The sequence below is a fragment of the Lycorma delicatula genome, chromosome 6, assembly GCF_047948215.1.
Source record: "Lycorma delicatula isolate Av1 chromosome 6, ASM4794821v1, whole genome shotgun sequence".
NCBI lineage: Eukaryota > Metazoa > Arthropoda > Insecta > Hemiptera > Fulgoridae > Lycorma > Lycorma delicatula.
The window spans coordinates 143,306,562-143,588,901 of record NC_134460.1 but is presented as its reverse complement, the minus strand read 5'-3'; the positions used below and the strand labels follow the sequence as shown (position 1 = coordinate 143,588,901).

At 30.4% G+C, this 282,340-nt stretch overlaps 3 protein-coding genes across 11 annotated transcripts; 2 read left to right on the top strand and 1 right to left on the bottom strand.

Annotated features, from left to right (window-relative positions):
- Positions 1-99,514: 99,514 nt before the first annotated feature.
- Positions 99,515-142,211, top strand: Nnp-1 (Ribosomal RNA processing protein 1 homolog Nnp-1). 2 transcript variants are annotated; one of them, XM_075368716.1, is made up of 8 exons: positions 99,518-99,786; positions 108,442-108,521; positions 114,038-114,346; positions 121,828-122,010; positions 127,668-127,951; positions 131,436-132,009; positions 139,556-139,727; positions 142,006-142,211. In XM_075368716.1, exons 1-8 carry the CDS (start codon positions 99,630-99,632, stop codon positions 142,158-142,160), a joined length of 1,914 nt encoding a protein of 637 aa, XP_075224831.1. In that variant the 5' UTR covers positions 99,518-99,629; the 3' UTR covers positions 142,161-142,211. The 2 variants fall into 2 exon arrangements, with proteins under 2 accessions (XP_075224832.1, XP_075224831.1); XM_075368717.1 differs by lacking the exon at positions 139,556-139,727 and having other exon boundaries at positions 99,515-99,786.
- Positions 142,212-150,167: 7,956 nt separating this feature from the next.
- LOC142326314 (serine/threonine-protein phosphatase 4 regulatory subunit 4-like) lies at positions 150,168-234,658 on the top strand. Of its 8 annotated transcripts, XR_012756756.1 has the most exons (22): positions 150,168-150,233; positions 152,262-152,341; positions 160,370-160,475; positions 168,992-169,136; positions 170,193-170,266; positions 171,720-171,826; positions 175,852-176,078; positions 180,406-180,531; positions 184,962-185,074; positions 187,997-188,191; positions 192,753-192,911; positions 195,151-195,333; positions 202,020-202,125; positions 206,386-206,511; positions 213,147-213,361; positions 215,611-215,710; positions 222,092-222,143; positions 223,726-223,895; positions 225,981-226,080; positions 228,463-229,083; positions 234,177-234,284; positions 234,323-234,658. XR_012756756.1 is itself a non-coding variant. In XM_075368710.1 (21 exons), the coding sequence occupies exons 1-21, from the start codon at positions 150,183-150,185 to the stop codon at positions 234,199-234,201; spliced, it is 3,081 nt and encodes a 1,026-aa protein (XP_075224825.1). In that variant the 5' UTR covers positions 150,168-150,182; the 3' UTR covers positions 234,202-234,658. The 8 variants fall into 8 exon arrangements, 5 of the variants coding, with proteins under 5 accessions (XP_075224825.1, XP_075224828.1, XP_075224830.1 ...); XM_075368710.1 differs by having other exon boundaries at positions 234,177-234,658; XR_012756757.1 differs by lacking the exon at positions 228,463-229,083 and having other exon boundaries at positions 225,940-226,080; positions 234,177-234,658.
- A 4,926-nt stretch (positions 234,659-239,584) lies between these two features.
- Positions 239,585-277,628, bottom strand: LOC142326312 (uncharacterized). The gene is made up of 3 exons (XM_075368709.1): positions 277,386-277,628; positions 243,091-245,688; positions 239,585-241,358 (listed from the first exon to the last, which is right to left on the bottom strand). Exons 1-3 carry the CDS (start codon positions 277,421-277,423, stop codon positions 241,064-241,066), a joined length of 2,931 nt encoding a protein of 976 aa, XP_075224824.1. The 5' UTR covers positions 277,424-277,628; the 3' UTR covers positions 239,585-241,063.
- Positions 277,629-282,340: the final 4,712 nt, after the last annotated feature.

Genomic DNA, 282,340 nt, shown 5'->3' with positions numbered 1-282,340 from the left:
CGTAGACTGGAATAAAATTAATGATGTTAAAGAACAATTTAGATTCGGATTAACAGTACAAGGTGAAAAGATAAAGATGCTACGATTTGCTGATGATATAGTAATTTTAGCTGAGAGTAAAAAGGATTTAGAAGAAACAATGAATGGCATGGATGAAGTCTTACGCAAGAACTACCGCATGAAAATAAACAAGAATAAAACGAAAGTAATGAAATGTAGTAGAAATAACAAAGATGGACCACTGAACGTGAAAATAGGAGGAGAAAAGATTATGGAGGTAGAAGAATTTTGTTATTTGGGAAGTAGAATTACTAAAGTTGGACAAAGTAGGAGCGATATAAAATGCCGAATAGCACAGGCGAAACGAGCATTCAGTCAGAAATATAATTTGTTTACATAAAAAATTAATATCAATGTCAGGAAAAGATTTTTGAAGTATATGTTTGGAGTGTCGCTTTATACGGAAGTAAAACTTGGACGATCGGAGAAGAAAAGATTAGAAGCTTTTGAAATGTGGTGCTGTAGGAGAATGTTAAAAATCAGAGAGGTGGATAAATGAAGAGGTGTTGCGGCAAATCGATAAAGAAAGAACCATTTGGAAAAAATAAAGTTAAAAGAACAGACAGACTTATAGGCCACATATTAAGGCATCCTGGTATAGTCGCTTTAATATTGGAGACACAGGTAGAAGAAAAAAATTGTGCAGGCAGGCAACGTTTGGAATATGTAAAACAAATTGTTAGGGATGTAGGGGGTATACCGAAATATAATCTAATTTTTGCACCGTTAAAGCAGAATCGACTCTAACATCGGACCTGAATTTCGCACTGACCGAGTCGTACGATATAGATTATATTTTTATTTTAATTAACAACGTTTGCACAACTTACTTCTGAAATAAGAGTAAATTTTATCGGATAACAAATTGAAATCGCATTTTACATGTAATTAATTATTTTAAATTAAGCGGAATTAATTTTATTAAAATATAACAGAATTATATTTGAAAAGAAAGAATATAAATATAATTCTTTTAAATACGGAAAGCAGATAGAGTCGGCTATGCTCGATTAGGTATATGAAATTATGAACGATACAAAATTTCACTACGTAATACCTCATTTTCTTTATATAATACTAATTTTCTTTAATTAATTTCATCTCTGCACTTCATTATTATAAACGGGTCTTCGGTACAAGGATATCTCTTCCATATGAAAAGCACGTGTGAAACACGCGTTGCACATTTGAATTTTTTAAAAGTTAAAATTATTCCGTTAGATGTAACGAACGGGATTATTACAAGAAGTAAAATAACGAAAACAAATTTTCTTAAGTAAGAAATAATTTAAAAAAAAAAGACTCGTCAAAAAAGATAAACTTTTTATAAGATATTTTTAATTCGATAAAGCATTTCTATCGATAACGGATTTATTTAATACTTCGAGAATACTCTCGATACAGTAAAATTTTATACATCACTCAAACCGTTAAATCTTTATTATTGTTCATTACTTAATAGACTCTCTTCTACCTTAATCCATATATAACCCAAAGACAAATACTGTGTTTGCAACAATATTTAATGAAACTGTACGCTTAAAAATTACTTTACTGCTAACCTAATAAAGATAGTATAACTAATAAATCTTTAGTACTTCAGAACTTATTTTACTACAATTTCATAACAAAATGAAAAAAAGCTATCGCTACTTACGTTAAGAAAATATAAACTTTATTATTTAAAGAAGATTTACAGTCATTTCGTTCCCGTTCATTTAATTTCGATTTAACTGACGGTACATTCTAAATTTTCCTCTCAAATTGCGTAGAGAGTACCAAGTTTTTGTCACAGTTTTTTTTTTTTAATTTACCTGCTGCAATTAAGGTACCTTATTTTTTTGCCTCGTAGCAAGTACGGCAATAACTGAATACGTAACCGCATAATAAATACTCCATAATACGAGTGCGATTCTAAACCGTATATACCTGTAGGTAATTACGATAAATACTATATAAGTTATCTCCATCGTTATAAACATATTCGCGTATGAATTGAACGGCGAGTACGAGTCGTTCGTTGCTTTCAGACAAACGAATAAATCGTGATGTGAAGATCTTACTTTCTCGATAAATTTTGAAGGCGAACCGTTTTTGCACGTCCCAAATTTAATATCCATCAAAACTTATTTTAGTAATTCACGAATTACTTTTGATCGATTAAATATAGCTCTTATTGAAGCTATCGATATAAAATTCATATGGAATGGGAAAAATTGCAACATTACATAAAATAAGTTGTAAATCGTATTGCCGATTCCATCCCTGGGGTAAAAAAGAAGAAAATAAAAGGTACATTATAAAACATAATATTACACCGATGTCTCTACTACGATCATTTTCAAAGTACTTACGATTTTTTAACCGAAATTCGGTTATCAAATTATTACCAAACGCATCAAAACTTTTCAATATATTGTGAAGGTTTCTATAAAAAGTAATTAATGCGATACGTTGTAGAAGTGAAAGTAACAAATAACAAGAACGTAAAATGTTCTCTGCGGTTAAACAATTTGCATTTTGTATACGGTTTGAGAAAACCGACGGTGACCAAAGCGGTAAGTAAAACGCTATGTACATAATATATGAGAAAATAAATTGTTTGCTTTTGACATCGTAAATATAATATCCGAATTCAGACGTAGTTTCTTTTAAAAGAAGCAAACCTGTAAACCGATACGTTTTTAAAACGGTTCGTACAGAATTATAAAAATACGACGCTGGATTTAACGAAATTCCTGTACCGCCGTTACGCGTAATAATTTGTTTAATAAAAATAAACGGGGTAATAAAGACAGAATATAAAAATAATTTTTCAAAAAAAGTAAAGATGTCGAGTAGTTTACATCGCGAGCACAAGTATATATTTTACGTTTTACAAACATATACGTATCTATTTACGTTTAATAACACATATTCGGTGTATGAAACATCTACGTATTTCAATTTAAAATTTATTCTCCTATAAGGCGACCTCGAATAATTTCTTTTTAAGAACTGCGAAATAATTTTATACTACATAAATATTCTCCGGTATCTTGTAAGTAAACACAGAGTAGAAAACGTATCGCTTCAGACATATTCATATAAATTTACATTCTTCATAATACATCTAATGGCATTTCTTTTGTAAGCGTGTAATGTAAACGCAAACGATTATCGATTACTGTTTATCTATTCAAATAAATTATTTCTCGCGCGTACATTGTCAATAGTAAATTACAATATATGCGACTGAGAAATAAAAGCCGGTAAAATTACATACGAGTAGTTTTGATTAAAATTGTTTTTATTATTTCCCGGCTTTAGTAATTTGACTTTATTTCTTCTAATATTGAACTTATATACTAACCCAAAAAAGCAAAAAACAAAATAAAAGCCAAATACGGTAAACTAAGTATATCGGTATTACTATATGAAAGAAGAAAAGGTGCTAATAATTTTTCCATATGAAAGACTTCTCTCGTTAGCCGCTTCATTAATAAATTTTAACCCTAAACCCACAAAAAATTAGAACAAATGTCCCTTCTTTCTTTTATCTTAAACCGCTTAACAAAAGAATAGAATTTCAAAATTTAATTGTTCTGTTTGTTTTAAAGTTTTTTCCAAAATGCGTTTAGATTTTTAAATTCATTATATATTTTTAGCGTGTAGATTTTTGCGTTCCGGAGTAGAAACAAAGATTTAAAGTAATTCGATCTTGTAAGATCCAAAAATTTCATTAATTAAAATTTTATTTGGCTATAACTCTGGAACAAATGGAAATAAGTACCGCTTACGGTACGTCGCTGAAAAGCTCTCGTTGAAGGCTTATTGCTGCGGCGAAGAAAAAGTCCAAAATCGAAATTTTTTGGATTTTGGGCTTTTTTGGTCATTTTTAGTCAAGTCGACTGCGATCGAAAGGGGAGAGGTGCACAACTAGATGTTACAACAGTCCTAAATCAAAAACGTCAACGTCCTACAGTAAATCGTTTTTGAGTTATGCGATATACGTATATATGTATAGACGTCACATCGAAACTAGTCAAAATGGATATTTTCGTTAAAAACTGAAAACCGAAATCTTTCGCCGTCACAATACTTCTTTTAATTTGTACAAGGAAGTAAAAAACATTACGCGGCATTTTACACCGTACAAAATCATTTTAAGCCGCTGCTGTTTTTAATTTTAATTTTGACCTGTCGATTAAATTTCACTTTTGATCGAACTTTCGGCTTCCTGCTTTTAAACGTAAATGCAAATTCGTCAATAAGACGTTTAACTCTAACGGCGTGTGAAATCGATCAAAATTATTATCGTTTGAAATAATGGAAAAAAAATTAATAAATTCCGGTAGTACAAGAACAAGCGATGAGAAAAGGTGAAGATAAGTCGCTTAATATTTTTATGAAATTATGTATCCTGTTTGTTATTAATTCCGCTTCCGCTTTTGATAACCGCCCTGTAATTCAGTATAATATATACGAACAGTATAAACAACAGTAACCCATCGGGTCGGTCTAACGGTGAACGCGTCTTTCCAAATCAGCCGATTTGGAAGTCGAGAGTTCCAGCGTTCAAGTCCTGGTAAAGCCAGTTATTTTTACACGGATTTGAATACTAGATCGTGGATACCGGTGTTCTTTGGCGGTCGGGTTTCAATTAACCGCGCATCTCAGGAACGGTCGAACTGAGAGTGTACAAAACTACACTTCATTTAACCTCATACATGAGTAAATGTGTACACGAGTAAACGAATCGCTTACACTCTTGTATCGCAAATAAAACAACCGGATTCAGATGTTGTTTCCTCTAATGGAAGCAGACCGACGGTTTAAAAAAAAAAAAACAAAGCGTTTTAAAAAGAAAATTAATCGAATCATAAAATCATATGCACCGACAAAGACACTAACGAACTTAATTTTCCATCCCCCGACTTGTTACACGAAATCGTTTTGACTCTTTCCATTGCGGAGAACGAGCGTTCATTATTACATGTTGTTACCGAAAGAGTCGCTAAAACTTGTAAGATATAATGAAAATTCGGCAAATATTCTTTATTGCAGCGATCCAATATTCTATTCGCTTCTCGATCGCAATTTAAATTTACCGACTTATCTCCTCGCACCAAATAAGATGCGTGGTTTTCACCCGATCTTTAGGTTTTGAAGTCTGAGGAACCCAAACAACCAAAAAGCGGATGGAAATTTTCCGAATGTTTGTACGATAGTGAGCGCGTGTGTATATATATTTGTGTGTTCATTGTTGGCCACTTAATCGCCTTATTTCAGACCGATTTTAACCAGACATGATCAGATTAGTTCTATATATGGGGCATCGATGCCGTTAAATCTTTAACAAGGAGTCGAGGCTGTGGACCAAGGTCACCTTCAGCATCTCGAGTTTTCGACTGATTAAGTCGTATTTTTCTCAGACTTATTTGTTAACGATTAAAAAATAACAATATCTGCAAAAAATATTTTTTGCAAAAACCCACCACCGTACCGTAAAATTCGGTTATAGTCTTCTCCCGTGTTGTGACGTCACAGGTGAGCGGTAGAATTAAATAAATGAATAATATTTAAAGTGTAAAAATATAACTCTATCTCGTACGGTCTCGAACTCGATCGTCCGATCGATTCGGTAACCGATGCGTTAAGCTTCGCGGCTACACCGGCTGCAAACCGTACAAGCGAAAATTGTTCTATATAATTTGTGAAATTATATTAATTGAGTTAGCGGCGACCGTCGCAGAGGACCGCCACATCCACGCGAATTAAATACGGTATGTGTATGCGCGTTTTTAGAATCGCCGACTTAAATAAAGGAAAAAATATTGTATTTAAATAAAGCGATAAATATTTTAAACTAAGTTGTGTGTGTGTGTAAGGCGTGCATCACAAATAATTCTGTTTACAGATTTTTTTTTATTACATTAGAACTCGATAAAAAATTTAACAAAGAAAAAAAATTAGAAATTTTCTTTCGCAATGTTTAACGTAACACAGTACCGTCGTTATTTTTAAATTCACTTCTATTTGAATATCTGATAGGAGTACATATATCCGACTTCGCTTACGAACTATAAACTTATACAAGTCCAGCCTATCAAAGGTTGTTATTTTACGTTTATGTTTTGTCGACGACAAAAGTTTGTCGTTAAAAAGATTAAAATGAATATTATATTTAAAACACTTTAATACACAAATATACTTTAATAAAACTTCAATTTAAGATGATAAATTAGTAAATCTCATTTGATTTACTTCCATTTTTATTTAATATTGTTTTTAAACGCGTAAATAATGTTTGAGTTATTTTATATTACAAGTGTTTGGAGTCCTTGCGTTCTTGGTGTCCATTGAGTCCATTGACTTAAAGGTGGTACTTTTAAGTACCACCTTTAAGTCAATGATATTCCATAATTATATATAAAACGTTTACACAGAAACAATACCGATCGAAAAAAGGCTGTAAACTTAAGAAAACACTTTTTAACAGTTTAAAAGAAAGGTTTTAAAACCGAGTGAAACGAGAAATAAAATTTATAAATTCTAAATAAACATTTAAGGAACCAAAAAACAGAAAATGAAGACGATAAATTAAGATATAAACTTATCGTTTTTATTTCTTTATAAATGTTGAAACGTTACTCGATTCATTTAAACGGTATATTAATTCCCCAAAAAACGTTACCGTGTCGTCTGAGATCGCTTAGAATTTATATTTAAGACTCCTGTAGGATCGAAATACATATTAATTGGAGTTTAACTCGGTCGTACTCCGGGTCCTATATTCTTTTCGTAGATTAGCGATTGTTTTTCTGTAAATTTTTAACAGATTTCAACGATCACCATGTAAAAGAGAGAAATCAATTAATAATGCGTAGTTTCAATAAAACTATCGTACCCGTTGTATTTCATAGGGCATAAACTTTCTTACACGATGTCTTTACACTCTGGACTATCTTAAACGACATTTAGAACCAAATCGATTGGATTTCAACGGATGATATTATATCGTTTACTTTACTGGAATAACAGCTCTTGATATACGGTGAGGGAAGGAAAGTACGTTAATCGGTCAAAAATGGGGTACGGTTTTTTTTTTGCATTTCTCGACGATTTACAACCCAGGGACCCCAAAAAAAGAGAAAAAAAAGCGGGGCGTAATGTTAGTTCGTATGTAAGTACTTGTGTTGGCGTGTTTGAAGCATTTTGATGAAATTCGGCACAGACTTAGGTATACGGGGAAAGTTTTAGTTAAAAGTTCGGGGACGACATATCCAGCGGCCGGGTATAGTTCTTTCAGGTCAATTTACCCAAACTTTTGCAAACCTAACTTTATTTTAAGCTCAATATATACGCGCATACGCGGTTATCTTATTTAAAAAGAACATTGCCCTCGCGTTCTCCATTTCCCAAAAATTTAAAAAAGCTATCTATTAAATACGTCTTGACCAAAAGGGCGAGGTCACTAAAACCTATCGAGTTAACGCATCGACGGTGACATATTTCTGTGACAACCGAGGCCTAAGTTTTGTATAACGATCGCACAGTAAGTATAACGGTTAAAACTCTGAAGTTCAGTTACAGAGTAATTTCTGTTTAATGTTACAGACTATAAAAGAAAGTTACGAGAGAGCTTTGTACCGTAAAAATTTCAAGAACCGATGATACAGGCCCTTGAAATAACTTTTTTTTTATTTTTCTTTGAGAGCCCAGAATTTTTTTTTAGACCGGAAGCTTTGTCGGTGAAGAGGGATATTTCCTCACGACTTTGCACATCCGTTTTCGATTTTGTTTTAACTTCCCTATCGTCGGTCGCTTGTACCGTTAACATTTGTTTTTAGATAGAATTTTAAATTACAGGAATTTTTATTTACTCGGTAGTTAGAATTTCTACGTTCAAATCTCTGATCGATTTACTTATAAAAAAAAGGGTTTAAACCTTATCGCCCGTCGAACTCTGAGAGGCGTAGCTCGATGACTTTGAAATGATATCATCTTGTACGTATTACGGCTATCTTTATTTTGACGAAGTAATTAAGTCTGTTCTGTTTTAGTTATCGCGTTATTTTCTTTGGAAATAATTTTTTTTTTACGTTCTCCTTTTGTTCTCTATAACGGTAAAGATTACCCGCCTGTACCGTAACATTTTTGTGTCGAGAGAGTAAATTCAGCTTCTGCCGGAATGTTTTTATGTTTCGTAATAAAAAATACAAATACAAATTACGGATAAAATATGCGAAAAAATTTTCAGATTCGATTACAAAGAACAAGATGAAAATGTTTTACGCGCATCTTTCAAGAAGGGGAAAAAATAGATCGACAGATAAAAATTATTCTAATTCTTTTAGAAACAGAAACGTTAAATTCAACCCGGGTCTAAGAATTAAAAACTGAACCGAGCGAGAAAAACAGATCTCTGAAAATGATATCCAGTGTAGGGAAATCTTTAGGGAAAAAATCAAACGAGAAGGTCTCCAAGCCGAGATCAGAAAACTTCGAATTAAATTCAACCGTCGGAAGAAAGAAAAAACAGAACGGTGAAACTATAAAGACATGTATAAGGCAAAACGAAAGTTGTAATGCATTCCGTAGTGACCAAAATAAAAAAAAAATCGTCCGATTAAAAATTATCCCCTTTCAACACATTCGGTAAAAAAGGATTTTTAGTTCCCAATTTCCTGTCTATAGTTTTATCGTAAAACAAATTTAAAAACAATTTTTAATTAAAAATGAATGATTTTAAGAATATTTTATTTGTTAGGAAAAAAATTTCATCATTGTGAGTAAATTGTGTATGTATATATACAGAGTGTCCCATATAAAACGCAACCCATCAATCACTCATCCATGAAATTTCAAAAGTCAAGCTTACTCCCCTGCTCGTTACTGAAATGGACTCGTCCAACATCTGTAGAACAGTACCGATAGTAACAACAATGCAATCATAACGTTCAGCGTATCGCTAGAGACAAGATGGTGTTTTCGCTAGATGAACGTGTTTTCATTGTCGAGTCGTACTTCAGTACGAAATCAGCGGTCGCAGTGCAAGATTTGTTTCGCCATACGTACCCGGATAAACCGGCTGCTAACAAAACATCAGTATTAAGGTCAGTCGCAAAATTTAGAGGGACCGATTCTGTTAATAACAAGGAACACAAAAGATCTGCGTCGGTGTTGAATACAGATACGGTCGCTGAAATCAAAGACCGATTACTCGCCTCGCCAAATAAATCGATCAGACGTTTGTCTGCTGAAATTAATTCGTCTAAATCGACCGTTCATCGGGCGACCAAACGATTACGATTACGACCTTATCGCATTCGAACGGTTCATCGACTTCTTGAACCCGACAAAGAAAACCGGCTACAATATTGTCAACGGTTCCGTCGATTTCTGCGCGAGGGAATTAACGTTACGGATTCGTTATTTTTCACACATGAAGCACGATTTCATTCGGACGGCTACGTAAACAGCCAAAACAGTAGAATTTGGAGCGCTGAAAATCCCCACGTTTATCACGAAAAACAATTACACCCGCAGAAGTCAGGCGTGTGGTGCGCGATATCGCGGAAAAAAATAAACGGTCCTATTTTTTTCGCGTACACCGTTAATGGAGAACGATATCAGGATATTTTATTTCGGTTAATCGCACTCTTGGAAGAGGAAGACAGACGCTGCCGGCTACAACATGACGGTGCGACATCGCGCTACGCATGTTATCGGTCGAGGCTTGTGGCCACCAAGATCTACAGATTTGACTGCGGCGGATTTTTTTCTACGGGGTTACCTCAAAGAAAAAGCCTACGGCGACAAACCACGAACACTTGAACGATTGAAAATCAATATTGAACAAGCTTTATCAAATATCCGGCCACAAACTTTGAAAAAAGTTGCAAGAAACGCTGTAAAAAGAATCGAAGCTTGTATTCAAGAAGATGGCGGCCACTTCCAACATTTACTCTAAATGTAAGGTAATGGATGGTAATAATAAAAATTACATTTACATTTACACATGCCTTTTTATTATTTCAATACCTACCGATATAAGGTTGGGTTGCGTTTTATATGGGACACCCTGTATATATATATATATATATATATGTAGAGAGAGAGAGAGAGAGAGAGAGTGAGTGATTGAGAGAGTGTTTGAGAGAGTTCTTTTGTTCGGGATAAACAACTGAACTACTCGATCTATTGGTACTAAATTTTTACTCGTGTTTCTTGTTATAACTGAAAAGGTTTTTCGATATATCTCATCTCGAAAAATGTCTAATATATATATATATTTAAAATTTTAGTAGTGGAGATTTTCCGATTGAAGCACAAATTCTAAATTAAATGTGAACTGTGAGTGTCTATCGCTGTGTAAACTGTGTTTTAACCGATTTATTACAAACATCTAAAAATCAATTTCTAGATTTTTTGAATTTAATTCCCAGTTTCAAGGGTTAAAAACGATTTTTGAATTTTTTTGAAACCCTGTTAATTTTTTCATTTTCTCGGTAAGAAATGAAGAAATCAATTTGATTTTCGGCGAGTGTAATCTTTACGTCGATAAACCGATTTCTAGATCTTTTAAATTCGACCTTGAAAGGGAATGAAAAAAGGTAAAAACTTTTTAAACTATTATTGTAAATTTACCGAATCCCGACCGTAGTAAACGAGACATTTAGTAGATTTGGGCTTGCAAATACTCTTCAGGTAAATATTTAATAACCATTTTCGTTTTTTTTTTAATTCCGATTTTTTGAAGAGGTGCGAACGTATTCGGCGCTGTGGCTCAACCACAACAGCCAGTGCCACCGTTAGTGTACTCGGGACTGACTGCACTACCTCCGGTTACTTGACTGATAAACACAAAATAAAAAATATTGACCCCCACGGGAAACGCATATAACCATATAGCGCCGGTGAAGCTGCGATGGGAAGCTAGTATATATATAAAGTAGAGGATAAATTAAAGTATAAATAAAGTCTCATCGGAGGTTTTTTCCTGATTGTTTTTGACCGATTCTTATATACTCGCGCGCGCGTTTGTGTGTGGATGCTTTTTCTATAGGGACTAACAGGCGTATAACTAGGAGGCTTCCTGGAATTTCAACTTTTATCCCTGGATATACCGTGTTGCTCCAACCGATGAAATGACCAGCATGATTTTTATCTAGGTAGATTTTACGAATACATGCCCCCCGTCAACCCCCCCCCCCCAACACACACACATGTCAAAGTGAGGTTATATTTTATATTTCATCAGATATCTGGAATTACTATTTTATATTTTGTTTTAATTTTCATTTAGAATCTTTTTCACATATTTTGGATTAAAATAAATACCAAACGCTAGACTCGCTTTCCATTCTTTCAGTACCTATCGGATCCTAAAAGTTATTGCGGTTTAATTGTTTTTGCGCTTTTTAAATTTATTTATTGCCGTTTGATAACTACAGATTAAGAAAAAATAAAAATGTGTTTGTACAATTTTACCGTATAATTTAATTTCAAAACGTATATAACCTTTCGTATTTTTAACTTTCGCGGTTTTACTTTGACGGTTGGGATTCGGTTAACTACACATCTCTGGATGTGTGTTTATATATACGCGATTAAATAAATTAAACAATTATACTACGTACGAAAAATTGTCACTCGCACGCTCTTCAATTATTAAAGAGCAATGTTTTTTTTTTTGGCAGTCGTTTTCTAATTTTTAATATTTGTCCTTTCTCTCGTTTCTGGACTCAAAATCACATTTTGTACCGATCACACGACGATCCCGTTTAATGTACGATTCCATTACGTTAGTATATCGTTTTGGTTATGGATTTTTTAGTTTTTGTTACGAAAGAGCGGGCATCAAGAGCTACGGCACCGGTGGATAATTATTAAAAAATATCGTAAAATACCTAAATATCATTTAACGATAATTTGACTAAATTTAGTATTTACGACTAGTCTTTTAACTCGTAGTACTCGTTAAAATGAAAATATAATTTTACGATATTTAAATTCTCTACCGCAAAAAAAAATCGCTAGCAAGAAACGTACGAATTCATTAATACAGATAAAGCATTAACTCACACGCAACACATCCCAGAAGGAAACGACCGTACCGTTCGTACCGGGACGCAAGAATCGAAATTAAATCTACGCTGCTAGGATATCGGGTTGACTTCCGAAAATCCGGAAAATCGAGCAGCACGGATACGATTACGGCAAGCTAGATCGGATGAAACAGGAGACGGGCGGTATACGCACTATCTCTTCCCAGATATAAGGTGCTAGCGGCCGCACTCCTACATTTTCCCAAACGAGTATGTCACACGGTTTCTTTCGGGGCAAGCTGGCGAGATTCGGCCTGGTCGATGCGAATTTATGCCCGCAATGCCGGGCGTTAGATGACGCTTTTTATGCGCTATACGAGAAGCGTGTAATACGCATGAAATATGATGACAAGCGTAACGAGATCGTTTGTCGACCGGACGCTCTCGAGTCAGGACTGAATTTGCATCTGAACCGGGTTAAGCAGACCGAACGGTCTACAGTAGAGGAATTCATAGTTTATCGAGCAAAAGAAAGGATGGCGAAGGGCTTATTTTTATTGTTGTTTCTTTGTTTTTGTTAATTCTTCGCAGTTGTGTAACGGTTGACGTTTTAGTTTTACGTTTTTATGTTTTAGCTTTAGTTCAAGTTGCGTGTCGGACTCCCTTTTACCTCCTCGCTCAGCGATTGCGTATTAAGTCTTTTTTAAGGCTAACCGAGATTCGTTTTATTTCTACATGTCCACCTTTGTTAGACGTACACCGAAGGGAATATCGCTTGCGGCATTCGCATCGTCGGCATCCTGGCCGAGACGAAACTGGAATATGCATACCGCCGAGATTTTTGAAGATGACCTCCGGTAAAGCCCATCAGGACAAGAAGGTATTGAGGGGGTGGCGTAGCAACCGGAAACAACACGTGGTTGGTATCTTCCCCTTCGGGGTCGGTGTGTCAGGATGCTCTTTAACTGTGCACCTTAGCCCGTCGATTTACCTAATATTAATGTCAAACAATTTAGCACTTGTATCTAAATTTGTAATTTCCGAGGAGTTATAAAATGTTTTGAAAAATTACAAAGATTTCAAGCTGCTTTGCTACACCGACATGCACATTTATACTGTCGTTACGTTAAACGTTAGATCTTATTTGCGACCCGCTGACTTTACGGTTTTTACATGTCGATTTATCTACACGAATGCTAACCGCTTTTACGTATATCTAAGAGTTCGTAAACATCATTATAATCAGACGAATATTTACGGTAGTTACTTTTTTTTTTAATTAATGGCGATTGCACAAATTTATCCTTATTTGCTACATAAATTTTTTTACCGTTCTTTTCAGTCTATCCTCGATTCCATTATAGCCTTTAGTTAATCTACTGCTAAAACGAGCAATGTTTGGAAGCAATAATTATAAAAAAAACTATCACCATAACACACTCGCTTCAATATTTCAGTACGTGGCACATTATGTTAGAAATACACTCTATAAAATTCTCATGTTGTTTGTTTAAATTCGATGATAATACCGATATAACAATTGTAGCTTATCGAACGTTTAAAAAAACTACAGAAATCGGTTACCTCTTTCAAAAGTTATTTCATTTTGTAAAACGCTAATTTTTATATATTAATATCACGAAATTACACATTAATAGATTTAAAAAAAAATCAATTACACAACGAAATATGTCACTAATATAAAAGTATTTTAGCGCAATGGAATCGGTAAAATTGAACTATTACATGACGGAAAAATTTTTTTGAATGAAATATTTTTTTTGGTTTCCTTCTCCCGTTAATCACGTCGGAAAGGAAATCGCATCAATCTACGGTGGGTTGTTCAAGGATAAGGACGTGTGTTTAAAGGACTGCATTCGAGATCCTACTTTTTTTTGCTTTTTGTTTTTTAATTCTGTAAGTGGAATTTTTTTTATTTTACAACTAAAGGTACAAATTTAGTTTTCCCTCCAAATATCGGTAACTATTAGTCGAGTGAAGATAAACCGATACAAATTCACAATAAATATAAAGGCAGTTACTTTTACGAGGGATTCAAATACTAGATCGTAGATACCGGTGTTCTTTGGCGGTCAAGTTTCAATTAACCAAATATCTCAGGAACGGTCGGCCTGAGACGGTACAAGACTACACTTTATTTACAATCATACACATCATCCTCTGAAGTAATACCTTACGTTGCTCCAGAGACTAAACAAAAAATAAATAGCGATTAAGCTACCTTCTTAATTGTTCAGAAATAAAGAAAAGCATTAAAGTTGCGGTATATCTATCGAAAAGATACGCGGTAATGGCGTAATAATTATTTTGTATCGCAATTTTTTCCATTACATTTTTAATCGAGACAAGTAAGTTCAAACTGTAGATCGTTGATTTCATCGTCGAACATCGACGTCAGATACTTTGTTAAAAACGATCGATATAAACTTAAATACAAGCGTTTGGTTTTACACGACTATAAAAATATCGGTTTATAAAATAACTTATATATTTTTCACGTAAAAGAAAAAGGGAATAAATTTTGATACTGTTCTAAACGCAGGCTCGTTCTGCGAGTATTAGTTTAAATATATATTTTGAGTGTAATGTAATCGTAGATAAAGATTTGCTTTAAAATGTAAAAACATTTATTTTGTCTTAATTTTTTTTTTTTTTCTTTGTGATGGTAATTGTTTTTATTTTGTTCATAAAACTACACCGTTTAAGTTGTTTAACTTGAAAACGATCAATAAATATCCTGTTACATTGTTAAACAATTTATTTAATACCCCCGTAATTTAAGCACTTATAAAATTGTAGGGGAAGTTCGTCTACTTCAGTCGATTCTTTATTCATTTCTTTAAGTTTCTTTCTACACTTCACATTTTAATATCGACGGTTGTTTATCCTCTACGTTCCTTTTCTACGTTTATTTCCTCGGGTTTCTTGTGATATACGGGTCCTCCGTGTATTCCTTACTTCTTTCTTCTTGTGTCGATTTTTACCGTCCTCCTCGTTCCTCTTATTTTACCGGTCCCTTTCGATTTAGATCTCGTAGCGGTCTTCACCTTTCTATACATCGTATCGTACCGGCTCTTTTTTCCAGATCCTCGATTTCATCGCATTCTTCCTTCGACCGCCTTTCCCTTCCTTAGATCGTCGTTTAACATCGACAGCGTTACCGATCGAAACAGATTTGACTCGCCGTATACTTGAAATTGAATGTATCAAACAAATATAAAAAAAAATACTTAAACCTCTTTTGCAAAATAAAATATTTTCATTTCTGTCGATAAAATAAACACGGGAATTGAAAGAAGAGAGAGAAAACTTATATGTCGATTTAGCTATTTAGAGAATGCGATTAATAATTACCGGACGCTTTACGATCGTTGTGAAAATATGTTTTATATAAAAATTAATTGAAGTATATCAGTTCATTCCCGGTCAAGAACATTTGCAGAGATGTCTGCATTATCAAAACACTTTTTAACACTTGTACACGACAAATTAATGACAAAAAGGAAAAGTTAAAAATTGTAGATAGTTTTTTGCTCTTTTAGTCCTTTAAATAAGTAACCGCTCTCCTAATATTGTAACCTAAACGATTATTGTTGCGCTATATTTTTTAAATGCAGATTACGGATGCCGGTTGCAAACCGGTGAATAAGTACGAACCCCTTTCTTTTCATTATCTTGTACGAATTCAAACGACTGATCAGGGAAAGCGGCGTAAACAAAAACGTAAATTAAATCCCGGATGAAGCCCTACGGTCATAATAGCTCAAAGAATGTAATAAGCATTGCACGTTAAAGAACCCGATAGGAAAGAAACAAAAAAAAAACAGAAGTCATGATCGCATATACAGATCGTCCAGAATTCGAGCGCGCGCAAGTGTGTGTGAACAATGAAATAAATAAACTAACTATCGGAAATCCACTGATTTTATAAAATCAATCGGATGTGAATTTCTTACTAAAGACGACTGTAGTGGTAATCGATACATTAATCTATACGTGTAAAGCGATCTACACGTTACGTAAAGTTTTTAAAAGTATTAAAAACCACCGATTTTCCAGGTTTTCACATTCATTTAAACTATTTTCTATACCGTAACACGGAAAGGAACTTTTTCCAAATACTTTGCATGAAAGTACGAGTGATCTTATGTAAGCGAGCGTAAAATAACCTTAGCTTAAACGTCGCAATATCTTCTTTTTTTCACTGTAAAAGGAAACGAAAATTAAAATACAGGATTTTTAATAAATTACTTAAAAAATCGTCCAAATCTGCATCGATAAACTTTTCATACCGCATCATCTTGTGAGGTTTTGCCGATGAATACGTAGATTTTTGTATTATATCAAATTATAAAAAAGTAATTTCAAATATTTTTTAACCGATAGCGCGTATTAAATAGATTGTTGCATATCTTTGATCTATATTCAAATTCGTAAACTTCTTCAAATAAATAATCGATAATAATTTGGTTAATGCTTTTTAAAAAGTTAAATCAAAACCGTTTAATATTTTTGAAACGTGTTCTATCTGTATCTTTTTTTTGCCTTAAGTCATTTGACTGCTTTTATGCGGCTCTCCGAGATTCCCTTATCTAGTGTCAGTCGTTTCATTTCGGTATACCCCCTACATCCTACATCTCTAACAATTTGTTTTACACATTCCAAACGTTGCCTGCCGGCACAATTTTTCCCACCTACAAGTCACTCTAATATTAGAGCGACTATTCCAGTACGTCTTAATATTTGGCCTATAAATCTGTCTTCTTTTAACTATATATTTTGAAATGCTACTTTCTTTAACGATTTATCGAAATATCCATTTTACCATCCTTGAATCCATTTTGACTAGTTTCGCCGTGACGTCTGTACGTACGTACGTACGTATGTATGTATGCGAGTATGTTTGTATGTATGTATGTATGTATGTATGTATGTATGTATGTATGTATGTATGTATGTATGTATGTATGTATGTACGTATCTCGCATAACTACAAACCGATTAGCAGTAGTATGTTGAAATTTTGGATTTATTACTGCTGTAACAATTAATTGTTTACCTACCCGTTTGACTGCAATCGACTGAATGAAAAGTGTCCAAAAAAGCCCGAAATCCAAAACAAATTTCATTTTGGACATTTTCTTAACTGCAGTAATAGGCCTTCATTGAGAGCTTTTCAATGATATATCACAAGTAGTACTTTTTTCCGTCGGTTCTAGAGTACGTAAAGGACAATTTAATTTATGAAATATCTGGATCTATAAGGAAAAGACAGTTCGGTTCGAATCAGACATCATCTCCTTTTCCATTTTTTAACATGTTTTTTTTTTTTTTAATTTAATTAAATATATTAATTTATTAATAATTATTAACCCGTGATTGTAAAAAGAATTTTACAATAAATAATTATTCAATAAAAAATAAAATAAAATTCTATGTACTTTTAAAAATGTGTATATGTAATAGAGATGGTGAAACATCTGATTATTTAGTAATAACTGAAAATTATAATTTATCTTGTATTTTTATAAATCATCTACAGTTATTAAGAAATGGTCCGCAACCGAAAAAAAAATATTTTAATGAAAAAATAGAGAAAAGATTAAAGAAATAATTATGTTGATTTTTTAATAATTCAAATGGAAGTGAATATATCTTTAAAGAAATGTTATTCTATTTATTAGAAAGAATACGACTGATTTAGTACATTAACAAAAAGCAACTGCAGACTAGAGTAGTATAAAACATTACCGTTAAAAAAAAAGTGACACAGCAAGAGAACTAAAAGACATAAATCATCTCTCTTATAAGAGAAATGACAGCTGTCTAGTAAAAAAAAAACTCAAGGGTGAGGTTTTGTGTCTCATGTACGTGTTCATCAGTTTTAATGTGTGTATATATATATATATATATATAGATACTGCAGAGAGAGAGGGAGAGAGAGATATATAATAAGTGAGTAAGCATGCTCTGTAATATAAACGATTTATTATAAATAATTAACAAATCTCTTCATATTCTCTCTTTTGGTTTTTGTGACTGTGATATAAGTGTGCGTCCATTATGCTTCAATACATATACACACATACACACTCACGCATAGGGAAAGCAAATAAAATGTTTCGACTGCAGAATAAAAGAAAAGAACTATTATAATATATTAACGTAAAATTATCTGGTTTACATTTTCGAATAAATATTTCATTGTCGTATTTTAAAATAATTACAAGAAAAATATTTTTAAAATGGTATTTTTTATTTAATAAATAAGTTTTACAATAAAAAGAGGAATGTCTAACAAAATTTGCCGATTCAAAAACAAAATGTTAAATTTTTCCGAACAAAACCTATTCGATTTATTCAGTGATAAAAAGATTACTTATTTAAAGACATTCTGGCGGTGTTTAAAATCTGTATACATAGTCATAAATATACGTAATTTAAAGCGGTATTTATGATAAAATAAAAATACTTACACGAATGAGTTATGAGGAGGGTTTCTAACAAATAAATTATTATCCACATCTCTTTATGGAATATTCTATTACGTTGAAGTTATAATCACAACTCTTCTTTGTACATGCCTAACTCCCTCTATCTTTCTCTTTTTCTCTCTCTCTCTCTCTCACTCTCTCTCTCTCTGTGTGCGCGCGCGCGTGCGCGCGTGTAAAATTCATAAATCTAATGGTTGATAAATTCATTTATATAATGGTATCTCACATGACACGACTCACAAGTCGCTTCTGAAAACAACGCAGCCAACTTAAGAATAACAAGTTCTCATGCTAGGCTTATAAGGAAAAGTGAAGACTGGAAATAAATGGTTTCCCTTTCCCTTATTTACCGAACCGACTATACGATTGCAAATCGACATAAGAAGCCCACCAATATGCAGATAATATTCATCCGTGTAAAAGCTTCATATAGTGAACATTATTACTTTCAGAGAAAACAGTTCTGACCGTTACATTTAGTATCTGAGGTATTTTAGATGTATTGCAACTACAGTAAAATCTGGGGCAGATATAACAGCAAATTAATGTGGCCGTTGCAAAACAAGGCGATGTAATATCGCTGTTTTAAACCGATTTTACCTATTTATTTAAAAAATGCTCGCCAGACTGGGATATATTGTTAATGGAACTCGACAACAGAATAATGCCGGTCACTTTTGAGGAGTCATCGGACGATAAAATGTAACCGATTCAGCAAAATAACATCCGAGTGTTAATATTTTATATTCATAGAAATACACATTTTTGTAATTTTTTTCCGAGCTGTTAGTGAATAAATACTGAAGTAAAAAAAATAAATAAATAAACATCCATAGTTGTAATACTGTTTAAATTGTCTCACTCCCCTTTCACTAGTATTGCATACTAATACACTCTCTCTCGCCGCTAGATTATTCTCTCTCCTCTCTCTCCTCTCTCTCCTCTCTCTCCTCTCTCTCACTCTCTCTCTCTCTCTCTCTGTCTCTTACATAGCCAAGCACGATTTGTAGTATCAGGTAATAAAAAAAACTATTAGATAATTTAAGTAAAAATAAAAATAAAAAAAATGTATTTATAATCTGTACTTAATAAATTTATATTCATACGAACAATGACCACGCTTTACTCCTAAAAAAATGAATATACGATTACGTTACCGCTCGGATCACCGTGCTACAAAAAATTAATTACGAGTAAACTAAGTAAGTTCTTTCAAATAATAATATTTTGTAATTTCTAAAATAGTACACAATTAAATAATGTGATTATTGGTTAACATCGGCAGGTATTATGGGAATTTAATGAACTAACGTTTCATCATTTGGCAAAAATCATTATTTTTAGGTAAGCCAGATATATTTTTATTCTTGTTATTTTAATTAAAATTAAGTACAGATTATTTATAAAAATATGTAACTAAAATAATTTGCTTTCAAGTACCGATACACTACAAGAGGGGTTACTGAATCTTTTGTAGACTAAACGTTTTATTTACGTATTATTTATTTTTAAATGTGCTCTGCTTAATTATTTCGGGTTTCAATATTCTATTGAAGTTCTGTTTTTTAGTTTAGATTTCTGTTAATAACAAAACCTTTTGCCTGTGTCTACATTTGGTGATTAATAAATTAGCTATCTATTTTAGAAAGATAAATTGCTTTTGTTGTTCGGTATGAAATACTTTACAAATATGTTCTCGCTTTTCTTGAAACCTATATGTTCTGCACATCAAAACGGTCGGTTTTTATGTTAGATGGTCAGACTTATTATTAATTTTTTTTTTGGATAAAAGTTTTGTTCTGATTTTTTTTTCATTTTCATTTTTTATTAACCGTGATAACGGTTAATTGTACAACATAATAAATGAATGCAACTTTTCAAATTCACTTATATGTGTTAGCTAAAGAACATAGCTAACGGTACATAAACGGGTAATGAGAGGCTTTCAATTATTTAATTTTATCTAACATTCAATATGTATATTTATAATACAACCGCGCACGTAAACATGATGATTGCACATATACATAAAAGTACATTCTCGTGCGCGGTTTTATATTTTTTTAAATTTTAATTTAAAGCAGAAATTTAAAAAAAATCGAATATTGTAATTAACAATAAAAATGTAATGTCGCCGCGACCGTGTCACAGAAAGCGTACTTCCTTGCTACATAATACACCAAAGGTCTTGGGTTGGATACCAGATTAGTATCTGAAGAATTTTCCACAACTAGACTGTAACTTCTTCAATAGCTAATCATCAAAGAAAAATAACTGAACTACAAATTATTATAGATTATAAAAACGATTAACGAGTGATACATAAGGATGTAATGTGTGCGCGCTCACACACACACAGTGAGAGAGAGATTTACTTTTTATTAATACTATCAAAAAGTAATGTGTGAAGTTTATTCTATATCCACCACCGACAATTGTTTAGCCAGGTTTCATACATTAAAAAAAAATTAACAGGTCTTGAATTCAATTCTTGTCTTACAACGATCTTTTCAATAATTCCAATCGAAATAATGGCCACAAAGGATTTAAAAAAATAAATGCATCGGTGATGAAAACGTTTGCAATGTTAATTTTATATTTTTGGTTCGTTATAATTTTATAAAATACAGTAATATATGGGATGCATTTAAGTTGTAACTGTGTAACCTTGAACGGTTGTATGTAGTCGAAGTGATGAAGGGGGGCCCCTCTTCCACGCTTCACCATCATACAACGTACTAGGTTGCTAGGAAACCGATCGGTTTCCTAGCAACCAGAGTTGCCAGACTTACAAATACACATTGCCAGATAGACAGCGGTCAAAGACTTTGTTATTATGTCTTCCGCGCTACTAAAACAAATATTCAATTAACGCGTCAAAATGCATCTATTAACAAACTTGAATCGACAGCATATCAACGTTCAATTATTTTTATTTTTTTTTTTAGCATGTTAAAAATACAAAGACTGACTGGGATTCGACACCTTTATTTTAAAACGGATTATTTTTATAAACACAAGGGTCAACATTGTATTAATCTTTCATATTATACTTATTTTAAAGTTTATGTAATTTAACATTACATATTGTGTAGGGGGCTGATGATGATCGTAAAATAATAATAATAATGAAAATTATTTTATATTGAAACGGTTTTTTATACTTTTTTGCATTTGAGAAACACAAAACATTTGTTTAGATTTAATACATAATTTACTACGCAAATAAGAATCATAATGTTAGTATATCATTTTTTTTCATAATTCACATATACTTCACACTCACACATTTACACTCCAATAAAAGTTATGAATTATTATAAAGCTAATCGTCGATTTTTCTTTCTCGCCATAATATCTAAAATTTCATCAGGATTAACAGTAATATCTCTATATGTAATCTATTATATCTCTAAAAGAAGCACAAAGACCGACATCATATTCATAGCAATAATATTGCAATTCCTTTTGTATGCGTTTGTAATACAAACATCTTCTTGTTTTGTGTTTGTTTTTTCTGTATCTGAATATGACTGGAAATGTCATTACTAGAAAAGAGAAAGCGGACGAATCGTTTGTAAAGTTGAATTTCATTTTATTTATTATATATAAACTATTTTATCATCGTGTTTTCTATTTGCTTAAGATTTGAAATTTTTTTTCAAAATTCAATTTGATTATAAACACGAATTTTCCTCAGTAACGATGGATTTATAATTAAAAACTTGCGCTTTACAAGTTCAAGAACGTTCACGATCGTAATTCTTCAACTTGCAGAAATCTGATGATTGCAATTTACATGTCCTCGGAACAGGTTTTGCACACGTGCTCGAGATAGAAGGGGTGTTACATCTTGTACAATAGTTAGTTGTCATTCGTTTCTTTTGGTAACGGCACATTTCACAGAAGGTTCTCTATTTTTCTTGTCTTCCGGTCGGTGTCTGTGCTGTGTCTGTGTCCTAGGATCCCTCCAATAATTGTTTTCGATGACCGAGGTAAAGTAACAACTTGCAGAAGAGTTTCCGGCCAGGGTATAACTAGATCTTTCATGAAATTTGTCCTTGTCATTTATTTTTGCGGTATTAAAATTTACAATGCGTGAAAAATGCCAGATTTTTTTTGTGGGATTTGAACCCAAAACCTTCCCGATGAGTTAAAAAGAGCAATACTTACGCATCGTTTATTTTATAATTGAAAATTTTTAATCATTTTAATTTTTCGATATCAAATAAATTTTTTATAAAGTAGGAAAATATACGGCTCTATAGTTTTAATTACTTTTATTATTTTGATTTTGTACGTGAAACGATTTAAATAATTTGATTAAGCTATCTCTCTACAAGAGTGAATGATTGTTTTAGCACTTTCCGACAAGACACGGCGCAGTACCGACATCGACAAGAATATTTTCACGTTACAAGTTTTAACTTAGTTGTTGTATACCAGTTTCAGTGATTTTTTTTGTTTTACTACCCGACATTATTTTTTATTATAGTTTATTTCTATTATCGTCATTAAACTTATCCCACAAGCAGGGCTTACTATAAGTTCGATTAATGTTACTACATCGTATTTAAAATTAGCCATATTTTAGAGAAAAATTGGAGACGCAACCGGTACAAAACAACGAACTGAGACGACACAGTACCGACGCCTACATGTCGGTCATTGTGAAAGGTATTCCTGAGTTTAAGTTAATTCTTACGACCGCCGACAAAGTGTCGGTAAGTGTGAAAACAGCCATTGCCTGTAAAAAGATTCTTTAATTTTATACTACAAATTCATTACAAAATTTGTTGATAAGCAATGGCTCCCAAATTTTGCCGAATTGCGGCGCCCTTTTTCAGTTAAAACTTTTCCACGGCGCCATACCCTAAGTAAAATAATGACTACTCGTGAGTAAGAGATAAAAATAAATTAAACTCGTGTATCTTCATTACTTAACATTTTCTTTTTTCTTTATTAAGGTTAAATTAATAATTATAAATGTCTTGGTTCAATTAATTATGAAGCTTTTACAATATTTCGAAGGGCGCCGCGGCGTCAGGTTTGGGAATCACTGGTCGATAAGGTTTCTAACAAAAAGGTTTCGGTTACCGTCAATACGAAATTGGAAAATTATCCTCGATTAATTTTTCCTCATCGAGAAACAATTATTTCCATTTAAAAAGTTTTACTAGCGGTTTTAGCATTAGTTGCCGTTACATTCAACGCGTATAAAAGAAATTTCTTCTACTAAAATAACAGTTTGTTCAAAATATTGTCATATGCTTTATTGTTTCAACCGTGTTTACATTTACGTCTGCTATTTTGTCCCGATTTGGTTGAAAACAGCTCGGTCAGTTATGTATTATTTTAAAAATACTTTAAAAAAAAACATTTCTATAAATAGGCCAAAATGTCAAATCTTGGCTTCGTGATAGTTATATCTATCTGTAGCGATATCATTTCTGTTTCTAATCTTCTTTTTATTTAGTCTGAAACAAATAAATTAGACGTTGAAATGGATTTTATTAGAATTCCTTTTTTTTTCAGTAAAAGAAGACTGATCGCTGAATCATAAACGTAAGACCGCATGATATAAGCTCGGTTATAGTTTATTTTAAATGCGTTAAAGTAGCTTGTTACCCTCCTTTCTTATATTTTAAATGGAAGAGTACTCGGATGAAATATCAGAACGTTTTACTCTTCGGTAAAAAAATTAATATAGTATTGAGGTACATTATTTGAACAGCAGGTATTTTCTTAGTGGTTTCCACATCGTTGAGGTAACGAAATAATAATTTTAAAAAAATCATGAGTATGCTCAGAGCAGAGAATGAAATAGCAATCGATCGCGTTGCAAATAAGTTTTTAATTTATATATCGCATCGACTATGTTTATATAATAATATTAACAAACAAACGAAACAAAATACACACCTGGGCTGTTTCAAAATTGGCCTCTAACTGTTGAAAATGTTTTGCAGATTATTTCGACTAAGCGGTACGGTCAAGAATGTCTCTAATCCTGTTGCACGACTGTCTGCCATCATCCGTTCTGTAGGGTGCCGGCAAAGCATCGTGTAAAGGCTGAAACTTGTCGTGCACTCCCGTTAACCGTTACGAATATTGTACGATTAGTATTTTCCGGCAGAAGGAAGAACAGAGATCTGTCAGTGACTTTTTTTGGTAGATTTCATAAGAAAGCTATCTATTGTAATGATACCGTGGTTCGACTTTCGGAAAATTTCGACATATCTTCGCGTTTCACATCCTCCAGACTCCAAAACCACCCGATTAAAAATGTTACACGCGCGCGCGCGCACGCACACACACTTCACTTTCTTGTTGACACGATAATTTCCGTAATTTTGCGCCAATCGCTTTCAAATTTATACGTAAAATATAACCACCCAAACTCTCGGTCGAGTTTGTTAACGGGCAAAATCGGACCGTGGGACTGGAATTGGGGGCGCTTTTTTGAAAAAATACTATACCTTTCTTATTAAGTAAAATATCGAATTCGTTTAAAGTTTCTACTATTCTTCGGGTAAGGACCTAGAACACCTAAGTAAAGTCTTTTGATATCACCGACCGTTGGCCCAGGGGGTGGAAAAAATGGGGTTTCGAAGATAAAAAAAATCGTACCTCCTTTAATAGGCACAGTGTCGAATAGGTTTAAAGCGGTAATTAGTTGTATAAACGTACCTAAAACTTTTGTCCTAAACAATTTTTGATATGACCTACCCTTACGGCAAGGGATGGTCAAAATATTGCTGGAACTGTAACAAGATGGAGCTTGCCGTACGCTAAACATGTGAAACTTTTTTCACATGTACCTACTTAGCACCGGTGAAATCTACTACCGCCTTCCGGCGTCTCGAAAGGAATTTTTTGTCATGAAATGTAGACGTTAGTGTGCACTGAATTGTCACGGTAAGTTTGGTAGTTACTGAACAATAAACACAAATAAATAACATTTACGTAAAAAATTTAAATATAAGGAAATAAACTCGTAAAATAAGAGCGTTACATTACGAAATTGACAAGTAAAATTCAAAAAATTACAATTAAATAATGAATAAACGTTATAATTAATTATTTTTTGGCATTTAGGGGTAGCGTGATAGATCCTTTCAGCTGTCAAAGAATTTATTTAACATATTAAAACATTTCTATTTTATTCCAGATTATTATTTTCTTTTAAAAGTATACGCAATTTCAAATTTTTTATTTCGGTTTATATTTTTGATTATTCATTTCGATGATAATTCATGAAAAACAGTCGCGTGTCTTTCAAATATTACTCGCTACGCTCTTAAAAGTTACAGATAACTTCGATCAAGCTTTTTTTGAATGTTTAGGATGAGAAACAACTTGAAGAGGTAACCGCATTCGTATGATTTGACATGTGATTTTTTTTCAGGGAAATCTTCATGTTTTCTTCAAATCCGATCATCCTGAATTACCCCTCACAGGCGATTGAAAACTTATTTATTCAATTTCAAAAATCGGATAAAAGCTTTAGGAAAAAAATTTGTAATTCTGAAGTAAATACCATCGTGAATGCATAAGAGTGAAAGCATGATGTTTTGAACATATTCATTAAGGTATGTTAAACATATAATAATAAAAATAAATTTTTTGTTAACTTTTTCTTTTTAAATACTATTAGTAACTGGGGAAACTCGATTTTTAGCCCGATCGATGAACTGGAACTTTTACAAAAAAAAAATTTTATCGGTAAATTTTCATCTTCAATTTGTGAGAAAAATCTTTGTCGTTGAATTAAGAGAGAATTCTTAATAATTTTTTGTTAATTTTGTAAAGGTATTCCCTTAAGATTACGATGAACTGTAATCTTGTACTCCATGTTGCGCTTTAAAAGTAGGTCTGATATTACAGAGTGACAAATGCGCAAAGTCGTAAAGTTTCATCGATAAGATAAATCGACGAGTAAGGTTATCTATCTAATTTGAAATATTAAAAAAAATTGTACCGTTTAAAAATTGATTATCGGTATCACTCTCTTTTTCCTGTTTAACCTCCGGTAACTACCGTTTAGATAATTCTTCAGAGGATGATATGTATGAGTGTAAATGAAGTGTAGTCTTGCACGTTCTCAGTTCGACCGTTCCTGAGATGTGTGGTTAATTGAAACCCGACCGCCAAAGAACACCGGTATCCACGATCTAGTATTCAAATCCTTGTAAAAATAACTGGCTTTACTAGGACTTGAACGCTGTAACTCTCGACTTTCCAAATCAGCTGATTTGGGAAGACGCGTTAACCACTAGACCAACCCGATGGGTTGATTATCGGTATCTAATATTTCGTATCGCGTTGTTTTAGTCTCGTTTATACTGAGAATCTTTACTTCCTTATTCGAAGTAATAAGGAACCGCGAGAAATTTCTGTTTTCAGATTTCAACGGAACAATCCATTCTGATCATCCCTGAATCCATTTTTACTAGTTTCGGTGCGATGTCTGTACGTACATACGTCCGTATATATCTCGTATAACTTAAAAGTCATTAGCCGTAGAATGTTGAAATTTTGGATTTAGGGCTGTTATAATATCTTTGGCACCTCTGCTTTTGATTGCAATCGACTAAATTAAAAAAGCCCAAAATCTAAAAAAAAAATTGGATTTTGGACTTTTTCTTAACTGCAGTAACAACCCCTCGTCGAGAGCTTTTCAACAATATATCATAACCGGTACTATTTTCGGTTGGTTCCAGTTACAGCCAAATACAATTTTAATTAATATAATATTTGGATCTTACAAGAAGGCACATCGGTTCGAATCCGTCATTACGTATATTTTATTTTCATTTTTTAAATTTAAATATATTGATTTATTATTCCTCCTCTATGAATCATGAGACCTTGCCTTCGGTGAGGGGGCTTGAGTGCTCAGGGATACGGAGTAGCTGGACCTAAGGTGCAACCATATCGGAGAGGTATCTGTTGAGAGCCAGACTAACGAATGATTCCTGAAAGAGGACAGCAGCTCTTTCAGTAGTTGTTAGGGGCGGGAGTCAGAACGACTTAAACGGCCATATCAACATCACTCAGTCCTCTGAGTACTGCGCAGCTGAAAGCAATGGAAAACTACAGCTGCTTTTTTTTCAAGAAAATGTGGCTCTCTGCATTTTCATATAGCAATGATGGAGGCGCCTTCCTCGGTAAAATATTCCGGAGGTAAACTAGTCCCCGACCCGGTGGGGACTACAAAGGAATGGGTCACCAGAAAATTAAAAAATAACATTCTACGAGTCGGAGCGTGGAATGTTAGAAGTTTAAAAAAGGTTGGTAGGCTAGAAAATTTAAAAAGGGAAATGGATAGGATAAATGTAGATGTAGGCAGGCCACGTTTGGAATATGTAAATCAAATTGTTAGGGATGTTGGATGTAGAGGGTATACTGAAATGAAACGACTAGCACTAGATAGGGAATCTTGGAGAGCTGCATCAAACCAGTCAAATGACTAAAAACAAAAAAAAAAAAGGAAAAAAAAAGATTTATTATTATTTCAATAATATGTTTGTATTCATATAAAATGTTTACAATCAGAGGTTAAAAAATATTAATAAATCAATATATTTAAATTAAAGAAATAAAAAATAAAAATACGTGTGTGAAGTCGGATTCGAACCGATGTGTGCACGGTTACGGACTCGACACGTTGTCATTTGCACCACTTATCTACTTGAGCGACGCGAAACAAATGTGTTTTATTAATAGTTTCGTTTATTTTTCTAAAATATTTAATTCTTTTGTTTTGCAGTTTTGTTTCGTTTAATACCTAATAAAATCCGTCACATTTTTAAATATATATATATTTTTTTTTAATAAACTTCGAAATTCTTTTGTTTCTGTGCAGATTATTCATAGTTTTACTCGGAATCAAATTCTCTACAAATTTTGTTTAAAACCTTAATGCGTTTTTATCACCGATTTAACAACGTTATTTTACACCAAACGTAAATTAGTGTTTTTTTCAACTCCGATCTTTTGTTTATTACCCCAGATTTCTCAAATACTAACTAAAAAATACAGTTATAAGACCTTTTTTCTTTTTCCTGTTTAGCCTCCGGTAACTACCGTTTAGATAATACTTCAGAGAATGAATGAGGATGATATGAATGAGTGTAAATGAAGTGTAGTCTTGTACATTCTCAGTTCGACCGTTCCTGAGATGTGTGGTTAATTGAAACCCAACCACCAAAGAACACCGGTATCCACGATCTAGCATTCAAATCCTTGTAAAAATAACCGAATTTACTAGGACTTGAACGCTGGAACTCTAAGCTTTCCAAATCAGCTGATTTGGGAAGACGTGTTCACCACTAGACCAACCCGGTGGGTACAGTTATAAGACCTACCTTTTTTCAGTTTTTCAGGTCAGATTTCATATAAAACCGCAAAAGTTCCCCCTTAATTTGGATCCCAGTATTATAGTATAGCTTAATTTGATGGAAGGCACATAAATAAGGGTGAAACCTTTCGCCAGCCGACGTTTGTTAGCGAAGCCGTTTCCGAACCTATATTTGTACAAATTTTCTTCTTTATTTTCATCGGTATTTCACGTCCTAAATGTTTGTTATATACTTCGTGAATCACTCTGTATTAAACAGGTAACTGATATGCGGAACGCTAGAACTATATCGAATGCTTTTCTTTTAATACAATATTCTGGAAATATATTTTTCTTAATTTGAGACCAGCAAGCCGAGTCTTTTGTCTATTTTGTGCCTGTAGCGTCGGAACAAATCCTGAAAGTTTGTGATATTTTTCGTGAATATCTCTTCTGTACATTCCTGTCTTGTAACTTCTCTAACGTTTATTTTCTTGTGCTATTTTTTTGATTTAATTTCCTGATATCTCAAAACGTAAAGAAAATTCAATTTCAACCCTCACTCCCACCATCTAACCGAAAGTAAAAACCGTATTTTTCTTCGAAAATTCTGTAAAAAATAGATTTTTGAAATTCAGATTAATTGTTTAAATACAAACGCACGAAAAAATGTAGACATATCTACATGAAATATAAAAGATTACTAAAAAATGATTCACAATTTCAGTATTAAAGATTATTTTGACCATATCTTTCAGTATACGTTGAACGGGAAGCAGCTAAATAGTGTTTTTTGTTGTTTTTAATTAGGATCATTTAAAATTTCACGAACAGAGTAATATTGTTCCCGTAAAATAAATTTTTTTATCGCATTTTAAATAAATCGGTTAAAAGATTTTTCAACTGAGATTGGCAATTTTTTAAAACGATAACATAATAAGGCCGCCCTTTCTCGTAAATATAGTATCGAGTTATAAACGAAAACAGCTCCGTTGTCTGTTTTGGTAAAAGTGGATATTGTTATTTTTTTAATTATAAGTGACCGTTCTTTTGAACAAAAATTGCACATAGAATGCAGAAAAATTAAAAATATAGATTAAGAGATGTAAAATCTAAACTGAGTTTCCGATCTCTAGAATAGCGTTTTTTCTTATATTAAAATTATATTAGTCCTTTATTTTTTCTAAATGTATTTAACACTTGAATTAATAATTAAGAGAATTCTGTACCTATCCGTTAAGAAAAAAAAACATGTCAAGACTCATTTTTTATGTTTTTTTTTTTGTCTTCAGTCATTTGACTGGTTTGATGCAGCTCTCCAAGATTCCCTATCTAGTGCTAGTCGTTTCATTTCAGTATACCCTCTACATCCTACATCCCCAACAATTTGTTTTACATACTCCAAACGTGGCCTGCCTACACAATTTTTCCCTTCTACCTTTTCTTCCAATATTAAAGCGACTATTCCAGGATGCCTTAGTATGTGGTCTATAAGTCTGTCTCTTCTTTTAACTATATTTTTCCAAACGCTTCTTTCTTCATCTATTTGCCGCAATACCTCTTCGTTTGTCGTTTTATCCACCCGTCTGATTTTTAACATTCTCCTATAGCACAGCATTTCAAAAGCTTCTAATCTTTTCTTCTCAGATACTCCGATCATCCAAGTTTCACTTCCATATAAAGCGACATTCCAAACATATACTTGCAAAAATCTTTTCCTGACATTTAAATTAATTTTTGATGTAAACAAATTATATTTCTCACTGAAAGCTCGTTTCGCTTGTGCTATTCGGCATTTTATATCGCTCCTGCTTCGTCCATCTTTAGTAATTCTACTTCCCAAACAACAAAATTCTTCTACCTCCATAATCTTTTCTCCTCCTATTTTCACATTCAGTGGTCCATCTTTGTTATTTCTACTACATTTCATTACTTTTGTTTTGTTCTTGTTTATTTTCATGCGATAGTTCTTGCGTAGGACTTCATCTACGCCGTTCATTGTTTCTTCTAAATCCTTTTTACTCTCGGCTAGAATTACTATATCATCAGCAAATCGTGGCGTCTTTATCTTTTCACCTTGTACTGTTACTCCGAATCTAAATTGTTCTTTAACATCATAAACTGCTAGTTCCATGTAAAGATTAAAAAGTAACGGAGATAGGGAACATCCTTGTCGAACTCTATTTCTTATTACGGCTTCTTTCTTATGTTCTTCGATTATTACTGTTGCTGTTTGGTTCCTGTACATGTTAGCAATTGTTCTTCTATCTCTGTATTTGAACCCTAATTTTTTTAAAATGCTGAACATTTTATTCCAGTCTACGTTATCGATGCCTTTTCTAGGTCTATAAACGTCATGTATGTCGGTTTGTTTTACTTTACTCTATCTTCTACTATTAATCTGAGCGCTAAAATTGCGTCCCTTGTCCCTCCTATACTTTTCCTGAAACCAAATTGGTCTTCTCCTAACACTTCTTCCACTCTCCTCTCAATTCTTCTGTATAGAATTCTAGTTAAGATTTTTGATGCACGACTAGTTAAACTAATTGTTCTGTATTCTTCACATTTATCTGCCCCTGCTTTCTTCGGTATCATTACTATAACACTTTTTTTGGAAGTCTGACGGAAATTCCCCTTTTTCATAAATATTACACACCAGTTTGTATAATCTATCAATCGCTTCCTCACCTGCACTGCGCAGTAATTCTACAGGTATTCCGTCTATTCCAGGAGCCTTTCTGCCATTTACATCTTTTAATGCTCTCCTAAATTCAGATCTCAGTGTTGTTACAATAAATTACGAAAAGATAAATAATGCAAATTATAGTACAAGAACAGATTAAAATAAAAAAATAAAATAAAAATTCAATCTAAGTTAAAGTATGTATGCTGTTTTACCACCAGATTACATTTTAAAAATAGATTAGCATTTTCTAATAACAAAAATTATCGGTAAAAAAGATATTACAGGTTTAAATATTAATTTAACCCACTTCGCGTCTTCCCAAATCAGCTAATTTGAAAGTCGAGAGTACCAGCGTTCAAGTCCTAGTAAAGGCATTTATTTTTACACGGATTTGAATACTAGATCGTGGATACCGGTGTTCTTTGGCGGTCGGGTTTCAATTAACCACACATCTCAGGAACGGTCGAACTGAGACTGTATAAGACTACAGTCCATTTACAATCATACATGTCATCCTTCTTTTTCCTGTTTAGCCTCCGGTAACTACCGTTTAGATAATTCTTCAGAGGATGAATGAGGATGATATGTATGAGTGTAAATGAAGTGTAGTCTGGTATATTCTCATACCTGAGATGTGTGGTTAATCGAAACCCAACCGCCAAAGAACACCGGTATCCACGATCTAGTATTCAAATCCGTGTAAAAATAACCGGCACATACATATCATCCTGTGAGGTAATACCTGAACGGTAATTTCCGGAGGCTAAACAGGAAAAGAAAGTAATATCTCATTTCTTCCGCTGAAAAAACCAAAATTTAAGAAAACGATACCGATATAAAAAAAGGTAAGACACTACATTTCTATTATCAAAATCTGTTCAAAAATACACGTTAAATATAAATAATCTAAAAAAATAAAAATGTAGATGTTCGTTTGTTCAAAATCATAAATCTCCGAAAGTTCTTCACCGATCGCTTTGAAATTTTGACACAACGTTACGTTCGAATACGCGCGTGTTTTTATATGCCTAATATGTGACAGGTAAAAACAGCGCTATCTGTTGGACGTAAAAGCAAAACACGCTGTACTAAATTTTTTACTATTCAGTTTCAGTTTTTTCGATATATATATATATATATATATATATATATATCCAGTATAGACTAAAAAGCTACGGAACCGATTTACGCGCGGCAAAAAGAGAGAAAGGGAAATAGGGAAAATCAAAAAGGGGAAAAAATAAAAAAGGAAATAGAAAGGAGAAAAAATAAGGCGTAGGGGGAAAGGAAAGGGATAGGGGAAAATGGGATAAAAAGAAAGGGATTATGGTAAAAATGAAAATGGGGAAAAGGAGAAGGTTAAATTTTGTGATGTTCTCTGATTTTCATTTTGTGAACGTTTTATCAAACTTTCAATTGCGTTCATTTAATCTATGCATATATATTGAAATCTAGCAAGAGCGAAGCATTGCCGGGTCTGCTAGTAGACAATAAACAATGTTTAAGCGTTCCGTATAATAATAAAAAATAGAAAAATTTGTTATAAAACTCTTACCGGTCCGATTTCATTTATCTCGTTTATAGAAATAATACAATTTTTATGATTATTCCTTGTTTAATAAATGAAATCGGCCGGGTAAGAGTTTTCTAACAAATTTTTGCTTTTTTTTTTGTTATTATGTGGAAAGCTTAAACATTGTTTATCGTCTATAATTATGGTTATTTAAAGAAAATTCTAAATTAATAACAGATATTCATAATAGAAATGTAATGCGTTACCTTTTTCGATATCAGTATCGTTTTGTTAACCGTTTTATTTATATTACACAAATTTTGGTTTTTTGAGCGGAAAAAATATGTTTTTATTAATCTCCGGGACCACCGTTACGTATTGCTTCAGAGGATAAGATGAATGATTTGTTTAAAAATGCCATGCCTAACCGGGGTTCGAACCCGGGACCTCCGGATGAAAGGCCGAGACGCTACCGTTCGCGCCGTGGAGGCTGGCGATAAATCATGTCTTCATTTTCCTGTTTAGCCTCCGGGAATCATCGTCAGGTATTACTTCAGGGGATGATATGTATGAGTGTAAATGAAGTGTAATCTTGTACAGTCGACCGTTCCCTAGATATGTGGTTAATTGAAAAAAAAAGACTTTACTAAGTCTTGAACCGTGGAACTCACGATTTCCAAATCAACCGGATTTGAGAAGAAGCGTTTACCACTACACCGACCCTATTTATTAGTAAATCTAGTGCTACACGCTCATATATGCTATATATATTCTCGCTCTATGCCTTTTCCTCTTTCATATATATTATTGATAAATTTAATGTATGTTTTTAATTTATAATTATATTAATAAATATATAATTAATAATATTAAAATTTAATAAATTAACTATAAGTAAATTATTCGGAATTGCAAATGTAAAAAAATCAGTTTTATTCTTTTGAATATCTCGAATGGCGTATAAAATATATGCTTTATCTACTGCGTTGCGTGTACTATACCGATATATATATATATATAATAATTTGTAGAAGTATAATTTATTTCATTCTTTTTAGAATGTACAATATACATAGTGCTGGTCTCGGTTAGTTCTCTTAAAATGCAAGAGATGGCGTTAATTGACGTGAAATTATTTGAATAAAGTTAAAAATTATTAAGTAAGTATTTATTTAATTAAAATATATTATTAATACTAAAAATAAATATTTTAGCGATTCAAACTAATTTTTAATCGTTAAAAAATACTTATCTCTAAATTAGTTAAAACCAACAATTTTAAAAAAAAAAACTTATATTAAACTACTTTAAAACTACGCGATCACATATCAGCACCATCTTGTGAGAACTAACATATTTATAACATATATAGCTCTATCGTCTCGTGATAATTTTGGTTACGAGTCGGCTCTTTTTTTCCCCATAAAAAAGTCTATCCCAAAATATCTGTACAACGCGCCTAAAAGAGTTTTCACTTCAAAAAAGTAAATTTCATTTTTAACCGTTTTACCACTTAAATTCGGAATTAAAAAAGAAATCTTTCTTAGTCTGCAGTGACAAGAACGTAAGAAGAATTTTTAACAGACATTTTTTGTAGTTTTGGTTTGGCGTTACGTATAATTCGTGATATGTTGTCTTCAATTTCAATAATGAGAAATGGAGCACGTACGAATTATTCATTATTTATACGGTTAAATAAATAATTTTTCATTTTTCGATAACATTTCCGATTGACCGTTATCTGTCAGATCGAGAGTTTACGCGATGTTTGCCAAAGTTATCCTTCAATCTCCTAACAAATACCCCGTTCGAATCTTGAAAATCTGACGATTATTTACGGAGATGTCATAAAAGCATCCCATCGCATCTCCCACTGGACTAACTGGCGGCCATTTATAGGTGGTGAAAATCAGTTTTCCAATTTTGTAGGACCAGGTAAACTTCCTAGAACCCACCGGGCTGGTCTAGTGATGAACGTGTCTTTCCAAATCAGCTGATTTCGAAGTCGAGTGTTTCAGCGTTCAAGTCCTAGCAAAGTCAGATATTTTCACACGGATTTGAATACTAGATCGTAGGTGGATACCGGTGTTCTTTGGCGGTCGGGTTTCAATTAACCGCACATCTCAGGAACGGTCGACCTGAGACTGTACAAGACTACACTTCATTTGCGCTCTTAAATATCATCCTTTGAAGTAATATCTGAATCGACTATATTAAAGTGCAGTCCGGTTCATTTCTATCCAGAAATGAACTGTACTGTGCGCTGCACTTGACTGCAGTGTCGTTGATCCTTGATCATTGCATATCGGGTAATTTCTGGCCAAAAGAGCCCAGTCCGCTCTTGTCCAGTATTTACTAGTACAATCCAAACTAGACCGGTCCAGCCAATCCAGATCGGGCTGTAGAAATCCAGCACAAACTTGTGTTTGTGTCATATTTATTTAGTGATTCTCTTTTCCACGGTTATGCAACAATAAGTAAAAATAAAATTGTGTATTAATCGCATAATACAAAATAGCCAATTTGGTAACTACCCCTAGCAATTACCTCTATTAAGTAAGGGATGAATAAAATACCGAATTTACCATTAACAGTTATTAATAAAAAGAAGGATTAACAGTTTAATTTCATTTCATTAGATTATAATATAAAATTATTTATCTAGGAAAACAAATATCTTTAGAAACACCTTAAATAAATAATTATATAATACAATTTAACGCAAAGTTGTCTTTACATATGGGTCTTACGTAAAAGTTATAAAAATTCCTCAAATAAAAATTTTTAAAATATCACGCATAGAGAATTTAGATTGTCAAAATGTTTCTGCTACAAAACGGTCTAATTTTTACTTCTTTGTACGAAGTAAAGGAAGTATTGTAATCGCGAAAAGTATCGGTTTTCAGATTTCAACGAAATATCCATTTTCATCATCCCTGATTTCATTTTGACTAGTTTCGGGGTGACCTCTGTACGTATCTCGTATAACTCAAAAACGATTTGCCGTAAGATGTTGAAATTTTGGGTTTAGGACAGTTGTAACATCTAATTGTGCACCTCTCGTTTTGATTGCAATCAAGCGGACCAAAAATGTACAAAAAAACCCGAAATCCAATTTCTTAACTGCAGTAATAATTCCTCATCGAGAGCTTTTCACGATATATCATAAGCGGTATTTATTTTCATCGGTTTCATAGTTATAGCTCAATAAAATTTGAATTAATGAAATATTTGGATCTTACAAAGGGAAGGCACATCGGTTCAAATCTGATTTCATATACATATATTTTTTTAACCTCTGCTTGTAATAATATTTTTACAATAAATAATAATTCAATAATAACAACAACAAAAAAAGATATGAAAAAATCAGAAGTTATTAATGAAGTAAGATTTTATGTAATTTTCATTTTAAAAAAATATGTATATGTAATATAATAGGTGTACAAAGAAGTCATGTGGTGTCCAGATCAGATATTTCCTGTATGACACAAGTACATCTGGGAGGCTTCATGGAGAAAATCTGAAGTTTTTAATCGAAAGAGTACCATAACTTAGAGGAATACAAAAAACTATTTTCAAGTTAAAAAAAAATTAATTAAATCTCTGAACGGGTGGGGGGTGGGTTTCGAAGTAAATAATACGGGATTTTTTCTTTACCTTCTGTTCACTAAAGATCACGTTTCGAAAATTTTGATTTCTTTTGCTTTACAATGTGCTGATTAGAAATAACAGATAGCCAACTGACATGTACCTTTGATAATATCTTGTTTTAATTTGCCTCATAATCTGTTTTTTGCAGATCCTGAATTTAATATCAAATAAAATTGATGTCCCTATTGGAGCACAATTTTATTAAAATTTTATTAACCTACAAAATTTATTTGAAACTTAAAATATCCTGTTCTCCAAGAAACCAAATTGCAATATATTCTAGTTTGCTATTAAAAATGATTTCTATGTAGATGATCTCATTACCGGTTCAGATAACCTAAATCGAGTTATTCTATTAAAGAATAATATCTCCAAATTATTACAACAGTATGGTTTTCACTTCACATGTGATATTCTAACAATCGCAGTACTTCTACGTCTAGCTATAATTCATCCATACCATCTAATCAAGAACAGAACACTTGTAAGAGTTCTACGGAACAAAAAGTCAGATACACTAAATTTCCAAATCACTCGTTCTAACAATTTGAAAATTTATACTAAAAGGAATATTCTTTCCATTATACTAAAAGGAATACTCTCTCTTTCAGATGTCTGTGATCCTCTTGGACTTACCGGCCGTATATTATATTTTCATACAAACAGTTTATATCCGGTTACCCAAACCGTACAGTGGTTTTCACTCCATAATCAATTACATCTAATCGAGTCATTTAAGTCGATCCATTAAGTTTAATAAAAATAGTAAAATTCATTTTATTAAATTACATGAATTTTCTGATGCCTCTAATAACATGTTGACTGCCGAAAAAGAAAAAACGGATTTTGACTGCCGATGCCGCTCATTTTTTTTACCACTTTTCAGTTAAAATAATCTTAAATTATAAGGGAGGATCTTTAAAAATGTCATTAACTCCGATCGGAGCGGTCGGCATCTTTTACCGATTTTTTTTAATCGGTGCCGCAACCTCCGATCGGAGTGTGTAAATTTTAGGCGATGAAATAAGAAAATCCATTCTTGTAATGAAATAAAGGTTTTATTAATAAATTGTAAGTTTAAAAAATTAAAAGTAATAGAGTTAAATTAAAAAAAAAATACAATAATAAAGTAACTTTTCTATTCTGATAATGAAAACGCGTCTTGATTATGACATTTTAAGTTTAAAAAGGAAAAAGCATTAAATTGAGTACAATAAAATGGAATAATTACACATCAATTTTTGCTTAACATTTTGTGATATTCATCAAAACAGTTTATGCATAAACCTGGATTTCCAAAACACATCTTGCACTCGTAAATAGTTTGCTTTCTAACGTTTTTCTTTCTGCACAACTTGCATTTCTTTCTGCCGACTCGATTCGATTCTTTCAACCTTTTTGTTCTTTAGCCGTTTTTTCGATTTTGCTAATCCGGTGGGTACTCTTTTCTATAAGATTCAGTTTTCTGTTACGTTGTACCGGTATCAATGTACGAGATGACAACAACCCTCTGATTATTTCCAAACGAAACTCATACAATCGTCCAGGCTTAATATACTGGTTGTGAAGATAATATGCATTTACAACACCTAATTGCAATACATGTATAAAAAGTTTCTTGTACCATCGTAAGGTTTTACGACTACACGGATAATATGCCATCATTTGGTCCTGCCTATCTATCCCAGACATGAATTTATTATAATTTATTATTGCAATTGGCTTCTCAGTTTCTACTCCTCTTTTGTTTGTGATCGTTTTCATTTCATTCCCAAATTCAGTAGAAGTGTATGTTACATTTCTTTTGTCCCGTCATTTACCGACATGAACGCCATTACCAAACATTGATTTATTTTCCCCCCGTTTCAGGTTTAAAGTGATGACTTCTTTCGGGTTATTCTTTCTATCTGCTCGAAGGGTTCCAGTACAGTATGTATTGTGTTCTAATAATTTCATAGCCAAACCCACACTATTATAAAAATTATCAGTGTATACTGCATGCCCATTTCGTAACTTCTCATCCAGTAAATGCAATACTACTTTGTCTGTGTGATCAGCACCACTATGAACATCAGAGGACCCTTGATAAACATGAAATTTAAGAATTAAACCGTTTGGTTCTGTCAGCATATACAATTTAATGCCGTATTTATGGCGTTTATTTTTTATATATTGGCGAAATTGTAATCTGCCACGCCAGAGAACCATAGCTTCGTGTAGAGACAATTGTTTGCCTGGGTAGTAAATTTCGTTAATTGTTTTATTAAAAAAATCAATTACTGATCTTATTTTTTCTAAACGATCATCATCATTATGATTAGACGTAAAATGCAGACATCTTTATATTAAAATAAATCTGATTCGTGACATGTAATTTTGAAAAACGGGAATATCGAAAAGGGGATCGGTCTTCCAATAGTCGGGACAATGAAATAGTACCTGTGTGAAGCAGCAAACCTAGGAAAACTTTTAACTCTTCTAATGTTAACTCCTTCCAATCCGTTATACGAGATCTTCCCTTTATCCCTGGTCGGCAAAAAACTTCCACAGCGTATTCATTTATCTCATGGACAACAGTTTGAAAAAATTATCTTGAAAGGTTAACTCGAAAAAAATCTAGGAGTTTGCCGTCGCCTGAAATTGGAACCTATAAATTCTGTTGTTTCGTACATTTAAATTTTTTCAACCTACCTGTATCACTCCATACACTACTTGAATTTACATTGATATCAACTGGTTTTCACCAGTTACACACGATATCTCACCCGATATGGTTTCCCATATCGGGTGAGACATCGTGTGTAATCTCATCTTCGTTTTCAGTGCTGGAATTTGATAGATCAATGTCACTATCAGGAAAACTATAGTCACTTATATCACCGTTTTCCAAATAATGAATTAGTTGATCATTAGATAACTGATTACGTTTTGTAATATCACCAGATTTTTTTAAGATCCTGGTTTATCCGCCATTTTGTGTGACGTCAGAAAAAAAATGCGGAACCGGTATGCGTACCGTATAAAAATACTGTTTTAAAAGGACGCCAAGACAATAACACAAATTTCAATAATGCCGAAATCACAATGAAGCTGTACAGTGAACTAAGTACTCCCACTCCGATCGGAGTGCGCGGCATTCTCGGAGGAAGCCGAAATACTCTGATCGGAGTGGTCGGCAGTCAACGTGTTACAGGATTTTTTAATTGTTCGATGTATAGTTAGCATTTAAAGCTCCTATATTGTATTTAGATAGCTCATTTTTTATTGTTTAACTTTGTTAACATAATTTGTAAGCTATAAATAAACAATACTAGGCAAAGAATTAAATCATATAATAGTCACATATTATATCATATCTAATACTGAAGAGGTAGCCTTCATGGAAAGATTAATCATGTCTGTGCATGTCAAAAAATGTAGCTTAAAACACAGCTGTGTTGTTTGTATTAAACACTGGATTTATGAATGAATGAATTTTGTTCAATCTTAAGTTCGTTAAGAGTGCAGTGTCATAATGCCTCAAAATTGTGTAAATGATGTGGATGCCTTTTGTTATATCTGTGATGAGTTTACCATAAAATCAAATAGAAAAAATGTTACACCTTTAATTAAAAAAAGCATATAATTTGTACTTTCAGTATAAAATTGGTGATCAGGATAAGACGTGGGGTTCTCATATAATATGCACTAATTGTTCTGTGTATTTAAAGAGGATGGCAGCTGAAAGGTACACAGAAGGCTTTGCCATTTGGCTTACCTATCTGGAACTGATTGTTACTTTTGTTTAACAAGTGTGTCTGGTATTTCTAAAAAATCTGAACATACTGTTAAATATCCTTCATTGCAATCTGCAATCGGGCCTGTACCTCACGGTGAAATTATTTCAGTTGCTGTGAAAAATTTCTGTTTCATGATCGATATCAAATACCAGTCAGGTGTGACATTTTTCATACGCTATAAACTTCCATTTAATGTTCCACACACAAGCTTCATGTTTATGTGGCGATATAAAAAATAAATATTATTTGCAATCTTAACACTCATTTAGTAAATGCTAAAAATTACAAAATTGATATTTTTATAATCTGTAAGTATTTATGAGAAATAAGATAAGAATTCTAAATCTTAGCTAATGTTATCTCTGATGATGTTTGTGATTAATGGTATATTTATCACGATAAAAATTTAAACAATTATTTGATTGTAAAAAATTACAATTTGTAGAAAAATCTGTAAGATGAGTAGCAGCATTTTTTTTAATAACATTTTGTAAAACCTGGCATATTAAAGTCACCTAGTAATAATAGTTAAAATTTAATTGTGCACTATTTTTGTAATTGGTAAGCGAATTAGAGATACAATTTATTTTTATTTTTTTAAGTTATACAAAAAATCAAACATATTTACTTCGTAGCATCCAAATTTTTCTTTTTATTACAGCAAGAAGATTTACTACAACTGAAAGAGGAACTGCTTGATATTAGTAATGGTGATATAGAAAAAGATCCTTTAGCAATTGAAGAGACCAACTTGGTTGAAAATGAAGCGGTAAGTATATAAGATTTTGCATACGGTGGAACACCAATTATCCAGATGAACCTTTACCAGGCCAAATCTGGTTAATTGAAAAGTACTATTTAAATAGGTTTTATCATATATACTGTACATATCATGCTAATGTTTAATGGGTAAGACATTAAATAAAAAAAATAAAAAGTATATATATGTATTTCAGTAAAATTAAGAAGACATTTTGAACATATGTACAATAAAAGAAAATAGAGATATAGTATATGATACAAAAAGTACAATGTGTAGAAATTTGCTTTTATAATTAGTTTTTTTACATAAACCGTTATATACCAGATGATCGTTTGAAAAGTTACCACATTTATTATTTAACAGCTGTCAGCCCCATTATATTTCTGTTTGCAGCCATGTATACCATTCTCTGAGGGAACCTTTTTAAAATTATTTTCAAAGGGGTGGACCCCACCCTCTTCGCTATACATATCCCGACTCAACAGCCTTAAATGGCAATGGTAACATTTAATTAAAGTAATTGACAATCCGAAAAAAATAATGAATTTTGGTTAAAAGAAAATAAAATCCGCTCGCTCCTTTGCTCAGTAGGTGCGAAAAACCATTTGAAGTATTACTTTTTTAAATCCCAGACCAACAAAGATAACTATAAAATTACTGATACTGCTTCTTAAACCATTTGAAATAATCATAATGTGTAGATTAAAATTGTGAAAATTATTTTTAAATTACCAACACAAAATATTGCCCTTTGACAATATTATCTTTTCATTACTATTATCTAGTATGTAAATTTTGGATTACATACAGTTCATTCCTTAACTCTTACATGTTATTATTATTTCTGATTATTCCTCTTCAGGAGAGCACATGAACTTTAGCCAATCATGGCTTTACTTTCTTCTTCTCTTCTTTATTCTTTGCCAAAACTCTTAATCCATTCACTATGTTGCTTCTTTCTACTCTGTCCATCTTATTGTTTTTCTTTTTCGCTTTCAATTTTGTTATTTCTATTCATCCGAAAATTTTCTTCTGTTCTTGATTTCTTCTTCTGAGATGTTGAATCTTTCCAGGTTATCTTGTGTTTCTTTTATCCAAATGGACTTTAACTGGCCCTGACGATGTTGAAAATTTTCCTAGTGAGTTTGTCTTCACACATCCACCATATAAGAGTGATGTATGTTTTTGCTAAATAACTGCAAAAATATCAGTTGAAAAACCTGTAAAATAAAGATCACTGAAAAAATTCCTATTGAAGCAAAGATTTATTTTTTCAAATAATGTATTAGTTTTTTTTTAATTGCCTAGTTTTGATTTAAGCAGACCAGTTAGTCTGGAAAATTGGCATCCTGATGTGTTATTTTTCATTATTATTACCTTACTTGTAAATTTTGGATTGCATGCATTTAATTTCTGCAGCATTATTAAACCATGTATATATGGTCCTTTACCAATATTTGTTATAAATCACAAAAACTCAACTATTCTTTTGTACAACTTGTAATAAAACCCCAAGAAAAAAAGTCCAAAACAGTCATATCTGGGAGATCTAGGTTGCTGTGCAGTTCGACTCATCTGATCCAATCCGGGAAGCGTTGTTCAGGAACACATCTCGATAAATTTATGGTGGAGCACCATCTTGTTGGAAACTGTATCCTGTAGGAATCTGAGGAACAGCAAAATTTTCAAGCAGTCAAGGTACGTTTGTCTTGTAACAGTGGGCTCCATGAAAAAAACAGACTGATTGTGCCAATTTTATTCCATCATAATCAGACATTGATTTTTGATTTGTCTCTTTCATTTGCGATTGTAATTATTAGTTATTTTTAATTTGACAGGTTAACGTCAGTAAAGAAACCATCAAGGGAAGTACCAAGCATTGTGTTACCTGCAAGAGATACATAAATAATTCTGTGCATGATGGATTTACAAAAAAAAAATGTGAATGTTAAGTGTGCATCTGGTGATGTAACGACAGAAGAAAATTTAGTCGAAAACGTAAATAGGAAAACAATTTACCTATCCAGAAAGGAAAGAAATTGGTTTGTGACTGTTGCGATGAAAGATTCAAATGTAAATGTTATTTAAAGAGAAACATTAACTTTCATGGAAAAAACAAAAAAAATAATTGTAACTTTAGTCAAAAGTCTCTTATACATGATAATGATATAAAAACCCACCTTATGCATAATGAAGAGAAAAATTATATTTGTAACTTTTGTCAGAAGACTTTTAATGATAGATCTAATCTAAAATCACATTTAAATATTCATTCAAAAGAGAAAAATTATGTTTGCAACTTCTGCCAAAAGGTTTTTTATCAACCTTCTAGTTTAAAGAACCATCTTAATATTCATAAAAAAGAGAAAAATTATGTATGCAACTTTTGTCAGAAGACTTTTAATCAAAGTTCTAATTTAAAATTACATTTAATTATTCATGCAAAAGAGAAATATTATGTTTGCAACTTTTGTCAGAAGACTATTAACCAAAGTTCTAATTTAAAATTATATTTAAATATTCATACAAAAGAGAAAAATTATCTTTGCAACTTTTGTCAGAAGACTCTTAATCAAAGTTCTAATTTAAAATTACATTTCATTTAAAATTACATTTAAATATTCATACAAAAGAAAAAAATTATGTTTGTAAATTCTGCCAAAAGGCTTTTAATCATCTTTCTAATTTAAAGAAGCATATTAATTTACACACCAATGAAAAAATTTGTTTGTAACATTTGTCAAAAATCTTTAATGAGAGTTATACTTTAAAAAATTACTTCTTTTTGTTGTAATGATGCTGTTTGTAAGGCAGAGATTATGTGCGTTCTCAATATTGTACAAATTAAGTTATACTTAAGTTTACGTGAAGATATTGGTGCAATTTTTAAAATTACTTTTCCTGATAGTTGTATAGTGTTAAAATTCCAGCTTGGAGCTACTAAATGCTCTTATGTCATCAATCATGTTCCTGTACTGTACTTTGATGGCATTCTGCAAATACACTGGACTAATAATGACAAAATATTTTTCATGTAAATATTAGTAACGTTTGTTTTCTGTACAAAATAAGTTGTGATGATACATATATGTTTTGTTAAATTGAAATCTGTTTATTTTAGAATTTTTATGCAAACCAAGTTATTAAATATTGTTTTCTTTTTACTTGGCAAAATAATGTAGGCTAGTTTTTGTGAAAAAGTTTAGCAATCTTATGTAGTGGCCAATTATTTCTAAAAATTGCTTTAGTTAGTTTTTATTTCTTATCTATGTTACTTTTAGTTACCGTGATAATTTTTGTGCAAGAAACTTGTTAAATTTTTTTTTGTATTTCAGTGTAATTTACTGAAACAATTTATCACAAAAAATGGCTAATTTTAAATGTATATTGTAAAAAAATCAATAAAAAATAAACATTAAAAATGAATGTAATAATAAAAAATAATGAAAGGTGCGAGTTGGGCAGCTACAGGGATGGTAGAGGCTGCAAAAAAAATAAGATGTTTGTTTTTTCAGAGTAAGCTGTGATAGCATACCATTGTGAGAGTCAGGAAATTTTTATCAAATTGGTCAGTAAAAGTCAGGGAAAACAAACCTTAAAATTCAGTGGTTCAGAGGTTCGATGGGAAGAGGAAGGCGACTTTTGGTCAGGTGATTTTAGAGTAATTAACTCAGCGTCAAATAATGGGCAGGCAGGAGTAGGTTTCGTGATGAACAAGAAGATAGGGAGGAGAGTGGAGTATTTCAAAACGCATAGCGATAGAATCATTGTAATAAGGATAAAATCAAAACCTAAACCGACAACGATTGTTAACGTCTATATGCCTACAAGCGCCCATGATGATGATGAGGTAGAGTGTGTATACGAAGAGATTGATGAAGCAATTAAACACGTAAAAGGAGATGAAAATTTAATAATAGTTGGAGATTGGAATGCAAGCATTGGAAAAGGCAAGGAAGGAAATATAGTGGGTGAATACGGGCTGGGCAAAAGGAATGAAAGAGGGGACCGACTTATAGAATTTTGCACAAAGTATAATTTAGTAATTGCCAACACCCAATTTAAAAATCATAATAGAAGAATATACACTTGGAAAAAGCCAGGCGATACTGGAAGGTATCAGATAGATTATATCATGGTTAAGCAAAGATTTAGAAATCAACTCGTTGACTGCAAAACTTACCCTGGAGCAGACATTGATAGCGACCATAATTTGGTGATAATGAAATGTAGATTGGGGTTTAAAAACCTGAAGAAAAGGTGTCACATGAATCGGTGGAATTTAGAGAAGCTTGAGGAAGAGGAGGTAAAAAAGATTTTTGAGGAGGACATCGCAAGAGGTCTGAGTAAAAAAGATAAGGTAGAAAATGTAGAAGAAGAATGGGAGAATGTTAAAAAGGAAATTCTTAAATCAGCAGAAGCAAACTTAGGCGGAATAAAGAGAACCGGTAGAAAACCTTGGGTTTCAGACGATATATTGCAGCTGATGGATGAACGTAGAAAATATAAGAGTGCTAGTGATGAAGAAAGTAAAAGGAACTATCGGAAATTAAGAAATGCTATAAACAGGAAGTGCAAACTGGTGAAAGAAGAGTGGATTAAAGAAAAGTGTTCAGAAGTGGAAAGAGAAATGAACATTGGTAAAATAGACGGAGCATACAGGAAAGTTAAGGAAAATTTTGGGGTACATAAATTAAAATCTAACAATGTGTTAAACAAAGATGGTACACCAATATATAATACGAAAGGTAAAGTCGATAGATGGGTGGAATATATTGAAGAGTTATACGGAGGAAATGAATTAGAAAATGGTGTTATAGAGGAAGAAGAGGAAGTTGAGGAGGATGAAATGGGAGAAACAATACTAAGATCTGAATTTAAGAGAGCATTAAAAGATTTAAATGGCAGAAAGGCTCCTGGAATAGACGGAATACCTGTAGAATTACTGCGCAGTGCAGGTGAGGAAGCGATTGATAGATTATACAAACTGGTGTGTAATATTTATGAAAATGGGGAATTTCCATCAGACTTCAAAAAAAGTGTTATAGTTATGATACCAAAGAAAGCAGGGGCAGATAAATGTGAAGAATACAGAACAATTAGTTTAACTAGTCATGCATCAAAAATCTTAACTAGAATTTTATACAGAAGAATTGAGAGGAGAGTGGAAGAAGTGTTAGGAGAAGACCAATTTGGTTTCAGGAAAAGTATAGGGACAAGGGAAGCAATTTTAAGCCTCAGATTAATAGTAGAAGGAAGATTAAAGAAAAACAAACCGACATACTTGGCGTTTATAGACCTAGAAAAGGCATTCGATAACGTAGACTGGAATAAAATGTTCAGCATTTTAAAAAAATTAGGGTTCAAATACAGAGATAGAAGAACAATTGCTAACATGTACAGGAACCAAACAGCAACAATAACAATTGAAGAACATAAGAAAGAAGCCCTAATAAGAAAGGGAGTCCGACAAGGATGTTCCCTATCTTCGTTACTTTTTAATCTTTACATGGAACTAGCAGTTAATGATGTTAAAGAACAATTTAGATTCGGAGTAACAGTACAAGGTGAAAAGATAAAGATGCTACGATTTGCTGATGATATAGTAATTCTAGCCGAGAGTAAAAAGGATTTAGAAGAAACAATGAACGGCATAGATGAAGTCCTACGCAAGAACTATCGCATGAAAATAAACAAGAACAAAACAAAAGTAATGAAATGTAGTAGAAATAACAAAGATGGACCGCTGAATGTGAAAATAGGAGGAGAAAAGATTATGGAGGTAGAAGAATTTTGTTATTTGGGAAGTAAAATTACTAAAGATGGACGAAGCAGGAGCGATATAAAATGCCGAATAGCACAAGCTAAACGAGCCTTCAGTAAGAAATATAATTTGTTTACATCAAAAATTAATTTAAATGTCAGGAAAAGATTTTTGAAAGTGTATGTTTGGAGTGTCGCTTTATATGGAACTGAAACTTGGACAATCGGAGTATCTGAGAAGAAAAGATTAGAAGCTTTTGAAATGTGGTGCTATAAGAGAATGTTAAAAATCAGATGGGTGGATAAAGTGACAAATGAAGAGGTATTGCGGCAAATAGATGAAGAAAGAAGCATTTGGAAAAATATAGTTAAAAGAAGAGACAGACTTATAGGCCACATACTAAGGCATCCTGGAATAGTCGCTTTAATATTGGAAGGACAGGTAGAAGGGAAAAATTGTATAGGCAGGCCACGTTTGGAGTATGTAAAACAAATTGTTGGGGATGTAGGATGTAGAGGGTATACTGAAATGAAACGACTAGCACTAGATAGGGAATCTTGGAGAGCTGCATCAAACCAGTCAAATGACTGAAGACAAAAAAAAAAAAAAAAAATTCAGTGGGAATCCTGTTTATAAAAAATTTTACAATTCCTTCTTCTTAGAGATCCTTTTTAATTGCTTTTTATCTAATTTACTTTGGTTTTTTTCCAGCAGAAATCTGTTCATTTTTAAAGTACAAAATAATATTTAAAAATTGTTGCCATCAGTGTAGGTATACAATTTCCAATATTAGGTACTTTTCTTTTAACATAAGGGGGGCCCACTTGCTTTTTTATTTGTGGATTTTTGCTTCTTTCTGTTACAAAGTAAACACCTTGGTTTAATTGAGTTTAATTAGGTTGGGTGAGGAAATGTAACTGACGATTCAGAATACTGAACTTTGTATCGTATTACCATTGCCTAGCTTGTTTTTTTTTTAATAATAAATTAATATTATAAATGTAATATTATATGCTTGTTTGGCTTATATTATGCATTCTTAGAGTTAAACAGTTGCGTGGTCTGAAGAGGTGAAGGGGGCAGGTTGGGACATTGACCTCTTAATTTCTAATGAAAATTGCCATAAAATAAGCTTAATTTCTATTATAGTGCTTAATTTTTATGAGGTATGTAGTGCCTTAGGGAACCACTCCCCCTCTTCACCCACCTTTCATGATGAAGTAGGTAACTTTTATTCCAAGTGTCAAAGTTTCTTTGGACGGCTTATACTCTGCTTTGCGCTTTTCCTTCTATGTTCTCTGTAGGGTTCATCTTGGTGTAACAGCCGGCAGTAATCTGCCATCTTTATAGTAATCCATTTTCCTTGATACGTCCTTTCCATTTCTTTCATGTCCTGATGAAATTTCTCACCCGTCTCTTCACTAACGGCACCCAGATTTTAAGGAAAATAGTTCACATGTGAATTTAGGAAGTGAACCTTCAAGCACACAGAACAGCCTAAATTTTTGTACTTCTGCAGCATGCTCTCAGCGATTGATTTGAAGTTCAGATTCTTCTTATTGCCCAGAAACTTGGTTAGTACTTATTTAAATTCACCCCCAAGCTTCTTTTTTTGCAACTTTATTTGTTTCTCAAAATTATCTTGTTTGAGAAGTTTTCTAATATCAGGACCAGCAAAGATACGCTCTTTATTTAGCATTTTATGTGACGGGAAATTTGTCGCAGATCTATTTACAACATTTACCTTCTTTTGGTAAGGCTTTGACCAAGCCTCACTTGATACGCAGAGTTGGAAGAACTTTATTCTGAACCGGTCTACATACATCGGTGCAGAAGACTAATTCTCCTTCTGTAAAATGTGTAAGAAAATCCTTTTCTCTGTACCTGAACCAGGAAAGTAAGGTTCCAGCTGCTAGTAGGTTCTTCAGTTTAATCTTCAAACCAAGCAATTCTGAATTTTCTTTGATCAGATGTAATTCTCGAAGCAAATCATTTAGTTCAGACTGTGAATAAAACTATAAAACTATAATAAAACATAGCATAGCTATGTTCAGGTTCATACTCCTTGACATTATCGTTATTTAAATCGCTTGTGGAACCATCCGTTTCAGTTAAATTTTCTGATGGAATTGGCACTGGTATGTCTGCACCTTGAGAAACCAGACCTAAAGCGTGTATGGCATATTTGGATAAACGATTATTTTTTTATTCTTCAAATTGAAACCGTGAACATCAGTTCGAACAAAAGTAACAATCATCTGTGTAATTTTGTGACTCTATTAAAACTCAAAGTCTGTACGCTTGTTCCCTTTGACCACCATCTAAGTCCTTCAACACATGTGCAGCAAACTTATTGGGATGCCCAAATTTTGTCTTGATCTCCTATTTTCACCTGAAATATAAGAGGTACACTTGTCAAATGAACTCAACCCAACCCCATCCCCATCCTCTTCAGACCATTCATCTGTTTAGCTGTAAGAATGCATAGTAAAGGGCAAAAAGTGAATGTTTTTTTTTTTATTTTTTAATAAAAAAATAATGTTTTATGTCTAGTTTATAGTATCACATTTTCAACTTTTTACAAATTTTGAAATTTGTGATTTGTGAAAAACTCTGACATGATAGAAAAAATGAAGTTTATTTTTGGATTCAGCGTTAAAAAAATACTTAGGAATTAATTGTCAATAGTTAAAAAAAACATTCCTCCACATTCCAAATTTTGCAGGCCTGTGTTATATATCCAAATTTCATACAATTTATTTATAAAAAAAGCAATAATTAACTAAACACAATAATAAAATTAAAAAAAAACCAGAAAGTAGTGAAAATCAAATGGCCCCTTGTAGATTTGTCATATTATGTATATGGATAAGTAGATATGAGTTATAAGCTGAAATATTTGTTTGCTACTTACTTTATAATTAAAAATTGTTTTTTTAGGTCTCTCTGATTATATGTTTAGGGATAGGTGCATTAATGTTATTTATGCTATTAATGTTATTTTGTGATAGAATAATAGTGGAATTAAAATTTCTGGAAAATGATTAAATGTTCAGTAATGACACCAGTTTATATAACATCAATGAAATATTACACCAAAAATTTATAGCACCAGGTCATCTCGCTACAAACAGGTTTGCCAAACGAAATGTACAGACCTTCAAGCAAACATTACAGGCAATGACTTCATCTAAACTACCCATTGAAAGGAGAATTCAAGAAACCTTAACGCCTTATAGATCTACACCCCTCTCATATGGTAAATCTTCATCAGAATTATACTTAACTGAAGATTACATATTAAGTTAGACCTGAAATCACCACCATCATGTACCTTCCAACACCACATTCAGAGTACATCAGCTAAACATGGGAGATCGATTACAAGCGAGGTATTCCCCGAAAAGAGACATCGATCAACTACTATTTGTCTCTGTTGATAGTAAACCATAAAAACCAGTGACATTTGCTTTGTCACTAAATACATATGATGAACGAAGAAGAGATCACCCAAGGGGGTTCCACCTCGCACCTCCGAAGGCCGTGCAGGAATCTCAACAGCAACCGGGAGTGTAGGAACAACCTATTTTGAGATGATGAGATAGCGAATGCAAACTGCCAACAAGACTTCAAGACAATTATGTATCCTTGTTATACTTTAACAATTTAAATCGGTAAATGTGTATCTAAATTCAATATTCTATGTATAATCAAATGTAAATGTATTTGTCAATGTATCTTTTCAATAACCGTGGGATACTGTTTTATCCCAACGATCGATGTAAGCCGTCGATGTATCGAGAATGGGAGTGATGATGTGGACAGTTTTTATCAATATGCATTTCAATGTTTCGTAATTAATTGTTCATTATATTATAATAAATAAATATTGTTTATAATTTGAAAACTTGTGTGTTTATTTAAATAGAGACATTCCCATCTAGCCACCGTCTAGATCCGCGTTGTATTCATTATCCTTGTGCTTGTGAAAATAATACTGCTAAATAATTTATAAAAATCATCAACACATTTTAGCATCAGTTTTGTCAGCACAGGACTTGAAACTTTGAGTGATGCCAAATATATGGGTTTCGGAATAGTCAGCCCCATCTTAAAAATAGTTGTTAGAGCTGGTGCACCTGTTCTTCGTAGGGTAACAAAGTTCTTTTGTATGGTTCTTAGCGTTACTCTAAAAACACCTTAAGAAGATGACCGTACTTCATTAATGAATTTTCATTTTATTTCTAGTCAAGTAACTGGAGACAAGCGCAACCAGTCACGTCATCCACTCAATAACAGTGACAATGGCTGTGTTAGTCGAGCTGCCAGACCGTACACCATCATACCTTTAAAGCTTCTTTCTATGAACGGGAAGAGACAAACAGACTTTTTTTATAGAAAATTTAACTTCAAATACCGCAAGCGGTTTCCAAATTTGACTTTGACCGACGGTTTGGTCATAGCAAAGTTGAATATTTACAAGGAACATAATATTCCGATTGTTACTACACCCATCTTGAAACTTTGAAACATTTGTTAACAGCAATAGGTTCTTTCCAGATTTTAAGACACCACTAGACTTATATAAGATTATAAGTTTTTTTTTTTGGTAAATTTTTCCATGGTTTTTGTCATGTATTGATGAGATTACCTGTAAGTTTTTAATGAAAGTTCTTTTTTCTTTTCTAATCCTCTTTCCATAACATTATTATTATTTAATAACGTTACTGTAGTTAAATACACATGGTTTAGAGCAAAAAAGATTATTCCGAATTCTTGAAATTATGAAGCATTAAAATTATACATAACTGGAAAAAAATAGAATACTTTTTTGTGTAATATACCATAAATACTAATTAATAAACAACTAAATTCACTTAGTTCTTACTGGTAACAGTTACATAGAAAATAGAGAAGTAAAAATCATTTTCTCATTCAAGTACAGTTTGTAAACGTGAATAAATACATAAAAGTAGAATTTTCCATTGTGATAATCGAAAGTAATCTATTAAATTAATGATAATTAGTTTTAAATTATGAAATTTTCAATAATTATTATATTATCTAGTCTTGTAAGTTTTATAAAAAATATTTATTATTACGTACGTGACAGTTTATGTAATGTGGCCCAAAGTATTCTAAAATATTTATAAATTATAAAGAAAAAGTAGTTTTTACCACCCTTAATAACAATGATTGTATAATATACAAAATTATTATTATGTAAGATATCCCTCCACAAATTAGTAATTATTATTGTGATGTAATGTAATCAATTATTTTATCTTTATTTTTTAATATAATATTATATTAAATAAAAATTATTATATTAAGTACTACTTTTATTATGAATTAATCATTTTTAGTAAACGCAAATTAAAATTAGATAAACAAATTGATAAAATATGTTTTAATTAAATTTTTTTTTTGTTTTACAGGCGCATCAACAATTATATTCATTAACGAATAAAGTAACACTATCGTCTAGTATTATATAAAACGATAAAAAAACAGGAACAATAAGGAATAAACATAGACAGGTAACAACAATAAATACATAAAACACAAAACTCACTAAATCGTATTCTTCATTTTACTGTAGGAGAGGAAACGCAACAGACGTTTTACCCCTTCGTTCTGGTTTATTAGAAATTTCATTCTGAACCCGGGTCTAAGTTTTGTCGTTTGGTTTCAAAGATTGGACAGTCAAAGAGCAGATGGTGCACAGCTGCAGCTGCTGCCCTGTTTCAGGAATCGTTCCTTAGTCTGGCTCTCAATAGATACCTTTCCGATATGGTTGCACCTTCGGTCCAGCTACTCTGTATCACTGAGCACTCAAGCTCCCTCACCGACGGCAAGGTCTCATTCATGATTCATAGAGGGATTATTACTATTAAAAATATTTTTAGCGTATTTTTTGAATTTATAGCCATTTTTATATTATATTTACTAAAGAATTGTTTAATCGGGTAAATTTCTTTCCCAGTAAATGTTAATTTACTCCATTTAAAGGTTTCTTTATAGTTTGTAGTTTTAATTTCATTTATTTCTATTTTATTTCTTTTTTTACCGGTTATTTTCTGCGATATGAAAAATTTTGTGTAACATTTTTAATATGCTAATTTCTTTAATGGTAATTTATGTAGTCTACCTATCATGCATTTTTTTTTTATAGAGGTGATAAAATCCCAGCAAAAAGATGTTATATTTTTGAAATTGCTCTTTACTTTTCTTGCTTTCTTTGTTAAGCCTTTGTTTCTGAGCCTTATCCATACAATCATGCCTTATTGCTAATTACCATAATCTTCATGAAGTCAGTATATTTATAGGCCTAACCCAAGCAGGTTCTCCATTACACCTTGGAGCTATTTTTGTTAATACTTAATGTCACGTGAGCTCATAAAATTAAGGTAACATATATTTCTGTTTGTACATGATATTACATTGTATGTAATGTTCTGAGAATGTTTTTAATTTTATTGAAAACATTTATTTTTTTTTTATATTTGCATCGTTTTATTAAATTTGATACCGATGTAACATTAGAATATGTACTTTTAATTAATTTCTATGATACAGCTTTTTTAATTTTATAATTATCCTTATTTCTGATTTTCCGAATTCACTCTTGCAAAAGGTCATTCCAGATAATCAATGTTTCTCTCTCTCTCTCTCTCTCTGTGTGTGTACACTTTTACAGACTATATAAATTATGTAATAATGTACTTGAAAATATTCTAGAACAACTGTGACAGTTTGTAACACATAATCAGTAGTAATTTGTAAAAATTTACTGAACCAACTAACTGTTATCATTTAAAATAATAATGTTGCATTTTGAATTATAAACTTACTTAATTTTAAGTTAGATTATAAAAGTCATACTATAGTAATACCTGGTCTACTTCTTAAAATGAAAAAAAAAAAATGTATAGTTAAAAGTAAACAAAACGATAACATTCCAAATAAAAATTAATGACAAACAAATAGATATGAATTAATCTATTGTGCGGCTTCAAAATTCTATTGAATAGATTAGATCCTCAAATAGATCATAAAATAGGAGAGAATCAAAGCAGGCTTTCAAAAGGGACAATCATATCCAGAACAAATATAAAGTTTGTACTTGATTCTAAAATACTCTATATTCAGGAACAAACCTATTTTTTATCAACTTTAAGAAAGCAGAGAAACTTTTTCAAACTTTGAGAGAATACAAGGTTGACCATTCTGATCCCTTTGGGATCAGAATGGTCAACCACCATGTGACATGGGATGGTGGTCATCCACCATGTGACATTAACGGTCGCCACACTACCCCCTCCATACCTCCATACCTTTTTCTTTTTCCTGTTTAGCCTCTGGTAACTACCGTTTAGATAATACTTCAGAGGATGAATGAGGATGATATGTATCAGTGTAAATGAAGTGTAGCCTTGTACATTCTCAGTTCGACTATTCCTGAGATGTGTGGTTAATTGAAACCCAACCACCAAAGAACACCGGTATCCACGATCTAGTATTCAAATCCGTGTAAAAATAACTGGCTTTACTAGGACTTGAACGCTGGAACTCTTGGCTTCCAAATCAGCTGACTTGGGAAGACGCATTCACCACTAGACCAACCCGGTGGGTTAATACCTCCATACCTAGCCCTGATGGGCTTTACTGGAGGTCATCTTCAAAAACCTTGACAGCAGGCATATTGCAGTCTTGCCTCGACCAGGATGCCACCGATGCGAATGCCACAAGTAACATTCCTATCGGTGTACTTATAACAAAGTTGGACACACAGAAACAAAACACATCTCAGTTAGTCCTACAGAAGATTCAATCTGCAATTTTTAAGTGAAGGAATTGAAATTACCTACACCTACCCGAGAAAGTAAAAGTGAGTCCAAACAACTTAAACTAAAACCATAATATAATTAGTGAAGAATTAACAAAAAAAAAAGAATAATGAAAACAAAAGAGACAAAGGAAGCCCAGTCGGGACTAAACCCCCTTCGCTATCCTTTCTTTTGCAATACAAATCATGAATTCCTTAACTATAGTCCATTTGGCCTGGTTGGATGCAAATTCAGCACTGACCCAAGAATGTCCAGTCAATAAATGATCCCGTTATGATATTTCAAGCACTCATGTAGCACATGAAAATCATTATCTAACACCCCCTACTGCGGGCATATACCCGTATCAACCAGGCCGAATCTCGCCAGCTTGCCCTGAAAAGCACCGTGTCCCAAAAGAAACTGTGATGTATTTGTTTGAGGAAATCTAGGAGGCACGCCGAAAACACCTAATATCTGAGAAGAGGTCGTGCGTATACCGTCCGTCTTCTGTGTATCATCCCACCTAGCTTGCCATAAATTAAATCTATGCCGCTCGATTTCCCGGATCTTTTCGGAAGTCAACTAACCCAACTTCCTAGCAGCATAACGTGCCTGCTTTCTACTGCAAGAATATCGATTGGTTTCACTCCCGCAATCACCAAGATCGCCTCTCATGAAATAGTTCGGTAACTGTCCCGTTACCGTCGTAACATAAGTCGTTGGGCCCTCAGTAAAATATTCCGGTAACTTTGAAATCTTAGCCTCCCCGCTCAAACAGTCGCTGCATACAGCATAATAGCCTCACATATGGATTTGTACAGCATGTTCATGGTCTTAAAATTCAGACCCCCAATCAAGATTGACCACACGTCGAATTTCGAAGAAGGCACTACAAACCTTCTCCGTGACGTATTGAAAATGCTTTTTGAATTACAACTTCTCATCCAGAAACACCCCAAAGTACTTCTAAGCCTAAACATATTTAATACGTTGACCTGCCATCGAAAGGCGGGCTTGCCGACTCAAAGCCAAACAGCTGTTGAGGAACATCATAGTGGTCTTATCCGGGCCGAACGTTATCTTGTATTGATCACTCCGCAGCTCCAATATTCTCCATGGACTAGTGGCCCTGAGCTCAATCTCCCTCCGCGAGCATCCTTCGATCAACAGAAGCCTGTTGTCGGCATAAGCCACCATGCAACACCCACTGGACAATCTCAGCCGCAGAAGAGAATCAAACTCGACCACCCACAACACAGGACCCAACATACTGCCTTGGAGACAACCCTTAGACAATGTCTTACCAACCGCATGATTACCCTCGCCGAGCAACACATCGCTATAACTGAAATAGTATTGCAGTAACAGTAATTCGCTTTCAATACAATCAATTGCTAAACAGTTGGTAAATAGGTGAAGGCCACCGCAGATTATTAAACACCGGAAATGTCCAGAAAAATTCCCAAGACATATTCTGCCGCGGTCGTCGATAGCACACTCATCATATGGAGTGTGCCTCCCTCGATATCTTTTCCGGGACGAGACCCATATTGGTTTTCCATCAATAACCCACGCGCTGTCAGTCTGTCATTTATACGAAGATAAAAGAACTTCTCAAAGAATTTACCAATAACCGGCAGCAGCGCCAGGGGCCTGTAAGACGAACTAACAGTGGGATCCTTGTCGCTTCCTTTAAACAACAATTTAACAATCTCTTTCCTCCAACATACAGGGAAGCACCCGCCAAACAATTTATTAAACACCCGTGTGATAGTTCTCACATTTACACCTACCGAGCGAACAAGGAGCTCTACCGTTATCGTCAAAGCTCCGGGCCTTACCTCTGCCTAAACTACAAATAGCCTGACGTACTTCTTCCTCAGCAATTCAAAGGCAATATACCAAGCGAAATAAAGCGACCTCACGCCTCACTCGCAGATGGTATGCGGTCTCCCCACTACGTTGTCGTCAGGCACAAATCGTGTAATAGTCTGCGTTAAATTTCTGATACATCTGATATTACGCCATGCAGAGTCGAAAGAGCAAACAGAAGAACATCCTTTCTACGTTTGTGTCCTAAAACCCTATACACTCTATATACCCCTATACCCACGGATCCTTTTTCCCCTGTTCACTAACAAAGGAACGCCAGGAATTCCTCTTCGCCGCGCAGACCTTAAGAAAATATTGAGATCTTCGATCTCTGTACTCTGCAACCAGGACTGCCCGCCTTTCTGGATCATTCTCACGCTGAGACGCTCTCCGTAAACAACAGACAGCCTATTCCAGACTTGTTAATCCTTTATTCCACCATAGAGCAGTCCTCTCTCAACCTAAACTTCTGGGAATCGAATATTCAGCAGCATCAATGAAAGCTGCTGACAACCTAAGTGCCAAGTCCTTCTCCAGACTCCGATCACGAACACGAAGCCTGGCCGACAAGAAGCCAACAAACCTCTTCTAGTCAGGGTGTTTTCTGCATGTATGTAGAGAAACGACTCTGCTGAACTGGAACGTTACATTGGTAACCATCACTCGAACCACCAGCAATCTCATAAACAATCGCTAGATGATCACTTGAGCAATCATCAACCACTTTCCAGTCAGTAACATTGGCAGGAATAAACCTACCAATGATGACATAGATGTTCATTCCACCAAACAACCGATCTACCATACCAAAGTAAGTGGACAACTCTCCAGGCATATTAAACACCTATAAGTCATGATGGGTTAAAAAGCCCTCAAACAATTCACCGTTCATAAATGAATCCGTTATGCCACAACAGTGACTTAGCGTTAAAATTCGGTCCAAGAAGGATTGAACTATGACCAGAGAATCTAAGAATTTAATCTCAGACTTCAAGATGACGATCAGCAGGATTCCTGAACTGAAAATTTGAACTTGCCACATACAGATGCAAAATCTGAACATCTACGCGAACAACAACATGATGATTATCTGAGATCTTTCGCAAGAAGACACAATCTATCTCCTTTCTGCACACAACAGCGAACATACTAGCAGAACCACGGTAGAATCGTTTCCAATAATGAGAAAAACCTGGCAGACACAAGATGTGGATGCTGAAGAACAACATCCAAACCCCTACGAAGAGCAATCTCACCTAGCTCTATCTGTGCAACGTAAGCACGCTGTGCATTTAACTGACCGAATTTAAGCATGTAACGCCAAAAACGTCATATACATATCGAGTCCTCAGATAAAAACCACTACCCTTATTACACACAGCGTGCTTTGAGTCCTTATTTGCGCGCTTACAGTTTGCACGCGCAGAACCCTCTAATGTTTTGGTACATTCAACACGCTTGTGTTCCTCCTCTCCGCAATGAGCGCACACTGCCGCCAGTTGCTTACAGTGTTCATACTGGCAGCATTTAAAGCAATACTAGACATCTAAATAGTCCTTAACCTTGCAAGAAGAGAAGTCGACAAACAAAGCGTTTCCAGAATTCAGGACTTAACTCAAACACGCCGTGGTAGTGCTCGTCCTCGTGCCTACCCATTTTAAACAGTAATCGGCAGTTGAATTTCATCATTTCTGTCATCGGAGTATTTTGTTTACGTATTAGAATCATCAACTCATCCTGAGATAAACGCCTGTGTATGTCATAAACAAAGACCTCCTCCGTTTTGGGTCGACTTTCATGTCGGTTTTCCTGACTTTGAAGGATTCTGAAATAACTTTAATTGTCTGCTTATCTTCTGCTACGACGACTAACCCCCTTTTTAGTTTCACGAATGTTTCGAATTTTCAGGCTTGACTTCTTTTCTCGAAGGACGACCTGAAATTCGTCCTTTATATCCTTGTTTGACTTACCAGAAACCCCCTCTTTTAAATTTACGAAAACTACCTCCGGTTGCTTTCGGTTCAAACTGACCTCCCGCTTTTCTCATAATACCTAAGCATAAGGCTTACGCTGAGGCACAACAACGGGAACTGAACTTTACTATGACCTATCACTTCAGCAGACCTTGCAGCTAATGTCTTATACCCCTCAACTAGAGCCACGAAAAATGATTTAAAATCACTTAACTCAGAGGAAAACAGTTTTCGTGAACCCAATGGCTCCACTTTTAGAACTGTCCAAAGATTGCATGAGCGTATCATACCGTTCATTAAACTCACGCAGAAGTGGAGCAGAACTCTGGACAGCCAAGAACCTTACGAAATTCACCAATAAGTTCAACCAATCGAGTCGAAACATCGGACACTCCAGCCTTCGGTTCCTCCTCTCCTGAGGACGAATCATCAACTCGCACCTCAGTTAATAACTCACCGACAGGAATAGGCTGATTGCCCGCTTGGGCCTATCCCGTTTCTCTTTTCCTGACATAACACATACTAATTACGTTAAAAATAAATTATAAACGATAAATAGCCAACTAAATAACGTAGTAGTTGTTTACAACGAATGAACAAGCATCCAATCAGAGCAAACGAGACAGTAAACAAACAGTAAAACGAGACAGGACAAGGCAATAAGTCGGCGCGAAAACACAGTTACTGATCACAATACAACAAGATGGCAACCTTTACTTTGTGTTTTTTTTCTGTTCAGCCTCCGGAACCACCGTGTAAGGTATTACTTCAGAGAATGAATGAGGATGACATGTAAAACTGTACGTAACTGAAGCGTAGTCTTGTATAGTCTTAGTTCGACCATTCCTGAGATGTGCGGTTAATTGAAACCCAATCACCAACGAACCTAGCATTCAAATCCATATAAAAGTATGTGCCTTTACTAGGAATTGAACCTTAGACTTCTTGACTTCGAGAGATCTACGGCCGTTACTATGGTAAACAAACTATGCACTGAATTAACAAAACTATTAGGAATTATAATAATTTCCAAGAAATCACAAATAAACAACACGCTTAAACACTTAATAAAACACAACACTGATAAAAACCCACCAAAATGAGGTGGAATTTAATAAAAAATAACACCTGATAACCTATGTTCCAGATAGCCTAAGATACCAAGCTAAAATAAATAAAAATAATTAATTTTACCAAAATAAATTCCTAGTTATTAACAAAACAACTTACAAAACCTTTCCTAATTGGAGGAAAATAAAACTAACTAATGAATGAATTAATTCCAAACTAAATACTAGTATGGCTGGAGCAGTAAAACACGTCCTAACTCGACCAATTCATGTATCGAACTTGAGTACGTGTATTTTCTGGCCTATGGGGTTGACCAGAAAACTTTAAAACTTAATAAACTCACTCTTACAGACACAATCTCTAAATTTAAATTTATGCGAAAAATAAGCGAATCTTTTCTAGCCATCTGGTTTTTTGGGTTCCTTAGGTACCAAAACATCAAGATATGTTGAAAACCGCATATGCACAAATTGAACTAATTACAATACTTTTCTTTCTATAGCTCTATCTAAAGGGAAAGTAAAAGGTATGTTATTAACTATAATGTTATGTTATTAACTGTTATGTTAGTAACTGCTTCAGAAAACCAGAAGTCTGTAAGAAGCTAGTGCTACCTGAAACAACAGAAACAGCTACAGCCTTATGATGACTTTTAAGAATTTGGAAGTCATTTTAACTCCTTTTTAATTCTTCTATTATCATCTCAAGAGTAGTTATTGAGGATTTAAGCCTTCAAAAAACTTAATTTATGTAATAACTTAGTTTTTAAACATTTATTTAAATTTTCCATTATTTTTTTTGTAGTTATATTTTCAGAGTTCCGCTAATACAGTTTTAATTAAAATCTTAATCTATAATTCAGATAATAATAATCAAGGTGACTTGATTTCTTATTAACTAAACTGACTAACTATTAGTAACTAAAATAGTTATTATAAATAACTAATTATTTTCAAAAGTTAGACTATTGTAATCAACAATCTAAAAGTATGTATATTGAAATTACTGTATTTTTAGTACATAATAAAATAAATTGATTAATTAGCATTCAGAATCACAAACATAAATGTTTATTTCATTAGCTTAAATTTTGTTTTACATTGACCAAGTTGTTTTTGTTATTTTTAAATTGCATTTGATTTTAGATAGAATGGCAAACAGGTAGTGTGTTCTTTACACACATCAAGACTGAAGAATATCCTTGTCAGTGATCCTTGGCTCATAATTGATACCATGCCGTGTTTCTCAATTGTTCTGAGCATAGTTTGATGCTTTTAGACGTGGGGAGGCCTTTGAGCATGTGTGATAAAGGCGTTTGACCTGATATAAAATCATTTGAACTAGCAATTTGTATGCAATGTCATGGACATGGGAAATTGAGAAAATTTATACATCTAAATCTAAAAAGTTTTGGCATCTTAAGAGTAGTCTATTAATAACATATTACTAATTTTTCACTGGCAGTAAGTATAGAGCTACATTAAGTTTTGTTCGTGTGCAAACACTTTTTGTATCGCAGGTATAACTGCAATAAATAATAAGGTAATCATCAGTTTAACCCTTATGTTGTGAATAGACTGCTTGTTGAAAGGATCTTCTCCATTATCTCTCACCACTGAATTTAATCATGCACATAACTAAGTTTCCATTAAAATTAGAACTCCATTTTAAGTATACATCGAATATTGAGCTAATTATTTAAAAATTTATCATATAATAAATATTATTTTTAAAATAATATTAACAAAAAACGTAAAATAATTAGCTTAATATTTATTTTTACTTCCAATAAAACTGTATGTATTGTGATCTAACATACTGATGTATACTTAAATGGAGAATAGATTTCATGAAAGCATTATTAGTTCAAGTGCATGATTTAATTTGGTAATGACAAATAACGGAGAATCGGTCGGGTCGAAATTGACAGTAAAATTCTAAATGCAGGATTGCACTGAGAACTTGCGGTGCTATTCAGTTATTCTGATATGATTAATGTTGCTTGAATATCTGTTGTTAATATGTTAAACTTATAAAAGAGTAATTTAAATATAAAAAAATTAAAGCAATTTTGGAGACTCTTCATTACAGTACAGCAGCTATAACGGAGCTTGTTCAATCAGGATAGAAAGATTTGGATAACGTTGCAAGAAGAAAGGTCAAACGCGCTGACCAAACCGTTAGAAGCAAAGTACGTACTAAAATTTATGTCCTACTCGTCATGACCGAGATACTAGAAGTAATTCTAACGAAATGTTGTTAATACACGGATAGTCAGTCATTATTATAAAGACTCGCTATATTCCTCCTAACTTCTCAGAGGCATGAGGAACAGATTATTGATAATCTTTACCAGTTCATGTCGACAGCCAAAAGTAAAGGAATTCAGATGTAAAAAAATATTTTTATTCAGAAATCCCATTAAGCGTAAATTAGTTAAAAATTGGATATACTGGTTTTACTCTACATGGATAATCTTTTACTTTACTTTGTACATGGAGAAGAAAGAAAAATTATTTTTCTGAAAAGTAAAAGTACAACTTAAATACAGGGCAAGTTACAGAAATTTTAATCATTGTCTGTGCTGGATTTTATTCTGTGTATTAAAATTTACTGTCGTCGATTTTTTAAACACTACGTCATGGATTTCAAATTATTGTTAACTGGTGTTTGTTTTAATTTGCATTGAGGTATATTGGCATCACTGATAGTGTTTTCATTACTGTGACAGTTCATGTTTAAGTAGATCGTTATGTGTTTATTTTCAACTGGTTTTTTTGTACAACGAGTGCATTGTCATTAATTTGTAATTTTTTATTTGCGGGTTATCCTTTAACTTATTAGATTACGTTTGTAAGTATTTATGTTATAAAATTTTTGTATTGATGATATCAACCAAACAAGGTATGAACTACCTATTTGTCATGAGATAAGTCAGGCCCGTTAGAATAACCGTGCTATGTCGGTCTTATTTATATACAGGTATTAATTTAACCCAGAAATGTAGGAGATAGCAAGTCCAAGGATAGCAGATTATTCTCTTCTTCCTCTTAAAATAAGTGTATTACTAAAATATTAAAAAATAAGTTAGTGAATGTAAAAATTGTAGATTTTTTAATTGAAATTTGGCAATCCCTATAACAGGATGTATATATACATCACAAAATTATTTTAAATATATTGGAGTAATTAGTGCGAGGAATTCATTATGGATTAGAATAGAATTACTGTCAACCACGTTTTGATTTTATGACGTTTAGAAAAGAACTTTCAATTTTTTGCTTTTCATTGTAATTTTTATGCCAGTTTGTAACTTTGTATTAATAAAATAAATTGTCGAGTTACTTATACTCTTTTTTAATTGCGATGGTGTTATTGATTACACATTATTTTGGTACATACATCTTCAAAATGCATCAATCATCTTTTTATTACAGATTCCATAAAAAAATTAAAGCAACTATAAGTTTAATGAATTTGCTAATTAAAACCAATTTACCATTGATAAAGTTATTTATATATTTTTTAGATTTATTATTTGTACTATTTATTTCAATAGGCAGTATATGTTAGTAAGTCTGTATGCATCAACAGGTAATTTTGTAAAATTTTTAGCTATTAGTTTTTTTTTTATTTTGATATTAATACCAACTTTTAATATCCATCCATATAATCTTCCAATTCAAAACTTCTCATTTACAGATTCTTTGATTTGTAAAAATTAAGATAAACATTTTTTATACATCATTACATTTAAGTTTTAATGAAAATAAAAATTAGTTTAATACATTGTGCAATATTTTCTTGTTTTGTAAATGAAACAACTTCAGTAGTGCTTTGTTTTCTTTTTTTTACAATTTTATCATTTCTAGGAACATAAAAATACAAAAATAAATAAAATCTCATTAAATATTATATGTAATATATTATTTAACATTCTTCCTAGAAATATTCTAGGATTCTGTTTGAATAAATAAAAATATTTGTTGATGTATAAATAGACTGTAACCATTTTATTTACTTGAATTATAAAATATAATACTGCGTGATGATAGAATTAGTGTGTGAAATTACTTATGAATATACGCTGATGTGATTGTATTAAGATATAAAAGATGTTCACCTTACGAATTAGTAACAACGAATGAAAATTATTGCATGCTACAATAATGTGAAAAGAATAATCAACTCAACTGATGGCTAAAGCCAGCTGGTCAAACGATCATAAAGGCCCTAGTGAGTAATAAGAAAATTAACGCTACGATCGTACAGTTTTAAACTGATTTAATAGTTTTTAACACATACTGTATTATATTATGTAAGTATATAAATAACTTTTTAACGATATAGTGTCATATATGATCAGTCAGCACTTTGTTGAATTATTGTAGTTTATTGTGTAGTACACAAGGGTACTTATGTATTAACGCCACCGCAGCTACAGCTTTATTTAAAAAGAAAGTAATCAATCGGATTTCGATGGAAAATGAACAGTCTCTTTATTAATTATAATAAATGGTTTTATTTATTTTATAAATATAATTTAACCAAACTTAATTTATGCTCGCTTCGCTCGCTAACCTTGACTAATTAACACCGTAATTTTTGGAGTATTTATTTAATAATTTCAGTTATTATTGCAATTATTTATTATTTAAATAATCAAAACACACCTGTTAATTAGTCAAGGGTTAGCGAGCGTAGGTTAAGTTTGGTTAAATTATATTTATAAATGGTTATAAATAACCATTTATTAAAATTAATAAAGAGACTGTTTTGAATCTATGTTAAACTCTATATCGGCCCATTTTCCACCGAAATCCGATTGCCTACTTGTCAATCAGATATTAAATAAAACTGTAGCTGCGGTGGCGTTAATATGTAAGTATCTATACAAGTCAACTGTAAAACCTAAACCAATGCAGAAGTTTTATTTATTTATGTCTATTCATAAAAAAAAATTTATGTATATGTGGTAGAATTCCTGTTCTTTTTAAATTTGTATTCTGTTGTAATTATATTTATTAATTAACATTAAGTATTATTTATTTTGTTAAATGAAAGAGAAAAATTATTAATACTGATCAATTGATTAAATTATGTTTAATAATTTAGTTAGGTATTGATTTTTTTTATGCTACTACATAATTTTCACATGTTCTCTCATACTTATGCTCAAGTTAACATCTGTCATCTTAGTAAATTGCTTTGTATATGAAATATGTAGCCATTTTAAATTGGACTGATGATTTTTAAATTACTCGAAAGATTAAACCAATTTATGTCATTAGGATAGACCATATATTTCTTATATTAGCAATCCTAATGTTAAAGGAAGCAAACAAAACTACCAAATAGATTTACATTTTACATTTAGTTATGGACTATTGTATATAGCCATTTAAATGTGATGAATTATATATTATTGTTATCTTTTTTGTGGTTTTTGTTTCTTCATTTTATTAGAAAAATACAATTTTATAGAGTCCATCATACCTTTTAAAAGTAAAATAATTAAGGTAAAAAAGAAGGCTACTGTGTTAAAAGCTCAAAACCTGTGGAAAAGTTGTATTCAGCGTAGCTATTGTTTGTATTTTTCAGGTTTAAGTGAATAAAAATTTGGTTGTTATTTTATTTTATTATTTTTTCATTTTTTACAGAAAATGAATGCATCCATTAATAATACATTTTTTGATGAAGTTCCATTAAACATTTCTATTGATGTTAAAACAGAATTAGAAGAAAGCATACCTGATGAAACAGAATGTTTATTTTCACAGTATAATGAAGACATGGAGTATGATTGTGTAAGTATAAGAAATATAATTAAAATTTCACTGGGGTAGGGAAAAATGTAGTTTTTGGTTAGTCATTTGTAGCTGATGTAAAAGACACTTAGTTATTGACTAATTTCTATTCTTATTGTATAATTTAGCCCAACAGGTTGGTCTAGCGGTTAACTCAGAACAGAAACTTATTTTAATATTACTGTAGTGTATGAAATCTTTCTGTTGCAGGGAATAGATCATAATAAATTATACACAGTGTTTCCTATAAAAGAAGAAAATGATCCTTTAAGTTTAGATAAAAACTGAAACTGTGAAGATTTGATGTTTATAAAAAAGGAAGAACAATATCAAATTAAACAGGAAGAATTGGTAAAGTTGTTTATTTAAAAATATAATGTCTTCAATCGTTTTTAATTTAACTTATCAGTGTTATAATTTGGATTGTTTGCTTAATTCTTACTCTTAATTACACATGTTTTTTTAATCTAAACATTTCCAGGTTATCAACCTCTGGTAATACAGAGTGATTAGAATTGAAATATACACTTTTGGTAGCTTATAAAAATTAAACTGGTGTATCTGAATACAGAAAATGATATGGTTTTACAGGGAATTTTTTTAAAGTTTATGTTTGTATATCTGCTCAGCTGCTAATGTCACTGATTGATGTGTCATGTTACTAGACTGGCAAGGTGGCCACTACTGCAGTAGAGTAAGTTTTTTGTGTGTTTGAATTAGCCAAAACATACTCTGTTACTGCTGTGTAATGGCATTTCAGAACAAAATTTGGTAAATCACCATATGGTAAAAGTGTTGGCCACCAAGTAGTCCAGACTTGACACCTTGCAACTACTTTTTATGGGGTTATGTAAAAGACAAAGTTTTTGTACCGCCCCTTCCTGTTGATATCGGCGACTTAATATAACGTATTAGAAATGCTGTTGCTACCATTGACCAATATATGCTTCCACGTGTTTGGAATGAATTCAACAACCATGTTGATATCTGTCATGTACACCATTTGTAACATTTATAAATATGAACTTAAAGTAATCATCTCATCTCTTAAAAATAAATTTTTAATAAATCTGTTGAAAGTGTATATTTTATTTGTAATCACCTGTATATAAAATAATGCATGACAATTAGAAATATTTCTGTATTTATTTTGATAAAATAGTGGCAGAAACTCGCACAATGTTAGTGCATATATTCAGTTATGATGCTTTTGGCCAAACACAGATCTACGATTGATTTTTAAAAATGGTCAAGTATGTGCTGATGATGATGAATGTTCAGGATGGCCATCTATCAGCATTACACCAAATATAAAAAATGTATAATGAAAGAGATGAAACAGAATTTAATCTAAAATTCCTGTTTCTTTTACTTAAAATATTATTTACCTAGTTAAAATGTTTTAGCAGAAATATTTTTTTAAACATGATTTCAAAAGTAGAGTTGTGCAAGCCAGGAACGTATGAAAAAAATTAATTTTATAATAACTGAAAAATTATACTTAATAATCTGATGTGGAGTACAATGCTGCACTCTTATAAATATGAAGTGCTGAAAATTATGTGGATTGATGTAAAATTTTTAATATAAATTTGAGAAGAGAGTAGTAAGTTGGCAAGAGTGGTGGGTTTTGTCTATATTTAGGAATGTTGTTGGACATTGAAGATTAACAAATTGAATTGATTTTTCCTCCCCAACCTTGTATCGAACAAAAATAATACAAGCATAATTTATTGGAAAATCGTATGTTTTGTATTACTTTGTGGAATTATAAGTTAATTAAGCATTGTTATTTAAGTTTTTGTGCATAACAGATAAATTTAATATTTTAAGAAATATAATTTAATTTTTTTGTTCTCATAATGTGTGTGTATTATATATATATATAATACACACACATTATATGCATAAATTAAGTTTGTATCTCCTTTTTAGATGATTAATGGAGAATTTTATCATCTTAACAGTCTTTTTGGTACTGTTTATAAAAGTTTTTGATGTCCTTTTTCTGTTTATTTTTGGTGTTTACAGTAAGTTTAATTTAGATTGATTCATCTTATTCTGTGTTATTCATTGCTTATTTTTACTTTTTTTTTCTCTTGAATATAATATATATCTTTTATTTTAGGATCTTGCTGATAAGACAATTGACGATTCAGTTCTAGAAAATGTTGAGGATAATATTCAGAATACGAAATATATGACTCAGGAAGTGTAAAGATAACGTTTTACGTAATCGCCTACGTAAAATATTCAATAAAATCGACAGCGTTAGTAGTGATGGATTTAATAATGATAAAACATTAGAATTTGAACACGATATAAGAATTAATAATAATGATGTAAGTGATAGATTAGTGGAGTGTAATAAACAAAATATTAATGACGCTAAGAAATATACGTGTAATCATTGTGAAAAAACATTCAAATCAAAATATAATCTGATGCATCACAATAATATTCATATCGGGAAAAAAAGTTACCATGTACATTATGTCAAAAGTAATTTTATCGAAGCAGTGATTTAAACAGACATTTTTCTATTCATATCGGTGAAAAAAGATTTAAATGTAACACTTGTGAAAAATCTTTTAATAATAATGGTAATTTAAAGAAACACCTTATAATTCATACAGGTGAGAAGAAATTTACGTGTAATATTTGTTTAAAGACTTTTAATAATAGTAGTAATTTGAAGAAACACCTTACAGTTCATACTGGAGAGAAAAAATTTATATGTAATATTTGTTTAAAATCTTTTAATAACAGTAGCAATTTGACAAAACATCTTATAATTCATACTGGGGAGAAAAAATTTACATGTAATATTTGTTTAAAGTCGTTTAATCAGAGTCGTGTTTTAAAGGCACATCTTTCCATTCATACCGGTGAGAAAAAATTCTCGTGTAATTTTTGTCAATTGTCTTTTAACCAGAGTTGTCATCTGAAGTCACATCTTTCTATTCATACTGGACAGAAGAAATTTACATGTGATTTTTGTCAAAAGTCTTTTAATAGAAAAGATAGATTAGAAAAACATGTTATTGTTCATAAAGAAGAAATTTCTGTAAAATTTTCTTCATAATAGTTTATACTTATATAACTTATAAGATTTACTAATGATACGCAGTATAAAATTTAGAAGAAGTGTTTGTATTGTTTTTTAAATGTTTGTATGAAGTTAGTGTATTATTTGATGTACAGTAATATTAAATTTTGTTTTTAAGAATTACTTATTTAGTTTTGTTCTACTTGTTAGTAAGTAACCTGTACTCGTTACTTATGTACTTATAAGTACATGTACTTGTAGTAAGTACTTATTTAAGTACTTGTACATAAGTACTTAAGTAACAAATTCAGTTGTTCTGTAATAATTCTGATAGTTAATCGCCAGTCATACCGTATCAAGTCTCTGATTCGCTTAACATTGTCATCACTTTTTGACATTAATGGTCTTGCAGAGCATCTATCGTCCGCAACTGATTCCTAGCCATCTGAAAATACTTTAAACCACCTAAAAACTTGGGCTCCTAACGAAGCGTCATCTCCATATGTCCTTTTCAATTTTGAAAAAGTTTCAGTAGCATTCTCACAGAGTTTAACACAAAACTTGATTGCACAACGTTGCTCATAATTAGTGTCAATCATTTTTGTAACACACAGCAAAACCTTGTTTCACAAAAAGTTTGTTTACATCCTCATGTGGCAACAATAAACCAAAAATAAATCAGCTGTGCATATAACCATTTGTTTAATGATAACACTTTACAGTGTTATTACTTTGGCTGCAAAAAAAAAATAGTCTCATTACTTTATTTACAGACCTCATTTATGTTTAATAAGTGTAAATGACATTATTTCCCGATCAATAACTTTCTTAGAAAAGAACAAAATGAATTAAAAAGTAAGTCTCAAATGTAAATTTTGTTACACATGCTTGTTTAAATCAGTTGTAAAAATAGTGAATCATTAATTCATAAAAAGATACTCTATATTTCAAGTGTAATTTTATGATTGCAAGTGTGAAATATCATTTAAATGAATATCACATGAAAAATCACAGTTTTAAAAATTAAATATATTCTGTTGAACATTTATGCAAACATCTAAACAATATTACAACCTTTTATTGACTTTTCTTTTTTTAGAAATTTGAATTCTAATATATAATTCAAAGTCATATGTGAATACCAGCTGTTAACATCAATTTTAAAATAATATGAAAATTTTTTGAACTTTCTTAATAAAAATATTTACCAGCTTAATTTCATAACTTTCCTAGCTACATTAGTCAATTCATTTTTCAATTCGATTATTTTAAGCTCTATTTTTTATACTTTTACAATAAATTATTTTTTTTATTGATAAACATAACCAGAATTATGAATTTTTTTTTTCATATGTTTATATAAAAGTATTTTTTATAATTTTTTATAGTTAAATACAAAAAACTGATTGATTGCTTATACATGTGAAAAGTTTAACGTTGAGACTGTTTTATGTTTTTGTTCTTTTTCAAGAGCTATAAAAGTTATTGTAAGAAATTTTAATGTTATTGGTTTTTTTTTAAAAATAAATCTTTATTAAATTAAAATTACTTGTTTGATTATTCTTAAATCTTTTAAATTTAAATTTTAAAGCCAAGATGCTCAACAAAAGCAAGGAATAACCAAACAAAGTTTTTAATTTTAGTACAGGATTATTACAAATGATATTTCCGATAACAAACTTGAATTATTTACATTTAATAACACTCCACACATGAAAGTAGCATCAATGGAAAGGAAAAGTCAAAAATTTCCAGTGGTTGGTACAGTTGTAGTGTAGTTATCAATTTCATTACTAGGATGATAAGAAAGAAAATAGCTGCCAATGAATACAGGAAGATTGTGTACTGGATTTTCACATCTGCTAGTCTGTTATCACTCTGCAACAATTTTAGAAGGAAGTTTGGTGAAGATGCATCCAGTGAGCTGCGTATCTGTAAGAGTGGTATTCTATCTTTAAAGCAAGGGGATACATCTATAAGCGAAAGTCAACCAGCCATTTACCAATAAGTGAAAAGTGTAGAGTGTGTGCAAAATTTTTGTACAAGTCCACAGAAATCCATCATCTGGAACAGGATACACGAGGTTTAATTTTTCAGCAGGATGGGCCGCCACCCTACTTACAATTGAATATCAGAAGTGAACTGAATGGGTTCTTTTATGACTAACTCTCCTTCCTCTTATATAAAGCTAAGGCAGTGAGAACATTTCTCTTGCGTTTCATTTGACAAACGTTTGTGTTAAACTGACATGATAAGCACAATTTTCTAGATTTTAATTTCATAAGAATCGACTGTTGTACGTTCTCATTTGTGAGAATCTACATTTTTGTTGTTGAGAAGTTTGTGCGGAAATATTCACGGCATTTCTTTCTCTATTTTTCCTTAAACTATCATTCCTTCTTGGCAACTTTTGTTTAAACGTCGTCTCATTTGAGTAGCATATTTAGTAGGCTTACCCTTATTTTAATTATATATATATAAAAACATAATGTGTGTGTGTAATATAAAGTACTAGATGCCACTAAAACATATTGTAACTTAAATATATTAAATAAAATATATAACTAAAGTAAAAGTATTTGCAACAAATATTTATTTTTGAAGTCTGTGCCAGTCAACACAATTAAAAAAAAAAAAAAAACTAGAAATTCTGGAATTAAAAAATCAGGAATTAATCAAGAAAAATTATAAATTTCTGTAAGAAGTTTTCTATGAAGAAGAAAACAAAATAAAAGTAGTAACAGAATAATTCAAGGAAAAGACCAGTTAAAAACTTAAACAGGAAAAGGAAAGAGTATAGGACATTAGAAAAAGTTAAATGTCATTCCGTAGTAAGTTGAAACAAAATAAAAAAGTCAGGATTAAAAAAAATCTGAAATTGCGAAGACATTTTTTCTTTTTGGGGCTACCATACTCAACATAATTTTTAAGATAATACCTAAATGATGATAATAAATTAAGAAAAGGTGTCTAAATTAAGAAAAGGTCTTATGCAAAGATACAACCATAATTTTAAATAAAAAAGTGTTGATAAGTTTTGACTAATAAAATTTTGAATTTTAAATGCAGTGTGTAACATGCAAGATAATTTTTTTTTAAATTTATTTAAAATTTAAATCCATCGACCACTAGAGATGGGTTGAGAAAAAATGTTTTATAGTGGTTTGAAGGATTACGATATAATAGATGCAAAATATTTTTTCTGAAATATGATTTATCTAGTCATTTATTTTTTTTTTTTGGAAAGGAGTGAATATTACATGAATATTTTTGGAAAACAATAAACACTTTGGTCAAAACACCAATCCCCACCCCCACCTCTTTTCCCAATTTTTGCAAAAATTTAATATTTGCCTCCAGGGGATAAGACCTGTTTACAAATTATAAAGAAAATCTGTCAACACGGCTTCAGAGTTAAAAGATATATGTTACAGGCCAACATACATACATACCATACATCCGTCTGACAAAAATTATTTTTTTGATTTTAGAGCATTGATTTTTGGTTGCTCTTTTCACAGATTTACAATTTTTTTTTTTTTTTTTTTGCTGCCAGAAGGACCAATTAGTCATTTATGTTTAGTCTTTCTTATCTTCCAATACTCTTCATTTTCCTGGAAAAATCCCTTTTCCATTCCTCTGTCCAAACCGTCCCCATTCTCTTTTTAGGCTTTTCTGCAAATTTTAACACTGGGCAAGTTGTTATAATTTCCAGATCCTGTTCTGAGATCTTGCAGTGCAATGCATGCTTCTTTGATGTCTTGAAGCACCTCAGTGAGCCACACTGGTTGTGTTTTTAGCTTTAGCAATCTTTCCAAGAGTTGTTTACTTTTCTTTGATTCCTCCAAATGCAAGAGGTGGCTAAAGAATTTTTTTCTCTTCTTTCTTATTTCTTCTGTAATTGGTGTAACGACCTCATAGATTTTATGGTTTGGGAGTAATCTCCACTTTCCTTCCACCAAGTTTACCCCGCCAATACAGGACCTTACAATCCTTCTTTCTATTTTGGCTAATTTTTCAGTTCTCGATGCTATCTTGATTTGACCCAGTGTTTCACTTCCATACATTACTACCGGTTTGATCACCGTATTATAGTGTCTTATCTTGGCTTGTTTGGAGATGCATTTCTTGTTATAGGTGTTTCGTGTGACCACTTGTGCCATTACTAGTCTGTGTGCTCTTTCTTGCCTTTCTTTATTTTCTCGTTTAGATTCCATGTGATGGATTCATCTAAATATTTAAATTTTCATACTATTTTAATTCTGCGACCATTGATTTCCAAATGTTTCTGCTGTGTCTTTCTAGTGAACATTGCTTCTGTCTTCTTGTACGAGATCTGAAGTCCAATTTTCGCTGCGATAGAGGCCAATGATTCTATCTGGTGTTCAGCCTCTTCCTCTGTATTTACAATTTATTTAAATCTATTTTTTATTTTTTTGTTTTGAGAAACATCAGGAAAGTATTCTTTTATTCATTCCCCAGCAGGGAGACTCTTTTATAAATACCTAAAAGGAATAACTTAATTTTATTACGCAATATAAAAGGTGATCTTTATTATATTATAAATAAAAACTAAGTTTATTTTTTTAATGTCTTATTTAATGCATCATTTTTTTTTGAAAAAACAATTATAATGAAAACATAGCAAAAAACAGAAACAAATTTAACAGGAAAGAAACACAACACAAAATTAAGATGAAAATAAAATAAGAAAACAAAATGAAATTATTTACAAAAATTAATACATGACGAATAGTGAGCCTGGATCAGAATTATTATGTTCTTTGAAGTTAGGTGTGCTTGCATCAAAATGAATATCTTCTTCGAAGCTTGAATCAGAAGATTTATCTTCTTCAAATGTAAATGAATCTGTAACAGTATTTTTAACTTTTTTGAGGTCAGAATAGCCTGGATGGAAAACCATATCATGCAGCTGAAAGCTTAACTCTAAATCTTCTTGTATTTTGAACTTATTCATGATTTCATTTCCATTATAGTTAAGTCTTCTTAAATTGAAAAAGAACTTTTCACTGGTAGCAATCTCTTTATGTGAATTATTAATATAATTCTTTATAATTCCATGTTCCTGGTTTAGAATTATATTATTTTTCGTAATTCTTCTAACCTGTATTTTATTTCATCACAGTTTTTGTGCACAGTGAAAAACTCAAGATATCTTTTTTCATTCAGCTTCATTTCATCAATTAGTTTTTCACGTGATAAGATTCAAGCGTGTAAGTCAGGCGTAACAGTTCTGTATAATGATACTTGCTCCTGTAATTCATCCGACCTTTTATTGCTAGCCAATAAATCGGAACTTAACTTCTCTACTTTTTTTATTAGCTGAGAATTACTTTTATTAACTTCGACTACTTTTTTAGGCTTCCTGACTTTTTCCTTAGTTTCTCATTTTCAGACTTGCGTTCAGATATTTCCAACTCTAAAGCCATTACAGTCTCTTGGTAGAGACTGTTTTTTTGCGGTGAGATTCAAAGTGAAACATCTTTTAGACATGATTAATCATTTCAGTTTTTTAATATCCAGTTGTAAATTTTCATTTATATCCTTTTCAAAATGATACTTATTTTTAATATAAGACGGCTTTCAGTTCTCCGCAGGCCTTTTTTCTTTTTTAAGTGACGTTTGGAATTATTTTTTTGTATCTTTTTCTTCACAATCGCTAGCTGTTTTAAAACAAGAAGAAGTTGAGTTTTTAACGAATACATCCATTTTTGGCTCGCCTATTTATAAATTCTCGTCGTTAAATAAATACCAGAAGGATGCGTGTGACATTATTATAAATCTTAATGGTCAAATATCCCATGCATAGAAAAATGTAAAAAATATTATTAATTGTACAGTTTATGCTTATTGTAGAATAATTTTTAATATTAGTAAATTCTTCATGTAGTGACCACGAATAAAGCGTTTAATAATATGAATTCAATATAATTCAAATTTATAATATTTGCATCACTCGGTAACCGAATAAAAATCTGATGTGGGCACTACATGAATTCTTTGTATGCCTATTAAATTACATATTCACATTTTTTTTTTAAAAGAAGTACATAAAATTTTATTTTATTAATCTGATTTTTTATTAATGAATTATTAATTATTTTAAAAGTTTTTTTACAATCTGAGGTTTAATTATTCTGAATTTAAGGGGATATGGAGTAACAATGAAATTTACAATTTTTTTTTAATTTCTCAGTAACAAATGAAGATATCAGCTTTAATATTTTTTTTGCGTAATCTTCATGTGAATATCTAAAAACCAATTTCTAGATTTTTTAAATTCTGAGTTTCAAGGGTTAAAATGGTTTTTTGAATTTTTGTTAAACCTTGGCTATTTTTTTAATATCTCTGTAACAAATGGATAAATCAACCTAATTTTTGAATGAGTGTATAATCTTCATGTGAATAAAACATTACTAGATTTTTTAAATTCGACCTTGAAAGGAGTGAAGAAATGTAAAAAAATGTTTGAACAATGATTGTAAATTTTCCCAATCGTGACCATATTAAATGAGATATTCAGTACATTTGGGCTTGGAAATACTCTTCAGATAAATATTTAAAAACCGTTTTTGTGTTTTTTTTGAATTTCATTTCTTTTCAGGGGTGCGTAGGTATATGGTGCTGTGGCTCAAACAACACAGCCACTGTCACCGTTAATGTATGTGTGATTGGCTGCACTTGCTTGACTAAAAAACAAAACAAGAAGATTGACCGCCACAGGAAACGCAAATAACCACATAGCGCAGGCAAAGCTGTGACAGGGAACTAGTATAATACATATATGTACTAGATACCACTAAAAATTGTGAAGTAGAATAATTTATAAAAAAGTAAAAATAAAAGCTGACTTTAAAAAACAATAGTACTAAAATGTTACAAATAATTATATTTTTATTTATTAACTAAAGTAAAAAGTATTTACAACAAATAACTATTTTTGAAGTCGGTGCCAGCTAACGCAAGTTAAATAAAAAAAAACAACATATGATCTATATTATACAAGTACTACTTGAAACAATGCAAAATTGGTATTAGAAGTTTTACTATAATAAAATGAGATCTACAGAAATGTAACAAAAAATATGTGACATACAAATATATGCTATAAGAATACTTTATACATGCTTAGGTACATACGAGGTGTGACAATAAAGTAATGAGACTGATTTTTCTTTGCAAGATGTGGCAACCCTGCAGCTTGCGTAGGCACACCATCTTTGACCTTGGTCTATAAGCTACTTCTAGTCCAAGCGGCACATTGATGCAACTGCTCGGTCGTGAGTTGTGCTGTAATAAGTGTTTGTGTCTCTCGTCACAGAAATGAAACCGCAAAATATTGCGCGACGGTATGCCGTTTCTTTTTGCGTTAAATCGGGTGAAAACGCGACGACAACTTACGGTAAGCTTCAGAAGGCTTTTGGAGAGGAGGTTATGTCAAGAGCTCAAGTTTTTTGGCGGCATAAAATTTTTAGTGAAGGCAGAACGAATGTTGAAGATGAAGACCGCAGTGGACGACCTTCAACCTCACGGACAGATGTCAACTTGACCAGGGTGCGTGAAATCGTACGATCTGATCGAAGATTATCCGTGAAAATGATCGCAGAAGAACTCAACATCGATCGAGAAACGGTTCGTCTAATATTAACTGAAGATCTTGGTACGAGAAAGATTTGTGCAAAACGGTCCCCAAAAATCTCACACAACAACAGCGAGAAACACGGAAAAATGTGGCAGCCGATCTGTTAGAATAAACGGAAATCGATCCAGATTTGTTGAGCCGTGTTATCACTGGTGATGAAGGTTGGTTTTTTCAATACGATCCAGAGACAAAACGCCAAAAGTTCGCAACGGTGCTCAAAGGGATCACCCGGACCAAAAAAAGCTCGCATGTCAAAGTCAAAAGTGAAACGCACGCTTGTGTGCTTCTTCGATTCCAAGGGAATTGTTCATAAAGAGTGGGTGCCTCCTGGACAAACAGTTAACCGATATTTCTGCAAATAAATTTTAGAAAGGCTTCGTAAACGAGTTCTTCGTGTCCGTGCAAACATTGCTGATAATTGGATTCTGCATCACGATAATGCGCCATCCCATACTGCTCTGTCAGTACAGCGATTTTTAACCTCAAAACAAATTTCAGTACTACCACAGCCACCTTATTCACTAGATATCGCTCCGTGCGACTTTTTTCTATTTCCAAGAGTCAAAATGGCGGTCAAGGGACACCATTTTCAAACAATACAAGATGTCCAAAAAGCTGTGCCGAGGGTCTTGCAGGATATTACAGAAGATGAGTTCCAGGAATGTTACCATCAATGGCAGAAGCGCTGGAATAAATGTGTGCAATCAGAGGGGAACTACTTTGAAGGAGACAACACTAAACATGACTAAAACGGTAAGCAACATTTTTTTTTCACGTCAGTCTCATTACTTTATTGTCGCACCTCTTATATTGTCAGCAAGTACATTTGCCTTAGCGAACTCAAGATGAGGTATGGTCGTAAGATGCTCTCTTTTATATGCTCTTGAGATCCCACTTTACATGTGGGAATCCTGTTTAGCTGCCTAGCGGTCGGTTGAGGTACTAACTTTACATAATTTTATGTTTAACTTGAGCTGGCTGACACCGACTTCAAAAATAGTTATTCATTATAAATACGTTCATGATTAAAATATTGAATAAAATTGATTTTAAATGAATTAAAACCGAAATTAAAAAAAAAAATTATTTTGGATCTCCCCATCAGGCAGAGGTATTAAGTAATTTTTAAAAAAAATCTTCTTTATATAATTCAAATCTTTTAACGCTCAAAATGTATTTTGTTAAACAAAAAGATTTTTTTTTCATTTTCGGGGCACCTGCAAGAGGAAGCATTCGGGTAAAATTAATTTTTAAGAAAATAATTCCTATGTGGTGATAATAAATTTAAAAAAGTATTTTTTTAAATTGTGCAAACAATTAGTTACAGCCATAATTCTAAATGAGTAAAGTTGTAATTTTCTAGCAAGAAGATGAAAAACCCACCGGCTTGGTCTAGTGATGAAGGCGTCTTCCCAAATCAGCTGATTTGGAAGTCGAGAGTTCCAGCGTTCAAGTCCTAGTAAAGTCAGCTATTTTTACACGGATTTGAATACTAGATCGTGGATACCGGTGTTCTTTGGTGGTTGGGTTTCAATTAACCACACATCTCAGGAATGGTCGAACTGAGAATGTACAAGACTACACTTCATTTACACTCATACATATCATCCTCTGAAGTATTATCTGAAAGGTAATTGCCGGAGGCTAAACAGGAAAAAGAAAGGAAGAAGATGTACATTTTCCACTGTTTTTTTTTTCAAGAGATACTACCGTAAGAGCTGTCAAAAAATTAAGATTTTCACATTTTAATGCGGTGGGTAACTTGCAAGATGGTTTTACATTTATAGTCTAAAGAGGGATTAAAACACGCGTAAGAAAAGATTGGCAAAAACACCAAATTTTTGATTGGAAGCTATGACTTTCACATAATCTTAGATATCTTCTTTCTTTTTCCTGTTTAGCCTCCGGTAACTACCGTTTAGATAATACTTCAGCGGATGAATGAGGATGATATGTATGAGTGTGAATGAAGTGTAGTTTTGTACATTCTCAGTTCGACCATTCCAGATGTGTGGTTAATTGAAACCCAATTACCAAAGAACACCGGTATCCACGATCTAGTATTCAAATCCGTGTAAAAATAACTGACTTTACTAGGACTTGAACGCTGTAACTTTCGACTTCCAAATCAGCTGATTTGGGAAGACGCGTTCACCACTAGACCAACCCGGTTTTTAATCTTAGATATTTGCATCGTTTAATTTAAGAGTGGTGTTTTAAACATTTTTTTACATACTTTTTATTTATTTATGTTCATAAAGTAATGAACTCTAACCAAAATGTAGGCACCGGAATGTACCGATCACTAGCGGAAAATCCTCATTCGTTAGTAACAATTTCTAGAGTTAGATTTCTTATTTAACTTTCATTATATCAATATTCATCATTCAAAAAAAATATTTTTACCCAAGAGGTAATCAATTTTGGACACCTAATAATCCAATTCCGAGACGCCGTACGCCAGGGCATCTCGTTTGGAAGGTCTAGATGTGGAAGGCGTGCCATAGGCACGCCTCTGCAACTAGTATATTCGCTAAATTGGGGCGACGGAAGCGAAGAAGAAATATAATCACCGAATCCTTATTACAAAAAAAAAAAAATGTGTAAATATATTATAGTTCGAAAAAAAGCGTGTGCGCACGCACGCACACATGTATAGATCAATATTACGGTTCCTGTACAAGATTGAAAGAGCATGTGAAATGCAGTTATAAGTGTTATATACAGAGTTATATTTAAGTATGGAAACAGCTTATACTGCATACCTGAGAGGTCTTAGGAGGGAGAATGAAATGGGGTTCATCACAGTTAAAAAAATCTGCATTATGGTGGGTTTTTAATTTTTTCCGCCATATTGAATCAAACTTAATTTTTTAAATAGGAAGGTTGACGTATGACACATCATTTCGGTTTAAAATTTTACAAGAAAAAGAGTGTTGACCGCCGTTTTTCTGTTAACGCCTTCGTTGTCGAGCACTCAAATTTGGAACGATGGAAAAGTAGTGTTAATAATAAAACGCGATGGATGCATGATCAATTTTATTGCATTTTCCATTCATAATGCAGACAATAGCAATGCTGTAATATTAATAATAATTAACAATGAAACAACAAATCATATCAACTGCATTTTCTCATTAAATTTTTTCATTATTTAAATAATAAATAATTGCCATAATTACTGAATTTATTATTTAAATACTCAAAACATTACTGTGTTAATTAGACAAGGTTAGCGAGCGAAGCGAGTGTACGTTAAGTTTGATTAAATTATATTAATAAAATATAAATTGTTATATTGAGTGAGTTACTAAGATGTTCAAACTTGATTAGCGAGTAAAACAATATTTTTTCATTTTAAAATTATTTTTATGCCCAAAATCAAGGAAATATAATGATTGTTCAGGAGGGTTGGGATGGGGGTAGAGCCCCTCCGATTGTTACAATATACGGTCTAAATGTAAAATTATAATTTTACCTTCCGATAATTTAAAAAAAATATATATAGAAAAAATCGAAAAAAATTGTTGACAATTTTTTTTCCATTTTTTCTCGACTTAAAATTGGTTTTTAACATGATAATTATTTTTGAGTGATTTGGTAAAGAATTTTTGGGTGGCATATAATGAAAGTACCGAACATAATCGCCAGGTATAAATGCCTAGTAAATTTTTACACAGACTTAAATACTAGATCGTGGATACCGGTGTTCTTTGGTGGTTGGGTTTCAATTAACCACACATCTCAGGTATGGTCGAACTGAGAATGTACAAGACTACACTTCATTTACACTCATACATATCATCCTCTGAAGTATTATCGGAACGGTAGTTACCGGAGGCTAAACAGGAAAAACAAAGGTATAAATGCAATGTTCAGCATTTTAAAAAGTTTACGGTTGAAGTGTAGAGAAGAACAATTGCTGACATTTACAGGAACCAAACTGCAACAGTAATAATTGAAGAACATAAGAAAGAAGCCGTAATAAGAAAGGGAGTCCGACAAGGATGTTCCCTATCTCCGTTACTTTTTAATCTTTACACAGAACTAGCACTTAATGATGTTAAAGAACGATTTAGATCTGAAGTAACAGTGCAAGGTGAAAAGATAAAGATGCTACGATTTGCTGATGATATAGTAATTCTAGCCGAGAGTAACAAATATTTAGAAGAAACAATGAACAGCATGGATGAAGTCCTACGCAAGAACTACCGCGTGAAAATAAACAAGAACAAAACGAAAGTAATGAAATGTAGTAGAAATAACGAAGATGGACCACTGAATTTAAAAAATAGGAAGAGAAAAGATTATGGAGGTAGAAGAATTCTGTTATTTGGGAAGTAGAATTACTAAAGATGGATGAAGCAGGAGCGATATAAAATTCCGAATAGCGCAGGCGAAACGAGCAATGATTTGAGTGCATCGTCTTATTGAAGTTAGGTATAGGAAGAATTTTTGTGTGAAACCTTCGCTGTTAGCAAAGGCGGGACCAAATATATCCCATTTAATAAAAAATATTATGTCTGGAAATTAATTTATAACAAAATTCATTTTATATTTAGTAATTTTTACTGATATTAATTAACAAATTAATACCTTATTCTGTCTTAGAGAACATAATATTACCAATTTTTTTTTTCTCAACTGAAAAAAATATATCGGTGCAAAAAACAAAAGTTCAGTTTTGTAAATTACTATTGAAAAAAAATGTCTGTTAATTTTCGACTACATCGGCAATTGTGATGACGTAATTTATTTTTATTAAGTAATATTTTGAAACGGGTAAAAGTAAAAAAAAAACGTTTTGAAATTGCTTCCTTCTTTTATTTTAAATTCAAATATATATTTTAAAGCGATTATATATATTGAAGATTACTAAGTTACGTCAGGAGGGATTCATTAGAACAATTAAACAACTGTAATACAATTGACCAATCAGAAACACAGAAAGGTAATTAACTTGTTTTTCTATTCTTATAACAAAGTTGTTTGTCAAAATTTTAACGTTGGACGGATAAGATATGTCACGAGGGAGTCGCTCGGGTCTGTAACGAAACTCTCCGATATGATTGACCAATCAGAAACGCAGTACGGTAATTAACTTGTTTTTCAATATCTTGTAACCTCATACGAAGTAGAAGACAGTATCGCCGAATTCGTTGAACTATCTACATCTGTGGTAACTTGAACAATCTTCTAGACTGGATAACCACATAATTTAGGACATTATTTTAAAGTGAGGGACATTTATTTTATTGCATACAACATAGTTTTATTTTTTTTTAATATATCGGTTTTAAATTAAACATTTTTTTTCTTAATTACAGTTTAATGAAAATTAAAATTTAACCTAGATTTTTTAAAGCACGTTACTACAGTTTATATGATGATCTTTTTTTATGAAATTTTGTTTTTTAATTTAAAATCTATTCTAGATAAATAATAATCTTCCATTTTACAAAATTTGTTTTATTAAAAAAAAAAGAGGGGTGATGTAATCTTTTTTTGATATGGATACATCAACATGGCAAAAATTTTATAAAATTAATTACCGATGAATTTTATGTAGGAACTAAAATGAATTTTATTCAAGAAAATGCTATAAAATGTATTAATATTTTCAATAATTTTATAGGAATTTTTATATTACATCTGGATACTTGTATAAATAGTTAAGTGTAATTTATATGTACTGAATAGACATGTTTTTTCTTGCGCTTGGCTACCTTTAATGTCTACTGAAAACAAGTACAATACCTTGGTACGATGAATATCTTGCACGAACTATCAAATTTTATTGTTTGATGTATCGAACACTTTAATTATTAGGAAATATTTTTTAGAAACTGTATTAAGATAAGATTGTAATTTGAATTAAAAAACAATAATGGGCAGTTATGTATCATATTTAAAATACTCTTATTCTTTTTTAGTTTTTTTCAGATAATAATAATTGTGTTATTTCCCCGCTTGAACAATCTTAATCTTCTTTCATACAAAATCATTGAACCAAATCTTATTGGACATCCTCACATTTTCACATCTATGTTATCAATTTCTTTTTTCAGTAATTCTCTAGAAAGTTCTAGAAATAAAAGCCAATTATCACTTGTACAAATATTTTCCATTATTGCAGAGGTATTCTTCCTTTATTTCTCAAGAGTTTATAATAATAAGAAATTATCTTTTATCTTGATTAAAGATAATTTAAAATTTATTTTTGTTTCCCATATTTCGAAATTTTTCCTGGACATCAGTTGTAGTTAACTGCATTCATTTCTGGGTCTCGATTGTAACCTGGAAAAGAAATCTTTTGTAAAGGTGTTTTATTGTGTAATCAACCAAACCTGTTTTAGCTAAATTTATTTTAATGTTTTTCAGCTCGGTAATAAATAAAAACTGAATATTCAATACTTGTTCTAATCCATTTTCATTTGATCCATTACCATTTGTAGTGAATTGCCAACCGACACACAAATTTCTGATTACTGTAATACAATCAAAAAGGTTTTATCGTATTTTTAAATTATTTTCAAGCAGGTGCAATTTTTTTATTTATTCTGATTATACAGATGACTAGGTAGAAAAAAAATAAGCACATAATTTTTTTAATTACTCATTTTTCTTCTAAATGAATTTTAGTCTACGCTTTAATATATTTTTTATGTAATTCTTAACTTTGTTTGATTAGGTACTTTGGTGGTTAAGGTACCTAATCAAAGGAGGTACCTATACCTCCTTTGTCGCTACATTCATATCAAAAAGTTAGCCAATTATTTCAAATAATTTCTTCATTGAAATAATTTACAATTTTTTATTCTGTATTTTTTTTTTCAGTTACAATTATTTTACTGAATTTATTTAATTATGTATAGCCGTTTGTAAAACTTCATACAGGAAGAAAAATTCAATCGCAGTTTATATTCATACTTTTATGGATTTAACTAGTCAAATGACCACATACTGTAAAGGTTCCATTTATTTTCATACTTTTATGGATTTAACTAGTCAAATGACCACATACTGTAAAGGTTCCATTTATTTTCATAATAACAAGTAGTACAATATAATCTTGTTCTTTATGTGAATTCTCTGTTTTTTAATGTAATGCAAACAATACAATTTTTTCAAAATATTAATAAGCATTAGTTTCCTAACCTTTTAATTAAATATTTAAATTTAACCTCTTTGGAGAGAGATAAATGTTTTTACTATGTATATTTTGTATATAAATTATGTTTACACGGTTTTGTTGCCTCAAATACAGTAATTTTAACAATATACATAAAATAATTAGGTAGCTTGTAATTGCATGTCCTTGTTATGTAGCTAGTAATTTCATGCGGCTTGTAATTGCATGTTCTTTTTATGTAGCTTAGAAATATAACTGTTTTATCATAAAAAATTGTTTTACTAACATTGAGTAACTTACTAACATTAATTACACTAGTTTAAGTTTAGTTGATGGGTATTTTATGTATATCATTCATTCTGCTGTATTTGAGTTGAATATCTAAATTTAAATGTAATATAAATCGATTATCAATTATTAAATTATAACTGTTTCTTCAAAGAGGTTAAATTATAATATAATTGATTTTAAGGAACAGGGTACATAAACCACTTAAAGGCTGTTTATACAGTTTCTCCAGTTTTGTTTAAATTTATTATTTTTAAATAAGGAGAAAATTAATCCTGGACATCAGTTGTAGTTAACTGCATTCATTTCTGGGTCTCGATTGTAACCTGGAAAAGAAATCTTTTGTAAAGGTGTTTTATTGTGTAATCAACCAAACCTGTTTTAGCTAAATTTATTTTAATGTTTTTCAGCTCGGTAATAAATAAAAACTGAATATTCAATACTTGTTCTAATCCATTTTCATTTGATCCATTACCATTTGTAGTGAATTGCCAACCGACACACAAATTTCTGATTACTGTAATACAATCAAAAAGGTTTTATCGTATTTTTAAATTATTTTCAAGCAGGTGCAATTTTTTTATTTATTCTGATTATACAGATGACTAGGTAGAAAAAAAATAAGCACATAATTTTTTTAATTACTCATTTTTCTTCTAAATGAATTTTAGTCTACGCTTTAATATATTTTTTATGTAATTCTTAACTTTGTTTGATTAGGTACTTTGGTGGTTAAGGTACCTAATCAAAGGAGGTACCTATACCTCCTTTGTCGCTACATTCATATCAAAAAGTTAGCCAATTATTTCAAATAATTTCTTCATTGAAATAATTTACAATTTTTTATTCTGTATTTTTTTTTTCAGTTACAATTATTTTACTGAATTTATTTAATTATGTATAGCCGTTTGTAAAACTTCATACAGGAAGAAAAATTCAATCGCAGTTTATATTCATACTTTTATGGATTTAACTAGTCAAATGACCACATACTGTAAAGGTTCCATTTATTTTCATACTTTTATGGATTTAACTAGTCAAATGACCACATACTGTAAAGGTTCCATTTATTTTCATAATAACAAGTAGTACAATATAATCTTGTTCTTTATGTGAATTCTCTGTTTTTTAATGTAATGCAAACAATACAATTTTTTCAAAATATTAATAAGCATTAGTTTCCTAACCTTTTAATTAAATATTTAAATTTAACCTCTTTGGAGAGAGATAAATGTTTTTACTATGTATATTTTGTATATAAATTATGTTTACACGGTTTTGTTGCCTCAAATACAGTAATTTTAACAATATACATAAAATAATTAGGTAGCTTGTAATTGCATGTCCTTGTTATGTAGCTAGTAATTTCATGCGGCTTGTAATTGCATGTTCTTTTTATGTAGCTTAGAAATATAACTGTTTTATCATAAAAAATTGTTTTACTAACATTGAGTAACTTACTAACATTAATTACACTAGTTTAAGTTTAGTTGATGGGTATTTTATGTATATCATTCATTCTGCTGTATTTGAGTTGAATATCTAAATTTAAATGTAATATAAATCGATTATCAATTATTAAATTATAACTGTTTCTTCAAAGAGGTTAAATTATAATATAATTGATTTTAAGGAACAGGGTACATAAACCACTTAAAGGCTGTTTATACAGTTTCTCCAGTTTTGTTTAAATTTATTATTTTTAAATAAGGAGAAAATTGTGATTTACTAATTCATAGTATTGGCTTTTTTCAATCGTATTTGATCTATTTATATAAAATAGCCTCGCATCTTATTTTCTTTGTGGATTTGCTATTATTTTATAATTATCCTAAGTAATTTCTTAAATAAATAACCATATTTAACAACAAAATTAATTCTAAAATGCCCCATTGATTATCTACATATAAACAAATTTAGGAATACAACACATCATCAGTTTTTTGGCATTCATTAAAAAAAAACTTTTCACCCTAACCATCTAACATTACATAAATCTATTTTTGACACCATCAAACAGTATTTGAAAGTATACTGGACTTCTGCAGATAACCATCTAGGAACTATTACAGTATATCCGTCAGTATTACCTTTGATCATTTTTACAACCTAAAAATACACTACATTAAACCTTTCGTATGAGCAAACTATATATATATAAACCCCCTGGTTTTAGTCTTCTAGAGTAGTATATGCCATATGCTGCCTGGTGGTTATCCACTGAAATTATTAGTTTATTTCTATAAATGTATATTTTTTATAAACCATTTTCCAAAACCATGTAAAACTGAAATCGAGCACATTCTCTTTCTTATACGAGATTAGAATTGGAAATGTAATCGGTACCTGTCGCCTGCTATTAATCACTCTGCACCTCCCACTGTTCACATATAGAATTTCTTTGTAATTATATTTCATATTGTTGATGAAAAAAGACCTCCTTATGGATTACTGAATAATAAAATTAAATTTTTTTCTATAATCCTACAGATAAAAGTAGCTTCAATATTACATTTAGTAGTTGCATTATTTAATACCCCCTTTTCACTTGCATTGTCATAAATCACAACTTGATTTCATTTGCTATCATTAGCAACTTACCTTTTTTTCAATAATATAAATTATAGACTTTTTTTTTAATTCCAACCAGGATTGGCCATATTATGCTGTGAAAATGCGATCTTAAGAGAATCTTGAAAGGGGTAATTAAGAGGTCTGGATAGTAATGCATACACCTGCACAAGTACAAAAGGGAAAAAAAGAAATATGTAAAATACAAGTAAATTCATTATTATTAAATACTCTCTGAGTAATTGATTTCTTTGAAAAATCTTATATTTTTAATATTGAAAATAATAGAAAAATCCCTTAAGTTATGTTTCTTCAAATCCATAATATTATTCTATTAAAATTATAAAACAAAAATCTTCTGGTTAATATTTCCTAGTTCAGTCTTCTAATTTTTTTTTAGAAATACAGCTTCAAATTATGTAACTGTAAAAACACACAGATTACACAGTATTATACAGACAGAAAATTTTTGATATTCTCTGACTCAGTTCAAGGTGTATCATTTTAGATTTTTGTTCAACATGTGGCAAATCTGATATGCTCTGACAGTTCAGGGTGTATGAATGGTTTTAAATTTTTAATCAACACATAGCGTATCTGATATGATCTGAAGCAGTTCAGGGTGTGTTATTTTAGACTTTTGCTCAACAGATAGCAAATCTGATATGCTCTGAATCAGTTCAGGGTGTATTATTTTAGATTTTTGATCAACACATAGCAAATCTGATATGCTCTGAAACAGTTCAGGGTGTATTATTTTAGATTTTTGATCAACACATAGCAAATCTGATATTCTCTGAAACAGTTCAGGGTGTATGAATGGTTTTAAATTTTTAATCAACACATAGCAAATCTGATATGCTCTAAAGCATTTCAGGGTGTGTTATTTTAGACTTTTGTTCAACAGATAGCAAATCTGATATGCTCTGAAGCAGTTCAGGGAGTATTATTTTAGATTTTGGATAAACACATAGCAAATCAGATATGCTCTGAAACAGTTCAGGGTGTATAATTTTAGATTTTTGATCAACACATAGCAAATCTGATATGCTCTGAATCAGTTCAGGATGTATTATTTTAGATTTTTGATCAACACATAGCAAATCTGATATGCTCTGAAACAGTTCAGGGTGTATTATTTTAGATTTTTGATCAACACATAGCAAATCTGATATGCTCTGAAACAGTTCAGGGTGTATTGTTTTAGATTTTTGATCAACACATAGCAAATCTGATATGCTCTGAAACAGTTCAGGGTGTATTGTTTTAGATTTTTGATCAACACATAGCAAATCTGATATGCTCTGAAACAGTTCAGGGTGTATTATTTTAGATTTTTGCTCAACAGATAGAAAATCTGATATGCTCTGAAACAATTCAGGGTGTATAATTTTAGATTTTTGATCAACACATAGCAAATCTGATATGCTCTGAAACAGTTCAGGGTGTATTGTTATAGATTTTTGATCAACACATAGCAAATCTGATATGCTCTGAAACAGTGCAGGGTGTATTATTTTAGATTTTTGATCAACACACAGCAAATCTGATATGCTCTGAAACAGTTCAGGGTGTATTATTTTAGATTTTTGATCAACACACAGCATATCTGATATGCTCTGAAACAGTTCAGGGTGTATTATTTTAGATTTTTGATCAACACATAGCAAATCTGATATGCTCTGAAACAGTTCAGGGTGTATAATTTTAGTTTTTTGATCATCACATAGTAAACCTGATATGCTCTGAAACAGTTCAGGGTGTATTATTTAAGATTTTTGATCAACACATAGCAAATCTGATATGCTCTGAAACAGTTCAGGGTGTATAATTTTAGATTTTTGATCATCACATAGTAAATCTGATATGCTCTGAAACAGTTCAGGGTGTATTATTTTAGAGTATTGATAAACACATAGCAAATCTGATATGCTCTGAAACAGTTCAGGGTGTATTATTTTAAATAGATTTTTGATAAACACATAGCAAATCTGATATGCTCTGAAACAGTTCAGGGTGTATTATTTTAGATTTTTCTTCACACAAAGCAAATTGCTGTGACAGTTCAGGGTGTATAATTTTAGATTTTTCTTCACACAAAGCAAATTGCTGTGACACAGTTCAGGGTATATTACAACTTTTTCCTTAACGGATAGGAAATTCGATGTGCTCTTACACAGATCAGGGTGTATTATTCACATTTTAGCTTATTATGTACCAAATAAGATGCACAATTATTTTTAATTATAGTTCTTGATTACATATTGAAATTGTAAATATCTATGTTGTGTGCAATGAATAGTTTTCGCGATAGCCGGGTACAGAAAGCATTCGTACCGCGTCAACCGCGTCGCGACCGTATTTCATCACCCCGATATCGTTCATCGGGTTTCGGTTGGGGGTTTCTGTGTATATAAATGTGTCTATATATTGGGGGGTGATATATAAATATGATAATGTTAGAAATATTTTATTCATAATATTTATAATTATTCTATGTTTATTATGTTTCTTTATGTTTTCAGCTCATCACTTCGCTACCAGTGGCTGAAGTCCTCCTAAATCAATTTAAATTCATAAAAAATTAAATGTTATAATTTAAATTTATTATTTAATTTTAAATTTAATCACTTAAAATTTCCTTTGTATAGTTTAAATTGCTTTATAAAATTTTATTTGAAATATTAATGAGTGGGTTTTAAATTTTTTTTTTTTTATAAATTATTTAAACTTTATTCATTTCATTGATAAAATTAATCATTTAAATAAGTTCAAGAAATTAAAAAAATAAGTAAATATATAGAGGCAATTTCTTAATTAAATTGAGCTTTTAAATCTGGTTCATGTAGGATATATGTTTATTTTTATATATATATTTATTTTATTTGATATTTATTATTTTACATAAGTTTTTTCTTAAATTGTTTTGGTAGGTGTCAATCAAATTGAAGGTTAGAGCATTTTTATATCTAATTACAGTTTTAAAAATTTTTTTTTCTCTTATTTGAAATATTTTAAATTTTGAATACCCCTTTGCTTTCCCCAATCAACGTTCAGCCAGTCACCTGCTTCAAAGAAGATGCATGCTTGCATGTTAGTTTAATTTTTTTCAAACCAGGGTCAGCTGATTTTAGAGGTGCCATAATAAATTATTTCACTTTATTCGCTAATTTTTTTATTAAAAAAATTAACTTACTTGCAAAATTAACCATTTTTTTGTGGTAAAATCTTAAGTAGAATGTGAAAAAATTCATCTAGCATAACACTGTAATCCAAATTACTTCAAGATTTAATCATTTTTATATGTAATATATTTGCCTTGCATATTAAAAAGGCATGAACTGACCCTGGTTTTTAGTGTGTAATTATTTTATCTTTCACATATTTTGAAATTGTGGGGGAAATAAGTGATTGGTGTAAATAAAGTGTGAAATTAAAGTGCGATCAAGATCAAAGTGTGAAATTAACGTTATCTTCCTCACTACAAAAATTTACAAACTATAAATAAAAATGAGACTAGAAATAATACAGATTACCAGATTACATTCCACATCTCATCAACTCTCCACTTCATGCTGCATCCTATTTCTTCAGAGTACCAGATTGACCGATTTTTTCAGCTGCTCGATGGATTTGATCTTTGGATTAGTCGTGGCGATAAATGTAAAGCTGTGTTGCCAAATGGTAAAATATTAAGGTACTACTAATTCTTTACTACACCATATAATTTCAAGATAATACTAGTATTTATTAAGAGTCCATCAGTTTATGTAATGTTTAGCTTCGGTTAGAGCAACCAAGTAATGGAGCTACTCGCTCTGTGAATTCAAACAGCCATTATCACGGCATTAGCCCACTGTGGCTAGTCTAGTGGTTAACTCGTCATTGCAAATCAAGAGTTCTAAGGTTCAAATCCTAAAAAGACATTTAAATGGATTTGAATACTAGATTGTGGATATTAGTGTTCTTTCATGGTAGGGTTTCAATTAACCACACACTTCAGGAGTGGTCGACGTGACGCTGAACAAAACTACACTTAATTTGCATTCATACATACCATCCTCTGAAGTAATACCTAATGGTGGTTCCAGAGGCTAAACAGAAAAAGAGGGTCAGGCCATTAGTTTAGACTCCAGTTTACATCATTGATAGGTAACTTTCTCTTTTGATACTGCAGTTACTTTTATTTTTTAAATATTTTATTTGAAATAAAAACCACCAAAACACAGTAATTAGATAAGTTAAACTTGCCATATTAATTTCCGCCGACTGTTTTTTTGCAGTACCCTGCATCTCCAGTATGTATTAAATTCTATTTTTGTTACATTAAAAGTTATTCGTTTTAATGATATCTCTTTTTTATGATAAATTATAATGTTATTGTGAAATTTTAAATGATGATATGAACATAAATAGGGTATACAATGTATCCTATTCTACAGGTACAACGTATACCAAAATGAAACAACTAGCACTAGGTAGGGAATCTCGGAGAGCTCCATCAAAAACCAGTCAAATGACAGAAGACAAAAAAATGAACATAAATGTACTTGTGAAAATATTTATAATTTACACAAAAATAATACAAATAAATTAAAAAGGATAAGATAGAATTTAATAGCAAGTGAAGGTGCAAGATACTGCACAAACTGGTTATTGGAAATAAATAAGGTAAGTATAAATAATCTAATTACTGTGTTTAGGTGGTTTATATTTCATATAATGTTATATATATATATATATATATATATATATATATATATATATATATATATATATATATATATATATATATATATTTATACAAATTTTTATGAATTTTGTTAGTTACAGCAATGAAAATTCATAAGCTTATTATGTACATTTCTTGGCTTACGATATTTCAAGACGGCTGTTCATATTTTTTAACCTTTCTAATAGTATTTTGAGTATTTATCAGTTAACAGTACATCATTTGATTTTTTTTCATCATTGTTAATAAAATTGAAATGCAACATTTACTTATAATTTAACTCAATTATTCTTTTATAATGTAAAGAATAGCCATGAAAAGCAACTGATTTTGTTTCATAGTGTAAAATAAACGAAATAAGAATCAAATTATTGTCGTGACAGCCATTTTTTCACTTAGATACCCCCAAACTTTTAATCATAATAAAAATGAATTTTATGTATGTTTACAGATAGAGAATGGGTTTTGATAGATGAAACAAAGCAATATCTTCATTTAACGTATTATTTTAATAGAAGATATACTGTGTAAAAATTTACAAGTGGTTTCACAAGTTATTTCTTTTTTGACATGGAAATTCTGTTGAGTCCTTTATTGTTTTGCTTGCTTTGGCAATGAATCTCTTGCCTGACGGGGATTTGAAAATTTAATGAAACCATGCTTGCACCTCTTTGTCAAAATTTGTAGAATATACTTATAAAGTAGATGGCACATAAATATTTCATGAATTTTAAATACCAGAGCAATCTATACAAATCTATACAAAATTGTAAAAAATAATAAGAAAATAAATGATGCATTTCATTCTATAAAAATATTAAGTATGATTTAAAAAAAAAATAATATAAAAATTAGTAAAAGGATCAGGTGGTATACAGATATCCTGTATCGATTTTTGTTACGATTCAACATTTTTCTTAGCTGAAAATTTTAGCTCGGCCAAGTAGGTTCATATAACACACATTCCTGGATGTGATATAGATTTGTTACCATCTACATCAGTGAACCTTAATTCAGAATAATGTTTTTGCATCTATTATTGGTAAAGCGCTCTGATCTTGTACGAGAGGAATCCTTGCTGCCTTAAAAGGGGCTTAGAATATTTTTGGGCGAGTTGTCTTGTTTAGCAATCTTCTGTGGATTATTCCTTTCTAACCTTCTAACTTCCACTTTTACCTTTATTTTCTTCCACCTTGATCTATTAAAAGGGTGTTTTTCAATGATTTCTCAATGGATATCTAACGATGCGGGGTCCGTAAAAAATTCTGTGTTCTTAGTATCTATCTAGTCTGGAGGAGGGTATAGCTTTTCTTGTGTACCTACCTAGCTAGCGATTCTATTTCTGTAAAAAATGTCTATATAAATACTTCTATCTCAGGTTAAATATTTATGGAGTAAAAAATGGACCACCTAATCATTCCTAATAAATATTTTTGTTAGAAAAAGTTCAGTGCTATCATACATGAAATGAATTTAATAATTAAAACAAAGCTATATTAATTTCACAACCGCTAATTGAATTTGTCTTATTTTCTTTTGTTTCAGGTAACTCAACGGTTCATTTAATATTCTAAGGGAGAGCTGCCATGTAAGTGGCCCTCCTTACATTGTGGTACTCCCTTTTATTGTAGAATAATTTTCTACTAAAGGTAATTACTTTTGTTATTATTGTTTAATATTATAAATTTTCTTGTTAAAAATAAGTTGTGTAGTTTTTAAGGTGATAGTATAATATTCTTATAAAATCGCGGTAGGTGCCTAGTCCCAGTAGGGTCCCCTGATAGGAACTTTCCTGTAGGGAATTTTTTATGTCTATTCTTGTGTATGTTTCTGTTTCAGGTTCAACGTAAATCTTACCTTAAAATTACTTAGATAAGCAGCGTAAATTAAGTTTTATGAAAATAGATATAAATTTTGTATATGCTGTGTATGTTTTTTCAGGTGCAACGTAGATGTTATTTTATTATTAGTTAGTTAAGTCGCGTCCGCGATCCCAATGCCTAGTCCCATTAGGGTCCCCTGATAGGAACTTTCCTGTAGGAATTTTTTATGTCTATTTTTGTGTATGTTTCTGTTTCAGGTTCAACATAAATTTTACGTTAAAATTACTTAGATAAGCATTGTAAATTAAGTTTTATGAAAATAGATTTAAATTTTGTATATGCTGTGTATTTTTTTTTCAGGTACAACGTAGATATTATTTTATTATTAGTTAAGTCGCGTCCGTGATCCCAATTCTTAATAGGGTCCTCCTCCCTAAGGGGGAGGTTTTTTAGTCGGTGAGAGCCCGACACTACCGTCTGTTGCGGACCCAGATGGTGGCTGGTAGAGCTTTTTCCTCCTCCTACGCAAAACAAAAAAAAAAAAAAAAAAAATTAAAGTTCATATTAACTGCATTACTAATCTTTTTGCCAAGTGATTTTGAGTTGTAGGTGCTGTACCGTGAGTTCTTTTAAATTCATGGAAGCTGTGACAAAAAATAATGGTTACTGATTCTCAAATATAATATTGAAAGCGGAAAATGGTTCTGGAAGATAAAGAAAATTTTAGTTAAAGTGACTATCAACCGTAGTTTCAAATGTGGATTGAATAAAAAGTAAGTACCGTAAATGTCTAATAGAATTTTTGAAATGCAGCAAAATATTAAAAAAACACATCTAGAATTGGGCATGGTGATTTTAACAAATATTGGGTGCAGAATTCAAAACTTATAACATTTTGTGTAATACATTGCATTTTTAGATACATACCAATAAATGCATAATCAGTGTCATACCAATATTTCAAAAAAGTTATAATTTTTGTGTATTCATTTATAATTTGTTTAAATCAGCTAAGTTTTTGTCATTCAAATACAGATGAATTGAAATATATTCAATACAGTTTTTAATCGATTAAATCATTGGAACTAAATTTTTAAATAAGTTTACAAATGTTTTCTCGCTTGTACGATGTTTTATCAGTTTGTCTAAATAAAAACCAACAACAGACATCAATCATTCTAGCATCCCATCTTCCTTGTTAGTGATGCTGATGGAAACAGTCTCCCTGCTCATCACTGACAGAGCACAAATTTTCAGGAAAAAAGTCTAGGTGAGACTGTAGGAAATGAATTTTTAATGACATCCTACTAAATACTACTAAATAATGAAATCCTACTAAATATTTGTAGTTTTTTAACAGCTTATTAACCATAAACATAGTTTTCATCTTTTCTGTTGCCTAAAAAACACCAACAATGTCTCTGAAGGACTTCCATGCAGCTAATGCATGATAAATAACATGGCTCGTCGTTTCCTGTTGAACCGTTCAGTTACTGAGCACGATATATAAATAACATGAGGCACCCAGATTTTATCTTGATCCCTGAGTGCGCAATAAAAATTAACAGGCAGTTTTTATCGATTCAAAAATAAGATTTTCTTTGAGATTTATGCGTACATTTACCTCTAATGTAACAATAATTGTCTGGACGATTTGAGCATCCACCAACTTTTTAGAAGCCATGTAGCAAATAAAAATGAGAAAAAATCCTCAAAGTATTGTAAAGAATTTATGAAAATATAGCAAAACACTAATAACTGTGTGAACACAACACACAGTATAGACAATTGAAGTTAGACTGAATAAAATTTTAAGCTCTGTAATAGGCAACAACAGATGTCTGTATGATATCATACATGTCTACTTCCATGATACAATGTACACATAATTTATTTATTTTTTCTTTATTAAGCATGTATGCGTACTGTTTAAAAGTAAAAATACAGAAACTATTCTGAATTGTAACAAGTAGTTGATCAAAATGATTTTATTATAAAAAAAATTACAAATTTATGATTTATGTAAAACCTAATTACTAATTACTAATTATTATGTAAAACCCTGTGTTACATAGTAACACAATTTCAATGGCATATTGGAGATCAGCACCCAAATTACAGCGAGGAAAGTTGTATAACATGTTAGATACAAATTTTGCATTGACAGTGTTATTTCAACATTTGACAATATGTTGAAATTTAAACAATGTTTTATTTAAATTTAATTATTTAAAACAAATAATCTTTATTAACTATTTTACATCTGCAATGATATTAGATTATAAGAATTAATTGCATTTTTAGTATGGTAGTTAGTGAAGTAGTATTCACTGAAAAGAAAAAGAGGAGTGAAAAATTGTAAATGATATCAATGAAGAAATTATTTGAAATAATTGGCTAGATGTTTTTAAATGAATCCAGTGCCAGGGGAGGTATACCTTACATTTTTCTGTTAAAATGATAAAACTATAAAAATCTTCTGGATAATTCAAATATTTCCCTAGTTCAATGTTCTAATTGAATTTAATGTTTAGGAATACAGTTTTAAATTATGTAATTGTAAAAATGCTCCGATTAGTGTGTATAATATACAGATAGCAAATTTAATATGCTTTCATGCAGTTCAAGGTTATTATTTAGATTCATTCTAGACGGGTAACAAATTTTATTCGCTCTGATGCAGTTCAGAGTGGATTATTTTAGATTCTTGCTTAACAAGTAAAAAATTTGATATGTCCTGACAGTTCAGGGTGATTTATTTTAGATTCTTGCATAACGGGTAGCAAATCTGATTTGCTCTGACATAATTCAGGGTGTATTATTTTAGATTGTTGCTCAACAATCTGCAGCCCCACTTTCAGTCTACATACAGCAGCTGCAGGTTACACTGCTCACCATACATCTAGACGTCACAACACGCACCTGGTCTCGCACTCTCCATACCCCACATGCCTTACCAGCAACACACTACTCATCAACAAAAATTCTATGAATCTCAACACTTTTTACTCAGCTGCACTATACACGGTGATGTCATGGCACTTTCCGATTCGTGGCCGAACCTTAAGGTGTAACCGACCGTGTCGAGAAGTGAATAGCTCTGCGGAGTGAGTCATGAACCATGGCCTCCGGGAACAGCGGCGCATCTGGTTGTATCAAACCCTAGTCCCGGAAAGCGGTGCACTGCCAGGGTGGTCCGTTACCGATGGTACTCGTTGGACATCTGTGGAAGACCACTTTTCAAACTCACATCTGTGGTGGTTGGCGGTCCGCCTAAAAAACCGACACCAATTTTGATATTGATCAGAGTCGATCCAAAGAGGCAGTACAGAAGAAAACCACTGGTGGTGAGCAAGAACGTGAACTGCAGAGTTCACAAGCTACACGCACAAAAACCGTGGAAAAAGACCGCCACAGAGCTTTGGAACAGAAACACAGCTTTAGAAAAGACCTCCATGGAAACACAGGTGACGTCACATAAACGAGCAGTAACATCATCCCCCGAATTGGAAAGGAAGACCGATAATAGGATGGGTACACCTCCGCCGACCGGGGAGTCCTTAACCCCTGATCGGACTAAAGCCAAGAAACTCAAAGTCACTGGCAATGCCACTCCATTGAAGCAGGCACCACTGACCAAGTGCACGGACAAAATCATGAAAGCAATAAAAGAACTCGTCAGGTTATGTTGCTCCGACCAAGTTACCCCCGAACTAATCGTACCCCTGGCGATTACACTGCAGCATCGAACCAGAGAGATACTAGGACTTACGGGAAAGACCCCTGAGAACAAAAAACCACCGACCCGGCAACACAGACAGAATTGGTCGAGGGGACGGAAATCAGTGACCTCTGGGGGACAGAGGACTATGATCACCGAATCTTTGATGTACTGGAAAACGGCGTCGAGAACGACCTTCCTTGCAATTATAAAGTGTACGTGGAGATAAGACGCATACAAACACGTTAGGCTTCAAACCAGCCTACCACATCCGACATCAAGTACAACAGCCTTCTTCGCACCTTGCGAACACCGACGACCGACAACTTTTACGGAGCTAGTTCACGAAGCCTCACCCATGGTTAGGCACCGACTAAAAGATGGGTCGTACCCCCCCAAGAGGGACACTACAAAAACTCACGTAGCATGGGAACATGCTATACAGAAGAAGAGGATGGGTCTTCGTGGCATTGTAAGACGAAGACATACACCATAGCGTGGCAGGAAACAAATTACAATTTTGCGCACCGGCCGGGGAATTCGGCAACAGAGTGGGCAAATCATTGAATACTGTAGCCGGCAGAGTGTGGAACCGTTAGGCCGACACGGGCTGTTTCTAGTAGGACGTCGACAGAAGAATGATCCCCCAAAGGCCCGCCCTCTTCCCTGAAACAACAAGATTTAATTTCACAAGATTTAACTTCCACAGAAAGTGTAATTTTTTTATTTATATGAACCATTTGACTAATTTTATTACAATAACTTAATTTTTTAAACAAATTATTCAAAATCAAGTAAGATTTATTTAAGCAATTTAATTACACTATTAACAATTTAACTGTCTGTACTGTAAAGTTAATTAACAGCTAATTCTCTAACAGAATAATTTACAAATTTTCAAAATCTCCTGCCAACTTAAAATTCATTTGGTCCCAGGCAAAATATTGTAGTAGCCAATAGGCCAATATTTTTTCATTGAACCTCAATTAGGGTCATGATTTTGTTTCATAATTAGGGGTTGTATAAAAACCAAAACTAATGGCTGAGGTGTCTATCAGTGTAGATTAACTAAGAGAACTATTGCTAAATCATGCAATCAGATAAATCCAACCTTACTATGTTTTCTAAACTAATCTAATAATTTACAGGTATATGTTTAAAGAGACGTAATCGAATATTTTCAGTAGGCTTCTTACTCCCCATACATGGCTCCCTGCGATTTATGGCTCTTTCCAAAGCTTGACATTCTGCGTAAAGGAAAGAGAGTTCCCTATAACTGGGATAAGTGTGTTACATAAGAAGGGGCCTACTTTGATATGCTAGGTGTAACTGGCACATCAATTTTGCCATATGATGGTGTGGTGTGAATCACAAGACCTTTGTCAGATTGTTATTGTTGTATTACAAAGATAAGGAATTCGTAGCAAAGTAAATTCGGGTAAACCCAAATTTACCACCTAACTTTAATAAATTAGAATATTAGGAAGCCCCTGAAGTTTGGCATGAGGAGCAAGATGGTGCTGCTTTTGAAACAGAATCCTCTTCCCCTGAACCTCATCTGATAATTCATGGTGAATTAAATGACATTGTTTGGGATTAAAACTTGTCAAAGAAACAAGCCAAGCTTTTAGGACCTAGGCTGAAAGGCTTTCCAGCCTTTCCATACTGTATTGCCGTCCATACTGTTACTACTGTAACTGTACATACTGTTACTGTATTGTCCATACTGTGTTTCTTTCATAATCATCAGAAAGCGTTTCAAGATTTATATTCTGAAGAAAACAGTTTAGTGTTCTGTTACAATATTTATGCTGTCATGGATCCACTTCTTCATGAACAAAACTCTACAGAATGGATTTTCATTGATTTTTCATAGACTATTTTAAAGGCTATTCTTTTCTACAGTGGCAATAAACTTACTTCTATGCCATTAGCTTATGCATCCAACATGAAAGAAACATATGACCATATGAAAATCTTATTTAAAAACATTCAGTACAAACACTGTTGAAAAATACAAATTAAAAAAAATCTTATTATATCATTCTTTCTTTATTCAGTCTTTCCACAGTTTACTTTTTTCTAACTTTATTTTGTGTAATTAAAAAAACAAGTCATGCAGTATGGTAAGTAAATTGCATGCTCTACATTTAAAACAGGCTTAGGAATGTTTGTGAATAAAAATTATCATCTTGATATTATTATGTAATTACTATTCTTCATGAAACATATTAATTATACCAAATAGAAACTGATCAACGTATAACAGCCATGAGTTGTGGGTATGCAATCAAGTAAACAGAAACCAACAATGTAAAACTACTCCCTACATTCATGTTATTATAAAACTTATATGCAGGTGATTTTCTTGTTAGGCACGAAAAAATTTTTAACAGTTTCCAAGAAAGATTGATTAATCCCTCAAAAATAATATGTCACAATGAGAAACGAATTTGTCTTCCATGGGTCTCACCCTGTTAATATTTAAATATTCGTTTCTTATCCCTGAGTTTCATAAACTACTTTTTCCTTTTTTTTTATGAGGTATAAATTAAAAAATTGGTAAGTGGTGACTAATGTTTCTAAGACGTTTTGAACATATTTCAAAAATAGTTACCCTCCACTATCAGTCATAAAAAGTATAGCCAACTGTTGAAGTTAAATTCGCGCCATCTAGTGCCTTCATGAAAAACATTACCTTCACTCACTATAAAATTGTAAGTTCAGATTCAGTTGTTGTGTAACTGTAAAATGAATAAGTTTAAAATATATCAATATTATAAAAAAAATTAAGAGCATTTCAAAATATTTTTTAGCAATAAGCCGCATTTAAATAATAAATTTCTGGTTACAAATCACTTGCACGTGTTTAGCTAACAAACATGACATGCAGCCAGATTTCAGGCACACCTGCGAAAAATTTTCTTTTGTTAGGTTATAGCTTAACGGTTACGGGTCCGCGGAGCATGTGATTCTTGGAGGTTAAGATGGTTTATAAAGCTAAAGCATCAATTAAGAACACCCTACTAATTGCTCATGAAATATCACTGGTCAAATTTCTGTGCAGCAATGAACAGTCAGTGAGACATAGGGGTCTACAAAAACTGAGACGTTGGTTAACTTCGCGGTCCCAAGGAATCATCGGTATGTATTTGACAATTACGTTACTTGTTTTATTCATTTTAGTGTTGATTCTGTTTACTTTAATATCATACAGGTGGTTTGATATTAAACTGGTAATTATTTTTGCTCATAACATAACATAAGCAGGTTTTTAGTACTGGGTTAATTTCGAAGTCGTATGAAAATAAAAATTGTGCCAAACTTGGTTACTTGTTTTTGAAATTCTGTGTGAAGTTTCAAATAGTATTTTTTTTAATGAGATCCCATTTTTTGTGTGTGGTTGTTGTATTTCGTATATATAGGTTATAATTATTAAAATTCTGGATCTCAATAAGTTAACCTGTATTTGTTGCATATTTTGAACACCTTATTGAAAGTTTTGTTAAGTATTTTTAATTGCAAAGCAATAATTATTATTGATATGGGGCTAAATATTGACGTGAAAAACTGTAATTAATGATGAGTTTTTAAAAATATGTTGGTCATTTAGTATGTGTACAATAGTTTTGAATTCTCATGTGGTTTCTTTTTAGACTATTCATACAGATGTCAACTAATAAGCCTAATTTATTGGTAAGTGTCTAATGTTTCTGACCTTTTAACACTTAATAACCATGAATATTAATAACATTTAATAAGTATATTAATAATATTTATTTTTAATTGTAAACATGATTGTATTACTTTTTAAAATACAGTATCTATAGTTTTAAGAACTTTATTGGTCTCATCCCTACAATTACATGGACTGTAAATGGCAGATTACATTAGTAATAAGTTTGTTTCTTTATAGTCTGTTCAAGAGATCTGTAACTGATGTTACTGAGGTATTCTTGAAATTAGATAGTAAATCTCACATAATGTTAATATTAACTGTTACATTGAGAAGGAGCAGAAAATTAAGGAAATTTTTAACTTATATATTATATAATCTATAAATGTTCCAAATTGAAAGGTTAAAATAATGTAGTTTGAATCAAGAAACTTATACAAGAAAACAGTAGAGATAAAAAACACTACTTGTATCAACTGTATCAGAACCCCAGCCAGTATGTTTGTAACTGTCTGGTAGTGCATGAATAAAGATGGATCACTGATCAAATTGGAAGATGATACTCATATTGATCTTGGATGTATTAAAAAATGTTTCATTGTCTTGAAAGTATAACTAATGTTAAATGTGTTCATTTATGCTTTAGTAAGCAAGTAGTAATCCTGAGATAATATAAATTTTCTTGAAGATAATTTTGGATTGTTAAGTTGGAAAGTTTGGTTGATTACAAACATCAGCATTATACAAACACCATTTACAAATTCTTTTATATATACTGTATTTTCTTGCATATGAGGTGCATTTTTTAAATTTAAAACCAACAAGAAATTTGTGGGTGCATGTGATATGCAGGAATTTCCAAATGTGGGTCCAATATCTGTATTTACCATTGTACTACGTATTGTGGTATAATGTAGTAATAAACCGCAGTAACATAAACAAATCTTAGCGTATATTCTAAATACATTTGATTTCACATCAGTAACTCAATTTTGAGTCACATCCGTTATGTAAGCTATTTTTTAATTGCCTGTTTATAAATAAATTTTTGTCATAAACATTTTTGTTTATCTACACATTTCCAGTTATTATATTGTTATTATTCATTATCGTGCATTTTTGTACAGCACACAAGCCTTCTCAGCTATACGCATAACATTATTAATTTTATTCTTGTCGAGTTGTATGTTCAGTTTATATTCATACAAGGTCTGTTCAGAAAATAAGTGAAGTTTATTTTTTTAGTCTTTATTATTAATTTTACAGGGTCCTTAACCCCGTCAAAATACTCACCTTCCCTTTCCTAATCACACAATTTCACACTGATCCCCTCACACAAATGGTGTCTTTCATCACTGATTTTATTTGTGGAAATAAGAAAAAATCTCAAGAAGCCAGGTCTGGCAAGTAGGGAGGCTGGGGAGGACAGTGATCTGATTTTTAGCACAAAGCTGAGTGTGCGAGCCCATTATTGTGATTGAGGAACAAAGAATTGTCTTGCCACAACTCTGGTCTCTTTATGCGGATTTTTTTCATGTAACCACTGTAAAACACTTCATAGTATTCACAGTTCACTGTTTCACTTGAGACAAGAATTAAAAATGCACAATTCTATTAAAATCGAAAAAACAGAGGGCATCACTTTGACATTGGATCGAGACTGACGTGCTTTCTTGGGGTGTGGAGATCCTTTGCCAATTTATTGTGATGGTTGAATGTTTGTCTTAATGTCATAGCCATAAACCCAGCTTTCGTATACCGTTATGATCCTTTGCATGAATGTTTTATCGTCATTAGCTCGTTCAAGAAGTTGCCGACAAACATCCGCATGATGTTTTTTCTGTTGTTCGGTCATGAGACGAGGAACAAACTTTGTTACAGTTTGATGCATGTTTAATTTTTCAGTCAAAATATCATGGCATGATCCAGTTGAAATGCTAATCACTTCTGGAAGTTCTTGACAGTCAATGGTTAATTTTCACGCACCAGATCATTGATTTTCTGACATGGGTGTCATCAGTTCGACTAGGAAGACCTTTGACTTCCTGTTCCAGGGTCGAGTGGACTGACAACCACTTTAAATTTTGAAAACCATTTGTAACATGTGTTCAACCCAACGTATCATCTCCGTAAACGTGTTTCAAAAGTTGAAAGATTTCTGTATAAGTTTCCCCAGTTTGATACAAAATTATACGTTGTATAATTGCTCCTGAAAATCACTACTAACAGTTAAACACATTGCACTCAAATAACAATAACATGAAAACTAAATGAGATATATGCAGTCCAAGAACATGTGGTTACAGAGCAGTTTATGCAGGACACAATGCTGCCAACTGCACATCACTAAATATCTCTGTTGACATGTAATTAAGAATGTTCAGTTATTTTCTGAACAGATCTTATACTTAGTTTTTCTAGTTTGTACTTGAAACATGCTAATAAAAATTAATTCTGTAAAACTTTTGCTTTAATTTATAATCGGCGAAAAATTAAAAGTTATGTGCGTAGCTGAGAAAATCGGTAATCATGCAGCCGACCATAAATGTGATATTCCGGAATCGTGTGTAGGAAGTTGGTGAATGAAAAAAAAGAAGCTTATGGATAACTGTAAAAGTAGAAGAGCATTTCGCGGCAGAATTCAGAAGTTTCCACTACTAGAAGAGCAGTTTGTTTTGTTACATTCAAGACCTATGCAAGCAAGAATTTGCTGTTTCAACAGATGACACAGTTAAAAGTCACACAAATTGTGAGGAACTTCAAATACTGGATTTTAAATCAAGTAGAGGATGGTGAATAGATATGAACTGTCAATAAGAAAACGTACATCTATGTAATAAGATGGCCAAAAAGAAGTTCATATATATATATATGACTAATTATAAATTATTATTATAAAATTATTGGCTTTCCTGAGACATGTAATTCAGTTACGACAAGAAAATAATGTTTTAATGGGGCGGATAGAAAATGCTGATCAAACACCAGTTTACTTTGCCACCAGATTCAATAATTAATGCTGTCTATGTTAAAACTTTGCATGGGTATTTGTAGTTATGAAAAACAGTAATGTGCGGTCATGTTGACAGTACTTGCAGATGGCAAAATCCTTATACCATTTATTGTATTTAAAAGAAAAATTCTTCCAAAGGGTAAAAAATTGCATGTTTGTGTAATTTTTAGGTGCCAGAAAAATGGATGGATGGATAATGCACTAGATTTAGAATAAAATGTGTGTGGAAGTGGTGACCTGATACTCTATTAAAATTGAAAACTACATTAGTGATGAACAGTTTTCGTGGACATCCAACAAACAATGTGAAAAAAGACTTTGAGGAAGTAAAGCAATGCAGTTTGTATTCCTACTGGAATGATGTCATTACTTCAGCTATTCAATGTTTGTATTAATCAGCCTTTCAAAGCCCCTTTGAAACATTTTTATTTGAGTGGATGACAACTACAGTCCAGAAACGATTCTTACAAGAAGACTGAAAAAGTCGAATTTGATATTAATATGTGAGTGGATCTTGGGTGTATGGGATCTTTCTTCAAATGATTTGACTGCGAAGAGTTTCAAGAAATGCTGCATTTCTGATTGCCTACTTGGAAGTGAAGACCCTACTATATGGGATGACGAAGATGACACACCCCTTTGTAAGTTGGAGATTGAAACAGCCTTGAAGTTTAAAAAACAGTTAATAATCCTTCAGATTTACCATATTAGTGTTTTAACTTACTTGTCTTTTAAAATGATCTTATGGTGTTGCTACAATATCTTCTTTTTGTTTCAGACATGCCTGTTATACTAGCTTCTGTGTATTTCTGTATTTTTTACTGTGTATTTCTGTATTTTTTAGTGTTTATCAGTGTACAGTAATGTTTATATATAATGTACTATTTTGTGCCAATTTAATTTTAAAGTTTATATTTTAGTTTTTTTTTTGTACAAAATATAAATAAAAATCAGAAAATTTTACATGTTAACTTTTTTTTACCAAAACAAAACTAGTACTGTAAGCATTTCACTTGATGTGTGAAGTGTGCATACAGGCCAGTTCAATTGTCAGTAGAACTTTACCATCATCATTGAGGTGGTTGTCATGTTAATAATAATTATAATGTTTTAAACTGAAAAATCTACAGTTAATATTTTATCTTATTAAAAATATTTATTTATTTACCTTATTTTATAATAGGCCTATTTATCTTATTTTATTGGAAAATTTTGTAGGATTGCGCCATATACTGTAAGTCTTTAGTCCAGTGTAATTCTGAAATATCTCTGATTTAAGTAATAAAAAAATAACTTGCAACAGACAAATATCATACTCTATTCCACTCATAGCTTCATCACTAGTATCCGGATCACTGTCGTAGATACTGTTATCAACCATATCACTATTGTTATTTTCATATAAACGTACTATAAAAGATACCACTGCGTTTTCTAAAATACCTACTTCACTTTATATTTATCTTCACATTGTAAACAATTGTGAATTTTTGGTTTCCATTGTTCAGGCCCAATAGAACTAAATTTGCCTATACTGACATTAACATCTTCATCTGTGGAAGTTACATTTTGCTTTCCAACCCAGTTTTTCACATCTGTGACAGGTTTTGGTCTTTGAGAAGTTTTCCTTGGTGTTGAAAAAGATGCTGATGAACCTGCTGCAATTTTTTTTATGCAGGTTATGGACCTGTTTGAGACACTGACGAGCCACACATTCTATAATTTTCTTAGGGTTAGTTGTAAAGTCACCTTTCTCTGCTTCCTCTGTTAAAAATTTAAAACAATAACCACAATTTCACGGGATTGACTATGGAGTAGTTAAGTTCCCCCCATTTTTGACATTTAAATTTCACTTTCTGACTAAATTATTCGAATAGAATATCACAATATTAATTCTCAAAAAAAAAATACACTGCTAAAAACGGGACACAAAAAATTAAATGTTATAATCTTACTCAAATAATATGCTTGAAAAGGTGAACAAATGCTTGCAAATCACTGAAGCTGACAGTTGTATAAAACAAACTGAATTGATTCATAATATTTGCAATGTATGATTTGAATATCCTTACATTTGTAGAAATAGGCAATAGGGAAGTTTCAACAGTGACTAATTATTTTTAAGTTTTAATATATCAAGCAGATTTTAGTTTCTGTTATATTTTATTACCATACATTTAATTTATTTATGGCATTGAAAATAAGAATCAAAACAAACATGGTAGTATAATTAGTCATTTTACATGACCAAGTAAACAAGCTGTTATAGTTATACATTATAGTTGTGATGAGTCATAACTAGTTTTTTGAAATGACTAGAGGACGGGCTGGGGATGAAGGAGAACAGGGACTATGCTGAACAAGCCACACACCAAGTGGAATGTCTACAGCTGTACATTATTTTTCAAGGGCATGTCATACCCAAGTAAATGTGGTGTATATATATATATATATTTTTGTCTTTTTTTCAATATGATAAATAATAACTGACATCTCAGGCTGTTCATTAATAGTAATCTAGTTATTATTAACTTATGTATATATTTTTACCAACCTGTATATGTAAACCAGGATCACAAAACTTTCTTAACAATGAAATGTTTTGTAATAAAATAAAATATTTATGTGCTATAGATGGATTTCCTTTTTTGTTTTCTTAAAAACATTAAAACATTGATTACAGAATACACTATGTAGGACATACAAATTTGTATACCTCCCCCCAAAAAAAAAAATTATTAAAAAACATTTGTAAATTAAAATAACTAAACACATTAAAAAATATTGGTTTAGTTTGTAAAAAAAAAAAAGGGTAAACTTATATACATTGTGGAATTGAACTTTGAGAGGAGTTATTACTTTAAGTGTGTGCCACCTCCCTTTCTTATTTTTTTAATATACTCTCATGTCATACTTGGATGTATGGTTGCTCTCTAAGATAATGGGTATTAATTAATAAATCATAAGAATAGAACTTATGGTAAATTACCTAACCTCTAACATAAATAATACCCTCTGTCCAGCTTCCTCCAGAGATTTTTTATGCATTTAAAGTAATGGATTTAAAGAGGAGATGCTTGAATCCCTGTATTAGTTATACTGTTGTTCTCTTCAGTTTGACAGTGCTGAAGGTTTTTAATTTGATTCCTGGACCTTTAGTTTTTGTTATACATTATGATATTAGGGAATTAACCTGTTGTTCCTCTTGGTGTTAATGACGGTTGTTTGGAAGGTAACTGTTTAAAGTCTACAAAAACTATTTATAAAATATTTTCGAATGCTATCTGCTTTTTAACTTGGTCATGTAAAACATTCTACTGAAATGCATTAAAGAGTTTCAATAAAAGTTTTTGCAAAACTAGGACAATAATTTTTTTCTGAAATTTTAAAAAACAAATTTCCTTTCTAAGTAGTTAACTGTATTTTATCTTTTCCATTGAAATTGTATGCTAGGATGCATTTTGAACATATTAACAGCAAACAAATTATCCAGTAGTTGTTTCAATTTTTTTTCATATTTTATTTTTTTTTTTGTTGGATGATATTTTTGAAAATATTTAAAAAATTCAAATTATTGAAGTTAGGTATATTTACACATTGTTTACAACTTTTGTTATGTTTTTGATAAATATACCTTGATCACATATAAACCCCATAAAGGGTATCTTTTATCCATAATAGTTCCCTATCAGTATTTTAAGTTAAAATATAAAGAGTTCAGGTTAAAGTAAGTTAATCCAAAAAGTTTTATTGTTAAGATTTGTTTGATACTATTTGAATTTAAATTTATTTCACTGTGTAATAAAACATGGAAATAGCTTCAAATTTAGGTAATGGGGTTAATTTGCTTTGGTTTTATAAAACAAAGAGATATTACAAAGAAATATTCTTAATGCTATATATAGACAAATTTTGGCTTATTAATATACAAAAATATATTTCTTGTTTGCCTACTTGTGAAAATGTGACATTTTCTTTTGAAACTCTTGTTCTTAAAAGCTGAGAACTCAGTTTTGATGAATAAAACCTAATTAACATAATTAAGCAACTCAAAGTACTCTGCATAAAAATTGAAATAACAAGTTGTTAATAAATTTCATCTTATCCAATTACAGAATTATCTTGACAATATATGCTTAAAATTGTACTTAGTCAAGTTAATATAACAGTCAAAGTATGGTTCAGATTAACCAAATAGTTGCTGAGTTTAAGTGAACATCAATCCATGTAATCATGAAAACAGATATTCTGTTTATATATGGGAAAAATGAGACTTAGAAGAATTCGCTATTAAAGATAATAGCCAAATCTCATGTATTCACACAATAAGTAATTATTTAACAACAGTGCATTAGTTTTTTACTTGCAGGTTGTCAATTTTTCTGCTTATGTGAGTTCAAATGGATTTTTACTTCCTTGTACGAAGTAAAGCAAGTATTGTGATTGCAAAAAATTTCAGATTTCAATAGAAGTATCCATTTTGACCATCCCTGAATCCATCTTGACTAGTTTCGGCGTGACGTGATGTCTGTATCTCGCATAACTCAAAAACAATTAGCCTAGGATGTTGAAATTTTGGATTTAGGACTGTTGTAACATCTAGTTGTGCACATCCCTTTTGATTGTAATCGACTGAACTAAAAATTTGGATTTTGGACTTTTTGTTAACTGTAGTAGTAGCCCTCATTGAAAGATTTTCAACTGTATGTATATCATAAGTGATACTTATTTTCATTGGTTCCAGAGTTATAGCCAAGTGAAATTTTAATTAATGAAATATTTGGATCTTAGAAGAAGGGAAGGCACATTGGTTCAAATCAAACTCCTTTTTTTTTAAATTTAAATATACTGATTTATTAATAATTATTAACCTCTGATTGTAAAAAAATTTAACAATAAGTAATAATTCAATAATAATAAAAAAAAATATGAAAAAATATCAGAAGTTATTAATAAAATAAAAATTTATGTACTTTTTATTTAAAAAAAAATCTGTATATGTAATTTAATAGGCATACAAAGAAGTCATGAAGTGTCCACATCAGACTTTTTTTTAAACAAAACAAAAAAAAGATTAAATAAATATAGATTTAATTCTGTTTGGTTTCAGAGTTAAGGGAGGATGATTTTAATAGATTATGGAAGGGACTATTTTATTGTGTTTGGATGGCTGACAAACCTCTTTATCAGGTATTTAATATTATTGTTGATTGCATTTATAAAATATTCTCTAATGTATTTTTCTTTTCTTTTGTGAGAAAATTCCTTAAGTTGTAGTTACTTTCTTTGTGCACTAGTTAATTTATGTAATAAATAATATTATGTTATTTAAATAATAATAATTTTATTATTAATATTATGTTAATTAAATAATAATAATTTTATTATTAATATTATGTTATTTATTATTATTTTATGTTTGTTATTAAATAAAATTACAGATATTGCATATTTACCACTAAATTGTACCATTCAGTTACGAAATAATTATTCTGTGAGTAATGAATCAATTCTACAAAATAACTGATTATACCTCATTAAAATTGTGAAAATATTTTTAAATTATATTTCCCCTATTGTGTAGAGACAGAGAATATATTATGCATTGTTTCATAACAGAAATGGATACTTTTCACTGTCTATCCCATAAAAGGAAGAGATTGTATAAGTTGCCAACCTGTATTTTCTCTGAAAGTAACAATGTTCAGTATATTGCTACTCCTGTGGTGGGCTTTATATAACAGGTATCTTTGTAAGGGTGAATGACTGTTCCATTTTTAGAAGTAACCTTAGCTCTTGTCAAATTTCCCATAATCACATAATTAGTAACTATAGTATGGTACTTAAACATATTACATAAGATAATTATTTTTATTGTGAACTGCCACACTCTACAGCGTAAATCTTGCCAGATAAAAATTTACAGTAATCGCTCACTATTAACAGGGCTATTAACAGTTCTGTTAATGTCAAAACTGCGATTATGGAAACCTTACCTTCAGGGGAAAAAGTGGGTATCATGCAGAAAAGGCCAGTAATTAGCAATAAATGCTTATTAGAAGTACATGGAAATTAAATAAATGTTTTACTTAACAGCAATTTTAGTATCCAGCTTTATTTTGAAACATTGAAATTATCTTAAGTATCATTAACTTGAAACATGTTTTTTTAAACAGAAAAAGACTAAAAACTGAACTGCCTTATTTTTTGCTATAAAAGTTCATTGTGCCTGTTTTTATCTTTTTTGTGTTCTTTAAACTCTTCATGATATGGTGTAAATGCCATGTCAAGTTGACATCTAAAATTTATGGATGTTATAAAAAAGGATCTATTTCAGAGTATTTAGTTGCTAACTAACTGTGTAATAAACTAAAATATTCATTCAATAATTTGACATTAATAGGTGTAACTGAAACTTCGTCATCATCCTCTTCCACGTGGGTAGTTGAGAGCTTTGTTATCAGCTCTTGTAGTTCTTTTTCTGTGAGTTTATAGTATATAGAAATTCTTTAATGTCTTTTGTTTCAATTTCATCAAAATCTTGACTCATTGGTTTCTCATAGTTGTTTATTACTTGACCATTCATTGAAGGCTGTGAATGGCGCCCATTTAGCTATACAGATGAAGACTTGTTTTTATTTATTCATCATACATTTTTCCTCCATAGTTGCAGGCTAATGCTGTAGACCCTAGACTAATGATGTAAGACTAGGGATAAGTTTTCTGTTTTGTCTAACTTTGTTCATTATAGTACAGTACACCATAAAACACTAATACTATACTATATGTACAGTATGTTTTTTTTTCATGAAAAATTGTATTTTTCAAGAAATCTTTTTAATTCTTGTGATTGCTAATGTGAAACAGTGAACAGCAAGTGATTGCTCTGTTAAAAATTGGCTTAAAATAAGTTTCATAAAATCTATAAAACAAAAAAAAATATAACATCATAAATTTATGGGCCTGTCAAAATTAATACGTTGTTGATATTCATGTAGGTTCTTTCCCCTATTGTTACTGACATTAACGCGTTAATGAATTTAGGTTTCAAAAATACATATAAAGCACTTTGGTGTGTAGAACGTCTGTTAATATTAATTTCTGATAATTCAGTAATGTATTTTTCATTAACTTATCATTTAACACAACTGAAAACCAAGAACCATCAACCACCATTTTTGCCAGAATTAACTGTTAATTTATTTTGGATGAAACTTGAGACCACTCCATTTTATATCTGTAAGCTTTAAATAAAAGTCTTTTATTAGGACCTATTCACAATTATTATTATTCTAGCATAATTAATCTTATTTTGAGAATTGAGAGGATTGTTTTTCTATAATTTTTAGTAGTTGTAAATTAGTATTTGTGCACTTGATGGTGTAGTTAGTGAGAGTAGTTTAAATTGAAAGAATTTAATGACATGGTTTTGATATTGTATGTGTTTTACATTATATATGTAATAAGATTAATACATCTGTAAAATCTGTTAAATTCTGAAAACTTCTGAAGTTTGCTGTCATATATGCAAAGAAATATAAGCTAGTCAAAGACAATTTTTCCATTTATAACTTAATCTTTTCTATTATATCCCTTTATACAAAAGTAGTGGAACAAAATGTACATTTTGTCAAGTAACTTAGCAGTGTTACACATAAGTATTAAAAATGATTAGAAACATGGATAACTTACCTTATTCAATATTTATCATTTATGAAAATGTTCTTTTTATAGCTAGTTTTAAATTTATCTCATTTTATTTTCATTAAAAGTGATTATACAAAAAGTGTTTCTTTTTAATAAGCTATATTTAGTTTTTCTTTAGAATCAAATACAGCCAGCAGCTGTGCAGAAGGAAGAGAAAGCTGTCTAGGAGAGTAGAAAAATGAATAAATGAAATGTGGATACTCATATTTCACTCTGGCTATAAAGTATGGAAGGCCAATTAGAACTTTCAAAGAAGCCTTTCTTCCTAATTGATAAATGAACTGAAAACAATTTTGAAAGGACCTAGGTTTGTTTTTAGAACTCTCTGGTAGTGAAGAGGAATCAGTTATCGTAAAAAAATGCCTTAAAAAAAGAACTTTTTAATGAAATTCAGAGAAATGAAAATAAATTTTGTGTTCTCTTTGATGAAGCAATTCAAAATAAAAAAAAGATGCATCCTATTTTTATAACCTTGGACATGCAAGAGACATATTTTAATGATTAGATAAAAGAAATGATGAGTTGACACCCAAGACCAACTAATGTAAAAGCCAGCAAGCTAAGCACTACATTCGGCACTACTGTCTGTCCAATATGCTTGTTGTTTATTGCCATAACTAGTAACCGTAAACTCAACTCTTTTGAGGTAGTAACATGGATTGAGGTTAATAAGTTTGCCTAACATATCAGCCCTTGCAGAACATAAAAATACTGCTTACCAATGCCTTTACGTAGTGTTTCTCAATGGAAAAATTATTTCAACCTTGTAGTAAACCTGAAAGATCTAATGTAGCAAGCTGATATAACAGGATGATGTAGAAACTATTTCAGTTAACCTGAATTTTTTTAAGAGCAAGCAGCAAAAATTCAAGAATCTGGTTCAAGTAGTATTTAGTCAGCTGTTAAACTTAAAGTAATATTGATTTATGGAAAATCTTTACGACAAGTGTAATGTGAAATGCAGAGTGTAGTGTTAAATAAATTTATAATGAATTTTATAAAGTAATAAAATATTTACTTAGTGCTTAAGTTACGTGAATTCTGATTGATAAAAACACAAGGTAAGCTTGCACCTTAAAGTTTTATTATTACATGCTTTTTTTATTTACAATTTAAAAATTATGCTTTTTTGTGGCCAAAAATTATTTGCAAAGAAAACTTAGAGTAAATTTCCTGTATTAATTATAAAGAAAGTGGCAGATATTCATAATTATTTTCTTTTCAAATGTTCTAGAGAGTATTATTATGTTTTTAGCAGAGATATTTCCTCTTCCCACCAACTTGCTAGGTCATTTATGTATACCATTCTTTCATTCCCGTATTAGTGGATTTATCATGTTTGGAGCAGATGATTAAAAGAGCCAGATGTATGATCACACTTTTAATAATAGATTACAAGATAGTTTTAACATAATTGCAAACTTTTAATTTAGTATAGTAATTCGATTTTGTATATATATATATTTTTTTTTTCTTCAAAATAATGTATATATTTACATCCACAATTGAATTAATCATATTCAATATTAGGCACTACGATGCAATGTTCTTTATAATGCGAAATACAAAAAAGGTACTCCAAGCCACCTTAACATCATAAATAGCAATTTATGTGGTTACCTATGGTGTGTCTAAATCCTTTTAAGGTATGTGTTAATGTTTTATTGTGATCAGTATTGTATTAGGTTCGTTTGACGAAAACAAAAACCTTTTTTGGCATATTCAAAGTTATATTCAAGCAGAACAAGTGGTACAATCTTTTGTTGTTTGCATGTCATTTTCTTGTTTATTTACAGAATGTTTTTTTGTTGAATAAAAGAGATTAATTCTGTTTGTTTAAAATTTAAAGCCTTATTTATGAAAAGAAAGGTTGAAACATTTTTGATATTGTAAATTTCATATCATTTGTGTTATGATTGTTTTTCTTTAAACAAGTAGGGAATATTTGCTTTATTAAAAATGTTGACTTGTAATTGTATAGAGAAAGAGAGAGTGAGAGAGACATAATTTCTTTTCTAATTGCTTTATGTTTATTTGAAGATTTATTGTTTAAGGTTTTTTGTGTTGTTTTTTTTAAAGCCTTGGTGTTTATTACCATTGGTGTTTTAATTGATCTCACAATATAATCATTTTATTTTAATGCTTATCTTGATTCATTCAAATTTGTTTCCTACCGTCAGTTCTTTTGAAGTTAATGAAAATAAATATCTCTTACCTATACTTTATTTTGTGACTTAATTATTAAGAAGTTAGATATGTCTTTTTCCAGTAATAGTAATAATTAAAAAATAATTACTATATAATTTTATATAAACTATACAAAATAGAACATATTATACTTTATGATTGAATTGTGTTTACAAAGATACCCGTATTAGTAAAAATTTACATCGTGATTAATCCTATTTCTTACCTACCTGTAGATGCATAACCTATTCCATTTAGTAGTTTCTCCTACTATGTCATTGAATATGTGTTCCTTGAGCATATGCAACTTTTCAGTTTATGCCCTAAGCTAAAAATTTTAAACGATTTGTAATGTAATGTAAATCTTTCTTTCATAAATTATTATTCCAACTCTTATTTTTATAAAGTACTTTATTCACTATTTCATAGATCAAACAATTCTAAGTATATATTTAATATTAAAATTAAACTATTATTCATTAATGATTTTGCAATGGTTTCATAAACTGATTATATAAATCAAGATTAACTTAACCACAAAATGTAACATAATTTGTTTTTTTCTACTTGCCGATACCAGTTTCTTCAAAAAGAATAAATTGTTAACAATCAAACAAAAGACCCAGTTGAACAAACAAACATTTTTATTATTAACTCAATAATGTTTTTTAAATCATTGTGTCAGTCATTTAGAATAACTAAGTAAGCACCATTGTACGTTATTAATGAAAAATTATTTGCTAATGATTATAATTATTAATCATTTAAGTGGCATTAGTGTAAAATTCATTTATTTTTTATTTTTTTTACAGGAAGAAGTTATTGAAATGACTACACAACTAATAAACTGCTTTGTTGAATTCAGTATGTCTGTAACCTTTATAAAATCATTTTTTAATATCCTTGGTCAAGAATGGTATGGTATTGATCATCTTCGAATGGATAAATGCTTGATGCTCATACGACGCTTCATACGCCAGAATTTTACACTTTTGAAAAAGAATAACTGGAATGTTGATAATGTAAAACTTCTTTCTAATTGTTACTGCACATGTCTTAATAATATTCCAGATGGCCTCACGTATCATTTTGCTGATGTTTATGTTAATGAACTTGCTAAGGTATCATTTGAACATTATACTAGTTATTATCAGTTTATGTTTTAATAGGTTAGTAAAACATCACCTGTAAGGATAATATTTAATAAAAAGGTGAAGAAGATGTTTTTGAGTTCGCAGTTGAACTTATTGTAATATATTTTAATATTCTATGACTTTTACTGTGACTTGAAAAAAATTGCTTTAATAGTTCATTATTTGCACTATTTTCTATTTCTACATCTTTATATATATATATATTTCTTGTGTGCGTGTGTATGTCACTGAACTCCTCCTAAACGGCTGGACTGATTTTGATGAAATTTTGTGTGTGTGATTAAGTTGATTCGAGAATGGTTTAGATTCACAATTTGATCGGATAGAAAATGTTTTTTTAATTTATTTATGTGTTGTTGTTGATCTTGCGTTGGTTAAGGTTCACAATTAAATCCGGTAGACAGCGCTGCAATCGCATTTTAGAATTTTTTTTAAATTTTTGGCATATCAGTCAGAACCAGTAGTTGGTGGTGCGATCGGATTCTAGGAAAATTTTTTATTTTGTTGCTTTTTCACATATCAGTTACTTGCGTAATAGCTAATGTTGTTATTATATTAAAATTCGTATTTTTAATGGTCTACTGTGTTTAGTGAGTAGTTTGAATTAAATCCGATAGGTAGTGCTGTTCTGACAATTGGATTTATTTACATTCCGACTTTTATAAAGTGAAAGGTTAAATTTTATAAAGTTCCGTAATGTTTTGTAAGTTTCTTAATGTTGAGTATTAATTGTAATGATTTTGCAGCCACAACCCTTTTCATTAAAAAATTATTTTCCACCGAATACTGTGATTAGAGAGTAGTGTGAATTAAATCCGATAGGTAGTGCTGTTGTTTTGCCACTTGGATTTATTCACCTTCTGACTTTTTATAAAGCGAAAGGTTAAATTTTGTGAAGTTCCTAATGTTCATTGTTTTTAAGGTTTTATGAAACTTTCAATTGTGTTCATTTAATTTGTATGTATACTCAAATCTAGCAATAGTGAAGCATTGCAGAGTCTGCTAGAATTGCTTGCTTATTGAGAATATTATTTATCTAAATAACGTTTTAAAGTGTAATTAAAAAATATACATTGTGCAAATTTATAAGATGCAGTATTGACATGAGTATTTTACATGATTTTTCATGAATTTTAATGATGTATATACCTGCATTCAATAACAATCAACTTAACCTACAAATTTAAATTGTCAGTTCTCATTTGATTCTATGCAACTTATGAAGTAGTGAACGGCTCTTTGAAAATAAAAATGTTAGTTATAAAAAAAAAATAAAATAAAAAAATAATAAATAAAAATAAATAAATAAAATAAAAATAAATTATAACATTTATAAAATTAAAATATAAATTACGTATAATAATTTAGTTTAAAGTATATTTAAAAAATTGAAGTTATAATTTTTGTAGCTGATTAATTTTATAAAAAATTTTCTAAAATTGTTTTTAATGTACAATTATCTAAAATTTGGTAAAATAGATGTTAAAATAAAGAATGAGAAAAATGATAAAAATTTCTACTAAAATTTTAACAACGTTGCTTTTTTACAGTGCTTTCATTTTTTATTAATTGATTAATTAAGCTATCACGTGGTTATGAAACTTCAAAATTATTAAATTTAAAAAAAATTAAGGAGGTACTTTTTTAAAATGATCTTAAGTGAAAATTAGAAGTAACGTGGATGAACATTTAGGCACTTAAGTATTAACGCCACTGCAGCTACAGCTTTATTTAAAAACAAAGTAGTCAATCTGATTTCGGTGGAAAATGAACAGTCTCTTTATTAATTTTAATAAATGGTTATTTATATTTATTTATTTTATAAATATAATTTAACCAAACTTAACCTACGCTCGCTAACCTTGACTAATTAATACCGTAATTTTTAATAAATTCAGTAATTATTGCAATTATTTATTATTTAAATAATCAAAACACTCCTGTTAATTATTCAATGTTAGCGAGCGAAGCGAGCATAGGTTAAGTTTGGTTAAATTATATTTATAAAATAAATAAATAAAATAACCATTGTTAAAATTAATAAAGAGACTGTTTTGAATCTATGTTAAACTCTATATCGGCCCATTTTTCACCAAAATCCGATTGACTACTATGTTTTTAAATAAAGCTGTAGCTGCATTGGCGTTAATACGTAAGTACCAAAATTTATTAATTACCCTAATTATTAATTTTACGACGTTTCGATTTTCATCAGATATCTCAATATTTAGTGTAAAATAAATATTAACCATATTACACATAATTAATCAATAAACCCATTACAATAATACAACAATCACAAACTGTTAATAGTCATATTAGTGAAATTTTATCCACATTCCTGCTAGTTTTAACTTAAATAAGTTACTTATATTTATGTATTGTGCATTTATTACAGAACAATGCTACGTCAGGACAACGTCTCTCGGGTCCGCTAGTATAAGTGTAAAAATGAAAACATATCTATATGTTTTGCTTATCTGCAACGTTTTTTAACAATTTTAGGATGTGACTTTAGTTCAGTACATCTTTATACGTTTTATAAATACCGTTAGGTGTGGTAGCAATGTTAAACAATGGATAAAAGAATTTGTTTGCCTGGAAGGAGCAAGGGAATTTGTAGGAAATCACGACTACAATCATATACATCATTACGAAGTACACAATCTGTTATTAAAATGAGAAGTAGATTTTGTTCATATTAATTTATGAAATAATAATGTTATGAAATTATCATAATACAACAATATAAAATTACAAATTAATCATTACACAATAAAATAACAATTTTGTGTGCATTAATTAAAAAATATTTCATTATGTTATTAAGTATACATAAACGAACATGCAAAAAATTCAAATTTGTATTGCCCATAAGTTCAATAGATAAATGTATCAGTCTATACGATTCATATTTACTGTTACCTACTAAAGATTGAAAGTCATTTTTATTTACTATTATTATGACACGTTCTACAGTTTTTGTTAAAAAAATTTGTTGGAAGTGCAACCTCTTCTCTTATGTTAAGCATTATGTTTTTAAAGAATTTCCACTTTAACTGTTACTTTAAAAAAAAATTAACACAAGTGTTTTTAGATAATTTCCATTCCACATTAAACTCGTTCCAAAATGTTTCACGGGAATGAAAAAATATGATATTAATGGAAAATTTGATGAGTAAAATATAGAAGTAGTTGTTTCTCAGTTTCATAAATAACAGAATTTAATATATTATCATTATTTTATACATACCTAAATTTCAAAATGATAGAATATGATAATAAAGTGATCCAAATTATATGCATTTGGTCCATACTATTTTTACTACTCATTAGTAATTTCTGTGATTAACATTAAGCAACCAATCATGAAAAATTTAACTGTATTTTAATTTGTTATGGACAGTTGTTTTAAGCATCTGATGGCTTTAATCTGTTGTAGTATTGTATAATTCTAATACAAGAAATATTCAATAATTAACAAAGTAAATTGATGTAAAGAAAAAAATTATGTATTCAATGACAATGAAACTTACATTTCTTTTCAACATAGTCTCCAGCAACATTTAGACACTTGTCCCACCATTCTGTGACCTTTTTGATTCCTGCATCATAGAAGTTTTTACCTTGCTGTTAGAACCATTCATGTTTCTCTTTTTTGATTGTTTTGTTATCTTCGAACTTCTTGCTGCATAAAAAGCCTTTGAGCAGGCCGAACAAATGAAAATCAGATGAAGTAAGGTCTGAGCTGTAAGGAGAATGTGGCAGCACCCCCAATCCAATTTCTTGATTGTTTCTCCATTCTCTTTATGAATGTGTGTCAACTGTCTTGGAACCCATCTCAAACACGTTTTGTGATAATTCAGCACATCATGAATGATTGAATGCATGGTTCCATCACTAATAAATGTTGACTCTCCTGTCTCTAAATAGATCATTTATGTGATTTTGCAGCATGGTAATTGAAACCTCAACTAGTCTTCCAGAGTGATGGGAATCATGTTCTTCCCGAATTAAACAGTCCCACCCGCTTACACATGTTACTGTGGTTTAAACATTTTTCACCATACTGTTTCAATATTCTTGAGTAAATCTCCGCTGATTTCACACCTTCTATTAGCTGAAATCTATCACTGAATGTTGCACTACTGGTGTACATGTTTCAAGCAGAGCTGACACTCTGAAATCAACAAAAGAGGTTACCGTTTAAATTAATTACGATTGAACAGCTGATTAAATTCCCAAGGTTGCCAACTTGGTTCTCAAAATGTTTCATTGTCACTGAATGAACTGTTTTTCACTACATTAATTTGTCTCTTTAATTATTGAACATCCCTCGTATTGTAGAAGTACAATTTTTTAGCGACCACCAATTTTATATCAAATTATATTTTTTTCAAGATAGATAGTTTAGATTATTGTAACTTCTACTAAATGAAATTAAGGCTGTGCCTGCAATCTCATGAATTGCTTTTATTAGAAAACATGATCCTTATAAGTAAACAACAGTGTATTAATTTTAGAATTTGAACCAAAACTTAATGAAGTGTTCATTTTCTTTTAAATGTTGTTTGTGTAGTATAAATTAATATAGTATATATAGTGTAGTAACTGCATGCCATAATTGGTTCTTTTAAATTTACTTTATAGTAAAACACCCTGTGTGAGAAAAACATTTTAATTGTCTTTTTAGACAGCTTGAAGCTGTCAAATCAATCAAAAATATCCATATCTGTGAATTTTAATAATGAGAAAACCTGTTTTACAGTTGTTCTGAAGACCAGAGAAAATTGGCTGTAGCCCTAAGTTGCCTGAAACTGGTCACAAAATTAGTTTACAATAAATTATGATTTTAAAGCATTTATGCACTAAACAGAATAATTTATTTAATTAGTAATGATATAGATATTTCATTGTTGAACGACAATAAGGGACTAATATTCAGCAGCTTGATTAAAATTTAAACCCATAAAAGAAGTTACACTCAGTTGGTGGGCAGCCTAGATTAGAGGTTTAAATGATTCACATATTTTAAGATTAAATTTATGCTTTTTATTATGATTACCTAGAATGATAACAATTATTTATACATTTTTTCCTTATTAAAAAATTATGGTAAAAATAGTTCTTTTTTAAAATTGTGTTTCATAAGTACCATATCTGTAAATTTTTTTCAAAGTGCCTATCTAGGTATAAATTTAATGAAAATATGTTTTTAAATGGGTTTTTGAGTGTAATTTTGTTGTAGGTTATTTTGATTGTAGATACCAGTGTTTTTTGTCGGTTGGGTTTTAGTTAACCATGCATTCAGGAATGCTCGACCTGATACTGTACAAGACTACACTTCATTTACATTAATATATATCATCTTCATTCATACTAAAATAATACATTATGGTGGTGCCAAAGGGTTACCAAAAAAAGAAAGAAAGGTACTTATATATGCAAAGCATATTGGTGCTGCCAATTGCTTTACATCCAACAACTTAGGCCCACATAGAAATGTTAATTTGTTACTCTGTCCTTTAGTTCTCACTTTTCTTTCCTAGAAAAAGTCATAGAAAATGTTAAAATTGGTTGTACAGCTTTTTGTCACTAATAAAAATGCTAACAAAAGATTATGCGCAAAGATATTGTTTGCAGGCATTAGTATTTAATATTTGTTTTGTAGATTTTTGATAGAGTAAACAAACAGTGTTATTAAAGGTGAAAAAACATTAATTTTAAAAACAAGTTTGGTACTTGTCACTTATCAGGGTGCCACATATTTTTCATTTTTTTCACCCTCTTTTTTTTTGTTAAAAACTGCCATTACAACACATATAACCTGAAAAAACAGAACCTTATTTCCACTAATCTTAGGTACATATTAATTTCAGGAGGCCAACAATCCTTTATAGCAGCCAAAATACCATCGAAAACATCATTCATGACCTTTAGTCAACCACCACTACATAAACTCTTACTCACACCAGTCAATAGAAATAGTTTTATTTATTTATGTGCCCATAAATAAATGAAACGCATAACAGTTAGAGATGGCAGTCTAGAATTTTCAAACCAATTCATTCCACATCTTAATGTAACTCTAGTATGGCATTTTTGTTTATCGCAACACTAACCTGCTGTGTCAGCAATGTACATTGTCATTTGATGACCATTTTGACATACTCATTGATTAGGAAGAAAATGGCTTTCTATAAAAAATGAATGGCATTTTCCTCAATGGCCACTAAATCTTAGATTTTCACGTCTTATTGACAACACAAAGCAAAACCAAATATCATGGGAAGAAAGAAAATGCAAGATTGCAGGTAGTAATTCACACGTTATCGCAATAATTAAAACATAAAATAAAATTAAAAAGATTTATTTGTAGTAAAATAATATTTTCAATAAAAAATAAGTAATAATGTAAATAAAACCCAATAATCCATGACAAACAGCATGGCGTCCAGGTAATAAAAAAGTAGCACAAGCTTTAATGTATTCTGAATTATTTTTCTGTTAATGTTCAATTTATTTATTTATTAAAAAAAATCATCAAATGTATTCAGTTAGTTTTATCAATATTTTCATATTTTTTGGACAATTTTTTTTTTTTTTTTAAACTATTCTGCACATCTAATATAGCTAAGGAGTCCCATAATAAATGTTTCTTTCAATGTGCATTTCAAATTTTATGTTCCTTAATTTTCTGTTGAAATATTTGTTAAAGTGAATCCTGCATTGGTAAATCTAAAAAGAATGTTTTGATGAAGGAGCATAGAGCTCTGTTGAAATTTTTTTAAATGTTTCTATAAAACTTTCTCTGTTAAATTATTCCACTCTCATTGGGAGATGAGCAAAAAAAATCCATTATGAATTGGAGAAATGGATTGTTTTATTAATTTTTTAAGAATATCAAACAAGCTTATCAATAATAAAATGATCATGTAGTCAAAACTCTCAAAACACCACTGGAGAGGAAGGAATTAAGAATAAAGGAAAAGGGATGAATTTTGGCGATAGTAGATATGCCTACATAAAGTGAGACAATTTCATAAAAAGAAGTTCTTCAATGGGTGTCTGGTCCTTAATTTATTGGAGGTTAAGATAGTTTTTCGAAGAATCAAAGAAAAACATTGCTAATCAATCACTTTGGCTTGACCAACACAAATATATTTAGCACAACAAAATGTCTTTCTTTAAAATTTTTACGAGCCATCTTAATACAGATTCAGACTTCCTGAAGAAACACACCTAACCAATTCTCATAATGTGTCATGTGGAAATATCCAATCTAAAAACTTGGCCCAAGCTTCTTAAATTTGTCACTGATATTTTCATATTGTTTTGATTTTCCATACTTTTCATTCATTATACTGATGCACTGTATTTTCTGTTAAATTAAATTATGTGGTATTGTCAACGATTTATATACTATAAGATAGCATTTTGTATTCCAGGTGGGAGATGGTCAGCCAAGCGGATTGGTTGTTGTTGAACTTGTTAAACCATTTGCTGAACAGATGAGTAGATTAAATCATGGACAGCTGATAAGTCACATTGCATCAGTTGTTTTTTTAAATTTAATTAGGCAGTCTGATGAAGGATTAGACCATGAAGCTAGATTTAAGGCATGGAAAGATGTAAGTAATAAAAAAAATAAATAAATAAAAATTTTTTATACTTCTCATATATTATGTAAAAAAAAAAAATTACAAAATTTGAACTAATAACAACTGAAAAAAATCGTATTATTTTTAAATAAATTGAGCAGCGCATTAGCGTTGTGTTGTATGCACAGTTTGGTGGATTTTAGCACTATCTTGGCAAAGTTGATGCTGACAATTCATAAATTTATGTATTTATATACTAAGAGAAGTAGAACACCTGACATTATATGACAAGCATTGTAGATTTTTCTTCAGTCTGGTCAGGAAGTGAATCCTTCATTAAGCCATCAAGGTGGGCTGTTCCTATAGCATTTATTATGAGAACAAAATTAAGGAGAGAACAGATAAGATAAGAAAATATATCACTCCATTTAAATAAATTAAACCAAATTCATTTTATAATTGTAACATCAAGGATTACGGACAGGAAAGTATTGTTGATAATTTATTGCAAGTACAGTAGAGTACAAATTAATTTGAAGATAGGGTATTTTTATGTTTATTTCTATGTTGTGGCTGCACTGCTTGACACACCCATTCTTTTAGTTATATTAGTAATATGAGGTTATTGTTACTTAGAGCAATTTTAATGTTATAAATAGTGTTTTATGAAAGTTTATTTCATTCTTTTATTACAAAATTATATTTTCGTATTTTTTTATTCCGTCTTGAATATATAATAATATACATAACTCCAAGAAAGTGTTCAAAAATTGTTTCTCTTTCTGAGCATATCAGTATGAAAATGATAATAAATAGCTTCTGAGTGTGGTGTTGGCCTAGGGGCAGTGACTGTTTTTTAAAAGGATTTAAAGAAACTAGTTCCTTTCTATCTCTAAGGAAAGACAGTGGGGCCATAAAATAAAAATTACTTCAACACAGGATCGGTTGATCAGTTATTAATGAGAAAACGTAAACTTGATCCAAATTATCTTATCTTGATCAAATTATGTTGTGAACCTTAATTGAGAATTAGCAGCCAGTGAAACAGAATTACATGTGACAACTGTTAAACACTAACTTCTTGCAGCTGGATGGAAAGCTCATCAGCTAAAAAGCAGCTTTTAACATCCAGCAGTATGCAAAAAAAAGTCTTGTGGGCTAAAGCACATGCTAACTAGACCAAAGAAGACTGGCAAAATGTTATGTTTGTAAACGAGTCACAATTTTGTGTTTAGTTGCAATGTTTAGTCACATCATACATTAAAATAGCTAGATGAAGATACTGTAAATCACTGGCTCATATCTAACAATCAGTTAAACATCCTCAGAAAAAAATTTTCTGGGGTTGTTACACATTTGAAGGCCCTCGTTCATTACTTTAAGTAGATGGTAAGATGCTGGCCTCCATGGTGCGAGTGGTAGCATCTTGGCCTTTCATTCAGAGGTCTTGGGTTCAAATCCCGGTCAGGCATAGCATTTTCATATGCTACAAAAATTTTATTTATTTCATCCTCTGAAGCAGTACCTAATGGTAGTCCTGGAGGTTAAAAAAAAAATTAGATGGTAAGATGAAAATTAATGGAAATATCAAGAGTCTGAGGGAAAGGGTTGTGACACAACTTCAAAAAAAATTCCCACACGGCAACAAAATGTTCCAACAAGCTTTGGCACCATGCCAGACTGCCAAAAAAATGAAAAAGTTTTTTGAAGAATGAAACATTAAAGTGCTGTTCCACTGGTGGCCAGGCTGGGTTAGTTCCCAGCCTTAAACCCAATTGAAAATATTTGGGCAATAATCAAAACGTGACTCAAAAATGAATTGTACAAAATGAGATTGACCTTTTTAAAGCAATAATATTGGTATGGTTTTGTGATGAAAAAATGTGTAGTATACTTGTTGAATCGACACCAAACCATGTATGTGAAGTGATTAAAAATAAAGGAGGAGATATTAATTATTACATATTCACAAATTGTACAGGTTTAATTTTTTTCTAAATAGAGTTACCTTTTATTAAATAGCATCTGTGTTTGGATTAATTTGCTTGCTATTGTACTTATATTCTTTATATATAGCATCATCTTCTGGGAAGCTCAGCAGGAAGAATTAAAATATTTTATCAAAAAAAAATTTGCAAAGTACAGATAATCTCAACAGATACAAAGTACAGATTATATCTATAAATGCATAACTGTTATGGATTTATCAAATTAGTTTTTAAGTTCTTAATTAGTAATGTTACCTTTGATATATCAGTAAATTTGTTAAAAATAACATTACATGCAACAAAATGTTTCATTTTATTTTGAGTGTTATACAAGATGCAGAGATATATTACTATATCTAAAACATAAAATAGTATTTTATGAATGTTCTCTATTTTACATTGACATTAGTTTTTATAAAATAATCTAACTTATATAAAATAACATTTCAGCTAATGTTAATGAATCCACTGTTAGGTTTCCCCATAATAAGTGTTACATTTTTGTGGAGGAGTTTCTATGTGATAAGAGATGGCTTTCCTATTGATTAATGCTTTAAATTCTACACGTTACTTAACTTATTTTCATGTTATCCTAAATTAGTGAACTGCTAAAAGTTCCCAACATATCTAAATGTGTTCACTCTGAGAATTAACAGCGCGTTGCTTTTTCTTTGTTTTTTACATGTTTGCTGTGAATAGTATATCTATTTCACATAATATTTAGAAGATACTGTAAATATGTTGTGTAATTGTAAGTAAAGATCAGTGAAAAAGGATTAATAACCACCCATAGATTGATCCATCATTTAAAACAATCCTGCTCTTCAAAAGTTTGCATTTTTATGAGATTCCTTACTATAATAGGTATCTTACTTGAATTCTCTCACTTAAGGCAGCTCAGGGTGTTTAAAAGTTGCATTAAAAAGATTTTTTAGTTTAACTGCTTAGGGCATGTTCTTTTAAAAATTGCTTTTCCTATTAAAAACATTTCTCCAGCTCTCTGATGAACCTCAGCAGGTTTTCTCTTAATTTACTTTGTAATAGAAACTTCTAAAATTTACAGTTTAAATAGAAGTATGTTATAAAAAATAAAAACACTTCAGATAATAGCCTGGATTGCCATTGCACTCTTACCAGAAAGATGTCACCTTATGCACTTTTCTGTCTGCTTCTTTGCTACTCATTGATTCTGCGGATTCTCATTTTCTTTTTTTTCACCCCAGACCTTTGGGTTTTACAAACATATGATAAAGTCTCTTGGCCTACTCCTTTTTCTATGTCAATTGTTTTTGGTTTGCTTACCAAACTATTTGCTAAATTCCTAAAATTCTTTTTTTCCTAAAATTATAATTTTTTTTTTTTATCTGTTGTCATTTTATAAATGATCCAGGTATTAACAACTGCGACTAAAAATTAATTCAAGTGCGACCTTATGGTACCATTTTATACTCTTATGCAAAACAGAATAGTGGGATACATTTGGTCACTGTCTACTCCTTTTTTTGCTTTATTATAACACAACTTGATTTCTTCACTGGTTCACCTTTTCTGTTGGTCTTTCCTGTGTCATGGGAGTACATTGTTGTCAACATCAATACAGGCTGTTTGTCTCGCCATTTTATGACTAATTTTTTTCTTTTCTAGACCAAAGATTTCCTCACATTTTAATTTCAATTATCTTATTTCTTTGGGGACTCCTTTTTTTATTACTTTGCAAGGTATCACAGTATGCAATTTTCACTTTTAATAATTTCTTTGCCAGAGTTATACCAGAGTAAAAATTGTCAGCGTACAAGGTTGCTGACAATTGCATATAAGCAATTATGCAATTTATTAATCAGAACTATAAACATTTTTTTTACCATTAGGCCTAACCAGATACAGATTATTATTAAAACGAATAATCTTGACCACAAATAGGAAATAACCGAATTACTTGGCTTACATAAGTTATAAAAAACTTAAATAGTTGATGCATCCTTACCCCAGAGGTAGGAATCACAACTATGTAATGTGTCATAACCACAGGGTGTTTCGTACCACCGGCGACCAAAAGGTAAATATTTACAAAAAAACCCTTAAAATCACTTATTTGTTGGTATAACATTTTATAGAATAATTAAAAATAATCACGTTAAAGAAAAAAAAGCAGCCGCACTGAGCTGAGTTTTCAGTCAAACCCAGCCACACTAAACACAAGGTCTCCAGTCTCCGGGGACCGGGACAGCACTCGGTAAAATAATTCCACAGCAAATGCATTAAATAAAAATCAGACTTATTTGAGAAAGTTTCAGATTATTAATAAACTTCATCTTATAGTAAAATAATATAATAAACTTTATGTATCTAATGTGAATGCACATTTACATATGAAGAATTTATTTATCTTTCTCAAAATTATGTGCATTAAATATTGTGCATATAATAAATAATATATACATATTTATATGTAAAGAATTTATTTATCTATATTCAATTTGTTTGTCTTAATGTTATTTTTTTCTTAAAAAGTCCTTTTTTTATGCTTTAGGTGTGGAAGCATATGCTCAGAATATTACTGAAATTTTTTTTTACAACTGCATATTGGCAGCACAAATAGGAACAATACATTTTCACAATAATTTTATTAAGTGTCAAACCATTAAGATGCAAATTAAAATCTTTACAGTTTTTAACTATTTGCCATGATGTAGCCAGTTGTTAACAACAGGAGACATAGATATGTTTTCATTAACAATAATATACTTATTTTTGAGAACTTTTGAATACTTATTATAATTCATACAAGGTGAAGAATAATTAGTTTCATTTTCTTCAGATTGGTTAATTTCTGAAAGAGAGTATAACTTGAGTAAATACAGTTACATAAGTAACAACAACAATATATTACAATATACAGTTAGATTACATGAGTAATAACAGTATGATATGAGTAAAACATGAATTACAAAATGTCAAGAAGTTGCCATAACTCTTTTTAACAAGTTGCAAATATCTAGGATACTTACACTGAGTTTGCTTCAAAAGGACCTACTCAAATAAAGTACATTACAGGCACTGTGCTGTATAAGTTGAATACTTAATATTAGGTGATGTATTTTGTGGGGGTTTATATCCAACCCTTAATGATGTTAAGAATGGTTTTTCGTACTCAGGTAGGTAGGAAGTAGTCTAGATGCATTAACAGCAAACAGTACATACCATACTGCTACTGCACTCGTGTTTTTTTCTGAGGAAGAATAAATTCGTAGTTTCTAAAATTTTGCTCACAGATGCGTAGTTCTATGAATGTGGAGCTTTGTAAATACAAAAAAAATATTTATAATGTATATATATTAACATTTTAATCAGTATTTTTCAGATAAAATGTTTGCTAAAAACATAAGTTATAGTAAAAAGCTACTTTTAAAAACTGTGAAAAGCAGCATTAGTTGGGACATGAATAGTATATTTAATGATATCTATTCTCATTTCAAACATTTTTCATTATACTTTAATCTTTTTAAAAATATTCAAAATTACTTCTGGATTTGAAAGAAAAGTTGAAAAGTCTGTTTATATATTAACAAAAAAAAAAATTATTAAATAATTTTCCCTTATAGCGCAATATCCTTTTGCTTCAAATGTTTTATCCAATTAAGATAACCCTGTAAAAATTTTAAATATTATCTTTGATCTTATTTTGTTTTCTTTTGTTAGCGTGGTTTTGTTGGAGGAACCATAGACGTTATTAAAAAAGTTGATATCGATGATAATGAGGAAGATGAAGAAGAGGAAGATTGTAATTACAGCATAGAGAGTAATGATAATATACATAATAATAATAATAATCATGAGTTGGATCCACGTGCTGGTCATGTTGATGTTGAATTGCCTCGTTTAAACTTTGATTGTCAGCAGATGATCGTTATGTTTAATTCACTAAAGTCAAACAAATTAACTACAACTAAAGCTAGAAAGCAAATAGCATCTCTTATCTCAAAGTAAGTAATAGTGAATAATATTTGTTTTCAATAAATGATTATTTAGAGAACTAATTGATGTGTAAGTATATTCATTTGTTAGGGCATAAAAAGAAATATAGTATATTAAAAACCCAAAACTTAATAAATTTACATATTGTTAAATCAATTTATGACATGTCCAATATTAGTATGTCTTCCACCAGTTTTTCTCATAATCATTAAACCTTTTTGTTTAGAATATCTTTTTTAATTGGATCAAAGTTGTTGAACATACTTATGAAGTTGTCCAGCAAAATTGCTCAAAAATATCTGTTTTCATCCTGTGTCTGGAGTATAACTTTGGACTGTTCACTTCCATTTAATGAATAATTCACTTGTTTACATATCTAGCTTGTTAAATGAAGTGACTGATATGAATCAATGGAACACGTAAGTGAAAAGAAAATAAATCTTCTTTTAACCATAATCACTTAGTAGGTTTGATCTGTTTCTCTATTCTCTCTGCTCCTAGATAATTTTTTGATTTCTGTATATTTATTATCCTACATTTTACATTTTTCTTCTATAACAATAAATTAGGAAAATCTTTAAACATAGACTTTTTTTCTGGCTTTCCTGTTTATTTTTTACTTTTATACTGTATTACACATTCAAATATAGAATTTTAATATCTAATTTATCTTCATATTTAACTTACCATTTACAATACTGTACCTAACTTAAGACTGCTTAAGTTGCTTTTCATATTATCATTTTATATTACCTTCTTTTACTCTGCATTAACTTTATCCATGTGTTTGGTTTCAACTCGTATCACTGAAATACCATTCTTATTTTTTAGTTTAAAAAACCAATAAACCAATTTCAAAGAACAATATCAATAACAAACATATTAGACTTTTCTTCTTGAATTGTTATTTTACTCTTAGACATTTCTTTCAAAACACATTTCAGGCTTACACATCTTTTTGTTTCTCCCAAATTCTCAAGCTATTTTCCTTTCTTTTCTTTCCCCCCACCATATTTCAGTTTCCCATTAAGCTTTCAATACATTTGAATACTTAATTATATTATTTTTTTTTTCACCATTTGCTGAGGAAGTAGGCACATAAAGCTGCAGTATTGTAGTCTGATTGGATTTTGAATCAATTCTCTCATTGTCTTATGAATGATACACTTAAATTTATATTATCTGATTATTCCCTGATTAAACATTCTACTTGTTTCTCTACTTACTAATCCTTACCATATCTAAACTTAACATTTCTTGTTCTATCTCAATTCTAAAAAATATTTGGTTTTCATATTTCTAACATCCCCTTGATAATCCCCAACAGGAAGTTGTAGTATTGTAGGAGAAGTTATGAAATAATTAATATTTGCTCAGAAGTAGAGCTGTTATTTTTCATTCTTTTCTACTACATATTATTTAGTTTTTGATCCCAGCTGCTACTGAAAAGATCCTTACCTCTTCAGAGACCTCTCCATCATTCAGTCACTTCGCAGAGTATAACAACTTACATATTAGGATAGCAGTTACATCATTATTTATTTCTTAGAGGCATGTTAAATATGAAACAATTTTGATCAAACGTGGAACAATTTTGATGAAACAGATGAACTTACTTTAAAAAGATCTATTGAATGCTGTCTCATTTAGAACTGGTGGCATTTATATCAGTGGAATCCCGACTGAGGTCTGGCTGATGGTTGTGAGATGTAATCAGTTAGAGGGTCTAAAGGTGACCTCTGGTAAAGCCCCTCAGGGCTCAGAACGGAGGGGGTGGTGTGGTGACTGGTAACATCACAAAGTGGGTGTCTTCCCCCTACGGGGTTGGGAAGTCATAATAAACCCCTACGGGGTATTTTTCTAATAGATGTCATAATAAAGATAGAAATCTTATCGATGATGGGTGGCTGAAATGTACTGCACAGTCACCCATAACTCGCAAGTGAAAATGTAGTAGAATGAAACAAATATGACATAAAAGTACATTTGATACGAAAACCTACATCTGTATTCCAGTGCAGTCACTATTTACAGCTACACATTTCCCCCAACAGTAAACCAGTTTTCTCACTCTTTCAATGAAGAATGCCGACAGTCTTTTGTTTTGAGCCAAGACCTCGCTGCATCCTTCAGATCATCCATGTTGACATGAATAGCCTTATTACCTCATTAATTGCAGAAAGAAGTAAAAATCTCATGACACCAATTTGTGAGTATGGAGGGTGTGGAGTTGGTTCAACTTCACAAGAGCCTTGGCAGTTGCACACAGTTTGTGCAGCCAAGCATTATTGTTGCAGAATTATCATGGGCTTCTTAGATTGTTGAAGATGACACACACATCTCTATCAACATTTTATCACCCAGAATTTACACCTACCCAGCTTCCAGGTAATTACTCATACACACATGTTTGGAATCCCATAACATTATTGATAAAATTTTTTTTCAAAGGGTTGTATTTTGAATTTTTTTGATTATGGTAATCCATAATGCCATTATCCCATGCTCTGCCATTTTTTCTGGGTTATAATGATAATCCAAGTTTTATCACCCACACAATATTGAGAAGGAAGTAATCTCTCTCATCACAATAACATTTCAAAAGTTGTTACAATTTTCCTGTTGTTGTTATTTTTTCTTTTACGTGTGTTTGCATGGACCTGCTACAAACAGATTTTATGTTGACCCAGTTGTATAATAATGTGTCCTACTCAATCTTTCAATAAGCCTATGTAGGTGGCAGTGCGTCGTTGTGTGATGTAACAGACATTTGTTCTTATCAGTTACAGAACCTGGTTATCCACTGCGAGGTTTTTCCTCTTTTATTTGCTTTGCCAGCTTCTGATGTATGAAATTCTATTTTCATAATACTTCTACCAACAGTTTCATCACTATAAATGACTTTTAGATGATAATGAATGTTGCAAGCACTCATTTTTATACTGTTAAAAATTCAATCACTACATGTTATTTTCAACACAACATAGCAGATATGACTCTTAACAGTGATAACCAACAGGAAATTAAAGAATTTGTGACATCAAGTTTTGGAATGTTAGTAGTAGAGAAATGAAACTACATGATGGCAACACGTAGTGCTTTGTATGATATTTTGTTGTTTTACATTCCATCTTGAATTATGATATTAAATGTTTATTTATTTGTTTAATTTTATGATAAAAATGAAGTGGTGAATAAAAAATTGCTAGACCCTTACAACATAAGGGTTGTAGATCTCTGCTAAGAATTTAGATATTATATCCAAAATTATTTTTTAAATATATCCTTAATGTGTTCATCACTAATTATATTGCAGCATGTGAGAGGTGGTAAATCGATAAAAAAGTGTTGTTGTTGCTTGCTATGGCAGAAAACATTAACTCAGTTTACTTTTTTTAATATTTATTCAATTACATTAAAATTTTATTGAAATATATTATTAAATTAACATTAAACAGCTGGTTTGAAATTTCTTATTCTTGTATTTAACAGGTTTTCTTCATTAATGGCTGGAAAATATCCTCTTGGTTTACAGAAGCTTGAATTGCCTAATAAAATAAACTGGAAAAGTGTTATTAGAAATACTGCTGAAAAATTAATAGATTTTCAAAAAAATGAATGCACTGATAATAATGAAGATTCCTGTTCATCTCTTGTTGACTCTGTTGCAGCTGAAACAATTGTTAATGGTAAATTTGGTAAATGGCAGGTCACCCCTGTTAAAAACAGTAAGTCTACGCAATCTTCATTGCAAACTCCAAATTCATTAATAAAGTGGGAGATCATTGAAACTCAGGATACTAATAATAAAAATATCCGTGAAAATGAAAACAATAAATTGAAAAGAAAACTGTTTGAAAATAGTTTTTCCTTTAATAATACAAAAAAGAAAGTTAAAATCAATAATATGAATGATGATTTTAATGTTGAAGAAACTAGTGATACAGAGATCGTAATAAAACAGCGAATTGGTATTCGAGAAAGAAAGAGAAGAAAAAAGAAAAAAGACATATCAGGTTATAGAAATACTGGTTCAATAAAGACCAAGAACAAAGCTCTACAGAAGGTAAATTATTATGTAGGATTTATGTAAATTTTTAATATAAGCCTAATTTTTAATGCAAGTTTAATCTTTTATATAAATATATGAATTTGTAAGCTACCGAATGATGCAATAAAGTTATTAGATTCATGTGAAAACAATGAGGAGTTCTTTTGTGGGTCTGTGATTTCAAGAGGTGCTTATTACAGTAGCGTTTACTTGCACTAAAGGCATAGGAATTATGCTATAAATAAGTTTTTCATCATCTTGGAAAAACTTTTTCATAGCATATAATGCTAATCTAAATTGAATTTGTATTTATGTATTTTGTGTTGGTGACATTTTATACACACACACACACATATATATTAGTGTATACTATTATACTACTATACACATATTATATAGTAGGCAGTGAGTAAATGCTCCCCAAATATATTTTTTTCTGTTCTTTTTTTTTTACATTTATGAATGAAAAAGTTTTGTTGAAAAAGATGAGTTTAGATTAAAATTTAAACTTTTTAAATTTTTAAACTTTAAAATTTAAAGTTTTTGGGTTAAAAATCCTTAAGTTTATTACTCCTAATAAATCTTAATTCCTTAAAATCTACTTAATACCTTTATTTATAAAGGTTTTTCAGATAAAAAGGCATATTATATTAACTTGTAAAGATTTTTAACTTTTGAAACTTAAGAAATCTAGTACTTCCTTCAAAATTGTGGCACAAATTTTCTGTGATTCATCTTAAATTCTTTTAAATTTTATTAAATAATCTAATTTTCAGTTTTCTGTGATATGACGTTTCAAATACTTGTATGTTTTTCGTTTCTTTCATATTTTTGTATATTCTGGTGCTCCAAAAGGTTAATATTTATTTCTAATTTGAAATCTTATCTTCTAGTATGCTCATTTTTTGTGCGATGAACTTGCATTTTGTTGCTTAGGCTAGTTAAACATTTCCAATATTGTTTACAATTTTCATAATTTTTCTATCTTTTTAGAAATTTTTACATCCTTGTACAAAGTAAAGGAAGTATTGTAATCGCGAAAAACTTCGTTTTTCAGATTTCAATAGAAATGTCCATTTTGACTAGTTTCAGCGTGATGTCTGTACATGCGTATGTATGCATGTATCTCGCATAACTCAAAAGAAATTAGCCTATGTTGAAATTTTAGATTTAGGACTGTTTTAACATCTATTGTGCACCTCCCCTTTGCTTGCAATCAACTGAAGCAAAACCAAAAGTGCCCAAAAAAATTTACTTTTCATTTTAAAAAAAATGTGTATGTGTAATTTAGTAGGCGTACAAGGAAGTGGTGTCTACATCAGATTTGGTGAAACATCTGATTATTCGTTTTTGTCATTTTGTTGATGGTTACATCATAATAATTTAAAAAACATAGTATTAGATAGATATATAACACTTACATTTATTTAAAGATTAATAAAAGGACTTTTAATCTATCCTAATATTTCACGTAAAATAGTTGAATTAATAATTCTATAAATATTTGATGTTAATGAAAATTAATATTTTAGAAATTGTATAACTCTCCATTTTATTAAAGAATTGGAGGATCGCATCTCACTTTCAAATGAAATAAGTTTAAATGAAGTGCAACAAATGTATATATGTAATTTAATAGACGTACAAGGAAGTAATGTGGTGTTCACATCAGAGTCTCTCTATGAATCATGAGACCTAGCCGTTGGTGAGAGCGCTTGAGTGCTCAGTGATGCAGAATAGCTGGATCGAAGGTGCAACCATATCGGAGAGGTATCTGTTGAGAACCAGACTAAGGAATGATTCCTGAAAGAGGGCAGCAGCTCTTTCAGTAGTTGTTAAGGATGTAGGTCAGGACGACTTAAACGGCCACATCAACATCACTCAGTCCTCTGTGTACTGTGTAGCTAAAAGCAATGGAAAACTACAGCTGCTTTTTTCCAAGAAAACGTAACTCTCTGCATTTTCATATAAAAATGATGGAGGCACCTTCCTTGGTAAAATATTCCAGAGGTAAACTAGTCTCCCATTCAGATCTCTAGGTGGGGACTACTAAGGAAGGAGTCACCAGAAAATTAAAAAATAATATTCTACAAGTCAGAGCGTAGAATGTTAGAAGTCTTAAAAAGGTCGGTAGATTAGAAAATTTAAAGAAGGAACTGGATAGGATAAATGTAGATGTAGTAGGAATTAGTTAGTGAGGTTCAGTGGGAAGAGGAAATGACTTTTGGTTAGATGATTTTAGAATAATTAACTCAGCTTCAAATAATGGGCAGGCAGGAGTAGTTTTCATAATGAACAAGAAGGTAGGAAAGAGAGTAGAGTATTTCAAAATGCATAGCGATAGAATCATTATAATAAGGATAAAATCGAAACCTAAACCGACAACGATTGTTATTGTCTATATGCCTACAAGCGCCCATGATGATGATGAGGTAGAGTGAATATATGAAGAAATTGATGAAGCAATTAAACATATAAAAAGAGATGAAAATTTAATAATAGTCTGAGATTTGAATGCAAGCATTGGAAAAGGCAAGAAAGGAAATATTGGGTGAATACCCACACAAAGTATAATTTAGTAATTGCCAAAATTACTAAACACCCAGTTTAAAAATCATAATAGAAGAGTATACACATGGATAAAGCTAGGTGATACTGCAAGGTATCACATAGATTATATCATGGTTAAGCAAAGATTTTGAAATCAACTCGTCAACTGCAAAACTTATCTTGGAGCAGATATTAATAGAGACCATAATTTAGTGTTAATTAAATGTAGATTGGGGTTTAAAAACCTGAAGAAAAGGTGTCAGATAAGTGGGTGGAATTTAGAGAACCTTGAGGAAGAGGAGGTAAAGATTTTTGAGGACATCGCAAGAGGTCTGAATAAAAAAAATAAGGTAGAAATTGTAGAAGAAGAATGGGAGAATGTTAAAAAGGAAATTCTTAAATCAGCAGAAGCGAACTTAGGTGGAACAAAGAGAACTTGGATTTAAGATGATTTATTGTGGCTGATGGATGAACGTAGAAAATATAAGAATGCTAGTGATGAAGAAAGAACATTGGTAAAATAGACAGAGTAAAATAATGGTAAAAAAGACAGAGTAAAAAGTTTTTAGAAGGAACAATGAATGGCATGGATGAAGTCCTACGCAAGAACTATCACATGAAAATAAACAAGAACAAAACGAAAGTAAAATGTAGTAGAAATAACAAAAGGACCACTGAATGTAAAAATAGGAAGAGATTATGGAGGTAGAAGAATTTTGTTATTTGGGAAGTAGAATTTCTAAAGATAGATGAAGCAGGAGCTATATAAAATGCTGAATAGCACAGGCGAAACGAGCCTTCAGTCAGAAATATAATTTATTTACATCAGAAATTAATTTAAAAGTCAGGAAAAGATTTTTGAAAGTATATATTTGGAGCGTAGCTTTATATGGAAGTGAAACTTGTACGATCGGAGTACCTGAGAAGAAAAGATTAGAAGCTTTTGAAATCTGGTGTGTAGGAGAATGTTAAAAATCAGATGAGTAGATAAAGTTACAAATGAAAAGGTGTTGCAGCAAATAGATGAAGAAGAAGCATTTGGAAAAATATAGTTAAAAGAAGAGGCAGACTTATAGGCCACATATTAACGCATCCTGGAATAGTCACTTTAATATTGGAGGAACAAGTAGAAGGAAAAAAATTGTGCAGGCAGGCTATGTTTGGAGTATGTAAAACAAATTGTTAGTGATGTTGGATGTAGGGGGTATACCGAAATGAAACTACTAGAACTATATAGGAAATCTTGAAGAGCTGCATCAAACCAGTCAAATGACTGAAGACAAAAAAAATATCAGAGTTTTTCTGTTGATCACAGTTCTGCAAATCAGTGATGATTTATCAGCTACTGTATATTATGCTTAAAATAATGTGCATAAAATAATTGTAACATGAAGAAATAATGATTTAAAAAAATCATGTTTAATGTTATTTGTTGAGGTAAAAATGCTATTCCCTGAGAAATTATTCTTATTAGTAATATTGTAACATGTAGTAAGTGTTTTGTTTAAAGAACATTGTTATGTTCGTTTACATTTTTGGCATTATTGTTTATAAATAAATAGGTAATGGTGCAGAGGAAGGGCAGTAAATGAGAGAATCTTGATTATGTTTGGCTTGTGCCAGGAATGTTTTTGTGTGGTATTCTTGCCAAGGCTTTCTCACCCTTTTTTCTGCTCTCTTCATTCATTCATCTGCAGATGCATTATTTTAGTGTTGATTCCTAATTACTTAAATGTAGTCAAATATTTATTTAGTTAATAAAATTGTTGAATACTGATTAATCTATTTCGTAACGTATAATGTTAATAGATGTAAGTCGATCAATTTCTTGAAAAATATTTTTTTAGATTTTTTCAATTATTTATTTTGTTAATGAATAATTTGTTCAATCACATACTATTAAAAATATATCATTCATCTGTTCAGTTTTAATTTATTTTGATTTATGTAACTGAAAGTATTCCAGTTTTTTTTATTAAACAAAATTTAAGGTGAAAAAATTGTAGAAATATCAAAATTAATTACTTTATTTTATTTTTAGTTAGTTTATTTATCTATTTTGGACAATTAACACCAGTTAATATCCACAAATGGATTTAAGTAGCTTGAAGAACATTGTATATGAAAATTAATAATGTAGAAAATATTAACTGCTTCAGCAGATAATATTTTATTTTACTGCTGCAATGGTTAGTGTTACTTTGGTTATTGAAACTTTCTGATCATCTCCATTTATAATTAAAAAAGCTTGGAATCTAGACTTCATATCTTACTACTTATAAAAAAAAGACAAAAGTGCCACAAACTTGAAAAAAGTGTGTGTGTATATATATATATATATATGTATATTATTATTATTATTATTATTTTTACCATGAAAATATTTAAATATTAAATGCATAGAATTATTATTTTAGTACTATTTTTCAGTTCCTTCATCAGCAGTGTTCTATTTTACATTATTAGTGATTATCATGTTTAAGTGGTTAATAAATCTAAGTATAATTGTATAGATATTTAATCTACTTGTTTAGTCACAATATGTTCAGAAAAGATCTTTTGGGATTATATTTGTATGTATTTAAAATGTGAGCAATTTTAATGATGATCAGTGATGATAACTTAACAAAATTTATTTCTATTAACAGTACAAAATGCATATTAAATTAATAAATTATAAAAAAAATAGATAAATAAATTTCTACTTTCCAACTTCGAAAACTTTTCAAAAAAAAGGTGGTTTCATCCAAGTATTTTTGTTAAAATTATGAGTAATTATTCATTGCTGGATGTAATAACCTAGTTTATGGTATCATCCATGAAAACTTTCTGAAGAATTTCATATAGTTTAATAAGACTTATAGTTGTGAGTATTTTTTTATATCACTACCAGCTTTTTCTCCAGAGCTTTCTTAAACTCTGAATTTGTTTCCTACTATCCAGAAAGATAACCAACCACCTGTGGCTTTAAAACTATTATAATTTAAGTTTTCAGGAAACTTATTCTTTTACTTTAAACACTGGAATACCACTAAATAAACCTTCATTGAATAAGACATGCACAGTAGAACATGCCAACTAAGAGTATTAAACTGAAAGTCAATATTTTCTCCTAGTTATGAAAGGGAAAATTGTGCCATTACTTCATAGTTTGTCTGGACTAATAAAGCCGCCAGTCCAGACCCAATACAAAAAATGGTCTTCAGCATTGAGACTCATTAACCTTTTCAGATCATGTAGCCTTGGAACTGGTTATGTACGGCGTTAGTTTTAAAACGCTGTTACAAAATTATTTTATATGGCATCTAAGTCAGTTATTTTTTTTTTATATTCACAAAGTAATCAGTTTTATTACACAATTTGAATGACGTTTATACGATGTAAAATGTTTTATTTAGACTAGAAAGAACATGACCATTTTTTTCTCAGAAATGTGCTTGTGTGTGTGTGTGACTTGTGTATTATAATTGCTATGGTGATTACGGATTTATTTATTATTTACAAAAATAGCTTATCTTACTAGCAACATATCGATGTATTGAAACACATAATAAATTATGATATACGGCACACAAAAAAAAGAAGGAATTTGTGGTCATAAATACGTCACTTTTACTTGAGGTCTGTAAATATCTTTTCAGACAAATGATATCGGTAAACATGTAACACATATCGATTACAATCATAATGAATAACAATATACAGTAAAAATGGTTTTTTATCAATCTGAATAGCCTTTTCAGTGGTGGGGATTTTTATAAAACTTAGTTTTCTGAATCTACTTTCACTTATACTAACATATGTGATTTATGACACGGGATTTTCATCATATTTTGCCCAATTTTCAACCGATTTGCTTGAAAGTATTATTTTTAAAATCAGCAAATTATGTTTCATAAACACAAAGCAAAAAAAAAATATTTTGCTAATAAAATGTGCAAAAAAAATTCTGCAATTAAATTGTCATCATTTTTGTACTGTTTCAATTTTTTTGTTGTTACAGGCATAAAAAATATCCAATCGTAACAGGTTTTTTTCCAGAATCTGTTAAATCTCTTTAATATACTGTAATTTTTTGAAATGTTTTTCACAAGAGGGTAGCATAAGACTATGAAGGGAGGCAATCAGATACAAACATAACATATTTTTGCAGAGTGCTTATCAACCGCGGAGTGCTTATCAACCGCAGATCATTGTATGGGAAAAGGTTAAAATAAGCAATTTTCATTATGAAATCTTGATTTGTGTTTTTAATATTATCTCAGTAAGTGGCGGACTAATAACTGGTGGCTCTAGTATTCAGAATCCCACTATATTTAATTAATAGATAATAAAATCTAGCCCAAAACAATTATAATTCTAAAAACAAAATTAAATAAAAAGTACGTAGATTATTATTAGTTTAAAACAAATTCGTACAATCTAAGTACTGAAAAGAGCAGTAATAAAAACTGATATACATTTTAAAAAAACTGCACTGTTTAAGAATATTTTTAAAACCCTTTTTAATAAAAATTTTTATTTATATTTGTGTAAATTAATTAAAATTTGGTTTATTCATTCAGAATGTAAGCTTAAAATACTTAATGAGCTCTGAGTAAACTGATAATAAAAAACACATATTTTATTAATATTTTGTGATATTTAGTACTCAACGAATGGTACTCTGTTTTAATTATTTATTTGATTCTTACTACCATTCAGTGAATGAAGTGATAAAACTCTTATGAAAACTTTTTGATTTTCATATTTTTAACTGCTGTATTTTGTTTTTTATGTTATCATGGTAATGAATTGTAGAAATTTTTATAGCCCAGTGCACCTAAAAAAGTAATTTTATTTATACAGTATCAACATGAATCTCTAAATAATTCTGTAGGATAGTAATAGTAATTGCATAAATCTCTAAATAACTTGGTAGGCTAGTAGTAGTAATTTTATAGTTAGGTTTTGTTGTGTGATAGTAGTCACAGTATGCAATCAATAAATGTTATGATTTTTCCTGATACAGGATGGTGCAAACATATCACAAAATACACAACAGTCTATTCCTGAAGTAATTAATTGTGCTTCCACTTCTGTTTCAAATATCACAACTCCTATGGCCTCAGCCCTTATTTGCAATGGCAGCAGTGGTAAAAAGAAGAGAGTATCATTTGGTCTATTTAAAAATACTGTTCAAGGTGAGGGATGGACATTTCTTATCTAGTTTTAAATTCCCTATCATTAGTTTACTGATGGCAACAACCTTTATATCTGCCTTTTTTTAATCCTAGTGGTTTTTTTCCAGTTATTATGCTGATTTAGTAGTGCTTGCATTTGCCTGGATTACTTGTATAATTTATTGATAAAAGTAACTTTTATGATGATTTAAAATCACTGCATTAATGAGATAGAGAGAGAGAGAGAAGTATTTTTTGTTAAAATCAAGAAAATATTCATCATTGAAAAAAAATTTTGCTTTTTCCTGATCACCCTTAAATTTGTTAGCAACATATAAGAAAAACAAAATATAAAACAAGAAGTATGATATGTTGCTATCACACACACATTTTACATACATATTTTTAATTCAATTAATATAAACCACCTAGTAGTACAGAACATTGAGGTATTACATATGTGTTATCTTAATTTTATCATAAAGGTACTTTCATGAGATCCTGCACCCTCAATCATGATTGAAATTTTTAATTAATTTTAATTTTTAATATGCAGTATTATATGCATATTAAAAATTTTTAATATGCAGTTTAATTAAATATTTCAGTTATGATTGAGGATGTGGGATCCTGTGAAAGTACTTTCATGATAAAATTAAGGTAGATGGTATGTCTTTTCTCAATATTTTATACTAGATGGTTTATGTTAATATAATTTAACAGTACCGAGGAATAATGTGAATCTTAAAAAATTAATTTCAGTAAAATAATTATACTATATCATTATCAGTAAGAAATAACATAACAAAAGCAAAGTTATTACTCTCAAAATATATATAAATGGTGATTATATATATAATCTATAAAACAATTTCTTTTTCTTACTCTTAAAATTAATTAATGTAATTTGGTAATACTGATCATAAATATTCACTGAGAAAGTTGTTAAAAAGTACTTTAGGCTATATTCTGAATGAAATAAACTTGTATACAACAGTATTTCAACTCCCCCACCACACAACAATAAACATTGATTTCCATCTATTGTAATAATTACCAGTCATTTAATGAAAAAAATCTCCAAATAATGAACAGATGTGAGCATTTGATTTTGTTTCAAAATTGAGAATACTGAATGTGATCTAAAAAATTATTGTAACAATATAAGAGTAATTCTATTGGAAGCTGCATTTAAGAAATAAAACTATTAGAAACCCTACAGCCACCAGTTATAGGATTAAGATCTCTCAAAATTAGATCCATTTCACTGATATTAGTTAAAATAAAAAATTGTTGATAGTAATTACTACTCATCTCAATAACCCTGAGGTGTAGGCGTTTTCACAACAGAGTATGAGTAATCACCACAGAGTAAACTGCTATTAATTGTGGAAGAAATAGTTCACATGACTAAAAGCATTACTAGTAAAGCATCATGCCTTTTTCAAAAAAGATGCTACAAAATGAATGGTTAGGTTTAAAATCACCCAGATTGTGAATTAAAAATTTTTAATTAAACTAAAAAACTGACAGATTTTTGTTTATTAAGGAAAGTCTTCTAGATGGAAAAAGCCATTCAGTTAGATAGATTTGTTAATTTTGGATTAATGCTGCAAAGTTTAATGGTAGGTCTTTTGTTCAACTACATGCTTAAACTTTTTTTTAATTATCAAATATTGTTAACTTTCTTTCAAATTAATAGAGAGAGTTCTTCCAAAGAAACTTTTGAAACTATTAGCAGCGGTTCTTTTAATAGGATTAAAACACTGTTATTAATGGCATGGCACTTATTAAAATGTTTAGGAAACCCCTTTCCTAAGTAGAATAACAAACACAAAATAGATTAATTATAATTCAACTGCATAAAAAACTTCTCTATTTTTTTCAAGATGAGTGTGCCATTACTAATTAACTACAATAACTATTTAGTAAAACTATTTCCATATAATTTGAAAGCAGTTTGTTTATTCTTTTTGATAATTAAAAATTGTATAATAATTTATATATCTTTTGTTAATTACAATTTCTTCTCCTTGAAATCATTAATCTCCATAAACATATTTTTGTCTACCATATTTATGTTTAGAAACTGTAGTATATGATACATGGTCATAACATAGATTTTTCCATAAAGTAATTGGAAATAATGGAATATGTTAATTTAAAGATAAAAGTGCACAAGTGCTGTGGACATATCATCACTACAAGTACTTAATTTCTTAATATACTGATATTTTTAAATATTGTCATGTTCCAATATTAAAAAAAAAACATAATTACAATCTTTAATCTTTTTCAGAGGAAAGGGAGTATAAACGCATGATAAGAGAACAACCGTATGTAAAATTTGATGGAAATAAACAACCTGAGTATCCAATATATAAGGACAAAGGAATAAGAAGCCCTATCAATCCATTTTATAAAAGATTTGGCTATGATATTTCTTTAAAATGAATGAGTTTTAATTGGTGTTATATATTATAATAAATTATTAAAAAATTGAAATTTGATTGATTTAATTTCATGCTACAGTTAAAAATAGAAACTTCAGTACACTAAACAATAACCAAGAAAGGAAAATTTTCACTGGATCATTTAATGAAAGTGTAGATAATTTAGTTGAAAATTAGAATCTTACGTACTTACTAGCTAAGCCCTTGGTGACATGCTGAACGACAGGCTTTTGTGAACTCCGGGCTCTCATCCAGCTGGGTATGGTCTAGGACTGGACAATCTCTCAGGTGATCAGCATCCATTGTCTCGCAACCACACAGCGGACACTCAGGAGACAGCAGCACATGGATATGGTGAAGGTGACAAGCAAGATAGTCATTGCCAGTTTTTTTGTCAGAAGGCAGCTATCTGCCTTCTGACTGCCAGTGACCAAAGTCTCCCATCTCCACCAGCAGCCGTCTCAGAGAGTGCTGTTCATTCCATCTGTTGACCACTGCATCGACCAGTGCCCTGGATGAAGGCAAGGATGTGGGGCAACTAGGTTGGGATAGAGTCATTCCTAACTTGGCCAGTTTATCAGTTTCCTCATTTCCACGTATTTTGACATGACTGGGTATCCACTGAAACTTCAGTGTCTACCTGCGATTTCCCAGGCCTTCCACTCTTCTTCTATACTCAACCATCCTTTGGCAGTCCATTTGGGTGTTTTGCAATAGATTATATGTAGCGGCTTAGGAGTCTACCAAAACACTGCTTTCTAAGGAGAAACTAGCTTTGCCAATTCGGCTGCAGCGACATGCAGTGCTCCGACTTCACCATCATAGTTGCTGAGGGAGTGCAAATATGTCCACAGCTGTATATCCCTGGAAAAGACAGTAAGTAGTACACAGCTCCCGTTTCTCCACTGCCTGAAAATGAAGATCTGTCAATGTAGATGTGAATTCACTTGTCCTCCGGAAATTTCTCGTAGGTGGTTTGTAGGGCTAGCTGCTTCAGTTGATGAAGTATGGAGGCGTGTTTTGGCATCAAATGGTTCTTGAGTTCGTAGTGAGCTCGAGGTAAGTTGTTGAAGAAGTCCTGGTTCGTGCACAGAGGTGCAGTGTCAACAGGTGGAAAATCATACTTCCTTGTAAGTTTTTCATGTACAGTGAGTGGAGCTGTCTGTGTCCTTAGCCTAGAAGCAGCTTGCTGGTAGTTAGTCCACTGATGCTTATAGACTCTCCTAAAATGCTCCCATAATCTCAATGCTAGTCTTTTCGGTATGATTGTAGGTGCTCAATCTGAGTCTGTTCTTCCGTGGCTGCAATAGGGGTGGCCTTAGCAGTGCCTGTGATTACCCTTAAGGCTGCATTTTGAATGAGTTTGAGCTTGTTTAGTGTGCTAATGCTGGCTGTGACCATCACTTCACTCCCATATAAAAATTTATGTATGACTTGTAGGCAGTCTTGTGAACATCCTGATTTGCACCCCACCCTGTGGCTGTCAGTCTTCTTAGTAGGAGAGTTCTTTTCCACACAGTGATCCACATGGAGCTTCCACATTAAACGACTCCAGTTCAACCCCTAAATATTTGGATACATTGCTTTCCTCTACCACTATTCCATTGTACTGGAGGTGGATCTATGGTATTAACAGAGAAAAGCTGAAAGGTGGTTTTTGATGTAATCACTGTCATCGAATTATGCCTCGCCCATTGTTTAATTTTATCAGAGCTTCGTTTCCCAGAAAAGTAGGTCATCTGAATAAAGAAATGCCTAGACATGAGGCACACTACTTACAGCATGCAGGATTTGGTTTGCTTGGCATTTGTCCCGCTACCACCCTATTTGGTCGCCCTAAAGCATAACACCACTAACAGCAACTGAGCCTTGAACAGTTTAGCGACCAGTATCCTAACATAGCTCCTAGAGCTTATCTAACAGCATGAGCGGACTAAGCGTGGTGCCATACACAATCAGTTTATGTGTCCAACTGCTCACTTGTCATATATTTACTAAAATGGGTAGGCGCACCTTGTCAACTACTAAAAATATATATGACATCCATAATAAAATTTATTTCATTTAGGCAGTAATTCGCTGTCACGCCTAGGTTGCTGAATGTCAGCAAATACCTGTCTACCATTTTATAGCACTTGGAGCCGTAATAATTGGCTGGGTCAGCCATACTCAGGGTTAGCTTCCGATGGCAATGCGGTAAGAGTCTTTCCCTTAAGCAAACTATGGATGCCAGTTGAACACAGTAACCGCATTTAGGAACTCTCACATGGTCCAACAATGCAGCTCTCACCGCATTGACTTGCTGCTTGTGAATGGCCAATTTTCCCCTTGACCATTAAGTTCCAGGGTGGCTCCCTCCAAGAGCATGGCAGTCAAATATCAGGTGTTCACTGCAGATACACAACTCATCAGCTGCCAGGCGGAACGGAAACAGATATTGGTTCAAGTTAGCGTGGTTGGTGAGGACCCAGGTACCCATTGCCCTTATAAATGACCTTGAGGCATACCATCCCCCCAAATGCTGTATAAACTTATACAAGGATCAGAGGACCACAACTTTTTCCTGGGTTTCTCCCTGCATTAAACAAATGGATCCCCAGAAGCCAGTCATGACGGCTCCAGGCACTCTCCAATCAGCAGACTGGCCACTATCTAAGGGTCCGTCCATTGGCCAAGGACCCTATTGCAGCCAATTTTGATAGCCCAGCTGAATTGTTCAGCTATCAGTTCCACCTCCTCTTTGAGCTTCCAGTGTCATTCTAATCCCTGCAAGGCAGCACACTTGCGCTGCAGCCTGTCCTGATCCAGGCCCCTTAGGTTATAGCAAACCAAATCTGGAGCTCTTAGGTTGTAAGTCTATGATCGCTCACACTGGCCACGGGCTAGATAGTCCAACTACTTGTATTTCATAGAAAGTCGCTTGTCACCAAAGTTACGTCAATGTAACTTTCCTCCAGTTCTGCGTGCAGGATATCATTTATCATGATATTAAATAGCAAGAAGCTCGAGATTGCTTCCTCAGCTAGTTATTGCCTTTGAATGTGAAATCTCAATGTGCAGTTGGAATACCATATCCAGATTTGTCTTTGAGACAGGAACAACTCTTTATCCACCTAAACAGATTTCCAGATATTCCCTGTCTGGCAAGTTTATGTAGAGCATCGGCTGCCAGACAGTGTCATAAGCAGCCATCAGGTCCACCAGTAATTTAGTGCTGTTAATTTAGTCCTGCATTCCGATAAAGAAAACAAAGGCTAGTGTCAGAGCTCTTAAAAGAGCTGGTTTGTGGATGGTTCTTTGAAACCATCTTGATGTAGTCAGCGTGTTAAAAGGCAAACCTTGTGTTGATCGTAAAGAGGTTTGTTTGTCAAATGGGTGGCAAGTTTCAGAGAGGGGAGAACCTCAACTGAGGACAATGAATGTTCAGGGCATTCCTCCACTGTTCAAAATGATATTTCCCTGTAGGAAATTGGACAAACAATTGCCTGTTGGTCAGAAATGTCTCTGAGGGTCATCAGAATCAATCTAGAAACACTGTGCTTCATCCTCGCACAAGAATTGGGGATGTCAAAGCAATATATGAAGATCATTCCAAAAAACTTGACAGGTGAACAAAAAGAAAATGTTTGTCAAGATTGGTTGGAGAATGCAGACTTCTTTCAAAACATGATTAAGGGAGATGAAAAAGCAGAGCATGTAATGGAAAAAACCAGATGTCACAGATCAATAAAGCCAGAATGTCAAAATAAAAAACCAAAGCAATCCTGATGGTTTTTTTTAATGATGTGCAGCTGTGCTCTAAGAATGGGTTCCCCAAGATCAGACAGTTAATTCTGCTTACCACTTGTAAGTAATAAAACATCTGCGTGAAAGAGTTCACAGAGACCTGATTTGCAGTAAGACCAGTCAAAAAATAAAAATACAAAAACTATGACTACTATGGATTGTGTCCTCAACAGACTATTACCTAAAACAAGAACAAAGTATGCTAGCAAAGAATTATTTTAAAGAGTTATACTACTCTTGAAAAAAATATTGAGGTGCAAAACCTGTGGTGACTGTACCTCCTACTCTCCTCATCTGTAACCAAGATTAAGTGGGTCAGTAACCAATTTTCAGAAGTCAAAATCCAGTCTGAAGATAACAAGCAAAACAATAACTAGAGAAAAAACAGAATAATTAAGCTCATTATTTCCCACCCTTGAGTGAAATTGACCAAATTCATAACAAAACTGGCACTAATGTAATGTAATTAGTATAAAAAAAAACCCTTATTATTTTTTTATCGTTTTTGGACTCAAGTCACATTCTAAGGGGTTTTTGCCCCTTCCCTTAATGAAGGTTTGAATAAGACCAACTACCACCATAGAGTAACTTAGTTAACTAAGGAGCTTTAAATTGTGTGAAAACCTACTCTTTAAGTAAAGGTTTATCAGTTGTGATAAATTAAATGCTCCATCTGGCAAATTTTACATAAAAATTTGTATAATGTTGAGAAATCAGGCAAACATAATGGATAGCAGTAGATAACTAATACATATACATCATTCCAAAATTTTTCAATGCTAATTGTGTTTTTTTGTTAGAGGAGGTTATGAAATGTCAAAATCTGCAAAATTTGATAAGGTTTTCTTTGTAAGTTATACAGTATAACTATTTAGCCAAGAAAGTAAGAATGCCCAAAATTATATTTAAAATATATCATTTTAAATCATGAGAAAAAATACTTGGAAACCCTACAAAATTGAATATAAACATTGAATGAGTAAATAGTAAAATATGTTAATGAAAACAAGATATCAATTCAAAATAGCAACAGTATAATATGAATTCGTCACATTTAGCTATATGTTGTAATCAAACTTACAGTTCTTTTGCAGAATACATCTTAAAACTACATTAATATGTACTATGTCCTTTAAAAATAAACAATTAATTTGTATTTAATCTTTTAATTACAGTAATGTGCAAATTAATCCAAACACAGGTTTTATTCAATAAAAAGTAACTTTATGTAGAAAAAAGACCTGTACAGTTTACGAATATTTAGTAATTAATATGTCCTCTTGTATTCTTAAACTTAACTTATATGATTTGACATTCAACAAGTATTCTACACTTTTTGTGTATTTCTTTATTATGAAACCTTACCGAAGATATTATTGCTTTAATGAGGTCAATTTTTGTTGTACAATTCAAGACCATATTCAGAAACTATTTGTCATTGTGTTACACTAGTATGCTCAGAAAGAGAAACAATTTTTAAACTGTTTCTTGAAGTTATAGCCATTATTATACAGATTGTACCTTACACTTATGTACTATCATTTTTGTTCAATACTGTTTATGCATATTTAACACTTCACCTAACTTTTGAACAGTTTAATCTCATAAGTGTTCAAATCTCCTTCAACATTGGAATATGCTTTGTACCTTTCCATAACACTAAGACAAAACCTTATCTGGATCACTCTCAATAAATGCTTCTGGGAAGTCCTCTTTTAAATGTTTCACTGTGTAGGGATTTCTTTCATAAACCTTATTCTTTACAACACCCCCGATTGGTGTTAGGTCAAGTGAACGTGGTGGCCATTTGATGCTGCTCCTTCTTCAGAACCAGTGTTGTGGAAAGATTTGATTTTTCTGCCAAAGCATAATGGGGAGACGCTTAATCTTACTGAAAGAACATTTCAGTGAAGTTAGCTCTGGTTCTGAGTTGTGGCACTACCATTTTACAAAGCATTTGTAGGTTAATTCGCCCAATCCTCAATGCCATCAAGAAAAACTGGTCTGACCACACCTTCACTGGACAATGCACCTCACACTGTGATGACAGGCTGGATCAGTTGAGAAGTAATGGTAACATGTGGATTGCCATCAGCCAGTACATGCAGTTATGCCTTGTCATCTGACCAGACAATTTGAAGAAATATCCTAATCTGACCAAATGATCTTATTCAGAAGGTCTGGCTCCAGACCGATTTAGTCACACATCAGTTCACAGAACTGAGATCAGGGTCGTCCTCCAAAAGAACTGTCATGGGCAATATGGTTTTAATTTAAGCTTATGCATTAGGCATCGAAAGGACATTGTTGGTATGGATAGTTCAATAGAAGCACATCATAGACTTCTCTGAATCGTTAAAAAATGTTAACCACCGAACCTGTGCTTTCAAATTTATTTCTCATGAATAAATTTCATGATGGGAAATGTTAAAAGCTCCTTGCCATCCTGTGCACACCTGCTCCACATTTTCACAATTCCAAAATGGCTGTTGTATCAATCAGTTATATTTGGTCTTGATTTAAATTGTTTGTCATTGCTAACAATCATCTGTAAAAAAAAAAAAATATAATAAAAATCAAAACTGACATTTGAGGAAACAAATATTGTAGTTACTTCCAAAACATACAAAAGTATGATTTTATAATAAAAAATAAAATAAACTTTCACAAAACACTACTTTTAACATGAAAATTCTTGAATAATCATAGAGCCTCATATTACACAAACAACTTAAAGAATGGGTGGTACAGCAGTGCAGCCACCCAAAAAATTGAAATAAACCAAAAATTTCTGTATGTTGGGATTAATTTGCAAGCTACTACTATATACTTCAACAATGTCATCTTATATCTAAAGCTTAGAACTTAAACATGATCTAATGCTAGTGTACAGCCATTAGCCACATAATAAATCTTAAATGCAGTTATTTCATTATTATATCATCATTTAATCAGCTTATTAAAAACTAGAAAATTTATTGCTACATATTGGAAACAACATAAATTAACAGTTACCAGCCAGGTTTCAGAAGCCACAGTTACTTCTTTTTAGGATTTTTTTTTACATAACCACTCATCTCAATTTTTAATAAAAAACTTATTTTTGAAGATCAATAATTTTTATTTAGTGTAAAAATATTCACTATTATAACTAAATTTAAATCTTGTATTTATCAAATCCTGGAAAATGTAACTACCAGTATTTCTGGGTTTTTTACTCTACTTTATTTTTGTTTTACTTAACAATTTTTTTATTCTTCTTTATATATTTCTTCTTTTTATTTGTTTAGGTTGACAACAGTGTTTCTTTTTTAAGCTACTCAACATGTTAAAAAAGTGCTTAAAATTTATTACTAATTGGATATTTTTTATGCTCTGTAGAATAATAAACACCTGTAAATGCTTTACAACTAAAAATAAGATAACTAATGGTATCTGAAAAACCAAATCCTACAATATTCAAAAAAATCTCTTCAGTTATTCATATTGAAATAACTAATTCTTTAAATTTTGTTAAACAAAATTAAATTATTACACCTTTTCATATTTATCATTTTCTTGATAAATGTGCACATTTGTAATTGTAGAAATAAAACTGGTCCATGGAGGACATGAAAAGTCAATTGGAGTGTTATCACCACCACCCTTTTTCACCATAATTTTTTTTCTTAATAAATTTACTATAATAATTAGTAAATCATAATTTATTACAATTTTAGTATGATTTCTGTACTAAATTTACTTAATTTCAGTAAAAGCAGGAAATCAGCCCCAGAAAAAAAATTTTTGTTAAAACAAAAATATCATGCACTATATGCATAATAATATCCAATTTCAGATTTACATTATAATAAAAATAAATCATATCTAATTTTCATTTGAATTTAATTTAATTTATATTTTTACTTTTTACAATTTTTTTTATTCTACTTTATATGTTTATTTTTTTTTTGTTTAGGTTGACAACAGTGTTTGTTTTTTATGCTGCTCAACCTAGTGTTTTTATTTGCATATCAGCTGAACTGTAGTTTTTCTACTATATTCTTTCACTTATTAGTGAAATTTTTTTTTAATGTTGTTCTTTATAGTGAAATGAAAAAAAAAAATCCTTAAAAATGTATTATCTATTTTCTAACTTAATTAAATTATTTAATTGAAAACAACTGTTCAACAATTGATATCAGTAGATTTTAAATAGTATAGTGTACAGTATTGCAGTCAGTTAAACTACTTAAAAATGACTGATGAATTTGCCAGTTTTAATCTGGATACGCCAGTTGAAGTAAAGGTAACTAAAAAAAAGAAGCAACAATTATTTGCATATTTCTTTCTCATATTATTTATGTTGATTTACAGATCATTATATGTAAAGCAATTTTTTCTATCTGTACTCAAATTATATTACCTGATGATCCTGAATAAAGTTCATTAATTTTATATCCATTGGATATATCATTAACATAACATATTGTGAAATTATTTGTTGATAAGTTCTTTGTGTCAGAAAACAGATAATTCTTGGAGAAATCTGTTTGACACAGTAGGGATAGTTTTACAAGCATACGTGTGCTGGAACTGTTTGTTTACATCGAATCTAAATATAATTTTATAAGTTAAGATCACACCATTATGTTTGTGCAAATTTTTTTAGATCTAATGAAAAAAGTCTATCATTTTCCCTTAAGTTGCTCAAAACTGATCAGCTGTTCCTGAGTTCGAATCTTGCTGAGAGTTTGACATCTTTTTCATCTATCGTTTTAGCCTATTTGTTAGAATGTGTGTACCGCATGTTCAAAGTTGTAATAATGAAATGAAATAACGAAGAGTTTCTAAAATTTCAATTTTTTGTCTATGATTTCATTAGTTTGATGCAATTCAACATTACTTCAAAATTTTTACATGTTTACTGGAAACTTAATTTTATGTTAATGTTAAATCATTTTTTTCTTTGTCTTATATAATTTTTGCAATGTACCTAATTTTTAAAAATTAAGTGTTACTGAAAACCTTTTGCTGGCATTATAAATATGATTATTTTTGAAAAATGAAATTTTTCAATTTATCCCATGCATTGTGTTTATTCATTCTTTCCAAAACCATTCTATTAAAAATTCTCATTTTAAGTGATATTTTTTAGCAGGAAATAAGTTTAGTGTTTACATTTTTGCAAATGTAGTGTACAGAGCTATAACAGAAGATTATGATGCATCATCATTATATCTGAAAAAAAATTTCGTCTTCTCAGTTGTCATTAACGTTTGGAATATGTAAAAGAAATTGTTAGGGATGTAGGATGTAGAGGGTATACTGAAATGAAACGACTAGCACTAGATAGGGAATCTTGAAGAGCTGCATCAAACCAGTCAAATGACTGAAGACAAAAAAAAAGTTGTCATTAGTGAAGACTGATCTATAGTATTGTTACCTTTAATTACACTGATATTATTTTTGTGCCTTTGAAGCAAATAAAGTTGTATTTGTTACTAAATTATAGTGAGTAATTATTATGAATCGCTGCATAAGAAATATCCATAAAAGTATTTCTAGAGCATTTGCATTAGTGTAGGATTAAAGTATCATTTTGTCTACAGAGATTATTGATTATCATTTATTGATGTATAATAGAAAGTAAAACTGGTTCTAAAATTGAACTGAACAATATAATTTTCCCGCTAATAATGTAGCAAACTGATGCCAATAATCTCTTATCATATCAATTTTTTTTTTTGTTTAATTCGACACATTTGCTATCTTAAAGATAAAATCCAAACCAGATACTGACAACATATATTGTACATATCTTCTACAGTCTTGGTTGATGGAGGTCAGAGTTTATAAAGTCAAAAAAATAAACTCTTATCTTAAGTGGCAGATTTAATGTCGCAACAACAATAAAAATTGGGATGGATAATGTGTAGCGGCAAATTAACGTACACCTTTCAGTTGTAAAACAATGCATTACAATTACATAATCTGCTTCATCTTATTAGGGGAAAGCAGATAAAGGTATGGAAATAGTTAATTCTTTTAATATGCTATCATCGTCTTTTGAAATTTAGTTACATCAGTCAGTCTTTATGGCATTACTTAAGTGTAGAGGTTAAGATTAGAGATATGGTTAATCTGCATTCTTGATTGCCTGGATGTGTAATCTAATAGTTTAGCAATATACTCATATTTACTATAAAATGTCATTTATTTTAACTTAATTTAAGATTTTTTTTTTATGATATATTTTACAATTTATTTTGTTTGTTCTTGCTTATTTTAATTTTTTTGCATTACTTAAATTTCAGATAATTAATTATAATTTCAGAATACTGACCAGATGCGAAAGCATTCAGTTGATAAATCTTTGGAGGATAAACCCATTGATAGAGCAGTTCATATTCTTTTGTAAGCCTATTTCTGTCATTTTTATTTTACAAGTTGTAAATAACTTCTTCTTTTTCTTGGTATTAAGTGTAACTTAATGTTGTTTAAAGTGATGTTATCTCTTTGAGCTTCTATTAATTAATCTAGACGATTTTTTGCTTTTTAACTGTCCAAAGTGTGGTCATGTGGTGTAGTGCACAGGAAAATATAATTAACAAAACCATAACACATCTGATCACATCATGCAGCTTTTTCACACACTGTTATCATTTACTACACCATTCATAACAGCTGGATCTAGAAATTCAAACAAAAGTTGATAACTAGAATTTGTCCACTATCTTCACAATCAGTAACACAGAGATCATGTGATATAAAAATAAACAATACAAACTAAATTTTACAAAACCAGTATATTTAAAAACAAATAAAATAGATATCAAATACGTAAATTGACCTAGTTTTCTAACCATTTTAAGAGGATCACTATTGTTAACAGTAACCTCATTGCACAAGAAACTAAAAAGTATCTTTTGACAAGAGAAAAAAGTTCTCAAAAAATTTCTAAAAGAACATTTTTTTTTTTTATTAAACAAATAGTTGTAATAACTTATATTTTATAAAATTATTTTGAAGTGTTAAATCTCAATTTGGCATCCGATATAAGTATGATTTTAATCAATTTGTTTTCCAGCAACTGGGAATTCTGAATGCATTTGACAAAATGTAATAAACATACTAAAGAAAATTCCTACTATTCATTATTGAAGTTATATTAGAATCATTTGTATGATTTCAGGCAAGTATTATTTTGTTTAAAGAAAGAGAGCTTGATTAGTTCAGTTCAGTAATGAGGCTGGTTTATAGCAACTAGAATGAGTAGGGCCATCAGGTTTTGCACTTTCTTTCCATTTCATTTAAATCTAATAGCATATGTCACACTGGGTTACATTTAAATATTCCATAAAAGTATTTAACAGCTGACTTGATTGTTCAGTTGGCTTTAATTTCTACTTTTAAAAGCTTAACCCTCATAGGTATTATCTGACCGTGACCCATTAACAGTATTATCTGTTTTGCAGACAGATACAAAATTTGGTCGCATTTTTTATTGTGTTAACAGTAAATTATTTAATTTTTTTTTTTATTCTCATGTTCCTTTTTTTTATTTTATTCATTTGTATTATTATTATTATAACTGTTACTCTACAAACAGGTTTTATTATCTTTTAAGTAAACAATATAATTACAAACTTTTTCTCATACTTATTTCTATTAAATGTTAAAAAATTAGATTATTTACAATATTAATTCTAAATTACTAAATTAAAATTAGAAAACAAAAATAAATGAAAAATATTATTTTATCTTGCATACTTATTGTCTACATCAATTTAAATTATTCCCTATTTTCATAAACTATGTATTATAATATTCTAGTAAAATTTTATTAAAAATTATTTTTCTTAAATCTGTCTTATGTTTTATAATGAATCACAGTTTATTCACACAGCTGTTGCACATTTTTTTTGAGGACTCAAGGCAGGTTGGCATATCGCATTTTATGCAGTTATCCGATTCTTTTATAAGGGCAGTGACAGCAATTTTTTTCTTTTTTCCAATCTGTTGCTCTCACTATTGTATATCTGTTTTTTTCAGAGGATGTGAAGTGTAGTCTTGTACAGTCTCAAGTCGACCATTTCTAAGATGTGTGGTTAATTGAAACCCAACCCCCAACCATATCAAAGAATACCGGTATCTACAATCTAGTATTCAAATCCATATAAAAATAACTGCCTTAAGTAGGATTTGAACGCTGGAAATCTCAACTTCAAACTGATTTGGGAAGATGTGTTCACCACTAGACCAACCCGGTGGGTTCCATGTCTGTCTCCATCAGGTTTCTCTTCTCCTTTGCCAACTGTTTGTTTTATGATTGTTTTTAGGTCGTCGTTGAGATTTGGGATAAGCAATCACCTTTTCATGTGTTTTTTTATTGGACTCAGTCCTATATTTTTCATAAAATCAATTCTGGTCATTTTTCCTTTGTGTATAGATATTTAAAAAGCATTTACACAGCTAACCGTGGTAAAACACCACCTTCTTGAATAGTTGCTGCATTGGTCTAAAACATCCACACCGGATTTCATTGAGTTGTAAACAGAGTTCATCTCTGGTCTCTGATTTTGTTGTCCATAAATGAAGAATTATGCATTATAGCCATTAAATAACTGTCTTGTACTGTTTTGGAACATATGATAGTAATGTTAGATTCTTGGTGAACCCATACATAGAAGATTCAACCTCTTTCGATCATGCTGGCAAAAATTCATTTGGGATTTCCTGCTGGTTAGATTTCATAGTACCAGTATCTACTAAAGTCAGGTTGTTTTTTAACAACTTTTCAATGAATTCTACCGATGCAAACAAATTATCTGTGTTAATATTTTTATTACTACCTAAGATGCATTTTGAATGGCAAATTACCGCCTGTGTTTTTTCTGAAGGTTTTTTTCTTCTTTTGTTGGTAGTGTAAATCGATCACTATTTTTGCGGATGTATAAGTAAGCACTATAAAGATATGACAAGTGGGCATCAGTCAAGGCAAAGCTTTTTATGCCGTATCTCGCTTTCTTTTTAGGCATATACATGTGAAATCCGCATCTTCCTCTAAACAGAGTAAGAGTTTCATTTACACATTTACGAACCGATTGTATATACTGCTTGACAATTCTATATGAAAGTGTGGAATATATTATGTATTGCTGCAGAAGGATCAGTTTTCCTATGCTCTTCACGAGTAGATGAATTGTCAAAACGCAATGCCAACAATAATACCGTTTCACAACACTTCAATGGCATTTTTCCCCAAAAAATAGGACGTCCAGTTGCGTCAATGGAAAAAATAGAAGAAAACATTCATGGTTTGATTTGAACACAACAGAGAGTTAGGAGACGAAAAAGAGCCTCAATCTCATCTTTATCTGTGTTTTTCTAACTACATAAATTTTTATTTTTTCTGTAAGTACTTCAAGTTTTTTGTTTTTTTACAATTTCCTGTATATCATCAGTAAAAAATAGACAACTTCACCTGGATTTGGATGTTTTCTTAGCTGCATAGCTGGATCTAATCATGTTGACAATTTTATCTTTATTGTTTTTCTTTGGTATTTTACAGGATTCAGTGATTATTCACAGTACCAGATAAAACAATACCTTTTACCGTAGTAAATTTTATCTGTTTGTGGTGAATTTTCAACACTACATCCGAGATCAGGAATGTTTTCAGTTGGGACCTCTAATACTTGGAATGGTTCAAGATCATCAATTGCTAGGACCTCATTAGTTTGCACCAGGGCATCAACATTTATAAAATTTTTGATAGGTATATCGTCAATTCTATTTCTGAATCAAAATCGTAATCAGATTCGGATACATGGTCATCATCGAGAATGTAAGAGTTCTCAGATTAATAGTCATCATCACTATCATTTGAGGAAACCGACATTTTGAAAATTGTTTTCGTACTTTCAGATACATAGGAATCATTTCTGACTGATTCATTATGACCAAAAAAGAAAAAAAATAGAGAATAAATAATACAAAATAAATTAAGAATGGACAAATAAAGAATAAGAAGAAAACAGGTGTAAAATATTACAGTAACTAGAAGTTGCATAGAAAAAGTAATATTCATCTGTGAGACGGGGCTCATACATACATCTTACAGTTCTATCCGTCTGGGAGACGGTGGTATTCTTTGTTCAACGAAATTCACAGCGATAAGTAGCACAACTACGCGATCAGAAAGGCACACAATAAACAGTCAAGGAATGGAGCAACACATAACTGAGACATCAGCAAAAAATAACCACTACTACCTATTCCCTATGTAAAAACACAAAATGTACCCACCTGAGAGACTGATAATACCAACTAAGGGTAAGAAATGTTTAAAGCATAAAATGTTGATAGTAGTAGACACCAGAAAAACTTCAAATTAAAACTTTTCTTTTGTTGTTCCTTTTTTGTTAAATGTTTGTTTTCTTGAGCCATTTTCTGCTCAGATATTCTTCGTACAAACATATCTCGGTACATACCCTCTCTCCTGACTCTCTCTTTTTTGGCTTAGCTTCCAGAACTGGAGGCTAAACCAAAAAATCTATTACTTCAGAGTATGAATGTATGTATTACTTCAGGGAGGATATGTATGAATGTAAATGACGTGTAATCTTGTTCCGTCTCAGGTCGACATTTCTGAGATGTGTGGTTAATTGAAACCCAACCACAAAGAACACCGGCATCCACGATCTAGTATTTATATCCCTATAAAACTGTTTTTACTAGGATTTGAACCTTAGAACTCTAGACTTCGAAGTCAACTCTAATTTGTGATGACGGGTTAACCACTAGACCAGCCCGGTGGGCTGGCTGCTCTATATCAGTACTATTCCCAAGCTCATCTGCTGTTCCCTTAAAGACCTATGATTATTTTTACTCTCATCCATTTGCACGAAGTGACTATATTAACTAAAAGCTAATCTTGGTCAAAGAAACATTTACTGATTATAAGTTGTAATAGCTCTCTCCCTGATAAATCTACATTTCAGTATGATAAGAAAAACCAAATATAAGCGATTATTTTTCAATCGATTGATAAAATAGTTGCGATGCGGTTATAGGTTTTTTTTGTGACTAGCAATTTGTTTGAAAATAGTATTAGGTTGATTGCTGTGGCCCAGGGAATTGCAGGCTCGGGATTCCGAAATTACGTATCAATGGGCTGAGACCCAAACAAAACAGGAATGGTGTAAAAACCAATACAGGGAATTGCAGGCAAGAACTAAAAATTATCACCAGTATTAATATACGTGTGTAATCGATCGTTATATCTTCTAATCTTTCGTAGCATCCGTGCGAAATGTTTTCTGGATGTGTCACAACAGTCAAGAAGTAGAACCAGAAAATACAGAATACCTTAAAATTTGCAGTAATTGTGAAGGCAAAGTTCCAGAAGGAATTCATGCCTAGTGCAATATTAATCTGTCATTGGAAATCCTATATTCGACGACCCATATCACGTGCGATGACGTCACTGACAACTTGGTTATGTTTACCAAGGTTTAACTGGCAGCTGATTAAATTCAGTCAAAAGATTTGTGAAGTTAGTTTTAAAATAATATGAATGAAGTGTAATTTCGTTCATGTTTTCATGTACTTAAATTATTTTAAGTTTAGTCTTGATTTATTAAAATCATTTTAATTAGTCTTGAATTTGTTAAAATTTTGTCATCTGAAGAATCTCCTCAAAAAATTGTTCATTTAGTAAGGTTAGAAATGGAATTTCTGATTTAGTCATATAAGGTAAAGATATAAATTCTTTTAAATGTTTGGTGGTGTGTGTTTGCTACTGCAAAGTAATTGTATTCAATATATGGATTTTCATTAATGGGTTTGAAAACAATTAGTAAAATGTAACTGTCAAAAATTGTATTTGGTAGTAATTTAACAAATTGAATATTATTGTCTACTTGTACAATGATGTATATTATCTTTTGTTGTTCAGCTGTTAATTTCAGAATTATGTAATCTAACAGACTGTGATGTGCCTCCTAATTTTCTTCCAGTTTATTTTAAAAAGAATTACTTAATTCTTTATTTGTTAAGTGAATTAACTTGACTGTGGGTGATGTATTGTAGCTTCTTGTTTAGGATGTTACATTCTCAGTTAATTGGTGTTCAGATAATTATACCTCTAGACTGAGTTTGCTAACTTTAAAAGTGAACTCATTTTCAATTTATCCTCATTTTGTGTTATTATAATTCCTTTCTGCCTTATATTATTTGAATAATAATTGTGTATTATTCAAAATTTGTAATATCATTTATACCTGCTATAAACCATATTTTCAAAGATTAGGTTTCCTATTGTTTTGTTATAATGGGGTTTTTGGAAAAATCTTGACTTTTGGATGAAGTAATAATTGATTTAGGGTATCTATTATTTAGAACGGTACACTATTTCTCTATATGAGGCGGGTAGGTTATTCATAATTTTATGAAGGAACTGGCAGAGATGAAGAGTTACTTCCATTTTACTTTTACTTCCATCACTTACTTTTAGTATTAATAATTACAACATGTAAAAGTTCTACATACTGTAAAAATACCTATAGAAATATGATATGAAAAAGGATTTCACAGTCTGCTCATGTACTTTTTATTATTACTGCTGCAGACATGCCTTTACTCATGTTTTTTAATAAGATGATATATCTTTGTCAAACTTAATATTATGAAATAATTAACACACAGAAATTACTATGACTGCAGCTCATTTACACAGTGTTACAACCATGTAAACAAAGATTAAGAGAACATTGATAAAAGAAAGAAGAAACCAGATAAATGTGGCCTTCAAAACAAAAAACCATTACAAAGAACACAGCCATCAAACATATCCCTGGAACTGCTCAAAATAAACCAAGCTGGGTACTTATGTATTAGCCCATCGACCATAACCATAATGATCCTGTAACTTTGAAAATACTTCAAAGTTACGGGATGATTAACATATTAAAAATATAAGCATTATTGCTTATAATTATAGTTATAAATATAAGCTAACCAAACTTAACGTACGCTTGCTTCATTCGCTAACCTCATGTTAATTAGTCAAGTTTAGCAAGTGTGGGTTAAGTTTGGTTAAATTATATTTATAAAATAAATATAAATGGTAATATAATGGTTATATAAAGTGATATTATCAATAATCTAAAAGTTTGCAATTTATTGGTCGATGGGCTAATACATAACTCAAAACTGCCCTCCCTAAAATGTCTTACATTGGTCAAATGGGCCACAGCTTCAAAACTATAATAAACTCTTAAAAGCCCTTTATAGCAGCATTGACTCAACATTTGTAGTTCATCTCGTAGGTGTAAATCACAAACCCACCTGCATTTTTGATATATTAAACATACGTAAAAAAAAGACTTAACACTCTTAAACCATTTAAAATATATTAACACACAAAATAGTATATTAAATGAAAAGATAATTCAGGTGCAGTATGCTTTTCAAATACATTCTCATTATATTTAAAACTAAATAAAATTAAATATTTTAAGCCTAACAAAATAAAATTACAAGTTGGGATCAGAACACCAGTCACTAAAGATGGCTCTAAGAGCCTTTGAAAGCAGTCTAATGAGTTTTTAAAACAGTGTTTATTAAATTAGGTTCATTTGTTGTTTATAAAGTATTAAATAAATACTCACAGGATATGCTAAAATCACAACACAATTCTGTTCATTGATAAAAATTTTGAACTCAATATAAATTTGAAATGTCATTATAATTAATATAATTGTGAATAGTATTACTATTATTTTATAAAGTAATACATTATTTGACTATTAATTTATTTATACTTGTATATGTAATTTATATAAATTCCTATGAAAGTGTACATTTAAGAGGAAAAATAATGTAGAAAAGTAATTAATCTTAAGTATTAATAATTAATTGTGTATTATTTTAATTAATTTTACAGAAAGCAGATTTTGTCAGAAAATTTTAGTCATATTTTGGCTTACACAGGAAAAGAATTCTACTTTATTGAAATTTAATTAATTGTTCAATTGATGGTTGGACATTTGATTTTATTGCTGTTTGTTACAGAATTTATCCTGTTACTAGTTAATATCTGTTGTCAGTCAATATTTAATAAACGGATATTGACAGACATTTTTTGTTTGAACCGACTTAAAAATCTTTCACTGCTTATCTTTATTTTGATTTATATTATTATCTTTTATTAATAGAGTATTAATAATCTAAGGTACATGCCTTTTTAACAAACACTGCAGATAGCAAAATCTAAGGCAATCTAAATCTTAAGTTAAATTTTTAAGTGAACATGATTGTAGTTTTTTAAGCCAAAAGCATTAATTTAACATCAACTTTGTGTTTTATTATCTATTTAATGAGTATATATATATATATATATATATTTTCCCCATGTTATGTTATTTATTTTTATTCTAGGGTTGGTGATGAGATACAGAAATTGAGTACGATAAGTTCTGTACCATCATTGTTATTGGAGGATGCCAGGGGATGTGCACAGAAAATATTTCCTAAAATGAATCAGGTATTTCATTAAAAAATGTATGTTGAATTAAGTTAAATCCTGTCACCACAATTATCTGTTTCATTTATAATTTTTATATTTTTTTGTTTGTATTTTTACATTTCCAGTTTGTATTACACAGTTGTAACTTGGGTTTTCTGATTGCAGATGCTACATATAGTTGCAGATTTTTTTACTTAAAAAAAACTTTTTAATCATTATTGTTTACAGAAAAGTTAAGAATCACTTTATAAAAATTATAGAAATTCATAAAAAAAATTTGCTATGCTTTTCTCCATAACAATAAGTGGTGATGAAAATAATTTTTAAATATTATTTTTGAAATTACAAACTCAACCAAATTCTATAGATAAAATATTTCTAAAATTTTACTTCAAAAATTTTTGTTGGCTTTGTGACCATCTAGTGATGTTAATGCTGCTTATTCTTGCAGCACCACCATGTTGCTGATTTTCTACCTAAATGAATGCTTGTTTTTGTATTTTTTTTTTATTTTTTTTTTTTAATTAGGCCTGCATGAATTTGAGTACAGTTAAAAAGTTGTTGGATTTTAATTGTCTCATTTAATTATCATTGGTTGTGTTAAATGTTAAAGTGAGTTAAGATGAGGCTGTTTTGTGATTATGAGTGTGTGTGTGTGTGTACACATTTGAAAATATCAAGGTTTTAATATTAGTGGATTTGTGATTTATACCCATGAGATGGATGGTAAATGGTGAGTGTATGTTTCTGTGGAGAGCTTTTAAGAGGTAATTTTGTCCTTGTTGGAAGATGTGTCCCATTTTACCATTGTTATAAACATCATTCTGTCAAAAAAGTTCAGTTTATATGTTCCAGGGACATTTTTTGGTGTCATTAATTGTGTTTTATATTGATTTGTTTTTTCTGAAGGCCACATATCCAGGCTTTTTAAATTTATGAGCTTTTTTCACTTATTATTATTATTGTTAATCAGTGACCCATTATATATTTTTTTATATATGCTAGGTCTTTTATAATATTAAGTTGTATGATTTCTTGATATAAGGACATTGAGTAGGATGTGGATTATGCATGTGATTATGCAGTTGGATGGTATGTAGTGTATAAATGAGTGTCTGACATTGTTGGTTTTCTTTACATTTTGAAAGAGTGATTTTATCAATCACTTTTTATGATTTTGAGGTCATAAAATTTGTGTTGTTTATTTTAACACTGTACAACATATTCTGTTTTTTGTATTGATCCCTGCAGTTAACAGGTACATAACAGTAAAAACTATTCTTTAATAACATGTTTTACTATAATACTAGAGTGAAGATTTTTTTTAACATGTTACATTTTTTTACATACGTATTTTTTATTATGAGTGATTTTATGAAATGATTTACTTTTTATAATTATTTAAGTTCATATATTATTAGAATGCATTTTGCATCATCATTAATAATTTGTAAGTTTGCAGCGTGCTCTTTAATTCTAGATTATTTCATATATTAATTTATTGACATTTTGTTCATATTAAATCTACAAAATATTCACTGACATTTGGGTGAATTATTCTCATTTATTTTTATCTCTTTAGAAATAGAAATAAATATAGGATACGTTTCTGCTGGTGAAGAAAATATAATATAATATAATTATATTAACACTGTTCCCTTACAAGTACTTTTTCTGAGTTACTGCTAATGTTTCACTCCTCATTTCCAATCAAATGATAAAAATAAATTCAGCAGAAGTGAAATTCTTGGAATACAAATTGGATTTTTATATTTTTTAATGTAAATAATTAAAAAAAAAACTTGGATCTCCAATTTATTTTTTACAATAATTCCTGATAAAATAATTATTTCCAATGATTTCTTAGAAAATATTATTGTAGAAAAAATTTATAGAGATTATTTTTGAAAAAATAAGTAAATTTATCTGACAAAAAGTAAGTGTTAAGTGATTTGACTTATTTTTAGAGAAAAATTCAATGGACAAATCTATTTTAAACCAATCCAAACAATTGTTTGATATTAAAAAAGAAGAAATATAGGGGCAAAATGAGTTTCTCAAAGTTAACAGCAGATAAAATCAAGCAACAAAATTCAAACCTACAGTTACAAAAGTTGTTCTTAAGTGCCCCTCGATCACTGTTTTAAACAAACCTCAGTTCAATGTAAGTTTCTTTTGGTTGCTTTTTCTTTTTTATGTTGGACAGTTTCAATAACATTGTAAATTTACATCACTTTCTTGCTACTGTATTAACTTTTTGTAAATACAGTTTTTAAGAGGTCCTGCTCGTTGGAATCCTGTGGCTTTAGATCAAGCGATCTTGGGAGCTAGTTTATTAGTCTATGTTGTTCATTCCAGTCATTTGAATAATTTATATACTAATAATTCCTAGCTTATCAGAACACCTTGAGGTGTTGAAAAATGTCATGCTGAAAAATTATTTGCTGTGTTATTAGTAGAGGAACATCTAAAAGTGGTGGATCAGAAGAGACTTAAGTAAACATTTTATGTAAGGTGGTCATAAAAATTAATGGTTCAGTAATTTTTTTGCTAATAGCTGCACCCAGTTAATTGAAATCAATGTTCAGAACCAATTTCTACTGTACATGTGGATTGTCAGATTTGCACTGATGATTACTTTGTCAATTATTGATTCTTAAAAAAAAAATTGCCTTGTCAATCAAAGAAATACTAATAAAATATTTTATGATTGTTGTTTTGACTGAAATTTTAATTGCATGCAAGATATTCAGGTTGTAAATTTCAAGCCTTCCTCTACTGAAAGTAAAGATTTTTTTATGAACTGTTTGCCACACAAAATATTTGCTTCATGGCAAACTCATATTATGGACAATTTGTCTTAAACTAAACTCTTGGATACATTACATATGCTGAATTATATTTTCTTCTTTAGTTAATGCATATTAATTTAATATGCATGTATTCCATTTTGAATATTAGAGATATTAATAAAAAATATAAATTATATGTGTGGTAATATAAAATATAATTATATGTGTAAAAATATAATTATATGTGGTCTATTATATATATAATATATTTTACTGGTCTTTTATTTAATTTATTTCTTTTTATTTGCATTGAGTAAATTTTTTCTTCTATTTTTTTTTTTTTAGTATCAATTTTTTTTTGTGTAAAAATACATTTTTCTAAACAGTTTTTTGTTCTAAATAAGAGTTGATCTCTTTTCAATTGAATTTATTTATACTCAATTATTTCAGAATTGAATTCTTTACAAATTTTATTTCAAAGTTCTTTGTCTGATGGTAATGTAAAATTTATCAACCCAAAAAGTATGTTATGTTTATTCCACTTGTTTAGGATTAATAACAATATATATATTGTTATTAATCTATATATTATATAGATTATATATTGATAGATTATATATAGATTATATATATATATTATATAGATTATATATTTTTGTTAATATATATATATATATATATATGTAGTTTTAGGACCGGTTTGTTGTAATTTTTCAGTTAAAAAATCTGTTGGGGACATCACATGACTTCCTTTTACGGCTTATTAAATTACATATACACATTTTGCTGTACACCATTTAAACTTATTTCATTTGAAAGTGAGATATTATGCTCCTCCAATTCTTTAATAAAGTGGATAGTTACAAAATTCCTAAAATATTAGTTTTTATTAACATAAAATATTTATACAATTATTAATTCTTTTACCTGAAATATTAGTATAGAGTAGAAGTCCCTTTATTACTCTTAAAATAAATGTTAGTCTTATATCTATTACTGTTTTTAAAATTATTATCATGTAACCATCAACATAATGAAAACAAAAAATAAACAGGATAAGGTTACTAAATTTTATAGCGATATTTATTATCAAGTAGACTGAAATAAATGCATAAAATAAAAATAAAAATGTATTTATGCAGGAGAAATGGAGAACCAAGTAAGTGTGTGTTACCTGTTGTTGTTAAATTCTATGGCTAATCATTTTTGAAATTTGTGTAAAAGTTAAAACAAGATAGGCTTTGGAAATAAAAGTATTCTAATATACTTAGATCATGCTTACTGTTTAAAAAACAAGATAGGCTTTGGAATTAAATTTTTCTAATATACTAAAATAATGCTAAATGTTTATAAAAAATAATTGCTTTTCGTAAGCAAATAATTTCTAATTCTGAAATAAAAGGTAGCTAAAGTTATTTCTAAAAAGCTTAAACTAGTATAAGCACCTAAGATCCATATTACTGTAACAATGGGAAGGCACAGGCTTTGGGACACTGATTTAAACCATATTGCATGTGTACACTGTTTACATGTCTTCATCACAAAATACTAACATATAATATTCAATTATTCTCAAGAAAAATAGCCCAAAAAATTTCTTTAGCATTTTATATTAGTTTATATATTAATTTTGTTTCATATTGCTCAAGTAGATATGTGGTGTAAGTGAGAATGTGTCAGATCTGTAACCATGCACACATCAGTACAAATCCGACTATATATATATATATATATATATATTATTATATATATTTTATTTTTTTTAAATTTTGTTTAATTTAAATATATTGATTTATTAATAATTATTAACCTCTGATTGTAAAAAATTTTGAATTAAAATGAAGAGTGCATAAAATTTTATTTTACTAATAACTTCTGATTTTTACTTCCTTGTACGAAGTAAAGGAAGTATTGTGATTGCAAAAAATTTTGGTTGCCAGATTTCAATGGAAATATCCATTTTGATCATTCTTGAATCCATTTTGACTAGTTTTGGCTTGACTTATGTACGTACATATATATGTATGTATGTGTATATATATATTTATCTCGCATAACTCAAAAACAACTAGCCGTAGGATGTTGAAATTTTGGATTTGTTGAAACATCTAGTTATGCACCTTCCCTTTTGATTGCAATCAACTGAACCTAAAATCCAAACTTTTTTGGATTTTGGACTTCTTAACTGCAGTAATAAGCCCTCATTGAGAGCTTTTCAATGATAAATGGTACTTATTTTCATTGGTTCCAGAGTTATAACCAAATAAAATTTTAATTAATGAAATATTTGGATCTTAGGGGAAGGCACATCGGTTCGAATCAGACTTCTTCTCTTTTTTTTAACTTTTCTTTTTAATTTAAATAAATATATTGATTTATTAATAATTATTAACCTCTCATTGTAAACAAATTTTTATGATGAATAATAATTCAATAACAAAAAAAATCAAAAGTTATTAATGAAATAAAATTTTATGTAAATTTCATTTTAAAAAAATGTGTAAATGCAATTTAATAGGCGTATAAGGACGTCATGTGTTGTCCACATCAGATTTTCTTTAAAAATCTTTTTTATGTATTGTTTTTATTGAATAATTATTTATTGTTAAAAACATTTTTACTACAGAAATGAAGATTAAAAGGTAAATAGAAATAGGAATATGTGTATACAGTAATAATAATCTTAATATTGATAGAGTCAAAAATAAATTACATTATAATCACTTACTTATTTATAAATACAGTTCAGAGTTGCTTCTTCTTTAACAAAACCTAATGAGTGAAAGCTGTTAATTATTTTTGTACATTCAGAGTAGAGTAAATAAATGTGGAAAGATCTCATCACAAATATTTATTTTAAAATTGTATTTACTCTGTAATTATTATCTATTAATGAACTGTCCTTACACAACATGCAATCCACATCCACGTGAAAATACATGTGTATAACAAATACACATATTAACAAAACTTCCAAATATTTTTTATAACATATTATTTTGAATATTACCAAAATAAAACATAATAAGGAAAAAACACAAAATATGTGTTATTAAACTGATATATTAAATGAATTGTTTTTTTTTCTTATCAACAACAATGAAATTTTGGTATTAGTGAAAATTTATAATTTCAAGCTTGTCTGTAATATTCAGTCAAATGCTTCCTGCTTTTTTATTCATCTACTGTTTGAAGGTAGATTTTGTCATGTGGTGTTAAACAAAACTTTTTTATGCATCTGTCTTGAAACTGATCATTCTGCAATAAAATGAAAAGTGTGAAAAGATAAAATGAAAAGATTTTTCCAATATAATATAATGAACTTATCTCTTTAAAATTGTGCTTTAATTAGCTCTACAAACCATTGCACTTTTAATTTTTAATCTGATTTGAAAAAAAATAATTTAACTTTTTTTCTGTAATGTTTATTTTATAATTTTATGTAATCGTGTACATATTCATATATTAAATGTTTATACACAAATGTTTGTTTAAAAATTCACACTGCTAAGTAAATAATAGAAAAGTGATTTATGTTTGGGGTTTGAATAATTTTTAATGAATTTTTTTCACTTTCCACCTTCTTATACTTCTGGTAACCCCAGTACCTGTGATAGTAGGTTTAGTGATTTCATTTAATTAACTTGATTTGCAAGAATAGTAGTACTGTAGAAACAGCTGGTTAGTCAGAAGTGGTTGTAAGTCAAGGGAAAAGATAGACCTATCTGGTTGTTTGTTTTGTTACATTAATAATTTTTTAATAATATTTGGAAGCTTACGGGTTATAAGGCACAGTAGTTCCCCTGCTAACCGACTTAGTCAGAACTGGTTAAGCAAAAAAGTCGGTTAAACTGAAAAACATTTTTTATGAATAAGAGATACTGAAGGTGGTATTTTTTGTACAGTACTAACCAATATTTTTAATTGCACATTTTTAATGAAGGCCCTATATCAGATATACTTTTGTTTATAATTAACCCTATTAAAGCTAAAATAATTGCATAGGTAAAGTATGATATACTTACATTTATAAAATGGCGCTTTTTCCAATGATGTAATCGTCCTTCATGTGCTGTAAAGCAGTTGCTACTAGTGCTGCTGCCTGAACCATTTGCTGAAGCAATTTTTCCATTCAGAATAATAGCGTTTTCTTTTAACAGAGGTCTGTCGATAGGTGTTTTTTGTTCTCTTTCTTGAAGGAACTACATACGCAATCTAACACACGTTTTTGTAAGGTACATCTCGACTGAAGAGCCACTTTACTACCTTGCTGTGTACAATATGCTTCAATCTGTAAACAGTTTTTTCCAGTCTTTAACTGTTGTTTCACCAACACCTAAATCTATTGCTACTGATTTTACTGATTGACCTTTATCTAATTGTTCTAACACTTTCACTTTAGTTTCAATCAAACTACCATACATTTCTTTTGCGTCTCATAACTGTAAGTTACAGGTAAAAAGTAAACTTACAAAATTTTAAAGGTTACCTAAAACTAAAAAATTTGCAGCTAAGTCGTAAGAAGCTCATTACACTATACTGAATAAACGAAAAAAGACAGAAGTAAAAAGGAATCTTACAAATAACTGTATTGTACTGAATTTAAACTAAAATTTAATGTACACAAACAAAATAGTATATGCACAGTAAGTCATTTATGTAAAAGGTGATTATTTTTCATGATGCAATAATATGTATGTACTGTGTAAAAGAATTTTTCACTCTATAGATCCTACTTTATATCACACTATTCAAAATGCAAATGATGTGATGATTTTATGAGTCTTCACTTAGAGATTATAATGCAGTTATGACATCAACATATTGAACAAATTTTTAAATAAAATCACATAATATATCGATGTAAAATTAATGTGAGAGATAATACGGTAAATTGTTTGTTTTAGGCTAGCTGAGGAAATGTATGAGTCAGACACAGTGTTATACAGTACTGTCTAAAGCCTACATGGGTACCATATTTTACATTTCATAAAAAAATATTTTTTTTGCATGTGAGCCTAATTGTTATTATATATAATTATTACAGTACTGTTCTATATAGGGCGTAATTCCATTAAATCATATAAATTAAATTATATAGTTGAAAAATTAATTTTAGGAAATTAATTAATTAATTAAATGGTAATTTTAGGATGTTCGGTGGTTAACCCGGAGAATCAGTCAAACAGGGGATGGATAACAGGGGTATTACTGTAATGTTGTATAATAACAATTATTGTGTAATTTTCAATGTACAAATTATTTATCTTTTATGTTCATGTTTTCTTTTATGTTATTTATCTTTTATATGCCACATTTCAAGTAATGAGCTTCTGTTCACATTATACCAGACTATCATCTGTGTGGAAATACAAAATAGAAATTAGTTGTTGTATTGTAACATGTAGCACAAATACAATATATAAATCTTCAATTTTTATTCTTTGAACATTAAGTGTTTTTGTAATAGACATTTGCTATTTACACTTTGAATTTCCATCTTCCAACTGGCAAACAAACTCAGTTTATTTTGTTTATATATTTGTTACTTTAAAACTGGTTATAAAAATCTTCTATAAAATGTTCTAGAGGAATTTATTACAGCACATAACAATTTTAGCTATACAATATTACTCTGTTTCCTAATAAATTGTCCAAATTCCTTGTACGGATAAATGTAATGTAAGGTATGAATTACTTATCATTTTCTGTTAATATTATTCTTTATATTACTGTTTATAGGCTCTGCTACATGGCAGTACTGAGTATCATTTAACAGCTAGCTCTGTTCTTCGCACGATAGTTGAAAAAAAGTTAATATCACCAGAATATATTATTCAAAATTTTTTGCACAGCATACTTAATTGTGTAGACAGCAGAGATGCAGGTAATTACTTTAGAAAAGATAATATTTGCATGTGTTGGTTAAGTATAGTATTTGGTAGTATAAAAAATAACGTTTATAATAATTATGTACTTATATTTATGGTGTATTTTATAGGCATGTAACCCTAGGCATGTACAATATAGGCATGAAAGTGTGTCTACTTTCATTGTATTTCATAAAGTTATGTAATTTGAAATGACTGTATATATATATATATATATATATATATATGTATATATATATATATATATACTTATACATAACCAATATATCTTTAAATCTGAAAATAAGAATTCAATTTTGGTGTTTTTCTTATATTTTGATTTGTACATTGATTAGAAAAAAAAAATTCTAGGGATATAATTTTCTGAAAGATCACTTCACTTCAGCTTTTCTTTCAAATAAGTTGTAAAATCACACTACGTGACAACAGCTTACTGAAAGAAAAGAGTGGAGGTACCAAAACTCTTGATAATTGAAAGAGAAAGCAAGCCTCCATTTGCTTTCTTTTTTTTTTTGAAAAAAAAAATGTACTTTTGAAACTAAAAATTTGTATTATTTTAATTACTGTCCTGACGTCATACATTTTGAAGTGATAGGCGAATTACTAAATTTAGTTGAGCCACTTTTCTTAATTTCTGTTACAAAATCTATTTCTAAATCAGCTTACCAAATTATATATTTTGATTTTACATATTTTTAGTTTGTTAGAATAATATTTTTTTTAATTTGTTGTTTTTTTAATTAAAAAGTAATTATTATGTTATTGTTTGTCTTATTTATATTGTATTCAGATATCTGAAATTCAGTTATTTTCCATTAATCATCTTTTTCATGCAAGATGATTAATGGAAAATATTTGGAATTAATGAAAATTATTTGGAAAAGATTGCAAGAATTGTTAGGAAATGTTTTAAAGAAGTAGATTTAAAAATCACAGTATACATCTATGTTATGAAGGTGAATTCAGTAGCTAGTTGTATTCTGACATATTAAATATTTTTAAAAGTAAATTGTGATCAGATTTTTTTATAAAGTGATTAATTACTGTTGCAGAGATTTCAAGAACGTGGTTTGAAACTTTACTGGTCATTATTTCCATTTTACCAATTACAGTTATACACAGAGAAGTAAGTAAGATGTCTATTTATTTTTGGTTGGATTATTTACCTATTTATATAATAATTATTGTATCATATTATATATAAAATAAAATTGCCTATTTGTATCTTTGTATAAAGCAGCACATGGTCAAATATGCTCAGTTAGAGCAACATCTTCATAAAAATTACACTTTTGTCTAAAATAAACAAATTATTTTCAGTTTATTATTTTTACATGGTGCTATAAAAGATGATAATATTCTGTTACAAAATATTTAGATTCCTATTAAATCTATCGAATTTAAACTTTGAAAAAAAAAAAGAATTTTCCTAATCATTTGGTTTGTAAGTGTGAGGATCTTGGTTTATCTTAGCAAGATCCAGTCATTCCCTCAAATGGCTCATTGTAAGACCATAAAATAGGGAGTTATTCAAAAATTTTATAATAAACCATTAACCTGCCTTAAAATATGTTTCCATCTTAGTTTCGGAATGTAGCAAGGTTGTTTCAAAGATAAACACTAAAACCGCACCTGGTTGACATTCATTGTACCACTCATTCCTAGAGAATTTAATTTTGTGAGCTGTTGAATTTAACTTTTGCTATAGTTTTAACTTTAGTTCAACACAGTTATAATTTGTCCACTGTCAGTGGGTAAATAATTGTTATTAGTTTTGTGTAATTGTTTAATTCAACTTTATGGACATACCACGGTACCACATGTACTCCTTTGAAGCTTTGTTTTTATTTTTTTGCTAAAGTTTTTAAGTGAATCTCCTTTATATAGAATCTAGATTCAGTTTTCCTTTACCGGTAAATTTGAATTGGCTGTTTTGTTTAGATTAATACACTGATTGTACTTCTAAACAAAGTGAAAGGCTCTTTGCATTATGACAAAACTGTTTTCATAGTATTTTATCATAATTATCTGGTCAGTCTTCCTGCTTATCATACATTAGATATCCACAACAAGGGCAACACTCTTTCTGAAGAGCAATCTTTAATTATCAATGCAGTGACAAATTCACTTGCCAGTGGCTGATATCTTCCTATTTTAAATTTTAAAAAATCTTTTCTTTTGCTTTGCAATTTCTGAGTAAATTAGATTTATCTATTTGACAAGCATGTTAGTATACCATTATTTGAATATTCATTTTTATTATATCTATGAAGGATTTTCTCATTTTTGTAATAAATGTTTTTCAAATGGAGTAAAAGAGTGTAAAGGCTTCCCCCCCCCCCCATGGTTTAGTGTTCTGCCAGGTATTGGTTTTTATTTGAAACTAATATATGTCTCTTATTTATTAATTAATTTACCATGTTTCTCTTAATTATTATTATTTTATTTTATTTCTTAGTAATGTTTTCTCTTATATTAAGGTTGTAGAACACAGTTTTTTTTCTTGCTTGTTGGTATTTCTTTGTAACTGATGTATATGTTTTTTTATACTTGTGATGTTTGTTATTCTATTGTTTTAGATTTTACCTGCTGCAATTGCAAAATCTGCAGTATCAAAGCCTGTTGTGCAGCGTCTCATGAGCTGCAGAATGTTGGGACGTATTGCTCAGTGTTGTGATGCATATGTGTAAGCTATTATGCAATCTGTTCCATATTTTTATATGTTTGCATAGTGTGTATTTGTAAGGGTACATGTGAAGTTGAGTTTTGAAGATTAAACCTTCTTTTATTTATTTTTTTATGCAGTTATATTTTCTTTCTTACTGTGGTTTTTTTATATATATATTCTATTATCATTTATTATTACTTATTAATCATTGATACCCTAATACCATGAAGTAATAATCTAGACGTATTTTTTCTGCTATTCATCTTACGACAACTTTTTTCTGAATTTACTAACTTATTTAACATTCAGGCTTCTCTAGTAACATTTGTTTTTTAAAAAATTTTGCTTTTTGTATTTATAACATCACTTCATGTCCTTGTTTTGTAGCCAAATATAAAGTGTCTTAACCTTCTGCCTTAGGTGTGTAATGTTGTATTTTTGCATAAGGAGTATTACAAGAAACAGTTTGGTTAAGCACTCTCTCTCTCCTCTGCAGTATTCATTAAAAAAAAAATAGGAAAATTTTTAATGCACTTTTTTTTGTCTTCAATCATTTGACTGGTTTGATGCAGCTCTCCAAGATTTTGTATCTAGTGCCAGTCATTTCATTTTGGTTTACTCCCTACATCCTACATCCCTAACAATTTGTTTTACCAAATGTTTGTGCTTGCCTGCACAATTCTTCCTATCTACATGTCCTCAATATCAAAACAGCTATTCCAGAATGCCTTAATATGGGGCCTATAAGTCTGTTTCTTCTCTTTAATTTTATATGTATTTACTAATGCTGAGGCATTTACATCGGTGGCATCCCGACAGACCTGGCCGATGACTGTGATATGTAATCGGAGAGTCTAAAGACAACCTCGAGTAAAGCCCCTCAGGGCTTGGAACGGAGTGGGTGGTGGGATGGTGTGGCTGTAACATCACAACGTGTGTGTATCTTCCCTCTACGGGGTTGGGATGTCTCTTCTTTTAACTATATTTTTCCAAATGCTTCTTTCTTCATCAATTTGCTGCAGTACCTCTTCATTTGTCACTTTATCCACCCATCTGATTTTTAACACTTTCCTATAGCACCACATTTCAAAAGCTTCTATAATCTTTTCTTTTCAGGTACTCTGATCTTCCAAGTTCCACTTCCATATAAAGCTACACTCCAAACATATACTTTCAAAAAGATTTTCCTGACATTTAAATTAATGTTTTATGTAAGCAGATTATATTTCTGACTCATTTTTTCTATGCTATTCAGCATTTTATATCACTCCTGCCTCATCCATGTTTAGTAAGTCTACTTCCCGAATAACAAAATTCTTCTACCTCCATATTATTTCTCTTCCTATTTTTGTATTCAGTGGTCCATCTAAATTATTTCTACTACATTTCATTACTTTCATTTTGTTCTTGTTTATTTTCATTCAGTAGCTCTTGTGTGGGACTTCATCTATGCTATTCATTGTTTCTCCTAAATTTTTTTTATTTCTCAGCTAGAATTACTATATCATCAGCAAATCATAGCATCTTGCACTGTTACTCCGGATCTAAATTATTCTTTAACATCATTAACTGCTAGTTCTATGTAAAGATTGAAAAGTAATGGGGATAGGGAAAACCATGTCAGACTCCTGTTTTTATTACGGCTTCTTTCGTATGTTCTTCGATTGTTATTATTGCAGTTTGGTTCCTGTAAATGTTAGCAATTTTTCTTCTTTCTCTATATTTGAACCCTAAATTTTTTAAAATGCTTAACATTTTATTCCAGTCTACATTATCAAAATGCCTTTACTAAGTCTGCAAATGCCATGTATGTTGGTTTGCTTTTCTTTAATCTTCCTTCTACTATTAATCTGAACGCTAAAATTGCTTCTCTTGTCCCTACACTCTTCCTAAAACCAAATTGGTCTTCTCTTAACACTTCCTCTACTCTTCTCTCATTTCTTCTGTACAGAATTCTAGTTAAGATTTTTAATGCACGAGTGGTTAAGGTAACTGTTCTGTGTTCTTCACATTTATCTGCTCCTGCTTTCTTTGGTATCATGACAATAACACTCTTTTTGAAGTCTGATGGAATTTCCCCTTTTCGTAATTATTACACACTAGTTTATAATCTATCTATCGCTTCTTCACCTGCACTCTGCAGCAATTCTACAGGTATCCCGTCTATCCCATTCTGCCATTTCAGTCTTATAATGCTCTAAATTCAGATCTCAGTATTGCATCTCCCGTTTCATCCTCTTTGACTTCCTCTTCTTCCTTTATAACACCAGTTTCTAATTCATTTCCTCTGTATAATTCTTCAGTATATTCCACCCACCTATTGACCTTTTCTTTCGTATTATAAATCTGTGAACTATCTTTATTTAATACATTATTATTTTAATTTATGTACCACAAAATTCTCCTTAACTTTCCTATATATGCTCCGCCTATTTTACCAATGATCATTTCTCTTTCTTTAATCCACTCTTCTTTCACTTATTTGAACTTCCTGTTTATAGTATTTCTTAAATATTGATAGTTCCTTTTACCTTCTTCATCACTAGCATTTTTATTCTTTCTACGTTTTTCTATCAGCTGCAATATAAACTCTTGATATCCTAGGTTTTCTACCAGTTCTCTTTGTTCTGCCTAAGTTCGCTTCTGCTTATTTAAGAATTTCCTTTTTAACATTCTTCGTTTCTTGTTCTATATTTTCTTCCTTATCGTTTTTACTCAGACCTCTTGCGATGTACTCCTCAAAAATCTTTTTTACCTCTTCTTCCTCAAGCTTCTCTAAATTCTACTGTTCATTTAACGCCTTTTCTTCAGGTTTTTAAACCCCAATATTCATTTCTTTATCACTAAATTATGGTTGCTATCAGTATCTGCTCCAGGATGTGCTTTGCAATCAACTAGTTGATTTCTAAATCTTTGTATAACCATGATATAATCTATCTCGTATCTTGCAGTATCACCAGGCTTTTTCCATGTGTACATTCTTCTATTAGATTTTTAAACTGGGTGCATATGTAAAGATAATAAATAATGGTGAGTGTAAAACATTTTGTAGTGAATTTTGATTTTCTTGGAAAGAGGTTGACTATAATATCAGTGCAAAGTTTTTTTTAAATCATGTTATATATTTGCCTCATATTTTAAAACTAAATTTTCTTTTCATGTTTTATTTATGTTTAAAGAGAACATCTATGAATAATTTGATGCAATTGAATTAAAATTGTGATAAGTATTTCCTCTTCTAAGAAATTGAATTCAGTAGTTTAATTTCATTTTTTTTCTTTCTGGTGGCATGTTTGTGTAGAATTGCGACATATTATTAATACTATCATCAATATTTTTAGAAGAAAAAATCAAAAGATATGTGTAGAAGTGTAATTTTTTATTGATAACTAGTTATGGAGAGCAATTAGACATAAAATGTGTGTATTTTAAAACAAATTCTGTAATTGTTTATTAAATGTTCTCTTTTAATTAAAAAACAATCCAAGGTGTACTCAGGAGATTTTACCTTTTTACAATTTTATAAGAACTCCTAAAAAAAATTTTATGAAAAATAACATTGAAAAACTCACTCATAAAATTCAAATAATACAAAGGTAAAAATTTAGGATAGGGGATTTTGAGGTTATTGAAGCTACCTGAAAATCTAACTTGATCCTGGAAATTTTAGGATTCTAAAACTGATAGTGATTTAAATTAAATTTGCTCAGCTTTACCAAAGCAAAGTTATATCTGTGGAAATAACTGCTATAATAAAATATCCATCAAGGTCTTATCTTTTTTACTGAAGAGATAAGTGAAGTTAAACTTAGATTGATGTAAAAATAAATGATTATTTGTGAATATGTTGGGTGGTCTCTGGTTTGATTTCCAAGATAGCTTTGGCATTTTTCATCTTTTGCAACTAATTATGTATGCATAAACAAAATTCTTTTCTAAGTATCAATAATTGTAATCTTTTTATATCCCACTACATTATCTATCAAGAATAATATTATTTTTATATAATACATTTGGTTGTTTTTTTTTTAAATGAATGATAGGTTAAAAAAGGATGTCTTCCCATTAATTCAAGCACTAACTCAGGATAATTGTAAGGAGGTAAGAGCAGCTATATGCGTGGAATTACCTTTCTGTGCAGCTGTTTTGTCAAAAACTATAAATACAGATCTTTTACCTATATTGAATGAGTTTGCCAATGATGAGGAGAGCATTGTAAGGGTTGCTGCTTACCAAACCATGGTCGATATTTTGGATTATTTATCACCTGGTAAGTTAAAATCTTTTCTTTTAAAATTTACAGCTTTTTCTTGCTTTTATATTCAGGGTATGTCATAGAAGTATATACAGTTTTATTACATCTCTGCAGACTGAAGTAAAAACTTTACATTAAAAACTGTGCTTATTGTGTTGTGATTTGTAAATTTCATGAAGAGGTAACTTCTGGAAACCTTATAGAAATAAATAAGTAACATGAGGAAATGTGGTAGTTTTGAAAAATACAAAATAAGTCAAAATTATTTTTGTATATCAGTGTAATCAGTCTGATTATTTTTTAAACAGATCCCATAGGTTCATTGCACTAATATTATTTTAGGATTTCATGTACCCTATGCCTGTTCAAGTTTTGACATTATCTTCCTTAGAAGTATTTTATAAAAAATTACCAATTTCATCAGCATCTTAACATTTATAGATTTAAACTTTCAGAATCAATTAATTTATTTTAAGTATAATAAAAACTAGTATTTAAATTATTATTTTTTTAATAGAAATTCATTCTCTATAAGTTCTGTTGCTGGATGGTTTAAGCAAGAATTGAGACCATTCACTTCAAACACTGCTATTTGAAAAATATAAAGTTGTGCTATTGTGACCAGCTGTCTAACCAACCGCAATCATTTTTATGTGTTTAACAGTTGCAGGATTTGCATTTGGTATTTTTTTATTTGAACTTAAATTTTCTCTATTATATCGTTTTATGCTATAAGATAATATAATATCGTTTTAAAAATAAGAAGCAGTAATTTTTGCATTTTCTATAGCCTTTTGATTTGCTCTTTTTATCAGTCTTGTTACAAAATTCTTCAGTTTCATTCCAGTTGAAGATGTTGAATTTATTTCCTTCTTGCTCTGTTACAGTATTTTTAAAGGGTTCTTTTTATCTATAATGTATAGCATGTCTAAATCTTTTTCTTGGAAACAACATATGTTTTCCACTTTGAAGTCATTTCCATTTCACTTAGATAAATGAAAACACAGCTAAAATCTTATAGAAATTATTGCCAAAAATGATTTAAAAATGATTATAATAATTCATTATATAATAGTTGTGCTGAGCATTAAGACTTACTTTAGTAACTTCTGCATGTATTGTAATATAAGTGATTTATATCAAACACTACTCATTTTATTAGTGTATAGAAGATTGATGTATTGCTAGAACATACACATGCAAACTATAGTACATTAATATTTCCATTTAAGAATGAGGATATCTCATGTGCAAACATGTTTTATATATTTTTTATTAGGCATTTATATTTTCCTTATTTATTTATTTATTTATTTTCCTAATGTGTACATTGCAATCTGTTCAACTAGTGAATAATAAGTAATCTTCTCCTACCATGGCCCAGTGAGGTGAGGGTGTATGTATGATATGTAAATAATCTTATGTTTAATTTTTTTTTGCTTAGATTGGTATATTGATTTCTGTTACAAATAAGTTCTTCTCCACATTTGTTGCATACCTCCCACAGCTGTAGATCTATGTCCCTTTGCTGTAGCGCCTTGCTATAACTGCTCAGCTGTACAGATTAGGTCAATACATTCCTTAAATATGTGGTTAATTGAACCTCAACCACCAAAGTACACTGTATCTACTATCTAGTATTCAAATCTATATAAAAGCAATTAAATTTTACTAGGATTTGAACCTCAAAATCTTCGACTTCGAAAATCAGCTGTTAGACAGCTGATTTGCGATGATGGGTTAACTACTAGACCGGTCCAGTGGGCTAGTTTATTTCTCTTTATTGATATAGCAGTCATTTTCTTGCATTTATGATTGTTATTTTATGTTATGTTAAAATGTTTATATGAGGTATAGTATATATATTTTTTATAATATGTTATTATAAGATCAAAATCCTAAGTTTTTCTGGATTCTAGAATTTTTCAAAATTTCTTTTCTTTGAAAAATTAATCAATAGAGAAAATGTTTTTTTGTGACTTTTTTTAAAATAAGTTATTGATCCTAGCAAATGATCAAGAATTTTAATGATATTTCTTAAAATGTTTCTAAGGTAAATAATATACTCTTATTTGTCCAAATGTATAAAAAAAACTTTCTTCAAAACATATTTTTGTTAAGAAAAGAGGTAAAATATTAAAAAATATATATCACATGTAGTTAAATGTCTTTTAAGAGATTTAATTACTTAAACTGTAAAATATTGTAGTTAATGACTTTAAGAAGTATAATAAATAAATAATAAACATTAAAAACAGTTAAACAAATATTTCTGGATAATCAGACAAATAGTTCAAATATGTTTAATCAGGAAGGATAAAACAACCTTAAAAAAAATGATTTAAAGAACACACTAACCGTTGTCAAGATGTATTTGATCTTGTTAACAAGTTATACAAATAAAATTAAAAATTAAAAGTATAAATATGCCTTTTCGACTAAGGAGTAGGCATGGTTGAAAAGTACAACCATGAACAGTGCAAGATGTTTCTATACTTTACTTCTATTTGCTGTAAATTAATTTCTGCTTCCACTCATTGTCACAATTCTAAATTAAGCCATACATATTACAGTGGATGCTTTTGCCGGCAAATAATTCATCCCAAATAAATAAATCATGTAAATAAAGGGTGGAACAGAGGAAACGCATGTTTTTCACTACTGAATAACTTTTATTGTAATACTACTAATATTTTTATTATATTTTTGAGATCAACATACCTTAATTAGGTTGGAAAATAATACAGTAAGATGATCTCCTTCTTATTGGTTGATAATTCAGAGCCTCTCCTCAAAGCTCTGCACAGCTTTCATTTCATTCAACACAGCTTCAATTTCTTGATAAATGGAAATTTTCATATCTTTGATTGTGAGTGGCTTGTTCACATACACTCTTGATTTCAGGTAGTCCCACAAAAAGAAGTCACAAATCGATAGATTGGGAGAGCAAGGGGACCAAGAAACGTTGAATCGTGAAATCACATGTCCAGGAATTTGTTGAATCATGAATGAATGAATGAAAATGATTGAATCACTTCAATTGATGCTCTCACCGTATGAGCTGTGGTACCATCCTGTAGGAACCACATTTATACCCACATGTTCACCTGATGAATTTACAGTTGTGAACGCAGGAAGTTGTTTAACATGTTGATGTAGTGTGCTGATGTCACAACTGCAGTTCCCCTCTCTACTAAAAGGTAAGGACCAACAATCCATATCTTGGAGCTCCACACTGTTACTTTTGAGCTGAGGAGAGGTTTTTAGTGGAGTTCACGTGAGTTGTTCGACGCTCAGTACTGACAATTCTGTACATTAACATAGCCATCCAGATGGAAATGGGCTTCATCAGTCATCATTATTAGGGTGTTTGCATTTTCTGTAAAAATTGTGTTCATTATGGCACAAAATTCTTTGCGTTGCACAAAATCCCTTCCAGATAACTGCTGGATGATCATTATTTTATATGGGTGAAATTTGAGATCACCGCATAAGATGCGATGGAGGGAATGATGTGACATACTCAGCGCTACAGCCAGTTGCCTAGTGGATCGTTTTGGTCTAGCAAGAACATTTTCTGGAGTTTGGACTGAATGTGGAAAGCCAGGTAGTGTTTCTTCACAGATCCAGTACTTCTAAACACATCAACCTGTCAGAGTATGGTTTTTCAATCTGGAACTGCACCTCGACATTCAACATTAAAATTTTTACTGAAAAGACATTGAACCATGACCACAGAATCATTGTTTCTAAAAAACTGCTTGACAGCATACAATGTTCTACGCGCCAATGCTCCACAGCAACTGAAACTGTATAATCTGAGCTGTCCACGAGAGGTCACTGAAGGTCAATACCTCCACTCAAGGCTGAGTACTAGCAGTTTAAAATGCTTTCCTTTGCTCTACCCTGTATTAAAAAATTAATATAAAAATTATAAGATGATTTAAACAAAATTTAAAACTTTAATTTCAGCTCAGTGATAAAAAGGTTAATGGAAAACTCAAAATAAAATTAAAAAAATAAACTAAAAGATATGCTTACACTTTCCTGTTAATAAAAAATTTTGCCATTAGATAAGATCTGATTCTTTTGAGAAATGAAAATCACTGTCATTGTACAACTATGAAATTGGTGGTTTTAACTTATAATTACAAAAACCTGTTTGAAACAAAAAATGGTGTATCCATTTATGATCAATACTGTGATACTCTTTTAATACTTTGTAACATTTAACAATTAAGTTATTACAGAATTGGTTTTTGATCTTAGTGATGTGTTTTTTATCTTGTTAATTTTATTTTATATTATTTTTAAATTTAAATGTACAATAATGTCTTTACAGAGTTATTAAAGAATTCAGTCATACCCTTGTTTAAAAAGATGACGGAGAGGGCATTTGTGGCTAGTGAAGATGGATTGAAATTGATTGTCTCCAAAAACTTTGGTAAAGTGTGTATTGGAACGGAAAGTAAGTTTAATTATTAAATAAATTTATTTTACCTATTTATTTATTTTTATTGTAACATAAGAATTGATAGCTATGATGGTTTTATATCATGTCTCAGATCTATCACACCAGTATTATTATCATCTCCCTTTCAGATTTGCTATTTTTGATTGGACTTGAACCTCTTAGAAATTCTTGGAAAAAAATTTTGAATTACAGAAAATTATGTAATATAAAGATTAATTTTGTGTGTTTATATTGTTTCGTGTATCAAGAAGAATAAAGTGCTTCCCAAATCTGACAAAAATTCATGATAGAAAAGGAAATATTTAAGGAGCTTATAATTTATTTTTTATTAGCATTCATTATTTTAATAAATTAAAATAAACAGTATAAAATCAGGATTAAAAGTAAATTTGGTAATAGAAAATTAAAATGGTCTGTTACGTTGTTAGCTTATAGAGTTCAAGTAAACACACTGCGCGTATGAGTGTTAAGGCGGCTAATTCATAAATATCTCTCTGTAAATCCTGAAGTGTATAAAAGAAACTACACAAAGTTAATATTTAGTAATCACATACTATTATAGTTTACAAAAATTATACATATATTTTAAATTCTAATAAATTAAGACGTGTTAAATGAATAAATATTTTTTCGTCAAATCTGATAACTCATGAGTATTTTATTCATTAAAATTGTTTATTGTTTTATGTTAATTGTAAATTGGTTATCATAGTTTTGTGAAACTTTTAAGTTATGAAATTGTCAATTGTTCACTAACAGTAAAAGTTCATTAATATTTTAATTAAATTTCTATGATAACAAACAAATAACAAATTCAATTCAGTTTTCGTCATCTGATTGAGAGAAATCCATAATGCTGTCAGTATTAAGAGATACAATGAGTAGTTCAATTTTGTTTTCTGTTATATTATCCAATTCCCAATAATTAAGTTCAACAGTAGAATTTGTGACATGTTTTGTAAAGTCTTTTTACTCCTGCTTGCCTATTTTATTGATGGCTTTTTAGCATAAATTTTTAACGTCATATATTTTAAAAGTAGTATTTTCTGATGCTACATAACTTTTGATTTATCCCCAAATTAACTCAGTTGAGTTGAGTTCACTATGACAGGGAGGTAATTGAAGCTCGGTTTTACCACTGGATGTTGCTAACTCATCAATTTTATATAGATTAAAATTACTTTTCATATGTGAAACCCTTTGCAATAATTGGACCAAAAATCACTCTTTTTGAACTAAGCCACATTTTGATATCATTCTTTTTCCAAGACACTGCTAGAATTTTTTCCCTTTTACATGAATGATAAGGGGCATTATCTAAGACAATATCCCAATTATCTTCCAGAAGAAGTAACACATTGCTAAACCATTTCCCAAAAGCTTTATCTTCCCAAATAAAACTTTTTATTGTGACCTTTGTAGATCCAAGTTTCATCCATATATAATACATTCTATGGCCTTCTTGCCTCATTTTCTTCATTTTAGTGCGGTAATGTCTTCTCCATATAATGATATCACCCCTATCAACTAAAGCACTTTCCCGACTCTGTTTTTTGTGTTTAAAATTCATACTTTTTAACAATTTATTAAAAGTTGTTCTTCAGAAATCTGATAGGCCATTATAATCATTTACAACTTGTAATGCTTTCTATTGTAGGCAGTTTGTTTCGAAAATAAAATTTGTGTATTCTTTTACAAATTGAGTTTTTATAATAAGCATCAACTGTTTTCAATTGACCTTCAGGGATTTATTTTCTTAGGGGACCGTAATTTATTAGTAGATTTATAATCTCAAATCACATTCATTATACATTGAACAGTACAACTTCCACTTATGTTAGCAGTTTTATTAATGACATCTGAAATCAAAGCTGTTGGATTACTCTGTAATTCACTTTTGTAAGCATTTAAAATGATGTATTTTTCCGCATGACTGAATGGCTTATTTTTGGAGCCTTTTTTTCAGAGGGGATAATATTGCACTATTATCAACTGAATTGGTATCAGACATTTTGTCAAAATATTGGTGTAGCTTAAGTCGTACAGACACAAATCTAGGAATACTCTGTACCCACATTCCAGTAAACCTTAAAAAAATTGCATTATATTAACTTTAAATAACAGAGTAAATAAATAACAGAAACAAAAAAAAATTGAGCATGAGAACAAAAGAGTGATCATATGAAAATATCAAGGGTTTTAATGGACTGAGAAGGTATAATATTGTATATAAACAATTCACTACATGACTAATATATGAGTAATGATTATAGTGTTGTGTATATAGATATGGCTGAGTTGTGAATCAGCACTGATAGACGGGACCTGAGAGCAAAATCATGATGATCTCACTCACACAAACACACTTTTGTTAGAACAAAAATCTCAATAATTATAAAATATTATTTTAGCATATTTTTAAATATATCTGAAAATGTGATTAAAAAAATAAACAAATATTAATTATAAGTATTTTTAAAAGGTAGCAATATTCAGTGATGTATCGGCAGTATTATGAATACACTATGAAGCAACAATAATAATGGGGAAAAAATGTTTGTGTTATTTTTCTTTAGTTAATACTAGCATCCCATCATGCCTTTGACCATGCTATATGGTTATATGCAGTCAAGTCACGTTGTACATATGGTAACAATGGCAGTGGCAGTGTTTGCTGAGCCGCCTTGCCCATACACAATCACACCCCTTAAACAATTAAAATTCCAAAAATCCTGTAAATGGTTTTTAGATATTTATCTGAAGACTATTGCAAATCCAAATCTACTGAATTTTTAGTTTAGTATAGTTGGAAATCGGGAAGCTTTGCAATCATTTTCAGAATATTTTACCTCTTTTCACTCCTTTCAAGGTTAAATTTTTTTAAATCCAGAAATTGATCTTTAGATACTCAAATGAAGGTTACACACACAAAAAATTAAGTTGATGTCATTTGTTACTGATGAATTCAAAAAATGTCTGGTTTCAAAAAAATTAAAAAATCTATTTAAACCATTTAAACTAGGAATTCAAAAAATCTAGAAGTTACATTTTAGATATTCACTTGAAGATTATATACATCAAAAATCAAATTATTATCTTCATGTGTTACAGAGAGAGTAAAAAAATAATTAATTTCATTGTTTCTCCATTTAAACCCTTTAAACTAGGAGTTTCAAAAAATTTTTCCTTGAGCTGTAATGTACACCATAAGAAGAATGTGTATATAAATTTTCATCAATTTATCTTAAGTAGTTTTGCTGGGCGTTGATTATGAATCTGCCACACAAAACATTTTCTATGTGTATATATACTATATTATTTTATTAAGTACTTTTGTGCAATCCTGCAGCCTCAATCATGATTAAAATAATTCAAACTGTACAATAAAAATGAAAAATAAAAATTCTGAAGTAATGAAGTATTTTTATTATGGAGTTTAACTGAAATTCAATCATGACTGAAGGTGCAGGATTCTGTGAAAGTACTTTCATTGTAAAATTGGTAAAATATATCTCAAAATTAAGTTATTTTTCAGTATTCTGTATTAGGTGGTTATATTAATAGAATTAAAAATATAATTTTACAGTACAGAGGAAGAATATGAATCTTAAAAAGATTAATTTCAGTAAAATAATATAGATGTTAATACAAACAGAAATAAATTTAATTTTTTCAATAAAAAATCAAATTTTACATTAGTGCATGATTTTTTAATAAAATATTAACCATTTTTGAGTTGTTACAGAAGAACTGGTTTTTGATCTTATGTTTTCTTTTTTTATTTTTGATTCTTGATAAAATTTTTTGAATAATATTCTTTCATTATAATTTCAAACTATATTTTATCTAACAGATAATTTAATTCCAGCATTTGATAGAACAGCAGCTGAATGAATATAATTGTAAATAAATATCAGTTAATAAAAAATTTAGTTGTATATATTGGTAGAACTATTGGCAGTTTAAATATTAGTTCAAATATATGATATCAATGATGCTTGAATGCTTTGAAAGTGTTAGAGTATTTTAATATTTTATTTATATTTCCTCTCTATATTTTAGTGTTTTTCATGTAAATTGCACATTAAAATGTAGTAAAATAACATGTCAGTAATAATGTATACATGTTATATTAATAAAATGTATTTGTAAAAAAAGTAAATTTACTTAAAAATTAGTAATCCCTTAATGAAAGCTGAAGTTTTCTACTGTTGTTGGCTATGAATATTATCCATCCTTTGTTATGCAGTTGTGACAGATTGATTCTTTACATGATAATTTTTTGACTGCTTAATTGATATGAATAAAATCTTTTGAGCAGAATGTGTTAATTTTTTTTATGCATTATTTTTATTAATAATTAAATGTGTGAAGTGATATTGATATTAACTGTAGGTATATGTTTTGTAAAATTTGTTATTCAGAATCTATGACTGAAGCGGATAAAGTATGGATGTTGGAACGTTTTACTAAGTTGTCTCAGCTTGGACTGCCACAGATGAAATTTAAGGATAGGGTTGCCCAAAAGCAGATGACGGTAGTATTGATTTTATTGCTAAAAATTATAAGATCAATTGATAGTTATTTACATATAGTCATAAATTTATTTTAAATGATCTGTTCGTACAGTAAGATCCAGTATTTAGCTTGACTGAGATCTTAGTTAATGGAGGTAATTTGGATATGTTATAGTTATATATATATAAGAATCGACATCAGCCTAAATATTGGATTATATTGTTAAATACCACCATCAGCTGTTAATTTGGCAACACTGGAGAGGTTTAATAAACAAATAGTGAAGAAACTCCTTTTCCTCTTATTAGAAACATATTAGTTTCATATTAAACAGATAAAAACTTGTACTAAGAATTAAAGTAATTTACTGTATTTAACAATGACTGGAGTATTATGTACTTAAGGTGACAAGAGCTGTAAAAATGTATTTGATAATATTTTTTCTTAAGAAGCAGCTGGAGTCTAGAAAATGGTTTAGCTGAGAGCTGTATTAACTACTGAACATTTGACCATTATTGTATCGCCTTTTTCAATTATAATGTTCATTTTGACACCCAGAATAACAATTTTAAAGTCTTATTATTCCCTAAATGTATCACAAGGAATGTTTAAAAGTAATTTTGAAAATCAGTTGCTTCTAATAAAACAAAAACTATGAACATATGTTGAGCTATAAATAAAATAAACAAATTTGTGATAAAAATAGATTTTGAGCAGTGATTGTAATAAGATCCACCTTTAGGCTTCTATTTCATTCAGCTATTTTTCAATTTTGTCTCTGTGGTGCAGCAAAATATACATCATGCTATTAAAACTTGTTGGCATAACGATTCAGATTTTTAAGAATTATCTAGATAAACCCCTTTACATGACTCAATTTCTTTGCTTTTTCCTAACATTTTGTTCAGTACTTAATTTCTCTATAGTTGTTATCCTTTTCTCTACATACTATAATACATACTTTCCTTTAATAAAGTGTACTCCAATTTTTGGCAAATATTTGTTTGTTCCATATCATTCGTCAATTTTAGATCCTTTTTAATTAAAAACCTGCTTAAAGTTTAATTATACTACAGTTATATTAATACCATAATAAGGTTCTTTGGCAAGAAAGTAACTATCACAATCTATTCCAGTTAGAGGCTGTCCTTTGGATTAATTGTCCTTTAGTCTTCCTTCAGTTTTTTTGTTAACTTTTGTTCTTGCCCCTTTGAATGATTGTCATAGGAAATTGGGTCAGCTCAACTGGTACCTTCTAATAGCTCACAAAATAACTACTTCTTTAATGTGTTAAGTGATACAGAAACTTTCTAGGTGTGAACTGGGTAAATACATTAAATATCATATTAACTATTGATTTTGTATTGTACAGGGTTTCCATAAAGTCTTTCCATGATTACAAAAATTTATTACAAAAGAACTATTACAATTACAGCTATGTGGTTTGTGGCAAAAAAAAATAAAAAATTATCAAGTTTTTTTTATATTGGTTTGTTGTAGATAGAGACAGAATAGAGAGCAATGTGATCAATTTTCTATAAAATTGTGTCAGTCCAGGAGAAAGCGCAATGTGTGTTACGGTATCAAGAGTTGAAATCACTGATTACCATGCAGTGAAATTTTAGAAGAATATGGATGACCAGCATCTGATATTCTTTTCATGTAAATTGCACATTAAAATGTAGTGAAATAACATGTCAGTAATAATGTATACATGCTATATTGATAAAATGTATTTCTAAAAAAAAGTAGATTTACTTAAAAATTAGTAATCCCTTCATGAAAGCTGAAGTTTTCTACTGTTGTAGAAAACTTTTGTATCTGATAGCAAAAGTTTAGTCGTGGTATGCAAAGTTTAAAGAAAGTGGAAGTGTAGTTGACCTTCTGTGAACAGGGTGCCCATCCATTAGGTGAAGAAAAGGTTGGTTGAGGTTGTGCAGCAAGCATTTCTACATAGCCCTTCCAAATCTACTTGTAGTGCATCTTGTGAACTAGGGATGCCACAAAACTAAGGTTGCATGTGTATAAGTTCAGATATTGCAACATCTACAGCCAGATGACGGCCCTCATCGTCTGCCTTTGTGACCGAGATTTTGCAATGGATTGATAACAACAATGAGTACCTGCAGTGTGTGTGTTTTACGGACAAGGTACTGTCCACACCTCAGGGAATATGGGAATATGAGGCTCAGAAAATCTTTACTTTACAAACAAAAATAGAGATTTCCTTAAAGTGAATGTGTAGTGCAGCTTGGTTCACAACAGAATCATTGGTCCCTTCTTTATCATTGAGCAATCAGTAACAGCTAACATTTACCTGGATATGCTACAACACTTTGCTATACCTCAACTAAATGAATTGCAACTAGGGTGGTTTTCCAGCACGATGGTGCACCCACCACATTGGGGGATTACTAGTTAGAGATTTTCTGAATGAATCATTTCATGGCAGATGGATTGGCTGCGACAGTCCCACTCCTTGGCCACCATGATCACCAGACGTAACTCCCTTAGACTTGTTCTTCTGGGGTTATGTTAAGGACAGAGTCTGTAGAACACCTGTAAATGATCTGGACACATTGAGATGGAGAATAACTGAAGCTGTTGCTAGTGTTACCAAAGAAATATTGACAAACAAATGGCGTGAAATTGATTATTAGCCTGGACATTCTATGAGTGACACAAGGTGTACATGTTGAAGTTTATTTTCACGGTAAAAAAATCTTGATAATTTTTTTTTTCTTTTGCCACAAACCGCACAGTTGTAACTGTAATAGTTTTATAATAAATTTTTGTAATTGTGGAAAAATTTTATGAACATCCATTATTTTACTTTAATAAGATGGAGAATTGTTGAAGTTAACTGTTATATATTTTTTGAATACATGAATACCAATAATAACTATTACTGTTAATATAGTTACCATTTTTTTTTTTTTAGGGTAATCCTCCTCATTCCTATAATTTATTTGTTGAGTGTCGTCTCAATTGTGCATATAATGTACCAGCAATGTTACAATTTGCATCAGGCATAGAAAACTTCAATTTTATCACTACATTATATCCAATTATTTGTGATTTAACTTCTGATCCATATTTTTACGTTCGTCGCACAATTGCTGCTGGAATGCATGAGGTATTTATAATATATACTTGTAGTTAAAATGGTTTGGTATGCATGTATGTACATATGTATATGTACACAAGTAAAAAAATATATATGTATATTCTACATAAATTTTATTAATTGCTTGGATTGATAAGAAATGAGTGAGAACTGTAATAATTTGTCTACCATTTAATAAGTATAAACTATTTTGTTGCATCGTTTTCTTTGTAATATGATTAGTCAGTGCACTCAGTGTATTATTTCACAGCAAAAATAAAAAAATATGTAAATAATTTCACCAAGATCATACTAATTCAATCAGACAAAATTTACCATTGTTCAATTTTTATTCTTTGTATATTGAAAATCTGAAGTTAAAATTATTTTTTTTATACATGTGAATTCATCATGTATTTATTTTTTCTCTACAGTTATAATAAATTTCAAGATAATTTATTTTTTTATTGATATAATTTATCTAAAAAATAACTACAACTTATGTAATTATATTTACAAAGGGAAAAGTTATAAAAACAAGAAATCTCTTAGCTGAACTTTTTTTAAAAAATGAACATGCAGTAACCATTATAGAAAATAATATGAAATTATTAAAAATAAATTCTTGTAATTACTTGTAAATAAATCACCTTGAAAAATGTATTAAAAATTTTGTTATGAAATATTTAATAAATAAATGCATGGTTGAGTTGCTTATAAATTAGTAGGAAGTTAATAAGTATTAATTAGCAGAGCAGAGATACAAAGGTGAATCAAATTTAAATGGTAATTTTGCTATTCTATGCAGCATGCAGTTTCGAGCTGGATTACTAAGTTGGTTGGGTAATGTTCAGTATGTTAGACAGGAGGAACCAGCTTGTTTAGCTCATCCGCTCTGTTTTGTCATCAATACAGCCATGAGTGAGTAAGAGGTCCTGTTGTCTATTGCACAACATATAAAGTTTTTAACTGATGAAGTTGTTAAACCTACAGACATTTTAACTTGTTTAAAGGTACAGTTTGGGGACACTACACTGTCCCAGATCCGAGTGTTTACATGGGCCAGACAATTTAAGGTTGGGCAAGAAAGTATAGAAAACAAAAGTCGTAATCAACGCCCAAGGTCAAGTCTCACAGCTGACAACATTTGTGCCGTTTGAGAGCTTATCAAAGATGATCGTCCGTTCACTGTTGAAGAAATCGTGTCAGAAGTAGGTATCAGTTATGGGAGTGCTCAATTCAGTATCACTGATCATCTTGGCTTTAGAAAAATTAGTGCTTGATGGGTTCTGAGGTTGTTTATCAAAAATCAAAAACAGGTCAGGTTAGAGATTTGTGAGAGACTTCTGAATTGATTTCGGCAAGAAAGAGATGATTTTTTGAGGTGCATCATCACGTGTGATAAGACATGAGTCCATCATTACACTCCGGAGTCAAAAATTCCCAGTAAGGAGTGGCAGAGGAAGAGTGAGGGCTACCCAGTGAAGGCCAAAACTCATCTGTCAGCCAGAAAAGTTTGTTGGCATAAGTGTGTAGATCGTGCAGGAGACTATATAGAGAAATGAAGGAATGAATTGTGTGTACATTATTAATCAATAAATTTATAAAAAAAAATTGCCATTTATATTGATTCACCCTTATAATTAAACCAATTATAATTGTATAACTGAAAATTATTAATAATCAACAAGACTGCTGAAAAGATTACGTAGATAACATATACACATATTTACAATACTTATACAAACATAATTATAGTTTGTATAAAAAAAAAATATTAAATACTATTAAAAAAAAAAATATTAAAGAATTGTAAATACTAGAGTTTTTTTACCAATTTGATGTAAAAAATAAAAAAAATATTTAATATCTGCTTGAGGGAAAGGAACATGTGGATGAAGTAAAACTCTGAAAAACAGAATTTATTTATTTATTAACAAATAAATTAGATAGCAAGGCTACAATATAAAAAAAAATATGTATATACTCTCTCACTCTCTCACTACCCTTCTCTCACCCTCCCACCATTGTCTCTCTTGTGCATGAAATAATATAATATTTCCATGTGTTGGTTAAGTATATTGTGTTGATAGTATAAAAAATAAACTTTTTAATAATAATTATGTACTGATTACATTTATGGTGTGTTTTATAGGCACATAACCCTTTTTAAGATTTGCTTTCTTTAGCACATACACACACACACACACACACACACACACACACACACACAAACTATTTTTTTTTTTTATTTTGCTATATTAAGAATAATGTTTATAAGGTACAAAAAGAATAATATGATTTTATGTCTCTGTTTTGCTTCAAAAAACAGATTTTTAAAAGTTTTTATTTAATTTTTAATAGCTATATTTACATTAATCTTCTCAGAATTAAATTCTCTACAAGTTTTGTTACAAAATCTCCCACATTTATTAGTTAATCAAAGCTACTGTATTACAAACCTAACGAAAACTAGTTTTTCAACACTGAATTTTGTGTTTTATGTTGGATATCTTAATAAATGCTGGAGATACAGTTCTGGGTCCTGTTTTGTCCTATTTCCCAGCTCAAATTATATACGAAACCACCCACCTATACTTTTTTAATTTAGTCCCAAAAATTACCGTCAGGCTTCTTTTTATTAGATGAGCTGAAATCCAGGCGAAATCTATCTCTAACTGTAACTCAAACAAATCATTTCCAAACCTGTGTTTATCATTATTATTGAACTTTTTTCATTATTTTCACTAGTAGAACATGTACTGAAAGTTTCTGTTTCTTTGAGGGACACCTGTACACGCATGCGTGTGTGTGTGTTTGCATCATTTCAGAAATCACTCTAAATTCAGAGGTAGATGTAGTCTTGGCCCTGATTCTAACTTCTAATTCTTTGTCAAAACAAACTCCAAGATTTATAAAATGTGTATGCTTTTGTAATTCACCTCTGGAAATTTCTTCTGATAGGTAACATTATGTTTTTTAAATGGCAGTTCATTTCATGTAGATCAACTATAGATCCTATTTAAATCAGTTTGCAGTTTTTTCTATTATTCAAATGAAAGTTTAAGTTCTGAAAACATTTTGCAGATATACTACTTCTTTTAAAAAAAACTTGTTTAAATCCCTGTGTAAAATAGCCCTATAAACTCATTCCTAATCGACCACCCGCAACTCATTTATGAGGATTAAAAATAAATGATAATAAAAATTCTAACTCTAGGCAATTTTAGAGATTTAATGTGATCATTTGTATTTTTTTAATAATAAGAGTTATCTTTCAATTAAATTGTTAATCTGTTCACTTAAATAAGGAGCCAAATATATGTTACGTGTTTAATTTTAACTTTACAAAATCAATATATTTTAAATTTACATTATTTTGCCATAAGGCATCATTATTCATGTTGTTGTTTCATTTCTCTAACTTCAAATTGTTACATCACCATAAAATTAATATTATACTTTCTAAAATATAAGTTCAAAATTTCACTAATGATATATTAATAATACTAGAGGGCTTCATCACCTATTTTTTTATTATCAAATGCTCCACAGTTCTAGTAATTTCTCTTAACTATTCTGTGATATCTTTTTCATTCTTGAATTTGATTTGATCCTTTTTTGTCATTTTTCAGTAATGCTTCTTTATTTTTATCTTATACTATTACTGTATATTTAGTCCTTTTCTGCAAGAGAAATGTTTCACTTGATCTTTCACATTCTTTTTCAGAAGGTGCTTTTCATCCATATTTTGTATTTGGATCTTGTTCTTCTTTTTAAGAGGTATTCTTCACCTTAACTTTCTTCTTTTTTCTCTTTATGATAGTACAAATTTTAATTGTAAATAACAATAATAATTTATGAATAATATATGTAGTTTTACATGACAAACATCATTTCTACTTTTGTAGTGTTACACTTGGATTATAATATTAGGACTGTATAAATGTGTGTTCACATAAATTGTTAACAAATCTGATAGTGTTATTAAACTATATTAATAATAATTGATATATTTATTATGAAGCTATCAATTGTAATAGTTTGTATGTTTACTTCTTTGATGCATGTTACTCTATTAAATGTCTATTTTTAAAATAGATACAGTAATTATTAGTTAACTATTTCTTCTCCATTGTTTTTACCATTGTAGGTTAAAACCAATATTATGTATTAAAGTTATACGAGTATATCTCAACTGACCTTAGTATTAGTTATGAAGTTTCATTTAATATGTATTCCTATTTTTTTTCCTTAAAAGTTTAAAATATATTCATGAGTGCATTAATGCATCCACATAACAGTCATGTACAAATGGTCCTGCATACACATGCATGTGTGTACCCATTATTCTACTCCTTGCATCAGGTTTAAAAATTTAACTTTCATCAGAATTTGTATTTTAAAAATAGGTTATGTTTACAGAGGGTAGGTTTTTTCAGAAATTAAAAATGTCCAAAGTGTAATGGTATTTAAGTTTTAATACAAGTTATATTAATTTATGATCTAAATTTATGTTTTTATTTTTTCAAACAAGCATTCTAAATTGTATGTCAATATTTTTGTGTATTATTTATTGATGTTCTCATAGGTTTCCAAAATCCTTGCTTCCAACAACGGTCAGATAACCAGAGAAGTCATTAAATTATTGAAAGATGATGCTGAGGAAGTATTACAGAGTCTTGTACCTCATCTCAAAGATATCTTGGAATCTTTCTGCCAGACGAAAACACTAATGGCTAGCTTTGTGGTAATATTGCTTGATTTGAATGTCTTCTGGTGTTTCAAGACATAAAAAGTATTGTAATTACAATTAGTTATTATCTCTATTGTCCAGTTTGTTGCTTTATTGTTTTAATAATTGATTACATGTAAAAAATGTACATGGTAAATTGTAATTTAATTTGTTCATATAATATCTAAAAATAGAAAAAGACAGCGATTACACAATGACCTTCCCGGTATCTGTAGATGAAGAATGAATGCTTTTCTGATATTTTCAGTAGTTATAATATCCCCCTATTTCAAGACCAATTCACCTTGAATAATTTTGTTGATAATCCTTTTATTTTTATTTGGTATTCAAGAAGTAAAAACTTATATTTTTTGTAGTTAATAACCAAAAATTAAATCAAAATTTATGTTTATATTTTAAAAGACATTATAAAACTTATTTTTGTCATAATTATAAATGGATTATTCATTCACTTAAAAAATTTTCCAGGCTACCTTAAGTCTTATTGTTATTCCATTTCATAACATTGGTTCTGTATTTGATTTACAGAATTACCAACAAATTTTGCTAGGTATAATGTGTCGATAAACCTTCAATATGTTTTTAGGATTAAATTCATAATGATAATTGTTAATATAGTAAGTATACCTTGGTTATGGCCAAAAATTGTCATGCCAATATTTTTATGATTTCAGTAAAAAAGCTGATTTAGTAGTACACTTTTACTAATGAAAGCGACATAATTATTGTGGTATCAAGTGTGGATCATTTATGTAACTGTTTAAGTTGATAAAAGAATAATCATAAAGTTTATTTTTTTGACTTTGAATGTTGCTTTTTAATGCAATCTTACAGATGCTTTTTAGAGACAGGTCTTAAAGTAGTAGGTATGTCTCTAAAAGTAGTGAAGTGGTAATAGTTGCACATGACTCAAGCAAGTTATTATTTCATTTCATTTTTGGATCTTCATTAATCTGAATTTGATGATATTTTACAAGCTCATGCACTATCATCTTTGCTAAACATCTATTTTTTGTGTAATATTTTATTGAAAAAGCATTTAATTTTTTTGATCTTTTGAACAAAATTTTTAATTTTTGCAATAAAAAAATTGTTTTTTTACAAAGGCATCTGTATTGTTTGTGTTACTATCAAAGCCCCTTCATAATTGTTTAATGATTTCTTTTTAAAACATGAAACAGTTTATTATTTATTATTAAGTATAATTTCTTTAAAATGACTTTAATTTCATTAATTTCAAATTACTTTGAAACTTGATATTTTATCTGGGATACAGTGTTGTCCTCTGTTTTCAGCTATAATAAGTTCACAATGTCATGAATTTACTTACTTAGGCTTTGTATGAGACATGATATTTTTTTTTGTTTTTATTAATTCTAATAATTATGTTTACTTTATTAATCTAAAATTAATGATATAAGGTTTATTTTTTATTTTTATGTATAGAAATTGTATGAATTTATTTTTCTTATTGGAATATTTTTGTGTAATGTAGTTTATTCCACTTTTACAGTGGTCTTATAATGTACAATGACAGTAACAGGTAGGTTTCAGGTGTGCCTTAAGCCATTCACTGTAAATTTTTGTCAAGTGAAACTTTGTACCACTGAGATTTCTTCAGTTTGTCTTTGTTTTAATGTAACAGTTGAATAGTTTCAGTTTCTAATACATGAACAGATTTGTTGAATCTTAATTTTATTTAAATATTGTGGAAAAGTCACAATGTTATAAACTTCTTAATGAAAAAAATTTCTCAGATAAATATCAGAAATCTTTTGTTGACTAAAAGGATTATTAAATAATAATGGAATCTGAGTAGAGATTAGTTGAAGCTACCAATCCTGTTTGTATAAGGAACCAAATAATGTAATATCTAGTTGATTGGCCCAATTAAGGCACTACATACAAGGGGTTGAGACTTTATAAAGAAGGCAAAAAGTGATCTTGAATCTTTTCTGAATTTAACATTATATTAATAAAAGAAAGTACCATACCAATTATTTTTACAAAAATAAAATTTTAAAATGAAATGTTTATTTACAAAATTATTGAGTTATCAAATTCAAATACTGCATTATAAAATACTGAAATAACTTATTGAGAAATTAAACTAATGGAATCTAAGTGTAGCATATTTTTGTAAGTTATACCAGTATTTATTTTAAAATGTGACCTCACTCATTATGGAAAATTGATGCAAGCAAGTCTATAGTTCCATCATTTTCTTTTTCAGGATGAAACTGCCATTGAGATAACAAGAGCTTTGCGTAAATGTGAGTCTGAAATAGCTAGCACATATAATTGGCGTCTTCATTCATTGTTTTTACAACAATTAGAGGTGCTTCCAAAATGTATGCCATCAGATTTCATTTACACTCAATTTGTTCCTCTTGTTTTAAAAAGAACATTCTCTTGTGTAAGTATTTTATTCCATTAAAAAATTGCATTTCAATATGAATTTTAAGGTAATTGCTTGGTGTGATAGTAAGTTGCCTTCCTCACAATTTGATGGTTTCACAATAAGTGAAGCTTTCAGGAAGTAATATCCAGAAAATTAAATAATGTGAAGTAAGGATGAAAAACAAACAATTTATATGAATTTAATAAGCTTAATTTTATAATGCTTCAGTTAACATTGTAGCATTGTAGTTTATGCTGTATGCATTGTTATTTGTTTATGACTGGTGTGACCTTGTGTCACATATTGAGAGAAACAACCTTTGCATGAAATTGATTCCATTAATCATTAATATCATGCTTGCTGGGTTAGTCTTGTGGTGTAGTTCATCACAAAATCAGCTGCTTTAAATGGTTTTGAATGCTAGACTGTTCTTTGTTGGTTTTATTTCAATTAACCACACCTCAGGAGTGGTTGACCTGAGTCTGTTCCAGACTGCATGTTTACCAGTACATTTACACTATGTAAATGTATGCCAGTAGCAGTAATTCAATTTGCCTATACACGCACACCCACAGTAGCCACCCACCACACCTGCCAGTAGCTGAAAAACTGGTTGGAGAAATTTATGTATATATATATATATATATATATATATATAAAACCAGTTAGATTCAGTTTTCTCAATTAACTGAATGCTTGAAATTTAGTGTGGGTACTGGCATACCTACACTGTCTCATTAGTTCATGAACTAGTCTGAATGTAGTGGCAAATAGTTTGATGCTAATATTTTATTTTCTTATTATCATTATAATTCTTCCTGTTCATTTAATTTTCTGAGGATTTTTCTTAATACTTCATAATTATTTTCTTAGTTATGTTTATCCATTTAGTTTTTTTACAGAACATTTGAAGAAATTGTGTTTTTTCTCCTGTATTCATATTACATTGTCTTTTAGCAATTATTTCTTTCTATCTACTAGGGCAGAAACAGGCCTGATACAGAGGTACCACTAGTAGGACCAAATTGCGATTTATAGTTAATATCGATTGGATGGCATACTAAATATTTTCCAACATGTCTTCTCAGTTATTTGTTAATTGTTGTGGTTAAGGGGGTAGTAGATGAGTGTTATTTTGTGCAAAATGGATAAAATCAAAATTTGAGCAGTAATAAAACTTTTTGTTGTGAAAGGTTTAAACCCGAGAGATATAAAAAAGGAGTTAGATTCAATATTAAATGAATCTTTTTTATTTTTGATGGTAAAAAAGTAGGCAGCTGAATTTAAATGTAGTTGATCCTCCATCTTTAATGATGAGCATTTAGGATGCCCTGCAACCACGATTACTGATGAAAACATCCTAAAAATCCACAGTATGGTATTAAAAAATCTACAATTGAAGATATGCGAGCTTGCAGAGATTGCAAAAATAACAGTAGTAGACTGTACTCATCATACTGTACAACATCTTACATGACTGTACAACATCTTACATGAGCAGTTGGATGTGAGAAAACTATCAATCGGTGCAATGGGTGCCACGTTTGTTAACAGTTGACCAGAAATGCAGTCAAATGAACATTCTTCAGCAGTGTTTGGACATGTTCAACTGTAATTCAACTGAATTTTTGTAATGTCTCATTACTGCTGATGAAATCTGGATTCATTATTACAGCCCTGAGATGAAGCTACAGACCAAACAGTGGGTTAAAACTGGAGGAAGTGCTCCAAAGAAGGCAAAAAGTGTTCGATAAGCTGGAAAAGTCATGGCCACCGTTTTTTGGGATGTTTGTGGTGTGGTATTCATAGACTGTCTGGAAAAAGGAAAAAGAGAATATTACGCAGCATTGTTGGAGCAATTATAAAGGAGTCCATTAAGACCAAACATCCACATTAGGGCAAGAAAAAAGTGCTTTTTCACCACGATAATGCACCTATGCTCACATCTTTGGTTGTTGCTGCTAAAATTCTTGAACTGCACTTTGAATTGCTTCCACGTGCACCATATTTCCCAGATCTTGTTCAGAGTGATTATTTTCGTTCCCGAATAAGAAGAAATGGCTTGGTGGGCGAAGATTTGTCGCAAATGATGAAGTCATAGCTGAGACAGATGCCTATTTTGCAGTGCTTGAAAAATCATATCTTACTGAAGGAATAAATAAGCTGAAAAAGCGATGGACTAAGTGTATTACTTTAAAAGGTGACTATGTTAAAAAATAAAACAAATTTTGTGTTTTCTTTCTTAGGCTGTGAACTTTCTGAACCGTCCTCGTATCTTAATATTCAGCTTCTATAGAAAAATTTAAGTTTTATTCCCATGTAAATTTTATATACTGGATATTTTAAAGGATTTATATATATATATATATATATTTCTTTTTTTCTTTGGTGTTTATTCCAATGGAGCTATGATTTGAGCAGACTTCCATAGAATATTAAGAGAGAAGCAACCTTGAAAAAATGTCATGTTATTATCTAATGAATAACTTTGTTATGAGAGGAAATGCAGCACATATTTTCAGAAATCATAACCAAAATGTACTTTGTCTTGTTTGCATGAAGTTTGTGTCAGAGGAAGAATATGTTTTGGTTCCTTGAGTGTAAATGCAATACTTCCTTTACATTCCAATTTTTATTTCTCTTAAGTGAAAATTATGATTAAAAAACAAATAATTTTTTTATAATATTCATAACATAGTATTTTCTTTTCTAAGTTAAGGCTCTTTGATAATTCTGAGTATTTAGAAAATTATCATTTTAGGTCAAAAGTTATGTTTTTGTTAAACATTAAATCCTGACATACATTTTTGGAAAAGATGAGTAAAAACATAAGAATTGCTCTTTGATTTTACTTGCATCAAAGTGATATAGTATAATTTAAAGTTCTCCAGCAACAATGTTCTGTTTTTTCTTTTTTTATGTTTTACCCATATTTTTCATTCTCAATTGTTTTACTCGTTATGTAAAACTAAAACTATTATTTGCACTTTCTGTGTGATCCTGCCTCTCAAATGCATACATGTACATCCAAAAGCAATTCCTCTTTCTACTCCGTAGAAAAAAGATGGAAGATCTAGCATTGTATTCAGCTGCATCAACCATTGCAGCTTCTTTGTTTTCTTTGAACCACTTTGCCTGATCATGTTTGCTCCAAACATGACTCATTTAAACCTCATTTAAATTATAGGTTTGGCTTTGTAATGCAACAGTATAGAATACTGTTACAAGTAAAAAAAAGAAGAATATCACGACTGTTGCAAAAATAAATATCAAAAAATAATATAACCAACATAAAAAAACGCTTAAATCAAAAAAACAAAAAAAAAGTTAAAAATTGAAAAAGTCATAAAAAGGATTATTTTTTTTTTAATGAAATTTTGTTTTTTTTGTTTACGTTTTTTTTTTTTTAAATTTGAATACTCTAAGAAAAAAACACTGAAATAAAACTCCCAAGAAAGGCAAAGGAATAAACTTGATAAAACATAAGAAAAATTGTACAGAAAGAAGAATAGGGTAAGGACGAAGAATACTGAGTATACAGTCATAAAAGTCATACAGTATACAGTCATAATTGAGTGTTGATGAGCATGAGCTAAACTTTTTGGAGTGCAGGATATGTATTTTTTTTTTTTACAGTGTTTTTATAAAAATTTGAAAAGAATGGTGTGAAATGATGTACAGTGACTGCAGCAACCTTAGTTGTTTCAATGTTTAGTCTTTTAAAATCACTTGAGTAGTCGGTCTAATTTTCTCAGTTTACACTTAATTATCTGGAAAAAATACATACTATGGGAGACTACCACAGAAACTTCATCCACTAAACACATAATGAATCATCAAAATCAGTTAATGATCTTTTACATTTGCTTTCAGTCATTTCAAAGAAAACTTTAATGTGATAATGGAAAAATTCAATATTCTTAATTACTGTGACTTAGGAAAAGCTGTGATGAAAAGTTTGCTTGTCATCTTAACTGCCTGAGGAATGTATATGCATTACAATTCAACCATTTTTTCAAGATGACTGAATAACTCTGCTGTAAAGCAAACTCTTTGTGATCCATTTTTTGTCATAAATCTTAAGTTATTTTGTAAAATACTGTTAATAATACTTTCTTCTACTGATAACACATCTTTTTCATTGTACAAGCTGTTCAAAATAAGAAAAAAATAGACTTGCAGTCTAAAGAAAAAAATGTTGGAAAGGACATGAAAACAGTAAATTGTACCACATCAATTGTGATAATGTGCAGGATAATAAAATAGTCAGTATTGAATGGGCCTCACATATGTAACTGAACAAAGTATACTTCTATCATATTCCTGGATTCTGTTACTGTTAATTTTGTGTGCTTGTTAATACTTGATTTGATTGTTGTAGGAAGATGTTTGAATAAAATAATACATTATTTTAACCTATTTGTAATCTTGAATTTTAAGAAATACTATGTGTACATAATTTAAACATATCTATTTCTATGATTATTTTATAAAATCCCTTTGCTAAATAGTTTGATAATGAATAATAAAAGTTACATCTTAACTTCTATTTAAAAAAAAAATGTAGTTATTAAATACTGCAAAATAAACAAATGCATAATCTTATTTATAATACTTTTTAAAATTAATTCTATAAATGTTCCACTGGTACTTTATTCATTCTATTTATGGACTTTTATCAGAGTTATTTTATATTTATCTTATTTGTTAATTATCACTGGATGTATTAATAGTAATTATATTGGTGTACAATTTATAACAATGTAAGAAAAAGATAACGGCTTATGGATGCAATAATTACACATTCTTTTTACTTCTTCAATCACTTCTAAAAACTTTTAAAGAATTCATGTTTATTTTCAAAATTCCACTCTCATTTATGGAAAGAACTCTGAATGCATTGAAATATTTTCTTCTTTACTTTTATTATTAGGCACATGTTTGAAATCCTTTTCTATGTACCTCACAAGTATGAATTACAATTATATTTTAAAATGTTTGAACTTCTCTTGTACTAATAGTCTAAATCTTTGAATTAAATAACTTGTTAAATTGTTAATATATAACAAAAATGTGTGACAGTATATATTGTAAACTAACTGGCCTGTCTAACCAGAACCTGAACCTTCGGGGTTCAAGTCAGCCCCCGCAATTCCTGGAGCCAACTCAGAAACTCCTCGGGACCTCCTATGACCAAGGGAGCTACCTGATGGCCACAGAACTCATTTCCCTCATCATTTCCAGTTTTCTAGAGGGACTGGCGCACTGGACACCCACAGAACTTGCTTCAGTCACCATTCCCATCTTCCCAAAGGGTTGCACCTCCTGGACCTCCACACTGTTACGTTTTCCTCATGGTTGTGAGAATAATACTGACAGATAATAATAATATTTTTCAAGCTTTATAGAAACCTGAAAAAGAAACTAAATTACAAAAGATAATTACAGTAACTAAAGTACAATGAAAAATTTGACGATGAAAAATTCATCATATAAGTATTAAATAAAAGGATTAATGTATTTTTTTTTAATGAATATCATAATTATCTTTCATAATTTCACCCTCGTTGGGGGCAAAGAAACAGTGAATATTTTTAATATCTTAACCTTCAATGGATGTAGGGCCTCAGTGAATGGCTTAAAATTTTCCCTGGGATAACATGAATGTATCCTGCAAATTTAAAAGCAATTGGTCGGTTGGTTCTTGCATGATGTGATAACAAACAAGCAGACAAACTTTATATAATTTACAAATAACCGTGATCTGTTACATCAAGAGAGTACCTGATGCATCTAAAACTTAGCGTTTAACCTATTTACATATACCCTATTTGAATTTTGAAAATTGAACGATTGTTTGCTGAGATATTATAAGAGCCCCCCATGGCAGCTAACAAAACAGCATCCAAGGGGCATCCCGCTTGTTATGAGGATGATTGGTCTAGCCTCCCACAAGGTGCTTGTAGCCTCACATTCAGTTCCCATGGGAAGCCGTTATTGTTAAACACAAATATTTTTAATTTATTTAATTTTTTTTTATAACAAATATAATTCTGTTATTTTTGTAATATTCATTCAATCTGTTCAAATCATTCATTTCAAACCCAGCTTACACAGAGACTCATAGATCACAGATCATTAATTCAATTCATTAAAGTTTGTGCTTCAACCGACAAATCTCCACTACTACATATATATATATATATTTTTTTTTTTTTTGAGATCTTTTGAGATGAAATATATCTAAAAACCTCTGTTATGCCAAGAAACATGGGTAAAAATTTGGTTACAATTGATCGAGTAATTTTTTGTTTATTCTGAACAAACAAAACTCCTCTTCATCTTTATATAATAGTATATATATTGAACAGATGTGTGGTCTCAAAGAAGACAGATTGCATGAGCTGTGTGGTCTCAAAGATGACTTCATGTGTAAATTGTAGTAATAGTAAGGCTTCTTTATTTCTTTATTAATTGTTGAAGAAAATCTGTTTATTTTTAGGCCCTGCTCATAGAATAAAAAAAGAAAAAAACAAACTTTAAATTAAGCCATGAATCTAATTTTTGTGAATTCTCATAGATCAGATTTGTTGTTCAAAAGTAGCTCTTTGTTTTATTTTATGCATTATTATAGTACTTATTTACAAACGTAATGGATTTCTGATTTTTTTTTAATGTATCTATATTATGTTCTTTTTAAGCGCCCACTGCCTTGTCGTCTGGCAGCTGTACGAACTACATTGGTTTTCCTGCGTTATAATTTAAAATCATCTCAACGAGCTGAAATTAGAAGTAAATTAATTAATGGTGAGTTATTTTTAATTCAGAAATATAAATACATTAACAGATGCCATAATATAGAATTTTATAATTTTGAAACAAATTAAAATAATTAACAGGAGCAACTATGTAAGTGTCTGAAGGTAAGAGCAACTATTATTAATTAAATCTGAAAAATTTATCATTTCACCAAAATATTTTAAGTTTTTACTCAGGATAATCATAATGATACTTTCTAGAAAAATTATTGATTGCTCTTGTTAATTTTTTGTTCAAGAAGAGATTGTACACTCTATTTACTTTAGTTAATTTCAAATATTGGATTTAACAGCACTTAGTAAATGTATTTTGTGTGTGCATGTGTGTGTCACACACACACACAAATTCATATATATATATATGTGTATATACACGAGGTGTGATTGGACAGTTTTAAGACTGGGCTAGTAATTTAAAATTTGCAGTACCTACAAGCTATTGTGATGGAGATTCTTGAAAGTAGTCCCTTTCTGACTGAACACACTGATTCCAACGGTACTTCCACTTTAGGAAGCATTCCTGGAAATTTTCTCTTTGAAGGGTGTTAAGAATCCTCTCTGTATTTACCTGTATGTCTTCAATGAGTCAAATTGGTTCCCTCTCAGCGAAAATTCCAGTTTAGGAAAAAGGTAAAAGTTGGCAGGGGCTAAACTGTGGGAATACAGTGGGTTGTGAAAGCACAGGAATTTGGAATTTGACCAAAAATTTGATAATAAAGAATGCACAATGAGTGGTGCATTGTGGTGGTGGGGGGCCCAATTCTCGTCTTGTCAGAGTGTAGGTCTTTCCCCCTCGCAAACAGTAAAGGACACTTCTGTAGTACCCTTGCTTGACTGTCTGCTCTCCTAGGAGTAAATTCATGATGCACGATACCTGTAGAATTGAAAAAATCACAAACATTGTCTTCACGTTTGACCGACTTAATCACACTTTTTCCAGTTGTGGCTAGCTTGGACCTTTCCACTATGATGATTGTGTCTTTGTTTCTCGGTCATATCCATAAGCCATATTTCATCACCTGTAATTACCCTATTTAACAAATCTGGTCACTTTCTACCCAATTAATCAGTTCTTGGGACACTTCAAGTCAGTGTTGTTTCCGCTTGTCTGACAACAATTTTGGAATGAATTTCATGGACAGGTAAAATTGACTGAACCACGTAGCAAATTCAGTTCATTAGCCATCTCCATCATTATAATCTACCTTCAGAGTGAACTTTCACAATGTTTACATTAGTTTTTGAAATGGCTAAAGGGGAGGACATCTTCAACTGATTTGTGGCTGTCTTTGAATATGTTGAACTAATTAAAAAGTATTAATAAGTAATACATAAGTTTTGCAAAACATAAGTAAGAGTAGAGTTAAATGTAATTTTTTCAGGTTTAGTTGGTATAAATTCTAGCATTACTGTAAAAAACTTATTAGCTTTGTAAAGAAGAAAAAAGTAAATAAAAAAGGGAAATTTCAATACTTAATCTTTATTTAATTAAAATGAATATTTTACTTATTACTCAGTTAACAATTCATTAAGTAAGTTTCCTTGAAATAATATATTTCAATTGTAATTAAGTTAATAGTCTTTTAAACTAAACAAAAGTCAGATGATAATAAAATAAGAATAGTGAAAATTTTGATTAAAAATCAAATATTAATTTGAGAGATAAAAAATATTATCATAAAATCTTATATTCATTTGTTTTGATCATTATTAAATTAAATCTGGATAAGCTGACTTATAACATTACAGTATTATAAAAGTTAAAGTAATTTTTTTAAAGAAAGGATGAAATAAATCTGTTAATGCAACAAAAAAAAAAAAAAAAAGTATCTGAATGTTTCAATCTTCCTTATTAAAATCATCTTCAGTAGTTTACTATGATTGATTTCCTTTTTGATGTTGAATTTTCCATACGTCCCATATTTACTGAGTTGTCTCATTCCATATGGAAGTAATATCACTTAAATTGTTTATCCTTACATTTACTTTGTATCACAACTTAGAGATAATTTACTTTTGTCAGATGACATAAAGGGTTTTCAAGTTCTTTACAGAAAAGTAATATTTACTTTTTATTTACAGCTTAGATATTTTGAAAATAGTTTTCATGTATTTATTTTTCTGCAGTAAGGTATGTTATATTCACAGATCTAGACATGTGAAGGGTGTTAATTAGGTTTATGAATAGGAATATGTAAAGTTTTATTCAAAACATAAAGTTAATAGAAATATTGCAAATTGTTATCACAATGTTCATTAGAACTTCAACAGTAAGAATCCACAGAACTGGACTGATTGTGAAGTCAATGAACTATGTTTACAGTTCTAAACATGACCTAACCTAAAAGCAAAATGAAAATGAGAAAAAAATTAAAAAATAACCACGAAAACATTATATTTCAGTTCAGTTAGATTTGTAATAAAGAATACTTTCAAAAAATACACCTCGAATTCTGTTCCATTTGATGAACGGTGGGACTAGAATATATAATTTTTTTCATTTATTTAAGGTGATTTTACGAATTATAAAGCTAGATAGCAGTACTTGATAGTACTAGGTAGCATACAAAAACTTGATAATGTACGTGAAATAATAAAATTTGAAAGAAAATGTACTACAGCTTGTTGTAATAGTAAAAAATGATGCTCTTATGTAAATGAAAGTACAGTGAAACAATTTTTGTAAATTCTATCACTAAAAAAAAAGTATTAGTTTACAACAGATTATACTAGTTTTATTAAAAAGTAATAAATAAAACAGAAATAAAATCATTCAGTAAAGTTATTATTCTACAATTAGAATTATTTAAACTAACTGATGAAGAAATAAAAAATGTTCATTTGATCTTATTTTGTTTGTCCCATATGCATTCCTGTACCATTCATCTGATTGCAATGAAACTTTTGTGAGTTGTGCGCATGCCTGTGAAGGTTTCTGAATTAGTTTGTACCCACTAGGTGGCGCTGGGGTCGATATAATTAAAAAACCAGTATAAATTTATGGTCAAATTTTTCTCAAATTCAGAATGTTAAATTAGTTATGTGAAAAGAAATACTTTTATGAAAAAGGGAATTAAAAGGGAAATATCCATAAGATATCAATCAGTAATTCTTTAAAAAAATAAAAGAATAATCTAACAAAATGTAGTGATATCCAAAAGAATACAATGAAATTGTAAACTGTATGATAAGTCTCACAGATATAATTTATTCTGCTGAAAAAACAAAGATTTCTGTAATATAAATAAAACTATTTTTAACAAAATGATACTGTCAAAAAAGTTAAGACTACATTTCTGTTATCAAAATCTGTTATTAATTTAGAATTTTGTTTAAAAAAAATACATGTTAAATATATGTAATAAACAATAGATAATAAACAATGTTTAAGCATTCCATATAATAAGCAAAAATAGAAAAATTTGTTACAAAATTCTTACCAGCCCTATTTCATTTATATGTAATCCATATCACATTTACAGAAATAATAATACATTTCTTATGATTATTTGTTCTTTAATAAATGAAATTGGGCCGGTAAGAGATTTGTAACAAATTTTTCTATTTTTTGCTTATTTATGGAATGCTTAAACATTGTATATTATCAATTATTGTATATCTATTGTCTATTACATATATTTAGCATGTATTTTTTTTAAACAAAACTCTAAATTAATAACAGATTTTGATAATAGAAATTTAGTGTCTTCCTTTTTTTTATATCAGTATCGTTTTGTTAAAAACAGTTTTATTTATATTACAAAAATCTTTGTTTTTCAGTGAAAGAAATGATATCTGCAAGACTGTTACTATACGGTTTACAATTTTGTTGTATTTTTTTGGTACTTCTTACTGTTCCATACATAACTTTGCATATTAATGCTTTACTGTGTATTAGGTCATTTTAAAATAAAATTGAATGTTTAAAAAAACACAAAAAGGGTTTACTAGAAAAAAAAATTTCTGATTAGCATCTGAAAAATTCTCTGGATCAATTTTACTGTAACATTCATATCCTTTGTCTTAAGCATATGAAGAGCAAAAACTTATTTCATTTAGGTCAGAAGATCTGTTTCTGTAGCTAGCCTAAGTCCTAGGTTTACAAATCTGTTTACTCAATAAACAAAGCCCTTTTCCATTGCATATGTGTGTCTGTGAATGTTTGTATTTATATTTGATGAGTGAATATACTCTACAATATACATAATTATGTTTTTAATATTACTTATGTTTTTTTAATTATTTACAGACCTATGCTGCAGTGAAAAATTCTACGATCGTGTTATTTTTGTTAAATCATGTCCTGAAATTATAGATCTATTTTCTAGTAATTACTTTAGGGAATTCTTTTTTGTTAAAACTCTCCAACTTGTGGGTAAGTTATCTATTAATTGCTGTGCTCTTTTTAATATAACCAATAAATAAAATTCACAGTTGGTGTTCTCTAAGTTTGTTGTGGGCTGTATATTTTAAAACAGTTCTTTAAATGCACTTAATTTGTGATTTTCTAGAAGTGGATTAACAATTTGCAGATTATCCAAAATTGCAAAGATAGACTTTTCCCTTTTTAAGAATATTAAATAATTTTTCAAAATACCTAGATGGTGTATTCTGATGATTGTTTATATTAAAAAAAAAATATTATAAATATATATTCCTAAAAATATAAATATTTTGAATTGGAAGTGTTTGAATGTATGTTGAAAATATATGTTTTTCAATGTTAATAGATTACAGGTTAAAGCTACATAAAGTCATACTTGAACAAAATTATGTATAGTACATTACCTTATTAACATACCTTAGTACCTTATTAACATAAAATCATACATGTTAATAATTCATGTTATGTTTACCTGTATGGAAAAATCTAAAATAATTTAAAAAACTACATTCTTTCACAAAGTGATTGTATATTATAGTAAATTAACGTAATACATTCTAATGCATGATTATTGTTCATTTAGACAATTGTCTGACATTTCTTAATGCATTGCTAGATATGTATGTACTCAAATTTACATACAGTTTGGTGAGTGTTGGCATATGAGCTGTGCGAACTCTTAGTCGATCCAGTAACAGAGAGAATATTGGTCTGCAGACTGGAATACAGAGAACGAACCTTCATCTGCAATCATACAAGGGATATCTCTAAAGTAAAGTCTGCTGAGAAATTTCTCTCCTTAAGGTTAGCGAACCTGTGTCATTCATGGCCACGCTAGTAATGTACACACTGCATTGTTGTTTGTAATTTGTCGTGTTGTAGTATCTTTGGATTGCATGTGAGTTATTATGATATAAAATAAATAGGGAAATCGATGCTACTGCTGACTGTGAAATATGCGGAGTCATAAATTTTTTAAACCATCAAAACGTTAAGCTGGCTGAAATTCATAGGCAGTTGCTTGCTGTGTATGACAATAATATAATGAATAAAAGAAATGTCTGAAAATGGTGTGAAAGGTTTAGAAATAACAGAATTAATGTGCACAATGAAGAACGTTTCTTGGAGGGGGAGGCCCTCAATAATCATCGAGGACTTGTTGTAACGCATCGATGACAAAATCAAAAAAGATCGTCCCTCAATGATTCCCAACCTAGCCCTTCATTTTTCTGATGTTTCAAGAGCTATTGTTGGTCGCATTTTTAATGACCATTTAGACTTCAGAAAGGTTTGTGAACGTGGGTGTCTTAATGAAACGTCACAAAAAAATCCAAATGGGATTTGCTTAGAAATTTTTGATGTGCTACACAAAGGTGGTGAGTTCCTTAATTCAATTGTTACTGGTGATGAACATGGATTTTGTTATTACATGCCAGAGAGAAAACTGCAGTCAAGTGAATGACATCTTCCTCAATCACCAACCAAACCAACAAAGGTTAAGCCGCAGCCATTTGGACACAAAGTGATGGCCACAGTCTTTTGGGATCAGTTTGTCATACTGCTGTTGGATTTCATGCCATGTGGAATGACTGTAAACACAGAAGCCTACTGCAAAATTTTACTTAAGTTATGGCACGCCATTCAAAATCGGCTACAAGGGCAGCTGACTGCTGCACAATAAAGCACATCCACCTGTTGCAAGTCCAACATGTGATTTACTGAAAACATTCGAATGGGAAATTTGTGATCACCCACCATATAGTTCGGACTTATCTCCTTCTGATTACTATTTGTTTGGGAAATTGAAAGAATTTTTGAATGGTAAGCAATTCGTGGGTGATGATGTACTTAAAAATGCTGTTAATCAGTGGCTAAATGGACTGGCGGCAGAAGAATACAACGTGGGTATATTGAAGCTGGTGTATTGTTACAATAAATGTCTTAATTCATGTGGCGATTATATAAAGAAGTAGTAGTATAAGGTATGTAGTTTAAGAGAAATAAAAAAATATTTATAAAGTTTTCAGAATAAATTTTTTTATAATGAAATTGTCTTTACTTTAGAGATAACCTCTCATAGTTAAGGACAAAACTCCATAATTTTCTCTTTGCCAATGTTCCTTATTATATTTATTACACTTCAGTAGTTAATCATAAATCTTCTTCACTAGAACAAAGGGTGTCTTTGATCTTAATTATGCATAGGTTTCGTTCTATATTTAGCTATATGATCATGGATAGTGACATTAATTTATGATTATTTCTGTTTTTAAGAATTCTTAACACATGTCCAACTTACACATTAATGACATTATATGCAAATCAAACAAACATATGCTATAAATCACCTCATAAATCTTAACTCATTTGATGTCAATAGAATCTTATTTATCAGTGGAATAATAACAAAAAAAATCATTACAAAATATTATGATGATGTTAATAATAATATATAAAAAATTAAGTTATTAAAAAACCAACCACTTAACTGTAATTTTAAAACTAATTTCAAACCTAACATTCTGCATAGGCATTTTCAGTCATTTCCAGTCATTTCAATTTTTAAAGTAAATTTTAATTTTTAATCATTTACGTTGGTAATTTTGTGTCTGGTTGCTGATTACAACAACTCGTGCGCTCAGGAAAAAACGACATAACACAACATATGTAATTTCTTTCCAAGCTACACTGTTTCTTTTACTCCACTTAGTATGTCCTCTTCTTTGTCATCACTGTTGCCCATGGAACTGTCAGAACAATAAAATTACTGTTTTATTTAATTTTACGATAAAACTCTTAGAAATTTTGTTTAACATTGGTTCAAATTTTAAATAATTTGTCTCACAATTTTCTACATTTTTTCAAACTGCATTCCAGAAGTTTACATTTATTTTTCTACATTTTTTTCACTAGTTCTATTGTGTTTTTTAAATTGAATGTTACATACTTTTGGGCAACATAATTTTTACACATACCCAGACATTCTCAATAGCATTTAAGTCTGGATGATAAGGTGGTAATCTGACAACAGTATGTTCTTATGCAGCAAACAATCTATTTTATACATTTTAAATCACAGTTTATGTAGTTTTATCATTGTATTCAATTCAGATTTGAATATTTCATGTGAAAATGGTGTCTTTGTTTTTATTGAGCTTGTCAATCTCGTCTTATTTTTTTGAATTTGAATTAGGGGCTGGATCTATTTGAACATTGTGGTACGGTGTGTTGTCCATGACTATTACAGATCTCAGCGACAAATTCGGTAGCAGTTGAGGCACAACCCATTTTTGAAAATATTTGAATTTTCAATTTTTGAAAATTATTAAAATTCATATCATGGTAATTGCCTGTTTTCTTATCCAACTTAAATATTAGGTAAGTATATTCAATTAAACAAGATAATGATTATGTGCAGTCTTCTCCTGCATTAGCTATTATTGCTAGACTCCCTTTACAAACAAGAGTTTTCAGCTCTTTTGACGAACCATTGGTCCATGTTTGACTGTTCGTATGGGAAGGATGTATATAGTTTTCATGTACTTAAGTCCAATTGGACAATTTTTTTTCTTTCAACCAAGTTAAGTAGTGGAGTTAGTGCAACCTTTTATCTCCTATATCATTATTGTTGATCAAAATTGTTTTGTTGTTTTCAGCTTTTTTCCTCTGGAAGCCTACATTTTTCATCATTACATAAAAAGCCCAAATTTCCCCTTCAAACATTATTTGGTTTTTTACTAATTGCATAAGTTTTCTCCATGCCATAAGTGAAACTTATTCACTTTTCTCCAAATAACATCTTTGTTGAAATCATCCAGGTCAGTTTTCAATGTCTTCCTTGGCTATTTTTATATTTACAAGGAGTACTGAATTCACCCTAGTTTTATACAATACACCGGTCACTTTAGACACACAAGTTTCAATTTGTTTTAAATTTTTTGCATGTCCTTCTTCAGCTTCTTTTAAAATTATAAACATGAAGAATAAAAGAGTAACTGCTTGTGTCTGACTTTTACCAGCATTATGGGTTTATGTTCACACTAAAGTAAATTAAATTTACAAACAATTCAAATAAAGTTAACTAAAAAATAACTTTTCTTTAATGACACTAACACTAATAATAACACTATTAATAAACTTATTCACAAATAACAGCTGTGAACAAAGGTTGATTACATAAGTATCAAATCCAGTTATTGGTTATAAAAAACATATACATGTTTTCAGAAAAATACATAAACACAATCTCTTACACTGAATTCTGATCTCATTTGATAAGTTATTTACCCTTACCCCAAACTATTTCTGAGTTGCTATGGTGCATCCAATTTACAACTGCCACCGCTGAACAAACAAGCTGTACATCATTCATCTATTATTGTATATGTAGTCTATAAACAGAATATTTATTCTACTTAATAAAAATTATTACACTACTGAAATTATATAATACAGCTATATAGTTTTATTAAACTTGTTTTTCAGTGTATAGCAACTCATAGTTAGTAACAAAACTATTATTGACAAATTAATAGCAAGTTCAATCTGCATAAAAATTAACATAAAAAAATACTTTTTATCTGAAGTTGCCATGATCAACTATCAGCTTTAATTAATGCTAAAAGTAATTTATTGCCTGATATAATACACGAGCATGTAACTGATTTTGAATCAGTAGATTCAAAAAATTATTTTTTTGTAAATTAGTAAGTTTACTTTAAACTTGCTGTTAATTTGGTATGTCTATGGTGGTGTTTGTTTTATATATATAGCCTAGACATCTATTAAATAGTGTTTGACTAAAAGTGGGTGTATGAGTCACAAATACTCTGTGTTCCTTCCTAGTTTTAATATATTCAATGCAATTTTGAATTGAATATCCTTATTTTCAATTCAAAAATATATATTTTCAATTTTAATAATGTGTCAGTTGTGTTTCATGAATGTTATTTATTATCAAAGATATTAATATAAAATCCCTTTATGACCTGTATTAATGAACTACAGCAAAATATTCTTCGCAGTATGTGAGCAGTGGATGTTCAGAGTGACAATTGGCAAGTACCATGAACAAAGGATACATCACATGCACTACTGACTCTTTAGAAAATATTTATTACAGAATACTTATTTGTACACATCCTTACAAGATTTAGTGGAGAAAGGTCATTGTTACCTTTTGCCTATATCAGAAACCAGCATTTTGTATGAATGTTATTTGTGTGTTCATTGATATTAGGCATTTAGTTGGTAAAGTCAAGAAATCATTGTAGGGTTATATATTGCTGACAAAAACGGCAGAGTAGTAGATCTGTGATGAGTTAATGAAAAAATAAGATCATGTAAAGCTACTTATCCCAGAAAATCTAACAATCATTGAAATATTCATCTAAGCATAAGTTATTTCAGAGTTGAACTGAATAAGAACATATGGCAGAGGAAAGACATAAGTAGAAATATAGCATATCTTAGTAATGTACAAGCTTGTATCTGTTGCAAAAAATTGAAATATTTGAAAGTTTGGTGGTAGCCTGTGATTAAAAATTGCAAAAAGATCATAATACCAAAAGTTGTTTTCATAAAATGGTTTAGTGAAAAATGTAAGAGAAAAGAGATTACACCAAGAAAAGTATGCAGTAGTTGCTGAGATTATTTGAAATGAAAGTAGTTTGATTGCAGACAGGCATAAGCTGCTCATGGTGGTTTATAGTAATAAGTTTGTTATACTGTAACAAGCACATTTATTGAGCTCCTTTACTGGTGATGTTTCAGTACTTGGCATTTTGAATCCCAAAACATTAGCATCTATTTTCTTGCTGATGTTGACTTTTGAACTTTTTCCTAATTGGTGATGTTCACTTACGTACAGATATCTGGCTCCTTCTGCATGTGTAATACTTGTGGAAAAAAATTTAAAAATATTTCAGTCCACTCATAGATGACATTGTTATGATAAGTCATTGTTTTGATATTGTGCTAAAAGTCTGATAGATTTTGGTCCATGATACACCTTCACAGTAAAGGATTATTGAATGCTGCTCTTCTTTGGTACAATGGAAATGGAGCAGCTATAGTTAACATTAAGGTTTTGACCATAAAACTGACTGATCTTTGAGAAAGATCTATAAGAAATATTAAGTTGGGAAAAATGCATGTCATTTGCATGTGAAAATGGCAGTATTACCAACTGAGATGGTCATGAAAATATATTGTAAGTTATTACTTACTCACCTTTAAACGCACGCACGCACACAAAGTGTGAAGGATTAAATGTCAATTGTTTTTCATTATTATGTGTAACAATATATTCAGCTTAGTAATGAAAACACAGGAAATCTGTTCACTTTACTGTCTTTTTCCTCATTTGGCTGGTTTGCTTGAGAATGGCTATGTCATTTAATTTCTCTGTTCAGTTAGCCCAGAACTTTACATTACTGCCACTTGGCAGAGATTATTGTGTAATAAGTTACTATGGATGTTACAAGTTGTTCAATTATTTTTCTGTTTTGGTAATACAACTTCATCTGAGAATAAAATAAATAATTTTTTTTACATTTTGTTATTTGGTTTTATTTAGAAATAAACATGAATAAAATTAGTTCTTATTATTACTTTTTTTTTTTTAGGTGACAAAGTGGCCAATATTCGTTTATTGGCAGTATCATTATTGCCACAATTGAAAATGATAGCTAAGGCTGTTGAAAAGAATGTCCCTAAATTCAGTCAAATGGTTGATAGTACTTTGAGAGTTGCCAGTTCTTCTGAAAGGGATTCTGATGTCCGAAAGCGCATATTGGAAGTGTCCAGTACGATTGAAAAATGGAGCTCATATCCGTTTAAGGTGTGTATTACAGACTGTTTTTTACATTTTTCATCCATTTTGTATTTATTTTTTTGAGTTTGATTACACTATGCTTATTTTTGGATAAATTTCACGCTCCTTTCTAGTGTATTTGTGATCTTTTGATTTAATCATTGTGTATCTGTTTAATCCCACATTACGTGTAATTTTTTTACCTTTTGTGGCACTGTAATGCAAATTTAAATGTGGAATGAGTTGATGTCTGGTGGAAGGTGGCAGGTGAAGATGTGTAGTCAAAAGATATAAATATTAACATTATTAATCACCTAGTCCATCATCTAAATTGTAGTCTTTTTATATATTTGGATGAAACCCATTTACATTTTTAATGTTCCATTCTGTTATCTCCCTCCTACATATATCATTTTCTTAAGAATTTGAAATTTCATTTTGTTGGTATGTCCTGTTTGTTTGTTTTTGTTCTACATTTTTGTTCTACGATATTATTATATCATTAGTCACAGCAGCAGCAGTAGCTGTATAGCAAGCGTTGTTCTTTCATAATTGAGAGATGATCTCTGGTTTGAATCTCCAACTTTCTTTAACTTATTGTTTTCTTAAAAATATTTTAATATTCTTATGTACATTTTTTTTACATTAACGATGATGATGTCAATCTATGTTTGCTTATTATTATTATTATTTTATTTGAATATAACATTTGTCAATCTAACAATCTTTATGAACATTAAAATAAATTTATTTTAATTTCCAGGGTGCTAGTTACAATATATAGTACAACGATGAAAAAATAATAAATAAAACTGAATAATAGGTTATTTATTACATAATCCAAAAATAGTATAAATATTTTCAGATTGTAATAGGCAAGCTGAAAATTAAAATAAATTTATTTAAATTTTAAAAACGGTAATAAAAATATCTGTGTTAGTATAAGTGTAAGAAAAGAAAGTAAAAAAAAAAAAAATATGGAGTCACACCCGAGACTACTCAATTATGAGATTGGAAACCTTGCCCTTGCCACTCTGCTGCTGCTGCTGCTACTGCTGTTAATGTTGACATAATAATACAAGTAAGCTTATACAAGTAAGCTACTTGAACCATTTAAAAATCTTTAAATAGGAGTTTTTTCCAAATTGTAACAAGTTGAATTTGAAGCAGAGCCCATTTTCTAACACCCTGCAAAAAGGCATCAATAAACTCCATTGTAAGCTGACTGCCTGCCCTTGTTAGATATATACTCAGCTTAAAACATATATGTCTGACACATTTAGAGTGTGAGTAAGGAGTCGACATTTCTTTGGAGAATGTAACTTACTTATTTTCTCTTTTTTTTTTCCTGTTTAGCCTCCAGTAACTACCGTTTAGATAATACTTCATAGGATGAATGAGGATGATATGTATGAGTGTGAATGAAGTGTAGTCTTGTACATTCTCAGTTCAACCATACCTGAGAGATGAGAGATGTGTGGTTAATTGAAACCCAACCACCAAAGAACACCGGTATACATGATCTAGTATTCAAGTCCGTGTAAAAATAGCTGGCTTTACTAGAACTTGAACGCTGGAACTCTCGACTTCCAAATCAGCTGATTTGGGAAGACGCGTTCACCACTAGACCAACCCGGTGGGTCAACTTATTTATTTTCTAGAATAAATGATTGTAATTTGGGTCTTTACCCAAGTTATAACAGTTTATTCTCCAAAGCTGTACAATTTAATTGGTTTCAAAGTTTTACCCATGCTCCGTCTGTAAATTAGCATTAATTTTCACTCAAGTGGTTAAAAGTTCAGGAAGAATTTATCTGTAAAAGGATGTTGAAAATTCTTTATGGAAAATTCTTTTCCATAAAATTACTTAATTTCATGGAATTTTGGTTGTGGTACAAAGCACTACATTTATTAATTTTATTGTAATTTATGTGATTTGTTTAAAGGGATTAACATTTTCTTTTTCTCTTCATTAATAAAGAATTAACAAGAGAGAAGTGATACAGTATTGATTTTTAAATTTACTTTAATTAATTAAGTAAACTTCATAATCATTAATAATTAACTAAGAAAAAAAAAACATAGTCTCTTATGGTAACCAATCATGCAAATAACCTGTGTAGAGTGCAATGCATATGTAAGATATACACTGACTGAAGTAAAAATATGTAAGTTAGTTGGTGTAATTTTGTAATAATGTATATTTTTATTTTAATGATAATTGTTATTTATATTTATTTATTTTTTATTTTTTTCATATATGGATGTACTTGCAGTCTGACCCAAAAGATGTGCAGAAATTTGAAGAAGAGAAATATCTTTCAACGTTGACTAGCGGTAAAGAATTGAAAACTCAAGTGAACCCTTTATCCAGTGGTAATTTTATCTTGTATTAATTATTATTATATGTGCATGTACGCATGCAGTTTTGTTTATAACAGGAAAAGAGTATTTTCCTGTTGAGAAAATGAGAACAAATATTATTCAGTGGAATGTTTACAGTGTTCGTTTTCACTGTGAGGACATTGAAATCCTACTAAAGGTAGAAAATCCTTTAATATTGTGTCTGCAAGAGTTTTGTCTCTGTCGACAGGATGATGTGTCCTTTCATGGTCACATCTGTGAAAGATGCGACCATCAAACTGAGGCAGAGTACATGAAGGTGTGGTTGTTTTTCTGAAAGAATCGTATCAATGTTTTTCCTAGCAGAATCCTGTATTCTGCTAGGAAAACACCTGCAGTCAGTGAAGATGTTGGTGTCATTTAAAATTAATATCTACAACTTACACCTTCCAATAAATTATATTCCCTGATATCTATTGTATATAGATTTAATTTACACACCTGATACTCAATTTATCCCTTTAACATCTAGAAAGCCATGATGGCCTGCTGTTCCTTGGTGGAATAAAAACTGTAGGCATGCACTAAGGGATTGTTGCAGGGTTTTATGTAATGCCAATTAAAGGCCTACAACTGAATTGTTCTGTACCTCTGCAATGCAAGAGCTGTTTGTCTTCAAGTGTTTTGGTGTGCTAAATGGAAATCTTGGCTGAATTATGTGGATACAATTTCCCAGACAACTCCATCATTGGTTATATAGAGAAAAGTTTGGGCCATGTGTGGATCAGGACAATCTCTGCTGTCGATTGGGCTGAAACACAATGTGGCAACCTCATCACCGCAACAGTTGATGTGGAGAATATGTTTGGAAATTTGTTTAAGTCAGTTTGGCTTACATTATGATATTGTCATGAGTTTATGAGATAAGTTCCAGTTAGAAAACATCACGTTTGTTATCAAAGACTCACAAAATGAATTGATCATTCCATTTTCTTTGATGATAAGATATTCTTTAAATAAATTCCAGTGACACTTCCCCTGCAAATGATACCAGGTTCAGTATGTTATCACACCACCTGGGTACTGCATTACATCTTTTGTATGTCTATAATAGAATGTTTTTTGATCAGGTTTTTTCAGATTCTTGGTCAGAAGTAATTGGTGATTCCCATACTGAAACCTGAGATTAATCATGCCCCTCAAGTTATCGTCCTGTCTTCTAACAAGTACCCTGTGCAGGTTTATGGAACAAATGGAGAATTGTCATCTAGTGTGGTAGAGTAGAACAAAGTTAACTTAGCACAACTGTAGCGCAGCATGGATATGGAATGCTATACAGGTTGGAATAAGACTCTAGGTCTGTGGTATATATATATGAACACCTGTGCCCATACATTCATATGCATTCATCGGTGCACTCAATACACATAAGTGATGATTGGCAACTTGGCGTGTGGTTTGTTATTCATGAAATTCTCTTTTTTCATATATTATTTTATTTTTAAAACGGTTTTTAAATTGATCACAAGGGAAAATAGGATAGTACTGATCGGGTAGATAATAAATTATAATACTGTATTATTTCGTTTTTTAGTAAACCATATTTTATTTCAGTCAAGTGGCTCAATGCTATTCATACCATCGTCGATTAATTATCCTTATCATCACTTTCTGATATTTCAGATTCATTGACGTTACAATTGCTGTCATTAGTCGTTATAATAAAATTTTCAGTTTGCGTATCTGCAGCTGCATCTGTCCCTGAATATGCTTTTTCAAATTTTAAAGCATGATCGCAACATAATTTCCAGTCGTCAGCCATTAATTCAGAAAAGTTTTGTTCTGACTTTTGCTTAAATTCAACAATATTTTGCCGAGGTAAAACATTCCCTTCAGTATCTGATTCTTTACTCTTGCCCAAATCAGCTCAATCAGGTTATGTTCAGGATGGTATGGTGGCAGTCCTTAAAACACTCTGACTATAATATTCCAATATATATTGTCAAAATAGAATTTTTCATAGCATACTTTATTTAACTTCACCAATCAATAAAGTTAGACTTTCAATATCTGCAATGAGCATGGAATATTTCTAATTTGCAACCATTCTAGTAGTATTTGCTTTCTACAATTTGAGTTCGAAATCTGGTGTAATTTTTTATTACAGTTAGATGCATTTTCAAAAACTAAAACTGAATGAGATTGAAGATTTGGACTCGATTTTGTTTCCAGCCATTTCTCATAGTTACCGGTATTCATGTTGTCACGGTAATCACCTTGTCCCTGACCTGATCTGAATTTTTAAAGAGCAATAGGGACTTTTTCAGTTTTACCTACGGCGTGCACCATTATCAGTCTCTGTTCTCTTAATATAGGTTTCTTGTAACCATGAATAGAGTTGTCAGTCTAACCAAAACATTTTGTGTGAGTTGAATGAATGTAGGACTTGTCAGAAAAAATAATTGCTCGGCCATCATTTTTATACCTCTGTAAATTTTGCAAAACCCATATTCCGTAAAATTTTTCTTAGCATTTCATGATTAAATTTGAAATTCAAATCTTTGTTTTGTTTTTAAAATGGCTAACAAATTATTTAATGTCTGTAATTTTTTATGGTGTATATGAAAGTTATATACAATTTTCCTTAATGCACATCTTAGAAAATCATCAATACTTTTTCTTTAGTCTTTTTCAAGATCTTCCTGCTGTAGTGAAAGTTTCATTTTCACAAAGTTAATTTTTTTCAGTAACAATTTTTCGCACCATGTGAATTGATATGCTGCATAAATCAGCAACGTGAGTTTGTGTTTCTGAACGTATCAAAATTTTCTTCTGAAACTTTTTTGTAGACGTTCATTATAATATATTTACTCTGGCTTCTTATAGCCACTCCTTGTCCCAATCTGCAGTTAGATGTTGGTTGAGGCATTACACACTGTAATTCTATACACAGTATTTCTAACTGAAAATACACCAATGTAGAAGTATTATTTAAAGCACTGTATTTTACACTGTGAAAGGAGTATTGATAAATACTGTTTTAATAAAAGGCCGTTTTAACTATTTTATTACAACCAAGCAATGCACTAGACAGGAATGCTACCGATAGTCACCTTCCTCCTCCATATACACACACACACACACACACAAATTGTTCTTCTGTGCATCATCAAAGTTAACGCTGTGTTAACTTTGTTGTCTTCTCTCTTGAGAGAAATCTCCTAATTACTGCTGAACAATGCGGTTTACACCAAGGTAGAAAGTCTATCGTTCACATAGTTGCTCTTGAATCTGTCATTCAAAATACCTTGGAAGAAAGGAATTCTAAACAAACTGTATGAATGGGGTGTACAAGGGAATCTCCTTGCATTTTTCAGGGATTTCCTGAGTAGTTTGTCCTTTCGAGTTGAGTTGGAGTAACGGTATCTGAAAATTTTACACTAGAAAATTGAATGCCACAGGGAACTCTCCTCTCTTTTTTTTTCCTGTTTAGCCTCCGGTAACTACCGTTTAGATAATTCTTCAGAGGATGAATGAGGATGATATGTATGAGTGTAAATGAAGTGTAGTCTTGTACATTCTCAGTTCGACCATTCCTGAGATGTGTGGTTAATTGAAACCCAACCACCAAAGAACACTGGTATCCACGATCTAGTATTCAAATCTGTGTAAAAATAACTGGGATTACTAGGACTTGAACGCTGTAACTCTTAACTTTCTAAATCAGCTGATTTGGGAAGACACGTTAACCACTAGACCAACCTGATGGGTATACAGGGAACTCTCCGAAGTGTTACTTTTTTTACCGTAGCCATTAGTAGTATAGTAAACTGTGTGTTAAAGCCCATTATGTTTTCTTTATATGTAGAAGATTTCTCAATTTGTATATTATCTAGAAATTTAGCTACTGGTGAGAGGCTGCTCCAAAACATGATAACTTATTTAGAATCATGGTATAATACAACTAGATCTAAGTTTTCTCTGGAGAAAATGAAATGCATTTGCTTTTCATGCTTGAGGGAACATGTTGACCCTCAACTGTTTCTACATGGTAAACCAATTGTAGCTTACATGCAGGTTAGAATTTTGGGATTGAGGTTTGACCAGTTGCTAATGTCATTTAAAGGAGCTGAATTTAAAATGTCTAAAAATAACAGAGATGCTGAGAGTTTTAAATAATACTCATTTAGGAGATGATAAACTATACATTTTGCTTGGTAGAAGCACAACAGACACTTCTACCAGACCAGAGCTCTGTAGCTCTGGTCTGTTCCTGCTTATTTTATGAATGTGTGGCTTATTTGTTCACACGGGCTACCACGTCTTTTAAAGATGCTCGATGCAGTCCATCATTTTTTATCTGTTTTACTAGAGGTGCGTTTCATTCAAGCCCTGTGGTAAGTCTACTGGAGGATAGTGGTGAGCTAACTGTTTGGAATTTATGAAACGAATAATATACTCCTATATAGCTTGCATTAAAGCGCAACCAAATTATCCTACCTTTGATTCTGTGTTCTCCAATCAGCACGTTAATCAATATGAGTAATGGGAAAGATCTACTGCTCCACTAGCTATCAGAGCTCATCGGCTTTTCTTATCTCTAAATATAGAATTACCTCCTGTTACTCAATCTTATTAACCCCTTGGCAGCCTTCCTCTGTGAATTATTGCTGTAGTCTCAGTCGATATCAAAAAAAGGACACAAATCTAGTTAGCTTACAAAAAAATTTGTTTAATATTGTAAATAGTGTGAATCCTGTTAAAATAGTTTATGCCTCTAGATATGTTAATTCTGTTGGTTGTGCATTTGTGGTTGCCAGCAGAACATAAATGTTTTGCCTTCCCAGAATTGCCAGTGTTTTCGTTGCAAAGCTGTATGCCACTAACAAGGCCTTAAATATACTTGCCTTGCAGGCGAATAGTGACACATGTACTTCAGACATCCTGTTGTCTGTGAAATGCAATTTGTTATCTCTGAAATATCTCTATGTAATACAAGTGTAGTATCTGCACCTGTTTGTGTTTGCTGCGACTGCCATCTGACTGTACGCCATATGCTTGTGGATTGTAACTGTTAACAGCATTGTGTCAGAAATTAAAATTAGGGGCTAACATCTGTAACATGTTAGGAAACAGTATGGTATCCAATACCTGGTTTCTTAAGGCCGTACATCTATATTCACATATTTGATTATTTATATAATATGATTCACCTATGTATGCTGTTTATGCACATTTTAATATTGTCATATTTATTTGGTTTTATTTCGCATTTAACAAATCTCTTAGGCATTTTAGATCTGTTTAATTTTTAAGGTAAATTTTGATTGTTAATTATTTACTATTGTAATTTTGTGTCCGGGTGCTGATAATGACATCTTGTGCGCCCAGGGAAAAAGTCATTTGACCTGTCTGTTAGTTACTTAAGAAATATACTGATTAAAATAAAAGGAATCTGTTATTTTTTCTTATATACAGTTCAGATTATAGATATAACTGAAATATAGTTATAAACACCACCTAGTTAAGAAGTTTTCTATTATTTCTTATATTTTATATGTAAAATGTAACAAAAAAAACAATAAGCATATTTTTAAGTAAGGGCTATTTTGAAATGACATCAATTACATTAAATTAAAGTTGCATATTATTTATTGTTCTACAGTCATTTTTCAGTTACTTTGTCATTCTATTCCTCATCACTTTCAAACATCTGCGATGCAAGCCATTGCTTTATATGAAGAAAAGAGTTTCAATCACTAGATATCTAAATAGTCCAGTCAATAGGCATGTTTGCAAAATTGTAGAGTTTAAGGAAGTATATGGGGTTGTAGATTAGGGTAAGTGTAACTTGTTTATATGCAACAGGACAAAATGGTGGCTGTTCAAAGGTGGTTTTTAATTTTATAGGTCAAGGTAAACTTCCTAGGAGAAAAAGTCCTTATTCAGTTCACTTATTACATGACTGCCCAAAAAGGTGTGTAATGTATTGAGGGTGTATGTATGTATGTTCCACTATAGCAGCTCAATGACTGAACCAATTTATATGTATGGCTCTGTATTGGGATCCTTACATTAGCGTCATAGGGTATATAAATATTTTTTGTGTGTGTGTATAAATTTAAAAAAAAATTATTCTACGTATAAAATTTTCATCACCTGTACACTTTTAATTATCCTGTATTAAGTAATTATCCTACATTAAAGAGCAATGTTCTTTTTGGCTGTCATGTTTTTTTAATTTTTAATATTCATCTCTTGTTTAATAAAATTTACGATTTTATTTTAAAGTATTTTAATATAAAATGTTATAAGTATTAATTATTTGTACTCATATTTATGTATTACACAGGTATTATTGGATGTTGGTTCATTTAATGTGTAATAATGGGTTTTTTAATTATTTCCTTACAGTTCTTGTGGCTCGTCCTCGATTGAATGTTGCAGAGAATCGTACAGATCTAAGGTAATAATCCATACTATGTTTAAAAAAATATATTTTTTTTTAATGAATGTAAACATAATAATGAACCGTGGTTTTATATTAAAACCTTTTGCATGATCATTGTCAAAATCCAAAATTTGTCTTCTAAGTAACTAGATGATAGAAAATGTAGTTAATTAATTAAAATTACCACCCTTAATTAATTTTAATTTAACAACTATAGGCTAACTGCCTCATTAATGTCAATTATGAAAGATGAATTATGTTAGAATGAAGAAGTCAAATCTGATCAAGATTCGAACCATAATCTTCCAGATAAAAGTCAGAGACACTGCTATTCTACTACAGAAGTTTATGTTTTGTAGTAAAGAAATTTGGCCAGTATAAATTTAATGAGTGTAGATGTTCAGTTTATTTGAAAAGTATAAAGATTATATGTGCACTATAATTATTACTATAATGGTTGATAACACATATAACATATTATGAACATCATATGTTACATATCATAACATTAGATGATTACAGGTTTAGAATGAATAAATGTAGAAGTTACTTGTTTTACACTGAGCAAAAGTGAAGTGTTCTGTTAGCTTACATTTAAAACATAAACTTGAGAAAAACCTTCCAGAGCCAAAAGAGGAAAAGAAGATACACTGTGCTTTTCAAAATGAATATTGAGTTTTAAAGTTATATATTATATTTTAAAGTTTTAAAATTATACACAAAATAAAAGAGCAACTCAAACAGTTTTTCCTATAAGTGTTCAATGTGAGCACCATATGTCACACAGCTTAGGAGAGATCCAGCCGATAGATCATACCATACTTTAATCAGTAAATCTGAAGTAATTGATGCGACAGCTGCTCCAGTCCTATGTCTCAAACTGAGTAGTTCAGCTGGCAATGGTGGTACATACTCCTTCATCCTTTATAACCCCCAAGGAAAAAACCGCACAGGATCAGATCAGGCGAACGTGGAGAACATGGTAAACAAGCCCTGTCATCTGGTCCCTGGCAACCAGCTCAGCGTTGAGGGAGAATCACGTACAACGTTATGCCAGTGAGGAGGCATACCATCTTGTTGCCAAATAAAAAGTTCTGTAGTTTGTTTTGCAGTTGAGGAAAGAGCCATAAGTAGTAGCATATCAAGATAGTTCATTCTAAACACACTTACTTCCATGAAAAAGTAAATGCTGTAAACTGTCCGTTGGGATATGGCACAAAAACTGAAAATACTGCAATGTTTTCCCAAATATGTACATTGTGAGTGTTTACTTTAATAGAATGTAGATTCCATCACTGAATACGACACGCTGAATAAAGTCTTCATCGTGATGAAGATGATAAAGAAAGACTTCATCGTCAAAGTCTTCATTTCATTTACTAAGCTAGCATACAAACCATTACCTATAGACTTTAGAGCTTGCACACAGCTAAAATTGTTTGAGTTGCTCTTTCATTTTACATGTAATTAATCAATGTACATGAAATTAATTATGTAATCACTTTTTATTTTGATGCATCACAACTTATTTAATTAATCTGGAGACATTGTATGTATCATTTTATTTTAATTGCTTACATATATTTGTATTGTACAGGAAAACTTCAAGTGTCAGTACTCCATCAAGAGCTACAAATGCAAATTTAAGAACACAGAGCAGTCCTCAGGCATTAAAAAGTCTTGCAATTCCAGTACCTCGAACTACTTTAGCGGGTGATACTTCAGTTAAGGGGAGTTCTGTTCCTCCATTAACCTCTCATAGTTTAGGTGAGATAAAATGCCGTATGTAAATCTTAATAAAGATTGTTATTAATATTAAGTAGTGTTAAGTGTGCAAGTTGCAGAATTTGTAATAAATCCTTTCATACATTAGCCTTTCTCTGCTAGGCCTGTTTGTCTTAATAAAAAGACCACCATGCTGTTAGTAATCTTATTTTGTTGGGGTGTTTATTAAAGTTATAAAAAATGTTACATTTGAAACACACAGACACTTCTCTCAGAAATAAGTTTAAAATTTTACTTTTAACTCATATATGTTCTTTCATTCAGTTCCAAAAGTATATTCTAATATTTAAATAGATTTAAAAATAAAATCTTCAGTTTTTCTAATGTTTGAATACTTCAAAATTTGTCAAAAAATTCACAATATTTTGTATAATTATTATGCTTAAAATTAAATTGTTTTCTGATAAATTTCAGGAAAAATTTGACTTGATAGTTGGCACAGCAAATCATTACATAACAGTAAATCATTCATGCACCAGTTACTTTAGATGTTACACTTCTTTTTAGAAAAAAAGAGTGAAAATGAATGAAAAGTGAACATTTTTATAATTAGAAGTATAAAATTTAAAATAAAAACTAAATGCAACATTTTTTATTGTAGATAACTTTTATTGAAAGTTAAACATAAAGAATGATCATGCAAAAAATTAATAGCAAGAATAAATTAAAAACTTAATAGTTTTTTGAAGGTAATATGGTAATACTGATTAAAAAAATTTCAGTATCAAGATAAGTTGTTTCTGATGGTGTATCTTTTTTGAGCTGCTGAAAATGTAGATGTAGATCAAGATCTATGTGATTGTAAGCTCTAAGCTGAGTAGATAAAAGAGGTATTACTCTTGTAGTGCAAAAGATATGAGTTGAAAGAAGTTACATCTAAAATTGAAAAATTTTTAATTAAGGAAAGCACTGGAATATGAAAGGGTATCTGTGGAATTGCCAAGATTAAAGAGCTGAGGAAGAAAAGGTCCAACTAGGAAGGAAGAATTTCTACACTATTTTCGTATTCTTATTGTACAAGCTTAAAAGCTTACATGGTGAATTAATCTGACAAAAAAAAATAAAGTGAGGCACACTATTTGCAGTATCATATAGCTTATTGATAAGCTCAGGCACATTATACTGTTTGAATCCAGTTCATTTCGCTAGGAGCTGATGGTTCATCTCTCTCTACAGCCCCAACTTACTGTTGTTTTTCACTTGTATCTGAATTTTAAGCACTTCTAAAACAACTTTGACAATGTCAAAATAGCTATGCATTGTTCACTGTCATCACAGGTGATTGATTTTATGAAGAGGAAATTCAGAAATTAGTTTTTAAAATTAATTTTAATATTAGTAAAAATCGTATTGAAAAGCAGTAACGTGTTTTTTATAATAATAAAATTAATTGTTTTAAAACAAATATTCATAATTTGTTAATAGTCAAATGATACTTTCTAAACATGCCTCACATTTGATTGTTTGTGTAATGACTGAATATGTTTTTGCAAAGATGATAATTGGAAGGAAGTAGTAGAAAATGTTAATTAAAATTGTAAATGGTATAGACAAATTGTATACTTCAGTCAGTAGTTTCTAAATAACAATAAAAATGTTTGTGTTACTTTTGATAAGTTGCCAAAAAAATATACTTTTTTCAATGCGAAAGTATTCACTAAATTTACCTAAGTAATACTAGGCTCCATTATTATTAATTTTTTCCCACAGAGAAGTATTTGCATTAAATATTTATTTTAAAATCTATTAAAGAAAGCTGTTGATAATTCGTATATCAAGTAAATATTAAATTTTAAACTTTCAGACTATATTAGAACAATTTTGTATTATAGCATAAATTATTGTAAAATCTCATAATGCCATAATAGTAGCCAGAATTCCTTAGAAGTTCTGAATATTTTTGGCCAGCCATGAGAACATTAAATTTAAGATTTTTATTTACAGCATCTTGCTTTATTTTGGAGAACTACCCTTCTCCATTATTGAGTGTTTACTGTTATGAATAATAAATTTGTAATAATTGTAGATGTGAGGATTTCTTTTGATTGGAAAACAATAATGTTACAGTCAGGTTTCCAGCTTCAACTATATCTGCAACTTCTCTAAAAACACCACACACTTCTACAAGTGTGAACATTTCTCCTAATACATCTTTTTCTGGATCCAGGTAAGACGTGAGCTACACCCTTTTAGCTATTTCATATTGTGTTCAACTTAATTATAGTAGGCACAACTAGATATAATTACATTTTTTATGGCAATGGTTTGCCGTACTAGATGCTTTTAATTAGCATTTTTTTAAATTAATAAGATGTATTACAAAAGGAGTTTAACAATATGCTGATTCATTTTAAATAACATTCTTTGCTGGTGTAACAGTTAGCAGTTATAAGAGTTATTGACCTTACTGAGTCACTCTTTCAGATCACGTCTGCAGTAAATTAATAGATTTTTACGTTATTATAAAAAATCTAATATTATGTCATCAAAATTAATTTGTAACCCTGAATTCTTAATGATATGAGTAAACATTCGATGTGGAGGTGCTTTACATGTTCTCAGTTTGCTTATTGGTGGAAACCTTAAATTAAATTGTGGTCTACTATGATTTAAGGTAATAAATGTAGTTGTCAACTATTAAAAAAACTTAAAAATTTCAAGTGAATCCATCTTTGAATGTTTATAAGTTAAGTATTTTTAATTTGGTAACCTATTGTTTATAATACTACAAAGTTCATTAAGTAAAAGAATTCATCTTATCTTCATCTTAGATTGTGTTATCTAAAAAAGTACCTTAACAATTTATTTTCATTTTTCTGTGTTTTGTTTTGACAGGATTTCTTTCTATTTATCTTAGAAACACGTTTGATATGGACTGTATATTATGAACATCTTTTCCTTTAAGGCTTGCAATTTTATATAAATGAAAGTTTTATAATTGTTTAAACATTAAAGTCCTGTTAAATCTGGAAACGGAAAAACTTTTGTGACATGACTACCTACTTCATAAGTATTCTACAAGAACTGTTTGGAAATTAACTTCTGGTCCTCGGTATTGTGTGATGGAGTGGAGGTAGCAATTTTTGCACAGTTGAATAACCCGGTTCAGTGCTGTTCTAGTAGTGTTATTGGAAATATCCCTCGCTTCTTTGTTCCTGTAAAACTCTTGTTCAAAATGACTACTGTCATAGAAAATCCCACCAACTGTGAAGTGCATGCTCATCTACATTACCTTTATACAAAAAGTTGACAGCTACTGAAATCCATCATGAATTTTGTGCAGTGTACGGAGAGATATCATAAGTGACAGTGCTGCAAGAAAATGGTGTCATATGTTTTGGGAAGGTCAAACAAACATTCACGTCAATGAAGCAGTAGTCAACCCTCGGTTTTAAATGATGAACTTGTTGCAAGTGTCGATATGAAAGTTAAAGAAAATCATAGATTCACAGTAACAGAATTATCCAAATTTTTTCCTTGCATATTGTGATCAGTGCTGTATGAAATTGAGAAAGGCCTTACAAAACAAACAATACTGGATTCTTCATGACAATGAAGAAAAATGATGAGTGAATGAACGAATGCATGCATGAGTGCATGCTCATCCACATACTACAGCACGCACACTTAACACCAAATTGACGGTTTCAAATGGGAGTTGTTTAACTATTCTCCATACAGTCCTAATTTGGCTCCCAGTGATTATTACATTTTTCTGAAAGTGAAGAAATGGTTAGCAACACAATGTTACGAAAATGACATTGAAAAATGAGTTGAAAAACGGTTTTACAGCCTGGCATATCCACAGATGGCAGAGCTTTATGCCAAGGATATTCAAAAACTTGTTTGCAGATATGAAAGTCCTTAATTTGGATAGTAATTATTTTGTAAAGTAGCTATAAGATGTATATAATAAATTGTTTTTTTTTTTTTATTACTTGGTGTTTTTTTAATAACAAATCGGAAGTTACTTTCTGAATAGCCCTTGTATATATCTGATGTAGTTTGTTTATAAATTTTAAATACTCTGTAAATTAGAACATGAGTAATATTTGTAATATTCTTATAAGAGATATTTTATACCTTATATGCATGTGACAAGATTGTAAACTGCCATATTAAGTTATCATTCAGTTAGTTGTTTTCCTTAGTTTATGGACTTTTGAAGTTAATATTATACATTATTCCCAAGATAGGGGTTTTTAGATTCTCAGTGATAATCATTAAAAGTTTAATACTAAAATCTTTAGTTTTATACATTGTTGTCAATTTATGTAATGTTAACTTCTGTTTTATTTTTTTTTTTAAATTCAATGTAATCTATTATTTCTTTATCTAAAATCACTAGATTTTTAATTAAATATTTTTGGTTTAAGGGTAAACTTATATTCTCCTGATTTTTAATTAAATATTTGTGGTTTGAGCGTAAACTTACATATATGTTCTCCTTAACCCTTATGTTACCTCTATTTTCCTGGTGTTTTATACTGATCGTTATTGGTTATATTATCCTGTAGTTAATTTGTGTTTATTTTTGTTTTTGTTGTAGTTTAACACTATCGTCATCAACATCATCAAAATCATTACTTTTATCAGTAGACAGTAACAATGATGATAATGATAAAAATAATCGTAGTAATGGAGGCCATCTTAATAATGATGATGATGATGATAATAATAATAACAATAGTAATAATGATAGCTGTATAAATGAAAATAAAGTTGATGGTGACAATAGCAACGGTAGTAATGGAAAATGTATTACAGATAATAAGGTTGATTGTGATAATAATAGCATAAATAGTCATCAACAGCAAAAAACTCTTACAGTTTCAGTGACTGAAAGAAGTTTAAAAATACCAGTAAAGAGATATTCAAACAAACAGAAATTGTTACTAAGAAGACATAGTTCATCTTATATGGAGTCAAATGACAATGATTACAGTAGTGTTACTTTAGTGGAAAAGAATGAAAACAGCCACAGTGTTAATTTAAATAATAATAATAATAATAACAAAAAAAGGGTACAACCAAACAGAAGGCCACATTCAATGATATTACAGACTGGTAGTAAAGTTCGTAATTCCTTCATGTTTACTGGTGCTGCATCTACATCTAAGATCAATAATATTAATAGTAATAGTAATATTGTTAGCAGGCTACCTGTAAGGTATGTTGTGTTGTGTTGTTTATATTTCATAAATTTATTTTTTCTCTTCGTTACCTCACCTAATCTATGTAATTTACCTACCCATCAAATTTTATTTAAATAATGCCCCTAAAAAATGCAGTGTTAAAAATTTATTCAAATTTAATGCAGTGTTAACTCTTTTTTGTATGAAAAAATTATGTTCCTCTATTGAATTTTTCATCATCCAACAAGGACATCTTCGTTCATCTGCTATCCAGTTTTTTCTACTTTTTTAATATCACTTATTTTTTAACCTAGTATTATAATTAGATTTCATTTTTTGCATCCTTTTTACTTCTTTGTACAAAGTAAAGGAAGTATTGTGATCGCAAAAAAATTTGGTTTTCAGATTTCAATAGAAATCTGAAATCCATTTTGACCATTCCTGAATCCATTTTGACTAGTTTCAGCATGATGTCTATATGTACATATGTATCTCGCATAACTCAAAAACGATTAGCCGTAGGATGTTGAAATTTTGGATTTAGGACTGTTGTAACATCTAGTTGTGCACCTCCCTTTATGATTGCAATTGACTGAACCAAAAGTGTCCAATAAAGCCCAAAATCCAAAACAGTTTTGATTTTGAACTTTTCCTTAACGGCAATAATAAGCCCTCATTGAGAACTTTTCAATGGTATATCGTAAGTGGAAATTACTTTCATTGGTTCCAGAGTTATAGCCAAATGAAATTTTAATTAATGAAATATTTGGATCTTAGAAGGGAAAGGCACTACGGTTTGAATCAGACTTCATCTTTTTTTTTTAACTTTTTCTTTAATTTAAGTGTATTGATTTATTAATAATTAACCTGTGATTATAAAAAAAAATTACATAAATAATAATTCAAGAATAATAAAAAAATATATATGAAAAAATGTCAGAAGTTATTAATGAAATAAAATTATATGTACTTTTCATTTTAGAAAATGTTATATATAATTTAATTGGTGTATAAGGATGTCATGTGGTGCCCGCATCAAATTTTTTATTTTTAGTATTAACTATTAAATATTAAGTATTTAGTATTAAATACTAAGTATTTAATATTAACAACTTTTTAGTGCTAACATACTATGGGTATATATTTTTTTATTTCAATTTTATTGCAACTGTATTTTTTGGCTAATAACTCTTTGGAGTTCTAACCTGACTAGTTAACTAATTAGTAATGCTGAATAGAATTAAGGTTGTTAGTTCAGAATAAAATGTTTCCTACCAAAATTGGCCAGGCCTTTTTTCATGGAGTTCAAAGAATGAAATCAAGCATAGAGGCATTTCTCAAAAACACTGGTCGGTTTAGGCTAAAAGAAAATTCTAAAAACATTTAGAAAAGATTTCTTAATTCTAACTCTTGCTACTTCTTTTCTTTTTTTTTGTTGCTTTCATGCATACACAAAAAGAGTATATTTGATGTATTGAATTACTTATCATGTTATAACATGGTGTAAGATGATCAGATATGAATCATGATTTGTTTGTTTCAAGTACTGGTTAAATTTTATACATAACATCTAAGTAATACTGATTATCATGATTTTTAACCGATATCAAGTAACGATGTCAGTATTGGTATATCCCTAATACAGATAATGTATATAAGGTATATCATAAAGTTCTCCCGACATTTTCATAACCTATTCTACTCATGAAAATAATGGAAAAAGTTTGTATAAACATATATCCTAAAATGCTTCATTAGCAAATAATGGCTAGTAAAAAATTTTGCTCGAATTTCATCAGCTACTCTGGTGAAATGAGGTTGTATTGAAATTTTTAGGATGTTAATTAAGAGGCAGTATTAGTGATTTCTTATGGTTTTTGATGTGAAAAATCAACGACTGTATCTATAGTAATTTTTGAGAAATTAAGGGGAAAAACCAAAAAATTGGGTAAAAAAACCATGATTTTTGTTTTTTTTGATTTTATAATTTTTTAAATGGCTAATAATAAACCCATGAAATTTTAAAAAAATGTATAATTTAATTCTGAACAATATGGTATAAGATAAGTTGAATAAAACAAAGAAAGATAAGAAAACTTTATTTAGAACAGCACATTACCATGTTTGTCAGAAAAGTACTTATTTAATATAAACAAAAACCAATTTTTTTTTGCAGTGTGAAACATTTGTAAAAGCAAGTTACACTGTTAAAACATTTTTTAAAATTGGAAATTACAGTTGTAAAATAAAAATTATTTGGATAATAATTATTTTATTAATAATAGAAATACAATAAATTATTTGAAAAATTATTATTTCAAAGTTTGTAACAAAATAACAACTGTACAACAATGCACAATACTGTATTAGTGTTAAAATAATTCTATAAGTTACATTAAGTAAATCGGGTACTGTGACCTATACTGTAGTGGTGAAGGTTTTCTTTGAATTTTAGTTTGAGCATGATTGGTTTGCTATGAAGTAATGCTGCACTTATTTACAACAGAAAAATATGTTATTCATTTGGGTTTGTGTAATGGTAGTGCTGCAGCTTCGGCAGTAGAATTTGAAGTATGTTTTCCAAATCACTGAATTCCAGATCCCAAAACAATTAGAGCAACTTTTTGCAATCTTTGGGAACAGTTTCACTATCTATATTTGTACCAACTACAAACATTCTGTCCAACATGACACTGTTATTGAAGAAATTATTATCGATACAGTTCAAAGCAGTCCAGGCATCAGTACAAGTCTTTCTAAGTGGATTTGAGTTTGGCATTTGATGGTTTGGAGAACACTTAAACAAAACAAGTTTTTTGTTATATAAACAGCCAGTTCAACATCTACATCCATGAGATGGTCTGCTTTGCTTGGAGTTCTGCAACTGGTGGAATACAAATTGACAAGTCTACAAGTATGTTATAATTATCGATGAGGCAAATTTCACCCAAGAAGGTGTCAACAACTTGCAGTGAGCGTACATGAGCAGAAGTAAATTCTCATGAAATGATGGAAGGCAATTTTCAACGATTTACCATCAATGTACAGTGCGGTCTTTTTCCAATCAGTTATTTGGACCTTGATATTACCTAGCCGCTTAAATGCTACATTCTACTTGCACTTTCTTCAAAAAGAATTAGTGCAGCTGTTTGAAGATGTTCTGCTAGTGCTGAGATGCAAAGTATACTTCCAGCATGATTGTGCGCCTTCCTACTTCTCTTGTGCTGTTTCCACTCACTCATCATATCCCTGGGAATGCAGCAGTTGTGGAGGTCCACATTCCTGACTACCAAGATAGCCTTATCTAACACCTTTAGATTTTTGCATCTGGGGATGGATAAAAAATATTGTATACAAAACAAAAATACATTCTTGTGAGGAATTAATTGGCCACATTATGCATATGTCCAATGAAGTTAGCCCTGAAGAACTAAAAAGGGCAACAAAAGCAGTACAGAACCATGCCAAGAAATATATTGCAAATGGTGGGCTCATTTTTTAACATTTATTATAAAGCAGTATATATAATGCACTTTTTTCTAGTGTTCTGTTTCTAAATAAAATTCAAATTTATTAAACTTATCTTACACCATTTAGTTCAGAATTAAATTTTCTACAAGTTTTGTTTAACATTTTTATGTGTTTATTACCCATTTAATAAAGTTATAAAATAAAAAACAAAACAAAAATAAACAGGGTTTTTACTACAATTTATTGGTTTTCACTACACATTTCTCAAGAAGTACTGCAGATCTGGGGCCTGTTTTGTTCGATGTTTCATGTCAAAAATCATAAGAAATATCACTAATTCTATCCCTTAATTAACATCCTAAAAATTTCAGTACGGTTTCATTTGACTTGGGTAGCTGAAATCCAAGCAAAATCTTTCACTATCTATAACTCGCAAACAAAGCATTTAGGACATATGTTTTTTTATGAATGTTTTCCATTATTTTTATGAGTAGAATAGGTTATGAAAGTCCCAGGCGAACGTCATGGTAACTCTGTATTTATAGAACTACTATTAAAAGTAGCTGGTTTTATCTGAGTGGTAGTCATTTGCTATTGTCGCTCAAAGAATTATTTATTTAATATAAAAAAACTTTAAGGGGATCATTTTTTAATAATGTTTTCGTAAAAAGAAATATTATTCCCAGATAGTATTTGTAAAGCCAAAAGTAAAAAATACAATTTTTTAATTTAGAATCTTAGAAAATTTTTTAGTTGTGTAATGAACTCAAAAATATTTATTTTTGACAATATTATTATTTCAGACATAGTTTATAGTTTATCTTTTATATAAATTTTATTAATGCTGTAACTGATGAAATAAGAAAAAAACTGATACAAGTAGTGTAAAGTAGAATACTAATGTTTGCATTATTTTAAAACATGAGAACACCATTTTGATGGGAATATCTCAGTTGAAAAGTATAATTTTATATGTATGTTTTGATATTTACTAATCGTTTCAAATTATATTTTTACAGTAATGGAAGTCTATCAGATTTTCATAATTGAAGTGTTTAGAGAGAGTAGGGATGATCTAGAACCGAAAACAAAAAATTTAAAACAAAAAATTAAAACAGCAAAGTAGGGTTCTAAGAGTGTTGAGGAATGTCAACAACTTCATAAATGTTGGCAGAAGTGTGCAGCTGCTTAAAGGAAATATAATTGAAAATTTATTCTAGGAAATTTTTGAAGTCGCTTATATACTTGAAATTAAATAAACAAATCTTAATAAAATCTTACTTAATTCTTAGTTTTGTTCATTTTTAGCCTGGCTTTAAATATATTTTTTCACTGAAGTGTAGTTTTCATAGATAGAATATTATGTTTATCATTAAATGTAATCTTCAAATTTATCTATAAATTTTTTTTACTAAGATGATTGTTATTAAGAATGTTTTTTTTTTAATGTCTATTGTTGTAAGGGTGCAGTATTGTAAAATAGACTTCATGATAACATCAGATCTACAAACAACAATTACTGAATTAAAGTTTAGGTGGTTAATATATTATTTTACATTTGGCACTTTTTTACTATTTCAAAACTCTTTTCCTTACAGACAGTAATTATTATAATGCCACTACTTTTTGTTGAATATTTTTAAATTTATTTTTGCAGGTCATCTAGGCCAAGTGCAAGATGAATATTAAAGAAACTCTGAACAAATTCAGTTTCGTTGTGAAACTTCACTGGTGATAATGCTGCAAATACTGATTCAAAGGTAAATAATCAGTCTTGCATCATAAGAAAAATTAATGAACAAAGCCAGCACAACTATACTTTTTGATAATTACGCTGTATTATGTTACTACATCTGTGATAATAAGTTGAATGGTGGGCTTCCATAGTAGTTGCTTTTACGTGCAATAAATTGTTAATGTTTTATTTATAATATATTTATATTACGTGTGTTAAATAACTTATATGTACAAATGTATATTTATTTATTGTTTGTAATATTTATAGTTATCAAACACTCATTGTATTATTATGATATATATACATTATATATACATACATATATAAGTGTATATATAGTATTAATATTGATTTTATTATATATCTGTTATATTTTTAATAAAAAAAATGTTATATTTTTATATGTGAATAAGTTATTAACTATTCAGTTACCTTGCTGATATAGAAATAATTATTGATTGGGTGCTAGAACAAACCAAACTTATAGTTAAGTTTAGCTTTCTGTTTAAATATTTGTTGTTAAATCTATTTAATGATTAAATAAAATGACATGATTGATAAAAAAATATCATTATTACACAGTCTGTTCTTGGCCTTTCAAAGTTTACAATCTATTTTCTTTTTCGTAAAAACCAATTGGATCTAAAAATAAAAATTATGTTGAGTAGTACTTGCATATGATTTACTAACTTCATCAGATTAGTCAGTTAGTGAATGTTTGTATTGTACATGCTCAACAAAAATGATATAATATAGCATTATGGGACATGTGTGCTATTGATCTGTGTATCTTTCCTCCATGCCAATCTCTACCGATGCTTTCTCTGGAAATAATGTTCCTATGTAGCATACTTCTTCACTGAACAATTATCAACTGGTAGGCTGAATTTCACTTACATTTCAGTAAGGGTAACTTGGAGGTTAACTTGGTATGGCATCTGAATATGTAGCTTTTTAACCTCTGGGACCACCGTTAGGTATTGCTTCAGAGGATAAGATGAATGAAAATTTTTGTAGCATATAAAAATACCATGCCTGACCGGGATTTGAACCCGGGACCTGCGGATGAAAGGCTGAGACGCTACTACTCATGCCATAGAGGCTGGTGAATATGTAATGTTAGATTTGGTTAAGTGAAGAAAATTAATATCAAACCACATCATATTTTCCTTAGTATGTTTGATATGGGATGATGTTAAAAATTGCACTTTCAGGAGTTTTGTTAAATCAGCTCATTTAGTTGTTAGTATAGCTAAAAGATCTTTACTCCCACCAAAATAAATTTATAATTTCAATGATAATTTTTTTAAGGAAATGAGGTATTCATAACATAATGCATAAATACAGATACTGTATATCTGGTGAAATATAAAATTAAATTTAAAAAAATTTAAACTACATTATTTCTTTAAATAACGTGATTTGTTAATGTAATCAACGTGATAATGTAATTTGTTAATCAAATTTATTGTACACTATACATATACAAGGCTAGTTTACCAGCAACAAAGAAAGGTAAATCTACTGGTAGACTGTACTCATCCTGTGTAATAAATTTTGTTAGTAAACTAGCTAAGAAGCATTTTTTAAGGTATTATGTACTTTTTTAGCATTTTGGTCTCATTTCAACATCCTACTATAGTAACAGCTGTTTAGGGAGGTTTTATGTTACTGTACTTTTTTCTTTTTTTTAACCTCTGGGACTACCATTAGGTATATATTATCAGGGGATGAGATGAATGAAATTTTTGTAGTTTTTGAAAATGCCATGCCTGACCAGGATTCGAACCCAGGACCTCTGGATGAAAGGCCGAGATGTTGCCACTCAATGCCACGGAAGCCTGCTATGTTACTGTACTAAATTCAACCAAAAAGCTATCCTATTGTGAAACGTATTCCTGTGGTACAAAGTGGCTCAAATAATACAGTGTCATTTTCCTAAAATTTATATCTAATAAATCAAGAATATAGTAATATATAATAAATTATATGCTTTGTTATAGTAAATAAATTAACAATAGTAAGCCAAAGCATAATAATGTTATTCAGTTAACTTTTATACATTTACAGAATGACACCCGCAGTATTTCTCACTAATAAAAAAAAAAAAAAACATGTATATTTGACTTTTCTTTTGGTGCCATTTTCATTTATGATCATTAAATTTAATTATGATCTCTACTGTATTCATTATGATTATTTTTATTATCATTGGGTTTATTTACCATAAGGCAGGTCCCTGATTAGGTAAATAAACCTCATTACTTCCAGCTAAAGTTTCAAGTTTTTGATAGCTCCTATTCCCTGTTAGATAGTAGTCCATACTCTTAATCTTGTCTATTCTCTCTCCTTTGAAGCAAAGTATTGTTTAACCATTTCTTCTTTCTTATATATTCTAGCTAATTAGCTTTGTTATTTGAACTGTTTTCAAGTTAGTTTAAATCTTTGCTATTTATTAAAATCCATTTAATTTTCACCAATATCTTTGATTTCATGTGTGTCCTCCAGCTTTTCTGCTTTCTCTTAGTGTCCATGTTTGATATTTATATAAATTACACTTCAGATATTACTCTAGAGTCTTAACTCCATTTTACTACCTAATAACTGTTTCTTTCTATTTGCTTGAAATAATGCTTGTAAGGATATTCTACACTATTGTCTCAAGTTTTTAAGTAAAACTCCTCTCAGGGCCCCATCTTCCAAGAATTTTTTCCTTGTTATGTAGGATTTTTGTTTTGATAGCTGTTATCCGTAAAAGTTACAAATACTTTTAAAAAATAATTTTATTTAAAATCATTTAAGTTTCATTAAGATTAGAATGTATTGTTTTATTTTTAGAAATCAAGAGGCTATACCCACTATTATGGATAATACTATTCTGTGAAAGATAATTCATTTTTCTATGGGTAAATACAAAAATAAAAACAGGTAAAAGAGTCTGGAACTAATAGACCAGTTTTCCAAGTATAAATTTTTCTTATCTTCAATCCATTTAACTGGTTTGATGCAGCTCACCAGATTACCTATCTAGTGTCAATTGTTTCATTTCAGTACACCCCCTACATCCTACATCACTAACAATTTGTTGTACATATTTCAAACGCTGACTGCCTGCACAATTTTTCCCATCTACCTGTCCCTCCAATATCAAAATGATTATTTTAGGATGCCTGAAGATGTGGCCTGTCTGTCTCTTCTTTTAGCTATATTTTAACAAATGCTTCTTTCTTCATTAATTTTCCGCAATACCTCTTCAACTTCCTCTTCTTCCTCTATAACACCAGTTTCTAATTTGTTTTCTATGTATAAATGTTCAATATATTCCACCCACCTATTGACCTTTTCTTTCCTATTATAGATCTGTGTACCATCTTTATTTAATACACAACTTTCCTGTATGCTGTCTATTTTACCACTGATCAGTTCTCTTTCTACTTCTAAACACTTTTCTTTAATCCACTCTTCTTTTGATAATTTGCACTTCCTGTTAGTATTTCCTTAATATTTCTTAGTATTTCCTTCCTGTTAGTATAGTATTTCTTAATTGTCGATAGGTCCTTTACCTTCTTCATCACTAGCATTCTTATACTTTAATCCGTTCATCCATCAGCTGCAATACATCCTCTGATAGCCAAGGTTTTCTACCAGTTCTCTTTGTTCTACCTAAGTTCAGTTCTGCTGATTTAAGAATCTCCTTTTTAACATTTCCCATTCTTCTATATTTTCTATCTTATCATTTTTACTCAGAACTCTTGCGATGTCCTCCTCAAAAATCTTCTTTACCTCCTCTTCTTCAAGCTTCTCTAAATTCCACCGATTCATCTGGTACCTTTTCTTCAGGTTTTTAAACTCCAATCTACATTTCAGTATCACTAAATTATGGTCACAATCAATTTCTGCTTCTGGATATGCTTTGCAGTCGACAAGTTGATTTCTAAATATTTGCTTAACCATGATGTAATCTATCTAATATCTTGCAGTATCGCCCTGCTTTTTCCATGTTTATATTCTTCCATTATGATTTTTAAACTGGGTGTTGGCAATTACTAAATTTTACTTCCTGCAAAACTCAGTGTTGGTTCGTTCCCTCTTTCATTTTTTTTGCCCAGCCCATATTCACCCATAGTATTTCCTTCCTTACCTTTTCCAATGCTTTCAATCTAATCTCCAACTATTATTAAATTTTCATCCCCTTTTATGTGTTTAATTGCTTTGTCAATTTGTATATTTTTTTATAAAATTTGCATATAAACGTTAACAATCGTTATGGCTTAGATTTTGATTTTATTCTGATTACAATGATTCTAATGCTATGCTTTTTGAAATACTCTCTCTTACTTATCTTTTTGTTCATTACAAAACCTAATCCTGCTTGCCCTTTATTTGAATTAATTATTTTAGAATCACCTGACCAAAAGTCGTTTCTCTTCCCACCAAACCTCACTAATTCCTACTACATCTACATTTAACCTACCAATTTCCCTCTAAATTTTCTAACCTACCAACCTGTGTTTAGGCTTCTAACATTCCACGCTCTGACTCATAGAATGTTATTTTTTAATTTTCTGGGGACCCTTCCTTAGCAGTCCCCAACTGAAGATTGATCAGGGCACTAGTTTACCTCTGGAATATTTTACCAAGAAAGGCTTCTTAATCTTTGTTACACAAAAATGCAGAGAGCTACATTTTATTGAAAAAAAAACAGCTGTAGTTTTACTTTACTTTCAGCTGCGCAGTACTTAGAAGATTGAGTAATGTTGATATGACCATTTTAACTCTTCCTGACTTATGCCCTTAACAGCTGCTGCCCTCTTTCAGGAATCATTCCCTAGTCTGGCTCTCAACACATATCACTCTGATATGGTTGCATCTTTGGTCTAGCTACTCTGTATCACTGAGTAGTCAAGCCCCCTCACCATCAGCAAGGTCTCATGATTCATAGAGGAGGAAATATAATTTAAGAAGAATAACAATATTTCTCTGTTACAAAGGATCCAGACCATTAATATCAAACATTTTAAGCTTATCTGTACACTTCTTACTAGCACTAGAATATTATTTTGATCACTACAATGTAGTAGTAGAATTACAGATCCTACTACCTCTATAGAATTATGTAACAAGCCTTATTTTTAAAATTACATTAGTTTCAAATCTGTTGATTAGCAGTAAGAGGTAAAGATGTGTAAGAAAACTATCTTTATGTTCTTTTGACTAGGAACTTTAATATAATACCTATGGTATCTCTTTACATGTTACACAAGTATTTACATTTTATACTGTTAATTTTTTTCAACAAGAAGTAGAGAAAGAATATAAACTTCCGAATAAATAAAGCCTTTATTTGATATATTTATAAATAAATGGTATTATTACATTACTTGGACAACTGCTAAAAAAGTTAAAAATATTTAATGCTCTATTTTCCATGTGTTGCAAATGCAACATACATACAATACATGTGTTTTACATCATACAATACATGTGTTGCAAATGAAAAACATGTTATTGCATTTATATTTTCAAAAACACTCATCACCATGACAAAAAGTAATTAAACTTAAAAAAAACTCGCTTTGTAAATTGATAAAAATGTGTTTTCAAATGATTTATTTTAAGCTATTGCGCTACTTTTTGGCCAATAATATTGCAGGTGATATTGTTTTCAGGTGAACAGAATCATTTAGGAAACCCTTTTACTTATTATATGGTCAAATAGGTATACATCATCGATGTATGTTTGTTGCTTCAAAGGTAAAAAATACTATTAGACCACATAGGGCTTCCCTAAAGATGTAAGTGCGGGCACTGTTAATAACAATGTCGCCTGCATTAATATTTACAAAGAAGCTCTGAAAAATGTACCAAAAACACAAATCAATGAATGTAGAAGATAAAGTTTTAAAATTAAAAACAATACAATGTTGACTTATTTACTTCCACATGAATCTGTATATAATTTTAGTTGCTAAGATTGTAATTTGTGATTTTATAAGATTATGAAATGCTCTGTTAAAAATATATATTAGTTTTACTTTTATTAAAATATGATCGCTTAAGCCTTCCTTCCAAAAAACATTGAATGTATTTGTTAACTTGCCTCTTTGTATTTACATTTTGCAATAACATTAAATATTAATTACAGTCCTGTATGTCAGGTCAATTACTGTATTTTATAGAATGTCATTTGCTATGGCAATTAACTACGTAGTCTTATATGGTATCCAAGTAGTTCTTACTCAGTTAATATTTAATTGAATACTTAAAGGACATTAGTTTTTTCAGAGTATACATTTTTTCATGATACACTTGACATGTAATAAAACACTGAAATAACCTGTTCTCAGTTTGTATTTATTTGCACACCACATCAATAACAACCAAATCTGTTTCAGTCACAATTAAATCAATGGGAATGATTTTTTTTAAGCTTATTAATTTTTATCTTGAACAAAAATATAATGAACTAAAGTTTTAAAAATAAAATTTTAAATAAGTTTGGTAGGAAACAATTTAAACCTTTAAACAACAATTTTGAACCCACCACTGAGTGTGGGGTTCCTCCACGATACTACATAAAAATGGTGGAATGCCAGGTAATTTAGTTAATGACAGTATTTGACTTTTCAAAAAAGTTATTCTGATTTTTGTGTTTATCACAGTTAGATTTTTACATTTATCAGGTGGCAGGCACTTAATGAAGAAACTCATGTCACGAATTTCTGGCAGTGAATCAGTTTTACAAAATAAGCTACTGTCAATAATATTTAAAAAAGAGATTTATTTTGGCCGTCAATCATTCAATTTTATGGACTATTTTTTTCTGCCCATGATGGTACCCACCTCTGTTGCTGTTCAAAATTATGGGTTTGTTTGCTTCTTGAAAAGTTATTGTGATCAGACAGTACGACAAACGATGATGATATATTATCCTGATCTTGTCTTTTTCCATAATTTTTGTTATTATTTTCATCAACATTCTCAACACGCATACGAAATTTAGGGCCCGTATGACTATTAGTTGATGTGGCAGTTGTAGTGTCTGTTGAGTCTGTTGTAGCTGTAGTCGAATCACTTCCATCATCCCCAGATATTGATACTCTGAAACATATAAAATAAGATTCAAGAGCACTCCTCCTATTCAACACTCACTACTCAATTAAGAAGTTAATTAGGAAGTTGCAACAGAATGAACATTGGTACAGTGAACAACCTTATTTTCATCATAATAAATAAATTGCTAGAGTAATTAGAAATTATTAAAACATTTCCAAATAAATTATATTTAAATAGTAATCTACCATAAGTTATAACTTTATAGTCTTAGGCCCAAGCAAAATGCTTTGAGATTTCATCTCAAAGCATGATAAGAATGGGGAAATATGTGACAAAGAATTTAGAAAAACACAAAATGTTGACTTGTTTTTGTAAATAAGTTTATAGAATTTATCATAATATGTTTGTTCTTAATCGTGGTTAAAATTAAATCAAACTATAAATTTTGAAATAGTAAATTTTAATGTATTGATTTACTGTAGCAGTTTCTGTGGAACTTAATAAGTATTATGATTGATATTAATTATATTGATGAATAGATAGCTTTTTTTATTTTAATTATTTAATTGACAGGTTTACTACTGCATACAATAGACGACATACAAATAAATGTAGGGCCCATGTGAAATCCCATTTAGAAAAAGGAATTATATGTTAATATTTGGTTATGTGTAATAAAATAAATCTAATTGACAATTGGACAGAAACCAGTTGTGATTTTTCATAAATTTACAGTAAGTGACAAAAGATCTTTAAAACTTTCTTTTTTTTCAAAATGTGTAATATTACAGAAGTAATATTTGACACTACAAGCATATCTTTAGTATTAAATTGTTTCCCCTCCACAATATATATATATATATATATTCCTATGGTAACCTGCTCAGAACATGATAAGAATGGGGAAATATTTGACAAATAATTGTTTCTACCCCCTTTCCCGTGATGATATTCATAGAACAGGGTTTATAGAAATTAAAAAAATTAAATTATAGGAGATTTTTTAATATATTTACTTAATCTTAAAATGATTTATGTTATTTACACCAAGAAATTCATAATCACAGGAAGTGCAGAATTTAATTTTGTTACAGTCGCAAAGCATACTAATGTCTGCATGAGAATTCAGACATCAGTTTTGAAGTTTATCGTTAAAGTAAAAATATTTTTTCTAAATTTGAATTGATGTATATTATTAAGTGTGCTATTGAACGTGTTTCTAAATTGTTATATCCTTCTCACTTCTTTCATATGAAGTTATTCAAAATCCTATTTTGTAAATAATGTGGGATATCTATTTAAAGCTATCAGATAGGATAGCAGTCAGAATTTACAAATTACAGATTGATCAATAATAAAATTTAATGGTAGCTTTCAACTCATTTATGATCAGCATTCATCTAGGAAAATATATTAAAGAGCTTCATAAAGTGCTGTAAAGAAGCTGTACAAAGTTAATTTTTGTTTACAGTGATTTGGCACCAATTAACACAATGTCAATTAGTTACCACTGCACAAAGTTATTGTGAGACCCATTTGTATGTTATATGTGACATAGTTTATAGTATTTCATTGTACTGTTGATTGGTTTTTATTTTATTAATACAATGCTTAAAAACTGGAACTGTGATAGTGAGATTTTAGTATTGGTAACCAAAAAATAAGCAATTTGTGGTTATCACTTTCTACTTGTTGTTTGGGTATATTCCACTACCTTTGACCCCAAAAAAATACTAAAAAATGTTAATTGTAGAATTATTGTACTGTACAGAATTACCTTATTTTTGGCCCTGTGCCAGTCACTTGCAGAACTCTGAACGGTTCATCTGGATTCATTGCATTTGGTCCACTTAAAGGCCTGCCTTGTATTTCTTGTCTCTCTAAACGTTTGTTAACACTTTTTCTAATATTGTCAGATCTCTGATCCTGATTAGGAAGATTACTTGGAGCAGAACGTGGAGTATTTTCATTGCGTGAAAGACGATTATTATCGTAAGTAGGCCTCTCAGGTATAAAATTTATGTAGTTCAATTTATTATTTGTTGAATCTCTGATTTCATTACCAGGTAATAAGTGATCTTCAATTTTTTTTACTATGCACCTTTTACGAGGTAAGTCGATGTATTCTGAATGAAGTTCTGTTGTTTTTCCGATTTCACCTTCCGGTTTTAGATGATCGGGAATCGGTCCAGTTATATACCTTTGGCGAGGAAAATCAATATACTCAGAATGAAGTTCAGTTGTTTTTCCTATTTCACCTTCAGGTTTCAAATGGTCTGGAATAGGCGGTGCGATGTACCTTTGACGTGGAAAATTAACGTATTCTGAATGAAGTTCTGTTGTTTTTCCGATTTCACCTTCTGGTTTAAGGTGATCGGGAATTGGAGGCGCAACATATCTTTGCCGAGGAAAATCAATATACTCCGAATGCAGTTCCGTGGTCTTTCCTATTTCACCTTCAGGTTTCAGATGATCTGGAATTGGTGGCGCGGCATATCTCTGTCGAGGGAAGTCAATGTACTCCGAATGATGTTCGGTAGTTTTTCCGATTTCTCCTTCCGTTTTCAAACGATCTGGAATTGGAGGGGCGATGTTCCGCTGCCTAGGGAAATCAACATATTCTGAGTGAAGTTCAGTAGTTTTACCGATTTCTCCTTCCGGCTTCAAATGGTCCGGAATAGGAGGCGCAACGTACCTTTGCCGAGGGAAGTCGACGTATTCTGAATGGAGCTCGGTAGTTTTTCCGATTTCTCCTTCCGGCTTTAAATGATCAGGTATCGGTGGTGCGACGTACCTTAGCCGAGGGAAATCAACGTACTTTGAATGGAGCTCGGTAGTTTTTCCGATTTCTCCTTCTGTTTTCAAACGGTCGGGAATTGGAGGCGCGACGTACCTTTGTCGAGGGAAGTCAACGTATTCCGAATGATGTTCGGTAGTTTTTCCGATTTCTCCTTTCGTTTTCAAACGGTCTGGAATTGGAGGGGCGATATTCCGCTGTCTAGGGAAGTCAACATACTCTGAGTGAAGCTCAGTAGTTTTTCCGATTTCTCCTTCAGTCTTCAAATGGTCGGGAATTGGAGGTGCAACGTACCTTTGTCGAGGGAAATCAACATATTCTGAGTGGAGCTCAGTAGTTTTTCCGATTTCTCCTTCCGGTTTCAAATGATCAGGTATCGGGGGCGCGACGTACCTTTGCCGAGGGAAGTCAACGTATTCTGAATGGAGCTCGGTAGTTTTTCCGATTTCTCCTTCTGTTTTCAAATGGTCGGGAATTGGAGGCGCGACGTACCTTTGCCGAGGAAAGTCAACGTATTCCGAATGATGTTCGGTAGTTTTTCCGATTTCTCCTTCCGTCTTCAAACGGTCTGGAATTGGAGGGGCGATATTCCGCTGCCTAGGAAAGTCAACATACTCTGAGTGAAGCTCAGTAGTTTTTCCTATTTCCCCTTCAGTCTTCAAATGGTCGGGAATTGGAGGCGCGACGTACCTTTGTCGAGGGAAATCAACGTATTCCGAATGCAGTTCGGTTGTTTTCCCAATTTCTCCTTCAGGTTTCAAGTGGTCGGGAATTGGAGGGGCTATATACCTTTGCCTTGGGAAATTAATGTACTCTGAATGAAGTTCTGTTGTTTTCCCAATTTCTCCTTCGGGTTTCAATGTCGCGTATTGTTTTTTAACTACAGGTCGTTCTCGTGGAAAATCTACATATTTTTCTTTATACTCTGGTGTATACTTTACATCCCCTTCCATTTTTAAATTTTCCAGTCTCCTTTGCAAGTTTGGCCTCGGTGGGGGATCGGCGAAAAACCTAAATTCTTCTTTATATTCTGTTTTATCATAATGTTCTCCCTCTAACTTTAAATCGGTTGATCTCCTTAAGAGCGTTGCGGGTGTCGCACCCGGGTAGCCGATATACCTATCGTGTTGCTCGGACTTTTTCACTAGAAAATCACCTTCTGGTCGCAGAGAGGTTGGTTTTCTTTTTAGTTCAGGTCTCTTCACATCTGGGTACTGGATAAATTGTTCTTTTGTTTCAGATTTTTTTATTATGTTATTTTCTTTAGGTTTTTCAATTTGAGATTTTCGTCGTTTAAGCTTTACTCTTTGTATCGGAAAATAGTTTACGTAACTTTCTTGGTATTCTGGAATATGATGAAATACTCCTTCTAACTTTAAATGGGTATCATCTGTTTTTCGCTGTGTATTCAGTCCAGATCGGAAGATACAACAGTTATCTAGCAGAGGTAACCACCGAAATTTATCCCTGTATTCCGATTTAAGATGACTGCAGTATTGTCCTCGTTCTACCGGTAAATTATCCTTAGGTCTCGTCAGATTGCAGTCCTTTCTGTTATATCTCCTAGTGCTTGTTCTTCTGAAAAAAAAATGTTTTGTATATGTATATATATATATATATATATATATATAATACTAAAATATATCTATATAATAAACTTATGTATACCTGTGTAATAAACCTATCCCTCCAAAATGAGGTGTTAAACCACTTAAAAAATTTAATTTCGCAAATATCAGGTCTGTAAATTATGAAATCTGTTATCGATGAACTTTTTTGAACAAATGGAATTGAATATAAGATGAAAAAAGTCTCTTTACTTTTGAAATTTATGCATAATATAATCATATACATTTCATAAAATGTGATAAAATTTGAAACAAAAGATTGTCTAGAATTTATTATGTACTTTTTAAAAATATTATTTTGTTTAATGTTTTCATCTTGATGCAGAGAATAAAAAAGACAAATATGAGATTTTGTTTTTTATACATTAATGAAATTAATTAATTTACATTTTGTAATTTTTTTTCTACTAATGTATAAGATATATTAGGTGGAGATATTTCATCCGTTTTAAGTTTCTACTCTTTTATAACCATTTTTTAACCGCAGCTTAAATGTTTGCATTTTTTAAATTATTTTTTTCAGATCTTTGTACTTTTTTTCCATCTAGGAATTATTTTCATTTAAATCTGTGTATACTTTCGTCAGTACTCAAACGTGTTTTCCTTTCTGTCTTAGCAACACATTTTTTCAAAGCTTAGAGATACACAAAAAAAATACTATTTTTACTTCCTTGTACGAAGTATAAGTCAAGTCCTACTGTGCAGTATCTGGTAATGCGCTATGTATATTATCATATTGTTCCCCGACTGATCTAAAGGCGCACGTTAAGAGTATTTACAATGAAATACTCTTAAGGTCTTTAGGTTAATAGGATAAAGCAGAGCTGTAAAACAGTGGACTTTACGTTCTCCTAAGGAGAAGATACGTTTACTCATCGCGTGACTCCATCCACTTCTCAAAGATCGTCTATAAGTCGTGGGCGATGCCGTGAGGTTTTATTGATACAGGTGTAGACAGGTCACACCAAAAGGTTGGTTGGTTTTTGACAGGTGTTGACCTGTCAAAAAAAAACCAACCAACAAAAAAAAAAAAAAAAGGTGTTGACAGGTCAACCCACCGGGTTGGTCTAGTTAACGCGTCTTCCCAAATCAGCTGATTTGGAAAGTCGAGAGTTACAGCGTTCAAGTTCCAGTAAAGCCAGTTATTTTTACACACGGATTTGAATACTAGATCGTGTATACCGGTGTTCTTTGGTGGTTGGGTTTCAATTAACCACACTTCTCGCTCACTTGTTAACCTTTCACTTTATTAACCTCACTTGTTAAATTTGGAAGATTAATTTTGAATAAACCCATGTGAGAAAATGCATGCAGTTAGAAACAATTTTCAACAATAGGGAAACATTCAAAATTTGGCGTTATTTCATAAATCACGTTTTGAAGTTGTGAACAGTATAGGCAAGGATACTTAGTCTAATATATTAACTCTCTCATTCTGAGGTGAATTTAATCAAATTTGCTCCCTAACTAAACTGAATTAGTAAAATAAAAATAAAGAAAAACGTAATATTTTCGAACGTAACTGAACTGTAGACTGTTTACCTTTCTTAATTTCAATCCTTTATTATATGTTGATGCGTTTCAGGACAACTCCATTGTCAAAACTTATTGTACTAGTACTTTTAAATTTCTGTTAGTCTTTATATAGCATTTGGTCAACGCCCCTTCCTTTATTTGACGTCATGCCTGGCCTTACTCTTGTTTATAAATGTTTATACTTATCTTTTAATTTTATTTATCTATTTACTGTAAATTATTATTATTTCTATTGTAAATTATTTATCTATTTCTAGTACATTGAGGTTCTTGAAAACGGAAGGATAAGTATAACCATTAATAACAAATGAACAAGAAGGCCAGATAAGGCATAACGTCAAAGGGAGGGGCGTTGACCGAACGCTATATAAAGATTAACAAAAAAGTTAAAAGTACTAGTAGAATAAATTTTGAAATAGTTCTGAATGCGTCAACATATAATAAAAGAATGCAACTAAGAAAGGTGAACAGTACGCAACGTAAAAATTATAGCGTTCATAGCAGAAAGATAATAAATATTTTCTTAATATCAACAATTTAAACTCTGTAAGATTTAGCCAGTACCAAAAATATATTAAATTAGTAATATCGTCAATATAAGGTATTCGTGTATTAATGGTATTGTACGGACTGCTTCAGAGATTACTAATGACTTTTAAATTTCACTTGAACTGGTAAACGTAATTTTGTTTAATAACACGTGATACAAGATTTTAATCTGTTTTTTGATGCTGAAAACGGATATGAATACCGAAGCTTTGTATCACCCACCATTTTTGAAAAACTGAAAATTCTAATTAAAGGATTTTTTGAATTTTCACCGTATAATTAGCAATTTTAGCTCCTATATTGTATTTTTTTTAGCTCATTTTTTAATATTTAACTTTGTTAACAATTTATAAGCTTTAATAAACAATACTAGACATAGAATTAAATCACATCATAATCACGTAATATGACATCATATCTAATTCTTCATGGAGAAGAATAATCATGTTTGTGCAGGTCAAAACATGTAGCTGAAAGGTTTTGCAAACATTTTATCGGCAAAAAAAAAAACCGACAATTACCACTATATCGATAATAAACGTCTTACTTCATTCAGAGTTATGGAATGTAATATGTTTAGAAAATAAATATCCTGCACTCACGTCTAGATTTCTTCCCGAACAACCTCAGAGACGATAGTGACGAACACAGTGGACGATTTCACCAAGACATTACGTTGAAGGAATGCCGCTATAACGAGAAATGGAATACTGACTTGTTAGCCAATTAATGTTGGGCAATTATTCGGGATGTATAAAACTATTTATAAAAGACAATCATCAGGTAAATCATTTTAACACAGGTACAGCCATGTTAAACTAAAATATTTACAAATATTAACTATATTACACCTTAATTTTTTTTCGAACGTACTTCATTTAAAACTAGAAGTGATACAAAAATTATATTTACAGATTTGTAATGTATAAATGACGTTCAAAATATAGTATTGCATTCAGTATTGCAAACTACACTTAACATTTACCGTCCTGAAAGATTACTTAAGTAAGAACTCAATTTGAAGGAAAACCGATAAAAATTAAACCAATGACAACAAACATTCACGCCTCAATGTAGCACAACACTCTTTACGTTGATCGCCCTAAAAAGATTACTTCAGTAAGTACCCAAGCATAAGAGGAAAGCCGATAAAAATTACACCAATGTCAACACTCATTCACCCTTCAATATCGGGGAATAAACTTAACATTGACCGCCCTAAAATGATTAAGTACCCAAGCAGAAGAGGAAAGCCGATAAAAATTAAACCATTGACAACACTCATTCACCCTTCAATATCGGGGAATAAACTTAACATTGACCGCCCTAAAAAGATTACTTCAGTAAGTACCCAAGCAGAAGAAGAAAACCGATAAAAATTATACCAATGACAACAAACATTCACGCTTCAATGTTGCACAATACACTTAACACTGACCGCCCTCTAGGATTATTTCAGTAAGTACATAATTAGAAGAGGAAAGCCGATAAAAATTAAACCATTGACAACAAACATTCATGCTTCAATGTTGCACAATACACTTAACATTGTCCGCCCCCAAAGATTACTTCAGTAAGTACCCATTCCGAATAGGAAAGCCGATAAAAGCATTGCATTAAAGCATTGACAACAAACATTCACGCTTCAATGTTTCACATTTACCTTAACTTTGACCGCCCTCAAAGATTACTTTCCTTATTATCCTTTTTCTTTTTCCTATTTAGCCTCCGGTAACTACCGTTTAGATAATTTTTCAGAGGATGAATGAGGATGATATGTATGGAGTGTAAATGAAGTGTAGTCTTGTACATTCTCAGTTCGACCATTCCTGAGATGTGTGGTTAATTGAAACCCAACCACCAAAGAACACCGGTATCCACGATCTAGTATTCAAATCCGTCTAAAAATAACTGGGGCTTTACTAGGACTTGAACGCTGGAACTCTCGACTTCCAAATCAGCTGATTTGGGAAGACGCGTTCACCACTAGACCAACCTGGTGGGTTACTTTACTTACTATCCAATCTGCATTATAACGCCGATAAAAATGTAACTAATGACAACAAACATTCAACCTACAATATCGCAGGTAACAATCAACATTCAAAACTCTAACACATTATTCAATAACTGTCTATTCAGTATACGAATTTCGATAAACATTAACTAAATTACAACACAAATTTACCGTCCCATTTCGCTGCAATCCTTAACACTACGGGATTACCCATAATAATCTCTATCCTAAGAGATTACTTCAGTAACTATCTATTCAGAATAGTAAGCCGATAAAAATTAAACAAATAACAGCAAACATTCACCATTCAAAAACCAAAAACCAAAAAACCCTTAACTTTCACTGCCTTCACAGATTTCTTCACTATCTAATCAGTATAGGAAAGGCAATAAAAACACTGACAAACATAATTTTTGTTTACTAATCTGTTATATGATGTTCATCTGTTTTTTTTTTGTTTTTTTTATGTAACGGATATGAACTCAGAAACATTTTATCATTCATCATTTTTGAGATATTAAAAAATCTTAATTAACGATTTTTTCTTTTCATTTTTCTACGTATAGTCAGCATTTTAAGATCCTATATTATATTTTTTTAGCTCATTTTTTTTTGTTGAACGTTGTTACCATAATTTGTAAGCTATAAAAAAACAGTATGAGTCAAAGAATTAAATATATCTTTTTTTTTTTTGTTTTCAGTCATTTGACTGGTTTGATGCAGCTCTCCAAGATTCCCTATCTAGTGCTAGTCGTTTCATTTCAGTATACCCTCTACATCCTACATCCCTAACAATTTGTTTTACATATTCCAAACGTGGCACAATTTTTCCCTTCTACCTGTCCTTCCAATATTAAAGCGACTATTCCAGGATGCCTTAGTATGTGGCCTATAAGTCTGTCTCTTCTTTTAACTATATTTTTCCAAATGCTTCTTTCTTCATCTATTTGCCGCAATACCTCTTCATTTGTCACTTTATCCACCCATCTGATTTTTAACATTCTCCTATAGCACCACATTTCAAAAGTGAAAATTTATTTAAATTATCTCAAATTTAAATTCTCTATTAGTTAATTAAAAATTCTTGTTTATTTGGAAATTAACAAATTTATTTTATTTCAAACCTTAAAAGTATATTTTCCGAGAAAAGGTTTTCTTGGTTTATTCCGTTTTTCTTAAAACCTAAGTGAAATAGAGGTCTGGGACCACTTGCGTTCATTTTTTTTAGAAAAAACCCGTAAGTTAGCACTCAACTTACCCCTCGATTTATACCCCTAGAATTTTAATACAGTTCACAGAGGGAGCTAAATGTTTCATGAGCCGAAACTCGCTAACGAACCGTTCTCTGACTTGTTTATGTGATTGTGAATTGTTTTTTTTTTTGCCTTTTTTGCACTCTATCCGACGAACAATATTTTTTGTAGCTTTCCGTATTTCGGTTTGTTTTGTGTTAGTTACACCGCATTTTGAATCTAACACTGTACTTGTGTTACACTTAAGCTGATACATTGATAAATTCAAGTGGCCCACAATCCAGAGGGGTGTTAAGTTAGATTATCTTAGAGGCCAGTTGATAATTATTAAAATTCAGTTGTCAGTCAGTTGATGAGTTATTGATAAGTTGGTTTTTCGATCCCAATCTTTTGACTAAATACATATTTCTATAAAATTACTTAAAATACAGTTCTGGAATATATTTTATTCAATTTCTCATATCACACACACTTACTTTGTGCGTGTGTGTATGTGTGTGTGTGTGTGTGTGTGTGTGTGTGTGTGTGTGTGTGTGTGTGTGTGTGTGTGTGTGTGTGTGTGTGTGTGTGTGTGTGTGCGTGTGTGAACAAACGAACATTTACATTTTTATTTATATAGTTAATTTATATTTATGCATTGTTTTGACAGTATCTAAGCAACTGTTATTTAATTTTTAATTCAGTTCTATTAGAATTTCTGATAGAATTACACTTATTGAATCTCTGGTGCTCGATTGAGATCATATAAACGCTACATCAAAAGAAATATATAGAAGAAAAAAAAGAATTCCAAAGGAAAAAGTACACAGATAAAGAGAGAACTGAAATAACACCAAAAAAACCACTGCAATTTGAAGTAAAGGGGAATACCATAAAAAAAAAGAAATCCTAATCGAAATTAAATAAACTCAAGAAAAACAAGAATCATTAAACATAACAACAAAGAAATAGAATAAGGAATAATAATAAAAGGTATTTATATAAAAGTTAGATAACTTCAAAAAAATAATAAGAGTAAACATGGTTGAACCATAACAATAATGGTGGGGTGGGATAAGTGAGGTGGGGTGGTGGGCCCCCATCTCAATTTTTTGTTAGTTTTTAAGATATTAAGATGAAGGATAAAACGAATTGCTTCGGTTATTATTAACTGATAGTTGGTTAATGATTACGCACGACAAATTAAAACATGCCATATATCGGCCAATTTGATAAAGTAAGAATAAAAAGTTTTACAAAATGACCTATCTATAAACTATATATAATATACTTTATAAGAAGAAAGGAAATGTTACCCAATTATTTTGGAAAAAGATTGATTCATCTCGTTTTTATAAATTATGAATACGATGTAAAAAGATATTCATGCTACCTATTAAGAGGTTACGAAGAAAATCATGGTTGGACTATCACTTTTTTGATATATTTATAAACTATCATTCAAAGTGTATTAAAATAAAAAAACAAGTTAATGTTGATTATAAACGACTCTCAACTATTTCTGTAACTTCTTGTACAAAATTATATTAAAACTATGATGGTGATATTAGTGTTTTAAAAATCATTAAAATATACCTAATAAATTTTTATTTTTGCAAATTTTAAAATAGTTATTTTATAAATATTTTAATATTAAATGACTAATTAAATACAAAGTTATACTTAACCCTGACGGCTTCAAGCCTATTTTGTAAGTACTAGTTAAAAGCCTCAAGCGCGTTTTTCAGAAAAAGTAGATGTTTGGTAGAAATGCCACAGAAATAACAATATGCACGATAAAATTATGAAAAAAATTTTAATTACTCAGTAACCTTTGTAGATTGTGGTGCTGCGATCCAAAATGGTGCTACACCCTTGATTAATTATTTAAAAAATAAAATTCTACAAAAAAAAATACTGAATTTGTTCTTTGTTTGAAAAATATCCTTGCTATTTATATCTAATCTATCTCTATTTATAAAAACAAAAATTATTTGTGAAAAAAAAAAAAAAATAAAGGGAATGAAACTGGATTAATTTTACCCAAGACGCAGAATTCACGAAGAAATCTTTTGCCAGCCGACACTCGTTAACAAAAGAATTCCCAAACCTATGTTTATATGATATAAACGTTTTTTTATTTCACGTATACAACACGTCGTAAAATAATTATTACATTTTTCGTGAATAACTATATATATTAGTTAAATAAATACAATTATTACCGGGATGTTTATTTATTCTATCCCGGTATATAATACTATAGGTATATTATATATATATATGTATTGCAGCTCTCCAAGATTCCCTATCTAGTGCTAGTCGTTTCAATTCGGTATACCCCCTACATCCTACATCTCTAACCATTTGTTTTACATATTCCAGACGTGGCCTGCCTACACAATTTTTTCCATCTACCTGTCCTTCCAATATTCAAGCGACTATTCCAGGATGCCTTAGTATGTGGCCTATAAGTCTGTCTCTTCTTTTAACTATATTTTTCCAAATGCTTCTTTCTTCATCTATTTGCCGCAATACCTCTTCATTTGTCACTTTATCCACCCATCTGATTTTTAGCATTCTCCTATAGCACCACATTTCAAAAGCTTCTAATCTTTTCTTCTCAGATACCCCGATTGTCCAAGTTTCACTTCCATATAAAGCGACACTCCAAACATACACTTTCAAAAATCTTTTCCTGACATTTAAATTAATTTTTGATGTAAACAAATTATATTTCTTACTAGAAGGCTCGTTTAGCTTGTGCTATTCGGCATTTTATATCGCTCCTGCTTCGTCCATCTTTAGTAATTCTACTTCCCAAATAACAAAATTCTTCTACCTCCATAATCTTTTCTCCTCCTATTTTCACATTCAGTGATTCAGTGGTCCATCTTTGTTATTTCTACTACATTTCATTACTTTTGTTTTCTTCTTGTTTATTTTCATGCGATAGTTCTTGCGTAGGACTTCATCTATGCTGTTCATTGTTTCTTCTAAATCCTTTGTACTCTCGGCTAGAATTACTACATCATCAGCAAATCGTAGCATCTTTATCTTTTCACCTTGTACTGTTCCTCCGAATCTAAATTGTTCTTTAACATCATTAACTGCTAGTTCCATGTAAAGATTAAAAAGTAACGAAGATAGGGAACATCCTTGTCGGACTCCCTTTCTTATTACGGCTTCTTTCTTATGTTCTTCAATTGTTACTGTTGCTGTTTGGTTCCTGTACATGTTAGCAATTGTTCTTCTATCTCTGTATTTGAACCCTAATTTTTTTAAAATGCTGAACATTTTATTCCAGTCTACGTTATCGATGCCTTTTCTAGGTCTATAAACGCCAAGTATGTTGGTTTGTTTTTCTTTAATCTTCCTTTTACTATTAATCTGAGGCCTAAAATTGCTTCCCTTGTCCCTATACTTTTCCTGAAACCTAATTGGTCTTCTCCTAACACTTCCACCACTCTCCTCTCAATTCTTCTGTATAGAATTCTAGTTAAGATTTTTGATGCATGACTAATTGTTCTGTATTCTTCACATTTATCTGCCCCTGCTTTCTTTGGTATCATTACTATAACACTTTTTTTGAAGTCTGACGGAAATTCCCCTTTTTCATAAATATTACACACCAGTTTGTATAATCTATCAATTGCTTCCTCACCTGCACTGCGCAGTAATTCTACAGGTATTTTGTCTATTCCAGGAGCCTTTCTGCCATTTAAATCTTTTAATGCTCTCTTAAATTCAGATCTCAGTATTGTTTCTCCCATTTCATCCTCCTCAACTTCCTTTTCTTCCTCTATCACACCATTTTCTAATTCATTTCCTCCTATAACTCTTCAATATATTCCACCCATCTATCGACTTTACCTTTCGTATTATATATTGGTGTACCATCTTTGTTTAACACATTATTAGATTTTAATTTATGTACCCCAAAATTTTCCTTAACTTTCCTGTATGCTCCGTCTATTTTACCAATGTTCATTTCTCTTTCCACTTCTGAACACTTTTCTTTAATCCACTCTTCTTTCGCCAGTTTGCATTTCCTGTTTATAGCATTTCTTAATTGCCGATAGTTCCTTTTACTTTCTTCATCACTAGCATTCTTATATTTTCTACGTTCATCCATCAGCTGCAATATATCGTCTGAAACCCAAGGTTTTCTACCAGTTCTCTTTATTCCGCCTAAGTTTGCTTCTGCTGATTTAAGAATTTCCTTTTTAACATTCTCCCATTCTTCTTCTACATTTTCTACCTTATCTTTTTTACTCAGACCTCTTGCGACGTCCTCCTCAAAAATCTTCTTTACCTCCTCTTCCTCAAGCTTCTCTAAATTCCACCAATTCATCTGACATCTTTTCTTCAGGTTTTTAAACCCCAATCTACATTTCATTATCACCAAATTATGGTCGCTATCAATGTCTGCTCCAGGGTAAGTTTTGCAGTCAACGAGTTGATTTCTAAATCTTTGCTTAACCATGATATAATCTATCTGATACCTTGCAGTATCGCCTGGCTTTTTCCAAGTGTATATTCTTCTATTATGATTTTTAAATTGGGTGTTGGCAATTACTAAATTATACTTCGTGCAAAACTCTATAAGTCGGTCCCCTCTTTCATTCCTTTTGCCCAGCCCGTATTCACCCACTATATTTCCTTCCTTGCCTTTTCCAATGCTTGCATTCCAATATCCTACTATTATTAATTTAAATCATATCGTAGTCACATATTATGACATCACATCTAATACTGAATGAGCCTTCATGGAGAACAATAATCATGTTTGTGCAGGTCAATATATGTAGTTGAAAACACACCTGTATTGATTTTATTGAGCAATCGATTTAGGATTGAATTTTGTTCAGTCTAATTGTTGTTATTTTGTTTAACCGTGCTGTTTCATAATGCCTTGAAATTTTATAAGTGATTTGAATTCCTTTTGTTATTTAAGTGAGTGTTTACTGTAAAATCAGATAGAAAAAACATTATACCTTTAATTAAAAAACATATAATTTTTACTTTCAGTTTAACATTGGTTATAAAGATAAGATGTGGGCTCCTCATATAGTAGGCACTAATTATTCTGTATATTTAAGAGGATGGCTGAAAGGTACACGAAATGCTTTGCCATTTGGTGTACCTATGGTTTGGCGTGAACCAAAGGATCATTTAACTGATTGTTACTTTTGTTTAACAACCATGTACAGAAATTAAAAAAAAATTAAACATACTATAAAATATTCTTTATTGCAATCTGCAATCAGGCCTGTACCATACAGTGAAATTTTTCCATTTCCTGAGCCACCTGTAAATGTATGTTTCGAAAGCAGCAATGAAGAATCAGACAGTACTGAAGAAGACAACAATGATTTTGAATTTTGAATTATCTTCGAATAAGCTACATCTTATATCACAAGGTGAATTAAATGACTTGGTTAAGGATTTAAATTTATAAAAAATCAAGCTGAACAGTTAAGATCATGACTGCAAGGTTGGAATTTACTTCAAAAAATACAAAAATTTCAAGTTTTCGAAGTCGACAACAAAATCTTTCTCAGTAGTTTATTGATGAAAACAATTTAGTTCATTGCACAAATATTGATGAGCCTGTGTTGCAAGTTCATAATCCTGAGGACTGGCTCCTTTTCATAGATTTGTCTAAGCATAGTTTAAAAGTGGTTTTACCACACAACGGTAACAAATATCCTTCGATACCAAATCGCTTATGGTATAAATTTGAAAGAAACATGCGATGTGATGAAAGACGTTCTTGAAAAAATAAATTATAAAAAACATATCTGACACATATGTGGTGATTTGAAAGTTATAGCTATTATTTACGCGTGCATTTAGCCTATAATAAAAGTACATGTGTTTTCTTTGCGAATAGGACAGTCGATCTAGTGACAAATATTATGTTACCAAAATGTGGAAGAAACAGGACAACTTAATTCCAAATGGGAAAAATATTATTCATGAGCCCTTAGTTGAACCCAAAAAAAAAAATAAAAATATTTTTACTCCTCAATATCAAGCTAGGACTAATAAAAAATTTTGTAAAAACAATGAAGAACAACAGTCCCGGATATTTGTACATCAGGCAGAAAGTTTCGAATGTAAGTGACGGAAAAATTAAAGAAGGAATATTTGTTGGTCCTCAAAAAAGAGAGTTGGTCAAAGATGATGTATTTAACTTAATTTTAAATAATTTAGTATGTGCAGCTTGGGCTTCATTTATAAATGCTTCAATTTCATAAAAATAATTGTGTTTCAAAAACTAGCACAAAGTGTCAAAAGTTCGAGTTAAAACAGGACTTCTCTTTACTCGTTCAAACAATATTCTCTTTCATTTTTTTCAGTCTATTACTTACATTGCCCCGATTAACTGACTATTTAATATTCTTAATAAATATGTTGATAAATAATAATTTACTTTGTAATAATTTGGTACTGCCACAAACCTCGTTTATTGATAAAATAACCAACGAGTAACAGGAACAACGTAGTAATGATATTACCGATATGTAATGATTTTTTTTTAAATATTTGTTTGTGTGAGAAGTTTATTTATTTATTTATAGTATCCATAATTTAAGAAAAAATTAAATTTACTACTTTTTGGTTAGATGTATTGCATAGTTAGAATGTATATAATATAAATATATATTTAAATTTATAATATGTATATATATATATATTATATGTTTAGTATTTTATAGGTCTTACTGTTGTACTTTGATTCTATAAATAATGTTTGGTTTTATCGAGTGTAACATTGTTATAGAGAATTATTTATTAACTCTAAATTTCTAAAAAATATGGTATACCACGATTTGAAGGTGAAGGACGCTTTGTTGCCGTTTTCAACGTTTCACTTGATGTTAAAGTTTGTGCAAATTTACTGCCGATACTAACCTTGATTTAAACCACCATTAAGACTTAACTTTAAATGAATTATTAAAGAAACATTTCTTTTCAGAATGTAATGCAGACAATTTGCTAATTACAACCCGATAAGGTACAATACCATAAAAACAATTTTAAACCTTTTAAGTGGTAACAAAAATCATGATTGAGCGATTTATTTTTCATTTAATCTTAACATTTTCTTTAAAGAATATACTACATAATACTTCGTGGCTGAGTACGCAGCTTCTTGACATTTCGTGCAGAGGTTCCCGATTCGAATCCCGGTCAGGCATCTTTTCATACGCTACCAATTTCTATCGGACTAATGATAAAACTTTATCACATTAGTGATTATTCATTCAACAGAAAAATATAAATAATAAATATAAAAAATATAGAAGAAAAAATATATATATATAAAAAAAAAATAATATTATAATAAATAATATAATAATTAATATTTAAAATAAAAATAAGAAATTATCTTTTTTTTGTAGAAAAATATAAATATTCCAGTAAATATTTACTCGTATTCCTGTAAAATTGTAAATTATATAAAAAAATTCTGTTCATCCAAAATTTTACAGGCCATTTAGATAAATGATAATTTTAAAGGGGCGTCGTTCTAATCCGACGGTGCGACTTTCGATGGTACAAAAATCGTGCGACTTCTGACGATTTTGAATCTTATGAGTTAAAACGATTTTAATGACTTTTTATTATTTCATTCATTCACATTACTCTCAACACTATAAATCCTAAACTGCAAGTTAAAATAGTTGTTTAACTTTATAAATAATAATAATTTTGTGCATCAGATATATAAAGGATATTGTTTCATTTTAAAAAGATATGGACTATTCTTCTTCTTCAACTATTAATTTATATTATTTAAACAAATTTAACTGCATCTTCAGTTCAATTTGTTTAAATAAATTCGCTATATAAATAAATTCCCTATATAAATGCTCAAAATGTAAAACTGACTGATTTCATATTAAAAAAATATAAAACCAGCCAAGCCTACATCATAAGCGGTCTTCCTGTAAAGCTAAATTAAATTTACTACAGTTAAATCTTTATTTTTTTATTTCCTTTTTTTCTTTTGTGATTTTTATTTATTTTTTGTTTAGCGGGTTTTGTTATTTTAAATGGTTTTAACTTATATTGCACAATTTTTTCTATTATTTATTTATTTTTTTAAATAATTTTGATCGTCTTAATTAAATTTTTGTTTTTGTACTTATGCCTGGCAAATTTGTTTGCGTACACCATACAAAGAGTTTCTTAAATTATTAGCTTCATTATACAGCGCTAATATATTGTTAATTCTTTCATCGTGTTTTATACCTGTTTTTTCTTTTTCATTTTGTTATGTTGCTCAGCACCTATTTTGAAAATTTATCTCTTTTGTACGTGCATATTAGCTGTGCCTATTTTGTCAAAACAAAGTACAGCAGCTAATTTGTTAAGAAAATAAGATTAAAATGTGTAAAGAAATCATGTACCGTTCTTGTTGTTGTTTGCTACTCTACGTTTGTTGTTCGGTGTCGAAGGTAAAAATGTATTATCTGCAATAACACGATTCGTACATAAAATCAAATGCCAAAATTTATACAATCTAATTAAATTGTCGGTACTCTTACGGGCAAATTCTTATATCTGAAAATCGTCGGAAGTTGCACGCATTGGAAGTGGCACGCCATACTGGAATGCTTCTTCCAAATGTTTATTGTAGCTTTGTTATTTGTTGAAGTTATGGCCGGCAGATAGCTGCTTTCTTGTTCGTGTTGTGAATAAATGTGTAACTCTGAACATACCTGGAAAGTCAGTGATTCCTTAGAGACTGACGACAGAATAGGGGTCGGGATATAGAATTTAGATGTAGGAGGTGCAGTATAGATACTCCGTGCTAACCTTCCGCACAGAAAGGCAGAACATTTATGTAATCAATGTAATGAAAGTTGGAAACTTCTCCATACTGATACTAAAGTGTATTTCTTTCATAATCATCAGGAAGAGTTTCAAAATTTATATTCTAAGGAAAACAGTTTAGTGCACTGTAACAATGTTTGTGCAAAATAAATTTATACCAAATAAATTTTTAAAAACTTACTTAACTTAGATACAGCACTTTCCTCAGTTACTTTAAATACTGTATTTTTATGTGAATAAATCTAGTTTGAAAAAAAATAAATTCATAAATTACACAAATAATAGAATTAAATTTACGTTAAATAAAATAATATTAAATAAATTTTAATAATTTATTTTTAATAATAATGTCCACTTTCCGTGTGGACTGCGTGTGAGGCTAGAGCGATGAGGTGATGCGAGCACCTCGTGTGAGGCTAAACCGATCATCACCATCAACCGGTAAAAAAACGGGATGCCTCTGGAGTGCTGTTTTGTAAGGTGAAATGGGGATTCTCTTATAATATCTTTGCAAACAATCTTCCGGTTTTCAAAATTCAAATGGAGTATTTTTGTTAGTAGGTCGATGGCTTTCTTTTCTTTTTCCTGTTTAGCCTCCGGTAACTACCGTTTAGATAATTCTTCAGAGGACGAATGAGGATGATATGTATGAGTGAAAATGAAGTGTAGTCTTGTACATTCTCAGTTCGACCATTCCTGGGATGTGTGGTTAATTGAAAGCCAACCACCAAAGAACACCGGTATCCACGATCTAGTATTCAAATCCGTATAAAAATAACTGGCTTTACTAGGACTTGAACGCTGGAACTCTCGACTTCCCAATCAGCTGATTTGGGAAGACGCGTTCACCACTAGACCAACCCGGTGGGTCAAGTTGGTCGAAGTCTAACTTTTGTATGCATCACGGTTATTCAAAAATGTTGTTATATCTTCACAACCGATCTTTCGATTTTCAAAATTGAGACGGAGTATTTGCTAGTATAACAAAATCACGATAGAACCTAACCAGAACAAAACGTTTGTCAGCAATGTTTTTTCGGCAGTCATTTTTTTTTTTTTTTAGAAGCTATCTCTTGTTTTTTTAAAAAGTATTTTATATCAAATTAAGTAGTAAAAAAACAGCAACATTAAATTTAACGTACTTTAAATATTTATCTTTTTCTGGGTTCAAATCCCGGTAAGGCAAAGAATCTTTTCATACGCTACAAAATTTCATCCACCATTAAGTAACATTAACTGAGTGTCAATTTGTTGTTGCTGAAGAAAATACAAAATTAAATGTGTTTTTCATATATTTTTAAAATTGACTAAGAACGAATATATACTCAAAGTGCTAAGATTGAATATGTTAAAACTTTACTATTCATTCCTTAAAATTAGTTTATTACAATATTTATTTACTGTAAATTTAAAAAAAAACATTATAAAATTTATTTATTGATCTCCGTTGAAATCACAGTAGGATTTATTTAAAGTAGTTAAGTAGGAAATATACATTGCTTTAGAAAAACAGGTGCGGGAAAATTTTTATAGCTTCTTATTTTATAGCTTTTAATTTTATAGTTACACTATAAGAAATTTTTAATAGACTAATTTTAAAATCCTAATTTTTAGATCTTTATTTTTCTTTATTCAGTTTTATTTTCTAAAATGAAAAATAATTAAAACCGTATAAAAATATTTATAATTATACGTAGACAATAAATATCTTTATTTTTAAAATTAAGCAATCTATTTTTGATATTCGTGTTTGATAAAAATTCTCATTTCCCTCAGCAGTCGTCCGATCGATTACTTTTCGTAGTATAAATTTAGGGATAACAGAATATTAAATGTGAAACATACCGGTCAGTCTTATATTTTCCTGTTCATGCTTTATAGTAATTATTTACAGACATTGTTTAACTAATTTATTTGTCGCATATGCACTTTAAAGTTTATTTTAAAATGATAATTAATTCGTTAATTTTATTAAGGATTAGATCGCGATGAAGGGAATCAGAAGTATGAAATATTTTTCAAGTTTTTTGTTTCAATTTATTTTAATAGATCTTCTTTTATAATAAAATTTAAGTAGATGCATAAATTTATTTATCTCGTATTTATTGTATAAAGATTATGTCATAATTTAAAAAAGAGAGAATAATTAAATAAATAAAAAAAATGTAGAATGTTTTATTTAAAAGTCAAAGTTCGGAACGCCTTAGAAAACTAATAGAAAAGAAAACAAATATAGTTTTAAACACATTTAAATTTTAATAATAGAAAAAAAGAGAATAAAATGAGTAATAAAAACAATATTTTTTTTTGTTAAATGCCATAACGTAATGGCATGAACTGAATTTTTTATATGGCATTGCGCCGTAAATTTAAATTGCCCAGGAACATTCGTCAAATCCTGGGCAATAATAACGAAGTTTGGACCGGGTCTTTTTATAAGATGTATTAATATTTTACATAACTTTTAATAAAGGTGTTCTTTTTTTTGTTATTATCTATCCATAATATCAAGTGGAAATAAGGGGTGCTGCAGTTCCACAGTGTCTATACGCGAGCCGTCACTGCGTCTCAGAAATGATCGGCCTATGTCTGTACAAAACTACACTCATACATATCATTATCATCTCAGTGGGCCTTGATGAAGGGATCGCTTATTGATCACTTGTTGAACAGATTGCAATATACACATTACGAAATGAAATATATATTAAATCTATATTGAATTTTTTTTTTGCCATAATGTTCATCCATGAAAGTCCGACTTTTCCAAAGACAATATTACTTAATAATCATGTGAAAATTGAAAGTTAGAAAAAATAAAACAATAAACAATGAATTCATTAAATAAATAAGAATAATAAATAAAGAATTCGTTAGAGCGAATGAGTGTTGTAAAAATTATTCACAAAACTGAACTTTACAACACTGAATTTTTGTTTAATTTTATTACGGCTCCAACTTATTTAAAAAATATAACTTATTTAATTTAAAGTAGTTAAGGTTAATTGAAGTTATCGGTGATTTGTCAACCCACTAGTAGACTTTTAATAGCAGACTAATATTTAACAACACAATATACTCAGTTTAACTAAATAAAATTTTTTTAAAAATATTACTAGATAAATAAAAATGAAAACCTTTTTATCTTTGTTTTTGGGCATCATATTTAATGGGTTATTCATTTGTAAAAACCATCATTTTACTTTTATAAAATTGTATGAATAATTTTTCAAGAATTATAAACTATTTAAAATTGTATCATTTTAAAAATCGTAAAGAAATAATAACTTTTTTTTTTAATTTTGTTTGAAATTGCAAGTAATAAGCACTAAAATATAAGTAGTATTCTCTAAAGCAATCCTTTGGATTGAATTTTAGGATACTTTTAGGATCTGAGAAATTTAATTCTAAAATTTACGAAATCGTGCAAATGAAGAAAAGATTTTATGCATATTTCTCAGTTTAGCTTAGATCACATTTCAAAAAGTTTCACATAATTGAATTTTAATTTTATTCTTTAAAAACTATATTTTTTATAACTAAGAAAATTATAGTTGAACCCAGAGCCAATTGAACGAGAAGATTATTGAATAGAAATAATTAAATAATAAGATTAATCTTAATAATAAGATTATTGAATAGCAATAATTAAATCAAGTTGCATAATTTTTTTAAAACACATAATATTTTGGGTATTTATTTAATCTTTTTTTTTTTTTTTTTTTAATTAGGCTTCTCTTGAGGTAAATTTTTAATTTTTGAAGCTTAATCATTTTTAGCATTACTATAAAAAAACATAAACTGAAAAAAATTTCTTATATTAAGGTACGATCGGCGTTTTCAAAAATTCCTTGAAATTTTCTTTACTAAAATTATAATACACTTGATTTTTATTTCGACTATTTTATTTTACACTTATGTTTAACAGTTTAAAGATAATTTCACTAACGCATTAAAAATAACCTTTTTTTCCATTTTATTATGTTTTATATTATTGACTATAATTTTTAAAAATATTGGCCAAAAAAGCTTTACTTTGATCTATCTAAATATTCTATAGAATACTCAAAAGGACGAAGTTCGGCCTCAACCGGAAATATTGTTTTCTTTTTTTGATAGACTTTCTATTTTTTTAAATGTACTGTTTGCCAGTACTTATAGTAAGAATTTTACTTTTCTTTTGGTTTTTTATTTTAATATTTTCATCATAAGATGAAACTATGAAGATTAAAAGAAAAGTATTGTATAAATTAAATTTCTACTTACCGACAATTTAAAAAGTGTAAATCCTAGTACTTTCGGAGCTGTTACTCCATCTTCAGGGAATTTCTAAAAGATGTTAATTTAAATTCAAATCAATAATCGTATTTAAATTAAATTGTTATGTTCATAATAGTCAGTCGTCAATAATAAAATTAATTCGTAAGACAGTAATTAATTCGTAATCAGTAAGACAGTAACGTAATGTTTGTAAAAGGTTTGCGATTATTATAAAATCTTAATAAATTAAATTTAAAAGAAAAGTAATTGAGGAATAACCGCTCTCAATTATGTACCAGTATTATAAAGTTTATAATTAAGCTTTAAACTCATCAGCGCTATACTTTTCGTACAACATAATATTTGGATATTTATCATAGCAAAAATCTGATAATCCATGCGATGCCTGGTTATATTGCTAGCATTTGATATTTCCTTTTGACCGGGTTTCCGTTCTAGTCATGGAATCTTTTATATGTTACAGATTTCCATATTGTATTTCCTTTAGTATCTTAATACCGGAAGTGTATCTAAAATTCCACTCGCCTAACCCCAGGAAAACTACTGGAAAACAGGTGTAAAAAAATTGTTTTTAACTAATGCAAAAAAATTGTTTTCTTAAGTATGTACTGTAATTACTGTTGTAATCGGAAGGTTCAGAGTTCAAATCCCGGTTAGATAAGTTATTTTTTCACTCGTTATATAAATAATTTTCCCTTCGCAAAAGAAAAATTATAATCGAGTACTAGCCTGTTGTATGAATAAATAAAAATAAAAATTAATTCATATTACGGTAAAAATTAAACAAATAGAATATATGAAAATAAAAAGTAAATAAATTTCTACAAATTAATATTAAAAAGTTTAATAATTACAAAATATTGTTTATACATATACCGTATTTCACTCGAAATGTATCGATAAAATTAAGAACTGAAGGTGTCATGCGAAGTGGACCACATGTTCAATAGAACTGCCACAGCCGAGTCATATCAAATAGCTAAATGTGGCGGCTCGCTCGCCACATGTATACTAGATCTGTATAGTCGTTATTTAACGTCTGGGGAAAGACGTTCTTGATATCGGTAAATTTTACTACAAAATCAGCTATTTTATCGTATAGTTCGGTCGGCGATTAGTACTATTTGTATATAAGTATACTTACAAGGTAGCCTGCTTTTTATTGTTATTACAATAGCTGTGGAGGTCAAAGATGCGCCGCCTGGTACGGAGACCTATCTGCACCTGCACCTGCCGCCTAATCGATCCGTCCGCCCGCTTAGTGTGTCGGTTTAATTCGCTGCATACCGTTACATCACCCGTCGACTTTCGACTATAATCCGGGATCCTACCGTACCCTTGTACGAACAAATTTAATAAGCCTAAGATTTATAACAATAATAAAAACTGCACTTTAAAATTCCATGAACTTTTAAAGATAAATGTTCATTTAAAATAATAATAATACCAAGTTAAAGGCCGCCTTGAAAATTACTTATCAGTAACTCGCAAATTATCCCCTTACGTAAATCCTTCTTATCGTAAACAGAATTTTTATTTACCTGTCTGTCGTAAATTTTCATTAATTTTGCGCTAATAAATCGTTTAACCTTTCTTTTCTTTATATTCCATAATTAATTATTTATCTATCTACCAAATTTTTGCCTTCCCTTACAGCTTCCATCATCCATACTTTCTTCTATAACGCTTAATAAATTTTATATATGACTCACAAACCAATTTTTAACCGATTTTTAAAAAAATGGTTCTCATTTGAACATAGATTCAAAGTGGTGAATGAATGAAGTCTGAAAATGCATTTTCAAACTTTTCAAGTTAATTTTCAAACTTCAGTAGCTCACTATCAAATGTATGATTAAGATTATTATTTTTAATTATTTTATTACGAAACGTTACATCATCACTTATTTGAAGATATCTTTTATTCTGTTATTTAAAATATTTTCTCATGTAACTTAATAAAAACTAGTTGGAAAACGTTAGTTTTGTACATATTTACGTATATATTGTACAGTTTTTTACATACACATAGTACATACCTCCCGTATTCCACACACCTTAATTTACGTTAATACTAATTCTCTATGTACTGTTTCTTCGAATTGCAAATTTTCTTTCTTTCATAAAGCTTTTTTTCATGTAGGTGGAGTTTTATATTAACCTTACCCGTATTTTAAAAATAAAATCCTTTACAATAAAATTGCTGATCTCCGTGGCGGAGTGGTAGCGTCTCGGCTTTTCATCTGGCCGCTCCGGCTTCAAATCTCCATCAGACATGCGTTACAAAATTTTACTTCCATATTCTCACGTACAAGCTTCAAAAGTTTCTCCAGTGAATTAATTCATCAAAATAAAAAATAATCATAAATAAACAAAATCGATTTCATAACAATGCATTAAAAAATAATTAATGTTGTATTCGATTCTTCCATAAATTTCGAACTTTTGAATTCGATGTCAAATTGTAAACAAACAATTAACAAATTACATATCGTTAATTTGGCTCAGATTTTATAAAAAAGTCGAAATTTAAAGATAAATTGATAGCAGTATATTTATTTATTTTTTTATATTTAAAATTTTTCTTGAAATGTATTCAAAAAATTCTTTTTAATATTTATAAATTTCTATTTTTTCTGTTTTGACTTTCATGTAATCCATTACAAATATTTTTTATATGTTCTTCCTTACATCTAAATCTTTATTTTAAAACAGAAAAATCTTTTTCTTTATGAAAGCTCTTTCGCTTTTGCTATCTTACTTTTGGTATTTTCATTATTTTATTCATTCTTTATAACTTTACTGTACAAATAACGTACTGTACTATACTTACTATACTTTTCTTCGATAATATGTTTTACTTAGCTATGGTAAATGTGATTTAATTTATAAATTTTTGATATTCTCTTTTGCGTCACATTTTATTGATTTTATTTTATTTTTGTTTTTCTTCTTTATTTTATAATTGACAAAACAAAAATTAGTATAATTCATTTAATACGACACAAATTGTGTCCTGTTCACAGATTTTTGTAATACTAATTAACGAAAGGTTTCATAAACAGAATGTTCCATGAGCAATCGTCATTATAATTATAAATTTAAAATATAATATAAAATTTAAATACAATAAAACATTTTAAAATTGAAAATAAAGAAAAAAATTCAATTAAAAATTTTTTGGCATCGAAAACTTTTTTCCGATAACTTAAAAAGTCAAATTCCCAGACCTAAATCTACATACTCGTATATAAAACTGTAAGTGTTCGTATGTTCAAAATCGTAAATCTCTGAAAGTTTTTCCCCGATTGCTTTGAAATTTTGACATAACAATGCATTCGAATTCACGCATGTTTTTATATACCTACTATTTATATACCTTAGATGTCACACCTGTGACAGGTAAAAACATGCTTTTTTTTTAAAAAACAACGCTATCTGTTGGACGTAAAAGCAACACACGCTAGACTAAATATTTTACGATTCCATTTAAATATTTCCGATATGTGTGTTGCTTTTACGTCCGATATGTGTGTCCGCTATAGTCTAAGAAACTATTGAACCGTTTTACGCGCGGGGAAAAAGGGAGAAAGGGAAAAATCGAAAAAAGTAAAAGGGAAGAAGGGGGAAATGGAAAAATGGAAAACGGGAAAAGGAAATGGAAAGGGGAAAGAAGAAAAAAGAAAAGGGGAAGGGTGAAAGAGGAAGGAGAAAGGGAAATAAATGAAGGAGAAATTGCAGGAAAGGGGAAAAATTGGGGAAAGGGAAGGGGTAACAGTGGAACGGAATATGGTAAAAATGAATATGAAAAAAAGAAAGAGAGAAAGGGGAAAAAAGAAAAGAGGAAAGGAAAGGGAAAAAGGAATAAAGAGTAAAAGGGAGAAAGGGTAAAGGGAAATTTTTAATTTTGTGAAGTTCCGTGATGTTCATTTTGTTAATGTTTTATCTCAATTGTGATCATTTAATCTATATATATATATATATTATATATATATATATATATGCTCAAATCTAGCAATAGGGAAGCATTGCTGGGTCTAAGATAGAATATACTACATATTTATGTGGACATAAATAATTTGGAAATATTGTTATTTTAACATACGATTTTCAAATTTTTTTTGGAGTCCCACTATTGTTTTTTAATTACTTTTCTACAGATTTTTATAAAACTTTAGTTAATAACAGTAAAAAAACTTTTTTCTTCAGATTTGATGTAAGTAAATTTAGTTGGATAAATTAGATTAAATATAGAAAGAAGTCAAGAAAAACGAACAAAAGTTTTACATTTTATTTTAATAGGGAAAGTCGAAGTATATATAAAAAAAATAAAATAGACTAGTTATTGCACCTTTACACTACGATTTTGAGATTTTTTTTATTATTTACTAATTTAATTTAGTCAATCGTTATTTCTTCTTATGCAATCGAAATTTCTTAAATTTCTTAACTAAGTAATAAGAAATATATAATAACTGTTTAGGTTGGTACATAATTGACGCTTATTGTTTTATTTTAATGATAGTCGGGATCTGACTATCATTTTTGGCTCATTTTAGACGTAGAAATATTATGTTTGTAGAACTTAACTTACGTAAGTATGTAATTCTTTAATATTTACTTAGGTGTTTTATAAATTTATCTCATATTCATGTATTTTGATTTAGCAATCTTGTAAAATTTCTTAAATTTAACCTCCCTCCTAAATAAAATATTAATTAGTTTTTTAAGAAGTAACAGACTTGTGTCTTGCTAAAATTTAATTTTAGTAAGATTATTGTAATATTATCAAAAGATTCTAAGTAAAAAAAAAAGAAAAAACATGGAAAATATAATACAGAAGATCTGTGATCTGATTAACAAATCCATACCGATATAACATAACTTATGGAACACGCCTAATATAGTTTTTCGTACCAAGGTTAATTCAAACTGTGAATACGCTATCAAAACAATAACAACACATTATCAGATTGAAAATTACCAAGTAAGTAGTCGTCTAACTTCAATTTTTCATGTAAAAGTTAGATTTAACAATACTGATTAAATCTTTACAATATCGATTCCTAGATTCTTATTGCTACCAATTACTTTTTATCAAGATTTATTGACCTGACAAACCTTTTATTACGCTACAAGGTCTTTTGTTTGACACTTAACAAAACTTCTAAGTGGTTAACCACATATTCTGTTGAGAAATATTTTTAAAAAATGCTAAAACTCTTATCATTAAGTTACTAAGAAATTTTTTGTAACTTCATTTAATTTAAAATTTGTTCTTTTTAATAAATATAATGTTAGAAGTCATATATTTCAGGAATATATGTTAAATATTTAAATAGATTAATTTTTTTTGAATTGCTTTAAGTTTGTTTAAACAGATTTATTTCCAAAGTTACATTGCCTAAAATTTAGTTTTAGACAAAATTTTGATGAAAAAAATTGATGAAAAAAAATAAAAATTTTCTTTCGACAATATTAATCTTTCTTTCTTTTTTTAAATCGATTGATATTAATAGAAATGTTACTATTTTCATTTAATATAGCATTAAAAAAATGTAATATCTCATGCAACTAATTATAAATGTAGTTCAGATTATTACATATTCCTTTTAGTAAGACTTAAGGTAGTCATTAAATTATAAAACCTTTTAGTTATGTAAATATCAGTTTTAATCACGTTAAAAAATTATTTCTTAGCTATATAACAACATTATACACGTAATTTTGTTAATAAAAATATTTAACAGTATTTCATGCATATCGATTTGTTTCAGTAACCAATATTTAAATAAAAAGTACAACAAATACGAAAACAAATAAATTAAAATAATCTTTAGTATATAGTTGTTTTTAGCTTGATTCTTTGCCAAAAACCTTGAAAAGCTTATGTGCGGAAGTCGAAATGGAATTTTATAGCGTATGAAAAATTCCAAGCCTGATCGGGATTCGAACCCCGGGATCTCCGGATGAGAGGCCAGGACGTTACCACTCCGCCACGGAGATCGGCGTTTAGTATAATATCTTAATCGTACAGTAACTGACATTTAAATTCATGATTAAATTTAATCTCCTGGCATCATAGCTCAAGAGTTATACTGCAAGAAGGAAAATATAGTAAACAGTCAAAAAATGGGATATTTTTTGTTGCATCTTTCGACGTTTCATGATCCAGGGACCCTCAAAAACCAAAAAAATGGGGGATAATGTTCATACGTACGTATGTACATGTGTTTGCCTATTTGAAGCTTAATAACTTTTGACTGGAAAACGATTTTTATGAAATTTTGTATAGACTAGTGTATGTAAGGTAATTTGTTGGTAAAATTTTGGGGTCAATATCTCCAGGGTGTAGATTAGGTAGTTTTTTGAATCAATTTTTTCAAAGGTTTGCTATTATAACCCCGCTTTATTTATATTAAACTCAAATACATGCGTATAAGCTTATCTTACCATTTAAAAAAAAGTTTGCCTGAATTCCTCCTTCCCAAAGATCGAAAAAAGCTTTTTATTTATTTTATATTTTTTAACAGAATTTTATTTTGTCTTCCTAACCATAATAGTAGTGCAAGCGATCCGAAAAATACTTTGGGGGCAATATTGGGGATGAAGGAGCCGATTTAAAATACCAATTTTTAAAATTTTTTAAAACTCTTTTTGATTTATTTTCATGAATCTTTATTTTTTCACCAATGCTAGGAAAGTATTACAACTTTATTGACAGCCTTGTTGTTTCTGGTGGGCTTACTTCAATCCTCGGAAATTTAGATATATTCAGTTTTGTTTCATTAAAATATCTCATTTTCATTTTGACACCTCTGTCAAAAGATTATATTTAATTCTTAAATCCTCTAATAATATTAAAATAAATTCATCCAATTAAAAATTCACGTCTTTTTGAGGCACCCAATATTAAACGATTCAAAAGTAATAAAAAATAAACTAGAAGATAAATGGAAATGGATTTAATATAAATTAAAAAAAAAAAATCTTGACAGTAATAAATGAATTGTTAAAGGAGTTATAGATAAGGTCGTCATCCTTTGAATATTGCATATCCGCACTTTGATTTGATTGAATTAGGGAAATTTTCATGATCGATTAAATCCCTCGTTGTAATCTCTCGCTTGTAAATTGTACGATGTTTTCGTTCAGTGACCTAAAGGAAACTTATTCTTAATAGAGAATTCAGCATAATGTAGCATATTAAGCAATAATTTATTTTTTATTCATTTTAACAACAACAAAAAAAATCGTTTTAAATATAAATATTAAACATTTTAAGTAGATATTTATATCAATTACAACTTAAAAATATTTGCCTGGGTGTTCCATAAAAGAGTTTTTTATTTCATAGAATTAAAGAAAACAATATTAATTTTTAAGTTTTTTTCAAAAAATATCTTTTTTTCGATCGGGAAGTGTAACAGAACGAGTTATTAATGATGTACACATTGAAGATAGGTTAAGTAATTACTCGTAATTTTTGGAAATGTTTTTTGACATCTCTGGCACTTTCTATATTGTCTGGTAGTTAACAATAATTTTACAACTTTTAAACTTCGGAAGAAATTAAGATAATGAAAAATTATTTTAAGGCTAGGGAAATAATTCTGTAAAATGGTAGCTTTATTATGCTTAAGTAAATTCCTCAAATATGAATATGTACGGTTGAGTTTGAGAATCAATAACTTCCAAACGAATCGTCAGATTATTTTGTTTGATACATTATGTTTTAACCCGTTCAATTTTACATTTAGTAATTACTTTGTAACTGGTGTTTTTTTAATCAGATATTTTTGTAGTAAATTCAAAAAGTACCTGATTTTAGAGTGAAACTGCAGAAGATACTAATTTGATTGGCAAATTCTACTATAGAATTCCTTTTAATATTAAAAGATTGTTTGTCATATTTTTTTTAACATACATTTTAACACGTCTGACATTTATACCTTTCTATTTTTTATGAAGTCCTGTTAATTCCGTGACTACAAGTATAAGATGAGCGAGAGGTACTTGAAAATAATTTTGCTTTAGAACTGTTCTGTTTTTTATAGTTCTTGGGATTAAGTCTATTGGCAAATTGTAAGAGGTTTGCGTGAGCTGATAACATATTATGAATAAACCACCGTTATTAATATAGGCTGATGAAATTAGGAAAGTAGAAATTAATAAGCTGTTGCCGTAAATGTAACCGTTGTAATCCACCTAAAATGAGACACTTTTTTCTCAAAATTGACATATTCATTTTCAAATATAGCTAGTATTTTATGAGTATTATAGTAGTATAATCTTTAAATAAGCTAATGTCAAACTATATTCGAAAAAATCGAGAGATCGAAAAACTACTTCGCTTCTCACTTTCGTAAGTTAACAGACATAAGACTTTTTTAATTGTGCTTTTTATACAAATTTGATCAAATTTATGTATATTTTTGATAAACCATGGAATAACGACGAAACGGATTATTAATAAGAGTTTTTAAAGAGTTTTGATTAAACCGTAGGTTCTGTTTTAACATAAAATAGCCTATATAAAAGACTCAATTCCTTACTAAAAATTTACTTTTTTTCGAACTTTTATAAAAAGCAGTGAAAAATTAGTCTATAACATTTACATTTTTTTAAATACTTTTTTTAATTTTTAATAAATAAATCTCTTTTATTTTTAAACTAGCAGACCCGGCAATGCTTCGCTATTGCTAGATTTGAGTATGCATATAGATTAGGTAAACACAATTGAAAGTTTGATAAAACATTAATAAAATGAACATTACAGAACTTCATAAAATGTAACCTTTCCCTTTTACCATTTCCCCCGTTCCTTTTTCTCCTTTTCCTTTTCCCATTTTTATTTTTAACACATTCCCTTTCACTTTTTTCTTTTCCTTTCCCCCATTTGTATTTTCCTCCCCTTACCCCTTCCTTTCCCTATTTTTATTTCCCTTGCTCCCCCTTTTCACTTTCGCCATTTTTTTTCTCTTTTCCCTTTTCTATTTCCTTTTCCCGTTTTTCTTTTCCTCGATTTCCCCTTTTTTTTCTTTTTTCCATTTTTCCCTCCTTCCCTTTTTACCTTTTCGATTTTTCCCTTTCTCCCTGTTTTTCAAAACTCCCTTTTTCGCGCTGTTTTTAAAAAAAATCATGTTTTTACCTGTCACAAGTGTGACATCATATATATATATAAATAAATAGTAAGTATATAAAAACACGCGCGTATTCGAATGCAACGTTATGTCAAAATTTCAAAGTAATCGGTGAAGAACTTTCGGAGATTTAAGATGTTGAATAAACGAACATTTACATTTTTATTTATATAGATAATCTAATACAGTTTTCACGGTTATGACAGAATTTTTAAAAATGTTTAAAATGTTTAAATTTTGAAACAACTTTTAATAAACTTACATAATAACCAAAAATTATATTTCGTTTAAACCACGTTTACGAAACTTATGAGCTGGTATAAGCTGTTGCTGGCACAAAAAGCAGCGTTCGTGCATTTACGTACAGTTAGTTACGAGAAATCAGCCAATGATAGGTTGATGTTCTTGACACGTATACAATACCAGCGTAGTAATGGGCTTACTCTTTCAACCATACACAACTATTTTTCCCTCCACCAATCGTCATTCACAGTCATTAGTTCTGGTGAGTGAGTGGGAACGCTAATTCAGCCTTCAATCAGGTTCCTTTTCACTCTTCAAACATACTGATTGTTGTATGGATATCTCCTGTGGACGTTCCACAGAAGATCCAATCAAATGGTTTGTATAGTTCATTTGGATAGTTTCTGGTTTTTCATTAGTATATTTGAATACTAGGTCGTGCCCATACCGGTGTTCTTTGGTGGTTGAATTTCAGTTAACCACACATCTCAGGAATGGTCGATCTGAGACTGTACAAGATTACACTTCATACATATCATCCTCATTCATCCTCTGAAGTAATATCTTACGGTGGTTCCGGAAGATAACAGAAAAAAAGAGAGGTTTTTCATTAAGCATCACCTCACGTGACACTTTAAATTGGAGAAAACAGTGTACAGTAGCATAAATCTAAGCCGGTAAACGCAAAATTGTTGATTATTAATGTGCTCCTTTCCTCTAGGTAAGATCCTCCAACAACACTTTTAGAACTTATTCTGAGAATATAAAAACTAATTTTAATTGAGAAATGAGTATCACGGATCAACAATCATATTACTATGATTGTATACAGAAAAAATTTGAAAAAAAAAATTGAATAAATATAACAATACAATCTTATTTCAGAAGAAGGACCGAACTAGTATTTGTAAAAAAATACTCATTCTCCTTCGCATACTTGCAAGATAAGAAATATATATACTTTTTTTTAGTTACAATTTTAACTTTACAATTAAACCTTGAAAAGTTAAACATAATGCTAAACCTGTCGAAAGAGCGATTTATAAATCGATTTGTAAAGACATGTATAGTTCAGTTTAGAATAATTAGGAAAAACTAAAAGAAAGATTGAAATTAAAATAAAGGAGCGTTTGACTAAAAAGAGATGTAGAAAAACAAAGAAATCGGTTCTAGAGCGCCACTGCCTGGAACCTGTCGTAAAATTAATTTATTAGAAATGATAATTTGAAAAAGTTTTACGTAACAAACAAGAGCTTATTTTATTAATAGTGGTGACGCAGTAGTTTAATTATTGAACAACGTAGAGGATCAATATCTAATAACCTTTTTGAATTTTAAATTTCTTAAAAATCCTTTTAAATGTTTCAGCAATAACAACATTAAAAGGTATCCTCTTTAATTTTGTACGCGGGCGAGGCCATAATTTGTCCAGTTTTTGTCCATCGCTTTGAATACTTTAAGATTTATGTAGGTATATTTATTTTTCTTGCGATAAAATTTTATCCATCCAACTTACATAAGAAACTTGTATTATGTAGTAATGGGTGATCCAAATAAAAGAGGTTACCAATTACATCTAGTTAAAATGTTTTTAATTTAAATTTACGCTTTCTCTTAGGTTTGCGTATAATGACAACACTTTTTTTATTTTTATTTTAATTTTAACATACTGGAAAATATATACAGCAAATACTGTTAATGAAAATTAATTAATTTTATCATTATTATTATTATTATTAATTTTAATTAATTTATTTACCTTTTTATACGAAGTAAAGGAAGTATTATGACCGCGAAAAATTTCAGTTTTCAGATTTCAACAGAAATATCCATTTTGACTAGTTTCAGCGTGACATCTGTACGTACATATGTATCTCACATAACTGAAAAACGATTAGCCGTAGAATTTTGGAGTATGACTGTTGTAACATCTAGTTGTGCACCTCCTCTTTTGATTGCAATCGATTGGACAAAAAGTGTCCAAAAATGCCCAAAATTCAAAACATTTGGATTTTGGACTTTTTCTTAACTGCAGTATTAAGTCCTCATTGAGAGCTTTTCAAAGATATATCCTAAGAGGTACTTATTTTCATTGGTTCCAGAGTTATAGCCAAATGAAATTTTAATTAATTAAATATTTGGAACTTACAATGGGTACATCGGTTCGAATCCGACTTCATATACATGCTATTTTAACTTTTTTTTATTTTAAATTTATTGATCTATTAATAATTATTAACCTCTGACTGTAAAAAAAAAAATTACAATAAATAATAATTCAATAATAATAAAAAATATATATGAAAAGAATCAGAAGTTATTAGTTAAATAAAATTTTATGTACGTTTCATTTTAATTCAAAAATTTTTACAGAAGTTAATAATTATTAATAAATCAATATATTTAAATTACAAAGAAGAAGTTAAAAAAATATATATGTATATGAAGTCGGATTCGAAACTATGTATCCATGGTTACCGGACCCGACACGTTCTCACTTACACCACATAACTACTTGAGGTGAAACAAAATTAATGTATAAACTAATACAAAATGCTGATACGGACACCACAGAAAAATGTGATGCAATGTGGCGTCCACAACAATGCAATTGTGTAACTGTCCACTTTATTAAAGAATTGGAAGATCGTATCTCACTTTCAAATGATACAACTTTAAATGAATTGCAGCAAAAAATGTGTATTTGTAATTTATTAGGCGTACAAGAAAGCCATGTGGTGTCCACGTCAAATTTTTTTTAATGGTTACTTCCTCCGGAAGTACTGAAAGGAAATATTTTTAATTAACTGGTCGTTAAAGTTGAATCAATATTTAAGAATGCATATTTGAATAAAATTATGAGCTATCAATTAATAATTATTATACCAGCTAAATTTTCGTTTTTTCATAAATTAAAATTCTTTACAAAATAGAAACTATAATATATTATTACTTTCTATTTATCACGTTTTCATAGTGTAGTTACATTAATGAAATACTAAATTATTAAATTGTTAGTGTTACTTTAATGTAATTTATTTTATAATTACGTAGCCTTGCTTAAACACCTGTTAACTGTCATCATTATTATTCAAATACGTTTTTATTATTATTTCCTTTTTCATATACTTTTTCATTATTTTTATTTATACCACTTTTTTAAAGACTCTGCTGTGAATATTGATCAAATTTAAATATTATTTGTTTACACACACACACACACACACACACGCACACGCACACGCACACGCACACGCACACGTAAATGTGTATATATATATATATAATATTATATATATATATATATATATATATATATATATATAAAACTTTTAAGCATATACTCTTGCATAATTTATTATTGCGGGTAGTTATACTTTTTTAAAGAATTATTTAATAATACTTATTTTGTAAAAAAAAAAGAGATTGAATAATTGGAATAAAGAATAAATAAATTACTGATTTAAAATACAAACAAATAAATAAGGAATTTATCTTCGTTTAATATATTTTATTTCTTTGCATTACCATAAATACAAAAAGCAGTGATACAGATTTGAAAGGGTCGGTTAATCGTGGTAATATTCAGTTTGCCAGTAAAGCATACGGCGATCACAGCCTTTCAGATAAAGGTTCAAAAATACGCATTTTATCGCGTGTCTTAACTCACTCGAATGTATTAATATACCGCATATGAATAATTCATCGCATTTCCCTCAAGATTAATTTTACAAAACATTACGTACTAAATATAGTAAATCTTAGGCTATTATAATCTTAACCTGTTCTTACCCACCTCTTATTGTCGCCGTTGGTACTATTTTTCACGGTCATTAATCTTCAATTTATATTGACCGCGCACGTATTCGCGCGTGCGCGTAAGTTATCCTATTAAAATAAAAACCGATTATATAAAAACTTTTTTTATTTATTTTTCTATCTATGAGATGAGCACGTCACCCGGTGCAGAGTACGAATGCAGGTGATCCTCTATCTACGATAACACTGCGAAGAATGTACTCGTGAATCGTAGGTCGATCTATTCCGTGCGCCACCCGAACGCGTAAAAGATAGAAGACTGAATGGACAGAGCGACAGAGAGAGGGCGAAGCATTGTAGAGTAGCTTTGTCAAGGACGCTAAGCCTTCTTCACCGTTTCGTCCCACACCTCGACGAGAACTGTAGTAAAATATTCGTTCTCATTAACTATGTAGCGGACTGTCAGCGATAGCGAACACTTTAACGAGCTGTAGGTCTTATCAAACTCGGTCAGGGATCGCAAGGTCATCTCTGCTCCTGGAAATAGTCACAAATTGATGGGCGAAATTTCCTGTTCGTCATCCACGTTCAAGGACAAACGAACGGCTAACAATTACTACCCCCCTTTTACTTCTCAAATCACCTTGGTTGGCATTGAAGTGCTACTATCAGAAGAAGGGGGTTGTTAAAATATCAATCACTCTCCTTTCTGCGACCGACACGCGACCTTTAATAATAACAGTAATAATATTTCTTTTATCGTAATATTCCGATTTCAACGGAATAACTTATTACACCCGATTCAAATTTTCATAATTATTAATTTTTAATTAAATAAATGAAGGATTGTTTTATTATATTGTAGAATCTGTTTAACAAAAGAATAAAATTGATCAAATTGAACCGTTCATCTTAAATTCAGTTTGTCAACTAAATATATATTTATTAACATGTTGAAATTATTGAGTATGATCTGCAATTAAATATTGATTATCGAAAATGTAAATTTCTAGTAAAAATGCAACAAGGTGTATTTGATGATTACAAAAAAAAAATTATATTTTAAAACAACTTTATTAATTATTTTTTAATGTGTACTAAATTTATTTAATGGTGAAATCAGCTTATTAAAAAAATCAAATCAACATTTTATTAACAAAATCATATTTTTAAAAAGTAATTAAAACTTACCAATTTTTTTAATAATTTTTTTTTTAAATTTGTATGGGTCGGAAGTTTTCGGCCTAAAAATAACTGATATATTTCGTCCCATAGCAGCTTATTAACTAGTTCTTCAAAACTAGAGCTCTATCTGCATTTTGAATTTTAAAAATAATAAGAAAAAATTAAAATAAAGTATATAAGGAATTACATAGTAATTAATTACGGAAGGTTTAATTAAGAGACAGAAATTATGATATTTATTATAATCATTGATAATTATGAATGTCATAAGTATTGTTTTCAAGGTCACTCGATATCACTGACTGATGACTTTTGAAGAGGTACTTCTATTACATTTTATAGTATTTTTTTTTTCAGCTTTGTCGTAAAAAAATATTCCGAGAGATAAACGGTAAAAAAACAACAAATTATTTAATAAACCGATAAAGGTATGATGCTGATAAGTGAATGTTCTTAGAAATAAACGTTAGGATTAAAGATGCAGAAAGAGTAACGTATTTAAGTGAGACAGATTGAAAATTGGGGTAACATCAAGAGTGGAGGGGAGGACCACATGTTTAATTTGTCAGGACCAGAGGCTTGTAGATATTAACTTCTCCCTATACACCTTACTATTAACCACGTCTAAGGGCACCGTTCCATTGCAAGTAAACAGACCAGACCAGTGCAGACGTAATTCTATGTCTGACGGACGTGGAACATAAACTTGTGGCAAACCAGATAAGATCAACTTCTTGAATATAACTGATTCTATTTTAGTTCGCTTTAGGTTTGGATAGGGGTGAACATGTCCAGCTCTTCAAATAATTGGGATGATTTTCTTTTGGAAAAAATTAACTAAATGTCAAAAGAAAACTAAGATTTTAAATTCATGATCTGTAGCAGGACCTTAGCACCGCGACGGGGAGTGTTATTCATTAAGACTTTGGGAGATGGCATTTCCACGGCCCTAGCATCTGCAGTTTTTCTTCCCACAACACACAGAGCTGCAAAACACTTTACACTAAACACATACACTACACCAAGAACAATATACAAATTACAACATATACCCTTACACAACTAGGTGGTACATACGCTTACACAGGTGGTGTTGCGACACCTTACGAATCGCAACCGAAACCCAAGGTGAAAGCTACGTGCCGATGGGTGGATGGTTCTAAGTAGTGAGTCTTGAACGATGTCCTCTGGGCACCTGGGCGAACCCAATTTTATTTAGTTCTAACTCCAGTACGCGTGCGCTCTGCTGGAGTGGTCAATTATATCATCGGTACTTGTGGGAGCCACATGTCTATTCCTTTAAGTACTTCTTTGGTAATTGTTGGTCCATTTGAAAAACCACCAAAACTGGGAGCTTAAAACGGCTTCGACCGACGTTGGCAGCTGAAGATATGTCTGGTGATGAAGCGAGAAATTTGAAGAACATCAGTAATACGGTTTATTGTAGTCAAATACAAGGAAGAAGGTAAATCATTTGCTAAGGTTTCACCTTTCTTAATTAACAAGTGCCTTGTTGCAGCGTGTGGTTCTCCGAAATTAATTTAAAATCTTAGAAGTGGCATCCTGTTGATCGAGGTTGCTGATGATGATCAGAGTCGGAAGCTACTGGCCCTCAGTTCATAGGGAAAGACGAGGTGATTGTGGAACCACACAATACCTTAAATTCCAGCAAGGGGATTATTAAGATAATCCCCTTATGGAAATCACGACATAAGTGTCGTGATTTGGTTGGTATTGAACCATCAAAGATAACAGAGGAACTGTTTCCACAGTAAGTCACTTCTGTTCAGAGGATAATGAGGAAGGAGAACGGGGCTGTTGTACCATCTTCACTGATTATAACCTTCTCTACTCCCACGTTCCGTGAACGAATAAAAATAGGCTACCTTTCTCTTCGTGTGTGACCGTACATATCAAACCCCAGACACTGTTTCCAGTGTCAGGGTATTGGCCACACAAAAATCGGTTGAACTAAGCAACAAGTTTGTGCACGTTGCAGCTATGCAGGACATGGTGACAGCCATGTACTGAAGCTGAAAAATGTGTAAATTGTAAGGGTTCTCATTCGTAAAGGTCTCGAGAATGCCCTTTTATAAGGAAGATCAGGCGATAATAAGAATACCTTTTGTGTAACTATTAATATTGCACTTTAACGAGGGTTTAAATGATATCAAACATTAAGTATTGGAACAAGTAGGACATACGAGGGTCACACACGAGTACCTGCTGTCAGGAGGACACACCCCTATGCACACGATGCAACTGCCGCATGATTGTGCGTCACACGCTCATAGATTGCACATGTTATGTGGCGTTGCATCGTAAATTTAATCTACCCAGAAACATCCGTGGTGTCTTGTGCAATGATAATGAAATTTTAACCCGGATGTTTCTATTTTTGCATAGTACCAGGTTACTGCAAAAAGTTTAATATTGTTGCTTATATTTTTTATGCTGGAAGAGTTTTTATAATAAGTTTGTTTTTTTATTTTTGTTTTATAATTTTTAATTTTACTTTTATTTTTTTTGGTTCTGTATTTTTGATTTTGTTATCCGATTAGGGAGCCTTTTACACTCCCTATCGGAATTTGTTAAATTTTATATAGTTTTTTTATTATTTTTGCTTTTAAGTTTTAAAGACTGTCTGTGATATTAGTTGTAAGATTTTAGTGATATTAGTTTTAAGTTTTATTTCACTTTTTTAATTTTTGTTTTTAACCTAGTTTTAATTATATAATCTGTGTTAGTTTTAAGTTTTATTTAATTTTGTTACTTTAGTTTTTAACCTAGTTTTAATTTTTATGTTAGATCCTACATGGTTTCTAGTTTTCTTTTAGTATTTTTTTTATCCGAGAATGGGCCCTTTACACCCATCTCGGACATTGTTAAATTCTATTTACTTTTGGTTTTATTTTAGATTTTATCTGTGATATTAGTTGTAAGTTTTATTCATCATTTAGATTAGCTTAAATTTCTTTTATTTATTTATTAAAAAAAATTTCCGGGCGATGATAACGCGCAGGCGTTTTTCGCCCTCAAAAAAAAAAAAATTGTTTTACATATTCCAAACGTTGACTGCCTGCACAGTTTTTTCGTTCTACCTGTCTATCTAATAATAAAGCGACTATTCCAGGATGCCTTAATATGTGGCCTATAAGTCTGTCTGTTATTTTAACTATATTTTTCCAAATGCTTCTTTCTTTATCGATTTGCCGCAACACCTCTTCATTTGTCACTTTTTCCATCCGTTTGATTTTTAACATTCTCCTATAGCACCGCGTTTCAAAAGCTTCTAATCTTTTCTTCTCGGGTATTCCGATCGTCCAAGTTTCACTTCCATATAAGCTACGCTCCAAACATATTTTCAAAAATCTTTTCTTATCGTTTAAATTAGTTTTTGATGTAAACAAATTATATCAAAATGGACTCCTGCTTCGTCCATCTTTAGTAATTGTACTTCCCAAATAACAAAACTCTTCTACCTCCATAATCTTTTTTCTTCCTATTATTACATTCAGTGGTTCATCTTCGTTATTTCTACTACATTTCATTATTTTCGTTTTGTTCTTGTTTATTTTCATGCGGTGGTTCTTGCGTAGGACTTCATCCATGCCGTTCATTATTCCTTCTAAATCGTTTTTACTCTCGGCTAGAATTACTATAACATCAGCAAATCGTAGCATCTTTTTCTTTTCACCTTGTACTGTTACTCCGGATCTAAATTGTTCTTTAACATCATTAACTGCTAATTCTATGTAAAGATTAAAGAGTAACAGGGATAGGGAACATCATTGTCGGACTGCCTTT

Excerpts from the sequence above, each read along its gene's own strand:
- LOC142326312 (XM_075368709.1), bottom strand. The coding sequence starts at position 277,423 with ATGACCGTGAAAAATAGTACCAACGGCGACAATAAGAG. Across the intron at positions 245,689-277,385 it reads ACCAACGGCGACAATAAGAG|AAGAACAAGCACTAGGAGAT; the intron begins GTGGGTAAGAAC and ends TTTTTTTTTCAG. Across the intron at positions 241,359-243,090 it reads GGCACAGGGCCAAAAATAAG|AGTATCAATATCTGGGGATG; the intron begins GTAATTCTGTAC and ends TATATGTTTCAG.
- LOC142326314 (XM_075368710.1), top strand. The coding sequence starts at position 150,183 with ATGACTGATGAATTTGCCAGTTTTAATCTGGATACGCCAGTTGAAGTA. Across the intron at positions 152,342-160,369 it reads AGAGCAGTTCATATTCTTTT|GGTTGGTGATGAGATACAGA; the intron begins GTAAGCCTATTT and ends TTTTTATTCTAG. Across the intron at positions 195,334-202,019 it reads TAAAAAGAACATTCTCTTGT|CGCCCACTGCCTTGTCGTCT; the intron begins GTAAGTATTTTA and ends GTTCTTTTTAAG.
- Nnp-1 (XM_075368716.1), top strand. The coding sequence starts at position 99,630 with ATGGTTTATAAAGCTAAAGCATCAATTAAGAACACCCTACTAATTGCT. Across the intron at positions 122,011-127,667 it reads GATTTAAGGCATGGAAAGAT|CGTGGTTTTGTTGGAGGAAC; the intron begins GTAAGTAATAAA and ends TTCTTTTGTTAG. Across the intron at positions 139,728-142,005 it reads ATTTAAAAATACTGTTCAAG|AGGAAAGGGAGTATAAACGC; the intron begins GTGAGGGATGGA and ends AATCTTTTTCAG.